The following is a 240402-nucleotide window of genomic DNA, read 5'->3' as shown; positions in this document are numbered from 1 at the left end:
GAAGGTGTGTGTGTTTTCAGTCCTTGGGTTACAGTTACACCAATCATGTACCCTGAGATCATGGGAATTAGCATTACACAAATTTCAAAAATGAAAAATATGAATAGAGGGTCAGAAATAACCTGAAAGGTACTGTTTCAACTCATTGCATTTTCCAGTTAGCTAAACTCATAACTTTGCCATACCATGGAACTGCAGCAGAAAAATGTACTAGAGTCAGATCCAGCTCAACAAACCTTTTGGGAATCATAAATTACACATTTTGCTTCTCCTGAAACTCAACAAAACCCTTTTCAGCTTGTAAGGCCCCCTTGTTTTCCTTTCTGTGTTTCTGTCATATATTTGAAAAAGCAAGTTAAAAAAGGAATACTATATAGGAAAACCCAACTATCCTTTTGTTTAAATAATCCCACATTTCCACTAATTTGTGCTGATTGATGAAATGAAGATTCTGATCTCTCAAAATGTCCAGCCTAACTCACTTTATGAACTAATGATATTTTGCAAATGGAAAATAAAGTGTACCCTGGAAGAGCAACATTTATATGCTTTTGCTCCTGTCACTCCACTGTGATACAGCTTTGATTCTGCTGGAGATTTTGGGCATAAAAACAAAGATGGCATTTAGCTTAAGAAACAGAAAAACCTATGTGTTCTTTTTTAAGACTGACCTGATTCTTCATAAGTAAGGCTGCAGTTGTATCTAGGAGAATATTATTGAACTCAATAGGGCTTGCTTCTAAGTAGGTGCACATAGGATTGCATGGTAAATAGATTAGGGAGAAGAATGTTTAGTGATGGAACTCACATGTTGTATGAAGTCTAGCTCAAGATCTCAAGTACCAAAGCTGGGAAATACTTCTTTTTGAAATATTGGAAGACTGTAATATCACCAGTCCAATTATCTGAATGGGATATTTGCAAAAGAATCACCAGACCATAGAGAAAGATGAGGCAAAGTGGCAAAACATTGATTTGGCTAAAAGGGAGAGGAGTAGGAATCGGGCTTGTCAATATTGTTAAGAACTCTCTACCTTCCCTCTCATAATCCAAGCATTGTTAAATATAACAGGAAATGTTATTGCTAAAAGCTTGACTTAGCAGAACCAGAATTGATTCTATAGAACTTAAGTTGTTAAAAAGCCACCTTCAAATTACTGCTCACATCCTTGCCTCTGGGCAATATGGCAAAGGAATCACAGACGGTATCACAGTTTTTATGGTACCACTGTGGAGCAAAGATTACAGTCAAATATATGACAAATATATGGTTCTTGATGGATTTAGAACGATGACCCCTGAATCCAAACTAGTTTTGCTATATTGGGATGGAGATAGGGGTTAAGTCTGTGTTTTTGTGTTGGGATAGGAGGCTTATTCCAAGAAAAGTCATGAAAACCTGACTTCTGGATAGGATCTACATTAAACTGCACCGTGTTGTTGGCACCACGCGCTGGCTCTGTGATTTTTACAATGTAGCGTGCAGGCAAGGATGTAACCTGCATTGGTCCTGGATCTGAAAGATCTTGGATCTCCGTGTAGGAATCACCAGGATCCACATTTCACCCTCCCCCGCCCAGCAAGAAGAGACGCAACAACACGTGCAATTTCTTGACTTTAGGGTATATTCTGAAGTCTCTAATCTAGCGCGCTCCAGCCTTTCCCTTTCACCAGCACGGCCAGCCACTACCTGCTCCCCAGATCTCTCCACAGAACGAGCCTTCGCGTCTCTTCCCACCCCACCCCACGGGCTGAAATCACACCGCAGCGAAGGAGATGCTCCGAGCAGCAGCCCCCTCGGCCAGTGTCGAACATGATTCTGGCACCGGCAGGCAGGGGCGACGCTGTGAGAAGCGGGGCAGTCGTCCAACTTCTCCTCCCGCTCCCCTACGGCGAGAGGCCAGGGGGACAGCAAGTGCTCCACAACGAGCCCGGTGCTTCCCCTCCGCTGCTCGCTCTCCGTCCCGGCGCTTCCCCGCAATGCAGCCCGCCGAGGTAAGGCCGGGCGAGGGGATGGCGAGGCAGGGCTGGGCCAGGCGCGCCGCTTCTCCGACCCCACCGCGCGGCGAGCGCCTCTCCTGCTCGCCTCCTGCGGGCGGGCTCGGCGCTTTCCTTTCCGGCGCGGATCTCCCGGACACGTGCGCGTCTCCGCCACTTCCCGCGACAGTGGGAAACGCGGCGGCACGCCGGATCCGATCTTGGGTTGTATCCAGTGCTAGCTTAAGTTCATCTCAGTGGGCCTACTCTGAGTAGGACCTTTACTAGCTACAACTCCGTGGTGGATTTATTTTCAACCGTGGCGCGGATATTTGCCGTGGGTCCAACTTGGAAACGGGTTTTGAGCGCCCTGCGGGCTGGGGCGGCGAACTCGCGCTGGCGTTTGCATTGGGCGCAGACGGAAAGTGGACCGGGCTCCGCTGAGCAGCGATGCTCTCGCGTTAGCACGGAGACGCGCGCGGAAGGCCGCGCTCCTGCTGGGACGCGCAAGCCCGCGGGAGCGGGACCGGGGGCGCTGCCGTGGGTCGTGACGGTGCGGGGTCTGCGGTGCTGCAGCGCCGTGATTGCAAGCAGTGCGTCTTCGCTGCCTGAGTTTATTCCGGGAGGCCCTTCAGGGCTTTTTTATTGTTTTGTTTATTAAATTGGTATAAAAGCTGCCGGTTGCATCAGGGGATGCGCGGGACTCATCTCGCCCAGAAAGCTCCGTCTTCCTGGCTTGGGACCTGGATCATTTTGCGGGACATTTTGCATTGCAAACGGAAGGATTTTTCTGCCAAAATAATGGAAAGATGGAAACTAGAGCCTTTTTTTATCAGTGCCTAGTTGCCAGATTTATTGCCCGTTAGTTTATGTAGTCTTCTAGTTTAGTTTTTATTTAATTGTGCTATTCCACAGTGCTTCCTTGGGCTTTTCCACAAGAGGGGATACAGGCGCTATACCGGAGAGTTTTGTTTCCTATTTTGTATAGGTGGCACTGTGTTATAGCAGAACAGCGAAGCTACACAAGCGAAAACAGCATGTTCTTTCACTTTCAGAAATGATAGCCCATTTCCCATGTTCTAAAACAAAATAGTGTAAGGTGCTGTTCGAAAACAAAACTGGAGGGTCACGACTTCGTCCAAAAAAGCCTGGAAACAGTGAGTAGGGAAGAAGAGTACAATCAATACCTTGGTGCAGGAAAGATTCTAGTGGTGGAAAAGCAAGAAAGGACACACTTTGTATAGTGTATGGATCTTAATTCTGTGATAAAATCAAAAGCAGATTAACTGCCTTCGTGTTTTTCTTATTTACTAGAAGCGTTAGAAAGGGAAGGTGTTGTCATCTGGAAACCAGTAAAATTCCATGAATGTGTGGAAGTGACGACACCGTCATCTCCTCATTTGGAAGCACCTGGTCATGCCGGCATTTGCTGTGGGGTAGTTCTCATTGATTGCAATTGATACGCTTGCCCTTTTTAGCGCCTCTGCAGTGATTACCTCCAATCAATCACTTGGTAGATGGGCAACTGACTCCATTCCGCCTCTCCGCTTCAGCTGGAGGTCAGTGTTAGTAATGCCAGTGGCCAGCATGGCTGGAGATGAAAGGAGTGCAGCAGATCTGGAAGGTGCTAGGTTGGGAAAGGCTGTTTTATGGCGTATTATGCAGAGCTCTACTTTCTAAGTAAATGTACATTTTTATCTACTGTTTTTAAACCTTGTGCTTTGTGGGTTTTTTGGGCTGTATTTTAAATTGCATTGCTTTAAATCAGTGCTTTTTTTGTAAAAAAAAAAAAAAAAAAGTGCCGGAACTTACGTCCCCGCCGGCAGTAAGCACACACACCAATCCCAAGCCGAGAGCAGGGAGCAGCGCTCCAAGCAGCTATCTGTCACTATCAGATAGCAGATAACAGACACAATAGCAGCCTGCAGGCACTATGTTAATGATGTTTGCTGCTGATCTGCTACTCCGTTCAAAATCACTTCGTAAAATCCATTAAAAAAAGGTGCGGGAACGCAGTTCGGTGCATTCTATGACAAAAAGCCCTGCTTTAAATAGACCTGCAGTCATTTTTTTTAAAATGAGGGGCAATATGTAAATATTTTAAATATATAAAGAATGCACAGCTCCAGTGGATACCTATTGAAGGAGCTTTGGATTTAGGAACTAAGGCTGTGCAAGTGACACAACTCCCATTGTGAAAGCATCTTTTTTTGGACAGCAAAATAATTACTTATTTGCATATTTTTATGCCACCCAATTAACAATGGCCTCAGTAGTCAACAATAAAGTTTCAAAAGCACTTTTAAAAAATCAACACGATCCCTAAAAATCAAACAAAATGTAACTGGCCAGAGATCAGAAACAACAAAGTGTTATACTAACAATGGAGAGCTGATAATCTTGAAGATGTTTGAAGAAATTAAAAAGAAAGTCTCCACTTGGTGCTAAATAAAAGCCATAATACAGACAAATCTTTCTGGCTTAGGTGTTCCACCCTTGGGACACCGCCACAAAAAGGCCCACTTTCTTTAACCTCAGACTTTACATAGCTCAGCACTAGCAAGATGTCTCAGCAAGGCTGCACTTTTATGTCCAGCTGCCTGGGAGTAAGGCCTGCCGAACATATGATACATACATTTGCATAAACATGGAGAAAATGGTGCTGGAATGCCACCATAATGCTGCACCCCTTACCTTTGAATAGGCACACGGAGGATTGTGCAGTAAATTCCTTTCACTGCAATCCTATACATGCCTACTCAAAAGGAAGTTCCATTACATTTGAGGAGGCTTACTCCCATGTAAGGTATCATTGAATTGTATGGAAATAGACACTGCACGTACCGCGTTCTCTCCCGTTTGTTATAGGTATGGATGCTAGCTTGGCTTTTTTTGTCTGGGCTGCCTTTTCCTGGATTAGAGACTGTCAAGGTAAGCAAGCGTCCAGTGCGGACTCGAACCTGTGCCGATCGACCTGAGGAGCTTCTGGAGCAGCTGTACGGAAGACTCACCGCCGGCATGCTCAGTGCCTTCCATCATACCCTGCAGCTGGAGCCTCTGGAAAAAGATCACAATATAAGTTGCCCAGCAGGAAGCAGGCCGCCTGTGGACAAGAAGTACCGGCTCCCTATCAACCTCAACAGCATCTCTCCTTGGTCTTATAGGTAACCTGAACTTTAAAACGTTAAAACAAGGTGTTGTGAGTGTTCTCTCCTCCCAAGGTCGGTCCGTAGCTTGGAGTAAGGATGAGAAAGTCACATAGACAACTTGTGTCAAACCAGTCCAGCAATACAAAGGTGGTACAGAAAGGATGGGCAGTTTGTGGCTCTCCAGATATTTTGATGTATGGGCTGATGGGAGTTGTAGGCCAAAACTTATAGAAGCTGACAAGTTGCCCACCATTGAACTATCAACACTTAAGCTAAAAAGGGGGGAAGGTCCATGCACATTGTCTGCATGGTACTGCCCTTTTTCATTAGGACAGTACTAGGAGAGCTGAATTAGCACTGACTCACTTTCTCTAACTTGATAGCTAACCTAACATGTACCAGAGATAGAGCCTTTTCTGCAGTGCCCCCGCCCCCCACCTCTGCAATGCATTGCCATTGGGGTTGGCCAGCCCCAACATTAAGGCTTTCAGGCCCTGGAAACTTTCTTGTTTATGGCAGCTTTCCTCTAAATTATGCTTTATTGCACTGTGTTGTAGCTGCAGTTGTGTTGTAGGTATTATCTTAGAGTGGTATTCATTGTTTTTAGACTATTTGCTGGTTTTATTAATACATCAGTTGTATTACTTTTATTGTCATATACCATCTTTGTAGGGGTCCCTAGTCTGAAAGGCAGCTTAGGTAAGATTTAAATAAATCAGTAGTCCTAAGGTTAAAAAGCAGACTGTGTTCTAAGTACACAGAGGAAAGTAATGGGGAATCTGCCTCTCTTCTCAACACTTATTTCAAGTAAATCATATCTTTAGGTCAACTTTAAAATCTTGGAAGTTTTTTTAAAATAATATAAGTATGTGTATTGCAAGAGGTAAAACAGAGTTCAAACTTTCTACATTCAAACTGGCATCATTCTTAATTTTGAAAAGATGTGTTCTTGTTACAATATTGTGAATGAATAGCAGCATTTATATTATGGCACATACCTTGCACAGGAAATGCAAATATTGTCTTTTTAATGGCCGCTCATACACATTGGTTTTGTGGCTTGTCCACTGCCTGATTTAGCTTTTAAAAGAGCACCTCCTGAGATAAAAAGATATGTTTTCTCAGGTTTAAAACTTAGTCCATACATTTAGAAATAGTCTTTACTGGAAAGGTGCTAAGCTTGTATTATGTAGAGGTTCTTCAAATGCTGAAAGACCCAAAGCATACTTAGTCTGCAGACAACAAAACATTGGTGTCCAGTTGTTAAAATCTAGAAGATATGCTGCAAACAAGATTAAACTGTTTTGAGCTGCCTTTTAGAAGACCGCTCTTTTTTCATTTGGCCAAAGGAATGCATGAGCTCACAGCAGAGCTTGGTTGCTTCCACTTCATCGCATAGCTGGGAAAGCCTCGCCTAACAATGTGGCACCTGAGATGCCAGCTGGTCCTGGTCTCTTCTCCCTGCCCATTTGACAGAGATTTTGTTCTGTTCCACTGCATGCGCTCTCACTAGTCCCACTGCATGTGCCCAGATGCCTGCTTGCTTTTGTTTCCCTTTTGAGTGGGCCCCTTTGTGTTAACTCTGTCTCCTGGTTGACTACTTTGCCAGCTCCTTTTATGATATCATCTCCAGATGTCATTAACCTGACCTGTTTAGATTCCAGATTATTAATGATGATGATGGTAAATCAATCCAGACCTAAATGCTTCCCCCTGGACACTTAACCTCAGTTTGATACACTGTCATTTATCACCGCTCTATGTTTACAGTCTTCCTGTCCATGTGGCTGGATTCCTAACCTGAGCAACTGGACTATTTCACAAAAGCTATCCAGGTCATCTGTTAAAATCCATATAGAGGTTAGTTGTGACAGGCCAGCTCTGACATAAGCCTTTGGACTCATAACATAGGAGCTGCATGCCTTAGTGCTGGGCATGTGTAGCTATGGATATGCCTCATTACAACTTTTGGCCCTCAGAACTACAACAGTCGGTTTGCTTTGGCTCCAGCTCTGCATCCATAGATGGCACATGATACGGGCCTGCTCTGCTTATGTTCCATCAAGGAACATACATGGAGGATGTTAACTTGAAATAGCATCCTGATGTAAATGGTATCCTCAGGGAAAAAACTAGAAGTCACATAGTGCCATTCTTCTGTTGGAATGATCACCAGAAGCATTGCAAGATGCATCTTCTGCATTATTACTAATTGTCCATTACATTCATACACATGCTTTCTTTCTCTTGCATGGCCATGATTGGCCCAAAGACACCCAGTGACCTCCATGGCTGGGTGGGGAATAGACCCTGGATCTCCTGAGTCCTAGTCCAAGAGTTTGACCATCGCATATGTTCAACATTTAATTTTGTTTATTACAATTTCCATCCTGCCTTCCCACCAAAGGAGTCCACAGAAATCTGTACATATACATTGGGATGTGCAAAATAATCACACTATTAAAAAGGCAAATCGTACATGGGAAATGTCTCTGCCATCGTAACCATCCATTGCCTATGATAGCAATTCTCCTTCCACATGTTGTAGAGGTGTCCTTATGAGCTAGCTTTCCATAATGAGCCCGCACACCAACAGTGGTCCCACTGGTTCCTATGGAACTTAATTAAACATGCTCATGGTTGCATGCTCTAGGATGGGGCCATACTAGAAGAGGCTGGTAACTCCTATGGCAGCAGGACATCTTACTCACTGCTGCTTTTACTCGGAGCTTTCTAGGAGCTAGCCATGGTGGTCAACCTTCTTGGGAAGGTGGAGTTCAGCACCATGGATGAAAGCTGCGCAGGATGAGGAGAACCACCAGCATCCCCTGATTCAGATCTAGGGCACAATCCTAGGGGGGACTGCTGGGAGTTGTAGGACTGTCTTTGTCTAAACATGCACTGGATTGCATCCTTTGTTCATGCTTGGAATAGGTCCATTAAAATCAATGGGACAAATTAGTTAAGTAGTTGCACTGGGTCTACTGTACTCTAGTACATTGAAAACTAGATACAATGCTTTAATTTTTTTCTTTATCTTTCCTATCAAACCTTAATTTGAGGAATGTCAAAGTGCAAGAGGAGCCTGGATGTAGGTAACAGTTTACTTAAACTAATCTGGGTGGCTCAAGTAACTGAGCAAACTACAAAGCAAACGCCAAAAGAAACCCAAAGTTTAGTGTGTTAACATGGGGGAAGAGTCCTTCTTTAGCCCAAGGCAGTGAAATGAATTGTTTTTAGGAGGTGCAATGTGCTTTTGAAGATCCAATGCAGTGTGGTCTTTAGGCATTAGAGAGTTTTATAAGTGTTACGGGATTTAGGAGATTTGGCTTAAGACTTCTCTTCTTACTTAGAGTCTCTCAAGAGAGAGACACGAGCATTTTGCAGCAGTTGACTCTCCGGCTCTTAACACAGTTATTTTTGCAGCCCCTTTTTGACAGTGTCCAAATTGCAGCAGCTGCTTTTGCCTCCTTTTTCTAGAATAAGTATTTTTAATGACTAGTTCCAGACATCCTGAACCGAGTCCAAGTTGTGGGAAGTTTGTGCAGACTGCAGTCATCTTGAATCATGATTAATTTTCTTCTGACACTGAGCAACAAAATATTTATGGATTGAATCAGGTATAATTTTGTTAACAGCAATAGCAACGGGAACCATACGGCCTCTGGGGACTCCGTCCTGTTTGCATTTAGCAGCTCTGCTTGTGTATTTCAGGAATCTGAAAGGGAGCTCAGTTTCATGACTTCTTAGGCAATTTTGAACATACTGTCACTCCAATCCAAAGGTGCCTGTCCTACCTAGAGGGCTACTTTGTATCACTTAAGTATATTTTGGGGAAAACAACAGGTTTTTCCATTTGTGTTTCAAATTATTTTTAAATTACACAAATACAATAAATATATCCTTCATAACAAATCACGGGCTAAAAAGAAGCAAAACATTAACCATACAATTTATTTCAGTGGGACTTAAATACCTCAGAATATTGGGCATGATCCAAACAAAGCATTTTAAAACCCTACTGATTTCATTGGCGGAGGGAATTTAAAGCACACTTTGAATGGGAATCTTGCTGAATCAAGGGGGTCTTTCTTTGGGTCACATCCTGTTGTCCCTGTCCAGAAATTTGCTCAGGGTCCAGATACTTTCTACCTAAAACTGTTTTTAAACATATTTACTTAAGGTAAGTCCTGCTGTAAGGGTAGTCACAATTACCTTTAATCACATTAATTTCAGTAGAACTAAGGACTAAATTCTATGTTACATAGAGGTGTATAGTTTAACTTGGTGATCTGGTGTAAGAATATGCAAGAACTTCATTTATGTTCATGGATCATAAACCCCCACCTTGAATGTGGAACTACCGGAGGAAATGTTGCCCCTAAATTCTCAAGTGTGGATTTGCAGGCAAGAATTATATTGAGAAGAATGTCCAGTTTTAGAAAATACACACATGTAACACATTTTCCCCTGTTTTTGTACAATTTTTCCATTTGTGCAAAGCAAACAGAGATTGCAAATGAAAACAGGAAACAGAGAGAGACAGACTGATACCAAATGGATATTTGGAAAATCTGGATAAATGTGTGCTTCACTTGTTTGTCCATTCCTTTGCTTCCCCACCCGCCAGACACTTTTATAAACAGAAAAGCAACAGTGGGTAGAGGCTGAAATCTTGAAGAGATGCAGCAGATGCATCAGAGTTGCTTCCCTGTAATTCTTTCCCTGTTTCCCCCTTCCTTCAAGCTGCTTTCCATGGGAAAAATGGATGGCGGCAGGCTTAGGACATACGTTCTCTCCTAGCCTGCCTATTCTTCCACTTAAGAGGCAAGGCTCCCCTGTGGACCTCCAGATGTTGATAGATCACAGCTACCCCCATCCTTGAACATCAAGTATATCTGCTGGGGCTGGAGAGAGCTGGAGTCCAACAGCATCTTAAGGGACACAGGTTCTCTAGAATCTGGAAAAAGAATTACATAATTGTGAACATCATGCAGCTTGGCTTTTAGTTCCAACTAACCTTGGCTGGAATTTGGCCAAAAATACTAATTTCCAGGTGTGCATGTTTAGAACCGAAGTTTCAAATTTATATGAATCAGGCCTATCAAAGCCAGCAGGCTGTCAGGACTGGAAATTCTAAAAACCACTACCTCAGAAGAAGTATTTGAGAGCAAAAATCTCATCATATTGAAGTTCTTGTCTTCCAGCTGCAAATTACAATAAACATCCCTTACAGACCCAAAACTTGGCATCCCCCTTGCTTATTGTCCATGTTTTGTCTAGTGATTAATTTATGTATTGAAACAGAGCCTGGTTTTGGAAAGATAATACTGGATTTGCTGAGGCTGCAAAATGAAGCTGTCTGTACACACCTTGGGATGTGTCAGAGATATGAGCCCAAAGGACAATCTTGCATTATAGAAGCAGCAGACACCTGTGATGAGTAGTGCCTTATCGGTTGCAGAAGTACCCCCACTCACCGGCTGATCCTTCGGGACAAATGAACACTGGTGCCTTCCAACCTTGGACAGTCCTCTCACTATTCTCTGCGTGACTCAGGAGGAGGACTGCTGCAGGCTGAGGAAAGGAACTGATGTCGTTATCATCAAGCGCTACAGATCAAAACTAGGGTGGCCACTTATGCATTGCCAGAAAGAAAGAAAAGATGACAGGGAGTTTGCATTAAAATACGCATGTTCTAATTTACATGTGTAGACACACATTTAGAAATAGCTCTTTTAATTTAAAAAGTGATGCTGTTTCATAGTTGACAAGACTGTAGCCAAGTGACCAATAAGAGAGAAGATATTCTCCAGTTCCTAGAAAAAACTTTTGATTGGGTCTCCTAAAAACTTTATCTAGAGAGGGAAAGTATCTTCCCTCCTTGTCACATAGTGCCCTCCTCCTGCCATTCCCAGGTGACCTGTGTGCCCGCCTGGCCAGTTGCTAACAGCTGAATGGCAGCTGCCTTCTCTCCTTACATTTCTTTGTCTTTACACTGGACCTGAACAGGACAGCCCTTAAATGGAGAACACCTTCGGACAGAGGAGGGTCCTCTCTAAAAGAAGACGCACAGCCACTGTCAGAAGGGGCGGCTTTGCAGGGCCATGTCATTCATTTCTTTCAGCAGTGACTGACTGAATGCAAACGTGCCAAAAGTGCCCGTCTGTTTTCTCTTGCAGCTGTTTTAATCAGTAACAAGACTTCAGTGAGGCCTTTCAGTCTCTTAAATGGGGAGAAATTGCTCAAATGCTGGAAAAACAACAAATGATAAATTATCATGAGGAAAGGGGCATGCCCATCGAGGGAGCCCTGAAGGGTAAGACTGGGGTTCCGGGGAGGCTGGATTTAACCCCCAGGCCTAGGGCTCCATACCCCCGTTTCTCCCTCTTCTGGTATTGTTTGTCAATATTATATTGCGTCCATGAATCAGGGTTATCACTTTAACTGTTGCATAGCATTCATGAAAGAATCAATCCGATCAGCAACTGAACAGTGACACATAGTTAAACTAGCAGTTCCCTGAGTGAGCAGACAGCTCACACAGTCCCATGTTATTGATGTTTAAAGGGGGCAATTTCTGCACCTAGAGGATGGGAGACTTGAGTGTCCAAAAGTGAGCTCTCTCAGTAACGTTCTTTCTGCTAATGGACATGAGCTGCAGAAAAGCGGATCCAGTTTTGTGTTCCATATGAGGCCAGAGGTCACTTCCAGAGCAGCCGTCCATGCAGGACTGGAACTCCATGCCAAGCCTGACCTGCAATGCACAGACCGGGAGGGCTTGGTGTGGACTTCCACCTAATTTCTTCCATTCTGTATTTATCTGTGAGTTTCCAAGCAGCAGCAGCTTCTGGAAAAGGAAATGTTGTCAGAATCCTTCACTTACTTAAAAGAACTTTTCCCACCTGGACATTTACAAAAAGACACCGATCGCCTGTGAGCTGGCAAACACTCCTTCGAAGCCCCTAGGCCAGAATGACACATACCTGGACATCTTTTTCCAGCAATTGGTGAATTGAGACAGAACAAGGTGGGGGACAGGGAAAGGAGAAATCTTTAACATGTTTCTTTCCAGGTATTCATCTGCTCAAAATTATCCTCTCCTGGGCCTGCGTTTCTCCTTCAGAGATTAAAAAAAATCAAATCTCAGCTGGAGAGAAAAAGCAGCTGGAACAAAGATCAGAAGCTGTTTCCTCCAGCTCTTGTCACCCACAGTCCTCTGCTCAATCTGCCGTTCCTGTTGCTTGACTTGATAAGAGAGGCTCCTAAGGAAAGGGGCACAGAACTGGTTCCATTCTGAGTCGTGGGCAGGGAGCATCTTCCCCAGACACTGCTACAACAAGTCAGGTTTAAGTTTGTGGCATTCCTATCATCACAGCTACTGAGTAATGCACAGCTCCCTCCTTTCTCTTGCCTTGCTTTCCTTTCTCTGAGCAGAATGCTTCTGGTAAGAGATTCTTCTTGGGTTGTTCTGCTTTGCCTTCTTAAGACTTTGCAGTGCTGCCTTTTGCTTTCCAGATTAACTTTTGCCTCCTAGCTAAGGCAGCCAGGCCCTTGTTTGAGGTGATCGCGTGGGGGCCTGTCTGTTCTGTTGATCTGCTTAAGTTGCCCGTGTCTCCTGGACAATAAGGGGTTCGGTGGCCCCCCAGCCAGGATGGCTATATGTTCCCTCCAGTTTTGGAGACCTGTCTGCCATTTTCCCTAGCTGCTGGGGAACATGGGCAAGAGGGTGCTGCTGCACTCCTGTCCTGGTTATGGACTTCCAACAGGCATAGGGTAGGCACTGTGTGAGCAGAATGCTGGACCAGGAGAAGGCATTTGGCCCGATCCAGCAGGGCTTTCCTTGTAATCTTACAGGGAGTGAGTAAAAGGATCGGTGAAGCTGCCTCTTTTCTTTCTTGCTTTCTCAGAGCAAGTAACGGTGCAGTAGCATTTGCCTTCAGATAAAGCCAGTGGTCCCTCGAGTTGCAATGGGGCCTACAGAATCTGCACTAAGATCCAGCTACAAAGGTGCCAAGACAGGCCTTCCATATTCCCTCTGGTCTCATTTAAGATCGTGGATTCTCTAGCAAGAGAAACTGACTTACATGGAAATCATTTATCTGATTTGCATCCACCTTTCTACTAAAAATGGCAGAGGAGGTAGCTTACCGAGACCGCTAACATTGGTTAACACGATACATTAAAATGCAATGACAGTTCGGGATTAAAAATGGTGCCCAACCCAACTGACCCAATACAGGCCAAAAGCTTTCTTGAATAAAGCAGCCGGCAGAGGGATATCGGAGGGGGTGGGTAGAGGCACCTGGGAGCAGGCACTGGAAAGGCCCTCTTGGGGTCCCCATCAACTGGCCCTCTGAAGGAGGCAGTCTTGAAAGCAGGCATCTCCAAATGATCTTAAAAACAAGACAGACTCTTCGGAAGGAGAAGGTGTGCTTTTTATATTGTAAAAGAGATACCACAATGAACCATGAATTGGGGTTTTCCATGTTGCCTTTTTCCTCATCTGTCTTCTAAAAGTGCCTGCTTTCAGAAGGCATTTTCCTTGGTAAGAGACCCCTAAGGCAGGAGTGAGGAACCTCAGGCTAATTAGGGAATTAGAATTTTGGCCCTTATAACAAATCATACAGATGTGTCTGTTTTCAATTAATGGAAATATGTTCACTTTGCAAACCAGAATGTCAGTGCAAGCTGGAATGCAGTTTTCAGGAAATGTCTGTAATTTTCTGTGCTTGTGTTCACATTTGAAAGTGTGCATTTGCACAAGTGTGTATCTCTGAAAATTCAAATTTCCTCCTAAAATCTGTGTATTTAGCCTGTGGAGGAATTGCATGCTTGGAGTGGGTGTTCCAAAATATGCACTTATCATGATAGAAAAAGGATGCTCAAATGGAGAAGCAAGAATAAGGAAAGTGGATTTCTTGGTGGGAATTGAAGATGCTCAGCTTAAATATGGTTGCCTTGCACTTTAGTTAAAAGATGCTTGCTTTTTTATTATTTTGGCTCTACCCAAGGGCATCTTCAGTATGGAAACTGGCCCTCAAGCTAAGGACCCATGCTTGAAGGCACATCATAACCTCTGAGACAGAGTCAACATGGAAAACTTGGAGAAGGGGAATTGTTTTATTGAAACTTGTGTGCTACTTTGCACAGGCTGCTAATTCCTAAGTGTAGAAGCTATTCATTCTTATCAGAGAGAAAGAACATGGGGTTTTACGGTGTGATATACTTGATGCTTTTAATACTTTGAGTTCTTTTAATTAAGATTTTTGTTTTTGTAAACAATATGACGCTAAAGTGAAAGAATGGAACATATATTCCCTTCTTTTTCTCTTCTGCCAGAAGTCATAAAATAATGTATTTAATTTAAAATAAAATAAAAATAAATGGTAGCCCACAGGAAACAGAGGAACACATTCAATAAAGCATGGTAGCTGATTTCAAGTTCCAGATCAGGTCCACCTGATCTGGCCAGGACCGAGAGTTGGGTCAGTGAGACGGAGTGCATCTTTTGCTTTAATGTGCTTAGAGCGCCATGGTGGCAGCATTCAGAATTAGCACAGGGTCCTTTATATGTTAGCTTAGCTCTGAACAGAGATGTGTCAGCAAACAAAATAAACTTACTGCCACAATTTAACATGCATTCCTATGTTACATAGTCCTGGAACTTTTTTCTGTCTCAACATGAATAGAATTGCAGGCTTAGAAATACAGACTGTAAAAAATATCCTTAATAATTTTGGATTATTGTTTCTTCTAGTAGAATCAGATGGCAGGGCCAAAACCTAAGGGAGTCTGTTCCATTCTTTCATTTTAGGTCTTTTCTTATTTTTCTTATTCTTTATTATGAAGAACAAAGGTGATCCCTGTGGGTTATTTGTTTTCATTTTATTTTAAACATTTAACGCTCGCCCTTCTAAAAACATATTCAGGGCCACTTTTATTATCTTGATCACTGGAAATGCAGTAAATATGGTCCCTCTGATCTGGGAGAAGTTCTATCCCACGTTGAAATTCGGAGACATTTTGGAAGGAGCACAGCGTTATATGGTCTACATTCTGTTGCTAGTCATGGTGGTACCTGATGCTCCAGACGAGGAAGAGAGAGCCGGTTGAGAACACACAGGAAGACAAACTTTGCAACCCACAACTGGGGGATAGCTAGAGCAGGTTTATTATTATTGTTAATAACATTGCATTTCTATCCAGACATTTTTCCCCTTGTGAGGAACCCAAGACAACGTACATAGACCCATTTTAGCCTGTCAGCAACAACCTTGTGAGGTAGGCTAGGCTTAGCCAATTCTTTTCTTTTTTTGCATGGAGTGACTGGAAAAATCATCTCGGGTTGCTGGTAAAGCCCATGGTCAGGATCAGGGGGGAAAAGTGACTACCACAATCAAGTGCAAAGTTTGTGTGGAGGAGCAGAGCCGGGGAATGAGTGGCCACAGCTCAAAGGTGCAGCCCTGCCTTTGCATGAGGAAAGTTCCAGGCTCAGTCTGCAGACTCTGCAGGTAGGGCTAGGAAAGAACCCTGCGAGGTGCTGCTTACCTGTCAGTGTTGGCCATAATGGGCTAGATGGGCTTGTGTGTGACACAGCAGAAGGCTGTTTCCTCTGCATCTCCACTTCATGCAATCTGCAGCTAAGAATCCCAGGAAGAGGACTGTGCACTTGCCAGACGCCTGGGGACAGTGTTGTGAGAAGTGAACCAAATGCATCCTTAACGAGGAAACTGAACTTGCACCTATTTCAGCGGTTGATCAGCTTAGGGAGCTGTCCAGTGTTTTTCTTTCCTTTCTTTCCAGCTTTCAAATAAGCAGCTTGACTGTGAGAACTGCAGCTGTTTTTTTTCCTGGCATAGTAACAAAACATTATATAATGCAAAGCAACTGTCAACATTTTGCTATAATCTTTTCCAGCTGGGTTAAAGGAACTTGGGAGAAGGAGGTGCTGGTGGTGGGAAGCGCTGGGGATGGAATGCACATACTGAGTCTAGATTTTTTTCCCTTTGGCACAGAATCTCCTATGATCCTACAAGGTATCCAAAATATATTCCTGAAGCATATTGCCTGTGCAAAGGTTGCCTTACTGGTGTTTACGGTGAGGAAAATCTCCATTTTCGGAGTACTCCAGTCTTTATGCCGACTGTCATCTTGCGTCGAACCACGTCCTGCACCGGTGGCCGCTATGTTTACACTGAAGATTATGTCACGATCCCTGTTGGCTGCACCTGTATTCCAGAACATGAGAAGGAGGCAGAGGGAATCAATTCCAGCATAGACAAGCAAGCGGTTAAATTGCTGGCAAACCATAATAATGACAAGCCAGCCTCAGAATGAAGAACTCAGTACTGGTGACAAGGGTTGCTTTGCATGGCTGTTTAGTTCCACAACTCCCTGGCTTACACATCAGCCTCAAGCAATAGCCTGTGTGTGTCTACAAGAGTCATTACGGAAAACCCACCATACCCAGGACCATTATGCTATTTCAGACACGAGTCCTTTCAGTGCACATGGATCACAGACTCGGCTGCAGTGAGTCAAATTATTTAGAAATCAAGTGAGGCCTGTGCATTTGTGAACTGGCTCATAGAAGAAGAAAAAGCATACTTTGGAAATATTAGTTGAAGAGAGAAGTTGAATGGAGTTCTAGGGCACCTGAAACCATCGTGAAATGAGAAAAATCTTGGCTATGGCTTGTCCAAATTAAGCAATCTTGCCTGGACAGTAGCCCTACAGATTTAGAGCTGACCTAGGAAACATGAGGCTTGTGCCAGAGGACAGATTTAGGGATCCACACTTTTAGGCTTGGCTCAGAAGCAAAGCCATTATCTGTGGTCATCACTAAACATTCCCTCCCACCCCCCGCTGATTCTTACAATGTGGAAAACATGGGGGCGTTCTCTCATGTCATGCTGCGCTTACTCCAAAGTTCAGGGTGCCAAAGGCGACTTCCCCTTCCAGAGGCTTACTTGAAAGGCTGGGGCTTTAAGAGGGACTGGAAAAATCACACACATCCCCAGTGTAGCAGTTGTGGGAAGGACAGTGGGCAGTGTGGGGGGGGGGGGCACGTGTGGCCCTCTAGATGTTCTTTGAATCATTGGCTCTGCTTTCTGGAGCTGATGAAAGCTGCAATTCAGCAACATCTGGAAGGTCACAAAGTGCCGCCATTGCTTTAAAATATGACTTCCAGATCATATTCTTTTAATCTTAGGAATCTAATACATTTTCCCCCACAGCTTGATATTTTAAATAAAATACAAATTGTTTATTTTTAGTATAAAGGAATATAATCAGGGTTCTGACATGTGCCCATTTCTTTTGCTTCCTAAGAATCTGAACAGTCTTCTTACATACAAAGAAGAAAATGCATTCCAGGAAAAACAAATCAAATCTCAACCCACTGAATTCAATGGAACTGGAACATACAGGTTGCAATCCTAAACCCATTTATCCAAGAGCAAGTGTCACGGGCCTCATGGGGTCTTATTTTAAAGGGGACATGTCTAGGATTGCACTGTTAAAAGAGTAGCAGTGCATTCCTTTGCATGTCTCCAGAGAAGTAAGTCCTATTGAATTCAGTGGGTTAGGAGCTAACACTGCAGTTCTCTGGGGCATTTATGGCATGCCATGGGAAGAGGGTGATGGGCAAAGCCTTTTCCTGGCCCTCCCAGTTCACTGAGGCCTGGGGGCGGGGGGGGGGGCACATTTCTTTACTTTTTTCAGTGGGATGGAATTAAATTTTTGAAAGGGTATTTTCCAAAGTCCCAACAGGGTGTTTCCTGTATACCCTGTTGTTAACAGTAAATAGCATTGTTGTTATTTGACTGAGTTCATGAGGGGTTTTTTCCCCCAACAGGTAAGTTTGGGACTGCAGTTTATATTTTGAATAGTTCACGCTAACTTTATAAAGTAGCAATGCAGGACCAAGTCATCCTTTGCATAGCAAGCCCACTATGATGTCCCCATTGGTGCTTGCAGCACTTCAACACATAGGGAAGATGGCCCTCTCCAAATGGTTGAAGGCATGCAGTGAATACATAAGGAAAGTCTTCTAGCTGCAAGTCTACTGCATTGTGATAAACTGTTTTGAGCTCCATGAAGTACACTTCATACTTTGCATTGCAAATACCAGGGTACACGAAGCAAGTGCAGTCATGTATACGCAAATTTATCATAATGATATTACTGATGGCAAATGAGGATCATCAAGAATAAGGAAAATTGAAGGTAATGAAAATGAGTAAGAAAACATTTTTCCAAGGAGTGCTGAAAAATCAGAGGCATGTTTGGACTCTGCTGCCAGTATGTGTATGGTCTTTAAACCCTTTGCATAGTTTTGTCTCAGCTTTAAGTATTACTTCAGACTCATGGTAGAAATAATTGAGTTGAATATAATATCATCACACTCCTTCAAAAAAAGAGCAGTGCCACAGTACAAAAACCATAGCCGTTTGCTTTGCACCAGGTATAGAAGTGAAGTACATTCTTGCTGATCTTAAGTGGGGTTTTGAGATTTTACATTAACCGCTCAAATCTTCGGATGTAGTAGCAAAATAGCTTCATTTGTGCAAGTATCCGGTCACAAACCTAAGCGGAGCAACTCTTGTCTAGTTAGCGGGTGTGTATCAGCACTGTATGATATATGTACATTCACATACCAGTGTGGAAACACATTCCTTCAGAACAGTCTGCCGTATGACCCTTTCAGAAGTATGGAAACCTGCCAGTTGCCTTTTAAGCCATCTGAGCTTTCAGCTTACAAGCCTTGTTATCAGGTTTAGATTGTTTTTGGCTGTAAGAGCCTTTGGGAATAACAAGGATGAACAGAGATTGGATAAAATGAAGCGAAATTGCTTGGCCAGTTCAAACAAATTGGAATAAATGTGCCTTGGCAACCACTGGTGAGAGCAGAGCAACTGCCAAGTTAGAAGAATGCATGAGCCAAAAGTTTGACTAGCAAAAGTTTAGTAAATTTCCGTGTCTGCTGGAGGCCTCTGCTGGTGCCTCTTGAAATTTCAGTGAGCTGGCTCTGGTTGCAGGGTTAATTCACCTAGAACTCTTTTTCTCCACATCTTTCAACATTGTAAGTATCCTCCTATATAAACATTCCTTAACTGCTCATTTTCCAACCTAGCCATCTTGTGTGGTGTCTGATTGTTAGAGTTTTCCTAGAAGTGGTGGCAGACGTTTTCGAAATGATCAATATTAACAAACAAGAGGGGAATCTCAAAGCACTGTGTCATTCATTTTTCTTTATAGAACAGATACAGGGCAGATGGTTTCCGCATTTGTTTCCATGGAGAACTTTGTCACACAGAAGAACTGAGCTCAGATCCTCTACTTTAGCTCCCATTAACTTTTGTGACCAGGTGCCAAAGAGAATGAGGCAAATTCCAACACGTGCAGCTTTCTCCTGTTTTAAGGGGATCGTGTCAAACTTGAGCATGCCCGGGGGGGGGGGGGGGCAATCAAGAGAGTAAAGAGCCTGAGCACCCACGTTCTGTGAGCAATGATTGGAAGAACTAGATTTATTTCACCTAGGGCAGAGAAGACTGAAGAACAGTCATGGAGAAGACAAAGCGTATTTGTTCTCTGTTGCTGCAGAGGGCAAGAGTCAAGCTAATGTGAGGAAACTGCAGAGAAGCCAATTTCAGATAAAATTTAGGAAAGCCTCCCTAGCAGCTCTTTGATAATGGGGAAGTCCATTTTCTTTTGATGGAGATATCTAGTTTTGGCAGCCATGTGTCAGGTACAGCCCATGCTTTGCTTGCAGGTTTCAAGAGGTGTGAAGGACCCTCTGCTTGAAACTCCCAAGATCTACTGCTTGAGTCTTACTGGGCTAGATGGACAATTTGTAGGCTCTGGTATAAGACTGCTTGTTCTTATGTTCCTCTGTACAAAATAAGGAAATAAATAAAATAATAATGAACTGATAATACACTGGTTCCAGCTTGGAAATAAAACTAGTTAATTCAGAACTCCAAGTTCAGGGAGCAATGTAGAGACTTCAGAAACATCTCTACTGGAGCGCTGGTCTCCACTGCATTTTTGAGTGCCCTAAACTTGAAAGTCAAGTCAAAGTCAAACCTTTCATACATACCGTTTCTGGAAAATGCGCCAACTGATGAATGTGATGCCTTTCTGTACCTGATAGACCAAGCTGTGACTCTTCCAACTGAACATTCCTTTTAGATTACTTCACAGCCTCAAGAGCACAGACCCCTGCAGCATCCCTGCATACTAAACATTAGTATGCACATTAGTACAGAAAAAGAGGGAATGTTTGCAAGAGTTACTGAAAAGCTCTCAAGTGGTCCTTATTTTTCAGGGAGGAAATACCTTCTTGAACCCAATCTAGCCCTACTTTGCAAAAGCAATTCAAAGCAAGCACTCTCTGGCCACTGCACATATTTTGAGATTTTTTTATTTCATGCCAGGATGTTTTCCTTTGAAAAGGTTCACCCTAAAATATGCTGGTGGTGTAAATAATGGAGTCATTCTCCAGAGTATTGAACATAGTCTGACAGAGTGTTATAGAACTGACATGGAGAATTTTACAACACTTCCAACAACCTCACACAATAATATCTAGCATCAAGCATTCAGATGTTTGTAACTTCTTTATGGCATTTATAAAGCACACATCAGAGTTCTGACTCTTATAATTTTTCTGTGAACTACAATATCCTAAGTGTAGAGTGGAATACAGCCAACACTTTACCTGTAGTTGCACATTTTATGCAACTATGCCATGCCACTCTCAATGTTGACTACACTTTGGCCCAGGTGACCATGTCAGTGATGTAAGGAGTTGTACCTCAGCAACATCTTGAGAGTTTCCAGGTCTTCCAACCACTTTAGGGAATGATGGGTAGCAGTGGGAGTTTCAAAGGAACTTCAGGGAAGGGGCATGCTTTTAAAGAGAGCTTTTAAAAGCTTCCAAGGAGCACAGAAAGGTTTCGAAATGTTGGCTGTGGTTGTTGGCCCACAGTCAGAGCTCAGGGTGGGGATGCTGGATTCTGCCATGACTTGTTCTTCATGTTGAATTCTGTGGATGAGTTTGTTTGTCATTGCCCTCCAGTTGTCATGTGGGTCCCTGCTTTCATTTTCTTCCCTTCAAGCTATTCTTCACCTTCAACACTGGAAAATGTACAAATAATATTGGGGACTTGCTGTTTGGACATATCTGTGACCACCTGGGTTCACATTTTGAATTTGTCTATGAGTGCATATACTGCAGGAAGTGCATATAATGCACTGCAAAACAATGCAAGAACAAGCCAGAAATACGTTGTGGAGGTGGGGATAGCAAATGAATTTGCATGCAGGATTGATCTATTATTCACAGAAACCTGTTCCACCTAAAGAGCAGAGTACTTGGCGCCTTAAGTAAGGGCAAGATTTCAAAGAATAGGCAATATATGGTCTCAGTCTGGGGTTTTGAGATACTGAACACAAAACAGACTCAAATACTAAAGGTTTTATGCCAAGGCATATGCATCCAATGTTCTCCTGCTCTCTAATTTCAGAATATAGTTCATGTTAAATTTTAAAACCCTTCGGTGAAGTCAAAGCACAGATGTCTGTCACCTGCACAATGTATCCTTCACGGCTGCTATGCTGAGCAGTTGAGATGCTATAGTAATGCTAAGTGTTGACATGAAAGGTTGCCTAACTATTTGGAGCGTTCAACTTCAAGTCCCCTTGCTCCAACTGCTTTAAAAAACAGACACAGGACAAATCAAGGCTAAAGTCCTGTAGGGAACGTGAGATTTTATCTTGAAGGATTACAGAAGACTGCTGGGCAAGTTGGAGAATGAGAATAACTTCTAAAAGTTGGACTAGAAGTAGAATCAAAAAGGCTGGAAACAGTACCTCTTTTGTTTCTATTTGTTTGGTTCAAACAATGGAGGAGCTCAGCCTCAACTTCTGTTCATCTTTTCTTACAAGACAGCGGCAGGGATGAAGCTGGGGAGCCTCAGTGAAAAGCTCTCTTCAGTCTTTGAGGGAGTCAAGTGTTGGACTGAGCCAGGGCACTGTTTTTACTAAAAAGTATCGAGCATGCATGTTTGACTGGAGCAATGCTTTGATATTAAAATAGGGGAACTTAAGACACCTTAACTAATCATGAGAAACATTCAGCTGAATACAATTCACTTCTTCAAGTACTAAGTGTTATCCTGAGTTACCATCATACTCATGGTTGAGGAGGCAATTGTGAACAGTGAGGTAAGAAGGATATAAGATGCACTAAAATCTTTCCCTGCTGGAGAACAGAGAGGGCTGGAGAAGCAGCCGGCAGGCTAGATGGGGTAGCCCTGCAAGCCATTTTCAGGCCAAACCTGCCCCATCCCTTGGGTAGTGAAAGTTATATTAAGTAGCCATTCTCTTTGGCATCTGGTCACAAAAGTGAATGGCAGCTAACATAGGAGATCTGATCTCACATCTGCTGTGTGAGACAAGTTCTCCACACAAACAAATGTGGAAACAATTCCTACCCCTCCCCTCATTCTGTTTATAAATGCCAGAAGAGGAACCATGTTTTATACAAAATATTAGAGAAACGTAACAAATTGGGCATCGTATGCATTCAAATGTACAGTGAAAAGCACCACTGAGTTCTGCTATTCAATTTTCAATGCTTCAGTATTGTATCCACAAAGAATAATGGGTATTTGTTCCAATAAGCACAACATAAAGTGAAATCCAATCATGTCTGCCAATAGAACAGACAGCACGGCTCCTCTGTGCAGCCCGCTGAGTGTATGACACAGAGTAGGGCAACTCTGGAACAAATGCAGAGGAGAAGCATGCTTCTGTGATATTGGATGGAACCAAACGTTTTAAGCAGAAAATTCAATCTGAATTGAATATTTGGATAGCAGTAGACACTAAAAGGGTAAATATAAATATTAATTTATGATCAACCTGTCACATAATTCATTAAGTGAAACTTACCGCAGATATAGTAATCAGGCTTAACAAAAGGAAATAAATACTGTGCATAGAATTTCAACTTTCCTTTAGAAAAGTTCATAAGCAGAGTAACTGAATGAGTCCCTATGAAATGAACATAGCACAAACAGCACTTAATGGCCTGTGCCCAGTCCAAACGAAAATTTAATTAGCTCCTATTTTGTAGGGTAAAATACTGCAAGACACGTGCTGGATATTTGAGGAGGGCCACACTCATCCTAATTAGGAAATAAATATTTTGCTACCTAGCCACATGAGAAAATCAGGTTTATAATACATCTGGAAAATTAATGTGTCAGCCTAATAACCTATTAAAGTATTTAAAAAAACAACCTGTGACATAGCATTTGCACAGTACAGTCTCTAATTTCTGTGCAACATTTTAACAACTTAATAAAACATACTTTTCCTCTTTAAGCATAGCAATAATTTATCACAGATCTAAATTACAAGGTGGCAATTCATAATGAAAAAAGCGTATCTTATTATACGACTCAAGCAGAAAAATGTTTGAAATTTTCAAACATGCTGAAACGATAGCACATTTCTAAATGTGTTAAATTAAGGAAGCACTTCAGGGATAAAGTACATCTCTAAACTGAAATATTTTAAAATGTACTATATCAAGAGAACATATTTTAGGTGATGAGGATAAGGCAAATGTTAGTTCTGTCATTTATATAATTAATTCACAGAAACATGAGTTAAGTGCCATCTTTACTCAAAATGACAAAGTTTAGAAAGTGAATTTTGATCAGTACCAAGCTTTGAAAGCTGTCAAGCTTTGAAACAGAGAACAAGTGAATTAGGGTAGTGTGATGCAACAGATATAGTGCAGAAACCAGATCAAAATTCAGCTTTTAGTGCTTTATGGCACCAGCACCAGGTTTAAGGGTAACCTAGATAAGACTGGCCTAGTGAGTCCCCTGCAAGCTTGCTAAGAGGTGGTGGGGTAGCAGCACAAGCATAGTGAGCAGCACAAAGAACTTGCAGCAACAGAGAGCTTGGCATTCCAAAGAGAAGCACCAGATAGGCAGCAGCTACCATGACCTGTAACTTTCCCAGAATGCTCCTGAGTCCTGCATGAGGGCCAAGGCATTCTGGAGAAATTGAGACTGTGGTTGAAGCAGCCTCACTTGGTGTTTTTTTTTAAGAGTGCTGTGCTCTGAAAAAGATAATTATTTAGGGGTGTGGGTTGGTTAAAAAAAACTCTTTCAGCACTCTGTACAAATTAAATTTGTGGCTGCAACTGCCTCATTTGGCTGTCTGAGAACGCTAGGTTGTACAACATGATTAAAATATTTTTAAAAGGAGGCTAGCTTGGGTGGTGGTGAGCTTATGGCATTTACTCCAACCCTATCATGCTCAGCAGACCATGGAGTCTGCTCTTTACCCGGCCACAGGAACTCTGGGAATTTTTTAGGGTGAAGGAGCCCTCTACTCTACTTCAGATTGCCTTGTCTAGTCAGGACCAGGCTGCAAGCTCGGTGTGGGCAGGGAAAAGAGTAAAGGGGGCAGCAAGGCCACCCTGTATTCTATATCTCCTTCACGCCTAATAACCCATCAGGAGCAGGCCATGACTACCAATGAAAACTAAATAAAGATTGTAAAAGCAGCTATACTGTAAAATAGTAGACTTTCTCTACCATTTTATAATGCAACTGTTATGTTCATAAATGACCAGACCAGTCTTTTTAGAAAGGCTCAGTAGTTCTATACACTGTAGCAAGTGGCAAACCACATTTTATGACAGACAAAATTATGTCAAAAATCTCCTGAATTCTTTTAGCCCAAATTGCCTGTTGGGTATTATACACAAAAATAAACTATCTAAAAAAAGTAATGTTCACATCACCAGAACAAGAAAAACAGCCCCAACCAAAATATTTTCCTGATTTTTATGGGTGTTATCAAGAAACACAATCAAAATCTAGCCCAGAATCATAATTTGTATAGCAACGAAATTCATTAGCTAAGTTTCGAGTATGTTTCGGAATAAACTTGCACATCTTCACTCCAAGAAACTTTGCAGCATATTCCTCCATGACTGAACCTGAAGCAAAATTTAAAAAAATAAAAAAACATGAGTACTGGCAACCAAAACACTAAGAAGAGCCAAATATTCAGCAGGATCAGTATCCTGTTTCCAAATGTGACTTCTAAGAAACTCATAAGCAGGGCATGAAAGCTCAAGCCCTTCCCTGCCACCCGCCAGCAACTGGTATCTAAAGGTACACTGCCTCTGAATGAGATTTTATTTATCAAGACAAGACAATGGAATAACGCAACTCTATTTTTAACAACTTGTCTAGGACTCCATTCCCCCCACCCTAGCATCCTCTGACCACACACAAAAGTCCTCTGCTACTTGTGCAGCACTTAAATCAATGGGACAGTTGATTTATTTCCAAACCATAAAAAAAGGAGGGAGGGGTCTGTAAAGGGTAGAAGTTTATTTTTTAAAAAAATTATTTAAGTGTATTCTTCTCTAACAAATGCTCTGAAGTGAAGTGTAACTTTGCAGAGTATGCCTTCAACAAAGCAAAGAGTACACTCAGACTTACGACTGAGAGAACATCATGTCTGGGTGTCTGTATGCATCTTGGTCTTGAAGGCACATACAGCCTTCACAAATCATATGTTGCCTATCCAAAGACAGTATTGATTTCTCCTCGTGTCCACATGTCAGATACAGGAAACTGAAGCCTGTATACAAGTTCTACAGCCTCACAGGGAAGGATCAACATTTTGGCTTGAATGGTAACTATTACTCCACCTCACCATATCCAGGTACTGATTCCCACACTTCTTATTTTCGACTTACTTAATGCATGTCAAGAATGAACTTTTTCAAAACAAAACTTCTGATATTCCACATGTTAAACATAAGTATTTTTAATTTTGTTAAAACGCAGCATGTTTTGCTATGGATGCATATGAGGCACTGCATAAGGTAACAGCTGTTACACCATGCAACTGCTATATAAATTGCTTTTTGGTAAATTTCTAAATGCCCAACACTTTCCACCAATGAAGTCTTGGAAACTGCCCTATTCTTGGCATCTTTTCTCAAAATCCTTCAATTACTTCAACATGTTTCCACAATCAGTTATCTTCCTAAAACTTTCTTATGCATTCATGTTATTCTTCTGAATCTTTCCTCCTTATTTCCAAGGTTTATGCCTCCCAGTTATGCCCCTGAACTCCCTTTAATGTCACCTTCCTCTGTCATTTTTGATTGTGTGTCCTTTCCCCACTTACATACTTAACTGGAGAGAGAAGCAATTACACAAATATGCTGCTGTCACTGAAGAGCCCTCTGGTGGTCAGAGAAATAGCATCAAAACATCCCAATAAAATCACTTTTATCAAGATACTGTACACACTTATCGGAAACTTATTTTAAATGAATGCAGAGTCTGTAATAATATAGATAGGGAATTTTATGAGTTGATGTGGTCCCAATTCTTAAAAGTGGTTAAGGAAGGAAATGTTATACCTGTACAAAGCAGAATCTTTCCTTTAGTTAGGTATTTTATAGTTTCAGCAGTTTTCCTGAGACATTCTTCAGACAGGTACGGTGGATCTGCTAGGACTATATCAAAACTGTGTGCTGCAAGGTTGGCCGGAAGATTCAAAGGATTTTTATAATCATAGAAAACATAATCAGTGCCATGTACAGAAAATCTTTGATCATATTCCAATACACATGCTGAAAAATCTTTGTAATTCAGTTCTTTCAATTTTTGATAAATGCTGGGAGCACTAACACATGCTATCCTGCAAAGAAAAGGAAGAACAACAAATCAGATAATATAGTTGCAAAGCATTTAATCCTGAATATAAATACTTAAATATGTTGACAGCTTGAAGATCACTTTTTCTCAGTAATTACACAACTGTAAAAAAAATTACTAAGAAGCAAGCAACTTGCCACTCAAAAAACAAAACATTCATACTCTAGCAGAATATTCCTCTCGTGTAAAAGTAGTAACATCCACGCTGTAACAGGACCAAGCACTGTATGGTTTGAGCATGATTTTTTGTTTTATTCCCAATGTAAAAATACATCTCTGCTGTTTATTATTCCCAATGTACAAATACATTATCATGCTCTTAGAAACACTGTTCCTTCACACCATCCCTAAGAAGAGAACTCAAGTGCTGTGCTTCTGTATAGCACAAATTGCTAGTAATGTACATCTTAAACTTCCTGTGCATGGCAGATCACAGGAACCAGAAAAAAAACTTGTTCTTCAAGTAGTTCAAACTAAGCAGGGATTTCAGCTAAAATCTAAAGAACTTTATATATTTTTGCACATCATGTCATATTAAAAGTAAAAGAACCTCAAAAATGAAAAGAAGTTCTTAGCATCATTTGTTAAATTACGCTCAGACCATGGAAGGTGAGAATATTTGTACAGAACCTAAGCTCAGTTAATGGTCTCTGGGAATTCTCTGCTTTAGGCCCTTGCCTAAAAATGGAAATTGCTTCCTCCCTCTCAGCTAAGTTATCGTGAAGATGACAAACACTGTAGACCTCTTTGCACATTATATGCAATATAAAAATTATGAAGACCAGTAGTATCTCAGTGATTCATGCCTCCTATTTGACTGTCCTGTGCTTTAACCATATGATCTCACAGTGAATTCTGTACTGTAACTCCATATACCCAAGTGTTAATATATTAATATACTTTGAAGGAATTATGAAAGAGCATGTTTCCAGTATTTACATAATGCCGGGTCTATAAAATCAGTACAACTTACTTGCCATTTCTTCCAGCTGCTCTTACAGCCTCATTGGCTAAACGGAGTGCAGTTTCAGTATCGTACCAAAACTGGCTGAGTTGCTGGGGATGATAAAGCACAAACACTTTCAGAGATATCCTTCTCTTATACATTATGTAATACTTAGCTTCTGCTTAACAAGAGAAATGGAGTAAAACATGAAACTAAGTGAAATGGAGTTTGTCATTACATATGGACAAAAGTATTCAGTAGTCTTGATCTCATTTTTACACCATTGTCCCCCAGTAAAAGAAATGCAGAAAAAAGTAGAACATGGAGAAAAGAAACACAAAAGTTGCAGATTTTCAAGGTGGAAGTCCTGAGGCAATGCCAATACCAGAGATGGCTGATTGCAAGCCTCAAGGAGGGAGGAAAAACAGGGAAGCAGCAATGAGAGTCAGGATTGGAGGGGAAAGCAATTCTATTTCCCAGCCATAACAAGTTGTTTTACTAGCAGTTGTTAAGCTGAACAACTTGTTAGCCAGGAAATCTTACTTCTGAAAAACTTTTTCTAATTCCTATGCAGGTTTAGACAGAAAAAGTCCTACATTTGCCAGCACTGACAGGGGACTCAAAGAGCTGTAGGACATTTTTTCTGTCTAAAGCTTCCACCTTAAATTCTGTATTTCCATCTAATAACAGATGTTCTTACCAAAATGCTAACAAACTTATTGTTAGATGTCTACAAGTAAAAATAAAGTCAACACAAACAGAATTCATATATTCATATTAGATTTTACTTTTTAACAAATAACTGGTGGTGGTGGGCACACCTGATGAATAATATTCTTAATTCAGACTTTGTACCTAGTATTTAAATTAGGTTAGAAATATATTAACCAATTATATAGCTGTCCAAACTCCAGATAATCCAAGAGAAATTGGCAAAGAAATAGAATGGAAACAATTGTAGTATTGGTGGAGAAATAAAAAAGGAGAACAGGATTTTGTGTATCACACTGAGATTAACAGATACAACTAAGATTTTTCTGGCTCTTCTCTTGGTCCCATCCCATCCAACTCATACCTAGTCATAAAACAGTATGTGTTAGGTTGAATAAACCAAAACAAGCTTAATTTTAACTCAGAATTTGGGCTGTATTTATATATCTTAAGCAAAAATAATGCCCTTTCCAGCTTCCCAAACTGGGATTTTACCATTAGAAATAGGTATAGGAATAGTAAGCAATGCTGAAGATACATGTAAAAAAGACACACCTACCAGTGTAGAAGACAGTGCTTCTGTTGTTTCCACAACATTTACATGGTCTGTACTAGCAGGCATTGTTCTATTTTCCAATATGTTAAGATAAATCAGAGTCAGAATCCAAGTAAAAAGATTCCCTGTTGTTTCATTCATGGAAGCTCCAGGTATTCATGCTACCTTTCCCACTCTGGACAGTCTTGTTGGGTGGATCTCTTCTCAGCATTTTCTACAGCATACTCATAATCCTCTATCACTGTACATGGACATTATCATTAACTGTATTCAAGTCAAAGTGCACCTGCTTACCCAGTTCTCTTCTATTGATCCAAAATATTTTCCACCTGTTTTAACATCTTCTTTTTGCTGTTGTTCAATATAGAATTCCTGTAGAGCAGCTAAGGCTTCAGTCGAAAGCTGGGGGACATCATCATCACTGTCGCTCATTTTCTAACTGTAAAGCAAAGGAAAACAGCCACATCTTAACTTTAAAAGATCTTCTAAAGATACATGGTGGTCCCAAAATATTTTGATAGGAATACGAATAGAATAAGAGTTCTCAAATATCAAATTAGCTTTTGTTCCAAATATAAAGTCTGTTCAATGTTGCTAGCTCAAAAATAGATCACTCAGCAGAATCTACTCACCAACTATCCACACTAAACGTAAGGGGAAGGGAGCAGACTAGACACTATTGCAGTATGAAATTATGGATTATTTTGTAGGATCAGGGAATGGATCCCGCCATAGCATAAGACACTAGAAGAGAGTAGTGCAAACATTACCTAATGACATAAGGGGTACATGAGGCTACAGTCCAATGTCTTGTATTCATTGGAAAGAGGAATCAGCATTTTGTCATCTCAACAGGAAAGATACAAAGGGATGGGAACATCAGGGTAGCTCCAGTGACTATAATTGTGCTTATACTCAGGCATTCTACTTATAGTACCCTGGATCTTAGTAACACTATTCCAGTTGAATTTAAGTATCATTACACATTTTTTTCCAGGTCACCTTAACATGGACGAAATTACTGGTATACTTTACATGTTCCCCAGAAACCAATACAGTTCTGCTGATGCTTTTCTACTTTTATTTATTTTCTCTAAATATGAAAATCCAAAACTACATTTATGGATGTTTTTGGCTGATATTCATTCCAGGAATACAACTCTTTCTTTATATATGATTTTCATGATGAAGTTTTCATGATTTTAATTGACTGAAAATGGAGGATGAGGAATGTAAGCAGTCTATCTTTGGTTTTGTTTTTAAGGTGACATGCAAAATTATTATGTTTAATCTATATTTCTTGTTATTCTCTTCCAAGCTAATATCAGCACAGTCGCCAACTCCTAAGAAAATATGTTTTCATTTAGCAGAAAGACTGCTGTGTATATTAATGTTAAACATGCTTCATAATGAAAACTCTCTTATGGATTAAAAGTATGCAGGCCAAGTATATGCCTGCAGAAATTTCTCTCAAGTGGATTATAGAAATTACTTTAAAATATTCTTGTCTGGATCATAACTATTCTAGGTCTAGTTAAAAATATCACTAACTGGGATGCAAGTTCTTTATACCACACTTTGAAAAACACAAAGCACCACACAGAAATGCAAGGCTATGAAGACCAAGCCATTAAAATAACAACAAAAAGAAATTCATGACCATAGCTTGAAGTAACAAGCTAATGAAAACACAGTGATGCATAACGAAAGGAGATAACCTGAGCCAATAAATAGGACTGCCATAGACAACACTTGGACTTGGATCATTTCTCAATCTATCTTCTTCCCTGCTAACTTGTTGCTTAGAAGACAGTAGGCTTGGTAATCAGGTGAAGTATATTCTCTCTCTCTATTACTGTCATTTCTTTATCTGTAAAAAGCCATCCAGGTATACAGCAACTTGTACAATTAAAACAGAAATGTGTAGGAAAGAGCAAGATATTTGCAGAGTGACCCATAAAAACCTGGAGTGAACCCTGTACATGGCTGACCATGCTTGCTAGGGCTGATAGGAGTTGCAGTTCAACTGTTTTAGAGAGCCAAATGTGCCCCACCACTACTGTATATGAACAAATATTGTTGCACTAGTTTTACAAAAGAGATTATAATACTCAGCAGCAACTTCAGGGAGTGCACATGATCACCCAGAAATCATTGCAGACCTGGTAAAAAGTCATATGATTTAAGTGTCCAAATCTTATTTTTGAACTTTTTGTATATTATTTGTGTTTGTTAAGATACTGCTGTATGAAGAAAAAATCATGATAGCTATTAAGCTAAAGCAACTGTTGTGTTATCAAGAGCTTCACCATATAGAGTACAGAGGAAACCAAAGGCATTTATGAATATTGACCCACCACTAAAAGCTTATACAGCAGAAAGCCACATTTCTGAAATGAAGGGAATGACATGAGAATCATACTCCACCTATTGGACAAGTGGCATTTATGAAAATGAATCAAGAGGGGAACAGTGGAACTCTTACTTAAACATGCTTTTAAATGAATAACACACAACATTTGAGAGACCACATTTCAGATACCACTGTGATGCAAAGCTGCACTTTGCATTTTCCTTCCCTACAAGAATATATAGGGTTGGGGTAGTAAAAATATGGTAACGCAATCCCTCCCAGTATTTCAGATCATAATCTTCTCAACTGTTTTACTGTGTCAAGGTCTAGAGTGCTGAATGATTATGTGGGCCATTATGCTGAAGTTCATTTTGCAGAATCATGTTAGGTCAGGCTCCCTTTCTCAGCAGCCATCAAAACAGAAAACTGCCTTATACCAAGTCATACTATTGGCCCGACTATTGTCTATACCAGGGATAGATAACATCTGGTCCTCTAGATGTTGCTGGGGCTGATTAATGCTGATGAGAATCTGACAATATCCAGAAGGCCACATGTTCCTCACTGTTTCTATACTGATTGGCCACAGTTCTCCAGAATTTCAGAAAGTCCTTCCCAGCCATAATTGGGGGTGTTGGGGACCTTTGCATGCAAGGCATGTGGCTTACTATGGCTTTGTCATCTAGGAATCAAAATCTCATAAATACTGCCCCAAAATCAATTTATTAATAGACAAAAATACTATTATTTATTAAAAATATATTAGTGCTACATCCCAATTTAACAAGACTTACAGGGCAGTTCACAAAAGTTATAATTAAAAAGCAAAAGCAACTACATTGAAAAAGACTATCAGACTAAAATCAGCTTAGAGGGCATGGAAAGCTGAGTAAATAACAAGGGTTTTATTACATCTGGTACCAGATAAACATTCCTGGGGAGGATAATCCATATTCAGGGATCCCAAAACTGAACTGGCCCCCTCTCCAGTCAACTCCTACCTCATTTAAGAGAATTTCCCACATCTAAAAGTGCTACTCCAGCCAGGACACCTCAGTGACTCTTGAGTTCATGTTTAAGAATTGCTCATTGGTTTTGGTCTAAGCAGCAACTCACCAAACCTTAACAATCACTTCATCTGTTATATTTTAAATGTACAGCTAAAAAACCTTAGAGAAGTATGGTACCAGCTCCAGATTTTAGAGGGGCCTTGGGTAAGGCACCCACTACTGGTACTCTTCCTGAATCTATCTGCTCACCATCACTGCCATCAGCTGCTCTTGCTCCCTATTGCTACCAGTTGTGGAGAGCTGATGAGCAAGGGAGCAGGAGCATCTTCAGCTTCTCTCACATAAGAGCCAGGGGAATGAGCACATTGAAAAGATGAGGTGGAGAATAACCTGCAGGGGACTTTTGCCAGTGACCCCCCCCCGGGGTGCAGGCCTTAGGCAAGTACCCCCCCCCATGCTTACTGTTAACACCACCCCTATGTAAGTGAAATACTCTACATTATACAACAGTCTCATTAACTGCAGCTTCCTGTTAGGAGTACAATGAAGTTGTAGAATCAATAATAAATCGGCATTTTACTTTCATGTCATGTGCAGAATGGTCCCAATGAGGTCAATTTTGTTATTCCCTTTCACCTGCCCTTACACTTTCGTCAGGACAATTAAAGGGTATTATGTCCTAGAGAGAACTACTGTTATTATTAATCAACGATGATTGCGGCCATCCACGAAGAATTTTCGACAAAAGTGCAAATCTGCAAAAGCAGAGCCGATTTTTTTTTAAAGGACTTTATAATGTGAGGTTGGCTCCAGACTTAGTCACAGTTCGAGGCAGCAGATGGGTGTTTTAATCCATGGGCCTTAGAAATCCCATCGATTCCAGAACTACTCCAACGACATTGGGAAACAAGATGTGGTATGGTGCAACCATTTCTGGCCTTGTCACGGAGAACAATAAAGGCCAGCTCCGGTTCCACCGTTACAACAAATCTGCGGGGCAGAGAGCGTGCGGGGCCCTCCCCTATTCCTCCCCCTGCAGCCGAGCCTCTGTCCGCTGGCTGGGCTCGCTCCTCACTACGTTCCCAACCCACCTTCTTCCCACCTGGCCCTCAGAGAAGCCGCCCATCAACTCCCTTGGATCAGCACCTCCTCGCCTGAACCGCCCCTTCTCCGGCTCCGGCTCTCCCACGCCACTCACCCGTAATGCGGCCTGTGCCAGCTCCTCCGTCCCAGCCGTTCCAGGAAGGCCTCTCGCTGCGGCGCCACCTAGCGCGGGCTCTCGGGACTAGCCAGGCAGGGCGTTCGGGTGGGCGGGCGTCCTTACCTCAGCCGGAGCTCTTTTGGCCACGCAGGCGCAGTGCGCTCTTCCCGCTCCTTTTTTCTACAAATATACATTATATTATAATATAATATTTTATTATATCAGTCTTCCCCAGCCTGATGGTTGCCCGGGTCTCACATTAGCCCCAGACGGCCAAATCATCTGGGGGGGGGGGACGCCGGGTAGGGGAAGGAGACGCATATATCGGGGAATATAGTTAGATTTATTCGATGAGAAAGAAGCTTCTTCCTTTTTATCTCAGTCAGCAGTCAGGTTCTTATTTAACCCCTTCGTTATTACACCTCTCCCTTGTTTTTAATGACCTTATATCATCGGGGGAAACATACGATAACTACGAATGAAACAGTCTTGCAGCACCTGAAAGGCTCACTTTTTTTTCTGGGATAAGTTTTTATGGAAGTGGGCAAGGTCTTCAGAAACTTAGGACATAATAAAACGGTTAAGGCCTTTGGAGTGCCACAAGAGGTTTAGTTTCTGGTTTGTGCAATAACCTGAAATGGGTACCCGTTTGGAAACAATGGGGAAATCATTTCGAGGATCTAAAAGGGAATGGGTGATCCTAAGGGAATGAGGCGCCAGCCCTAGCCCAGATAGCCAATCCTGCGCTACAATGGAAATTGCAGTCCAACAACATGCGGGAGATCATGCATTCCCCATCAGTGAAATAAGGAGACAGGGAAGAAATGCTTTGGGATGCCATCAATGGGTGTAATTCCATACAAGTTTAGATAGTAAAAAGTCTTCAGCTCCCAGCATATCCCAGCCAGCGTACTGGACATGGGGTAAGCCTTTCAACTGCATTGAAGGGAAGGAATAATTTGGGAATAGCAATGATAGACCTGGGACTGGAATTACAGCCCCTCAGAATAGGAATGATGGTCCCAGAAATGACAAGCCTGGCAGTAGAAAAGTGACTGCCCCCAGTGCTGTTTCTGTCATCTTTGAATGCATTTAATTACACTAAGCGCCCAGAAATATTGCTCATCCCGTTTTGTTTCTTACATCAAATACATTTAACAGTTTAGCACAGAGGCACATAAAGAACTTCACAATAAAATGAATCTATATGGTTAATGATGACAGGCAATACCTAAAAATGCCAACACATATTCAAATTCATTTCCTGCCAGGGTATGTATTCCATGCACAACTTGCATGATGGGATATTTCCCAAATGTTAAGACTTTGGCACCACATATAAAAGTACTGAAGTGCTTCACATGAGCATGAACATTATTGGCACAATGAAATATGTTGAAGGCTTAACAGAATGCGGTAGCAAGAAGCAGCATGATTTCATTTTCTGCTGCTACAACAAAACATAATTTAACATTGAAAGACTGCTTTTGCAGGAATTTTATGTACATGCCAACTGCCTACTTATTGCTATGTAAGGTAAGGATTAGGGTTAAGGTCCCCTCAGCTAAGCCTTTTTGGTTGTCATTCAAGTAAGTTCTAGAAGCATTTTCTGGAAGTAGACCACAGGTTGTTATCTTGTGCATGTAATACTTCCCAATTTAACTTCAGCTGGCACTCTTCACATAGTTCACCCACCTCATTGTCTAATGGTTTAAATGCCACCTGGTTTTTCTGCTTTTGCTGACCATCTACCAAAATTTTTTTAACCGAACAGTGGACAAAATTGCTAGTAATGGCTTGATTTTCTATTCTTAGAAAGCACTGCATATTTCTTCATGATGGAAGGCCACAGTGTGTTCCTATTGTTGTTGTTGTTAGTCCCCATGGACAACATTCCTCCAGACCTTCCTGTCCTCCACCATCCCCCGGAGTCCACCCAAACTCACACCAACTGCTTCAGTGACTCCATCCAGCCATCTCATCCTCTGCCGTCCCCTTCTTCTTTTGCCATCTATTGCCCAGCATTAGACTCTTCCTCCAGGGAGTCCTTCCTTCTCATTAGGTGGCCAAAGTATTTGAGTTTCATCCTCAGGATCTGGCCTTCTAAAGTGCAGGATTGACCGGTTTGATTGCCTTGCGGTCCAAGGGACTCACAGGAGTCTCCTCCAGCACCACAATTCAAAGGCCTCAATCCTTTTGCGCTCAGCCTTCCTTATGGTCCAGCTTTCACAGCCATACATTGCAACTGGGAAAACCATAGCCTTGACTATACGCACTTTTGTTGGCAGGGTGATAGCTCTGCTTTTTAGTATGCTGTCTAGATTTGCCATTGCTTTCCTCCCCAGGAGCAAGCGTCTTTTAATTTCTTGGCTGCAGTCCCCATCTGCAGTGATCTTGGAGCCCAGGAAAATAAAATCTGTCACTACCTCCATTTCTTCCCCATCTATTTGCCAGGAAGTGAGTGGACCGGATGCCATGATCTTAGTTTTCTTAATGTTGAGTTTCAAGCCAACTTTTGCGCTCTCCTCCTTCACCTGCATCAAGAGGCTCTTTAGTTCCTTTTCGCTTTCTGCCATGAGAGTGGTATCATCTGCGTATCTGAGGTTGTTGATATTTCTCCCAGCAATCTTAATTCCAACTGGTGATTCATCTAGCCCCGCCTTTCTCATGATGTGCTCTGCATATAAGTTAAATAGACAGGGTGACAGTATACAGCTTTGCCAAACTCCTTTCTCAATTTTGAACCAATCAGTGGTTCTAGGTCCAGTTCTCACTGTTGCTTCTTGACCCGCATATAGGTTTCCCTAGAGATAAATAAGATGGTCTGGTATTTCCATCTCTTTAAGAATTTGCCACAATTGGTTGTGATCCACACAATCAAAGGCTTTAGCATAGTCAATGAAGCAGAAGTAGATGTTTTTCTGGAACTCCCTAGCTTTCTCCATGATCCAGCGTGTGTTGACAATTTGATCTCTAGTTCCTCTCCCTCTTCAAAATCCTGCCTGTACTTCTGGAAGTTCTCAGTCCACATACTGCTGGAGCCTAGCTTGTAGGATTTTGAGCATAACTTTGCTAGCATGTGAAATGAATGCAATGGTGCGGTAGTTTGAACATTCTTTGGCATTGCCCTTCTTTGGGATCGGAATGTAAACTGACCTTTTCCAATCCTGTGGCCACTGTTGAGTTTTCCAAATTTGCTGGCATATTGAGTGTAGCACTTTTACTGCATCATCTTTTAGGATTTTGAATAGCTCAGCTGAAATTCTGTCACCTCTGCTAGCTTTGTTGTTGCTCAGACTTCCTAAGGCCCATTTGACTTCACATTCCAGGATGTCTGGCTCAAGGTCAGTGACCATCCCATCGTGGTTATCAGGGACGTTAAGCTCTTTCTTGTATAGTTCTTCTGTGTAATCTTGCCACCTCTTCTTAATCTCTTCTGCCTCTGTTAGGTCCCTGCCATTTTCGTCCTTTATTATGCTCATCTTTGCATAAAATGTTCCCTTCATATCTCCAATTTTCTTGAAGAGCTCTCTGGTCCTCCCTATTCTATTGTTTTCTTCTATTTCTTTGCACTGTTCATTTAAGAAGGCATTCTTATCTCTTCTAGCTATTCTCTGGAATTCTGCATTCAATTGTTTGTATCTTTCTCTTTCTCCCTTGCCTTTCGCTTCCCTTCTTTCCTCAGCTATTTGTAAAGCTTCCTCAGACAGCCATTTTGCTTTCTTGCATTTCTTTTTCTTTGGGATGGTTTTAGTTGCTGCCTCTTGTACAATGATGCGATCCTCCGTCAATAGTTCTTCAGGCACTCTGTCTTTCAGATCTAATTCCTTAAATCTATTTGTCACCTCTACTGTATATTCATCAGGGATATGATTTAGGTCATACCTGAGTGGCCTAGTGCTTTTCCCTACTTTCTTCAATTTAAGCCTAAATTTTGCAACAAGAAGCTCATGATCTGAGCCACAGTCAGCTCCTGTTCTAGTTTTTACTGACTGTATAGAGCTTCTCCATCTTTGGCTGCAGAGCACATAGTCAATCTAATTTCTGTGTTGACCGTCTGGTGATGTCCATGTGTAGAGTCATCTCTTGGATTGTTGGAAAATAGTGTTTGCTATGACCATCATATTCTCTTGACAAAATTCTACCAGTCTGTGCCCTGCTTCATTTTGTACTCCAAGGCCAAACTTGCCTGTTATTCCGGTTATCTTTTGGCTTCCTACTTTAGCATTCCAATCCCCCATGATGATAAGGACATCATTTTTTGGAGTTAATTCTAGAAGGTGCCGTAGGCCTTCATAGAACCGGTCAACTTCAGCCTCTTCAGCACCAGTGGTTGGGGCATAGACTTGGACTATTGTGATGTTGAATGGTTTGCCTTGGATTCGAACTGAAATCATTCTGTCATTTTGGAGATTGTATCCCAGTACTGCTTTTCCTACTCTTTTATTGACTATGAAGGCTACTCCATTTCTTCTGAGGGATTCTTGCCCGCAGTAGTATACCTGATGGCCATCTGAATTAAATTCACCCATTCCTGTCCATTTTAGTTCACTGATTCCTAAGATGTCGATGTTCAGTCTTGTCATCTCTTGTTTGACCACATCCAACTTGCCTTGATTCATGGATCTTACATTCCAGGTTCCTATGGAGTATAGATCTTTGCAGCATCGGGCTTTCCTTTCACCACCAGATACATCAGCAACTGAGTGTCCTTTCGGCTTTGACCCAGTCACTTCATTCTTTCTGGCGCTACTAGTACTAGCCCTCTGCTCTTCCCCAGTAGCATAAACAAACCTGGGGCTTTCATCCATCACTCTGCCAATGACAGCCAGCCAGCTTGAAAGTCACAGTGATGCTGAAAGTTATTGGCTTGGCCCAAAGCACTATTCTACAAGCGCCCTAGATTGGTAGACCTGAGGGTTATGGCAGAAAACAAAGTAAATATCACTAAGCTTAAGTCTTCCTACCCTTGACCTGTCACATCTCCAACTTTGATTTTACTCTTATGTGCAAATTTATTTTTGCATGTGGAAACAAAAGTATAAAATACCTGTTAATATTGTGGTTCTTTTTGAGGCCTTGTTCACATTATTTCTAGGCAAAAACCAGATTTTTTAGAACAAGGATTTTATTTGACAAATAGAAGGTAATGTGATGTACCAATATAAACATGAACACATGCATTAAAATAAACTCATCCTAAGTGCCTTACAAAATTTAGGATTGTTGCTCCTAAACATAGTGTTGTAGTATACTTTTAAGTTCTAGTGCAGCCAGAGCTTAAATTTTGCCTCACTAATTATCATACTCTCACAGAAAAAATACAACTGTGCATTTGGTGGATGCTGGTCTGTAAACCCTGCATTAATGCATGTATTGATGGGAAACCATATTTCTAAGAACAAGCCTTGGCTGATTATTGCTCTGTTCAATCCATTGTGTTATGTTAGTTTTTCAGCAAGAGCCACCTCTCAAATTTTCAGAAACCCTCCATTTACAGTGTATCTTCTTTTGTTTTTCCAGTGTCATGCTGTAATCATTCTTTTTGCTAATAATAGTAACATTAATTCTTTATGTAACAGCTGTTTTTCTGTGTCATTAAAAATAGAAAAGAGAGCTAATAATAGGGTTCCATGAACTGCTTGTTTTGTTATTTGAGAAACATAGTTGAAAATGTCTGTCCAAAACACTTGCACATATTCATAAGCTAACCACGTATGTATGGAATAATGTACCTTTGATCTGACAACCTCTCCAGCAATTTGGGGAAAATATTTGTGTTACTATGAGTTCATTTCACAGTTGTCAGGTATGTTGGATGAGATGGTGACTTCTCTGTTCTCCTCTGTTTCTCTCTTAGGGTTAGAGCGAAAATGCCTGTGTCTGTGTAGCTGTAGGAGAACTGCTCCTAGATAAGGGAGAACAAGAAGGAATCAAGCCAAGTTTGGGTTTTTGAGCTGCATCTTGAAAAGGTTGTCCTTAGGTATGGTATGAAAGGAAGGAGGAAAATTCCCAGCCTGGGTAAGGGAGGATGCCTATGAGAAAATTGTCAGAAGATGATGTAAACTATAAGAGCATTGTTCTAATTAAGTACTGTGCAGCTAGTTCCAAGGTGTTCTGCCTTACACATGTAATAATTTGTCAATTGCCTTGCCCTCACTGTATTCTTAATAAATATTGCTGGTTTGCTTTTCTTCAATCTGTTTGGCCTGTTTCGTGCAGGATCAGACAGATGCTACCTAGATACTAAGGTTAAATGTATTTCTCTAATTACTCTTGAAATAAACTTAAGTAGGTTCTTTTGTCAGATTGTATTCATTGTGTATCTGTAATCTGTTCCCCAATATCATTCTCTCAAACTATTTTAGATTCTGCTGCTCTGCTGTGTGACTATCCAGCTAGAGATACAAGAGTCTGAACTTTCGACTTGCCTTGTAAGCTAACCCATTAATTTGCAAAGCTACCAAGGATCAGATTGCCTCATTCCTTTACATTTTCAAGCAGTGCTTTGCATCTGAGTGATCTGAAACCAGTGCCTTTCTGCATCTTCTAATTTCCCTTGCAATTTTTCAGTCAAATTAGTCTTCCTCACTTAATGATGTCTGAAAGTTTGTGTATTCCTTTTTTCTCCCAAGTTTGTATTGCTTCTGTTTATCCAGATCACTGAACTTTGGGTGGAACAGAAATAGGTACTAGCAGGCATATTATAGGAGGAGCAAGTATTTTGTTCCAAGACGCCCATGTGAAGTTCATCCACATTTTCAATGAACTTTTTAAAAAGGGATTTATCATTTCCAATGCCTCCTTCTTTAGAGGTGAAAAAAGAGATCTAATGTTATGGTTATCAGGGGAAAACTCTGTGGCTATCACAGCCCAGTCTAGTCTGGCATAACTTGTTAAATTTTGAAAGAATCATAAAAATTTTAAATTGAGAAAATCAAAGCCTCTACTTTATGTTTGCTTGCATAGTATATTTTTTCTTAGGCATCATTTTTAGCCTTATATTAAAAATTTCCATAACTTTCTGCTCCATTCTGAAGAACAGAGTGTAGGAGTGATTTCAATTGGCAAACTCTGAAAGAAAAAGAAATATCTAGGGGGAGACATCATTTTGACAGCAGCCATTCTACCAAGCCAGGAAAGATCCAGCTGTTTCCATGATTAAATATCAGTCTTATGATTTTTATATATGGAATCAAAATTTCTTTTACACAGTTGTTTTATGATTTTTGTGATCATCAAACCTGAATATTTAAAGCTACATTACTTTTTTGAAGTTCTATTTGCTCCTCTTTTGGCCTATTCAAATATATCAACTGTCACTTTAGGTAATTTATTTATTACCCAATTTAATTTATTTTTAATCCTGTCATTGCCTTAAATTCAGTTAGTTTTAATCTAAACTCTGGAATTGCATTCTTCATATCTGAAAGCACAGCAACAAGTCATTTGTACATAAGTTTATGGTGTGATCTTCTATCCTCGTTTGGATTTCGTCAATATTCTTATCAACAGTGATTCTGCCAGTGTTTCTACCACTGCAAGAAATACAGCAGGAGATAGCAAGCACCCTTCCTTTCTGCCTCTGGATAATTTGCATTGGTTCCACAGTTAGTTGGATTTACAGTTAGTTCTAGAAGTATTTGAATAAGCACTGACACTACAATTGAAACATCTGTTTAATACTTTCTGGAGAAAGATTCTATACAAGGTTCCTTGGGACAATCCCTAAATTAGTAGTTAGTAGTTATCCCTAAATTGTGGAAATCTTAAGCTTCAGGGTTAAATGTCAATGTACAGTTAGGGTTAGGAAAATATCCGGATCTGTGAATGCCAACAGGAACCCCAACTGTGCTACTTTGGTTAGCATTTCTTAAATGCATGGGGAATATATGGGGTCGCTTTAGTGAGGGTGAAACTTACAGGTAGGGTTAGGGTTGGGAGAATAAAAGGCCCTGTCCATGTTGGAGGGCTTGAAATAGCTTGGATGAGGCAGCAAAAGCTAGTTGGGCACAAGAATCCCCAAGTGCGAAACTGGAGTGTTCTACCTTTGCTGGTGGTTGCTACTGTGTGAGGACCTTATGTGCCTGTTACAGTTAGGGGTAAAGTTCAGAGTATAGTTGGGCAAATATCAATCCTTGTGAATATCTAAGGGCCTGGAACTTGCTCAGATGAGGCAGAAATAACAATGTGCCACAGAAACCCCAAGAATGTGGCCTTTTGCTGGCATTTTCCTAATGCATGGAGAGCATATGCAGCTGCTACCATTAGGGTTAGGGTTCAGGTTAGGACAATATACATCCCTGTGCTAGGTAGCCCAGAGGAAGGACAGGTGAGGTCTCAAAAGAAACTGGATGTCTGCTGCCTTCCTTTGCAGATTTCAAATGTATGGGGAGTATATGCAGCTTTGATTGTAAGGGTTGATCTGCAGTGTAGGGTTTTGCTGTGGAAAATATCAGCCCTTGCACATGTGTGCAAGCCTGGAACCAGTTTAGCTGAGGCTGAAATAGCAATGTACGTACCACAGAAACCCCAAGTATGCTGCATTTGCTGTCAGTTTCCTAATGGGGAGCATATACATCTGCAACTTTTAGGGTTAAGGTTAGGATAATATGTGTCCCTGCACATGACTAAGTGCTTCGAAGTAGCTCAGAGGAAGCAGAAAAGGTGAGATAGCAAGTTCCCAACAGAAACTCTCAGGCACTGCAGCACTGCCTGAGCTTTACAAATTCATGCAGAATACATGGTGCTGTTAAGTGTTAAGCTTCAGGTTAGCTGGCTTTGTAAGCTCACATCTTCTATTGCAGTATTTGACACAGCAAAATATTGGCAGCAGTCATGGCCAAATTATTTTTTAACAACTTTAAGTCAAAACAGACCAGAAAGGATTTATGTCTGGAAGGCCTTTAACTGATTCTATGCATAGAGTACTAAATATAATACACCCTCAGTATGACCAAAAGAATTCCAGTTGCCTTCCTTTCTTTAGACAGCTTCCAAGTGTTTTATTTGACTTGAACAGTCTTTTCAATCAAGACACTGAAAAAAGTAGAGCTTAGCCTCAAATTTATGATTGTTGTTAGGCAACTATCCTCACAATGCACAGCTAAGGTAGGAGCAAATGCCAGACTCCATCCCTTCCAAAATCAAAATTCTTATAGATGAGTTGTGTACCTGAACATGCTATATTTTTGTTTTCAGACACACACAAGAACATTTACAGTGTGCCAAAATCAAGTGCTAGAGGTTACAGAATGGTGTGGAAATATGAAAATTCTGAATATCAGTATTACCAAGTTTTGGGTTGGAGAACAGTCAAGAAACTAAGCTCTTGATAACACACCTGAGCAGGCCTAGTCTTATTTTGTAAACCACTCAGATGACTTGAAGGGTGGGATAAATTTTTAAACTTTTTTTTTGTTACATTGTTATTATTTATGTATTTATGTGTCCTTTGTGAGCTGCCCTGAGGCTTTGTTGCGATGGGGGTGGCATAGAAATGTTTTAAATAAATAAATATGGGGGGAAATTCTTACATTTTGAACTAGTTACATGTGGAACCAGAAGACTGCCAAACTGAAAATGGACCTCCAGTATTTACATCAGTTCATAAGACAGTGACTAGGTACTATAAATGATCTTTGGAAAAAAAACCCCAGTATGTTTTGGTATGGATTCTATGTACTGTGTAGGTTATATTAGCTTATACACATATGCATGCAACCTTCCCTTTGTTTCCCCACACTCTGCTTATGTACAAGTGATTGGATTTCAAGCAAATTTATCTAGTCAAATACTTTTGTCCATACATCCATAGAATGATTTTAATGTGTGTGCTTTCAGCTGCAAACATGCAGGGAATACTATAATCTACTTTGAAACTCCCGTTTTAGAAAACTGTTTTGGTATGGGCTGTGGGAAGTACATGAGCTTTAAAGTCTTAGGCACACAACTAGTAGCAAGATGTTGTAGATACCAGCCTATGTACAAAACAGGATGGGCTGTGTAGGAAATGGACTGCATGGATATTCAGTAAGCTACTATACATCTTATATTTTCAGATCATAGGAGCATTGACGGACAACAAAATGCCAATGCACAATTCCGCTTTTGCAACAAAATAGAATTCTTCCAACACTCTCTATTCTCTGTAGCATATTATTTTAATTCTATGCATCGACCGCATTCTAATGAGATCAGAATATCTTCATCTACTTGTTTTTTTTCATTATAGATTTTAATTGAACTAGGTTTGGTTTGACTCTTCAATACTGAACATATGTTCACTATCTCTCAACAGTTAGGCAGTCATTAGAAAAACTGGTATATACTTTGTATGATAAAATTCAATATTAAAACTTATTAAAATATTGATTAAATAAAAAGGTCTTAACCTGGCGCCGAAAAACATATAATGACGGCGCCAGGCGGCCCTCTCTGGGGACCGCATTCCATAGGCAGGGTGCCACAAGTACAACCTGAAATCTCAGGGTTTGGAAAATAACTTTGCTAGTTTTCAAATGCTCTTGCTTAATGATTTTGTAGTTACATGACTTGCACATATCCAGCATCTCGAGTGTATTACACCATAGTGCCCTGAGAAATTTCATCTCGGAGTGGGTGAAGATGATGTCACGTCTAAACATCTACAAAACCCAATATAGAACCACCTCATTGGGTTCTCCTCAGCTAAGTTATTCCCAGTAAAAATAAAACATATTATTCTATCAGATCTGTAGAGTTGAATAAATAGCCTCTTCTCCCATCTTTCAAGCAGTAATCAGGCTGCTATCACAAGAAGCAGGAAGAAAAACATACGAGATAAATTTAACAAAACCAGTAGAATTAGAAGCCAAACAGAAATGCAATTAAATAGCAAACAATTTCTACAGCAACAGATTTTACAAGAAAAATGGAAATCCTATACATAGCCACAGCTCCTTTCATTCCTAGTAATGTTTTAATATATGGAACCAAATATAGAATTTAACATAAAGGGTGGGTAGGTGGGAGTAATTTTAAAATTAATTTTGCTCTTTTTCAAGTTGAACTAGACCTCTGTTAACATCTCCCCCATCCCCCATCATGGCTTCTAAACAGGATCTGGCTATCTTAAAAAGAAACATAGATGAACATATTTCAGTTAAAATAAGAGACAGGTATCTATTGTAACTTGCTTTCCTGAGGCAGTTAGGTTTTGTTTGGTTTTTTTTTTTAATACATATGCGTTTTATCAAAATAGTTGCAAGATAATTCATTTTTAACAGCTGTAAAGTCACAAAAGTGCATAAAAGCCTGAAGGCAGTCCAAGAGTACTTCAACAGAACAGTCTTTCATAAAGATGGTAGAAGAGCATAAGCGTTCAACTGCAGTAGTGCTGATCTTGTGAGAAGAGATCTTCCTAAGTAGTTTCTGGTAAATACAGCAATAATTCAAAAGTAGCAAAATGCTTCTTGAAAGTAATAAAACACATAAAAAGAAGGAACAGTAGACACAACAATACCTAAAATAGAGCAGGCATGACTAGCATATCCAGTGAGCACTGGAGAGCCCCACCCCAGCTAATTTTGAAGGGGTGATTTTGACTTGCAATGCAACTCTCTAGCAGGATTACTGAAAGAATCAGATACATAAAAATCTTTATACTGTAGCCTTGTTTGTAGTAACCAGCCCCTTCTACAGTACAGATACAAGCCATGTAAGCCTGCTGTATACTCTTACTTTTTGGTAAAAAGCAATGCAATGCATTTTGGAATTGAAAACAGAAGCTCGGAGACAAATATTTGTGTAGATGCAAGCATTAGGTGTAGCAAGGAAACAGTTGAAATACATACTTTAAAACACTTTCTCAATAGAACATTTGATCAGTCATCCAGCAAAGAGAAAAAAAGGTTCAACCAAAATACTGATCTATACATTGAAGCACCAATATCACGGTACTATTTTTATGGGCAAGTTCTACTATACTGCTTTCTAAAAAAACACCATCATTAAATTAAAGTTCTGATGCTTCAATATCCAGTGAGGATTAAAATCTGAATTAAAGTTGAATGAAATTTCCTCTTTCCCTCCAATTTTGGCTTAACCACCTGTGTTATGCTTTTAGTTTAGGATTTTATGTTGTTGTCTGAGCTGTTTCAGGTGTCCCAGATTTCTTAAAACAAAAATAAAACAGCAAATTAAGAACCTGAGGCTCCTAGTACATGACAACAAAAATATATCAGCCTCCACGAAATAAGCATGAAGGCTTTGCACTTCCCCACTCCCTAATTATTCAAGTTTATTCCAGACTTCACTGTTAATATAACACAAAATAATATTTTGGACAAACTGCTGCTTTAAAACTTTTCAGCTGCTCTCAGAAGCTGAAGACAGAATTGACTCTTGTTCTAGATCATCAGTAATAATTCTTAAACTAAAAAGACAAAAGATACATTCAAGGTGTTAAGGAAGAAATAGCAGAATAAGCAGAACGGAAAGAGGAGTGATTGCTTGACTCAAGGGTTTCTGGTTCATGATGTCCAACTCTGAAAACAATCTAACATTTCTGACACACACCTTTTAGCCAAATGTAAGTTGGACCCAAATTAGCAGAAGGAAAAGCCAATAATATTTGATTTCTAATAATCTGTTGCTGAAGGTAACTTTTCTAGCTCTTAAAACTGCCTTTTATGATGCAGCAGATCAACATTGTATCTGAGATGGTAGGAAGGTAAATGTGTCTTGCAATGTTAACTGCATTCTAGCTGTCTCCACTCCAGATACATAATGCTCTTTTTATTGTATTACCAAGAGCAAATGGATCCAGGTTCTACTTGCATTCTAGCAACACCACAGATGCAGAAAGCTGGATAATTGCAAAATTGGCTTCAGGTAATTATCTCAGACAGAAACAACTGGAAAACCATTTTTCGGGATTTTGAGCAAGTGAGGTTAGCTCCCAGACAAAATACAAAAGACCTTTAATCGTAAATCATTCCCAGTATTCTGCCTTGTCTAGTACACAGCCATAGCTTCCTATTCTTGTCTATTATGGATTTGTCCATCTGTTGGAACCAGGATCTCTGTTGCAGTCAGCAGTACTGCTCTATTTTTATTGCTGTTCTTTCAGCTGAGACCTGAAAGATTCTCAGGTTCTATAATAGCTTTTTTATTATGTAGACAATTATGGCATTTACAGCGCAATCATATGCATGCCTACTCAAAAGAAAGGCCTACTGAATTTAATGGGGCTTATTCCAAGGTAAGTAAATGGGTTTAGAATTGTATCCTCAGTGAGGTTATCTGATTATTCAAGACCTTCAAGAAAGTGGCATGAAATCATGTTTTGCTTCATAAAGTGATTTTGCATATTTGCAAAATTCTGCATATTGGGAGAATTCAAAAAGAACAGGATTTAGAAGACAAATCTTAAAATAAGTACTTTAGCAACTCTCCAGTTACAGAGATGACCACACAAATTAACTGGCCAACTTGACAAAATGCAGACTTTCCCCATTCAGGAAGCAAGAAGGAAAATGCTGAGTTGTCAATAATTTCCAGATGGTTTACTTTACTTTTACTGTGAGGTTTTTTTTTTTTTTTTACACATGATCAATTTCTGACATAATGCAAATTATCCCAAAATAAATACTATCTTTGCTTTTTCCCTATCGGTGAACCTGAAGTACAATTATAGCCAACATTAGTATCATGAGACTAATGGTCCAATGTAGATTATTAATGAACAATATTTAGACCTGCTAAATACTTTGCTGTATAGTTATGTGGTATTCTCAGGGATCTCATTCAGTTCCCACTGTAATCAATTAGCTGGCAAATAGTAGATGTCATAATTGGCTTTTTGAATTTAAGTTAGACAAGCATTATCTCTGGTGTGGTATATGTAGGAAGATTAATCTTTTCTTAACTAAAATTCAGGAAGGGCAAAAATGCTATTATTTTAATTTTGGATCTTTAAAAACTCTATGGTATATTAACCAAAATATTTTAAGAATTTCAGTTCATTAGTTGATAGGAGGTATGTCTTTAACAATTTTCAACTGAATTTCAAATGAAGTTTCAAATTGTTTGCTTTGAAATAAGCTATTAAATATTCATCTATACTTTAGTGTTTTTCTCAGGGTGCAGTTCTTTGCCCCTTGATGCTGTCTACAGTCTCAGCTCCAGCCTTAGAGAAGCACTTGGAAGTCAGAACTGAGAGCCTGAATTCAAAGTGCCTTCCCTCTGCCCTTGCTGATAATGAAATTCTTTCCACACTGGCAGAAGCCTGGGGATTGCAAGGCTGACCCCCTAAACTAACATTTGGAGGGGAATACTAGGGGGCAGGGAGTAACAAGACACTACAGCCCCATGAAGAATCCTGGTAGTGCCTCTGGTTCCTCTCATAAACCAATGTAAAATTCTTAGATGGTTGAAAATGACCACTGAAGTGTTTTGGGAGGTGACAGGAATGCCAAAGTAATTGTCACCTCTATATTCCATCAATCCTCCATTGGATGCCCATAATCCTCCAAGTATTCTGCATGAACCAGAGAGAAGCTCCAATTAAAATTCCTGATCTTCTTCTGCAAAAACAGATTCTTTTCAATCCTGAAGATTGAAGTCCTTTTTGATTAAGAACATATCAATTGACTCCCATGATGAAATCAAAGTTAATTTTCTTGTGCTTGTGTATGCCTTGAAATATTTAGCCATTAGTGGAGTGGAATCACAACAGTTTAAAAAGTTATCCCCAAAATTAATGCCTGTTTTGAAAAGCCTAAACTGTAATTCTGAGCAAGAATTGTGGACTTATCATTAGAACAGACACTCCATGGAAGTTATTTACTGTATCAAAGAACCACATTTGATAAGCATACTAGAATTAATACAAGTGTGGCTTGTACAAAAGATCAATTTTTTAAACAAGTGTTTGTCTTCAGTGTAATTTTCACTGTGTGCCGAATACTGCTGTTACATCAATGTACCGACTTCTCAAAAATATCACATGGCTTAAAGTAACAGCCAACTAAATGCATTGTATTTTTATTGATTTTCATGGGCTTTGTTTGTGCCCCCACTAACAGAAGTACAAGTATCCGAATTATTATTTTTAAGACATGGACATAGTCGAGCAATAAAAAGCTTTAAAGAGCAGTGTGGTGAAGGTGCATATGCACCAAAATATGTTTCCAGAGCTACTGCAATATCTCAGAAATTGTTTCAATGTCTACAATCAGAAAAGGGGAGATACATAATGTGACATCTGGAAACATGCTGGATGGGGGAAAGAGATAGAATGTTGTTCATAGTTTTAAAAAATACAAAAACAGGAAAGATAGCCTTCTTAGACATTACTAACAGTTACAAAAGGTTAGGTAAAAATGTACTGGACAGTTTCCCTTTAATATAATATACATTTAGAATGAGGAAGTTTAAGATTACAAATAATCCTTGACAACTCTTAATTTTAGAAGCAATCCACCAAGTAATGTTGCAGACAAGTTCCATTTATTTTGCACTGACCTGCATAGAAACCAGAACATAACCACCTGAAACAAATGGAGCTTGTACAGCAGCAGTGTTTGGCAGAATCTTCTCCAAGCCAGCCAGAAAGGTAGGTTCCTTGACCAAGATTCACTATTGCTTGCAGATGTTTTCCACTTTATAAAAGGAATCTTGCCAACTTGCTCATTTTCAATGCTTGTGGAGATAATAATTGGAGGTTTTGATTTCTGAATTCATGGTTTGCCAAGAAGGAATTAAAGAAGTTATGTTTTGGACCCTTATAACACTCCACAACGCTTCATTTTTCAAACATATATAATTCTAGGTAGAGTGATTTAATTTTGAAATGAAAAGCTCAATGATGGCATAGAATTGCAAACATTAGGCTATGAAGAGGTGAGTGTTTTTACACATCTCCATACAAACTGTAAAAACAACTACTTGGAAATATCCAGTAGCAAACATCTTGCAGAGTATGAAATATAAGGCCTTGGAGACAAGTATCCCCTTCCTTCATCAAAAATTACTCATTTTAAGTCAGCAGCATATGCATCTGTGTTGGTTTAGTTTGGCTTGTAACTATTAGTAAATTCCCTGCTTCTATATTCTTGAGTTCCTGACACTTTGTTCCCATGGCAGCCTCCTATTTGGTGGGTGTCAGATGAAAACCATAAAGGTAATTTTAAATCTTTAAAGTGCCAACACACTGAACAAATGGGACCAGAGCAGCAGAAGACAGCACCGTAGATCTGATGGTGATGGCAGGACATCAGATCACAGTTTGGTATTCTGAATCTTGAAATCAAACATACATGGCTCCTGGCTAGAAGAGGCTGAAATTCAGGTAGACTAGCCATTGAATCTAATGCCCCAATATTAAAAAACAGGTTGTAGAAATCAATAATTTACACCTTTTGAAACATTATTGCTTCAGCAAACAGTTCAGTCTAGAAATACACTGTAGTTGTGCATGAGCTGGGTGTGAATCAAGAGATACTGAAAGTAAAATTACACATCAACTCCTCTTTACACTCACACTGACATAATATTCTCAACACAAGAAGGCTGCAAACAGATACACAGCAGCTTAATGCCAATGTTCTAAACCACTTCTGAAGACCCAAAGCTTGCCTTAGATTTTTCTCCTAACTTATATCAGCTTTCTCTTTAAATTTGCTTTAAATTAAGGCAATGAAATGGCTACAGTTCCTAAAGTTCATTTGAGGGGAAACAAAAATATACACCTTTCTTCTTTCTGAACTTTAGGGAAGCAGCGTATAATGTAGAAACTTGTATTACACAAACATGCAACACCAGGTTGATGTAAAAAAACAAAACAAAACAAAATACTAAGTTAAAAATATTATTTGGTGGTCGTCTTCTTTTTCTTCTTCATGGATTACACACACAGTTTTCAGAGAGGAAAAATAAAGCTTAGAATTGTTTTACAGTTCTGTATGTGTCTATATCACACACTAAAAGGGTTTATAGCAACAACAACAAAAAAATTTTAGGAGCTTGAATTGTCATTATTTGAGGCCATTTGGGAAAAGGCACTGGTTCTTGTTTTTATTGTGCCCATATCTATATGCACTTGTGGAATTCTTTTTAAAATTTCAGTTTTTCCGTTTATTCTGTACAACATAAAAAGGTATGACAGACTGTGGCTAACACATATTAGCAGAAGCTGATTTTAGAGTTGACATCTCCTATTCCACTGCACTATATCAAAACTTCCAGGCTCTCTAAAAACTTAGATGGCTGAGAAAAACCCAGAAACAGGCATTAAGATTAAGTCAGCTTTCAGCGTTTTTCAGTGCATTTTGCAGAAAGGGTCTAAGTTAGGCATATAGTTCTGGAGTTTATTTTACACAGAGGAGACCACCGACATTCGACATAAAGTCTTCTAAACTTTTGAGGAAGGCCATCTTCTGCTTACGGTCCAGCGTAGGCGGAGTGCTACTTGCAGTAAGCTTGTTGAAGGCATCTGCTAACCGCTGGTAAATTATTGGATCTTGTTGACTTGATAATAATGTTTCAACTAATTCAGAATATTCAGCCTGTGAAAAGAGAGCCATCATTACACAACAGAACAAAATTATATTAATAAAAAACTGCATATTTATGATACAAAGCAGTAGTGTTGGCCATACAAAAACTCCAAAATCTGTATAGTATAATATCTTTATGAGATCAACCCAAGGACCACAAGAAACGTACAACATTGAGAACTCTGGACTTCTGCAATCAGCAAAAATATCTTCCCCAGTGAAGAGGTCTGGAGATGTCAAAAGTGTGCACACTTTTTCTGATTTTTTTGTGTGCGCCTAATAAAGATATTACATTTTTATACATTATCTCAGCAATTCTTCTAGGAACTACTCAAGGTAATATTAATACTGCAGATCTGAGATGGAAGGGGTTCTCTAAGGGTGAGAAAGGGGGGCAAGATTCCAACATCCTGTAATTTCTGAGAAGAGGTAGCTGACATCTGGAAAGGGAAGTTCTTATTCTGGTCTTAGAAAAGGAGCAGTCCTTGCATTCTGAAAATTCAGGACAAGCAAATCCCAGGAAGAACTATTTATCTGAACTCTTGCAAGCATCTTCTTTGTAAGTCTACTTTCTTCAGATTTTCTTTTTCTTTTGCATCTCTGTGTATACACTTATCATATATTTTGCTGTATTGCTTTTAGATGCTTTCAACCTTCTTCATTTTAACAACATTTGAATGTAGGATTCCAATTTTCCTGATGATGTTGTTCTAAAGCCAGGGCTTTTTTTGTCATAGAATGCACCGGAATGGCGTTCTGGCACCTTTTTTCGATGGATTTTTCCACATGAATTTGAATCGCCCTGTCGGGTATAGCAGGTCAGTGGCAAAATCATTAAAATGCTGCATGCAGGCTGCTTGTGTGTCCACGCTGGGTGTGAAGGCGCTGCTCAGCTTGTGACGCTGCTCGGCTTGTGATTGGTTGTGTGGTCGCGTGCTGAGTGCTTACTGTGGGCGGTGACCATTATGTTTCATTACACAGTGTTGATGTGTGTAGAGTGACTGGCTACGTGCAAACGGTAAATAATTTCTTTATTTTAAAAAAAGTTGGTGAACTGAAAATCTTTTTTTAATTTTTAGTGTAAAAGTGTGACCCCACATTTAAAAATGAAAAACATTACTAATTCTCAACCGGTCCTGCTAATAAAAAGGCCAGAATATTAAGAACTGAATATATAATTGTTTAAATAAAAGATTAACAAGATGTGAGTTCTGGCACTTTTTTTTTTAAACAAAAAAAGCACTGTCTAAAGCAATAAACAATTATTTCTCTTTTGGGCTTCCTCAACTTTTGAGCAGTCAGGTTTTCCTCTGCAACTAGAATTCAGTATCAAATGAACTGTCATATCCTTCCGTGTGTGTCATGTGCATGCATTATTATAATCAGGCCCATATCATAATACTTGCTTCCAGCCACTAGTGAGTTCAAAGTTGAGGGTAAGATGCATTTGTATGAGGGACTTTCAGTTATCCCAGTACAGCCCCTCTGCCCCCTCCTGAGATGCCAGGGACTTAGGCCAGAGTGACATTCTATGAGACACAAGGGACGGCTGCCAGAGTGGAAAATTGGCAGCCACTTTTCATGCCTTCCCTGCAGAGGCCTCTTAGGGTTCTACCATTAGAATTCCTGTGCACAGAAACAATTACTGAGCAGTTCCAATGAAAACAGAGTAACACCTGTAGACCTACTTCCACACATAATCTTTAACTCTGACATTTTGCAATCAATTACATTTGCAAGTTCTTTAAAAGTGTTAATAAGAATTAACTTAAAGTGTCGTACCTGGTGCAAACATACTAATGTGTAAAATGCTTCACCTGCTGCAGCTGTCATCTCTGTATTGTGCTTTTGCAGTACCAGCATATCAAAAACCATCTGAAATTGCAAAAAAACAACGATCGCATATAACTCTGGAAGACCTTTTATGGGGGGGGGGGGATCATATGCTCCAAGCTAATAGAAAAGTCTTGTACTGTAGAAGCCCACTATGCAAAACTGCCATTAAGATGAACTTTAATATCATACATAGCTCTGAATGGAAAGAGCAGAATCTGGGAACTGGATGCAGATTAGGTACTTATTTGTTACTCCTATCAATATTACTCCTATACAACATTGGAACCATAGATAGATATGATCAATTTCTTGCTCAGCCATTGCAATGTCAGTAATAAATATTAGAAGATAATGTGCATGCACAGAGTACATATCAAGCATTCCTACTAGAGAACACAGACTTTCAATAATCTTTAAGACAACCTTCAGGGCCAGGATGATCATTATAAGATGGTATTATAAGATGGTCTGATCAGTGTGTGCCTGGGGTGAGATGTGATTATGAAATCTGATCTTGAGGATTTCCTGGCTAACAGCTCACTCTCTTCGCTACAGCACTAAGCCTCTTGTCCGTCAAGGATTGTATTCCTTCATTCAACACCACCACTGATTCCTTCTCTTGAGCCCAGCAACCAATCCCACTAATTTTATAGAAAACGTTTGAAGAGAAACCCTGCCTTTATTAAAGCTGTTACCAGACATGGTGTTCATCTAACCTATTGGCCTGGAACTGAACTGGGCTGGAAACCTTCTGACGACAGCAAACCTTTTCCAGTCATGGAAGGGCTGTTTATAACTAAGTGGAAGTGCTGCATGAGAAAACCCATTATTGCCTCTTGTGTAAGATTTTGCACAAACTCATTCTCAAGACCTACACAATCAGCATTTTTAAAATTCAGTATACTGCAAGGCATACAGCCTTCTATGGCCTTTGATGCCCCAGGTGCCAAATTTGCATCTTGTTTAAAGTGAAATTGTGTGGCAGCCAAAGCGGGTTCTGGGCTGCCACACGGTGAGCTCCCCTGCAGTGTGGCAGTCCCAGTGGATTCCAGGAGGGGGAGGCCCCTAGAACCCTGGAGGTTCCTTGAAACAATGTGAATCTGCGCTACAAGAAGTTTTCTGCTAAGGCAATTGTTCAGGAAACTGCATTAATGCACTTTCTCCTTCAACTAACTGTTCTTTGGCAAGTCATTTTTTCAACTGTTTTTCATTCAAAGCTGGGACATGAGCTTAGGGTTCCGCATTATTTTCTAATATTTATAAAATGCCCTAAAATAGTTTAGGATCTGCAGAGAAATAAAGATGAATAGGGCCATGCCTACAAGTTCACAAGCAAGCGATATTTTTGTCAGAGGTATAAAAGTAACTATGCCACAGTTGCAATAAATATGAAGGTGCAACTGGTAAAGACAACAAAATATGGAAGATTCTTTCTTACCTTAAGAAAGTGCCTTGTTGCTAAAAAGAGAGATGAGTCTGTCTCTTGTGCTTTTGCACACTGCTCTGCTAATGGTGTCAGAGCTTCTAAGCAGAGCTGGCAAACATCTGAACTCATTCTGATTAATCAAAGTCAAGGAATCCTTTTTTTGCCATTGGAAATATTACACTGCCATCAAGAAAATTTTAACAGACCTTATGAATTGCCTTACTCTTATATATTATTCTATGACAATGGAGCAGAACTATGTTGGAGTGAGGGGCCAAACTGCCTATCCAATAATGGCCCTGACAGTGGCCTTACCCACCACTGTAGTTGTTAGTCACAAAGTCATGCCCGACCCATCACAACCTCATAGAAAACATTCCTCCAGGCTCTCCTGTCCTCCATCATCCCTCGGAGTCCACCCAAGCTCACACCCACTGCCCCAGTGACTCCATGTAGCCACCTCATCCTCTGCCATCCCCTTCTCCTTTTGCCATCAATTGTTCCCAGCATCAGGGTCTTCTCCAGTGAATTGTTCCTTCTCATTAGGTGGCCAAAGTATTTGAGTTTCACCCACCACTGCTGCCATTCCACAAATGCCAGAAACTGTTTTAGCTTTCTCTGGGTTGGGACATGCACAAAATCACTTAGCAAATACATACTGCAGAAAGCCATTAGGCTGGCACTGGGATGAATGGGTGCTAAGTGCTTAGTGCTAGCCAAATCCTCTGCCTGAACAGTGTTATTTCTGACTTCAGGCTGAAACAAAGTCTGGGAATTCCTCCAGCAGTGCTCCAAAGAGGTTCAGAGGGCCAGATACAGAACCTCCACATACTGAATTAGGCCCACAGGATAGGGGTTCTGGTTCCCTGTTCTAAGGCTTTTGAAATGTGCTTTTTCCTAAATGTATTTTATGAAATTTATCTCCATTTTCAAGTCAGTGACCATTAAAAGCAGAATTTAGAGCCCAAATACAAAATCAACTGCTGACAGTGACCACAGCAGACTGCGACCAGTTAGGGCAAAGTGGGGGAGAAAGTATTACATGCTTGTATACTGTTCCATGAAAAAATCATTGTACATAGAAAAGGGCATGTTAAGCAAAGATTATGTGAACTGGAACATAATCTTCCATCAGATAGATCAGTGAATATTTTACTGATATTTTACATGAGATAGACCAATGCAATACACATACACATCTTAAGTAGCAAGTCCAGTAGCAAGTAGGGATGTGTCAAAGGTCTGCAGAATCCATCCCTCTAGCATTTGCAGGGTTCCTTTTGTGCTTGGCCCTGTCTTGGAAAGCATGCTGAGGTGAGACAAAGTCCATGAATGCTTGTGGAATGAAGGTCTTCTGGAAGCCTTCTCCTGAGTCATGCACAGCAGTGCATATGAAGGCTGCTGCACCCAAGGCAGAAGAGGAATGCTGTTTTCTTGGGAACTGATTTCTGGTGAGCACTGTGCAAAGCTGGGCATGTTCTCCAGGAACTCAAGATTCCCCACCATATCAAAGCAAATCGGGCTCTAGAAAGCTGAGCTGAGGGAGTCCATTGAATTCCCACCCCCAAAACAGATTCCTCACACATGCCTAGCAGCAGGCTTATATACTAGGCCAATATTTTTATTGATGAAGGGATCAAAAAGCTGCAGTAGATGAATGGCCACATCTGCTGCAAGCTGCCTGTAGGTAAGCTTGTTCAAGCAAAGGATTTGAGGTATCTGTGAAAGAAAGTTTCTCTGAAAGAAGTGATTAGAAACAACAATGGAGGCAAGAATGTAATGGAGCTTTGGACATATAGTAAGGAAAAAGGAGGGAAAAAACAGAGCTAGCTTTTCAGAAAACAGTAATTCTAACTGGTACTATAAAGTTTAAAACAAAAGCATACTTGACTTAAGAGGTCTGTAGCTATTACAAAATAAAAATTTCAAGGGAAAAAGAAGAAAACTCAGGTAGTCCATAGCTAAAAATGAATGCACACAAGTTTGCCAGAAAGGATACGATGTCATCCCTAATTCTAATGAATACATAAGGCTTTTAAATAAATCGTCTGGAAGTTGCGGGATTTTCTCAGGAAATATTTCACAAATAAATGTTATAAGTTTGTAGTATTGATTACATAGTGATGGAAACTGCAGATGGGAAAAAAGTATGTTTTAATTTGGCCTCATAATATGTATATTTGAGCTCAGAAATAAAGACCAAAAGCAACTATCATCATTTTCTATGCATCTCCCTTAATGTTCAACATATCATAGCCCTAAATTCTGAAGGTGAATACCCAAATTAGAAAAATGGGGGGAGAGGTTGTTCACAAAAATGGTCTAATAATCAAAATCACAAAAATGTGGCAGGTACAGGTCAATTTGATCTGAGATGCAAAGAGATTCCTGACAAATTACAAAGAACAAATGCACAAAATGCTGTACCGTGAAGAAAAATTATGTAACTATAATGATTAAGCCTCTGGCTAAGATGCTCTGATATGGGCAGAGTGATCTCTGGTCACCACTGGCTGGTCCCAGGACATAATTAAAGCAGCATTCTCAGCTGGGCACCCTACAGATGCGCATCACTTACAGCAGGTACTCAGTTGAGGAGAACCTGTTAGACTGGGTAAAAGGCAAATTCAGATCAGCTGGTAGAGCTCTGATTTGCAAAAGATTGACAAGGATTTCTGTTGCCAACTTTTTGTAAAGTTACTCTCCACTGTCTTAAACTATACTGTTAAAGTATAAAGAAGAGGGAAGGTAACTGTGAGAGATGTGTGTGTGGAAAGACTGGGATCCCCATTCAGTTCTTGTACTCAAAACAAATTCTGTGGCTAAGAATTCTTCAAATCTAAGGGGATGTGTTTTAAACTGGATTCCAATTGATGGATTTTGTGCTTCTAAAAACTGAAGTATACTCTGAAAGCCTAAAGAATGCCCACCCTAATCTAGAGGTACATGATGTTTTTCCATCAGTTCCATACTTGAGCAAGAGACCAGCCAAGAACCCTTATCTCATCGTTCACTCAAAAGGTGACCCATCGTGGCCTCCTCTTTCTCTTTGGACCCTTCATTGTTTGTGGACCATACTGTGAGAATACAGACTGTGGGACTGAAATTAAGAGACATGCACATCACAGGTTAACTGCTAGGTTGTTTAGTCCCTAAATAATCAGATGGTCTAAAATCTCAGGAAGCCACCAGTCATGGGTTCAAGGTTTTTAAAGCAATGGTTTGTCATGACAAGTGAACCAAGTAAATGCATGCCTGCCTACATTGCCTGATGGTAGAAACTGGGCAAATGGGATATATAAACAGAACAAGCAATTAAAATAAATTGCTCTGTTACTAGATTCTTGGGATGCAGTTTCATTTTTTTAAACCACTGCAAGCTGAAAACAACGAACTGGGTTGGGACTGGTCTGCTATTACAGAATTGTCCCCAGAAGTCATGTGAAGTAGAAGAAAAAGAAACTGAGGAGATCATTGTAAGCTAAAAGTTTCCAGGATTTGGTTGGACCTCCTGCCCAGAAACAGATGTGCCAGGTGCTGGTTGAAAATGTATGCTTGTGTTTAATGACATGACACATCTACGGTTATAAGCTTTAAAAAACTGAGCGGTCACAGAAAATCAGATTATCAGTAAGGGAGCATTAAATTGTACTCACTTTTAGCAAATCCTGGGACATTAAAGGTAGAATTAAATTCACCCCATATAAGACAACATCTGCTGCTGACACAGATCTGTTTGTGGCTTGCCCGGGTTCATGCCCCCTAAATACTTCATCTAAAGGGAAAAAAATACATTTGCCACATCAAGACAAAAATACACCCACCCCTCCAAAATCCCTTTCTGAGCTCCAACCATATAAGGTTTTGTTATTTCCTTAATGATCACAAGTCTAGGTTAAAAATTATTAAACTAAAGCAATTGGAGTTCAGCATATCTTTCCAATAATTTTGATTTTGTTTGCCACAACTTATCTCAACAATGCTTTCTTTTCAGAGGTAACAAGCAGCACCGTGATTGTATTCACATTCCAATTCTGCACATTGTGTGCGCACAACTCAGTGCATTTTTTAAAAAAAACCATATAACGCAAAGATGCCATGTATAAACTGCTGGTGTATCAGATTTGCCTCAGGATTACAAAATGTGCAAAAGGTATCTGAAACCCAGAACCAAAAGGAAAGAGGGTGCCTTTTAAATGAAGAAAAGCTTGACATTCCATTTAGAAGGGATTCATCAGCCTACCAAATCACAGATTAATGTTCTTCGCAATTCACAATGTTTATATCTACACCTGTATCAAAGGATTCAAATTTCTTAACTGTCTAGGAATAAATACTATAGATGAAACAATGTATTAATCCAGTTTGCAATCTAGATTTCATGTAATGAAATCCATCCTCTCCATTCAAAATGCAGGAAGCATAAATTGGAATGGTAGCCTTATTAATGTTTCCCTCAACCTTAGCCTGAAGGAGAAAAGTCTTGTACAGTATTTATTTATCTAATCATGAATTATCTGTTCACATGTTATGCAGCTATAAACTCAGGTTCAACAACATGTGAACATTCAACAGAGGACAGAGCAAATCCCAACTTTCGAATACAAGTGTTCTTAATAGAATTATTTACATATTTATCCCCCTCCCCATTTATATGAATTGCAAGATGCTCTCACACAGTATTAAAACATCAGCTTGTTAAAAATACAAACAAAAATAAAAAAGCAAGATCACAGTTCATTTAAAGCACTATCAAATTAAGATAATTACAAGTTACAAGAGAGAAGCAGGCAAACATCCCTGCTGAGGAAGTTCCGTTGTGAAGAACCATGAGAAAAAAGGGTTATGTTACCTGCCTAACCCTCCTTCTTTTCTGCAGCTTCCACCAGCAGAGCAGCAGTAGCATTTTTTTAAAGGCCATAGGTTTACTGCCAATTTTCAGTGGCAAACCACTACAGAGCTTTAAAATGCTCAAATTTCATTTGTTTTCAAGCATTTTTTTCTGCTACAGAATTCAATGGCAGGAGAATTATGAGCAAGGATCTGGGGGGTTACCAGATCCCTCAAAGTCCCCAGAAAAGATTATCTCAATGGCTACAAAAGTTCGTCTGGAAGGAGGTCTTCTTTTAGGCACTCAGATACTAAGTGATAATGGCTTTTTAGGTATGAATATGTCCTAATACTATTTTCAGTATAGATATCCTCTTACCTGTATCACTGAAATCTATAAATTCTTTTGAAAGTAGGTTAGTAAGAAGCTCCATGATAAGAAGAAGATCCTGATATTGGTCTTCTTCTGCTGTAACATCTATTCGTTGTCTACCTAAATTATTCTTGGAATACACTTGAAGTAGGGTCAGACAAGCTTCATACAAATTCATGGCTTTAGACTACAAAGAAAAGCAAAAAGAAGCTTAATGATTTTTTCAATTACTTTTGTTGTAAGTTACAAAGGTTTTAAAAAGCTTAAGATTTCCTAACAAGTTACACTGCTTTAACATTCTGTAGAAAACTCTCTCCCCCAGCTCCTTTCCAGTTACTATTCAACTTGGAGGCTTTAAAAGCTATACAAAAATATTTCTGTATGTTGATTAACCACCACTTTGCAACTTTTATTTAATAAACACTATTAAATACAGTTAGTAAGGAATTAAAGACTTACCTGCAGATACCAAGGACAGCACCAAATCCTACGCTTGCGCTAGCAGGTTCCACTCAATAGGAAGGGACTTATACTTCCAAAACTGGATAGGTCAGTGGAGCTCTCAGAAGAAAGCACCACTGCCCTGTCCAATTCCAGAAGCGCTAGTTTGAGCTAGTTTCCAGGAATGCCTTGCACTTGTGGTCATTCCTGCTAGCAAACAGTGATTGGTGCTGGTGGATTGACAACACTGGATACTGTACCTTGTGATATTTTGGAATGGCTTACTATGAAAAAATTTCAGAGAACTTTGTCATAGCTGTGGCAAAGCACAACACATCATCTAAAGGTACAGTAAAAACAAATATGTTTAGTATGGCCCACTTTATTGCACGTGTGAACTGTTACCATCAATTGGTAGATGCAGATTTCTTTATCACACATACACAGTGTATGAAGTGAGACCAGAATGCACAGCTCTGCAAGAGACAGGTGAGTAGGGAACAAATGAAAGTAAGATTGTAATAAAAGAAATGTGGTGGTGGTGGTGATGTCAAAACCCATTAAAAAGGCAATTAATGGACAAAGCACAAACACTACAGAAAGCCACCTAAGGAGGGACAATATTTTTCTGGAGCAAGCCAGCAAGTCCCAGTCTTGACAAAGGCTGTCTAATAATACTATGTTTTTCATTTGAATTCCAACTAAGCATGCTGGAATTGCCTTTGAAACATTTTACTTAATTAAAGCAATATTTCATGTTGCTGAGTATCTAGGGTCTTTTTTAAAATTGGAAATAGTTCTCCGATTAATGGGCAGCAGAGCCTGGAAGGGCCAGAAAAACATGCACAAGTGCGTGAAGGAGATTCAGAAGCATTGAAAGTGCACTGAATTGTTTGTGTGTGTGTACAAATTACATCCCGTATCTAGACTCTGAGAGTGTATTTCTGGTGTTACTTACCTCTCCAAGATAGCATATCTGCTTATGTGCAACTTCAACAAAAACTTCTATGATGAGGTTAACAGTCTCTGGTGTATTTTTGTATACCTCCATTAGTCCAATGCAATTGGTGAGGAAGTCCATTAAAAAATTAAAGAGAATTGCTACATTGTCTATCTGGGTAGCCTCAGCAATGCCACAAAGTGCCTCTAAGGTGGCCGTGATTTCTTGTTTCACCTCCTCCTCTTGGCAGATCTGTTGGAAGTTTTCCTGGTTGATCACATTCAAGAATCGCTGCTGAAGTGGCTGAAGAACCTACAGAGCAAGCAGAAAAATACATTACAGCTTTTAGGTTCAGTGATAATAGCAGCAACTGCAGGCATAAGCATTTTAATTCAAATGCTCTGTAACAACATAAAAGTATGCTGGATCAGGGCAGTGGTCCATCTAGTTTAGCATTCTGCTCATACAATGGCACACAGCAACCCACAGGATCCCACAAAGAGAATATGAGTACAAAAGCATCCTCTGTCTCCATTTCTCAGTGTGCATAGGCATCTCTCTTCTGGTACCGGAGACAGCATAACAGCTGCCAAGACTAGTAGCCACTGAAGGCCTTTATCTCCATGGACTAAATCCACCCAGAGTGGCAGTCATAGAGATGAGTTTCATATCCTAACTATGTGCTTCATGAAGACATTCTTCCTTTTATCCATCCTGAATCTTCCATCAAACAACTTCATGGAATAGCACTGGGTTGTAGTGTTATCCTCCACTTTCTCCACACCATAATTCTGTACATCTCTTATCATTCTCCTCCTGTAACTGTTCCTCACAGAGCAGTTGCTCCAAACTTCAATCATTTTATAGTTACCCTTTGCTGTCCTTTCCCCAACTTTACAATTATCTTCTTTTATGTATGGTGAAAAGAACTGCACACAGTATTCTAAGTATTCTAAGGACAGTATGTTCTCTGAGTTTTATTTTCAACTGCTTTCCTAATTATGCCTATCACACACCTTGCCTTTTTCACAGCAGTCATGCACTGGTACGCCCAAGCCACTCTTCACATGCAAAAGGGACTTATAACCCAACATTTCTAATGTGATCATTTCATGATTTCTGAAGCAGAAATTAAGACTTACTTCTGTCCAATACTGCTGTTTGGTATCTGAGTCCATGTGAGCAAAACCCCCGAGAACTAAGGCTTTCATTAATGTTCGCTGCACAGAACTGGACAAAAAGTGAAGTGGTGGATTCCGCCTGGCAAACTGCTTTGCTAAGTTCCACCAGTTTTCACAGTGAATTACCAAATTGGCCCTAAGAACAGAAAGATATTTAAAAACAGAAAATGATAGTTGAACAGTGCATAACAATTACACTAAGAAGCGTTTTGGCTGTGCATGTTAACACATCCTATGCATGTTAACACAGAAAAACTCACCTGGCTGGGAAATGCCAGGAGCTGTAGGACTTCTTTCTGTTTAAACAAGCATTGGATTGCTCCTTTAAAGCCTGAAATGGTCCAGGGCTGACATATCTGAAGAACTGCCTATCTGAATGAATGGAAACCGTGGGGCTCACTCACCTAACCTGAGGAAGTCCCTTCTTGGACATGGTAACCTGGCAGTCTCCTTACCATCCCTTATTCTCTTGGGCACAAATTTACTGTATTTCTTGCTATTTGCTACTTCTGCAGTTTTAAGATTATGATAATTTCATTTATATATAATTTCATTTATTCCATAGGCTAACTATCACCAGGAAGTAGTTCTTTTGTGGCTGGCTCTGAGTTCTATCCATTAGGACATAGATTAATATGCTCCAATTTATACAGATGAATATTTTATGCTATGTCTGTGGCCCCAAGGCAGCCAAATGCTTTGTTAACTGGGCTTGTTTCTGTATGCTTACTTGAATACAATCCAATGACTCCTTTGGGCTGGTTCACACATGCATGTCCATCATCTGGTTTCAGGAGACGGTCACACTTACCACTGGCTGTGTAAACAGACACCACTGAAAGGGGTTATTTTAGCAGCAATGCTGTGTGACATTCAAGTTTTCACTTAAATCTAGAATGGCTCATTCACACATGAAGTAATCACTGGATTTATTGGTCAGTGAATGATCAAATGACTGACATGCACATGGGAACCAGCCTCAAGTTACTTTAGAATCTCCGAGCTTACAGCAGTCCAGGTAACCAGAATTAATCTTGGACTTTGTTCTCACAAATCATGCACTACTAGCCAATTACTCCTAGCAACTCCTGATTAACAAAAGAACTAACATTCTTAGCAGGGTTAAGGGGACTACAAGATGAAGGCTCCAATGAAGACTTCCCTGCTAAAGAAGCAGTAGCTTGAGGAAAGCAACATTTTTGTCAGGATTACAGTGTGGAGGAGTCAGAAGGCTTAAAGTTCTGCTACTGGGCAGCACAGAACAAAAACTCTTCCTTGATATTTCCCTATGGTCTCAGTGCTGCTCAGACTTTGCCATGGTTGCTATTTGTGTATTAAGAGACATGCAAGTTAACTTTAACCATGAAATAAGCCAACGTCACATCTGATCTGGCCCCAGAATCACTGGAGATTTTGGGGTTTTTTTGTTTGTTTTCTGCTTACCTTTCCCTCCTTTCTACTAGTGTTACTAGCAACTGAACGGTGTCATTTGCCAGATCCTGCTCAGAGCTCCACACTGCAAGGTTGCTGATTACTTTTTCTAAGAGGTAGCCCACAATCCACTGGGCACCCTCTGTATCAGCACCAAACGCCGTGTTGAATGGCAAGCTTATCTGCAGAAGAAAAAAAGGCCTTGTACATGTTAAGAGTACATAGATTGCATTCTCCATCTTGGCAGTTTTGAATAAATCAAGAAAAAACTTTTGAGGTTAACCCCCCCCCCCCCATACAGGACAAAACTTTGCTCCTCAATTTGTTTTGTTCACATCTCATGTCTGAGCTTGGCACAGCAAGTTCCAAGCACTCAAATATTTGTTATTTGTTTAATGATTGGTGGGTTTTAATGTTTGTAAAACACCCAGAGAATCCTCTGGGCTATTAGGGTGGTATATAAATGCAAATGATAAAATAAATAAATAAATATCCTATTCTGTTTAAGAGCCACAATCATAGTCCCAATTGCACAATTAGTGCAATTGCACAGAAAGGCATACTAACCCTGGTGGCATTAGAAGCACAGACCGTTAAGTTACATACAGTAGCTCATGGTCCACTGTGATGTTCCTAGCTGTAACTGGCCACTCATTGAGAGACACAGCGGCCTGGCCTACAAATGCAATGTAATGTGCTGGTAGGGCAGGCTACCATTTCAGGTGACAAGTGGAATACACCATTTTTGAAAGCTTTCCCCATTTTCTGAATGAAAAAGCTGGCCTATCTGAGAAAGAGATTGTATGACACTTCCACTAAGCTCATCACCTATTTGCAGGGAGTGATTTTTTAAAAAAGAAAAAGAAAAGAGCTCTCCGAAGTTAGCTTCAGGCTGAGCATCTGGAAGACATTCCTGGCTGTTAGAGCAGTACAACAGTGGAACCCATAACCTAGGAAGGTTGTGGGCTCTCCCACACTGGAGCCATTCAGGATGCAACTGGACAGCCATCTGAGAGGGATGGTTGAACTTGGAGTCCCGCACTGAGCAGGAGGTTGGACCCAATGGGCTTCCGGCCCCTTCCAGCTCTACTATTCTATGATTCCATGATGATAATCGCCTTCCCACTTGTGCGACAGCAGTTACTTGTGGTATCACATCTCTTTGCTCTTCACTGTCATGCATATGCAGACCAGGCCACACATATTTAGGAATAAGGAACAAACAGTAAAAAGTAGGATGCTTGTGCCTCCCCTACTATATGAATCACAGTTCACTATTTGACAAATTTGGAACCACAGTCATGATTTTTCAAAGGTAATACACTAAAGTAATTTTACCTGGTCATACAATTTTTCATCAACTAGGAGATAGGTTTTTGCCCACCGCTTAAGGAACCATACAATATCTTTTCCCATTTGTGGGCTCAGAAGGTGTGTTAGATCTGCTCTTATTGCTCGAGACTCCACTTCCGAAACTCTTAGAACAGAAGACAATAACCTGAGGAAAATTAAACATATTGTGATTTCCCTCCACTGTTTTCCTTTAAAGTTGTCCTGGCATTTTATTGCTCTCTCTTACAAATGCACTCAGGTTTGAAATCTTCCACAGATGGTTAAATATGAACCATATGACCAGCTCCAACTGGCCATTAGTATGTAATCTGGTCTGCTGTTGTTTTTAGTCTGCAATTTTTGTGTGTTTTACCTATTTTTAATCAATTATTGTATGATATTTGTATATTATATATGATATATTATTGCTTTTAACTAAGTTTTATTTATCTAGTTTTAAAATTCCTATGATTGTTAATTGCCTTGAACACATGGAAAAGGCAGGTTACAAGTCCAAAAAATCAATACATTATTTCCAGAAGAAAACAATCCTTGTCTGAAAGAATGCTATCCAAGGGTTCTCTTTGCCTGCTCATGCACTAAATGCTAACATATACTGCCTTTGCTTGCCTCAGGGAGTAGTGTGTGATGAAGCATAATCTTCACCATTTAACCTGGCAACCTCAGATAACAGCAGCAGAAAAAATTATTTCTTCAAGTCAATGGATATGTCTACTGGAATTCTCTCTAAAGTAACTGAGGTTTCTTTTGTGGGAAGGGGCATCGCTCAGTAATAATGCAAAAGGCCTTCAATTCCCAGCATCTCCAGGTAGGTTAGAAAAAAAATGCAGCAAGCTGATGTGGTAGTTATAGTGTAGGTCTGGAGACATGGGAGATCCAGGTTCTAGCCCCCATTTGGCCATAAGACTCACTGGCTAGCTTTCAACCCAACCTAACTCAGAGGGTTATTGTTGTAAGGATAAGATGAAGATGAGGAGGGAGATTGTGTAAGCCACCTTGAGTTCCTTGAAAGGAAAAAGGTGGGATAGAAATATAATAAATATATGAACAAATAAATATGCCCTGGAGAGCAACTGCCAGTCAGTGTTGGCAAGACTAGGCTTAAATGAGCCTAAGGTCTGGCTCAGTATCAAGATAGTGTTTTGCACTCTCATGGTAACTGTATGCCAAGCTGTTATGATCCCTATTTCTTATATTGGTCCAAAGGTGCACGCTACAATTTTTATTCATTATTACACTGGCACAGCATGCAACTGAGAAAATGTAGGGCAGTTCACACAATAATGAGAGAACGAGAGAGAGAAAAGGCCACAGCTCAGTGGTAGAATGCATTCTTCACAATGAGCCAGGTTCAGTCTCCAGCACCTTACAGATTCTGAGGTAGCTAAGTTGGGAGAGACTTTACTCACAGTCTTGGAGACCTTCTGGTAGAGTGCTACACTAATAGTCTGAATTGAGCAAAAGGAAATTCTTTTGTTTCTAGCAGGCCCAGAAGATGTCTCTGCAGTGACCACTATATTATTTGAATGGAAGACTGCATTCCTGGATATGCAATAAACCCATCATATGACCAGAAAGAATTTCCAAATTCAAATGTGCTTACCATATATTATGTGAAGTGGTTCTAAACTATGCTTAAAACCCACTGAAAAAAATGAGACTCAAATACTCAATTGGATATTACTGATCTCAATGGAATTTACTCTCTTCTTTTCTTGGGATTACAGACTTTGTTTCCTGCATCTTATTTTTACAAGGGCCTGGAAAGCCAGCTACATATCTTCCCAATTTTATATTTCAATCATTAGAAAGGGACAGACACTATTTCTGGTCCCACTTTTAAAATGTATGTGGACTTCATGCCCACCTTCTCTTATATTTCCTGGCTCATGGGCAGAACCCAGGGCTTCCCAAAAAACATCTCCACTTCAGCGACATAACACTGCAAACCATATTTACCTTAAGGAAAAGGTTGATTGTAACATGGGAAAAGCTTTATCAAACATGCATGCATTTTTGTCAACTTACAGACCACACACATAGCAACTATTTATACAGAACAGTAGCCTTCATAAAGATCATAACTTTAAAAACATTTTGACTGAAACATGGGATGCTGACAATTGTACAAAATACACTATCACTTCCTCAAGGTGAGATTTTGGAAAACAGGTATTCCTCTTGTAACCAAGAACAACCCTTCAAGTATTTTGCTTAAAAGTCAACTGAACATCACACAATATTTTAGCAGCCAATTTGTGCTCTGAATGCCCTACCAACCTGAAGAATGAAATTCTACAGATCTCTTCATTTTTAAAGACTAAAACATATTTTGTAACTTCATGTTGCCTTATAGAACCTGGACGTATATTTTAACCCCTGCTCAGAATAGCATTTGAGTAGTCCGACTTTGTCTGAGGTCTTTATTCAAATTAAAAAATATACCCATGTCTCCTGCAGATGGAACTTCTATACATGTCCACAACAATTAACTCCATTATCCTTTTATCAGCTATGTACTTCTCTAATTCTGACACTCGGCACTCCAAACCTGAAACATGGGCTCAGATCAAGCTGCTCTTGCACTGAAAACTGATTCTAACATACAATGCAGCAGCTACATTACTTTTCCCCAGAGCTGAGCAACATTTAGTTTTAAGTTTTTCCTTGATCATCAGCTCTAGGTCACTATAGTAATTTGACATAAAACCTATTTAACCATCTTCACCATTTGTGACAGTCACAATGTGATCATGGATTAATAATCTAGGTGTTAACCCTATCTACTTCTGAATTGTTTTCAATATTTGGTATTAAAATACTAAATAAATTACCTAATAACAGAATCGGTTCTGTTGTACCCTGGAATGGAAGAGGCCTTTTCTCCTGGAGATCCAAGAATTTGAAGCGTTGTATTGATGTCAACCTCAGTTGAATGCTTAATGGAATACTCCATTATTTCTGGAGGTATTAGCGGAGTCTCTCCCTGAGTATCATTAGCTAAGAGGTAGCCTTAAAATTAAAAGCAAACAAACAAAAAAAGAAAGTAGTGACCTCAGGTTACCTAACCTAAATTAATTACTGCTTTAAGGGCCATCACAAGAGATGCTGAGAGCACCGGCATCAACAGTTGTCTAAATTCTAGCATATGCTCAAGCTATAACTTGCATTTATGTTATATATTTCAATTTTCTGCACATGCGAACACAGTCTAAAGACTACAATGAAATAAATTCACTCGGGGCAAATACCACAGAATAAATATACATATTACCTTCAAATACTATATCAAATGTAAGCTAGCTTTTTAATAATGTACACTACAACCTTTGCCACATTCCAGTTGACTAGTATCAATGCTAATTTTAAAATCTGATTTAAAAAAACATTTTCACTGTGTCTGCTACACAAGCTAACTTGAAACTTTTCAGACATTTCCATAACACTTACAGCCAAATTAAATATATTTATTTTCCCGTGGGGGCATACTGACATCTAGGAGAAGCAATGAAGGAAGAACTGAGAGAAACTCCTATGATCCTATAAACCTCCAACATATCATGTGGGACCTGGATCATACCAGCCCACAGAACCACCTGACAATTGCAAAGCTATACCTTTTGGGTCATTAAGTCTCACTAGAACTAGAAGGTCCCATGTGTGGATGTCAGGTGGATATGACGTGTTTGCAGCACGGGTGCATCGCTTGCTGGTATGATCCCACTTCCTTCATGGGTATATGAAGCCTATTTGCATTATGCATTCAGCAGAAGCTTTTCTGTCTGATGCAAACTTTTAGTCTTTCACAGAGGATTTAGCAGGCAAATGGCTTATCAATCAAATCTCACCATAAACAAACAGGATATTCAGTTCCATAAAACTCTAATGGAAAGTCTTTATCAAGATGCATGTTGTGTACTGGTCCTGCAGCCTTCCCCAACCTGGTACCATCAAGATGTATTGGACTGTAACTCCTATCATTCCAATGGTGTTGCTGGCTGGGAATAATGGAAGCTGCAGTCAAAACCCATGTTGGGGAAGGCAGCCAGATTACATCATTAAAACAGGATTACTAACTATTCTAGTGTTCATCTGAATCAAATCTGGTGGGAGAGGGAGAGAATGAATACTGGTCTTATATTATGTGAAGTTTTGTGTTGATTACAGGAAAAGCAGTTTTCATTAGGATGAAGCACTTTTCTCTGAAGACTAATAATTAGGTTTTGGGCTTGGCCTTCTGGCTCAAATAACCCTTTATTTCATAGGATAATGAAGTATTGATGGCCTGAGATTATGCAAACTGTCACAGTTCCAGGAATCCTCTTTCTTTCCACCTGGAGTGTTGAAAAAGAAAGGTTCTATCTTTGTGCTGAATTCACATAGACCAATTTTCTATAATTATATTAACATTAACATGTGATAAGATCCAGGGGACCAACAAAGCTTATTTGCTAAGGGAGAATGTGTAGGAAGTGCTGCTGTTGGTGACTATTTCAGCAGCCCTTGACAGCACTTAGGTTTGCCTCGTTTATGCTTCCTTCCTCATTCTGAGCCAGCACAGGCCCCCAGATCCATCACTTCACGAAGCGGCAAGTTGCTATACCTGGGGGGAATGCATCTCCATTTATTGCTGGGGAAGGAGGAGAGTTCCTATGTCCACTAGTGCTAGAGTCATCAGCTATCCCCAGACTGTGTGGAAAAGTCCAGTTTGCCAATTATTTTGCAGTGCTTGATCCCACCACCTCAGAGACTTTGGGACTGAGAGGTGATATTTCCACACAGGGGCAAGTAACCTTCCCAGTCCAGCAATGCAGATTGATGTGTGCACTCTCCAAATATGCATATACACTCAAAGCCCTCATTCAGGAAACAAGAAGTGATTACTGCCCCAACAAAGAATTGCCAAACTCAAATGAAGCTATGTACAATAATAAAATACTTGGACTGTATTTGCAAATAACATGCTACAACTTCTTTCAGCATCCTTAGATATTTGCCACCTTGGGTTTCAGGTGGATAGGATGATTAGCTAGACCCCTTATAATTTCTAAATATGTGGGTTGTCAGGTGAGAGAAATTAAAGGTAGGGACAGGGAGCTGTGAGCATGCTAAACCAATTATAATATACATTTGAAATAACTCAGCTCACTGTTATCAGTCAGGACTATTCTGGGATGGAGTGGGAGACAAAAATCACTTTTCCTATTTGATGAATATTCCAGCCTGACTTAAAAAGTAACAGCAGCTTTACCCCAGTGTAAACTGTTCTTCTGTATCAAGAGAAAATTAGTGCATTGCTTAATGGTATTGTCTTTAACCAAGCCTATCTTTCCATAGATGCAGAGCAGAGTCACTAAAACATTTTGCTATTTTTCCATTGTGCAAGAGCAGCTTCGTATTTCCTACTTTTGGGCTGGGGAAATGCTATTTAAAAAGCCTGCCATGATTCTAGGAATCCTCTTTCTTCTCACTTGAGGGTTTTGAAGGAAAGAGTCCAACTGTGTGTAAACTGGATAAATCCAACTTTCCATAATTAAACAAAGCTAACATTTGATAGGTTCCAATGAGTGACATCAATTGTTCTGCATTCAAACAGTTTCCACTCACCTGTGACTAGAATAAGCCAATGAATATCCTCATACAGGTCATCAAGCACTTTATTGTCAATGGAGCATGAACCAGGTGAGCTAATTAACTGCTGGTGCCTTTGCAACTGGCCATGAAGCCTTGTCACTCTGTCTTCTAATAAACTGAGGGGAAACATGGAGCAAACCTGACAGTTATTACATTTAGATAAGGGGAAAAGGGACTGTAGAGGTGATTACAAAGGACAGTCATTGTTTAGAAATTATTTAGGCTATACCTTGTAAGGAGAGGTATACAGTGTTCGGCAGCAATTCTTCCTAGCATGCCTACACTGGCCAGCTGGTCAGAAAACTGTTCTCTGTCATCCTCTTGAAGTTCACTTATTTCCTCCTCCTCTCTGGAGGCCACACCATTGGCAGTCTGTTGTTAACAAGAAGTTTTTAAAATGTACATTGTGAACTCCAAATGTTTAGTATTTTTTAAGAATGCAAATGCTAACTGCACTGGACTTAACACATGAAAAAATGGCAGGGGGAGAAATATCAATTACTTACAGAAAAGACATTATTTCCTGACTATTGTCCCATAACTCTTATTACTTATGCCTCTTCTCTGTAATATCAAAATATGTATGAAGAGCTCTGCTGGATCCCACTAGCCTAGTTTACTGACCTGCATTCCAGATGCACTGCAGCCAACCAGAAGTCTACTGGAAGCTCAGAAGCAGGAGATCCTCTCGCTCCTGTTCCCTAGTGAGTAGTATTGGAAGAAATACTACCTCCAATGGTACAGGCAGTTCAGTGTTGATATAATCTAGTAGTTGATAGCCACACCCATAAATTTGTCTAATCAATCCCCTTTCAAACCATCCAAGCCAGTGGCCATCATTGTATCTTGTATCAGTAAACACTATAGTTACACAGTAAGTTGCACCAGGCAGGCATGAAAAATGAAGCTTTTCTCACTGTCCACCCCATTTTTGTAGTTGCAGGTTTAGTGTGCTTGCCTTGGACCAGTGAAACTGGGCTGATATTCTAACCAAGCTGTAGAGTTGCTTTGGTTGACTTCTCAGTCCCAATTCTTAAAATGGGGAAAACCTACTTCACAGCATTATGATGATTATGAATTCTCTAAGAATTTTAAGGCATGTAGCACAACAAAAGTACCACTGAAACACCCCCAATCATCAAGAGAGACTTTGCTGCAACCAAGATACAGACATGTAGAGTTGATGGCCAAAACCAGACCATCAGCCATGCATTGTGGTCTGCCCTACTGCCTCTCTGGTGGTCCCAGGGTAGGGGAAAAGATGAACAAACAGGAGGTTTAACTGAGTCCCAGGTAGGTGGACATATACATCTAAGTTATGCAAACCATTTCTGAGAAAAGCAAAATTAATGCCACAGCCATTTTTATATTGTGTGAAAACACCATCAAAATTCTGTGCCTGGATTGCACAGAATAATTTCTAAAAGATATAACAGTAGAGAAAAGGCATGAAATGTAGACCAAGCATGGTCCTACAGAGATGTTGTCTAAAATATGGATTTGCTGAATCTCCAAAAGCTGTAATTCCTGACTTTCAAACATGGGCACTTGTTCTTGGGCCCTCTGGAGACCCCACACCTGTCTGATACCTTTTTTAGCAAGAAAGACTAGAATGTTTTATTATAACTAGGATCCATTGTACTCAGGGGGCCAAACTTTGCTCAGTTGGCAAGTGAGTACTCCACAGTTACAGGTTACGGTCAGCAGTCTCTGGATCTTCTAAGCTAGAGGAAGACCATGAATGAACCACAGATATATACTGCCCTTAAATGTGGCTTCCCTCTGTTTCCTGCTTAGCACAAATCATAGCTTGATTTGACAGGCAAATAAGCAAACTATGGTTAGAAGCTGCCTCCAAGCCAAAATCAAATGCCCACTTCAAACCAGTTTCTGATACACGTTTCCAGGGAAGACTCTAATCATAGTTTGCCAATTCGGACATCATGGTAAAGTATAATTAGTATTAAACAGTGGAAGACATGTAAGAAGGAAAGACTGCCAAGTCCACAGCTTTTTCATAATTCTCTAAAAACAAAATAATTATGCCATGGGATAAGTATAACTTCTCCCTTCTGTGGTTTGGAAATAAACTCCTTGCTTATGACTTATGAGCCACTTGAGAACCATATTAAAATGAAGTCATTAAGGTTTTTCTCGAAGCATTCCCATTTGCCAAGATTCTCATTTAAATGTCTTCGTTTCACTAAAATTCTATGTGTGCAGTCATTCACGTATCTCTGACATACTGTTGTAGCACCTTGGTGCATGCACTGCAAATCATACTTGCCGAAGATACTAAAAGTAGCAAAACAGGGCAGATTGTAGCGCTGTGGGTGATGACAAGGCAGAATCAGCTGATGTCCAACAGAAATGGGCCCAGATTTATCCAAAACGTTCACCCCCAACCTTCCCCACACTCAAGAAAAAATGAAACTCTCCCCCTGCCCTGCCCAAATGGCTGTTTTTCAACTTTTTGGATTCAGTTTCTCTCCCCACAGACACTCCACCTAAATTGCCACAAGCATCAAAATAAGGGCACTTGGAAATTGGATCCAAGCCATTCTTCCTCTCCAAGGGGCTCTTTCAACCTTCTTTCCTTTATGCAAACCGTCAAATAATGCTCTTAACAACTTCAAAGCCTCAGCTGTTTACTGAAGAGTGTTTCTCTATTCAAAAAGTCTAGCTGCTGCTTTGATACTGAACAAGCCAGGCTCCACCATGCCAGCTGTGGCTTTTAAATGATTACCCATGGGATGAATGACTTATCTCACGGAACTTCATGAATTAACCTGTATAAACAAGTTAGGACAAGACTGCCAAGTTATGAACTCAAAGGCCTCATTTATGAAATATTATCTTCTGCTCACACTTATGAGTACTACAAAAGCCTGAGCATTAGATAATACTTTTTCAAATGGAGGCACTTCAGAACATTTATATGGGGTAACCACAGCAAAAAATTTCCTACAGTTATATCGAAACAGCTCTTGGTAGGCATGCCACATCAAGCAATCCACAGGCAAAAGTGATAACCAAACAAAAATTATGGCCTTGTTCTTTGCCTCTTAAAATGCCAGAGAAGCTTACCATCTCTATCTGGACTGACAGCACACTAAAGCTTGGAAAATCAAAACATAAATCCTTGATAATGCTGAAACAGGTTATATGTTAGGCTAGATTTTTTTAAAGCCCACCACAGAACCAGGTTCTTGCTCTTCAGAATTTTGATGAAAGATCAAGGAAAAAAAAGTTTTACATGATCCTAAGATGAAACGATGAGACACAGGCTAGCCTTATCCTACACTGTTTTAATTTTTTGCTTATTCGACACACTACTTTGATCATCCTATTATTGTTATTTCATTTCGTGCTTTTGTTTTTTGCTTTAATTTTCAGGCTCATTTAAATTGGAAATTATTTTATTTTATTTATTTTGCTTTAACCATGGAAGATATTAAAGTAGTCTATAAATATAGTGCTAGATGGAGTTACTGAAGCAGTTGGTGTGAGTTTAGGTGGACCCCAGGGGATGGTGGAGGACAGGAGAGCATGGAGGAATGTTGTCTGTGGGGTCATGATGGGTCGGGCATAACTTCACAACTGATATAACATAAATAAAGTAAAAAAAAAAATGTATTTTCTTCTACTGTTTACCTTCAGGAGGGGATGAAAATGGAGAAGGAAACATTGGTGATAAGAGCAGAATTAAAAGTTCAGCTAACAACTCTGATGGTCCTCAAAGTTCTGAGAAGTAATGCCAGCCTATTTCTCACCCCTTCAGCTGTGAATCCTCCTCCTATTCAAACCCAGTGACAGGATTTTTTTTTTTTTTTGGTACAAATGCCTAATCAAAAAGAATGTTGTTTCAGACACTAAAGTCCATGCCTGCCATAGTTTGTTTCAAACTAACCATAGGTAACATTAACCAGTTTGTCAGTTCAGAGAACACAACAGCGTGGTGGAAAAAAGTGAAAACCTCCACTGTCCCTTGTGCCCACACTGAAGTAGAGAGGACTGTGAAAGCCCAAGGTTCACTGTGGTCTATTCCTATTGTGCTACATGAGGACCAGTCTTTATTTGAATATTTATTTTAAAAGTTTGGAACTGAAATGTTTAAAACACATTACATTCCAAGATGACATCAAGAACTTACCAAATTCCTTGTACCATCAGGTGCAGCTAAGTGGCACTGGATGTATGAATTAAAAACCTGAACAGCATGTTGGGTAAAGAAGCCTTTATGGAAATGTTTATCATCTTGCACCAAAGTAAGCCAGGATTCCAGAAGCTTATCATACGCCTCCATGTATACCATGTCATCTTTGTCCAGCTAAGAAAATAAATTAGTAAGACATGTTATCATGCAGTTATTCAGACTTTCAAGTAGTATAGTTATTTATACTATAAAAGTAAGTATAGAATATTAACACTCTTTTGCAAACTTCAAATCATTAGTGCACACAAAGACTCATTTATTCTGAAGTGTTCATAGTTGGCATTTCATGGCGACATACCTTTTTAGATAAGCTGATTTTAAGAACTTGTTGTGTAACTGATTTATGCTATTCTCTCCTACTACCACTACCATGACATTATAGAAGGTCCCCTACGCTCAAAACCTGCTCTTTGAAGACTTAGGAGGTTGCAGCAGGATCGTGGTGACAAAAACCAAAGTTAAAAACAGTTCTGAGAACAGAATTCTCCTGGCAATCCTTAGGAACCAACCCATTTACACGAGAACAGAATGGACTGATATATTATATGAATATGACAGAACTTTGGCAAATTCTTAATGTAGCAGTCTTAAAATCACACATATACAACTTTTTCTGAAAAAAGTATTAACCATCTGTAAATAAGGAATTAATTGAACACAAATAGTATATTCCACAGTAATAAACGTAATTGCTTTATGCAAACTAAGGAGGATTCAAAATTCAATGAAGTGTTTAGCTCCAAGACCAAAAGTAAGGATCTAACACTAGCACATGGATAATTTCTCAAAAATTTATCTTGTGATAAAAATCTAATTCTAGTTTCTTCAGTGATGTGTACAAAATTAGTCAGATATCATCAGATATTTGCGTTGCATTGAACTGCAATTGGAAGAGCGTATAACCCTTTTCACATGCTGTAAAAACTGGGTATAATTAACATGCACAACTCACACACAAGCATTCCAATTGGACCTCCCAGTTCATGTAGGATCAGTAACTCATAAGCTGTATTCTGCAAAATGGGTTTGTCTGCAGTCCAGCTGCACATGGTTTCTATCAGCCTACTCTAACCTTGAACTCTCCAGTTGTTTAGCACTATAAGTCCCAGCATTCCTGACCATTGTCCAAACTGGCTGAGGTGAAAAACAAAACATCAGGAAGGCATAAGGTTGGGTATGGCTAGTTTAGACCAAGTTTTGCTGATATAGAAATAGAGTTTTGCAGATAATCTAGAAAATGATTTTAAGTCAAACTCCATAGCCTTTAAAGTCTGCTCCAGATAAAATGTTTTTTTCTATTGTAATTGTAAAGATTCTCAGAAAAATTAAATAGCTCTTCCCATAAATTAAATCAAATTGCCAGGTAAAACAACTATCTATATGCCTTCCCAAAAAACATAGCACACAGGGATCTTCCAGAGGTGGAATTACTCCAGATGCTTTTGATACTAGACATCGAACACTTACAAACCGTAATCCTGCGCAAAATTAACTGGGAGTAAGGGCCATTGAACTAAACTGGGATTACTTCTGAGTAGACATGTTTGACTGCAGCCACACAACTTGGCTCAGTAGCCAGACATTACTGATATCTACCACTAACCTACAGTAAGGTACCTATAGCAGAATGGCTTGTGGCGCACTAGGCTTTGGAGCAGGCATGGTCTGTGCAAATTTTGTGGGCAGCTTTTGCTTGCTTCAAAGCTCAGCACAGCAGAACTGCTTCCCAACCCTTCTGCAAATGGGAGAGGAGAGGGGAAGATCTATTGTGCTGAGTTATGGAGAAAGCACATCTGTTTGGTTAGTTAGAAGCAAAAAACTTACTCTGAATTCTCTGCTAGGTGTAAGAATGTAGGGACAGAACTGCCTGCTACACAGGATACAGACTGGCAAGAAGGCCAAGGATATTTGCTACAGGGAAGCAGCTTTATGGTAGTCTGTTAAAGATTATCAGGAAAGAGGAAACTTGTTTTTAAAAGCCTCACTCCTTTCTGTACTCCACACAGAGATCCATCATTTCATCCAACTGGAATCATAGAGTCACAGAATAGTAGAGCTGGAAGGGGCCGAAAGGGCCATCAGGTCCCCCCCCCCCCCCCAGTGTGGAAGAGTTTTTTTGTAAACAGAAAATAATGAAAAGAAATGCTCAACATTCTAAGACAGAAATTACAATGGGGAAAGGACCATAGCTCAGTGGTAGAATGCATAGCTTGCACTTGGAAGGTCCCGGATTCAGTATCTTGCATCTCCAGGCAGAGCTGGAAAAGCTGTCCAAAAATCCTGGAAAGCCTCTGCCAAAAAAAAAATTGACAATAAAAGGCTAGGTGGAGCAATGATCTGACTAGTGAATGGATTATCACAGCACAACAACTCACTGTGGATTACTACATACAAAAGGTTATCGTGCTATGTGAACTCAGATCAATTTCCACAGGGTGGCTTGCTTGAGGGGGACAAGCCACCTTGACAGCCTATGGATGGTCATATGGGGATGTATATAACAACAAGTTGTCATATCATGAGTACTAGGGACTTGTTACCAAGACATTTGGGAAGAAATCCTTGTCGCTCCTGACAAATGGAAAGTGTCAGATAAATCTTCCTCTATCTGTTCTTCCTAGTCTGCACTTTGCCATTGAAAACGTTCTGAAAGAAGCTAGTTTGTTCAATAACCCTGATACATCCTTCTCTGGCCATCCCATTAGAACACACTTTTAAAGACTCTTTGAGCACAAGGACATGCTGTACCAGTATGAACCTGTGAGGTATTGAGAACTCTCTGTGCAGAATCCTCTGCAGGAAATCCAATACCCATCTGGTGTTTGATATATAGCCATCTGTGCCAAAATATTATACCCACAACCAGGAAGACTAAATGCCACCATGATGCAATGTCCAAAATTATGCAAAAGTAAATGATTTATTCTACTAGTTGGAGTTAGGGCTGTGTCCTGTGATTAAAAAATAGCTTTCAGGGCTCATGGGAAAGGATGAAAGTGGTGGAGTCTGTATTAATCTAATGTTGTTGCTAAGTGCCGTCAAGTCATCTCTGACTTACAACAACCCTATGAATGAAAGCCCTCCAAAATGTCCTGTCCATGATGGCCCTACAAAAACAAAAGACTTTAAATATGTATTCAAGGAAGTTTTATTGTAAGTCCACAAATGAAAAATAATAAAGGAGAAAGAAAGGGTAGGACTACTGATCTAGAAAGCCCAAGAACCAGAACAGGCACCTACATGGAAGGATAGTAAACCAATCTGTGCACAGAGTTCCTTTAGTCTAGACTTCTGCAACCTGATGCCTGCCCTCCAAGTACTTACGTCCATTGGCCATAGTGGCTGGAGCAAATGGAAACCAAAGCATAAAATATCTGGAGGATACCATGATGCAAATATTGTTTTTAGGTTATCAGTCTAAGGCAGCTAACAAAAATGCACATAAGGTGCTTATACTGTCCAGTTATGTAGCAACTATGCTTGCCTTGATCTGTTCAACTGCACAGTCTAATGCTTTTAAGCAACACTGTGCCCCTAAACAAATATTCACTTGACAATAATTATTTTTAGTAAGCTAGATATCTTGAATCTACAACTACAATCTAGCTTCTGTTCTGAAGCCAACTCTGAAGGTCCCTTTTGGGTAAAATTACAGGAACTAGACAGATTACACAGCTGCTACTCCATTAAAATATTAAGAAGTAGCAGAAGTGGTGGGGTGGTAAACAATGTGAAGTGTAAAGTTGTACAATGAAAACAACAAGTAGGAATGATGGATAAAATACTCTGGACCTGCGTAAGAAGAAAGCAGGAGTAGAGAAATACAGAGTGTGGTTGACAGAGCATCAGGAAAGGTTGCTCCCCATCAACTGGAGTCCACAACACAGAAGTCCTGAAGACTAGGATTAAACACTGCTCCTATAAGCCATTAGTTTCTATACTTAAAACACAGTCATTGCTTAAGCAGTGCAGGGAAGAAAACTACTTCTGAGATAAAACTATTCAATGCTGATGAATTGGATAATGTCCATATTTTTTCCTATACATACACTAAAAAGGATACTTTAACAGGAACTAAAATTGGTTAAGAACTATACCAGGAAAAAGCAGCATGATTCATTCACCCTGAGATTCCAATTATCCCATGTTAGAAATACTAAAATATCCCAGTTACAATGCCATGCAAAATTCAAAAAACTGTTTCATCAAGATAGTGAACAAAACACAATTTAAATATGTGAATTCACTGCAGAACTGTCACGTTTTCAATCAGTACTTAACCCTAACACTGTCTCAAGTTTCAGTAGCTGCCCTCACACTAAGTACACTTACACATAAAACACATAAGTATGTAGGTACAATTCCTTTAAGTCACAACAAATCCATTCAGTATTGGAAGGAAAATGGCACAGGAAAGAAATTACATAAACTGAAAATGTTTAAAATGCTAAAAATTAAAGCCTGAAATTCATCAACACTAAGCATGCCTTGTGAAATTCCAAGTTGGTACTTACCACTTCTTCCAAGGCAGCACTTCTTCCAAAAGAGCAAGTGAGGTGCGTGAGGCAGTTAACAAATGAAGAAAAAAGTTCATTTGGAATGGCTGTTAATATATTGCGAGGAAATACAGTGATCAAGTTGCTGATTATACTGGATATCCCCACTGCTTCTGAGTCCTCTATTTCAATTCTATACATTAAACAAAAATTGAAAAAGAGACAGAAGGAAAAACAGTCAATAGTTCTACTGGTTTATTTGAATCAAGACCATTGTGGTATCTTCAGAAAGCAGCTCTATGCCACTGTTCAAGTTACAAACACCAAGAAACAAGTCCCTCCCTCCCACTACAAGCCCAAATTCTCAGAAGCAAGCATATTACATACCCATTGATAGTGTTGAGCAATCCCTCAATGAAGTGGGCTAAGTAATCGACTTGAGAACTTTCATCTGGAAACACTGGCCCATGGAGAGAAGCTAGCTGGGCTAGGCACTGTAGTGAGTCTTGTGCCATATCTGTGTCTTCTCTAATTTTTCGATGCACCTTTTTGGAAGTGAGAGGGTTAACATCACATCAGGGGGTGGGAGAAGGAAATAAGACGTCCTTTTACCATACGTACATGGCTTACAATCCTAAAGCACTCACACACACATGCATATGGAGCTTTCTCTAGTTTCTGTTAAATTTGAAATCAACTGTCTATTATTTTTAGACATTTCAATCTTTCAATCTGCCCTCTCAATATATCAACTTCATAACCCATATTTTATTTGTCAAAGGACAGCATTTCACTGGGACCTACCTACATGTTGAACTGTCTATGCATGTTGAGTCTTACAGAGAAACAGATGCCAGCCGCTCAGACATGCTGCTACTTCTAAAAACAGCAATAATGACAGCCATCTATATTATGCTAACTATGCCTGGGCTACAGCGTCTTGCTAAAGTTAGTCGACAAGTTCAATCAAGATTATATAGATGCTTCTTTAGCAGAGGTAAACACAGAACCCTCAAGAAACCAAATTCATTTCACTTGTGGCAAAACCCTTCTATTCCTTTACAGACCTCTAATCTACTTATTTCTCCATGTATGACTGCTCCCTTCTTCAGATGTCCATCAGAAGCTAATTTCTTCAGATGGACATCAGTGACAGCAAAGCAAATATTCATTTGTCAACTGAGTATGTGAGAAACTATACATATTAACAGAATTAGTTTAAAGTAAAAAGCAAAAGCAGAACATGGGGAACTAACTATCAAGATGCACTGATTTTATGATTCTGTACATATAGAACAGTGCTATATTTAGAGCATAATTAAGCAAATGCTATGTTTTGAACATTCAGCTACACAGTAAATGAAAAATAGTAGTATATAGAACAATTTATGGGCATTAATTAAACAATTTTATTTTTTCCTTATTTTTATTGCTGTATTTTATAGCCACTCCATACTAAATTATCTGGGCAGCTCATAAAATTGGATTCACTAAAGCCATTTATTTTCTCACTATTTAATTAAAGCTTGTTATGCCTAAACTGAGTCACAAGCATTGCAAATAAATTCTGCAAACTGGGGATTTATAAGTACAGCTAAGTTTTTGCTGCTTTGGAGACTCAGCTAAGAAGTTACTGATAAAATGTTATACATATTCGTCACAATTTCATCAGTATGGATTTGATATCTTGCGGATATCTAAGTGTGTCTGGTGAAAAAAGTGCTAACATCTGAAGAAATGTTCTCTTGTAAACAAATGAATGCTTTCTACCCAGACACTTTTTAACAGAAAATTACATTAGAAAGGGTTAACCTGTGGACTCAGAAGTTATTTGCTTCAGGAGGTTCCCAGCTGACAGTAGCAACTGTCTGGGTTGTCTAGACAGCTGTTCAGATTGTGTGCAGCTGTTAAGTGGTCTGCCAGCAAGTTTTTCACCTTTCTGAAAATGCTTGAGATAAAAAAACTTACAAGTAACTATGTACACACAACAGCAAAAGTTGAGGAGAGAATTAAAAAGCTATACAAGTTTTCCTATATGCTGTTGATCAGCTAGACAAAGTTTTAAATACACTTCTTGGTTTTGAAAGCAATACCCTCAAATTCCTGCAATACAGAATTTCTATTTTGGGAGATAAATCCAAATTGGTTTCTTCCTAAATTTTCCAGGCCAGTAATCCAATACCAAATGCACAATCCTTTTCTCCATGAACTTTCATGGATTTGGGGCATTTAACTAACATAAAATAGCAATCCTATGCCAACTAGTATGAGCAAAATAAAGTCTACTGAATAAGCAGGGTCTGGATGCAAATTTCCTTAAGAAAGTTCAGCTAAAGAAAGGAAAGGCTGATGTGACGCCACACCTTCTTACAGAGAAGAGCTAAAAGACATATGTACACTTTTTCATAGGTGGTAAACATCTAATGCAAGACAGATGTGTATAAACACGAATTTCCTAAATGGAAACATTATCCATGTAGGAAGCAGCTTTCAGATGCCTTTAGCTTTGTTATGCTGCATAAATAAGCTGCCTTGCTGGAGAGCAGGCAAAGATAAGTAATTTTAACTGAACATCAACAGTGAAAAGTTCAGCAAAGTTAGTACATGCCCAACATTACCCTGTTTGGTTTGAACTGCATCCACTATTAAATACTATTACATATTTAAATTCATAGGAAGTTGTTATTCTCCTTTCTTTAATGAAAAAAAAATTCTTAAAAGGAACCGTGTTGATCCAGAATGCAGAAATACTTGTGATGGAGATTTCAATGACTCTTGTCCCACAAGCTGAGCTTTCATCTCAATAGGTACAGTTTATAATGCAAACTCTAAAAATATCTTTGGCAAATGTCATTTATGCATCTCTCACCTGAATTTGTCCTACTTCATCCAAGGATGAGGGAAGAAAATCCAACCACAACGTTAGAAAAAGGTTATTGCAGCAGCAGCAGTGGCAGCTCTGTTGCTACTAAACTTGTAAAGCAGGAGAATGGGACTTACTGTAAAGAAAAGCTCCATGACTCTGCTGTCCAGGAGGGTCTCGCGCCAGGACTCTGTTGGCTTTAGCATCACATTTTGTGAGGATTCAAACATAGCTATATAATGTCTGCCTAGTTATCTGGTGTCAAGGTCAACAACAACATTCCAATTTGACTTCTTTTTTTAAAAAAAAATCCCAGATACAACAGGTCTCATTCAGAAGAGAATGCAATGGAAACAAACTTTAAGCCGCTTCACATACACAGCATAATTCATGCATGAGGGCAAGGAATAAAAGGTATTAAGTACTGAAAAAAAGAATGCTCTCGGAATGCCAGATAACAGTTTGATCACAATGACTAGACATACCATAGTGGCACAATCACTTTAATAATCATCCCATGAGACAGGAGGAAAAAAGAAATGAAAAATGATACTCTGTGCAACAGGTATGCAACCTGTATAAAATATGCTTTTTTATTTTTTAAACACTTTAAAGTGTTCCTGGCTAAATTTATAGATGGCTGTATGGTACTTTCAGACAAGTCCTTTGAAAACTATGGCTCTTAATATACACAATATTCTAATATATTTCACAAAGTAGGATATTTCCAGAGTATGATGAATTAACACATGTTTCAAAATTTAGAGTTTCATAATCCAATCATATGCATATTTATTCAGAAGTAAGTTCTAATGACTGCATGGGGTTTACTTTCAAGTAAATGTGCATAACTTTGCACCTTTATAATATGAAACAAAAGACATCATTATGTTCTTGTGGGGTGAAACATCCCAGAATAGGAGCCAGTCCTCTAAAATGAAAAGGAACCATTATTAAATATAGGAAGTTAGTGAGAAAATCCAAATATGATGCCTATATTTCTGCAAGGGAAATGCACAAACTTTAACATATTTAATACTAGCCCAAACTTATTTCTTCTTGAAAAAGGAAGGGGGGAAGGAAGGGGGGAAGGGGGAGGGGGCATCATTGGGGGGTCTTCAAAGATAAAAATACTTGGCTAATTTCAAACCCACAGTAGTAAACCACATTGTACTCCACATAAAACCCTTTCAGAAATGGCATAGAGGGAGTCTTAGCACTGCCATACAAAGTAACAAAGTCAGTGATGTTAGAATAAAATTAATGTTAGCATGATTTGACTTTCAGTAATACAGCTGAGAAAGAAGGCAGGCTTTAATGTTCTCCATCAGGGCATCCATGCAGGGCGTCTATTTGCAACGACAGTTTATTGCTCAGAAGCTGCCCCCATAAGTACCCTGTAGAGCAGAATTCTACCTAAACATTAGTCTAAGTACTGAACATAACACAACAGAACACCTTAGAAATTTGCAATATTTAAAGTAGTGCAATAAACATTGTGGCAGAGGGAGGTAATTACACTTTGCTTAGAGTGACAGCCAAAGTTGCAGCTGTTCACTTTGGCTAAAAAATTAAGTTTGTTAGTTACTCTGTTTCAAAATATAGTCTAGCATTTGTGGAGTGGTAAGGCTTGTTCATCCTTTTCAATTAATAACTATTTCCTTGTACAGAAAAAGGCATCAGTTGTTAAGACAGATATAGATACCAGTTAAAGAATAAAGTCAGGGACACCATTTTCTCTACTTTTGTTCTCTTTTTCTTAGTTAATTTTAAATGCTTTTTAATCTTACATGCATAAACAGAAGAAGTATACAGAATGAATCCAGTGCAGACACAATGTTGTTGAATTCTTAACTATTACTCTGAATTTGGAAGTGGACAAGTGGACTCACATTCTCCCTCTAACTTCCATGCGAACATTTCCATTCTACTTATCAGCTTTAATCATGGTTGACACTACATCCACACTAACACTGAACATGGTTAACATTAATTAGAACCCTTCTTAACCAGCATTTTCAAACCATTTTTAAAGGTTAGATGGAAGCTGGCCACAAATGGAACAACTCATGATAAAACCCAAAAAGTGAGAGGGGAATTCTGAATGAAGAGGAGAGGGACTACATGGGTATGAGCTAAGGGTCTACTCCACCAGTGTTAATCACAGCCCCTGTTGAGCCACCCCTCTCTGGTTAAGTCCTCCCAAGTATGCAGAAACCTCTACCCTATTTTACAAAGGCCCCATTTTCCTTCCAAACTGGAAGGAACTGCTGAAACGCATATGGTATTAGAACCTGAAATCACATGTTGCACTAAGGACTTCTCCTACTCAGGGTGGAAACCTTTTTCATTCAATTCCTGTCCCCACTTTTTTCTGCCGCCCCCACCCCCACCTCACTGCATGTTCCACTGCCACTGGAACGTTGAACTGCAATGTTTCATTTGTACTTCTGTAAACCTTGGGGTTTTCCTAAACCTACGGATACCATTCTCTTGTGCATAGGTGAGGCTGTTTTGCGGCTGCTCAGGGAATGAATTTGTTGCTGGGATATAGGATAATGATACCCATTAGTATTTACCTAAGCAAATGGTTTCTATGGCAACATGGAGAATTCGCATTACCATGTTTATAAAACCCTAAGACTGTTAGTACATCATGGCTTGTATTTTTATGAAGAGGAGACAGTAGTCCTTCTATAGGTTGGCATTGTTCCCCCTGGGGACAGAGAACAAGCAAAGTATGTGGCTGCAGTTAAGTTCTGGAGCTGTCTGCCCAAGAAGGCTCATTTCACTTTTGTTACCTTTTCCAGTGTGCTAGAACTTTTAAGGTTCTAAAAGCCTTATGCTGTGCTTTCAATGCAAGATGTATTGCTGCATTTTAGTATTGATATTGTTTTACCTGCAATTGTTGCTTCCTCTTTCACTGACTTATTGCTATTTCTTCTTTTTCTAGTTGTGCTATTATACTGATTTTTTTTTCTTTTAAATCTTCTTGTAAGTCATATTGGGGAATTTTATGACTGGAAACACAGGAAATAAGCCATCAAATAAATCTTCACAGGCAGATGCATAAATATTATTGCTAGACCACAGATACTGAGGAATAAACACTACTTCTCTTTCTTTTAGATCAAGCAATCCAATTCTAGCTGATAACTAGCTTTTGTTTCAATGTGATGGTGCTCCTGCAGATTCTTACTAAAAAAATTACAATATATTTGCATTGAAGAACTCTGCTAAAAATGCAGCATGTGGCCCTTTGGCAATGAATTCCAAATATAAATTCTTATGCTTACACTTTCCCCAAGATTCTTTATCAAGATGAAGCATTAACTCGAAATAATTGTTCCTAAAAAGGATATAATTTGGAGGAAGAAAATTCCAGCTTAAGACCTGATTGGCTAGTGCAAGGTAACGTTGAAAGACAGAAGACATTTGAGCATTAAGGTTTTCTCGCCGGCTGAATTCCTGTAGTACCTCTATTGTAAGCATGAAGATCTGGCGGAGGTCATCCTCCTGTGCAGAACACGAACAAACATTTTAATGTTTCATCAAGACATAATGTGCTTATCAGACCAAAATGAAAAAAATACTTTTTGCTGTATATATTCCATGCAATCTGAACATATTGGTCAGAGCACTGTTCCACCTACCTAAGTAATGCCTACTGCTTGCCAGTAAAACTCCATGGCCTGAGTCAGTGGCCTGAAATATCACCTAACTGGCAATGGTAAGGGTTGCCTGGGCCCTTTCACATGCAAACTGTGCACTCACTATTGCTGAGCTGTGGCCCAACTTGTCAACAAGCATCTTTTTTCAAATGACAAATACAGGGCAATAGACTAAACACATAGCTATTTTATATATTAATTATATTTATGTCCCATCTTTTCTTGCAAGGAGTTCAAAGCAGCTTACACAATCCTGTCTCTTCATTTTATCCTCACAACAATATGGGTGTGGTGGTAGGGTTCATGGAGTATCACAGAGGCAGATCTTACCAACTAGCTATACTCCTTCCTATTGTCTATGTACAGATTATCTTTATTTTGATGTATGTCTAAGTTAAACTGGTCTCTCCTTATCCACACCTCTTTTAGAAATATAGAAATACTTACCTGAAATATTCGTTTGCAGTTACCGTGGAATTCCATGCTTAGTCCAATATTACTGGTTTTATTTGAACTTGAGAATTCACTCAGCAATGCCGTTAAAATGGAACAAGCCAGTGTTTGCTGTAAGGATTTTGGGAGGAAAAACACTAAACTGAGTTATTTGGTGTAGTAACACTGGATTATATATCAGCTGTTTGACCCAATTTAGGAAAATAAAAAACACAATTTCCAAAATGTCTACCATTCTGATCTGAAGCAGCAAGAGCAACTGCACCCCAAATTCCTTTGAGAGATTGTCTTTAAGAGTGCATTCCATCCATTTACCATGACGGTTGCTGCTACAGAACAGTTATAAAAGTTTAGAAACCTTAGATTTCAAAGTCTGATGTTTTTTAGAACATTGCATCTAAACTCTAAATTTTGAACTTTATGTTTCATTCCAATATCTCTCCATTCCTCTTTGAATACATCACATAATAACTGGGACTGAACAACATGTGATGAGTTCTTGTGTCATGCAAACTCGGACCAATTCCCAGAGGGTGGCCTATTAGAAAGCATTGGTGGAATGGCTGTCACTGGGGACAGCACAAAGCTCTGGAAAAAGAAACCCGTGAAAGAAACTAGATCACAATCAGAGCATGGAGGGGAAGACAAGATGGGTTCACACAGAATCCCAGGGCACCAGCTGAAGGAGGGAACCAACAACCCACACTAAGCCCCACCATCTGTCAGGCAGACAACCCATACTGCAGAGTTCATTCACAGCATGTCCATGTCATGTGAACTTGTCTAATAAATGGTTAAGAGTCTGAGAACAGGCTATGAGCCTGTACACTTTCTTCCCCTTGCTCGCAAATGCCACCACCACTACTCCCCAACACACAGACATCACGGTTAGTTATGATGCTTGTACTTATTTAAAAGAAATCACACTTTATACTGAAAGCTGCTATCATCATAAATTGAATAGGAAAAGGAAGAAAAATGTATAACTTAAACAGAGAGTGGACATTTCAGCCAAAATAAAAGACTTACACACACAGCTTTAGAAAAACTTGAATAAAAAAAGCTTTATCTGGTGTGCGCACATGCACACACACAACCAGCCCCCTGCCAAATTGTGCCAGGTGACCTCATTGGGGCAGGGAGAGTAGTACTAGAACTGGGGCACCACTACATACACACCTAGATGATTTAATATACAAGCAGGCAGGCTCTTGTGAAGAGGTATTTGGGTCCCATAATCTAGGGCTTTAAAAGGTGGTCTGACCTGGAGTCAAAAATAGACTTGAAGCCAGTGCAGATGTTTTTGAACTGGCAAAGTTTGTTCCAAACACCCAGTTCCAGTGAGCAATCAGGATGTTGCATTCTGTGCTACCTGCAGTAACCAAACCACCATTAAAAGCTGCCCCATCTACAGAACCATTGCCAAGTCACCCATGGTCAAGGAAGGAAGTGACATACCAGTTGGGTTCAGGTAACACAATAGCCTACAAAGGCTGAATACAGGTTGTGTGTGTGAGTAGTTGTTGAAACACGGATTATCCTTTGCTTGCTAAACAAATCAAGGTTCACTAGAAAGGTCCACTACAAAGACCTCACAGGTCACAACCTAATAATTGTTGTTCACAGTATGGAAATGAATCAATCAACCAACAAATAAATACTGATGATAACACAACATGGATGCTCTTCATGGGTTTTTCATAGTTAATGAACTATCATTTTCAGACAACAGGATAAACGACATTGCAACAAACACCCATGGTTTAGAAACAACCTACCCTGAACTCTTGACTGTGTGTTATTGTATTGTCTGAACTCAGCAACCTACTTTCAAAGGTAACAAGTGTATTGTGCCATTCAAGGATAATTGTGCCTGTTGTAGAGGAGCAGCTTGATATCTTGAAATGCCATGTTGGCTGGGGATGATGTGGGCTGCAGTCCAACACACCTGGAGGGCACTAAGTTGGGAAAGGCTGGCCTAGCAATTTGGCTGGAACTTAAGCCATACTAAATGGAAACTTCAAGGGCTCTCAGAAATCCATCTGGATTTATTAGTTGGGTCTTCCCTAAAGTAGATGGCAATTCTCAGCATTTCTGACCATTGGCTATATTGGGTGGGGCTGACAGGAGCTGAAGCCCAAAACATCTGCAGGACATCAGGCTGTGTTAATTCTTGGGCGGGGGGGGGGGGCAGGCCATTGTAATTGGCTCCATATTCATATAGAGGGAACAAATCATAGTCATTTTAAACCCCAAGGCATATACCTTAACCACAGTTAAAGTCAATCAATTTCTTTCTTCTTTTGATCACTTAAATCATGTAACATTGTGCAGACCATTCTGAATCTATACCAGCTGATTCTTTTCTTTGGGCATGAATCTGATCAGTTAATTATTTTCCACTTGCTACAGGATGGAGTACCAGTTGTGTTTTCTACTTTTCCAAAGCTTAATCTGCTTCATGACATAATTCACTGCAGAAAGAATGTATTAAAATGATTTGGAATTCCACAATCTTCCTTTATCTCCAAGACAGTGCAAAATTGTACTAGCATTTACCTCAAGATGAATACTGGCAAAAGAGACCAGTTTTACTAGAATGGTACAGTTGGTTGGAAATCAATAGTAGACTTTTAATAACCTCAGAAAGATGTCTATTATTATAAGAAAAGAAGCCTAGAAATTAGAACTCCTTAATATATTTTATTCCTAAAGCAAAGGACTAACTATAGATACAAGTTACATGGGACATTTCAACTATCTCCATAGCTGGATTCATCTGAAAGGATTACAGACTAACAGGTCTTAGCCTAATCCTGTGTGCTCCTAAATGAAGTTTTAAAACTTGCACATTCATATCAGTAGTAAGAGGAACAGTCTGAAGGCATCTGCAGTAATTTTATCTTAGTGGTTAAGGAGGTCTTCGCTGTGCCAGCATGTGGAAGGGAGAATGCCACTGATCTCCTTCAAGGAAAGGATGGATAACAGATCTGTGGCTGTGAACTTGGTTGGCATCAGAATGCAAAGAGTTCAGTAAGAGTGCAATCCTATGTAGGTGCAGACAGAAAACACCCCACACCTCCCACCACTGCCTGACCAACATACTAAAAGCAGTGCTGGGAGGTGGACCTTTTCTGCCTTTATGTGCAAAGGATTGCACCCATAACCACCTCAAAATGTCATGTGCATACAGTACCTAAGCCTTCTTGCATGTTTACATGGCATGTTCCTGTTGTTTCAAATCGGTTAAGCTGTATGCTTAAAGCAAGTTTACAAGAACCAAAAGGGTAAATAGTATCATGACATATAGTTCTACTAGGAACATCCATAGTTACATAAAAAGTACCATGTTTCATCCTTCTCACAATAGATAGATGCACAATAGATGCGCACGACTACTGGCTTTACTCCTAGACTATTTGGAGCCAAGGTGCCAAGGATGGACAGAGGAACAAAGATTGTTAAAGGGTCATGCATGCCGGCAAGTGTCCAGGGGTTAAACGGAAATATGCACACTACCTCTGAACACCCGAAAGATTAAAGTCGTGATGATACTATTTATGCGAGGTCACACAACAGCTGACAGTAGTGCCATCCACCCACCAACTGCAACATCTTTGTTCAGAAATGCCTCTGATGTCAGTACCTTGACCCCACAGACAGCTAGTTATCTCAGCTAGTATACACAAAATTAACATTCTTCCTTGCTATATAAATCCCAGACAGACCAGGCAAAAAAAGAAAGAGACTTTTATGTGAAATATGCATTTAAGCAGCCAATTGCAGTACTAAGCTTGAGCTCCATATCCACAACAAATACTTTGTGCTTGATTTTCTAGAAGTGCCCTCCTTAGTGACTGCTGCCATAATGTATGTAGATTATGGCTCTTATCCTAACACTTAATCATGGAATTTGCAGCATTCTGAGTTGTGGCTTGTCTCTGATGGTATACTACAAACATTAAAATAAATACTAAATTTTAATTGCTAGGTAGCAGGTCTATCAATGTGTACAAATATGTTCATTTTATTTTATTTGGTTGCTATTTTGGAGGTGTGCAGAAAGATGAAAAGTCTTCTCTGCTTACTGCATGGGGCCTGCTGTCAGTATGCACCAGGTATTAGTCCTGAATACTGACCAAACAATGCTGAAAATTATTTTTATATGATGCTTTTCATGGGACAGCTGTCAAATGGTGAGCTGGTCACTGGTCTAGTAGAAAGGAAAACTGTGAAAACAACTTTGCACGCGAAAGGGTGCTGCAAGTATGTATTAGTGTATCATTCGCTCAGCAGAGAGATCCTCCAGTTTTTAAGCATGGCCCTGATAAATCTCAGTATCCTCTTCCTTTTTCACCCTTTCCTGGGATTCTATGGAAAAAGTGCATCCCACACCATTTAGAGGATCAGAGAGTTTTGATAGCTGTCAAAATAAGGTTTTCTTTCAAAATGGGGTTTTTCACAGGATTTTTAGTTTTTGTTTTTAACAGGGGAATATACAAATTCAATAGCTGCATATTGAAATAGGTGTCAAACTAGTGATGACTTCTCTGAAGCACTGCTCGCACACTTCAGAGGGGCTGTCAGTGGTTGTCACTGGCAGAGATCATGAAAATCTGCAAAAAGAAAAAATGCTGCAACAATGACCAAAAGGGGGGAATGAGCAGAGCAGTGAGACCAAGCCATTGGTCATCATTCCAAACTGACTGAAATATTTTTAAAAAGTCAGGAACTAGAGGTAGAACATCAATTTCATGCCATGGAAGAGTGTAGTTCATACAATCTGGTAAGTGAGATTGTCTCACTCACCAGACGTTTCATTAGTTCTACTATGTACAAGCTACAAACAATAACCCCATCTGACAAAGTAAAATGCTTCTCTTGTTTGGAGAATGGATTGTCTCTTAGAATAGCCTGGCACTTACCCCAGTTGAGCTTTACTACCAGGAATATACTTTATAAAAGTTTGCCATGCTTAAAAGAGACTTTCAGCTGCTCTAAGAGAAGATCAATGAGAACGTGCAAAGAGAGATTAACTGGGCAATCAGACACCAATGCAAGCAAAGTAGTCCCAGACAATTATTGTTCTCTCAAGGAAAAAAAACGAACTCCTCAAAAAGTCACTGTGTGTGTGTGTGTGTGTGTGTGTGTGTACTGAAAAACAGAATACAGGACTAAGATTTCTTCATGTAGCTGTGCTCTTAAAAAGTATGAGTAGTGGCTTCAAAAAGAATGCCACTTAAACTGAAAGTTAAAGCCATAATGAATGTTTGAGGGGATTTCACACTTGTGTCTGGAGCTGCTGGTGGAATACGTGCACTGCTTCATTTGAGAGTGGTTAGATTACAAAGGATAAAAAGGATAAGAGTTCAAAGGCTGTTTAGGAAAATACAGAGGCTAGTGCACACCTGTCCAAAACATAGAGTCTGATCATAGAATTAATTTCAGCAGCTAAACCTGTTGTGCTTCCATAGAACACGTGTGTCCTAGTCACTAACTCATTAAGGAGCACTTGGTTTGACCAGTTGCCTTTTACAAGCACTTCTCAAAAGAATAACATCCATTTGGAGAATGCCTGTGTGTGTGTGCATCTTTATATTCAGAGAAAAGTAAAGAGAGCAAAGCACTTAGGACCAAGAGGCTTCACAGTTTTTACCACAACATGAAAAGCTAATCCTGATCTCCTAAATCATTTCCAGTATTGTTGAAATAATGTATAGGGCTGCTGTTCTTCTTTAAGGCTTCCATGAAATCCATTTTGTCACTGTTGACCAATGCCTAAGAACACGGGTATTTGATAATATCACTGAAGAGATACTTGGAACTAATATAATGGGAGAAAGCAGAAACAAGGAAATCGCAGAGCTCTGAAAGCAGCACACACATTTTAGAACCAAAACCTTCATTTGAACTACTTTAACAAATCTTTGTTTAATTCCTTGTCCTTACACAACCTCTTTCAGATGAAAAAGTGGTAAATATAGCATCTTTTTTTTTTTTAGTATATCAAGGGTTACAGAGGAAAGTCAATACTGAATGACATGTAATGTTGTTTAGATATTCTGGAGTTAAATCCAGCTGCTATTCAAATCAATGGGAACACCCACAAACTTGCATTAGAGCAAATGAAACTTTACAGCTAAAAGCTGCATCGACCTATTTACAGAAATAAAAAGGATCTTGCCTAGGAAATTCTGCATATCAGGGACACATGACACAAGCAACTTTTAATTATAATTATTTGTGTTTGAAGGTTTAAAAAAACAAACCGTTCATTGCATTTTATTCAAGAGAGCCAAGAAGTACAGTTTACACAAGGAAAGAAACAATTGACAAAACTAAGAAACTAAACACAAAAATATGAACAATCGAGGTGGATAGCCCAGAGTACAGGTAGAGACCTAAAAGAAAACAGAGGTAGTTGTCAACAGAGAAACTTCTCCATTCATCAATTTACAGTAAGAGTTGGACTTGCTTAATAAGCCAAGATATGAATGAACTTTTTACTTTCACACGAAGTCCTTTTGTTTCTCCCTCTGATTGAACTAGAAAGCCTCAAATTAAACATAGTTTTCTACTTTGGTTAAATCAAGAAACTATGGTTACCAGTTTCACAACAAGCCAGGATATTAAACTAAATTCTAACCATATTGGTCAGCCCTACTCAGTTTGCTGTTTCTCAGCCCTGACAATTTTTGGGTAATAAAAAAATTATTGCCACAATGTACAAATTGGCCCACTGGCAGCTGCTGTTTCATTCAATTTATGCTAGGTATACAGGAATCAGGAAGTGCAGAATTTACAGTTTGCCACTATTTCTAGCTACCAGAAAGGATGTGAAGTACACAATAGCGGCAAACACAGTAGTGGAAAAAAAAAACAACTGGGCAAAATGGCTGTTTAAGCACTAGGATGTCAGTAGGGCAGATGAATAACAGGGGTCCAAAGAAAATAAGGTGGACTATTTTTGAGTGCTAACCACTGGTCCTATACCTGCTCCTGTCTCCCCAGTCACAAGTGGTTACCTTGTTGCAAGGGAAAGTATGGACATAGCTGCAAGCCATTTGGAGAGTGGAAAGTCTGAGCCTCTAGTCCATTTGGGTTTTATACTGCTTGGGCTTCAGCCAGAAATATATGTACATGCAGAACCCAACTCCACTGCTTCTGGCCTGCAACACAAGCAGCAATATATATATATTTGCTCTTTTTGAAAACTTTTCATATAGTCACCCATTCCACTTTGTTCTACCTATAGGAAATGAGATGGTTTTTACCCAGTGCTGCTGCAGTTACCCTCTGAAAAAAATTGGGCTGCACAATTTCTGCTCCTCTTGCATGCTTCACCTACTTCATTATGCATCTGCAAGTACTTAAGGTGCTAGAATTCTAGCTCCTGAAAATTCAAAATGCTGTTCTGCTCAAGCACACGCTGCATATACATGGACTGCACAAAGAACTTCCTCTTCAGTATAATCTAGTCTTGCACTGCATCCGAAGGGACAAGGTACAGCTTGTGCTATCCTCTCAAAGCAGAATGCTTCAAAAAGTGGTTTGGAAGTTAGCAGCAAGCTACAATTTGCAAGTTTAGATGAAAGAGCAAAAGTAGTAACTCATGGAAGAGTACACAAGAGAAGAGCGGAACATAAGGCTGTTCTTTTAGTGCCAAACTATGAAATGGGTTGGGTTTATGGCCTCACATCATATGCTATTAATACAGCACCCAAGGTATCAACACATAAGAGAGCAGCTTCAAGATTTTTCACAGCAGTTTTTGTTGAATGCCATTTCCTTCTTTAATTGTACAAAATTTACTGAATAACAAATCTGCCAAGGAATATTTCATTTTAGTCCAAAGAGATTTTAAAAATCCTGATTTGCTTCCCTAGATCATTGGTCGTTGGCTATTCTTATTGCTGTTGTTTAGATTTGGGAGTCATAATACTGCTTTTTACTAAAATCCCACTTTTGGTCAGTTGCAGTGTTTTCCACAGCCCACTATCAATACCTTTACTCTCCTTCTCCAGTGGGATACGTTCCAGAAGTACATAGCTCACTCAAGCAGTGTTTGATATGTTGAGCAGACTATTTATATATATTAATACAGGACAGCTCCACAGGCAGCTGAAAGCTTGCATGCCCCTCGCCTCACCGCATACACACAGAGTGATGAAGCTGCGCTCTATGTCCCAGAAAGGGGAATCCTTCAAATAGCCAAAGGAGAAAGAATATTCTGTACCAGAATACCAGTGTCAATGGTCTGCAAACATTTGTGGTTAAGAGAAGTCTATTCCACATACATTTCCTTAGCATCTTGGAATCAGTGCTGGAAAACATGAATTAAGCTTCCTAAAATTAGTCATGGGCTATTTAGCAGAAGCTCTGTCCATCATAGATGGACACTGGCTATAGTGGAACAAGTTATAAAAGGTATGGGTCCAATTCACTGAGACACTTCTATGTTAGTTGCTTCCAGATATATACACACTCCTTTAAAAACATCCATGTTGGATCAGAGCAAAGGTTCATCTAATCCAGTGTTCTATTCACACAGTGGTCAACCAGCTGCCCACAGGAAACCCACAAGACACTCAAGTTTCCCAGCAACTGGTGTACATGGGCATACAGCCTCTGAGACTGAAGGTTGCATATGGTACCAGAACTAGTAATCATTGATAGCTTTGTCCTCCATGAATTTATCCAATCTCCTTTTGAAGCCAACCAGACTGGTGGCCATCGCTACTTCTCCCATAAAACAAGTGAAACAAGATCAAGATGTTTGAACTTTCTGTTTCAAATGCTTTTTGCAGTTTGTCAGGGGGCTATCTAAATAAACACAAATAACTAGCTGCATGTATAAACCAGAACTGATGAACAAGCAGGGAATTCAAGTTCACCCTAGGTCTACCAAATTTTAAAATGGTAAAAAAGTTTGTCCAGTTTCAACTGTAAGAAAGAGAAAAATATTTTAGCCAATTGTAAAATAGAGATATTTCATATGTATTTTTTCTATATGTATTATGTCTGTAACATGAATAGTTACTTGGTAGCAATCTCAAAAGAAATCAAGGACATGACATACCATTAGATTTACTGGTGGTTTTATTTTTGTTATGCTGGGGAAATAGCTCAAATGCAGAATACAGGACTGATAGTTCATGTATGAATGGCTGTTTATGTGACTATCTCCACAGGCATAGTGGTAAATTTTAACAAGTGGACACTCACCATAACAGTCCCTATAACCACACCTCTAGGCAAAACCTCAGTTTGGTATGCCAAACTATACTGACAAACCAGTTCTCTGTCTGGAGCATAGTTCTGTTAAACTATTGGGACTTAAATGCCCATTCAAGGCTAGACCAGCACAGAATACTTTACATTACAAAAGAGATAAAATGAATCGTTACTGAGAAATTTTATCCTTTCGCTACTCTTAGAATTGCAACTAAGGGGAAAAGGAACAGAGAATTCTAAAGAAGTGTCAATGCCAGGTCCCTTAAAGTCCTGGTTTTACTGCACCATTACAACTTACAACTAGATGATGAACTCCCCTTTGACTGATGAAAGACTTAAAGGGGATGGAATATCGTTTATATGTTCAAGATGACAAATTTGGCATGTGTTAGGAATGGGATAGTGGTTTTTAGGAAGATTCAGATGTTTCATAAATTCCCTCTAGTAAGATGTGAAACAGAAACCTAAAATATGTTAAGTATAACTTGGCTTGCTCATAAAATTGATCACTCTGAGGTAAAGACTATTACAATTTACTGAGCTTCCTTTTTAAAGTTTTTAAATATGCTGATAATTTTACAAGCAAACCAAGCTCAACATAATACAACTTTAGGAAGTTTGCTTTATGTTCCTACAGCAGCCCCACCAACCTGGTACCCTGCAAATGTTTTGAACTACAGTATTTGGCATTCTTAGTCATTGCCCATGTTGTGTTAGGATGAAAACTGAAATGCAAAATATCTGGAGGGCACCCATTTGGGTAGGCTATGCTAAAGCAACAATGTGACTTTAGAACTGTAAAGAAAGTTTTTTTTTTAAATCACTGTTAAAATTTCCACTTTTCTGGAAAAAAAGTGCTTTTTCTCATGGCTTCAAAATGTCTGGAAATCCTAGATCACTACCTCTGATCCTACTCATCACAGAATGATGATTGTAAACTTCTATGTTTATGACCACAATGCTAGGAATGTACTGTAGCCAAGCTTAGTGATTGCTGGGCTGGTGGCGCCAAGGACAGATGTCCATAAGATAATTAACACTGAATTATGGTTGCATTATAATCATCTTTAGTCTTGCAAGCAAATACGAAGCCTCCTAAAATTATTTCAAGTGACTTTACACAATTTAAATAACCACTTGATCTGTTTTTTTTATCATGGTGTCTGAAGGAGGGAAGTCATAAAAAAAACAACACAACACAACGGAACACTTCTGTGTTCAAGCAATAGGAAGATCAGATTAGTCTTGTCAATACAGACTAAAGAAAAATTAAAATTATGATTGGGAAATGGGATAAATTATCACATATATCAGTACTCCAGAGGTAAACATGATATATACATGATATATGTAGTGTCTCGGTATCTAACATGACCCAGACACTACAAACAACTTCTGACGCCTTTCTTTGAGAACCTTCTCAGTGTTATGGGATGCTCTCCCCACTGAAGTCTACCTACAGCCAACACTGTCATCTTTTTAGCGCCAGGTTAAGGCTGCACTCTACTCCCAGGCATTTGATGGTATATGATGGAAGATTTATACCAGTTGTTTTTATCAGCTCCAGTATATTACCGTAATTGTTTCAACTGTTTAAATTGCTTTTAAATGATCATGAAGATTTTTACATGTTTTAATTATCTTGTATTTATAGCCTGTAGTTTTTGTGAACTGCCCCAAGAGATTCCACTATTGGGAAGGATAGAAATTAAAGTTATTAATAATAACACCAACAATGATAAATCTTGAATCCTCTCCAGTAGTCAGCAGGAGGAAGAATCTGTCAGCAGGCCAAGAATGACAAACAACTGTTTCATGTTCTTTTCTTTGTCCTTTCAATGCATTTTGAACATGGCTAGCCATGAGCAGCAAAGGAAACTATCAGAACCACCAATGGGGCAGGCAGGCACATTTAGGTAGAATTCCTTGAAGAATATAGCAAGAGTGAAGGAAAACTGGAGCAGGAGGACATGTATTGAGTGAAAGGAAGAGTGGACACAGAAGCTAGCATGGAAACATGATCTAGTCTTGCAGCGGAGAAAGCTTCAGGTTCCTGCACACCCCAAACAAGAAATGGGGAGGGGGGGAGCCACATAAGTAAGTAAGCAAGCCACTCTACCAATGTTACCCTCTAAAGAAGATTCAAATTATTCTCACAGGGGATATATAGTTTGGCTAATATATATAAACACTTCAGCAAAACATAATTGTTTGTACTCCATGAAATTATTCAGTGCTTAAACAAACAGGAAATCTGGATTTGTATATGAGAAAAAATTAGGCTGAGGTGCTGTTGATCCAGGCAATGAGTTTCATAAATAGATGTCTCATGATGATACAAAAAATACAAGTTACATTGCACTCACTATACCCTTTCAGGCTTTCTTTCTTTTTTATTAAGCACTTGGCACTGATTTCATCTGGAGAGAAAAAAAGTTACTCTTTGGACAAGCACTAGTGGAAGGTAAGCATTTCAAGTTATTTGGCCTGAGCCACTAAAGATTTCAGCTGGAAACAGAGATAACTCATTTCCACAACGGAATGTTTTAAACCTTATCTGCTGGCACAGCATGTGGAATTGAACTAAAGGCACAAGTGGAAATAAGGTGCTGGAAATCTATTTAGAGCTTCATGAGAGGGTGGAGGATATTTCCTCATTGGATTCTAAGAATGTAACACGAGCAAATTTTGTATTGCCATTTTCAGTTCTGTGCCTGCACACACCCCTTCTGCCCAACCACACCACTTCCCCAGGGAATGGAAAAGGTCTTTCCTTAGACAATTCCAACAGCTGAATCACAGAAGGAACACAGCAAGAGACAGATGTAAACTGAATGGAGTGCAAGTGAATCGTTGCTGACTAAAGTAAAATCAATTCTGATAAAAAACTGTTGTGACCCTTCAGAAAGGTTTGGCATTCGACCGTAAGATTTAAAGGAAGACACCATGTAGTAATTTGACTGAGAACTTTGTAATTAATAACAATGAAAGTGAAATGCCATTCATTTTGTATTTATGGCTAGATCCCATCCAACCCAGACCTTAGAAAGAGAGCTGGGATTCTGCAGAAACCACCTGAAGATAAGGAGGTTTCACTTGGTGCCCGAAATATATTTAACTTATTGCAATACTAATGAAACGCTAAGTGGTCCATTTTCCCACTTAATAGCAAACTTTTCAAACAGTAACACAGACCTGGCTTACATATGAAGCTTGTAAATAAGGTAGATAAAAATAAGATTTTTAAAAATTTACACTAATTTTTTTAAGATCATCATGAAATATGGATTTTTTACATTTAAAAAATACATGGTTATAATTAAATCTCAATGATACTAAACCCACGATACTTATGTGATATTTGTGCTCTCATAAAACTGAATTTGCATGCCAATCAAGTACAAGCATTAATTTCAATTTTTCATTTCATGGAAGTGGCTCTGCCCAGCCTAACTAGCAACTCTTGTACTTTCACAATTCCAAACTTTTAGTTTCTCTGACCCAAGTAAAACATGCAAAAGCCAGACAGGACTATTGCTCATTGTTTATCTGATAGAGATGGTAGGCCAAGCAAGGCTGAGGAGCTGGTTCTGACAGAAAGGAATTTAGCAAATGGTGAATAAATATAAATGCAAAAGTTTGATTTTTAAACGTTTACTCATTTTTCTTCCTAGTATCAAACTTTGCTTTGACATATCCGTCATTTCAGTTTTGCTGAAATGATTTCTGGGAGGCAAAGGTTGAGCCATGGCAGTGGGGCTGTTCACATGACACAACGGCCCACTATAGGTGACTTAGCCCATGATGAAGCTGCAGTGCGCAGAAGGTGCATACAGCTGTCATTCAGAATACACACTCCAAGTGTAGAGGGCTGGCTCACATGACAGCAGCAAAGAGAATAAGCCACAACTGTTTATTAATGGCTTGTTAATCATGCTGTGATTGTGGGAACTGTGTGGAAACATTCAAACTTGTGACTCCCCAGAAGTGGACTGCAGCATTACAGCCATCTCTGTAACTGCACTGTGCTGTATATGTAAGCCAGCCTACATGGGGATCCTAACTGGGTTAAATATTAATTATATAAGGAGAAGTGAAAAGATTTGTGAAGTTGTTCAAATAAATTTTAGAGGCAAGAACTTACCACAGTGGGGTTACCGCTGCTTATCAACTGGCTGACTTCATGAAAAATGCTCTTGCATTCAATTGATTTGTCTAAGGACCCCCGTTTCACTATTACTGCTACCGCTAATAATATCTGCTCTCGCACATACTTCTGGAGGCTGCAAATATAATTATAATTATTAATATTATATATACACTCTCACACATATATTCAGCATCAACATTGACCAAGACAACATTCCTACTGTTTACAAGGCAAAAAACTTTCATTGCATTGTTTTTAAGAGTACAGGAACAGACTTGGGAAAATTCTATCCATGCCACAGCATCTTGGTCTGCTACTGCTTTAAGTAACAACAGCGTTAACCCATTATTAACTGCAGATTATTAAATAAATTTCTTCAAAGACATTACAAGAATGACCAACTTCTTTGGAGCTTCAGGCCAGGATTACACATTCATGGTTCACATGACTACAATTACTAGCAGAGACAGCTTCTACCTGGCTGTATTAAGTTCTAGTGGTTTTACTGTCTCCTTATTAGCATCAAGAATAAGAAGTTAGGCCTGTTCTCACTGATATTTGGTCATCCTTTTTGCCTATTAGTTTTCAGATTTACTTAGAAGCTTTTAGGGAGAAAAGCCTTCTGTCCCATTTCTCTGGAATTCCTTGCCTCAGCAGGTCAGGCAAGCACCAACAGTGTGTTGGTTTTGGCGTCTGCTCAAGACAGCGTTATTCCAGGAAGCCTTTCTTGATGTCGAGTCATGGTCTTAATGTTGTTTTGTTTTTAATGCATGGTTTTTATTGTTTTTATTTGTTTTATCCATGTTCTGTCCACCACAAGAGATCCTGCTTAGATGTGGAACAGTATACAAATTTTGTTAGAAATAAATTGTGATGTGCTTTTACTGGAAATCACCTTGGCAGTAATGCATTGTGATCTATAATAAAGACACCCTCTGCCATACACAGATGCAATTAATAAAGTTACAACTTTTTCTAAACACTAAAAGGTCACAAATTCTAGAAGAGGATCCGTGTACAGCTGCCTCAGAAAAATACTAGGTATTTTGTGGCTCCTTAAAGGCTAACAAATTTATTGTAACATGAGATTTCACAGGCAAGAACTTGCTTCATTACATTCACAAATTCCATTTATTTTATTTAAGTGCTCTCAGAGACTCAAAGGTGCAGTCCTAGGCATCTTTAGACATAGCTATGTTGGCTGGGGCATGCTGGGAATTGTAGGTCATTTCCTGTCTCAGCACGCATGGGATTGTACCTCTAAGGCTGCATTCCTAAACACTTACTTAAAAGTAAGCCCAATTAAATAGATTGATATTTAATTCTGAGGAACTATGCTAAGGATTGTAGTGTTACCCTGCAAGCAACACAGAGCCAGTGACTGGGAATAAGCCTCAATGAATGCACTATGATTTTTCTCCAAACAAGATCAGGCTGAACTAAGGCACTCTGCTCCTTTGGGTAAAAGAGTGCCGCCCCCCCCCCCCCCGCCAGTGTATTGCAATGTATTTGGAACCAGATGCAAGTTATGATAATGTTGTCTTAATTTAAACCTTACGTTTCTTTCACAGCATACTTCACAGTCTGCATGACTCAACAAACCTTTCTTTTTTTGTACACACAGAAGAGCAAGGACAGGTGAGAGACACACTAGGGCCTCCTCCAACTAGACTGTCCTACATCTTCTCCAGGATGAGCTACTTGCCCTGAGGGAAACCTTCTGATGAAATGTAGTTTCCTTGGTTTGTCTTTGTGATGGTAAACCAGAGTCTGGGCTTTTTCCTTCTCCTTCCCAAGCCTGTTCCTTGTGTGCAGTGCTTTCAGACTGCAAGCATGAGGGTGAGGAGTATTTTGTTACAGACCATTATAAGCTGCGCTGGGAAGCTGTGTCTGACTGATGTATGGGCTGATGTATTTTTAATTAATTAGTTGAATCAATAATGTCAATGGCTTAGCAAGTCCCTGAAAACTGTAGAAATATTAAAGTGAAACATATGTCATTACTCTGATCTCTGCAGCATTTAGATGTCAATCATCTTTTTATATGTGAATCACTGTACAGAAACTAATACCAGTAAGGGCAAAATCCTAAAATTGATTACACGGGAGTGAGTTCTTCTGAAATTAACTGGACCTGCCTTCAGGTAAATGTATTTAGAATCAAATGCCAGCAAAATCTTCAATGTCAGTAAAAGCAGATGCCACTAAAAGCATGAATTGATGCTTTTCAGTGACAGCTTTCCCTCTCCCCTCTCTCATGGCAGCTTGATTCTAATGAATAACTGTAGTTGTAGCTAGAGCTCAGAGAAATCCCGGAGGCTATGTGAGCCGTCCCGAGGCTATAAGCGATGGGACGATGGGACGGCATACAAAAACTCTTAATAAATAAATAAATAAATAAATAAATAAATAAATAAATCACAGCACACTCTTCCTCAGAGCTGAACTATAAATGTATTGTCTAGTCTCAACATATCAAAAAAATAAAAAAATGCCTATATCTGTACCTTGCTAAAAGAATACTGCAAGAAACGTCTATGGAGGAAGGAAAATACATTTTAGGGTCAAATCTGGTACACGTGCCTTTTTTGAAAACTTAAATCTCTTCAGAAGGATATGATAGTTGCAGCTGGAGAAACTACTGCTGGAATTTGGAAGTTTCAAAGAGCTGGAGAAGAAACCGTAGCAGAGAAAAAGAGAGGATAAATGAAAATCTAGGAATTATGATTCTAGTAAAGATTAAAAAAACAAGGGGAACTAGTTGCAGATAATATCAAGCCAAGGAGCATCTATCTTGTGAAGCAGTTGCCTGGTGCCCTCTGTATATGTCAGATTACAACCCTGAGAATTCCTGAAAGCACAATTCTTGGCCATGCTGTTTGGGGTGGTGCAAACTCCAGCCCAGAACATCTGGAGGGTAGCAGGTTGGGTATGACTGCTATAAAGCCCTTTTCCTGTCTGCAGTCTTTATGACTGTTTGTATCTAAAAGGCTGTTCATAAAGGAATACGTATCATCTTTCCCCTATTGCAGCCCCAGTTATCAACCTCATCCGAGTAGTGGGGAACCCTCCTAAATCATGCAGACTGCGGCACAGGAGGCTGCAGTGGGGGAAGCCTCCACCTCATTTTGGGAAATTCCTCCCTTCTACATCCCTCACTCTTCAAAAACACCTCCAAACATGATAGTGGGGGTCAACCAAAGAAAGAGCCCTTTGCAAGCAGTCTTTGCTCATGCAAGCTTTGGACTCAACCATGTGCTCTCTCTGTCTTGCCTTCCCAGTGCTCCCCAATCCCTAGACACTCTGTGGGGGGGGAGGGGCTTTCACTGACCTCATTTGCATTTTAAATTGCTTTTATTCTTTGTCTTTTATTTTTCCATTGGAAAACAAACGCAAACTATAAATTGAAGTATTTTTTAAAATCCAGGAATCTGCACAAAAGAATGAATAAAAGACTACAATTGTCAGTTTTTTTCTTTTTTCATGGGCAGAGCCTATTGGTCCTAGACAGCATCTGAGACTAAGATGCTGTAGTTCTTTTTCACCATGCTTGTAGGCAAAGCTACAAGCGCAGAAGAGGAGATCTGATTGTGGATCTTTCTCTGCTCCTAGTCACTGCAGAAATCTGTATGCTGGCTCCTTAAAATAGGATCTAAGATTGTAAGAACATGCTCAGGGAGGGAAGTAGAGATGAAGATCTGAAGGATCCTAAAGTCTCTCTGCCCCTGCCCCAGGTAAGTAAGCAAGCTAAACAAAGGCTTATCAAGCTAAAATACTTTTAAAGGAGGAAAGGGAAGCAAAAATACCTGTTGTGCTTCTGCCAGCAGCACTCATGATAAGAGGCCTTATCTCAGATCCCTCCATTTGTATAGCGGCCATTCTGTAAGAATGTGCTATATCTATACATACAGTCTTTAAGTCAGAATTTAGGTGGCAGATCACAGTAAAATAAAGATGCCTGTTTAATTATTACATTTCTATACCACCCAGTAGCTGAAGCTCTCAGGGTGGTTCAGAACCACTAGCATGCATAAGGACATAAGACGGTGCCTTATGCCAAGTCAGTCCATCAAGCCAGTTATTGCCTAATGGCAGCTGTGCAAGCTCTCTAGCAGAGACAAGCCTTCTTTATTATCTGCTACCTGATGCTTTTAACTGAGGATACCACCGAATGAACCTGCAACGTTCTACATGAAAGCACATGCTCTACCATGGAGATTTGGTCTCTTCACCAGGAACACAGAAGGCAACTCCTCCAAATGCTTTATACTTACTTTGGCCTTTGTAAGACATATGTTAAAAGGAATGTTCGTAGTGACTCAATGCTACTTTTTTCCAACAGAATCCATTCTCGTACAACTGCTTCCATTATCGCTGTGGCGGCTTGGAAAAGGACATAGTCCACTTTACTAGTTTCTGTCAGAGAGATCCAAAATTAGAAATTCATAATCCATAGCCATAAACCTAAAAGGCATTTGTTGCAAAATTCAACAAGAAAAAAATGATATAATTTAGTGTTCTTTTATTTCTGGTGGCACAGGCTTCCTTTCAGGATTAACCCACTAAAATTGACTCATAAACATATTAAAACAAAACAGTGTATTATAAACCATAAGTTTATAATCTAGAAAGCTCCCACACTAATATACCTAAAATATTATAGCAAAGTAAGGCAATATTGGCAGAATAAACCAACAGGAGAAGTTGTTTAAAAATTATAATCCAAAATTAAAGCTAGTAGTAATTCAATGATGGATGTGCTCATTAGCTAAAAGTAGTTTAGAATAAATAAATCTTAAACTTATCTCATTTTAGATATACATGTCAGGGTCATAAGGACACATGCTAAAAAAATTTAGCAACTATTTTTCCAAACAAAATAAAGTTATTACCACCCTGTTATGGCATTTTTATTTCCCCTAATCAGGCAGATCAGATCAGGCAGTCATTTGCAATCTTATGTAAGTTTAGACAGAAAACAGGCCTTGTGGGACTTTTTCTTGTCTAAATTTGCAGAGGACTGTGCCTTTGAAGGAGGATCCACAAATTTGGGGGATTTATTTATTTATTTTAGTCACAACCACATAGCAACTCACATAAGTGAGGTGGGGAAGTTGCTGCTGTGTCCTATGCTCACAACCACATATTAGCATAAGGAAACACAACCATTTGAGACAGGAGACATTATACAAACAGGTCAAATGCTGTGTCTGGCTCAGAGGCTGCTGAAGCTTCTCTTCTCACTAATTTTCCTTCTAATACTCTTATTTTTGTTTACTATGCATATAAATATATATTGGCAATCTTCCAGCTGAAATACAGAAGGCTCACAAATACAAATAGAACTGATAAATCCTCCAGAAGGACAGAATCTGTCTGTTAAATAACAGATCCATCTTATGGACCCTGGATGCTGTGTCTGAGGCCATTAGATAGTTCAGATTTCAAGCTGGAAGCTGGGATATGGCACTCCCAACCTCCAAGCTGGAAATTGGAGCTCCATTTCCCTACAGAAGGAATCATGCTAGCAGTACTCTGAAATGAAAAAAGCAATGCTGGAGAGAGGGAAAAGGGGGTGGTTTGGAGGCAGAGGACAAAACAGGAGAAGCCAGGATACAAGGCACCTGACACACCTCCAACCTCATTTCCTTCCCTCCAAGTTTCTCCAGCCAGATGGGCAAAAAAAAGTTCTTCTGGTGAAAACACAAGATAGGAGGTAAAACTTTCCTCTGCTGCTCTTCCTGTTCTGTACCAAATGCCTCCAGTTCAGGGGATTAACACAAAGCCAACAGGATTGTGCCCTTTTATTACTATCTGTGGGTGTCTCCAGTTTTGCATGTCAAATAAATGGTGCTAAGACATTGAGACTCTGTCACAGTTACACCATCCTTGGGTGTCATCTTCCCCAAAGAAAACCTTGTAGTATTTATTTTGCTGAAATTTAGGTTCCAGCTGAAAGCCACTTTTATTCTCTTGAACTCTGACTTGATTATGTCTCACTGCCATTTTCCAATGCTTTTTTATCAGTTTATTAAATTGCTACTGATTTTGTTTAAGGGCAGTTCAAGTACAATTAATGGAAAATGTGCAGAGAAATACTTCAGACTAAAAACAAAGAAATAATCAGAAAAGCAATTTGTAACAAAATGTTATCATTGACTACTGGAGTAGTAACGTTTAGCTAATGCACAATTGGATAAATTGAACTGGTGTGTTGCTTAATGTAGCTGACAGGAATGAAATCCTCTGGTTCTTCATATCAAAGGCTGAGTGCTGAAATCTCTCTCTCTCTCTCTCTCTCTCTCTCTCTCTCTCTCTCTCTCTCTCACACACACACACACACACACACACACACACACACACACACACACTTTAACAGGCTGCTTGACCTCCTTTAGTTCAATGCCAAGCAACTGAATACTTGCATTCTCACTTACCTAAAATATGCTTGCAAACAGCAAATGGAGATTTTGATTTCCTAAATGATAAGAATATGTGCTCAGCATGCTGACGCTGTTCATTATTGACCATGGAAGGTGGTGCCTGAGGAGGAAAGAAAGTTTGCTTCTGTTTATGGAATCCAGTAAACTTGCCATTTCTAGAGAAAAGCACATGGAAGCATAAACATGAGGCTTGGATTTCATGTTTGAAAGGACAACTACACTTAACTTCAGGTATTATTATATGCTAATATACAGGCAATGGCTTACTCATCTGAAACTTCAGATTAACAGTTAAAGGATTAAGAATCCAAGATAGAATGGACTAAGAGTCATGTATTCCAACAAGCCAGGTTTATAAATACCCACCAGTCTACCCAATCCAGGCCAGCCTGTACAATTAGCAGGAAGCAGGTATGTGTCAGAAACAGCTTACTGGTCTGTGGCAGCTATCCCACACTGTCAGTGCATGGATGCTGCACATCCACACTAAGTCCTCAGACAGGAAAACAAGCTGAACTCAACTTATTGCACTGCTGAAGCCATGCCCAATGCCCTGCAGAAATTAACAGAAATTAAGGACAGAAGCAGAAGAAAAATGCCTAATATTTAGATGTGGAGGTAAGCGCCATTTGACCCAGCGAGCCATTTGAAACAGAGACCTGAAATTCACCAGTTTAGATCCAAATCCAATCAAAGTTAGCCATGCCTACTGAGACTAACAGAACACTTTAGGAGCAACAAATGACCTTGGAACTTATTAGGGTATTGTAGCAAAGACACAAAGCCAGATCATAAGATTCAAGTCCTGATCCAGTGGGGCAAAGACACCTGCATCTTTCTGATTGCTTTAATCATCAAAGACGCCAAGGGATGTTGAAAGTTTCCCAGTTTTTCTCTCCTTTTGAAAAGTTCCTGCATTCAAACTCCAAGCTGATTATTAAGATTAGGCGACTTGAGAGAGAGCGTGCTGATGGCAATGTCAGAGGGAGAAATTCAAACATACTCTGGATTACAATTTGGCTGTTTTCCAGTATTTCATTTTATAGGGCATGAAAACACATAAATCAATTTACTACTCTGAAACAGTAATGGACGTTGATACATTTAGAAAGTCAACAGCGCACTTCTGCTTCATTAATGTTATAATATATTTCATTTCACTTAGTACATTTCTATAAGGCTCAATACCCAAAGCTCGCTGAGTGCGTTAGAAAGATTAGAACCTTAAAATATAATACAGCAACAAAATATTTTAAAACATTTAATTATTAAATTTGTATAAAAGCCCCCTTTTAGCACAATGCTTTCTGGGCAGCCATTACAATAAAATTTTATACTACCTATATAATTTAACAATAAACAAGAAACCCTAGGACCCACTAAAATTCTATTACATGCGGTCAAGAAAATCAAATATAGCCACCTTCTCTACCTTTTAGACCCATAATGAATGACACTTTTTAAAGATTCAAGTCCTGATCCAGTGGGGCAAACAAACTTGCATTTTTCTTGATTGTTTTACTCATCAAATGGGCCAAGGCACGTCTAAAGCTTCAGACCCTCTTTCCCTTTTGAAAAGTTCTATCCAAAGAATTTTTTATATTGTGAGCTGCACAGAGAACCCAGACACAGGCTATTGAAGCAGCTTATAAATTCATAAAATAAATAAATAAACATTCAGGCGTTGTAAGTCAGTGTCATTCAAAAGGAGTAACTTCTCAGGGACACAAAGAGCAGAATGTTCAGGAGCAATCCACTGGCCCCTAGACAGCATCAGAGGGGTCAGAGGGGATCTGGGTCCCAACATCTGAGGTCAGACCTAGGAATCAGATCTCTAACCCTACTCCTTCGTATAAATGACCCCACTCCCTCTGTGCCAGATGCTCTCTGAGGCCAGGAAAGCTACCTCAGAGAGGGAGAAAGGGAGCATTTTAAGAGGCAGGGAGGGGAGGAGACTGAAAGATCAAGGTATAAATTATCTTAAAACCTTCCCAGCCTCCTTTCTTCTGCCTCCAAAATGCTCCAGCTAGACTGGCAAGAGTCAGTCTAGAGAAATATACAGGACAGAAAGCTGGGGAGGTGAAGACTGCCTCCACTGCTCTTCCTATTCTACATAGGAAAATGATAAAGCACTGGGTTTGGGGGCTCACAACATCATGATAGGACTGTGCCCTTAATGGACTACATCAGCCTTCCCCAACTTGGCACCTTCTTGACATTTTGCACTGTAACTCAGGGCATTTCTGACTATTGTCTATGCTAACTAGAGCTGATGGAAGTTCTCAAGGTCTTAAAAGAAGTACCCTGATTTATAGTTTACATTTTAAGTTGTAAATCATTTTAAAGGAAGGACACCAATATACTTTCACTGAGAATAAAACTAGGCTATGTGGGCAGGTTGTTAATTCACAGAAAGGTTGGCAAGCATTAAAAATGACAGCATGCAATACATAAGATGAAGGGAATGGTGCAAGGTATCTAGAGAAGGTCACAACACTATTTAATACATGTAGGGTATGATCCTATGCAATGTTTGGACAAAAAAACAATAACTTCATTTGTCTAAACATATATAAGACTGCATCCTTAAAGTCACATATTCTTATATCTGGCCAGGACAGGAGATCCAAAACTCATACACCACTGATTTAGAGATTTACACGTTTTTGTAAAGTAACCATTATTTTATTTAGATCTGGGCAACAGTTTTGAAGTACACAGATTAGAATTTTGCAGGGCTAACACCTAAAAAAAGTTGCTGGTTCCAATTATAAGCTGTGAATTGCCACATTCAAACCAAGTCCTTTCAACAGCAAACATTCCTGGATGACTTTCATTGAACCAAAGAGCTTAATGAAGAGAAATCAAAATATAGTGGTAACACATTTGCTCAAACAGGTCAACTTTGCCTTGGCAGCACTGCAACACTGCAAAACTGAAGACTCAAACTTCCAAATAATTGGGCAAAGGGTATCAGCAGGGATATACTGCCCTCTAGTGTAATACCCGCCAGTTAAAACCATGAAGACATACAGCTCAGGGACCTTCCCAATGAAGTCTGATTTACCTAAATGGTTTGATGCTGTATACAGGAGTCTCTATCCCATATAGCCATGCCTTACACTTCACTCATTCAGGCAACACTTTATCTGGTCCTACCTTCCCCTGTGGAATTCTCCTAAGCTGTTCATGTTCCATACAGCACAACCGAGTTTAAGAACTTAAACATGGGGCTGCAGCTTTTCCCTACCCAATAAACACCCAAAGCAAGACACACAGAGTCCTGTGATCACTCCCTGGAGCCTAAATTAGGACCATATGATCAAGGAAGTGGTGCTAGTAGATCTTTCATGCTCGAAGGGAGACTGAAACAGATGGACAAACTGGCATGGTGCAGTGCAATGAGGGTGGTATGACAGTCACAATACACAAGGGGATGCTTCAGTTTCCTGTACCAGCAGAAACTACCACCAGGTGACTGCGCACACAGCTAACTGAACATGCTATATTTGTACTGTGCTTGTTCTTGAAATCAGTGCACTACAGTATGTGCTATGAACAGAATCTTGTTCTACAAGCAGTAGATAATGGACTGCTCCAGAACCAAAAGGTACATCCAATTACTACAGTCACATGGAAGTAGATTTGGCTTACATAGCTGAACATATATTGTGGATTCCAGGATTTATAGTGATCAAGTCATTTCTGTCAAGAGATGTCAACTTACCAAGATTGACTCTCAACTATCTACTCTGTAATACAAGGGGGTGTACACTATTTAGTGCACCCTCTCCACTCTGCTTGACCCTGGAGAGGAACTTACAACCACACTGATTGCTTCCAAATCCAATATTATTTCCTGTTGGAAAATATTACTACTATGACTCACTGACAAACAATTCTTAACACAGCTCAGAGTTTGAACCAGTATGTTTCTTAGGAAAGAAGACTGAAAGAATTGTGAATGTCTACATTGGCAAAAGTAGTTGAGTATGTTTCATTATTACCAAAGATAATAACAGAGCACTCTACTATTTTATTAAGAGGATAAGCTAATAAAAAACAACCTACTCAAACACTCTACAATAAGAAGCAGAAGGACACTTAAGGATAAGTAAGCAAACCCTTGACAACCTTGTTATCTAGAAAAGGATGGGGAAAGGAGTCATAACAGGGCAGAGCAACAATGTTTTAAAAAATAAGACCACCATGAACTTCGGAAAGTTTTGTCTAGACGAGAGCTCTACTTAGCCAGGCCACTGTCAATAATGACATTCTCTGTTATAATGTTGCAAGGATTAATGAGAAGAAATACAAGTAGCTTCGTATAGTCAAACTGGCATACAAATAAAGAACAGTAACAATGAGGCTCACAAAACATACAAAATGATTCAACTGATACGATGTGGATAGTGTCAAAACACAGGAATTAAGATCCTAGAGATGCATGTAAAATAAATACAAGCAGAAATCCTGCTAAGGAAACTATGATTTCAAACTAGCAACAATCCCATAGTTATCAGTATTTCTATAAATAAAAATCAGCAGATGCTACCACAACAGGACTAGCTACAAGATGTTGTATTATGGGGTGCTCCTGCTCAAGAAAGCGACCATGCCTTTTCTGGGATATTCCATTCCATTGCCCATCACCACCCAAACAAAAACAATTTTGTAATCACTAAGCATGCTCATTCCTCACTGAGATATATTGTGCTTCTTCTGACCTTTAGGGAAGATTCCCCCTAATTCTTTTTAAGTTTTCCAAACCTTATGGTTTCCCCAGGAACACTGATACTCTCTCAGGTATGGAAGGTACTGTTTTGGCTACATTAGTCAAAGAATGAGTTCACTGTTATTATACAAGTTTGGGCAACTACCTCTGTATCAGGCAGATTCCAAATGCTCTTTGATGAAACTGATTGTCTCGATCTATTTCAGTTGACATTCAGGCCTAGTTTTTGAACAGAAACAGTCCTGTCTGGTGACCTATGCAGGAAAGCGATGAGGGAGTGTGACCCTTCTTGATAGTTCTGAATCTCTTTCAGGCTTTCAATACCATCAATCGCTATCTTTCTGGAACAGTTCTCTAAGTTGGGAGTTTGAGGTACTGCACTGCAGTAGTTCTGCTCCTACTTAGACGGTTAGCTCCAGAAAGTGGTGCTTAGGAATACTGCTTGTTCCTGTGAGATCTTCAGTATGGGGTTCCCCAGGGGATGGTCTTGTCTCCTATGCTGCTTAACATCTACATAAAACCACTAAGTGGGGTCATCCAGGGTTTTGGAGTGATGGTGATGAATTACAGCTTTATTTCTCCTTTTCAGCTTCAACAGGTGAAACTGTGGATATGCTAAACTGGTGCCTGGTTGTGACAATGGCCTAGATGAGATCTAACTGCAACTCAGTCCAAACAAGACTGAATGGAGGGTGTTCAACCTGTTTGGGATGGAGTTGCACTCCCCTAGAAAAGGCAGATCCAGAGTTTGGGGCTGCTCCTTGATCCACCTTTGTCACTTGAGGCTCAAATGGCCTCAGTGACACAGAGTGCTCTCTACCAACTTTGGCTGGTGTCCCAGCTATGCCCCTGCCTGAACAGCAACAGCCTCATTTCAGTAACTGGTCTGTTTCCAACTCTACTATCCTTTCACCACCATGTTAAGACTATACTTTATGACAAGACATTTAACTCCTCTAAACAGTATATTGGGGCATTGTGTTAGCTGCTTAACTGGAAGGGCTGTTTTAACTAGTGTTCGCTGTTGTGGTTGTACAAATTTGGGTTTAAATCCAACTTTTACATTTTGTAGTGAAATTTTACAGTGCTTTAATTGCTGCTGTATTTCCTATTTCATTTCATTTCATTTTGTGTGTTTTTGTAAACCACCCAGAGAGCTTCCAATATTGGGTGACAGAAATGCAGGATGTCTAAAAGGTGAGACAGAAGAACTTAGATAAGGGCTTCTGGTAAAGTTTACAGGGTTCAGCAAGTTGTTAAGATACCTTTAGAAGCTGTGGAACTACCAGTGCTTTGAACTGGCATTGCTGAATGCTTCTTAAAGAACCAATACCTAAAGGATTAGCAGAAAGCCCTTCTTTCAGCTGGCTTTGTTTAGCAATCTAACAGTTGTATTTTGAACAGAAATATATTTCTGTTACATTATATAACAGAAATATAATAGTCTAATCTGGAGGCTAATGGAGTATGGATCACTGTGAACAAGATTCACACTGTCCACCTGAGCTCACTGCTGGAACACCAGCCAATCTTCCATGCAAGGCAGCAGTCAGTTGGGGGGGGGGGGGTGCAAGCCATTTTAATTCCCCCAGAACTTGCCATAGGCTACATGCCTGCTGTTGCATGGCTGAAGGTTGTGCTGGATGCCCCCCCACCCCTCCATCCAGTGATGATTTGCCACTGAATTTCAGCAGAAATCTGCAATGGAGGGATTTTTAGAAAGCCAAGTTCAGATTTTTTTCCCACCCACTGTAATTTTCAGTGTTGTGGTAGTGGCCACACTGTAACATATATGTGGCCCATGAATTGTCCTCCTCTAATTCAGGGCAAGGATATACTGGATTAAAATAATGAAGATTAAAGGGTTCAAAGCCATGGGGAACTTGGAAGGAAAGGACAATAAACACATGCTGGATTCAGAAGTGGACAGAAAGCCAGTATTATAAGATAAGGGCTCCTTTCTAAGTATATAGGTGCTAATCATGTCCAAAGGCACAATCCTATATGTTGCTCACTATGGGTTTCTGGAAGCTACACCGTTGTTTTCTATCTAAACATGCATGGGATTGCACCCTCACTAACTATATTGTTTCTAAAAGACAGTTTCAGAGAACTAACAAGATTTTATTTTAACTGAATGACTGATAGCAAAGAATACTATATTTGAGAATTTTTTTCACACACATCCAAATTCTGCTTGCTTTTGTTTTCCAAAGGTTTTATGCATAAAAATCAGTACTTACTATCCTTACCTTCTTGCCAGATAATTCAAAATCACCCTTACAATTACTCAATAAGCATTATTTGATGTTGAAAACTTTGCTATTTGTTAGAAAAATAAGAACATCGGCAAACAAAGCATCAAGTGAAGACTTTTTTAGGCAAATGTATTGATAACTCCCTTATTCATCAAAATACTATGGGACAGACACACCACATGTTTGTATGTTGTACTTGTACACTGACTTGCATATTTGCACTGTGGCATCACAAGATGAAGATATATATAGAGTGACTCCACTTCATATGAAATGGCAACTCATGGTTTGTTTCACAGTTGCACAACACGGCAATCCACTCTGCAAATAAACTACATACTGTGGGTTGTTTGTGGAACAACTCATGGCTCTTCTAACCCTACTTCTTTGCCCTTGATCCAACCATGGGTATTCCAGAGGATTGTGTGGAAGGATCCATCTTGTCTCCTCTCTCTGCACTGACTGAGCTTTTCTGCACTTGCTGCAACTTATCCCCACTTCCAAAGTTACTATTATTTTTCATCTCCTCCACAGCTGTCACTGGTTCATCACTGGATACCTGACAGAATGCAACTCCCAACTGCAATCAACCTGGATACTATGATCAGCATCCAAGGTCTTCTTCTAAGTGATGAACAGAGAGCAGCAACAAGAGATAGGACCATGTAAGTGATGGCCCCTCAACTGTAGAATGCTCTCTCCACTAAGAATGCCCTGACAGTAACAGTGTTATCTTTTTAGCACCAAGCTAAGAAAGCTACATCTGTCACTATTTAATGGCTTGATGGGGTATCCATATCAGGTGTTTTTAACAGATTTATTCTGTTAACATTTTTAAATGTTTAAGTTCCTTTTAAATTTTGTAGTTTATACTTTTATGGTTGTTTTTATTGCATTACGGTCGCACTTTAGGTATCATTGTTACCAGCAAAGAGCACTGTCTATCAGGAGGTACATACAGTGGCACCTTGGCTCATGAACTTAATCCATTCCAGGACTCTGGTTGTGACCCAAATTGGTCATGACCCAAGTCAAATTTCCTCATAAGGTTCAATGTAAATAAGGTTAATTCGTTCTGTAACTATTTTTTTTAATCAGAAAAACGTGAAGCAAAGTGACAAAGAACAACAAAGACTGTGGCCATCTCCTCACCCCCCAGCACAACTGCAATCGTGCCTGTCATCCCTGCGTGCGGGGGTGGGAGGGGAGAGACGGGCGCGATCATACTGGGCAGGGAGATGGCCAAGATCGTGTTTGTGCTCCTGCAGGAAAGATGGGCACAATCACGGGCGTGCTCATGCAGGAAAGACAGGTGTGATCTTGGCCATCTCCCCCTCCGCCCTCAGCACAATCGCATGGTCACCACCCAGTAAGGAATTCACGACCCGAGTCAAAATTTTTGAAATTTTTGTTCGCGACCCAATTTGGTCGTGAACTGAGGCATTTGTGAGCCGAGGTACCACTGTATTCGTTAGATTTCTATCCTGCCTTTTTCTGTTAAAGAACTAAAATGGATCCTCTTGCTGCTCTCGAGCTTATCCCCAAAAAAACCCTGTGAGGTAGCTTGAGCTGAGAAACTGTGACTGACCCAAAGAAATCCAGTTGGCTCCATTGAATGCGAACTAGAACCCAGGTTGACTGAGTACCAGTCCCATGCTGCCAACCACTAAACCACACTGTTTCTCAATAAATAAATTAAACTAAATAAAAATATAATAGATGCACTAGGAAGAGGGAAATCACTGCCAAGAAGCAGTGAGGGTGGCTTTTTAAAAATCAAAAAAGATAAAATCCTCAGCCAACTTAAAAAATAAGGTAAGCTCCTCACCTCCCACTCTCCAGTCTGAAGATAGTATTATCAGCAGTAGTATTTTTCCTTTCTTCACTGCTCAAAATAGGCACAGCTATTGGATGGCTCACAATAATTCATAAATGTAGGTACAATAAAAAAATGGATGACAACAACAACAAAACAAATGCAATAAAATACAACACAGAATTCCAAAATACAAAACGTAGAACTGTTAAAACTGAAACAATTATTTTTGTTTGAACAATGTAAACTAAAACAACTAATAACTAGACTTCCTAAATAACTGACATGCCCATTGTTTGTCATTTAATGCTCAAGAGTAGAGGGCAACCTGAAACTGAACAGATGACAACTTTGGCACCAGGCAGGGTTCAGAGAGGAGATTACTCCCAAACTGGGGTGGTGGGGGGGTCATCACTGAAAAAACAAAATAACCCCCCTGCCCTCCCTTGGAGGTGGCTGCTAGAGGAAGCTCTCAGATGTCGATCACAGTGTCTGAGTAGATTGAGGTCAGAAGCAATTCCAGGTTAAAAGCAGCACTATGAACTGTGCTCAGAAACAAACAGGCAGGCAGTGTGGGCAGGGCAGAATTGGGGTTTTATGTTCAGAACATCTGATCCTAATTATTAATCTGGCTGCCACATTCTGCAGAAGCTACAGCTTCTGAACAGTCTTCAAGTGTAGCTCTACATACAGTGCATAGCAGTAATCTAATTTAGAGGTTATCAGATTGTAGATTACTGAGACCAGTCTATCCTTGTCCAGATAAGAGCACCCTTGAGCTATGGACATGCTTCTTCAAGAGAGTACACCCCCATCCAGAACAGACTGAACATCCTTCATCCATTCAGAAGACCCACCCACTAACAGCATATCTAAGAGCCATCCACTATAGTACATCTATGTCAAAGCAGGTACTTTGCAAGGCAAGAAAGGACACATGAAAAGAATTCAATCACAGCATGAATACAGACAAAACTGTGCTGCAAATGCCCCAGGATATGTGCTAGCAGCAGGCCAGAAAACAGAGTGGGAAACACATCATGGCAAGCCAACTATTGCCTGGTTGTCTGTCAGCAGCCAAGTGGATTAGTGAGTGATTAACCAACTTTCCAAAGTTTGTTTTCAGTGTGGGTTACTGCGACCTGCACACCTACCCAGTGTATTTATTAGTATTTCTTGGATTTGCTAATTTAAAAAAAAAACTCAACTGCCTTTGAATTACACTGAGTGCAAAATCAACTGCATTATCTTAACAAGCATCTCATTAACTTCTGCAGCCCAGGCTTGCCACCTCTGTATCTGAAATGCCTTGATATCCAAGTGCTCTTTGTAGAGTGTCTTCTGCAATTTATTTCTGCAGTTTATAGAGGTGCAGAATTTTCAGGTCTCCAAAAGCATTTTTGAGTTCAATTTTTATTATTTCTTTCACATTATTTCCTCAAACAATGACTGGCTAAAGTTACAATTCTAAAACCATTTATTTAAAAACTATTTATAGGCCTTCCCCCATGGTATAGTCCACTGGAGGCAGCATGCAACACTGAGATGGAATTCAGGGAGATCTATTTGAAATGTCAAATTGTAAAAATACAGTATTGAAAGGAAGAATAGGGCTGAAATCACGGGGAATTCTATTGCTTCCAGTGGGTTCACTTCCATTGATTTCTAGTCCAGATATGGCTAAATAAAAATTAAACCCTTAGTCTCAGGAATCAGCAGCATAAATCACTGAAGCACGTAAGATTCAGGTATACCTGAAGGCCTAAACCAGATTGGGCAATGCTGCTCCTTAGAGTAGCTGGGACATCCTCTCACTCTCCATTACAGCAGGAAAAAACAAACAACTAGGGAGATCCTAGGTTCTTTCACTGATCCTGTCTGATTAATGCCCACCCCCGCCATGTCATTTCTGTCCAGGTATATGTAGACGAAGGAGAAGTGATTACCTAGAAGTAAATTTGACTAGCATTGATCACACATGCTAAACCTCAACAACACACTTATGAAATGTGCTCCACTACCTCATTAAAAGCCTACTTTTTCATGTTAACAAATGTAGACAGGAAGCATAATACAGCAATCAAGATAACTGAATGTACAACTAAAGCTTTTCTAGTGTGCATGTTTTTAAAACTAACAATCCCATCTGCCCTCTGCCTTATTGCATTTCTATGCCAACCAATAACTAAAGTTTGCTGAGGAGATAACAAAGTAAAAAAATGCAGATTTTCTGTACATCACCACACATTCAGCAGTGTGCTATAGATCACAGTGAGCAGACAATAGGTTTCCAGAACTTCTTCTGCTTCAGCTCTTATTATTCTTAAATAATAACTGCCTAGCCTGAAGCACAAACTATTTGAGATCTTCTTTCTATCCACTCATAGTGTAGAAGACTACACCACAGAAAGTTGGGTTCAAATTCTCTTATGGAGCTCAAGCTAATTGGATTACTTTGGTGCTGAATCGGTCTCTTAGCAATCTCATTTCCTAAACCTTAGGAGGAGCAGGGAGAGAATAATAATCATGAATACTCCCCATGAGCTTACTGGAGAAAGGACAGGATACAAAAAACAAACATACTTCATAAAAACAAATTACAGGCAGTATCTAAGAAGCTCCACTTATCTTTCCCAATTTGCAGCTTCTCTTAGAATGGCTAGTTTTTTGATGTACATGTGACAAATCCCACTTGTGCAAGCAATTGTGAAGGAATGCAGCCACAGTAGATACCGCCCTAGTTGTTTTGCATGAAATTAGTATATAAGTGGTTCATTATCTACTGTCTTCAGGGTGTATTTAGATTGCATGTCACTTGCATGGTAATTTTATGTTTTATATTAAGACATGATGCAGTAAAAAATTCTAATATAGAAGTCTAAATACGATGACCAACAGCTGGTTGCTCACTTAGAATTCCATTTTACAAATGGAAAACTGGTATTTATAAAATGATGTATTCTAATGTCTCACATCCTCATAATTTTTATGAGAATAAGCAAGAATTATAGTGGCACATTGGCTTGGTATTTATTATATAGCTGCACTGGCTTACAGGGTACCTTTAGTGGGCTGACACATTATTTGCCATAATCTAAGCACTATGCTTTTGTTAACCAGGTCTCAAATTGCATTAGTTTTTCCAATAGTAGCATCACACAGTTGACTTAAGTTTTGCCTGTAAGGCTGGTACAGGGGGCAGCAGTATTTTCTTTAAATACATTTTTATAGCACTGTATTATGCTGGGGGTGTTTGGAGGATGTATGCAGAGAATGAGACAAGTTACACAATTAAATTAAAGCACTTTTACCATGAAAAGAACAATACCAATCAATAGCCAGTCTCTCAGTAAATACAAAAAATCCAGACTCTACAAAAATGAAGCAACCACACTTAGTGAATGGGGAATATTACAACCTAGCAACTGCTCTAAATAATAGTATTCAGCAATTAACAAAGTTATATTGATTAGCTTGTTTGACAAGGAACTTTCTTACAAACACGGATTTCTATTTTTGCAGACAAGATTCGCTGGTTTTGCCATTAAACCCTAGATTGTTCAGGTACCCACTGAAAAAATTACTGGAACAGCCAGTTTAACTTTATGTAACACAAACTCATGCTTGGATTGCAGGTAGGAAGGAAGTAAGAGGTCAGGGTAGACATATACCGGTCTTACACACATACATACACAGAGCAAATGCTGATTGAAGAGCAAGAAAAAAGTATTAAATGTAATGGGGAGAAAAGAAAAAGAGGACAGAGCAGAGTGGGGAATCAACAGACTGCGTCTTGAACACGTGCGTGCAGGGGTGAAAAGGCGTGGAAGGGCTACGCCGGAGGTTATTATGAAGGTAAAGGGAGCAAAAGCTTCATCCTTATAAAGGCAAAATCAAGAGAAGCCAAGGGCACGATCCTATCGGCGTTTATTCAGAAGCAAGTCTATATGAGGACAGCGGGATTTAATCCCATGTAAGTGTGCGCAGGACTTGCAGCAGCATCAGACGAGGGCTGGGGCAGCTGCAAAGTTTCTAAGGCAGCGTGTGTGAGGAGAAGGTGATGCAACACCGCCAGGTTATCCGAGGAGACTCGCAGAGAGGGAACCGAGAGGCGTCTAAAGCAAGCCTTCTCCGGGGAAAGGGGACTCGCACGGCTTTTCTCCCGAAAAAGGCAAACTGGGGCTCCGCGCTCCACACACATCCCGGTGGCCGCTCCTCCCAGGGCCGCCCTGCCCACTCGCTCCGCGGCGCGGCTCCTCTCACCATCAGCACTTTGGCTGCGTTCTCCAGCTGGGCGATCACCTCGGGGGCTCCCCCCGCCGCCACGGCCGCCGCCATCATGGTCTCTCTTCAATGACGCGCCATGCACTGCATTCTGGGACAAGGCGGCCGCCCAGCCAATCCCCGGCGCCGGCGGGCAGGGACGGCAGGAAGGAGGGAGCGGCGGGCCTGCAGGAGGAGTTCGTGCGGCAGCCGGCAGCCTGGCCGGCCGGACCCTGGCGGTGGCACTGCCCGCAGGCGCGGAGGGGGTCGCGGCAGCCGGAACTCTGAGCTCGGAAATGGCCTCAGGTCCCGCGACCTGACCTTTACTCTCCCTTGTAGTCATGGAGCCGAGGCGGCGGTAGCGAGGCGGCCACTGCGTGCCATGGGCAAGTTAGCCGAAGCCCCCAGTGGGCTTTGCTCTGAGGCTTCCAATTCCGCTTCCCTCAGCATGGTTCACTGGGAGCCAGTTGGCCGAAACCTTGCGGCGCCGGTGGAAGGGGGATAATGTTTATGGATAAAACCTTTGGGCATGTGCAGAGTGTTTTTCATGCTCATCGCGTGGAGAAACCATAAAGATACGCTTTTTCGCTCAAAGAGTGTGTTACTTGACGTCAACTTAAGTGTTTATAATCTTTTGTGTTTGACCTTTCTAAGTAGAAAGAGGCTAAGGAATAGGCTGTTACTACACGAGTGGATAAGCATACACAGGCCACTGGAAATAATCAAGTATTAATGGTTAGTGAGTCCTCCTGTTTTAGGACTAGATCCTATTTTAGGACTAGCAACTTGCAAATTTTTCCTTTATTTGCTGTTGGAATAGATGAAAATCTAAAGGGTGCATTTTTTTTTCAGAGGCACACAGTCCTTAACAGAGGAAAAATACGTTCTGATCCCCTCTTGGTGTGTTTATTTTTAAACCAAACAGGGACTGTGGCGCACATAGTTTGCCCTGGGTTCAATCCCTGGGCATCTCAAAATTGAGTGATTAGCAGACAATTAAGATGGAAGTATTACTGCGGGTAGGCAATATTGATCTAGATGGACACATGCTTTGATGTGATATAAGGCAGGTTCTTATGGCTATATTTGTTAAGAGCTGTTTCATTTCATATTGTAATCTTATTTAAATGTGCTGCACTTAGAGCAGTAAATAGGGAATCCAGCCATACATGCCCTTCATATAATAGGAGAAGGCACTGAAGTATACCCAAAAACCAAACATAAGAGTGCCTGAATATGCCAGTACTGCTTTCATCTCAAACAATAGAACCTTATGCATTAACCCTCAAGTATTAATCCTGGCTCACAAATACTCTATCACCTGCCTTACCAGATAGGGATGTCTTGCACATACCTGGAAGTAGAAAGAATAAGTATGTTTCTTGGACACCAGCAAAACACTGGGTGCAAAAGACACTGTGGTGGTACAACAAGATGTTGCATTCTTTTTCCAATTTACTATGCAAAAATTACTTCATGGATTTGTGCCTAGCCAGTGAGCCTTCTTAGAAGCAGTGCTGACCTTGTGGAAAAATCTTCCGTGCTGTTTGGAAGGCGGAACATTTAGTATCTTTCAAATACCTTCTGAAAGTACACCTGTTTATCAAGACTTTCCCTGACTTGCAATTAAATGAAGCATGCTCTTCCATTTTAGTTGGGATGGTGTATAACTTATGAGTAATATCCTGCAAGAGCAGGGAGTTGGACCCCGTGTCCTTTCAGCCCCTTCCAACTCCTCTATTCTATTGCTTGGTATAATTATTGTAATTGAATTGTTTTAAATTGTAATTCTGATATGTATATAAAAACTGGTAAGTGATGTTTGAAATACTTAACAGTATAGAAATAAGGAAAACACATACAGTACAGCACTGTCATGTATATGAGTTCACAGGATCAATGAAGGTGAAGATAATAAGTTCCATTTTGGTAATGTTTACTTAGCTTGTACATACAGTGATTACCGATGAGATTTCAGAATTCCAAATCTAATAGTACTAATATCTCTGTTGCAGAATTCCAAAGTATATAATTCCATATGGAAAGTGGACTGATAGAATTTGTTGTGTGATCTAATAAAATAACCATCTTACCTGCAATGTTATAAATGTTTTTGGCTTACTTATTTTTATTTATAAATTAATTTATTTAATATATTTTTCTAATTATAGAAATTATTCATATACAGTTAGCTAATTCATGTTAGGGTACTTAAGATTTAAATACCTTTTGTTAGAAGCTGCATGTACAAAGACCCATAGGATTCTTTAGGCCTACATCTTCAGATTATTATTAGAAACATGGATACAGGTGAGCATTTTTGCAGACCTTTTCATGCTAGTTTATTTGCTGGTGAGTCCCACAAAGTTCAGAAAGATTTATTCACAGGTAATTGTGCATAAAGATGGCAGTATTTGAGTACAGAATCATAATTGTATTCAAAATTGTTATTTTGAATTAATTACAGTCCAAAGGGCTTATCTTGTATATTTGGTCTAAGATGCAAACCAAAAGAGTGATTGAACTCAGATCTTTTAGTCATTCTGTCCCCACAACAGATGGACATTTTGAGACATTAGTTACAAGATGTATAATGTGGGGATTGAGAATTTTGTTTTTTCAATTGATGCTGTGCATGTCTTAAATTTCACATATGTTCACATCAGCAATGGAAGTCAGAATATGTTCTTAAACTTTCTGCTTTCATTTCATTTAGATTTTCAGTTTTATAGCACTTATACGCCTTTGAACTTTAAATATGTGTCAGCAACTTGAAATGTTAGCACCTTTTCTTCTAGCTTAGCCATATAGTACTTCATATATATTCCTGTAACTGATTATCATGCCTAGAATATGAAGAGCTACTATGAGTTGGAACAAATTTAGGATTAATTCTTCTGGGTTGTACCTATTTTATTAGACCCATTGAAATGACTTAAGTTAACCACTTGTCTCATTTATTTCAGTATGGCTACTATAAATAGGACTGCCATTGACTTTCTCCCTTAAAGTTAGCCATTATCAACCTATCCCACTGATTTCAGTGGGTCTGTTCTAAGTATGACTGAATGCAATTTTGCCTTCTGTACCAACAGCTGCATGAAAAAGTGACCACTGATTTGGCTGACTGTTAAGGACTAATGTAGAGAACTTTCTGGCCATTCTATTCCTTATGCCAAGCTACCTGTGTATATTCTATAGCCATCTTAAATGCCATGTTTCATGTTAGAAAGGTGAGATACAAATCAAATGAAAACAATAGTTTATTAAGTTGATTCCCTGTAATTACCAATCATTATCAAATACCAGTATCAGCAAGGTTGCTTTAGTCAAGTTATCTAATCCTTTTTGTCTTCTTTTGTTAGTGCATTATATTGTGCATTGCTGTAATAGGGAAGGGAGTGAAGAAACTGATTTGCTCTGCAAAGCTTTGATTTATAAGTAGAATAAGATATCTATTAATTGTGCAATGATTAATCAAACATATGGATATGTCAGATAATGTAGAATGTCACCCACACATACTGCATCCTTTATTCACAGATGAAAATGTCCTTCATACTTCACAGTTGGATGAATGCCAGACATAGAGTGGAGGCTCAATGGAAAAAAGGGGATATAACATGTATAAATGGAATCCTTGTCTTGTGCTAGCAGACAAATCCTTAGTTAATTAATGGCCCTGTCCTATGAATGTCTGGGGTGGGGGGGGGTGTTGAGCATCATGTAGTTCTAGCCAAGTCTTTGTTCAGGAAATACCCTTATTAAAATGGATGAATATGTTATTTTAATGACTGCAGGAAACAAGTACTATGCTTCCAATCTTTAAACAGGTGGCATATGGATGCCATCATCGAATGCTTATTTGGATATATGGTCTACTTTTTTGAAGTCTATGTATACCTGCTAGAAAGACTGTATGCATTTCATATGGATTCATTACTATGTATATATTCTACTTAGTCTGATTTTTTGAACTTATCTTTCCTTGAACAGTACATTTTGTGCATGGTTGCACATTTTTAAAAGCCCTAATAATGTCAGAGAATGGGTCTTCCATTTCTGGTAGATCTGATGACTGAGCTGTGATAAGGCCTGGGCACCATGTCTACTAAGACAGGTACATTCATACCTGGTCTACCCCTGCTGTTGTTTCTCAGTGTGTACACCTCGTGTTCAGGGTTGAAGGACATGGTTAACACTGGGAGCAGAGAGCAGATTGACCTACACAGCTTTCAGCTCTCTGCCTGGCCCTGCTGTTCATGCAACACACAATAGATTAAGGTACCTGCAAGTGAAGATTCTTTATTCCCACAATACAAGTGAAAACTCTAATTCCTGTGGTGCTGTCTGGCACACTGCCTCAGTTTCAAACCAATTTGGGGAGAATTTACCCTGGGACCTCCTTCAAGGCCTAAAATTATTGTCTTAAAGATAGATAGATACTACAATTATGCCTCCTAACACGCAATAATTGCTGTTGCAATCAATTTTAGAGTCCCATCTTGATTTCCCTAGAACACCAACAACATTGGACAGAACTGCAGAGTTTTTATATACTATTAGTACATAGAGCCTTCTACAAAGTAGGAATAATGGAGGAGTGGGTATTGTGCAAGACATGTGCCACCCTCACTTTCTCAGCCCTGTGTCCGGCAATACGGGAATACTAATGGTGAGCTTTACCCTCACTCCTTGTAAGGCATTTTTTAAATGTGTATAGACTTAGGAAAAAAAATTAGCAAGACCAGAGTCAGAAAAATCCTGACCTCCTGTCTTTACTGTTACTAGAGAGAGAGAGAGAGATCCTGCCTTTTTTCTCACAAAGAACTCTAAGTGGCTTACATCATTCTCTTTCTGTTCTCAGTCTTATCCCCACAACAACCACCTTGTGAGATGGGTTGGGCTGGGAGTCTTTGACTGTCCCACGGTCACCCATTTGGCTCCATGGCTGAGTGGGGACTAGAACCCAAATTGCCTGAGTCCCCTTCCTGTGCTGTTAACCACTATACCACACTGGCTCTCTTTTCATTGATGGTACCCAGCTGCAAGAAACACCTGGATTTCCAAATTGTTTTTTATGGGGCCACAGTTATTTTCTAACGAAAGCCTGGCAGATAGTTTAACATACCCAGAAGAGTTAACAGATGTGTTAACCATTGCTGCAACTTCATTAACTAAAGACACTAAAAGATGGGAGCGGGCTACTTTCAAAATAAATAGGCAGAATAGTGGCCGTACAGTACATTTTATCATGCATCTTAGGTTCTACAAAGACTGCCTCAAAAAAGAAGGCTGGGAATCTAGAGATTATGGCTCAACCCAGTGAGTCAGTTGCTCTTCCTGGGCCTTTCCTGTGGATGTTCATCAGCATGGATGAAATTTGGAATGGCTAGCCTTATAATGTGACAGTTATCCATCTTTCCTTTCCCTTAAGTTCTTTTTCAGCGTTTTTAAAGTAAAAGCATAGATTTTAAGATGCCAGTGTTAACAGCCCAATCTTATGCATGTGTGCATGTAAAGAAAGGTGTTAGGCCACAAAAGGCCAATCTACCCTTGTCATTGTGGACTGACATGGATTGTTCTTACAAGCAACCTCCCCACCATGTATGCACACACTTCCCAGATGAGCGAAGTGCTTGTGACCTCCCTTTACCTCACCTGTGGGCTGGAAAACAACTCATTGGTTCCCCAAAATGAAAGTGAACTCAGCCAAGGGTCAATGCCAGCTGGAACAGGACAAAAATCAGTGATCTGCCACCAGGCAACTGCCTATTTGCTTTACCCACAGGTTGCCAAGCTGAGGGGTCAAACAGCTGCCCTCACCATCACCGCCCCTTCCAGGTCCACATCCCACCATTTGCATTGCAGCTGAACTTGATGGAATCCCAACCCCATGTTTAATTTCCTGTCCTCCCCTGACTGGACCTTCCTCTTTGCAAGGAATTGGAGAGCTGAGATAGATGGGGGAGAGGCTCATACAGCACCAGGCACTGTTGCCGCTTTCAAAGTGGCACTCCTTGGACATGGAAGAGCCCCCTGTGCTGTTGTCTGCTGCTACCTGTTCCTGGTGAGAAGCTACTTCAGTGGGCCAGTTAAACTGAAGGGCATGCCCCTCCCTGGGGATTAACCTTACTGACCTTCTGCCCTGACCTGAGCCTTGCCCATGTGCCTGGAAACTGAAAGTAGAAATGGGTGATTCTTGCCCCTATTAACAGATGCCTATGTACTCTATCAGTACTTCTTTAAGGATTTTTCCCCTAATATTGGACAAAGTGTTCTCCTTGAATGTACACCCATGAAGCTAGTCTTCCTAACAGATGGTTCTGTAACACTTCACGATAACCAGTCTGGTAAGGCTGGACTACTTCATTTTCACCATTTTTTGCACACAGGCTGATTTTATTTTTCCCATCTCAGTCACTGGATAGACAATTGCAGTTCCATGGTAGCTCAGTACCTAGAAGATTGTTAAGGAATGATAAGGAAAAGCTCAAAAGTATGTGCCTGGACTGAAGAACCAGGCACTTGAATGGCAGATGAAGTTCAGTATAAGCAAGGATAGGGATCCATATTGGATGAAAACAATAAAAACTAACTTTATGTATACTCTGCTATGGTCTGAACTGGTGGTGGCCGACCAGGAAAAGAATTTTGGGGTTTTATAGATTTGTTTGTTTGTTTGTTTGCTTGTTTAGGGGACTTCTATGCCGCCCCATTCGCCGAAGCCTCGGGGCGGCTCACAACCATAGATAGTTTGATGAAAACTTAAACCCAGTGTGAGAGCCATGAGGCAGCCTCAACTTCTTTTCCACATGCTCAAAACTAATTTCTGACATCTGTTTATATGTTCTCTCCTAGATGAATTGGCAATACCTGCAATAGAACTGCAATTTTTCAGCAGAACTGTTAATTTTATAGCTGCTATTCTGCCTATTCGTTTTTCCTAGTCATCATACTAGAATCTAGGGTCAACTCATGAAGCTGATTGGTGGGGACTGACAGATAAAAGGAAGTACCTCTTCATATAGGGCACAGCTGAATGACAAAGTCTGGAACCACACGATATAATGTGCTGGCTTGGTTGGCTTGAAAAGGGGATGATTCAAATCCATGAAGGAGCAGGCTGTCAGTGGCTATATGCTGCCTGCAGCTGCAGAGGCTGCTTGCCTCTCACCGTCACCTGCTGGGAATGCAAGTTGGAGGGCACTGTAATACTCACATCCTGCCCATCGTCATCTCTTGGCCGCCATGGGAAGAGAATGCAGGACTAGGCAGGCTTTTCGTCTGATCTCGCATGGCTATTTGCATTTTCTTGTAGGCTGCAATCTTCTACCAAACTTCCTGGTAATAAGTCCATTAAACAAAATCAGGCTTACCTCTGAGTAGACATGTAAAGGATTGTGCTGCTAACATTATAAAAAGTCACTTTTCTGTACAATTCTTTCTGCACAGCCATTCTCTCATGCAGTCATTCATGCAAAAGAGATGGTGAGCAAAAGAACTACAAATTATACATGTTTTTCACATTAATCTCACATTCTGTATAGACAGGAAAGAATGAACAATTCTATCTAGTATTGTCAACTTGAAAAGTACTTTACAATCTGTATATTATTTGATTACATAACAACCCTACAAACTCAGTCAACTATTTAGTCTTTTATTTGGTGAATGCAGAACAACATACTGAATCCATTGAGGGTCATTTCTTAAATTTGGCACTCAGTACATGGCAAATTGAGTTGGACGATATTGTTTGCAATCTGGCTGAGTGGTCATTAAACTGCTCTGTTGTGTGCTTAATTTGATTTTCAATCCAAACTGAATTTTGGTTGTCATTTTCCATGCTCCTCATAGACAGATTTAATTTTGCCTTGTAAGCATTACAGCAATCAGAAGATTATCTATCTGTGTTTGTGTTATAATGAAGGGTGGCCATATGCTCTTTTTTACAGAGGAGTGTCCTCTATTTGAAGGGTTTGCAGAGGAGTATCCTATATTTGAAGACAACCTTATTGGAAGGGCTGTACTGACAAAGTCCAATGTAAAAATAGAGCCACAAGAAGAGAAAGCAGGCAGTAGTCCTGAAATTAATTGCCTATTTGCAGCACTTCAGCAGCAGGCTGCAGCCTCACAGGTCGCCCAGGAATGGACTTCTGCATGATGATATTTGTATAATTATTTCTACATTTGTATTTGTAAAAAGAGAATAGCATTTATGAAAACCTCTCTTTCCTTTGGCCTTCTTTTTGAAATGCATTTCCTCTCTTTTGGCAATGTATAAGTGACCTCTTTAGCTGTAATGTAAATAACTAAAAGGCCAGGAATAGGTTTCTCTCTGTGAGCTCATAGCAGCATGGAAGGAAGCTGGCTTGGAGTGTTTATGATATTTGCCTCCAGATAGTGTTTCTTTTCCCATCAGATGCATAAGATGCCATTCTGGTAGGGACCTTTTTATTCTAATTGTTTGCTAACATATAATAGTGGAATCAGTTGTCAAGGGAGCCATGTTGGATTAGGCCATAGGGCCACCTGGTCCAGCATTCTGTTCATACACTGGCCAAGCCACTGCACAAATAGGACATTTGTGTTGTGTGAAGAGGTACTTCCTTTTGCCTGTCCTGTTAATCAGCTTCATGAGATGACCCTGGGTTCCAGTATGACGAAGGAGGAAGAAAAAATATCTCCTTTTCCACTTTCTTCATACCCACAAAATTGATTTAATATCTAAAGAAAACAGGTAGCAACTTTGTGAGTTCAGCAGTTTACAAATATAAAATTTAACTGTTTAGATATTTATTAATCAGTGTCCAAGAAGGACATTTTATAATTACTTAATGTGGCTTGAAACATGTGTCCCCTTGACCACTAGATGGCTCTTTCCAATCAGAACTTTAAACTGTTCATTGTAATACTATCCTATTTGTTACTTTAGCCACATTGTCTCCCTACCTGCATAACGTTGCACCTCATGCAAACAATTCGGTTCCACAAAATATTCCCAATAGTGCAAACTTAATTAGACCCCTAGAACAAGAAACTGACATATTCTGGACTACAGAATGTGCATGGTATCGAAACATCAGAGCAGCTCATGATCACTTCAGCCTACAGGGTGGAATCTATCCCTGTAGGCACCGCCTAAAGTCCTGTTGTGCATCTGCAGAAGACTTTCTCTCCTTCACTTACCCTGCTTGTTCAGTTGCAAAGTCATGCCTGACTCTTTGCGACCCCCATGAAGGAAAGCACGCCAGACCCTCCTGCCCCCGCTGTTTCCTGGAGTTCACCCAAATTCAGGTTCATTGCATCAGTGACGCTACCTAACCATCTCATCCTCTGCCATCCCCTTCTCCTTTTGCCTTCAGTATTTCCCAGCATCAGAGTCTTTTCCACTGAGTCCTTCCTCCTCATTAGGTGGACAAAGTATTCAAGCTTCAGCTTCAGTATCTGTCCTTCTAAAGAACAGCCAGGGTTGATTTCCTTTAGGATTGACTGATCTGATTTCTGCACACTCCAAATATCTATAGTGGGAATTTTCCCAATCCTCTTGAGTAGGTTTTGAAGGTGCGCAGGAGATTGCTGTTGTGGTGGGTGGGCAGAACCTCTCAGCTTCCATTAGTGAAATGGCAACTTGATTCCACCCTGAGTGGCCTCAAAGTCTGTGCGGTAAGGAAATGGAGTGACCCAGCCATGGGTTATGTCAAGCGTGCAAAGCATGTAGTCCATAAAGAGGAATGCAGCCAACTAGCCATTTTTGGTGGCCCATTAGGAACTCAATACTCTGTGTTTTAAGAAGACAAACGTAGGAGGACAGGCATGTCAACCATCCCTGAGGCTTGACCAAGGTTTAAATTACTATTTAAGGGGACCACTATTTTATGTGCTGGTCCCCAGCTACTCTTTCAGATGGCTACAGGAGGCATGATTTACCCCCTTGTAATCTGTAATTCTGTCCCCACCACTGCATGGACCACTCTATAGCCGGGCATTTCTCATTCCTTTGCACTTGGTTTGGACAGATTATCTTTCAGTAACAAGTGCCTGCCACCCTCCAAGGCATGACACCCCAGCTGCCCTAGAGGCTGTGTACACTGGAAGCCAAGTGACATAGCCTAACTCTTTAGAATGCATATCTCAGGCAGTGTTAAGGACCATACAAGTATCTTCTTGAACTTCAGCAGGTGTGGTTGGGGGAAGTCCAGGTCAAATAGTCACATGAATCATGCAAAGGCAGCCAAGATTCTGAATGTTTGGTCTGGCGGCTCTTCTGTTATGGTCAAATTACAGGGGAGTGGGCAGGCCCCTTGCTCTACCTTTGTGACAGCTATCTTGGCTACAATTATTAGAAGGGAGGACATAATTGGTAGGTGTGTGTATGTGTGATGGGGCAGAGTGTCCATTATGAGCTCCCATATTTTCCATTCCCTTAATTCAAGCAGTGGGCTCAACAAGCTAGCTCAGACGCCACCCACTGGCATCCTCCAAATGTGTAGAATTAAAACTTCCACATCCTTGACTGTTGGTTTTGCTGGCTGGGGCCAATGGAACTTCAAGTCAATAACTGCTGCAGTTAACCAGGATGGGGAAGGCTGAACTAGATGGTGCATTGCAGGTGGTATGACAAGTTGGGAAGCTTGATTTAGTGTTTCACAAGTGTAGGAAATACAGGAAAACATCCTAATGAGTGTCCCTCCAGAGTCCCTCCTTCTTCCCTATGTGCCCTCCCACCCCTTGAGATCTGAGGCAGAGGTCCTCCTCCGGGAGCCCTCCCTGAAAGAGATGAGGAGGGTGGCTACCTGTAGGAGGGCCTTCTCTGTGGTGGCGCCCTGATTGTGGAACACGCTCCCCAGGGAGGTTCACCTAGTGCCAACACTTCTTTCCTTTCAGCGTCAGGCAAAACCCTTTTTATTCTTCCACTATTTTAATTTGTTTTAATCTGTGGTTTTATATCTAATATTGGATGCTGTGCTACTTTTATTTTTCATTTCATTTTATTGTTGTTGTGAACTGTCCCAAGATATATGTGTGTGTATGTGTGTGTGTGTGTGTGTGTGTATACACACAGTGTATATATATATCTCCTGCCTTATACTGCATCAGATCACTGGTCTTCTTAATCCAGCACTGTAGCCACCAACTGCTGACATCTCTCCAGAATCATCCCTGGAGATGCTGAAGATCAAATCTGGGACTTTCTGCATGCAAAGTATGTACTCTGTTGTAAGCTGTCCAGAGACGTGTAGTGATTGGACAGGTTAGAAATACCCCAAATAAATAAATAAATACTCTGTCACTAAGCTACAGATGTTGTTAGATGCCATCAGCCTCAATCATCCTAGTTGATGGTGAGAGAGCTGCAGTTCAACATCTGGAGACCCACACTTTCCCCACCATGGAGGTACTAGATTCTGACTTTTAAAAGACTTGTGTAGCTTTTAAAACAAGATACTGAGGAGCTCTTGTGGAAGCCATCTTAACTTGATTGCAGGAACATGACATTTAAGATCAAGCTGTAGGAAAAAAGGGAACTGAAATAAGATTGAGTGGGATCCTCTTTAGCATAAGGGCTGAATTTGATTTTAGAGAAGCTCTTGAGGATGCTGGGACCTGAAGGTGAAGGGGTGGACCCAGAAATACAGACCACACTAACTAATGTTAGCTTAAAGCTTTTACTGCCATCAACTAAGCACGAGGAGAAACATTTAAACCATTTAGAATGGGGAAAATCTGCACCAAACCTGGGAAACTCCCAATTTGTGTGGGTGGAAGGACCAGGGTAAGGGTCTTGGTCACAGAGGGCTGGATTTGCCCTCCAGGCCTTAAGTTCCTCATCCCGAAATAAGAGAATAGAGGATTGCCACTGATTATGTGGCAGTAACAGAAGGTTGACAGTGTTACAACTAATCCATTATCTGGCATCCGCAAAATGTACTGCACAAGCTCAGTTTTTTGGCAATCATCCCAAATAAGTGGATAGACTGTTTATCTGCTATGTGAATTCTGCTCTGTTCTAAAAATAATGTCTTCTCAGCCTTTAATTAAAGTCTGGTTCATGCCAACCAGCACATGATGAATTGCCAGCAGCATTCAGTCTATCCAAGAGAGGGAGGGAGGGAGGGAGGGAGGGAGGACTGGTGGCATGGAGCTACATTAACATGCTATTTCAGGTCTCAAATAATGGCATTTACAAGTGGCTGTATCCAACTACACGACAATGCATCAGGGCAACTGCAGCAGCAGCAACAACAAAATGGATGACTTTCCCCCTCAAAGCTTGCCAACAGGATAACTTTCTATGGGCTGACACAGCAGAGATAAATGAGACATGCATCTTCCATTCACATTATTTAATACAGTATTAAAGGCCTAATTTTAGGGCCTCCTGACTGCATCTGGGAGGTCTTACGATTTCCTGGAGCCTAAGCACTGAGGTCTTCCTACCTTGCTGCCCTCCCCTGCAAGGTCATACCTGGGCCTTGGAGTGGGGAAAGGGGTGTGCTGGGTGGTGGGAAGGCTGGAACTGCAAAATTGCTCTAATTCTAGTTGGCAGTTCAGCCTTCTTCCCTCCACCACCCTGGCACTGGATGTGCCTAACAGCATCTGAGTTCAGAGGCTTATAAGCGTCTGCCAGGGAAGCAATGGGACTTTGTCCTTGGTTTCTTCCTCAGTATACATCATAAGAACGATTTCTATCTAACTCTGGGGTGTGCACTAAAAATAAACAGATATAAAATATACATGTTGTTTGTCAGTTCACATTTATTGGTTTTCTTCTACAGGTTCGGAAAGTGTATTAGCTGCATTTCAAAATGCATGATTTTTCAAGGTGGCATAAAACAGATAAGACAATCAAATGCAACCATCTGAAAATACTGAAATAAACACATATAGTATATTCTATAGTATAATATGCATTCTATACTATGGTACAGTGTATAGTTAATATTAATAGCTGACAAATTCTTGAAATGTCAATCTTTTTGTAGCCAAAAAAGCATCCTTTATGTACCAGACAGACACATTTTCAGGTGTACAAATTGGGTCTAATGTAGCTTTGCAGACATGCCCTCAAATGACATGTGAACAGATCCTCAAAAGCCGAAGGCTTTGCCAAGGTGTTAAGGGTATGAGAGCTGGGGACTAGTGGCAAAAGCAAACATGCGGGGGGGGGGGGGGGGGGACTCAGCTACTTTTGGAAGACAGGCAAGCTGAGTGCTCTGAACCCATGGGAATGCAGGCTGCTTACAAAGAGGTCTGAGACCCAAGAGAGGAATCATACCCATGCGGGGTCACAAAGTGCTCAAAGAGACTTGCAGCCAGGAATATGACTCCATAGAAAGACCCACCTTAAGGGAGGGCCTCCATTGCTTGCGTGGCTTGAGAGGGACAGGATGTAGTAGAAAGACAGTTTTGTGACTGACTCTATCATGGTGCAGGGACTACAGTTTATGAAGTATCATGCTATGCAAACCCCGGCTGGAACCGTTACCTTTTTTGGCTGCATGATGCTGCTGCCTGAAGCCTAAGGCAACGCTTGCTTGTTCACACTTTGCATTCAAGCTTGATAATGATGCCTGGGCAGGAGAGCAGGCTCAGTGAAACCCCAGGTTTTGTAGAATTATGAAAAGGGAAAACAAAGTACCTCACCAAAGGCTACTGAATGAATAAAAGCAGGGTGATCATATGGATCACTAACTGGTTACAGAACAGAAGGCAGAGGGTGGGAATAAATGGCAAATTCTTTCAGTGGAGATTTGTAACCAGTGGAGTCCCACTGGGTTCTGTATTAGGACCAATACTTTTCAAGCTATTCATAAATTATCTAAAATTAGGACTAAATAGTGACATGGCCAAGTTTGCTGATGACACTTAACTTTTTAGGGTGGCTAAAACCAAAAGGGATTGTGGGGAGCTCCAAAGAAATCTCTCCAGGTTGGAATGGGTATCAAAATGGCAAATGCAGTTAAATATAAGCAAGTGTAGAATAACACATGTTGGGGCAAAAAAACCCAACTTCAAGTATATGCTGATAGTATCTGAGCTACAAGTGACTGAGCAAGAAATGGATCTGGGGTAGTAGTGGACAACTCAATGAAAATTTCAGCCCAGTGTGCACCTGCTGTGAAGAAAGCAAACTCAACGCTACGCGTTAGAAACAGTGGCTATGGGATGGCCGCCAATCTGGATAGCTTTAAAAAAGGATTGGACAGACACTTGAGAAAGGAGGCTATCAGTGGCTACTAGCCTTGTGGGCCATGTGCTGCCACTTTTACCAGTGGTGCCATGCCTGCATCCACCAGTTGCTAAGGAGCTTGGACAGGCGGAGGTCTTGCCACCATGTGTATGTAGTCCTGGACTAGATGAATCTTTGGTCTGATCCAGCATGGCTTTTCTTATATTCTTAGCACCTCAAGGAGCAAGCCTCCCTAAAACAGCCCAGGGAGGGCTTTTCATGCTGACTACAGAATGCTATGGCGAGAGCACAGAATGGCCATCTTGAAGTGTGAACAGGAGCATGGCACTCTGCCAACTAATGCCATTGACAGACCTTCCTTCCATGAATTCCCTCTTCTATATAACCACCAAAGCTGATCTTTGTATCTCTATGTGGTGAAGTCTGTAAGTTAACTATATATTGTGTGAACATGTACTTACTTTAATGGCTTGGATCTAGACTTAGGCATGGTATAATTGATTGAAACCAGTGGGACAAGCTAGTCATGCCTATCTTGATCCACTGAGAAGACAGAATTGCAGAATGTTGTCTGATGCATTCTGGAAGCTGAAAGCCTTGTTTCTCTGCTGTGCAAGCTATAGCATATTCTTACACTATGGTGGCTGGGGCATTCTGGGAGTTGTATGCTTTTCTTCTATCTAAACATGCAAAGATCATATATCCATTTACTTGAGAGCAAGTTCTGTTGAATCAGAGGGATTTACTTCAGAATAGAATTGCATAAGATTATGTGGATTATATCGAGCTACCAAATAAACAAATAAAAATCCAGTGCCATGAACAGAGCCAGCATAAATTCCACCCAGCATGTCACTACCATTCATGTTTTCATGCACTTCTCTGCCAGCAAAAGCATTCTCAGATTTTAAACATTTGCTATTTATGTCAGATGCAGCTCCAAATTTATTATTGCCTGCCAGGAGAAATTCAGTACATTGAAGAGTGTGAGAATATGTTGGAATTATGTTTGATTTTCTGCCAATAGTACTGTACTTTTCTAAATTAATGCTGCTCTGTTAACAGCAGGCTTTTGTTTTGCACAGAAAAAATGACTTGCATTCTGAGAGAAATCAACTTAAAAGTTCATAGAAGGAACACTTTCTGTCCCCTCCATGAGATGCATCCATTTGTGCTCCTCCAAAGAGGTTCTGGTGCTGTCTTACACGATGGGGGATTGGGTAGAAGTGGCTTCACAGAAGTGAAAAGGAAGGCAATGCTGTTTCCAGAATGAGGCAACCAAAAACCAGGAATATTTAAGCAGACAATTTTTTGTGAGGTAACATGTTACCTCACAAAAAATGACAGGGCTATGCCATTACAGTTTATCTTCAAACTTTGCATAGGTCACAAGAACACAAAGACACATTTTGGATTTTGTTTCCTTTTTTAATAATAAATTGTGCCAGCAGAAGCTTTTGAAAGGCAAATGATAAATAAATAACAGTTAAACTGAGTTCCTGAGGAAGAACCTACCACATGAAAGAATGTCAGATAGATGTAAATATAAAAATGGCATTATTATATAAAAAGTAGTAATACTGAATCTTTCATAAACTGTCACAACACAAGCACTGCATACCTCAGAACACTCCTTTCATACAAATGTAAACAAATACACAGTCGTTTTGTTTAGTTTTAGCCTGATGGATTTATAGGTGTTGTTGCTTTATATATCTAGACAATGGGTACGATATGATAGGCTAAAATGTTAAGGAATAATATGTGAATAACATAAGAAAAATGAGGCTTCAGTTTAAGTAGTTAAAGAAAAACAGTGGAATATTGCCCTCAAATGTTATTGCAATCAATCATTTAAAAATAGGACTGTTAAACTAATCTGAATTAAGCATTTGGAGGGGGGAAATCTATTTAGGTATATATAGAATATAAATGAAGATAGTTATGGCTTAATTATCCTTAGTATTCCATTATCACTTTGAATAATCCATACATTAACATAGCTAATAAAATGCATATTTTTAAAAAATTAAAAAAAAAACATTTTAATGTATGCTTGCATTTGCTAGAGATGAAGAATTAGGTATGGTCCATCATAATATATAGCAATATAATAGACCAAGTATAACCAGGGCCAGCGTCTGAGTACTTCATTTAGAAAACAAAGGCTGCAACCCAAATATATTGACTTCTGTGTATACAGGATTAGGAAAGATCTATTTAAATTGGACAAAGTAATTCACAATTCCCCGCAGCACTGGAGAGTGTCGGTCATTGTTGCCTCAATATGATGTTGATAAATGATACACATCATTATATGGTCATGTGACCACAAGATAGGTATCTCAGAAAAATCTATCTGCTCTCATTTTTCTTACACTGTTGCTATAACTGATGCTCATGTTCACCTGCTGATGCTTTAGAAAATTGCATGGTTTGCCATGCATGCAGTTTCTGTACCTCAAGGTCATCACAGAGAAGCAACTAGAAATGCTGAGATGTGTTGACATCAGTTATAAGGTCTCAGGAATTGCCAAAATTTGGAGTGAGCAGAAAGTGGATCTCCACGTGTTTTAGACTTCGACTCCCTGCATTCTTGCTCATTGCTTTGCTGGCTGGGACTTCTGGGAGCTGAAATCTAAACTGAATGGATATATACCTTCTGTCTCCCCTTAGTTCAAGAGTAGCGATGTACAGTGGTTTGCCATAACCACAATATATAGTCACAATGATGAAATGCTGCATCTGGGGATGAACTACAGTTCAATGACAAAGTACAATACATATAATGTCCCAAGATCTGTGTCTCCAATTAAATAATCTCAGGTAACAGGGCTTGGACGACCTCTGCTCAAGAGAGGTGGCCAAGTAGAGTAGACTACATTGGCTGGGTGGACCCAATAGTCTGACTCAGTATAAAGGCAGTTTCATATGTTCAATACATTCCAGAAAGATACATACATTGTCACTTAATTACCCTTAACTTTCCTGCTCTGAAAAGTCCTATTAATTTTAAGTATAAGAAAATAAGGCTCCTGAATCAAATTTAAGGCACAGAGAATGGAAAAATCCTTTTTCGCAGAGAGATACCATTACTACTGAATTCTATATGGCAAGTTTCAAACAACTGAACACTACATATCATGTACTAGGTAAGTGAACTGTATAATCTTGGGCCACACACTGATTATGAAAGCAATAGTTTGCTATTTATCCTTCTGTGGAAAGATAAATATTTAATGAAACAAATTAATTAGTTCAACCAACATCTTCCTTCCCCTATATACACCACCAATCCCTAATGTGAATTAGAGCGTTGTCTTTTGTTTTACACATAGCGGTGGCACACAATCATAATAGAAAAAACATCCACACGATATATCCACACACAAATTCTAAAGGTCTACAGCTGTAGATCCTCAGTAAAATGGATACACAGGACCTGCCTGTGAATGGCAAGAAAAAGGTCATTTCAAACAGAAAAAATTATCACAGCCCATGCAACATTCTCCACACACCAGTCACTGTAATCACACCCCAACTGCCACTTGCTCACACTCCGATTACACTAAAATTCCAAAATTGTTTTAAAAAGGGAAATAAAGCAGCTTCAAAAATTATATAGGAAATGAAATTATTCTGAAATGTGGAAACACAGACCTACTTTATATGACACAGCAACCCACCATCGCTTAATTTAACCATGGGCGCCACCATGACATGCCATGTGCCTGAAGGCACCTAGCTTGCTATGCCATGCAAACTAAGTTGGTAGTGGTTATATGTGGCTTTAACAACCCACATGTAACCCCTGCTTTGTTTCAGGGTTATTTGAGGATTGTCTAGCCCTCCAACAGCCCCTGCTACCTTTGTCTGCACAATATGGCAAGCCAGGTGCTTGCAGCTGCCCTGCACAACACAACAGTTCCCTTGGGTAAATTAAGCCATGCTGCATTGTTGTGAAGTGAGAACAGGCCCATACACATAAAGGTTACGGGATGAAGAAAAACAGCACTAGCAAATTTAGGACATTAGACAGTTCTCTTATTAAACATTATTGCACAGAGACCTTTAATTACACGTTCTTCAATCTTATGCATTTTCCTAAAAATGTGACATAAGTGCGCTGGATTAAAAAAATTATACAGGAGAAAATAGGAACAGCAGCATGATTTGTCAAAATTAATCCCTATAATTTAGTAGGAAAAACACAACCCTGCTATAAACAAAAATAAGTGCTCTTTGCTCACTTAAAAAAATAGCACAATGCTGTGGAAGCATGTCAATGCTTGAAGCATGGAACACTGACCCAGAAGGAAAAGTTGGTTAAGAAGGGCAACACACCAGCCCTTGGAAATTATGGTGAAAATCTAGGTTTCAAGTGTACTCATCAACATACCTATTTACAATGTTAAACAGCCTAAAATCAGAACCAGCTTGCACTTAGAACCTTGTTTGCAAGTCTTTGCCTTTCCAGACTTGCATTAATCTCATCTAGAACTTATGTTAACTAAAGACTATATACGGAAGACCCTAAATTTATGAAAGAAGTGTTGGGCTTTGTTTTACACATATACAGGTTGACAGGCTCCAGTCTGATCCAGCCCATCTTTGCTTTCTACATCAGAGTTCTCTGACTGGCTTACTTCTAGCCCAGAAGGCTTTGGGTATCTGAATGGGTATCCATTGTCATCAAAGAACCTTCGGAAAGTGAACTCGTAGAAGGCATGTTCTGTGTGTTTGCCACTAGAAGAAGTCTGTGGGTCCCATGCCCTGGTGCTATCTTCACTAGCATCATCTGAAGGACCATCTTCCTCAACTGGATCAAAATTGGAGGTGTCCATTGGATGACTGATTTTGGGGACATAGGGAGCTGCCTGCCTGCGGATATCAGTGGAGAAGTCTATGGAGTCAAAGAAAGGATGAACCTTGATATCATCTGCTCCATTTCTTCCAAGCCGCTCTTCAGCCGCACAACACAGTTTTGTGATAAGATCACTTGCTTCAGGACTAAGTTTGACCTGGGAGGGAATGTGCAGAGTATTCTCCCAGTTTATCACCTGAAAGGAGAAACATGCAATTAGCATTCAGTACTATTCCTCCTGAAATTTAAGACATCCAAATATAAATAGCTTTGCTTAAATCCCAACTGGATTTGTGTTATGTGCTAAGCAGCATCAAGATGAAGTAGGATTTTCTCTATTTATTTTAGAAGAAAATTATAGAAATTGATCATCTTAACATTATTTTCTCTGAAAAACATTAAGAAAATCTTACTCCTTCTGGTATACTGACTGTCATATAGTATCAGAAATATTTCCAACCAGTTAATTACACCACTTTGCTTTTTTTCTTCTGCTGAGGTTTCTTGTTGCATTGATATACTATACTTTAGATAGAACTCTTTTAAATGAGCTTAACAAATTGAGAAGTTTATTTAATGGAATTCATACTGATCAAATAACAAGTAGATTGGATTCAACAAACCACTCTGCATTCTCTCACACATTCCTTCTGTGTGTTGTGCATCTGGAAAATGCTTTGGTCAATAAAGGAAGTTTAGCAAGAAAGGTCTGTGGCTTTGAATGTGTGTAGGGATCATCTCTAGCTCTTGACAGCTTGAACCCAATTTAGTGTTGACCTCCAGGAACTCTCCTTATCAGCATGCATGGGCTCCGTCCCTTCAGTATGGACCTTCTGAAAATGAGCAGGACTCCGCTCTGCATGCTGACCCTCTGGTTGGGGTGCTCTCCTCTGCTGACTATGCATTATGGGGTCAAGAGCTGTGCCTGCCTTTTTGGCAACTGACAAGCTTCCCCCCTCCAAGTCTCCCCCTGCCAACTGTATGTCTTTGTTATTCCCAGAGACTGCCTGCCCACCTGGGGCATCTGACCTTGAGATAACCATCTCTGATTCTTGCATCTCAGTGTCTGGAAATGGTCCACATTCCAAGCCCCCCCACTCATATTTCTCCCTCCTCCTCTGATTCTTCTTCTGAGTCCAGCCAGCAGCCTAGCCCTTGAGAATGTGTGCCCAAAGCAGCTATCTGTCTCACTCCCAACACTACTGATTACTTGACTAGTAATTATTGATAGTCTGCTCTTTCATGAACTTGTCTCAGTTTAACTGACTGTGTGAAGAAGTACAGCTTCTTATCTGTCCTGGATCTCCCACCAGGTTCTAGTATCATCCACTTTCTTCATGCTTGTGAATGAACAAGGGATGTTCTAGGGTTACTGAAGCACTGATTAGCTCACAAATAATGCTTGATGCCCAGGTTCACACAATATGACAAGCTGCCGCTGCAGCTTGCACATTCAAAATAGTATCCGATGTACATCTCAGAACCCCGAAAGTTAGCTTATCATTATATGAAAATTCAGTCAATGTCTTACTGATATGTATAGCCACCTAATATCCACCTAATTCAGGTTAGATTTTTCATTTGAAGCAAACTGAGTGGGAAAACCAAGAGATGGGTCTGGTATAATCCTTTCCAAGTTGCACAACTAATATAAATCTGTTCCCAAGGCCAACTCAGAGTGTCAGTGTTGACCTGTAAAGTTCTAAATGGCTTGGGAATGTCTCCACCCATATGTACCTGCTCATGAAGAAGTGTGTGGCTACTAGAGAAGGATCTTTTCGGGTGTAGTGTCCTGTTCATGGAATTCCCTACCCAAGGAGGCTCACTTGTCACATAAATTGTTATCTTTTTGGCACTAGGCAAAGACCTTTCTTTTCTCCCAGGCTTTTGAAGGTTGGATCCAAAATGTGCCTTCCACGAAAGGAAGTGATTGTTCATCAGAGGAAAGACTCCACTTGTGAAAGGTCCTTTTGCCCAATCCTTCCACCCACCACCCAAACAAAAACAGCTCACCACATTTAGCACAAACTCCTAAATCTCTATTTAGTACTTTTCTGGAGGTTGCCATAGGAAAAAGGGGTGGGAAGTTCCACTTCTACCAATGCAACTGACCAGCATAAATCTAGATCCAACCCTTTTAGATCTTTATGGAGAGTGGCTATTTATATTTGTTTATCACCCTGTTGTCTGTCATTTTATATTGTACTTTTTCTGTTTAATATTTGCATTATATTTTTAACATTTGTTTTGTTTAGTTCCAAAGTCGGGCCTGACTCATCACAACCCCATGGGCTACATTCCTGCAGGCTCTCCTGTCCTCCACCATCCCTCAGAGTCCACCCAAGTCCACACCCACTGCCCCAGTGACTCCATCTAGCCACCTCATTTTTAATGTTTAACAATATCTAATTCCACCAAGAGAATACTTGTTATTGTGTGTATTAAAATATGTATTGTAACAACCAATTGGAAGAAAATGTACCTTCAGCTGAGTCTCTGTGGGATTAGGAGCCAGAAAGGGAGGTTGTCCCACAAGCATCTCAAAGAGAATGACACCAACGCTCCACCAATCACAAAGCTGAGTGTATCCTAGAAGTTAAGCAGCAGAAATAAGCTATCCAGTGGTAAGAGCAGGACTATGCACACCTTCTTTTTGTGTTTCGAAGACATTAATCAATCCATTTTTTAAAATGGTCACATACAAGTTCATAATTTTCTCTCAGAAGAATAAATTATAGCCAAAAAACCTTCTGATTAAAAGAAATAGGCTTTAACTGCATTTCCGAGGGCAGACTCTGCTCTTGAAAGCAAAGTGAATCATTAAGTATCCTCACAGTACTGCACTAGTGCACACATTGAAGGAAAATTTTGACTGAGAAGTTCAAATTTTCCATCATACAGCTTCGGTAAATTTAGGCTGCAATTCTAAACACACTTTCTAGGAAGTAAACCCCATTAAACATAGCAGGATTTATTTGAGTAAAATGTGTAGGATTCTATTGTTGTAGCATTTCTCCTGTGTTGGGCACCGTTAAGTAGAGTGTGCATCTTTCACTGAGTGCATGATGAAGACAAAGAACTACTGCCTCAAATTCACTGTTTTCATTTTTGAGTATTAATGCTTCAAATAACTCCAAGGTTCAAATAGAAGCAAACAGGACTGATACCAAGGCTAGGGGTGGCTGGGCACATGCCATGTACCCCAACCCAGTGGTGGTCCACTGACAAGGAGTTGCTCCTCCTCTTAATGGCAAGCTGCTTATTCATTTGTTTCCTGGTTTGGCCCAGACAACAGAAATAGTGGACAATTGATGAAGGAGGAGCAGTTGAAGCTTGCTGGACAAGCAGAAAGCAGTTAGGCACTGGTAAGTGGCCTGAGTGATAAGAAAGAGGAGGAGCTAATGATAATGATGAGGAGAATGTACTCATTGAAGGAGTGATCCCATTGAGGTGCTTTGCCCAGAATTCCTCAAGAAAATGAGTTGGCATTGAACAGACACTGATGTCCTGCTGTTTTCTCTACCATTTGTGGTTGCTACTGACCAGCAGAGTATCTAAGCAACTCACATCACTAAGGACAAAAAGTATACTGATTTAGTGTCTGGGCAACATGATTATGCTTCCGTAGGATAAAAAGATACAAAACACAGAACTTTCAACCTCCAACTTTCCTCATGACATAACTAGAGAACAGGAATCATATTGCCTGGTAACTTTTATCTCACAGAGATAGGAATTGTCTACCTTTACGAAGAAGAACTTCCGGTGCAATATAATTTGGGGTTCCAACTAAGGAATGAGCTAAACATCTCTGGTGCTTTTTAGCTCTCTGCTCCAAGGTCTTCAACCTGTCTCCACATCTACAATTAGACACGTCATCCCAAAGATCACTTGGCTCCATGCTGTCCTGCCTGATGTGGCTCCCTTTTCAAAGAGGAAAAAAAACAGGGAACAAACATGATTACCTGAGAGAACTTAAATGAAACTTCCCAAGAAACCAAATGAACACCACTCACTATGTTTTTTTCTGAATCACAATATTCTGAGATGTGTTGCTCCAAAGTTTTGTCATTTAGTTAGTCACAACTCATGTCTATATTTTTATATGTAACATCTTGAAAATTTAATTTTAAAATTATTTCTAAAATCCTTAGTAGTCATAAGGTATCTCTGGTATTGTAACTTCTTGCTGAAAGACAAGAAGTTCAGCTCTGGGGCATGAGGAACTGGCACCATCAGTGAGTTTATGTAACTTCACAAACAGCAGAGCTTTGGGTTATTATGCGCTTATTCCAGACATCTCTGTTTATAAGTATTCTAGCCTGGACTACTATGTAATACTCCTCTTTTGTTTGCTGTTGTCATACCTCAGCGCCCAAAATTCTGCTACTGAAATCACCCAACTGTCTATTTGCTATGATCATGTGCTGCCACTCCTTAAATCTCTACTTCAGGAGCAGACAGCTTTTGAAGTTGGGCCATTTTAAAACCCAGACCCCTACCATAAGCCACAAACTTCCATGCATTCTGCAGGATATGCTCTCCAACAGGGCCAAATCTGCTGGCTTGTTACTGAATTGCTCCATGGCACAAGAATGTGCTACAGTAGTTAAATGTACCTTGTTTCCAAGCTATTTTTAACCTTTTGTCCATAGTGTTTAGGGCACCTTTAAAAAAATCCCAAAATTATTTTAACAAATGTACTGGGGGAAGGCCACACATTGGCCATTCCTGTCTTATGTTGACTTGTGCCTACTCTATGTCCTTTCATTCACTTTGCCTGCCTCTTTATTCCTCTGCTCTTTTACCCTAAGCCTTCCTGTCCAAAACCTTCCTTCAGCTCCAACACCCTAAGCAGCTCCCTTGATGTCCCATTTGCTAAGAACTGTATCTTGTGACACCAGAATGAAGCTTCCTCTGTTAAGCCCTTCAAGCCACCTCCTCAAACTGCACCTTTGCCATGGTTTATTTTTAAACATTTGCATTGCATTGCTCATTTTGTGCTGTTAGCATTCAGCTAATCTCTACAATAAACAAATGCCTTTGAAACAACTCATTATTCCTTAATCTAACTATGTGCCATTGAAATGAATGAACATCCCTCCCCTATTCAGCTCTACCTCGCCTTCTCCTTCTGTGTCCCCTGCATAGAGGAAGGACCATGGCTTGTGGGGGGGGGGGGGCGGGGGGGGTACAGAACATGCCATGCATGCAGAAGGTCTTGGATTCAATCCCCTGCATTTCTAGCCAGGGTTGGAAAAGCTCCTTTCCAAAATCAAGAAAGCCAGTGCTGATCAAAGCTGACCGTAATGGCCAAAGAGATCAGTAATCCTAATGTGGTGCAGTGCACAGAGTGCAGTGCCCAGAGCGCAGGCCAGGACCTGGGAGAGCTAGGCTCAAGTCCCCACTTGGTCACAGATCTCACTGGATGACTTGGACCAGTCAATGATTCTTAGCCTGACCTATCTCACAGGGTTGTTGTAAGGACAAAATGGAAAGGAGAAGGGTTAGGGCTAGGGTAACCTTGAGAGCCACCTTGGGCTCCTTGCAAAAGGAAAAAGGATGAGATTAAATATAGTAAATAGTAAATATAAGGTCTGACCATATAAGGCAGCTTCTGATGCCCTAAGAATTTATATCTATAAATTCTTCAAGACCTAGCTCCTTGTCTGTTACAACATGATGAAGACATTAGCAACAATTTCATAACTTAATAGTTGTGAACAGCCCTCAGAGCTTCAGATATGGGGCAGGACAGAAATGAACAGAAATGCATGATGGTGATCTTTCCACCCCATGCCCATAAGCATCAGACCTTTCTGATAATATTTTGAGTTGTGTGTCCATCTGAATCCAGTACAGAGGCCAAAGTCAGTCAGTTTGATGTGTCCATCAAGATCAATCAGAATGTTATCAGGTTTGATGTCTCTATGAATAAACCCCATTTTGTGCACGCTCTCTATGGCTAATGTGAGTTCAGCAATGTAAAATCGAGCCAACTTTTCTGGAAAGACCTCCATCCGGATCAACAAACTCATCATGTCTCCACCAGGGATGTAGTCCATCACAAAATACAGGTTGTCTTTGTCTTGGAAGGAGTAGTAGAGCTTTACCACCCATTCATTGTCTGCTTCTGCAAGGATGTCTCTCTCTGCCTTGACGTGAGCCACTTGGTTACGGCTGAGCACATCTTTTTTCCTCAGGGTTTTCATGGCATACAGAGCATGAGTGTCTACTTTGCAGGCAAGGCAGACTTCCCCAAAAGCACCGATGCCCAGAGTTTTGATTTTTACAAACATAGATTTATCCATTTTGGCCCTTCTAAGCCTGTTATAGTTGGACTCCTTTTGGTACAGAATCTTCCTCATTTGCTCTTGCTCAGTTTCACAAAGACCAGCCTGGGTAAGAATAGGACAAGGAAGGTGTAGAAGAACAACAGTAAGGATCACCACATTAATCTGAGAAAACAACACATGTATATCAAGAAGAATTTTAAATGGCTGAAATACTTTTGTTTAATTTCAGCCTCTGCAACAGAGTTCCCTGATCTGGTGCGCTCCAGGTATCTTAGATTGCAATTCTCATCACCCTTAGCCAGAACAAAACTCTGAAAGGCACCATGTCAAGGAATGCTGCTTTCGGTATTTAGACACAGCACATAGAGACAGTAAACAGGTCTAGTACTTTAATTTGGTATTTAAGCAGAGCCCTCTTCAAGCATTTCCCTCACGTGTTGGAGTAATGAGTGAGAGGGGAGTGGTGCCACAGTAAATAGCCCCACCATCTGGCATCCACATGTACTGCATGAATATCTTGGTGTGAGCTACTTGGTGTGCATGGTGATGTAAGGGGGGAAGAATCAGCACAGCCCTGCTTCCCACCCCACAGCTTGGTCCAAAGGGCAGAGGAAATCTCTGAAGGGACATTCAGTTTATGCTTCTGCATTCACAGGTGAAAAGTCTGGTATTAGGCTTACCAGTCGACATCCTGAGAAACTATTTTCTCTTTTGGCTCTTGAAAGGCATATTAGCTTGTCTAGCACAGCAAGGAAGCTAACATTTAAACATGTAGCTAATCCCAGAAGTCAAAGGGGGTTGAGTGTGTCAGAGCTTTTTGCTTTTCTTTCCACATCTGGGTAAAAATGATTCGAGAGGTGAGCAGTAGAGAAGACACACAGGTGTGCACGTAGCACAGTACCAAAGTTCAAGAAGTGCAGAAAGCATAATCTCTATTATGTTTGGTTTGAGATGAAATCATGATGCATCACCCAGTTGTGTGAAACCTTGTAAATCGAAACAACTTTAAATACAGAGAGTTGACTATTAACTTTTTTAAAAACAGAAACACGTACATACACATAATTACCTTGGCCATTTCCTGCTCCAACTGCAGTCGACGATTTATTTTCTGCTGGTAGGTCTTTATAACATTCTCCACATGCTGCTCCATGTAGAACTTGAAGGCAAATGGTGAATAACTCTTAATTCGCGACTCTCTTTTTTCTTCATCTTTGCCATTCTTCCGCACTGGCACTGGGGATGTCTGGATTTGTTTTTTATCCTTACTCAGTTTTTCAGCTTTGGGTGTTTTATTTTTGTCACTCCTTTCCCCATTTTCCTCAGTTTTGTTGCCTGCTGAGTTTGGGACTCCCCGAATCGTCTGCTCGAGTCCAGTACGTAAGCAGCTGATATCAAACTGGTCAGAACTATTAGGTAGCAGCAAATGCTTAGGATAGGGTGGTGGAGGACACCTGAGCTCTTGATTGCTATAGTCAACATCTAACTGATAGGAGTTTGCTCCTCCAACAGCAAGGGAGTGCTGTTCAATCATTCCTAAGCCATCCACAGCTGACGACTGGGCTGGTAACCAGCCAGGATGAGCAGGGCCTACAGCAGTCTGAGGTTCAGGCCTCATCACTCTTGTGCTCTTCACTGGTTGGAGAATATGAGCAGATGTAACCGCTGTGATGGTATTTGGAGAAGTAATGGAAGTGTCCGCTTTGCCTGGAGGAGTCTGCCTCATGGATACTGGCATCTGCTGTTGATGGTTATTAAAAGAATTGGTTCTGCTCGGCACACAGGCATCTGGCCTGAAGGGAACATGTTGCCGGGGAGATGCTTCCAAAGCTGGGTTCTGCAGTGAATCACGACGGGAGGAGGAGGAAGAGGAAGAGGAAGAGGTGGCTTGCCACTGTTGAACTTGAGGGTTATTCATATCATATAGGTCCATGTTCAGGCTGTTTCTAGATGGCGTTAACAGACCCTGTGGCAGGCTGTCTGAAAATTCATTTGTAAATGCTGGGCCCCTGGTGATCACGTGCACTGGATGAGAAGATGGGATGGGTTGCTTGTGATGAGCATGGGGCATATACAGATTAGCTGGGGCTTGTTGGAACCCGTGGCTAGGATTACTCTGAGAAACTGTTCCTTTGTTTGGAAGGCTTGGATAGCCTCCATCCTGCTGTAACTTGCTTTGAAAAGATTGGCTCCGCTGAATTCCATACCCAAGAGCCTCACCCTGCACCATCACAGGTGGCCTGCTATAGTGAGGACTGTTTGAGCTATGGGTGGATTGAAGCTGCAAAGCTTGGCTGCTGTGACCAGCCACTGGGTAGTTCATTACTGAGGAATCTATGTTAACTGAATATGTTTTCTGCTGATGGCCACCCGGTGCATTGTGGGAACCTAAGGCAGATGGCCTTTGTACTGGAGCATTCATGGTTGTAGGCTGTGAAGCAAAGTAGTCCATATATGGCCTGGAAACTTCACCGAGCATGTTAGCAGCTTCTGCCCCAAAGCCTGTGCCTTCATAAACTGGGTTGGCAATCTGGTGATAGGACGGAAATGATTCACTGGATCCTTCAAAACTTGGCCTACGGGTTACATTGTTTGGCATGATACTCTTTCCTATGGATAATGGGAGATAATGGATGGGATGAGATTAGGAAACCAATGTGTAAAAAAATACTGTTGCATTATATAGTAACTCAACCTTACATGCATTTGCACATACAAACCTGAATTACTATACTACATGGCCAAACTGCTGCTCCTGGTAAATTCAAGTGTTTACTGTTCCATTTGTACCAAATGAGAAATAAGGAAAGCTGTAATAGGAGTGGCACCTGCATGCTCATTTATATAAACTTCTTTATATACATGCTAATCAGAAGTTGCAATTTTATTCCAAATATCTGTAATCATGCAAAATTCTGCCAATTAGGGGACATTTGTCCTTTTTTAATGAGCTCCACTCCAAATCCTTTACTAATAAAGGCAAGGATGGTGCAAGGTTTCTTCTTGATTGCATCAGATGACTTTACAAATGACCCAGGAATGGAATTTCAAGTTTAGATTGCCACAGAGTCCACAAGTCCAACATATCTCCCCAACCTGAGAAATTATACTTCACAAGTAATTCTAAAAATTACTTTACAATCAAATCCAGGTTAAACAGTGAAAAAAAACAGAAACAAAACTGAAAGAATGGTCATGCTTACCTGAAGAGGTCTGCTTAATTACGCGGACTATTTGTTCATTTCTAGGATCTAGGTAGCCCATCTTGCTAATGTATTCCAGAGCTGCTTCAATGCTTCTACTACCAGTCTGTTTGAGGGCTCTTACAGCCATTTCCTAAACAAAATTGAGATATGCAAAGATGAGCTCTTGGTGAATGATCTGGAAGCATCTGATGGCACAACAGTTGAAGCTTAAAAGGTTCTATGAATTTCAAGCTATTAGTCTGAGTAAATCTGAATCAATCTGCCTATGGCTTTGAACAAAAACTACCTATTTTAAATTGTGGAAGTGAAGGCCATAGAAGAGCAAAGCATCTTAGAAGAAGCATGTTTCACCTGTACCAGAGAGAAAAGGCTCTCCTAAAATGGCGCCACCTTTCTCTAAGTACCCCATGAAAAAGAAGTAACATCTAAAAAGAGCAGCAACTGCTTCTTGATTAATTGGAGTCATTTGTTTCAACAGCTAGAAGTTTTTAAATGCATTAACCATTTAATTTGGAAGCAAAAATGATAAAACTGAAACTGTCATACTCTTGACACACCATGAAAAGGCAAGATTCACTGGAGAAGACAAATGTGCTAGGGAAAGTTGAAAGAAGAGGGAGACCTACTGTGAGCTGGACTGACTCCATAAAGGAAGCCATAGCCTTGAATTAATAGCCGAGCAGAGCTGTCAAGGACAGGAGAGCTTTCATTCATAGAGCTGACAAAAATTGGAAACAACTTGACAGCATGTAACAAAACCAAAACCAGTTAAGGAATTAGAATATTAGGAGAATTAAGAAGGCATACTATGCATGGTTAGATAGCCCTATCAGTCTCAGCATATTTCAGTGGTGTGTGGAGTATGCTGACAGCTGTAGGATTTTTTTTCTAAACATATAGAGGTTTGCATTCCTAGAAATATTAAAATAACATTTGAGAACTCTGCTGCTGAAACAGACAACATATTTATATTTTATAATACATAATGGAACAGAACTGTCAGAACCAGTTCCTTGTAAATGGTCAGCAGAAGTCTACTACTTAGCAAGGTACAAACATAAGAGCCAAATTCTGGGGGGCAGCCAAAATGTCCTCAAACGGTTTATGTTTTGCATCAGTTCGGTTTAGTTACATATTACCTTTTCTATTAACAAGCTGCTGCAACTTTAAAAATTTATTTGAACCAGTTCATATAGGAACAAATATACAAGCACCCACATACAGCCCAGACAAATATATTAAAAATTCCTCCTCAAACTTGGTTTATTTATTTACAAGATTTATTTACCTACCACTCCTTATCCTCATATGGAGATTCTACAGTGAATAGTAAATGATAAATCAGATAAAAGAATGGAGTAAAATGCCAATGACCACAGTGGCTGTAACATCCCTCAAATAACTTGCTCTCATTATTTAAATTGTTAATTTAGGGAAAGTCCTATTACTATCCCTTGCATTTGTTCCAATGTTTATGGTAACAGGAGTGAAAAGTGATATCATCAGAGCCATTCCAAACTGACTGAAGGGAAGAGAAACCTTGGCAACCAGTAAGGCGATTATTATTTAAATTTATATGCCACTTGACTGGCAAATGATCTCAGGGAAATTTATAATAATACAAATAAAACAAAACAATAAAATAATGGAAACAATAAGCACAACAATGACATTTCAAACACCATTTAAACCTAGCATGGCTGCCTGGGGAATGATGGGAGTTGTAGGACTTCTGTCTGTCTAAGCACTGCACTCTAAAAATATCAAACAGCCAGCAGTAACACTAATAATCTAAGTGACAAATTAAAGATGAGGTGCCACCTGAAAGAAGATTTTAACCTTGTATCTAAATGTATACAATGACGGTGTTGTTAAACAACACCTCAAGTAAAGATGAGGATCCGGCAGTGGGTGCTGAGAGATGCTGAATCAAAGCGAATGGTAAGGCATGGCAATGATCTACATGAGGCTTAGCAAGGCTTATGCTCCTGGAGTCTTTGCAGATTAAGATCTGCTCTTTTATATGTGATGTTTCCTGGCTACTTTCCTTCTCTGCCTTTATGTTCCATTAACAAACACAAGATGGTGCTGTGTGTAGTGGAACTACAAAAACAGAGGACAATTTCTAAATAATACCCAAATTTCCCTAATTCAAAAAAGGTCCTGTAAGAACACTGAAGGAGAAGAATGTAATTTAAGGCACCCACGAACTACCATGAGTGAGGAATCATCAGTGCACAATAAATGCCGTGCGTAGAAAAGCTTCTGGATTCAGGAAGAAAGAGAGGAATCTAAGATCCCTGGAAATATGCCCAGGGACAAAGGATTGCAAGACCTGTGACAAAAGCAGAGGTTTGATGGGAAGATGAAGACAGTGGGACCACTCTGATCACCACCTTACATGAAACAGAAGAACAAGTGCAAGTTTCATTCAGTCACTGTTGCTGGCTTGCTACTCATTTCACCCCAATTAACTCCTTGATCATACTATCATACCAAGAGGTTGAAGTTAATGGATTGTTTTGTTGCAGTGACCCAATATTAACACATACCAACCATTTCACTATGCTAAAACAAAGATTTGCTCACATTTGGCTGAAAATACTTGAAAGGGAGAATAAAGGAACCTGCAAATTCCTTGTCAGCTCATCTTTCTGCCACATTTCCTTTTTTCCAAAACTTACTTAGCAACTGAAGCAAGCAAGGAGTTTCTGTTCTAGCCTTGTCTAGACCCTTGGATGCTGTAGCAACAATGTCTTTGGCACCAGGAACCCCAAAATTGCAGCTTGTCCAAAGGAAGTTCCTAGATACCACCACCACCACTACCAAGGAAGCTGGTCCCAGGTTGCCATAGTTATGTGAAGAAGGTTGCACTGGAAGTCTTGCTCATCCCTGCCTGGTACATTTCAGAAGAAAAGGTAAGAGAAGCCTTCAATGGCAAGGTAAGCTGGTGGTAAGCTAACTATGAGCTGAACAGATCTGAACTAAGCCTGTCACTTGCCTGGATGTTTCACATTAGGAAACTTCATGCTCCAAGCACCTTAAGTTCCTAAATACTGGTCATACTGGTGGGGGCTTCTGGGCACTGAAGTCCATAACATCTGGAGTTATGCCTGATGCTTATGACCGTCTTGGAATACTTAACAAAGTGTGGTGTAAGCACTAAGCATGATTACCATTAACGACCTGGACAAAGACAGAGCAGGCAAAAGAAAATGCAACAAGCTGCAATACCCCAAGAAGAAAATGCAATTGTTTAACAGGCAACAGGGAGATTCTACACATTCACCTGCTTGCTCTGCACACAGTGATGAAGGCAAAAGGCAGGAGAAAACCTCCCCTGTTTTAGCCCCTCTGCTGGTTTCCTGCCTCTTACCACTCCTGTTGGCAGAAGCTAAGACTCCAGTTGTTTTGTAAAAGTGTCCAGCAACATTTTCATTAATTCAAGAAAAAATCCTGAAGAAGCTGGTTACCTGCCTGCATTCATATTTTCAATCACAAATAAAGATTGCTCGGGAAGTTATGGAGAGATTCCTCTTCTTCCCACCAAAATCCATCCAAGTACACCAAAAGACAATAGGCTCTTCAACAGCTGAAGAAAAGAAAATTAATTGCTAGCACAGGCAGGCAGACCCCACTGCACACACTTTTCCATTCACAAAGAAGGACAGATGCCGGAAATAGATAAAGATTTCCTCAAGGGAGGGGTTAGAAGCAGCAGTATGCCAGAATGGCATCTCCAGAAGAAACAAGATATAGCCTTTTAAGGCAAGCTCATTGTCAGAGGGGTTATTCATGGCACTAGGTTTCTGGCCACCCTGAAAACCAAAGAAGACAATAGAGATGCACTTTCCACGGCACATAATGCCTTCTATTTCTGGCATATTTTGAGTGCTACAACAATATTGTCTAGCCACCTACTTCTGTTGAAGCAAACATTTCATAAAAAAATAAAATTCTTATAATAATAACAGCATTGCATTTATATCCCACCTTGTTTCCTCTTATGAGAAGAAAATATATAAGAAAATATAGAGGCTAAAGTTGTGTGTGTGTGTTTCGCATTTCATATGTGTGTGCAAGAGCCAATGCTGTATGGTGATTAAGTGTGTTGGACTGGGAACTTGGGAGATCTGGATTCTAGTCCTGATTCAGGTATGAAGCTACTGGGTGACAAGAGAGAAAAAAGGCAGGATATAAATGAAATATTATAATGATGTTTACATCGACAACAATAAATCCTACTGATTTAGCAGTAGGTACTAACCCCCTAAGAAGTTTTGTTTATCTTCTAAAATTGGGATAGGCAGCTGGTGCCCCAAAAGCTACACTCAACCTCCCTAATTTCTTTTTGATCCCTATTACTATTATATTTGATCCCCATCAGGCATGAGGCAGCCATTATCTGACAGGATTTTCTCCCATCAGGAAAACAGAATCCACATTTCAGAAGTTCCTGTGATAAAACAGGCCAATCAACTGCTCATTTCACAGAGGGAAGGATACTTGTGAGATCCTTCAGTCTAGTGCATGTTAGCAACACACAGTCCTCCAGATGTGTTGGCTTACAATTCCTATCATCCCTTACCACTGCCTATTCTGGCTAGCACTGATGGGGACTGCAGGCAAAAACTTTTGGAGGGCCACAGAATTGTCCATCTCCGGTGGGATGACAAACCATTTCCTGGCCAACTTGTCTCTGGGATGAGGTCTCCAAGGATGCTTCCATATAGCCTGAAGTGCCTGATCGTACCGAATCATGGAAGCTAAGCAGGGTCGGGCTTGGTAGAAATCTGGATGGTTGATTTGAGTCCTGCACTGAGCAGGTGATTGGCCCCCATGGCCTCTTCCAACTATATGATTCTATGATAACACTGTGATAACACTACGAATGCAAGGTCAGGAAGGATCACATTCCCCAGACTGAAGTTGGCCAGTTTCCTAAAGTGGGAGTGCAAAAGTGTAGCCCATGAGTCCTAGGATTCTCCCCAAGCAATGTCTGGTGCCTCCACCAAAAAAGTGATGGCGGGCAATATTCTGAGAAGAGCTCTCTGGTTTCTACCATAGAAACGGAAATACATTCTTATAGTGTCCTAGGAAGCAGAGGTTGCAGAGTCTTGCCTACTTCTCTTTTTTGGTGATAATGTTGGGATAACTGAAGCAAGAAGGGGGTTTCAGTGCCTTAATGCTACAGGACCACATATGTTGCTGTTGGGATGAATTGTGAGAATGGTGAGAATGTGAGAATGGTGAATATATGTATGAGAGAGAAGAGTGTGAGAGAGTTGTACATAGTGCACACATAGTGTACTTGCATGTGCAGATGTGTAGCCCCTGCCACCCAGCTTAAACCCAGTGCATTCCTCTAGATGAAAAAGGTTGTGCACCCTTGCTCTAAAAGGTGCTCAGCTTTGGTGAATCACATGAAGCATTATCTGGCATGTCCCTTTGATATCCAAACGATTTTTAATCTTTGTTCAGGTTAGCAGTTGCCACAAGAGAGAAAAGAAAAGATGGTTTCTTTACACATGTTGAACCAAGTCAATAACATAGGAAACTAAAGTTTTGTTTAAATAATTTTGCATGTGCAGAAGAACTTCTCAAGCGACCTTCAGCCAGACAACTACAGGACAAAGTTCTGATAATCTTGTTAAACCTAAAGATAAACACAAGTTATCTCCCAGTTTTTCAGTACTACATTGGCTGCCCTCAGTACTAATACCTATTTAGAAAGAAAAAAAATGAACAGATTTGCCAGTTGGGTATTTTGAAGGGGCTGTCAAAACAGAGACTGTGAAATCCAGTTGTCAAACAGGCTGTTATTCTACCATCACAAAAATGTTTAATTATTTGACACTGGGATGCAAACATTACATCATATCTAATGTGATCTTTGACGCCTGTTTTGCTGTCCTGTCTGGATGGTGTCTGTTGCAGGTAGGGACTAAGGTAATACATGTCAGCAACAGTTTGCCTCCTGGTTAACCTACCACAAGTCCACACAAAACATGATTCCCCTGCCCCCAAAATAACCTCCACCCACCACTAAGGATTTGGTTTTGCACTCTGAACATCCTGGCTCTTGCATAAACACAAGACCAATTCAGGCACAGCAGTGAAATTCAGTACACACACCACACCACTGCTCTGAACTAGTCCAACATTAGTGCTTATTCTGTAAAGGATATATGAACTAAAGGAGTATGATTTCTTCAAATGAAAGTACTTTTAAAATTCTAACCATTTCCACAGGGGTTGGCCACGTTCGTCTGATGCAGCCAAACAACAAAACATCTTGTAACACTGTAGACTAACTTATATATTCTGGTATAAACTTTGTGGACATTGTCTGCTTTGTGCATCTAGATGATGTGAACTGTATGCAAGAAAGTTTATGCCAGAATAAATACATTAGTCTGTAAGATGTTACAAGACTGTTTATATATATTATATACACTGGAGAGCCAGTGTGATGTACTGGTTAAGAGCATGGGACTGGGACTCAGACGATCTGGGTTTTAGTCCCTGCTCAGCCATGGAACCAACTGGGTGACTTTGGGCCAGTCACAGACTCTCAGCCCAACCTACCTCACAGGGTTGTTGTGGGGATAAGATGGAGGAGGAGATATAAGCTGCCTTGAGCCCTTTGTAGGAAAAAGGCAGGATATAAATCAATCAATCAATAAAAATATTCTTATATATACATATGCCTATACATACAATGGAGGAATACACATGCAAAACACAGTGTTAAAATCTTGCAAGTCCCTCAGATATACTTCAGGCTTTACACTCATTACATCTTACACTTGTTGGAGCCACTACAACTGGGGTGTGCATGTGGCCCTCATGCAGCCCTCAGCATCATCCAGACTTCTGGATGCTGCAGATCCTCTCTTGGTCTCTGGATTGCCTTTTCAGGAATTGTTTCTTCTTTATGTAAACACATGTTAAGGGTGAAGGAAGAAAGGGATGGGGTAGTGCTGATAGAGAGCTATACAATCTTGCACCCCATCACTCAGTTGTCTTTTCTCATGGGTCTATAGCCCTTCCTAAGAAAAAGATTTCCTAGCCATGCAAAACATCTCCTCACTTCAATTTTCACTTAATACAGTGCTTCTGAAAAGTATGATTACAATATCCTGAAAGGTTTTAATATCTTGAAAATAAACTTGTTTTCTAATTTTTAAATTTGTTAGAATGTGCAGGGAGATACTTCTACAAACCTATTGCAATATTCAAAAATTCAGAAATGAAGTTACAGCTGTGTTAACTGTTCTTAAATGAAAGTGCAAGACAATGTTTTGTGTGTGTATGTGTGCAATTGTTAAGTAAATATGCAAAATGAAGTTCAAGTAAGATCAGCATAAAGTTTGGGTTTGTCTGTGGTCTAATTTAAATAAATGGCCATTTTTGATGTAGCTTTTTTCTGAAGTATCAGTTATGATGATGTACTGTTAAAGCAGTGAACCTTTAGGTCTTACCAACAACTGTACTAATTCCCATCTAGACCCTCTCTCCCTCTGGTCAGCTCAGCTGTCAGAGTAAACTCATAATAGATAACAAACAGCGGCCATTCATACTCACAAACATGATAGCAACTTCTTGACCTCAGTTTTCAGAGCAAGTAATTTGTCTGGATGGCTCTTTCAATGATCTTCTGTGATGAGGTAATTCCCCTTCATTAGCATCAGTGATGTATTTTGCTAATTATAACACACGTTAGCCAAACATTCATTTGGCTGACATTACATTTATAAAAAGTATCAACCAATATGCCAACCATTTCAGCATTGCAACCCTTGTTTCATCTCATTATCTCCCTATTGCTACATCTGGAGTATGTGTAAAATCTACTGTTTACAGATCTTCCTAGGATTCAATAACTCTGACAAGCTGGGCATAAAGAAATCTCTCTGCTGTGCATGTAGTTCAAAAGTTATGCATTACTAGACTAACTTCCCACAGAAAAACAAGCATATTTAAGACAGGAACATCTCCCTTGAGGTGTCAGTTACAAAATGTATATAAATATACTATGCCCACTAACTCCTATGTTTCTGGCATCGTTAACTTTAAAAGCACAGCTACATTTTGCTTGCAAAAAGTTCAGTGTCCTACTCAGCTCTATTTGTATCCTTCCTGGGGTGGGGGGGTTCCAAAGCAATCCCCCATCCACATATTGGCCAGGCTTATACTAACTGCTTCAGAAATGGATGCCTTTAGATGCCTTCAGATGACTTTATGTTACAAGTGAATGATGCCTTCCCATTCACCCCTCCATTGTGGGCAACAGTCACTTTGGATAACCTATCAAGTTCTTATGTAAGAAATTAGGGGAATTGTTCAATCATTCTACATATTAAGACTCACATATGAAATTATATCTGAAAGAACACAACCAAATTATGGTTCACCAATAGCGCAATTCCTGGTTTGATACCTTGTTGAGAAATGTAATTTGAACATAATTTGCTTTCTAGACTCCCACACTTGCAAAGAAGAATATACAATTAGGGCAAACAGAAAGGCAGCCATACTGTGGCAATGCTTACATGGTTTGTGCAGATGATTTCCCTGGAGAGCAAACTCTCAGGCACAGGGAATCGTGAGACTATCTTGGTGTCATGCCAATGTTTTCATTGGCTTAACTCTAGAAGGTTCCAATTTGTGTTCTGCGAAGTCATAGAATGCACTTGAAACTACAGAGATCTAAAAGAAGGAGGGTGGGTTTTATACCTATCAGGCCAGTAGAAAGCGGACCATAGAGCAGGGGTCTCAAACTCAACTTACCTGGGGGCCACTGGAAGTAGAGTCTGGGTGAGGCTGGGCCGCATCAAGTATTCCACCACCGCGGTGGGGGTGGGCCGCTCATCCCGCGGCTGGCCCAGGCGCTGCCGGCGCTTTGAAGGCCGCAGGGCCCCTCCCCCATGCCCCACCCATCCCGGCAACTGGCCCGTGGGCCACAAGTTTGAGACCTCTGCCATAGAGAAACAATTGGAAACTCCCTCTAGGAATCCTATCACCTTCTTGTAGGCTTTCAGAGGTCTTCTTTCACAAGTATCATGGTAGTAGGCCTCAAGGCCTAGTCCTAAATGTCAGCTACAATAAAAGAAGATTCACTCATACTACTTGAATTCCCTCAGACTTGTGCTTTCTGGTCAAAGGTGTCCTTCAATCATACCAGCTTCCATCGGTTCTAGCCCGCATGTTGACTAAGAATATTAGATGTTACAGTCCCAACACTTCTGGAGGGCATCAGGGTGGGGAGGTTTGGGCTATAGCTTTGGACTCCTACAGACAACATCTCTGGCAGTCATTCAAATACCACATTAATGAAAGTAGGTGGAGATACTGAAAAAAATTGCCATACTACCATCACTGCTAAGGCTCTACTCACGGGGGATGAAATGGAGTCAATTCAGAACAGTATTTGAGTGTCTTCAGTCAGCCTGCCTCTAGTTTAGAAGCCTTTCTCCACATGTTTAGCAAGGGCAGACAGTAAACATAAACACCACTTGTTCATATGGAGGATGAAGAGCGTTAGATTTAAAAGTATGATGATCTATAGATCTGTATATAGAGCAGAGAGAGGTGTTTTATTTTTAACATGCAAGAATTTGATTTGTCAAATTAGATGAGCTTTTGTTAAATTAGATGAAGTTTAGTACTCGCATGCTTTCTAACTTTAATATTCCCTCCTGGAATACTCTTAAAAGGGCTATAAATCTTTCAGGATAACCAGTTTGAATGGATTATAATTGGACCATGCTCTCTCTCTCTCTCTCTCTCTCTTTTTAAAGAGATTTATGGTCTGTGTGATGCTTATGTGGCGATGTAAGCTTTAAAGACAAAATTTTGAAACCTTGGTATAACAAGACATCCCACCATGGCTTAATTTAGCTGCAGAGGTAGTTGCATTTTGCCAGCTACCAGCAGGCACCATCTTTGCATGGTGCTTGTGGGAACCCAGCTTATCATGGCTTGTTATGTCATGTCAATTGCTATCCACTCGTACAATAAATAAATAAATACATGCTATGTTGCCCAGGTTTCCATTACAAGGCAACCCACATTGGCCATGGTAATTAGGCAAATTCCATTGCCAAGCACAACTACTGTTACTTATTTACCTCACTGTGATTATGTGAAGCCAGTCAATGAAGGGTAACTCCCTTAATCCAGAACCTCAAATAACGATGATCTTACTATATTTGGCAGTAGGGGAGTATCACAAACAAACAAATAAAAACTTGCATTACTGAAAAGGCAAATGAACAACCTAAGTATATTAAACTTTTTAAAGTTAGAGAATAAGTTTCTCTAAAAAGTTTCTCTCTATAAAAAAGAGAGAAAAAGTTTCTCTAAAAGTTTCTTTCTTTAAAAAGTTTAATATACTTAATAGCAAAATTTACATTCACACATATTTACATGTATTAATAATACATGTTGTTAATGCTTAATATTTAGAATTCATATAGTTATCTGAAAGTGCTATAGAGTTGAAAATGCTATAGAGTTTATTATTGTGATTTTATTTTCTATAGTCTTTTATGGTTTTCTTGTATTTGCTTTATAAACCTGTTGTGTTTTGTTTATTTATTTAATGATTTATTTTTGTTATTGCTATACCACCCAATAGCTGAAGCTGTCTGGGCAGTTTATAACACAGAAATACAATAAAGATGCACCGCTGTGTGAAATTTGTTATATGGCAGCCTATAAACACTATAAATAAATTAAAATTAGGCATGCATAACTATGCATTGGTGTGAAAAGTGGGACAGTTAAAAAAAAAACCTGACAAGAAAGCTGCATTTGAAAAATGTTTCTGAAGGAGAGCTTTGAAAATTCCCTGGAACAACAGAATGACAAACAATTGGGTCTTAGATCAAATCAAGCCAAAACTTCCCCTGGAAGCAAAAATGACAATACTGAAGCTGTCATACTTTGGGCATGTCATGAAAAGGCAAAACTCACTAGAGATCAAAATCATGCTAGGGAAAGTCAAAGGCAAAAGAAGAAGAGGAACACCAGTTATGAGATGGATTGATCCCATAGAGGAAGCCACAGCCTTGAACTTACAACAGCTGAGCAGGGCTGTCATGGACATGACATTTTTGAAGGGGATTCATTCATTCATAGGGTCACCATAATTCAGACTTGACAGCATGTAACAACAATAAGGACATGTATCATCTCAGCTAATTCTTTTACAAATTCTATGAAGTAGGTCAATATTTCAATTCTCAGACTCTGAAGTTTGTGGCTCTGCTGGCATTTGAACTGGGGGAACCTATGTGCCCATTCCATGTTGTTCACCACTACCATGGTCAGTGTCAAGCAATGGCATGGGTGGACGTGTGTCAAAGGCCTTCATTGTTGAAGGAGCCCAGTGGACCCATTTCTCTTCACCACTAAGACCTACTTTTTTATCGACCTTTCACTGTGGCCCAGACAATGGTGGTGGTGGTGAGGAGGTGCAGTAGATATCCCAGCCTGTTTACTCACTGGCTGTCTGTCAAGCAAGCAGGTGGTAGCATTAATGAGGATGAGGACAAGGAGCAGCTGGTAATATTGCTGCTAAAATGGGAGACATGCTAAGGGAAGGAGGCCCATTTAGGGTGTCTTGCCTGAGGTCCCTCCAATAACTGGCGCAAGTGTGGATCACTACACTAGATTGCACCAGCTCTTTGTACTTTCAGTTGGACCAGAAGGGCCTGAGCACCAAGCGCAACACCTTTTCACCTTTGTTGCTGTGAGCTTAAAATGGAGAGGAGAAGAACCTTGTAAGCCACCTTGAGTTTCTTGCAAGAAGAAGAAAGGCAAGGAATGATAATGGATTTTGTTGCACATATTGGGCACTGTTGTGATGCAACTCAGTTTATACAGTGAAGGGCCAATAGGATAGTTCTTAATTACTACTAAATGTTAGACCAGCATTCTCTAAACTCTTTCTATAGAGGAAAAGCCCAAAGTAGATCTAGAATAGCTGTGAACGCTGGAGGCAGAAGGATCAGCTGAAGGTCTGGCATTTTCACTAAAGCATCTGCAGCAATATTACTCGATTTATGCGCAAGGGTGGTTTCCCAAGTAAATCCCCTGAAATGGACCATACAGGACCACAGTATTATAACTGTCACTTTTTATTATTGCATTTATTTCTCTTTTTTCCTCTTGCAAGGATCTCTAGGTGGCCTACATTGTCCTCCTTCCCTCCTCCCCTTTATCCTTACAGCAATCTTGTGAAGTAGGTTAAGCTGAAAATAGTGACTGATCCAAATTTATCCAGAGAAGTTAATGGCTGAGTGGGTACTTGAACCCAGAGTCCAATATTTGAATCAGTACAGCACTCCAGCAGGAGCCACGCATTTGACACCAAAAGTGGGCAGAAGGGAGATTGCCTGATGTTTTAGATTTCAGTTTCCAAAAGATACCAAAAGAATCTACACAGATTTTAAGGGACACTGAATTATATAACAAGCAGGATACCACAAATGACAGAGAAATAAGGGATTCTTAAAGCATAAAAGAAATGGATCATAGAATTAATCTTTGCTTGCATGCATTTAATCTTTGCTTGCATGAGCTGCAAGTTCATCTTGAAATTCAGATTCTGTCAGCATTCAAGATCATTACAAGGAGGCTTGTTATTTAATATACTGTCCATTTGCTCTGTCTTCCAAAACAGTAGGGTACAATTTTAAAACTGTTTAATGATTGCTGAAGGCAAAAGCAAGAGCAAAATACAACACCATAAGGTCAGGCATTTTCATACAGAGCAGCAGCTGCAATATTACTTGGTTTATTGTGTATCTGGATCTGACTAAAGAAAAGCTTCTGCACAAAGAAAAACATGCAGATAAACCATGGGAAATACTGTACATGTACATGTATTGATATTGCTGGCTGCTATGTGAACAAAGTGCTTCTGGTCAGATCCAGTATGGCTGTTCTTACATTTATGACTAACTTAAGCTCATGATTATCTTATTTCTCTCTGCATTTGTTTGAGGGCCAAAACAGATGTTACAACAAAGTAAAACAAAACAAAAACAGCAGCATCACTCCCACTTTCCCCAGTAATATTAAAATTCATATTACAGAACCCACAAGTGGGAGCTAATGAAGTAGAGTGGGAGGTGAGATAATGCAGTATGCCTATGTGTCCTATATTTTGTACTATGTTCACCTTCCTTGACCTAGTAACCTCCAAATGTTCACAATCTTCAGGGGAAACCTCACATAGACTGCACTGCGGTAATCTAATTCAGAGATTACTGAGGCACAGATTACTAATCTCAGGTGATTTCTGTTCAGAGAGGGATGTAGTTGAACCACCAGCCAAAGCTGGTAAAAGGCACTCAGAACCACTAAAGTCACATGGACTTCAAGTGACAAAGATAGATCAAATAACACAGTCAGGCTATGAGTTTGAACTTTCAAGGGGAGTGCACGCCCATCTAAAACATGCTGAATTCCCTCCATCCAGTCAGAAGAACTGCCCATTAACAGCATCACAGTCTTGTCAGGACTGAGTTTCAGCTTGTTAGCCTTCATCCAGTCTATTGTCACAGACAGACCTGGTTTAGCACATCCATAGCCTCACATGCAGAAGATGAAAAGGAGAAATATGAGTAAAGCTGCATGTCATCACATACTGGTGACACCACACTACAAACTCTCCATGACCCCACTCAGCAGTTTCATTTAGACACTAAATAGCATGGGGGACAAGACTGACCTTTGAGGAACCCTATACTGGAGGGACCATGAGGCAGAGCAATATCCCCCAAGTGCAACCTTCTGGAGCTATCCATCCAAATCAGAGCTGAATCACTGCAGGGCAGTACCTCCCCTCCCAACTCAGACTGTCACTCTAGAAGGATGCCACTGTCAATGGTATTGAAAGCTGCTGAGAGGTCCAGGAGTACCAAAAGAGTTACAACTCTCCCATCCCTCTCCTGGCATACATGGAAGCTGTTTCCATGCCAAAACCAGGCCTGAACCCCAAGTGAAATGGATGCAGATAATCTGTTTCATCCAAGAATGCCTGGAGCAGGTTGGCCACTATCCCTTCAGGAACAGGCAGAAAAGGGGGACTTGCATAATACTACAAAAACCTAAAACCACAAAGAATTGGCTTTAGAATTGTTACAATGCCACAAATATACTAGCTGAGTTCCACAACAAACATATTCAACATAGGACAGGATGTTCCCAATCACTCTTCCAAATGGTCAGTTCCAGAGAAAGTTTTCACTTAAACTAAAAGAAAAAATATCTTAAATCACCCCTTCTATATAAGCGATTTAGCTCTCAAAGCATTGCACTTCCACAATTTGGAAAAGGAGGGAATGACAGGGTGAAGGAAGAGAAGCTCTCCACGAAAAATGTTTGTGTTGCTTCACCATCAGTACTCTGGAGCTTTTGAATGTCATTCTTTGTACTTCAACTAAGATCATGGCATAAGAAGAGCCATACTGGATCAGCCTACAAGTATGTCATGATTGCAGTAATGCCCTCCCACATGTGTCCACCAGCAACTGATACAAGATCTTTGTCATACCCTTACCTCAGTTTGTTAACTGACTGAGTGACCATAATTTTGTATTTTTAGTGACAGGTGCTTGCTGTGGATATAAACCACCAGGAATACAACTGAAAAGCACCTTTTATTTATATTACTTTTCCCCTGGCATGATCTCAAGGCAACATACATGGCTTTCCCCAGTTTTTATCCTCAGAGCCATTCTATGAAATTGGTTAGCCTGAGACCTGGTGACTAATCTAAGGATATCTAGTGAGCTCTAGTGAGTTCATGATTATTCCCATTTTACAGATGGAGAAATGAAATTAAGAAGGACTTTGTCTAAGTGTACAAAACAGCAGGCGTAATTCAGATAGCACACATCCAAGTTTTGCTCTGTATTTGTCAGAGCAGTGACTTAGGAATGTGTGACATTTCCTGAGAGGGCTATGGAGAAACACCACCCCCAAATCCTTCAGCATGTCTCTTGATTTCTGCACCACTGATTATGTATGAATATCATCCCTAGAGTGATGAACCCCAAATAGCTATTTTGTGTTGCCTCAAAAACAGTTGTAGGAAAAAGCACAAGTCTGAACGTGGCTTTCCTCCACCCTCTCTCATGGCACTCAGCCTCATCCTGAATTCCTCCATGCCTTCCCTCAAACATCTGTGGCAAGGTTGGGCCCACACCATCTGGCTGCTAGGTATCAAACTAGAAATGTCTGAGAATATGCATGCTTCTTGCAAGAAATACCCTTACACTGGCACGTACAAACTGGCACGTAGTTTGCACATTCCAGAGCACTGTGTCATGCTTCCCTGACCTATAGCATGCAAAAAATTACTGGTATTAACAGTCCTCTGGCATAGGATGTCTTTTGCAACTCTGAAAACAGAGAAGCTTTAAAGTTAAGTTAAACTGTCTTACTTCTTCAGCAAATGCAACTTCTCTGGAGTTACGCAACTATCCTGTGTATATAAATCTTGTTCAACTACCTGCCACCAAGTCAGATATGAGGAGCAGGTCAGTTGCAGACTTATGGAGCCAAGCCATACTGGTTGGATTGTGCTACCTCTGCCCTCCACCAATAATAGACAGGTTAGGTCCCTTCTCTGAAAATGAAATATTGCTGCGGAGATTGTTATGGGCACTAAGTCTGCCACAGAGAATTCCATAATCTGCCTTTGTTTAAATCACTAAGAAACACCAAAGTATCATCTTGTTCAAACCGTCACTCCAGCCGAACCCTCCAGCTCATTCCAGGTCAACATAGAAAACTGCCCTATACGGAGTTAAAGCACTATCTATCTAGCCCAGTATTATTAACACTGACTAGCAGCAGCTTACTACTTGTTAAAGATTTTTTATACCATTCTTCCAGCACACTGTTCTCAGAACAGTTTACAAATGGTTAAAACATTAAAGCAACAAAACAAGTATTCATAAAATCTTTACAAAAATACAAGTTAATACCAAAAAATGAACATCCATAACAAATAATAAAATATTAATATATTGAGCCAGTGCAAGCAATCATTGTAATGAAAACCAATATAAAAGCATTACTTTAGTCAACAGTTAAAATAATGGGAAAATACAGGTTCAACTCAGAATTCCTTTCTTGTCCTTGTGGGGAATGAACCTGGGACTTTCTGCATGAAAAATAGGTGCTTTACCACTGAGCCATGGGCATTCATTCCAATCTGGACCAACACAGTCCAATCTTTATGCCACAGACAAAGAGCACAAACAGTGCAGAAAAGCGCTTGAGGCAAGCCTTGATTCTCCACTGCCTCCATCCCAGCCAGGGTTCAAACACAACCATGTCAAGTCCTGCTCATCCAAAACAGCAGAGAAGGGCAATTAAGGGTTCAGCACTGGAGGCAAAGCCAATATGCCAGGTAGGACGGAGGGCTGTGAAACACTCTACCTTTGTTGGGGATATTTTTAACATTGAAGTTGCAGCATAGACAGATCTCTAGGAGGCCCTAGCTGTTGCCCATTTGTTTGACTGAAAAGCAGTTGAGGACTGATTCATGCTCTGGCAAAGGACACTGCACATTAGTGTATGGCCAGGTTGATATTATCTGGTTGGAAAGCACTGAGAACATATGGAAGGAGTTGGCTAGAATACCTGTACTGTTTTTTGTTAAGAAGTCAAATTTTCTGGCCAAACCAAACCAATCTAGGATCCTACTAAAGTGCAAGTTAGCAAAAAGAGTAGAGGTTTCAACTAATCGTAAAAACCTTCCAAAAGGAACAACTACACCCTGATACTATTGTGATATCACTTCCCATTGTATTAGAAGTGCTCTCAACCTTTTAGTCAGAAAAAAACATTTTCTGAGTGCAGGAATGAACAAATGCTTGAATTTTCAATGACCTGCTAAAGCCATTTCCTCTTTTCATAACAAGACTTAGTTCTCACAATTCTACACATTCCTTTAGATCTTTTGCTGCTCCATTTCCCTGTAAAGTGGCCAAAACAAAGGACAGAAAAAGAAGATGGAATATGTTTCTAAACATGTTGATATACTTGATACACATGGATAAAGTCAACATTTTATTCCTGGAAAACATATTCCATGGTCAGAATTAAGAAATATCTTTAATAGGGGTTATTCTGGTTGCAGCATTTTTTAAAAAATGGGTAAGACTCTTTTAGGGCACACAGAAAAAAACATATCATACAGAAGGAGTACAACACCATACAGAACAGAAATTAAACCTGTCTCTGGACTCAGGAACCCCTTATTCACAAGGCTTCTGTTTTTCCACGATTCAACTTCAGTTTATTGGCCCTCATCCAGCCCATCACTGAGTCCAGATGTTGATCTAGGATTTGCACAGCCTCTTGTAATTTAGTTCTCACAACAAGATGGAGAGAGCTATGTGTCACTGACATACTGATGGCACTTGGCTCCAAACCCCTTAACTTCTAGGGGATCACTTCTAGCTAGGTTGATCACTTCCAGCAGATTTATACAGATGCTAAATAACACTGGTGACAGGATGCTATCCTGTAGAACTCAGTTGCCAGGGGTTTGAGGAATAAACATCCAATGTTATTCTCTGGAATTGATCTTGCAGGTAAGACTGGAGTTGGTCCAGGGGGATACTATGGTCAATGGTACCAAAACCCTCAAAGAGATCAACTGAAATTAACAGGGTCACACTCTATCCTGATAAGGGTCATCCACTAGAATGAGCAAGGCTGGTCATCCATAACCAGTTCCATACCAGTTCCATAACCAGACTAACACCCAGTATGAGTATCCTCCAAGGATGTCTACAGTTGCTTCACCACCACCCTCAAGTGCCTTCCCTAAAAAGGGGGTTTTTGCTGCTGGGAGGTAGCTATCAAATACCATTAGACTCAGAGTGGTCACATAACTGTCTCCTTGAAAACAACAGGAACCACCCCTCCATACAGAGAAGTATCAATTACTTCCTGAACCCGCCAAGTTAAGACCCCCTTGGCTAGTTTTCATCAGTCAGGAAGGGCAAAACTGATCAAGCATATGTTTGGTTGCAATACTGCCAGTGCTTGTTCTATATTATTGGGTCATAACAACAAAAGCCAATCCCACAAATTCAGGCAGATGGTGGTATCAGACACCTCGAATGGTGCATCACTAACAAGAGCAACCCATTTATTGCAAACACAGAAATTCTGTCTGCAAGTTGTAATGCAGAAAGGTCATGGTGAGTTGTTGAGGAGGCTAGGAACTCATTCACTTGGGAGAGCGTTAACAGCCTCTGGTTACCTAGAAGAGCTCCACTGGATGGTTACTCAAGGACTCAATGGATTCAGCATAATGTTTCTTTGCTGCCTGTACTACCAAACAATGGGCATAATTATGGGCTTTAGAATGTGTTTGGTCATCTTTGTATCTTATATCATTTGCGCTCCAACTGACATCGCACCTGCTTCATTAACTGCAGCTCTCCAGTATGTCAAGGAGCAGAGTAGCCTCTACAGCGACAAATAGTTCACTCAAGTGCAATTGAGCCTATGGCCCTCAGACTCTCACTATCCCACAGTGAGATGAGGGCCTCACCTGGATCACCAGTTCTGTTCATTGGGAAATCTCCAAGAGGTTCAGAAATCCATTGGATTCTTCCAGCTTCCTGAGAGAGATCATCCATATGGACTCCCTAACCCTGCAGGAAAGAACTAACATCATGAGTATAAACTTCACCAGGAAGTGGATTGACCATGACTATAGGGTTACTTGGACTTCCCCTACTGCCAGTTTTCAAATTACACATCACATGCACGGGAGCAGGGGCCAAATCAAGGTTATGTCCTACTGCATGTGTTTGGCAGACAGCAAACTGAGACAGCTCCAGGGATGCTATAGAGACCATGAAGTCCCAAGCTAGGGCTCCAGAGGCAGCCTGAACATGGAAATTGAAGTCACCTGATTCTACCAGCTATGGTGACTCCCATATCATGAATAAATAAATAAATAAATGTGTAAATAATACATCACATTTACAACCACCTTGGGCAGCTGAGTCAGTGGACCGCTGGGCAACAGAGTGGGTGGTACACCAACAGCATCCCCAACCAGTCTCTCACCAGGTGCAACCTCTCAAGACCTACTCCAAGTCAGAGTGATTTCCCGGGGCAACATCAGAAGCTTAGTGAGCTACATAACTGCCCCTGGCCCTCAGCCCTCCTGCCTATGCTAGTGTTGCACTGAATACCCTGGTGGGCAAAACCATATCAGGTCAATTCCACCCAGTTCATGCACCCAAGCATCAGTAATGCATGCCAGATCAGCCTAAGTGAGAATGAGTGCCATCTTACCACAAACAAACCTGGCATTACATAACAAGATGAAGGGAGGGTGTCAATAAATCAGGGGCTAGATTCATGATAGCTAGAGGGCAGGGGTAGAAGGAAAACAGGTATGAAGGTATGAACATCTGCAACCCATTCTGTGGTCATATCATAACCACCTCCTCTTGTCAGATCTCCTTCTGCCTGAAGATACTGAGATGGTGCCACTGCCCCTGTGGGCCTCTTCATCAGACTTTTCTGTGTACATCTCTTTGCGTCAGAAATTGCCAAGCATTGAATACAATGCAAGTATATATTCAAGTGTTCAAACCACACTGTTGTGAGCACAACTCTTCCTTTCCAGCAGATCCAAGGCACAAGGCTTCTAAAACACTGTAGTGGAATATTAAAACATCTAATAAATAAATGAATAAATACATAAAACCTATTTGGTCTGCTCATTTGGCTTGACTATGAACCACATTGCTGATCCACTCCCAACCCTCCACTGGATTCTCCTTCTTCTGTAGCATCTTCCTATGAACCAGAAGCAGTTTGCTTCTTACCAGCGACTGGCTAATCTTGTTCGTTAACCTTGGCATTTCAGTAATGCATTCCAACCCCCCCTCTTTTTCATCCAGCTCACCTTCAGTCTGAGCTTTCAAACTTAGAATGCTGTATTTTGAGAGAAATGAGCTCAGTCCTTGCATGCACACTCACACCATTCCTCAACTTGTCATACAAAATCAACTTAAACACAGTCAGAAAATTTCAACTAGTAGTTATGACCAGAATGTCATAAGTAAGACATTCAGCCTGCCAACCCACTAGACAACATAAAAAACCACCCCTCCACTACATTACAGTATTTAAGTACCATCTGGTTCCGAGAAAGATGGACTTAATTCATGTATGTTCTCTTACTAACTTCCTTCTACAACAAAATCTTCAGTAAGTATTATCAGAACATTACTGGATGCTTTATTTATAAAAAGGGAGAGAAATTAAAGCAAAGCTGAACTGATGCTACTGCTGAGTGCAGATAAAAGTTCTGTAAGAACTTACTGATAGCACAATCTTGTGCAAGCCTGGACTGAAAAAAGCATCCCATAGCTCCCAGCACTGGCTAGACAGGCAAAAGTGCTACACTTCTCAGTTTTCCCCAAGCAGTACTGGTGGCTGGAGCTCGCTAAGAGTTTTTCTGTCTTTTTTTGTCTAAACATGCACAGGTTTGTGCTCTTAGCTGAGTTACTTTCATAAAGTGCTTGTTATTGTATTTCCTGTTTCTACCAAGTGGACAGGGGTCAGAAAAAGCACCCAACAGTCACAGAAAATTGCCCCCTTCGTGCAAAAGATGTATGCAACAGATAACTCCACATCTGTTGACTTCCGATGATACATGCCTGATGGTATTTACCACTGATACAGGATCCTTACAGTGGCATATGCCATGCAGTGCAATCCACAAGAAGGAGAAAGGCAGCTTTTGATTCTGCCTTTAAAATGACCAGGATGCCACATTCCATCTGAACTTAAGAGAATTCTGGCTAGTTCAAGCAAGCCAAGGTTAAAGAATGCTTTATGATCCCAGCTTGTTTCCTAACCTTAACCCAAGTTTCTCAAAGTTCAGATGTAATGGGAAATAGCACCTAGTCTAAAAAGCATAATCAGATACTTTCAATTTAATCACAGTTTGGACTTAATGCTAAACCTCAATTTTTTCAAGCCACAAAGGTAAAGATTTATCCTTACCACCACTGGGTAGGTAGATTGAGTTTTTTAAGTTTGGTAAATAATTTGAATACAAAAGGAAGCCTTAACAATCCCCACCCCACCCCCAAGTTCATTCTTTTCCCAACAGCTGGATCTATCTCACACTGGTATAACTATTGCTCTTTCAAAAATGACTAAAGCAAATAGCATGTGATGTTTTGATTTAACAAAAAATGAGCAGACAGTTCCAGGACTCGTGGAACTTGACAGTAAGAAGTATGACCTTACTCAGCACGAAAATATGAAGCCAGAAATGCTGCTAGTTGCCCACTGGCTGGTAAACAAAACTTGCTTGGCTTGAAAGTGCAGCTTTCATTCTTCAAGAAATATTGGCACAGGACTGCAGATATGTTTTTTGCAGATCACTAATACAGCTGGGAATACCCTAGGCAATTAGACATGGAATACTACATGCACTTGTAGATAGTAGCTTTTCAAATATTTTAATTGCACTGAATAGATTCAATTGAGCATATGATTGGATGTGTTCATCAACCTGAAGTGGCTTGCATTCTAGCTTAATCTTTCTCTCTCTGGAATGAAAAAGGGTGACAAGTTAGTTGCTTCCACTGCAAAATGTTATGAGGATCTAACAATGCTGGTACACACTGTTAAAGAACTGAAAGTTGCCAGATCAGAACTATAGATGTTCCTTGGCAACATAAATCTGGTGGTATCCTATCACTTTTACTTTAGTCCTGCAGCAAGAGGCAAAGTATCTGTGACACTTCGGGGAATTTTGCAAATTCTCTAACAACAGTCACAACCAATACTATTAACCAATTTCAGGACTTTAGGCATGAGTGGCAATGCTTATGGAACAGAAGTGACATCACCCACACATAACAGGAGGCATCAGCAGGCTCAGTGGGGATATGAGGGGGAATGACATGGAAGATCCTGGAAAATGGCTGACTGGAGGCACGGTCTGGAATGGTGAATGGGGCACTTTATGTTGTGATTTTGTTGCAGGGACTAGTATATAGTGATGTGTGGAACTGTGTGAGTATTTTATATTTAAAACATATCATTCTGTTTTTTTAAAAGGGAATTCTGGATATCAGAAACTTGCATATATGACCAAGTAAATTTTTTTGGATTTATTTACATAATTCTTATACTAATTATGAGAAGGGCTGACAAGCTAGGTAGCATACCCCATCCCCATGACTACAGGAAATCCTGTAGGTGCTACAGGGGGTATGTGGATTTGGGTTTATATAAGCTACCTTGACCTTGACTAGAAAGGCAGGATAAAATTAATGAAATATATTATTTAAAAATACAGAGTGAGTATAAATGCAAGACTTCAATCTTCTCCTATGGGATGATTTCTCCCAGTGCATAAATATAATTGATATAGTAAAACCTGGACAGTTATTTAGTATACACTTTTGGAAGCAACATACAAGGCAAAGTCTTAGCACCAATTTTATATATGACAAAATTCCTACATGAAATAATTTTACACAAGTGCTGGCTTGAATCCAACATGTAAACCATGTTGACCTATAACATGCAGGCCATGCATGCAGGATGGCCAGAAGAGAGGATTGATCCAAATTCTAATATAGATTATTTCCAAATTACAATCTTATCATGTATTACAGTTCTATTTCTTGTGATCTGTAGGTTATACTGGAAACCAGTTCTGATCTTCCACAGATTGATTATTTATTAAGTCAGCTAACAGAAGAAATATATAGTTGAAGGAATATGTGGGAAGGCATGAGGTATGGTTCCTTGGTCATGCCTACTGGATGGGGGCAGGTACACACATCCAGCCATGGTAAGAGTCTAGATTCTAGCTTTACAATGTTCCAAAAGATCTGTACAAGCTTTCCAGTGATGTGCTTACAGAGAGATAGTGAAGGACTGCAGGTTCTCTTGCTTTAAAAAGAAAAAGGAGTTACATCCATTCTATTACTGATTTTAAGGTAGCAGTAATATATTACAAGATAGTGCTCATTCACACACACAAACAAGGAAACATCCAGACAGGGAACAAGCTGTAAAGAACACAGCCTTCTGGGCATTTTCTTCAGCTGTTGGGAATGAAAGAGGCCGTTTTTCTGGGTGCACTTTCCAAGACCAGAGTGCCAAGACTCTTTGGGTGAGGACTGGGAAACAAAGTCTGTGGATATAGAGAAGGGTGGAGCGTGGGTGTTCAGGCAGCCCTTGGGAACTGACAGTTTGAAATAGGTCCAGTCCCTGACCCAATGATGTGGCATCAGGTGAGATGGGCTAACCAATCAGAGGGCCTGTCTAGATCTAGGAGGCTAGCCCTTCTCCATAGGGGCACATCCTGAGGAAGGGAGCCCTGGGTTACTAAAAAGGAGGGCTCATGGAAAGAGTCTCTAGTATGGGTTTAATGAACCACTCTGTGCATGTTCAGAGGCTCTTCCTCTGCTAGCTATAGTCTGCTGGCTGTACATTGCAACTGAAGTGCTTTTTTGCCAATTAAATGAAAGAAAGCAGGAGGAAACCCAGTTCCTGACATCAACCCTGATACACAATTGCCTTATTTGCCATATAGGGAAGTCCAGTTCAGCAAGATGTGAAGCAAAGTAAGGGATTCCATTTGGCCAGTGCTTAAGTTCTGAAAGCAGAGTTGTGATGACTTGGACTCTTTAGGCTTTCACCCCAGCACAGAAATCATTTTGATGCCAGGAGCTCTATGCGTTGGTTGCAGTTAGTATGCACAAAGAGAGATAAAGGAATATAGTATTGAAATCAGTCCAGGCAAAGTCCTGGTGAAACAGGGATCAAACTCCAATTAACCCACATTTTAAAACTGCTGACTTTTGAGGGCAACAGTCAAGGCTCCAAAGTGTTGAATTCAGACTTTGATTAAATTTTGCCTTCTTTCTCTAGCACTCAACTATACTGTTGTCATGCTCCAGCTACATTTTGGCTGCAGTCCTATACTCATTCTCCTGGGAATAAGCCCCACTGAACACAGTGGGGCTGACATCTGAATATAGATGCATATGATTGCACTGTTAGGCTTCCCTCTGCAAACACAGTCCAGAATTGTTAAAACTGGACTTACAAACCCAGGTTTTCAGCTGTTTACATCACAAGAGTTAATATAAAACTCTGAAAGTTGATAATGAGGCAAAAACAGAAAGAGCCACATTCTGTCCTGTACATAATTTGCCAACACGGTGTTGATGCAATAACAAAGGCTATACTCTTAGCTCAGTGGCAGAGCACATGCTTCGCATGGAGAAGGGCGAGGTCAATCCCTGGCATCTTCAGGGAGGGCTAGGAGACTCCTACCTGAAAGTCAGGAAAGCCACTTCCAGGCAGTGTCCCTGATCATGAAGGTAGGTGGACCAATGTTCTGACAACATAAGGCAGCTTCTCATGTTCCTAGGTCTTGTGAAGACTATCCTGTTGCCAAGTATTCAGCAGATTGCTTGTCCTAATTGCTGTTATTCAGATACTCCAGAGCATTAAGGAATAAAGGAGTCCCGTTTCACTAACCAATTCTGGCAAAGCATCAGGGAATCAAAATTTACTAAACATTACGTAGAGACAAATCACATAATGGGTACAATCCACTGGTTATCACAAGCACAGCACTCCGGAAGCACACCAGTGTCTTCATGTTTTCCTTTAAGAGCAGGACAGTGTTCTGTGCCAGCCATCTGTGATATGAAGTGGAAAATGTTCCAAAACAGACATTTTTTCTGTGCTTTATTTCCTTCATGACTTTCCCCCTCATTTTATAAGTCAGCAACAAAGAGTAGATACAAATTGCAAAGTCACTATTGAGCAAGCTGGGCAGCTTCAAAGTCGCAGATGAGTTGTCAGTTTATCAGGCTCAGTTCTATGGGTTGTTAAAATGTATTAGTGTGTCAACAGGTGCCAGCACCTTTTTGTTTCCCCACCTTAAATTCAAAAATGCAAGGAAAACACATGCTAGTGATCTTAAAAAACAAACAAACCAAAAACAAGTACTCAAATAAAATAATTCAACTTAAAATAACATGTGTATCATAAAAAGCATGCTTTCATTTCTCCCTCAAATATTTCAGGTCAAATACTTGCAGTTTGAGACAAAAATTAACAAGAAGTGCTCTTTTTGTTTTATGAAACACAAGTAAAACAAACATGCGAAATTAGGTTACTCCTTAAGGGAGCAATAAGTTTTCTGATGCAAATTAACCTAATTTGCAAAGGGTAACTTGCATTAGCTGCCCCATATAACAGATTTTTTCCTATGCAAATTAATTTAATTTGCATGGAATCTCCCCCCCCCCCCCCCCCACACATGCATTCTTTTTTTCTGGAAAACCCAAACTGATATCAGCAATGGTAAATCCCACTGGAAATTTTTCAGCTACAGAAGATTATTCTGGACAGTTTATAGAACACTGCAAGGTAATTTACCACATTCTGTTAAACATTCTCCCCTAATCATATCTCAACATTGCAGAGTGAGCACTATTGTCAAACACAGGGCTCATTGCACAAGCCCATGAAGACATTACACATACTCTGCAGCTTTAGTTTTTCCTCTATATTTGCAAAACAATCCATAGCCAATACAACACACACAGACATTCATAACTCTGTTGCAGATCCAGCTTGCTCCAAGTCCATGCTTACCTGATCACAACCGGCATTCACTAGCTCCTGCAGCATCTGCCTATTAACTTCAACAGTTGCAGAAGTAGTGCCCAACTCATTAGCAAAAGGCAACAAAGAATATCTGATTTCTCGCAGTGCTTTCTGGTAAGGCCCAAACTTGGCAGCCGGTCTCATTTGCTGCTGCCTGGCAGCATCTTTCCCTACTAGAATTTTAGGGTCCAGAGAAGTTTCACCACCTGGCCCAATAGGTAATCCCTGACTGGAAGATTTGGTAGGCTGCTTCAAACCTTCCCGAATCTCCTGCAATCTTTGTCTGCTGTTCCCAGAGTAAGTGGTAGCAGGGAAAGTCTTTGGCCTCATGGTTAATCCAGTTTTGTCTCAGCATAAATCCCAACGTCTTTTGCACATAACCAGAGGGGCATTCAATGCTGTTCTTCTTGAGGTTATCAGTTTGCTGTAAAACATAATCCCTTGAAAACAATTCCAATGTAGACTGCAAACCTCTGGCGTGGGGACCGGCTCGTTTCTATTTTGTGCAATCCTTGGCACACCAACGGCAGTACATAAATCTTAAACAGCAGTGGCGGCTTCTTCAACTCACAGTTTTCATGGTTCCTATACACAGGGAGAAACCCAGCAACTTCATCTTGCTGTTTTTCAGTGTCTGGAAAAAAGAACACAGATACTTTCATGCAATTCCCTTTGTTTTATTTAAAATGCTTCCTTCTTAAGACATGAAAGCCAGGCTGGTGTATTATTATGGCCTTGTTTATATACTGCTTGTCTTATAAAATCCTAGCGAGTGAACGATAAAAGATTTAAAAGTATGCAGAATATGGAAATACACCACAGATAAATGTGTCCAAGAGGTTTTACACTAAATCAATCCAACAATAAACTAAGCATTTAAAAGCTTTCCCCAAAACAGGAAGCTCTTAACCATTTTCCCCAAATAAAGTTGGGTGCCTGGGGTCTTCACTGAGCAAAATGTACTTTAGGACTGGAATAACAATTCTACTCAGTGAACAGAGTTTTAAACTTGAGCTGAGGAGTCCTGGATTCAAATTCAGATTTATACTAGGTGATGAAATGCAAGTCAATCTAACAACAGCTTCACTTAATAGAATGCATGAGAGGATGAAAATGAGACCATATTATGCACACTGGAGGAATAGTGAGATATAAATGTGGTTTGTAATAATAATACTTGCATTTTTGGCAGAAATTGCAGAACCATGGAAACAATGAGTTTACAAGCCACAATAAGCTGAGGGCACAATGCTATAGCTGCTAGACATTGTCTAGACAGCCATAGGAGAATTCAGAGTTCAAACTCTGACCTTGAAACTCGCTCCAAAGTTGGAGCTGGTTCACCAGAACTCTCTCCCCCTACCCTTGTAGCTGACACAGGAAGAATCATGCCAGCTACAGCTCCAAAGTTGCAAGAGCAGCCCTAGAAATGGCATTTTGTGAATGTTCCAGGAGGCAAGGAGACGGCTGCAACAGCAGGCTAATAGCCAGGCAGTCCCTCAAAATGTTTAGACAGCTGAAAGCAACTATCTAAGTGTTTGCACAGCTCCTTCTACCCTCTACAGCATGGATCCTCAACTACAGCCTGCGGGCCGGATCCAGCCCCCATGCCCACTTATCTGGCCCCCAATAGAGGTTTTGGACTTGCTGCGCATGCGTGTGGCAAGGCAGGGACTTGCTCATGCAGAGAAAGTTTTGGGCTCACTCGGAGAAATGGATCTCCTTCTGAGCAAGCTGGCACCTCACCGCACATCCCATGTCCCCCTGCCTGCACCGCCTTGGTGGCCTGCACCCATTGCCGGCACCTTTCAACTGGCCCCCTGTTGAAAAAGGTTGAGGACCCCTGCTCTACAGGGTACCCATAGCAGAGTGCTCCAGACTTGGAAGATGACAGGCAGTTGCATTGGTTTAAACTGTTAATATTCTTATCTGGAAGTGTTTTTCAACAGAGTTCTGGCCAAACAATTTAGACAATGCACACAAGCTCACAACTAGAAACGTGCAACTCAACTTCACCTTACAGCTGTTTGAGCAACTGACCCATACAACAAATGGGATTGTATTCAAAGGCCACGGCACAATGGTAACACTGCAGTGAAAAGGATTTAACTTTTGCAGTGAAACGGTTAGGAGACTATTATTGATTCAGCAAGTTCGGGTAGCACAACAGTGGCTGTGTATACCAGCCAAGGCTTTGCTGCTTGAATCAAAAGACAACAGAGGCTATTGGGCATGAAGCTGGGGAAATGGCAACGTTAAATGAGTTCTACTCACAACAGGACCAGAGCCCACCAGCTCCCTCCATGGTGCGGGGATAAATTTAGAAGTGCAGGCACTCATCATGACAATCCCCATAGCAACTTCCTAAGGACAGTCCAAAAATTCAGGGTGCTGTGTTGATCCATTTTATCCCCTCCAGAAGCAGGTCTTTCATAGAGCAAATTGGTCTTAACAGCCCATTCAAGGCCATCTCATCAGGAAACACTTTGCATTACAACAGGCTGCAATATATTGATGCTAGGGAAATTTATTGCCCATCTCCAGCTATTCTGAGAATTTCAACTAAACTCAGAAGAAATAGAAAATTCTAAGAGAGGTAGATTGGCATCCTGCTAAGTAAAAGGTGCTGGTGCCATATCCCTGTGAAGTCCTGGCTCCCACTGCCCCCATAAACACAGGTGCAATATTTCAACACAAATAAATTAGGCCCTAAATATATGAAGGGACAAAGCTCATGCCCAAACAATTCCCACAGAAGTCAAGCAGATGCAGAACTGACAAAGCTGCAACACATACTAACTGTCTAATCTGCAGACCCTGAACCTCAAAGACCAATAAAAAGGACAGCATCAAGAAGCATGCTGAACAACAGATACACACAAATAGCAGACATTGGCAGACCACAAGATGATGATTCCTGCATGGAAGCAGGGCTGATGCTGCAGCCACAACCCTCAGGAACCACCCAGAGGACTTAAGGCTTCAGCAGAGAGACTTAGAACCAAGATCACCCAAATGATCATGGATGCATAGCAACAATATGAATTCTCAGGTTGAAGGCCACATCTCTGTCCATGCTGAGCCTCTTCTGGGGATAATAATCTATGAAGCTACAAACTAATAAGTGATATGATTTTGGTGCTTCTGTGTTCAGGCACAACTTAGAACATGCATACATAGGTAAAATTTCCAATGTTGCTATTAGGATTCTTACATCGAGATCCCAAGCAAAATTACACAGAAATGCTACTGATTTCATGGAATTTACATTCAAGTAACCACGCTCAGGACCATTACCAGCAAACGAATTTTGTCTAACAAAGAGGGAGCAGAGGGGGAACAACCAGAAAAGTGTATAATGAACAAAACAGAAATGCATACATGAAAACTTGCTTTGAGGGCAAGCCTTCCATCAACACAAAGACGAACTAGCTACGGCATACACAGCTGGTGCAAACAGTCCACATTCCTCTGGATAAGAGCCCAAGCCTGCTCGATCAGCAAGCTAGGTGTGATAAAACTGTCCATAGGATTCTGCAGTCTCCATGCAAATAGACAGGCCTTGAGATGATGCCAACAGAGACAGGGAGATGCCTTATCAAAGAGGTGATAGTGGAAAAACCAGAAATGACTATTTAGGTTCAAAATCTAAGCCAGATTTTGCTGGGCTTCAATACAGTCCAAAAACAAAACCAACCACTAATGGGCAAAGTACATCCCCATTCATGTTGACGTTTGCAGGTAGCTTCCAGACTCACCTTTCTAAATAACTGTCACTACCTACATTTTTTAAAAAAATTATTTTGATCTTTCGCGCCCCTTATTTATTTTTCAAATTATTGTCCCACTTTGTTTTTCTTAGACTTTCTATTTTGGGGGATGTGGTTAGCAAAAAGCTGGGACCACATACAGCTTGTGCAATTCCAAGTGTCCGCATGGAAGAACCAGGAACTATAGGTTATACAGAGAAAGCAAAGATGTAGATGCTAAAATGAAATCATATACACATCACTGCGCATTTTCCTGGCCCACCAACATCTGCTAGCAAGATATTACAGCCAAGAAAGAAGGGAAGCCTGCTTCTGAACAGATATGCACTTAGGCCAGAATCCAAAAGGAATGAGATGTACACATGAAATAACTGTGTGCATAAAATCCGAAAAAGAGAAAGAGCCCTGTGTGCAAAACTCACTCGTGCAGCTGAACCTTTGCTTTCATCTGTCATCACAGCAAGTTCCCATTGTTTAGCTTCTGTTTAAAGATCGAAATGTCTGTTTGACACTGAGAAGAGCCTGAAGTAAAAAGAAAATGGAAACTGTAGCTGCATACACAATTCTATGACGCATGAGTATTCTCTGGTTCCCAGTCTCAAAGTACATCTGTACGGGGTCTTCCACATACTCTTACTTCAGATATTAGCACTAAATTTGGGCCATGAACTTCAAGTCTTCCCAAAAGTGGGAATCATGTGCTACAGCAAAAACCTAGATACAACTTTGTGATTGTACAAGTACTTATAAAATGTAAGGTAATTTTTTACATTTTCAGTGCAAACAAAGTATAGGCTAAAGGAGGCTGAAAGGTTGTATGTATGCTTTAGCAAATGGCAAAATGAGTAACCAAATTCCTTAAAATGTCTATTACAGACCTTAGCCCACACTACATTTCACTTGCTCCTCATTTTTCAGAGGGTCAGATGCACAGATGTTTAATAGCAGTCGTGTGGTGCAGGGAAAAATGCAGTTTGAACTAGAGGCACAACTGATATGGATAAACAGCAGCACGACTATTTCTTGAAGAGCAACTGACTGGAGGCTGCTTTATGGGGCAAATTTCTTCGTATAAGGAGGCTAGTGCAATTTACCATGCCACTGCAAATTGCTCTAAAGTGAGATCACAGCAGCGTGGCAAAAGTATCTGCCTTTCAGTTGCTCATGTGAACAACAGCACCTGTCAAAATCAGTGAATTACAGGAGATTCTAATGCATCCAAATTGTTTAAAGCTCTATTAGGAACCTTAGAAATAGCCTCACCAACACTGCTTGAAGTCTTGGCAAAAAGCATGCAAAACAGAATTAAGGGCACAATCCTATGCAAAGTTAGATAGAAAAAAGGCCTACAATTCCCACATACCACATCCATTGCATTCTAACTTGCTTTTCTTCCTCCAGAGGCTATGTAAGCCATCATTCTCTATTATTACTGTGGAAAGAAGGTGTCTTTGTATCCAACAAATTCCAGATTCTCCAGTACACAGGTGACACAGAAGAGGAAAGTCCTCCTTCCTCTGTCAACAGCTGCAGGGCCTACACTCATCAAATGGAAATATGAACAGATTATTCTGGCACTAAAGATATCTATTTGACTTTAAAGGAACTCCCTTGTAAATCTAACTAGTCTAGACGTTAAACTCTCCAGGGCAGTGACTCTCTCTCCATCAAATTACACAACAACATGTAGTACTACCTTCAACACAAGCAAGCGATAACATCACTTAGTGTCTTTAAGCTGTAATAATTAACATGCTTTACTGTTTTGCAACAAATTAAAAGTGGGGATCAAGAAGAAAATCCAGACTTTCTGATTACTTGGCGGTTTTAGATTAGGGGCAGACAGAAAGTAGAATGGAGATACTGTTGGATCTCTGGGTAATTTGGGTGACAGACTGGCAAGACTTTCTGATTCTTGAGCGTTTTATCAATAAGAGGAAAAAGTGAACAATTTAAGAGAATCTGACATAGCAGGATTTGTGCTATTAACATATCTCTTGGCCCCAGTGTTCCTCATTTATATTTACATTTGTATGCACCATATAAGGCTTGAAGGTACTTAGTTCCACCACACCACACCACACCACCACTATCCCCATAATTTGGTGGCCTGGACTGTGATTATTGGACTTCAGGATATCAGTAAACAACAAATATATTTCACAAGCTCAAAAGCTGGCCATACCTGTTTCATATTTCATACTACCAAAATAGGACTTAATTAGTGGGATGTCCATAGTGTGCCAGCACTATTCTGGCTCATGAAAACACAGTGGACCCACTGGAAAGTTATCTGTGATCACTGCAATAAGGGGAACAAACAATCATACTAAACAACAGGCAAATTATGTCGGCTACATGGCTCTACTATTCACCCTGGCTATGTCCCTCTCATGAGCCACACAGAAGTGATAAGGCCTGCCAAAGGGGCAAAGCTGCTTACTTGTTTCATGTACATCTTACCTTCCCTCCAAAGAGCTGAAGGCAGCATACATGATCCTCCTTCTCTTCCATTTTATCCTCACAACAACCTGTGAGGTAGGTTAGGCAAAGACTGCATGGCTGAGTAAGGAGCAGAACTCAGAACCCCCTAGTCCCAGTCCAACACAGTAGCCACTATGCCACATTAGCTCACAATTGGCTACATGGGAGAGTCTCACATTCCTTCTGGTTCAGCATAAAAGTGGAGTGCAATTTGCCTAAGAGATATGACAACAGTCACTGTACAAATGATCATGAAATACAAATGGGCTATGTTAAGGCACTGTTTATCATGCCGGTGATGTACCAACACCGATGAAGCTCCTTAAACCATCCCATATATAAAAAGATGGATGGACCATTTCAGTATGTAGGTAGAATAGAAATGGATCTGTCCCCAAACCAAGAGATTGTGCCACAAAGCTGAGCTTATGCATATTGCCATGGATTTGGTAAGAAGCACCAGAGACAGTTATGAACCTTATATTCTTGTTGAGAATCTGCTCCTACACATTCAAAGGAAGGTACAGTTATTTTAGAAAGAAAGTATGACCTACCTAAACAACAGCCCCCTGAGAATTAGCATATCATCATCTTCCCTGTCGTTTAAAGACAAGATTTTTCCAGTTCCCTCCAACACATCAGAACAACAGCAGGAAGCCTGTGGCTCTCCAGATGTGTTGGTGATTTCTGTTAGGGCTGTCAAGAATTGTAGGCTAAAACACCTGGAAGGCCACAAATCTTCCACCTCTTTTGTACAGTGACAGTCACTGTCAACCTTTGGCTTGACAGAGAGCTTTTGGTTGTTGGGCAGTATAAAAATGTAATAAATAAATAAAATAAACCTATTTCTGAAGATGCTCTACAGATAATACTTGCATCATTCTTGTCATATGGGGGGATGTGAAACACATAACAACAGACCATAACATTAATCTGAATTGCACTGCCTTAACTAAAGGTATCCAAGCTAACTATAGCAATGCATACTGGATTTACTCTATTGGAGACAGAAAGGGCCCAAATATTCCTATTGCAATTTTCACATAAAAGAAGCCTATACAGACTAATCTCATGATTCAGATAATGTGCTATACAAAGAGCCTATGGGTCTACCTTACCTGTCTAGTCCACTTCCCTCTTTTTATATTTGAAGCACGCACTTAACCTGGTGACTTCATTTCTACTCAGCTAGTGTTCTTCATCCACCCATCCCTGCCATAGTTCTTAAGCTATTTAATTATGCAACCTAGCTAATTTGCCAGATGAGTTACCCATGACACCAATTAGCCCTATGCTATACTCACTGATGCAGTAGACATACAGAGCAAGCAAAGGATTACCCAATTCTCAGGAGAGCTTGGAAGAAAAAAAGAGAGAACAGTCCTGTTGTCCCAGCTTGACCTCAATATATGAAGAAGCAGAATCATTGGATATAAACCATCCCCACATATCCCTAAAGATATCCCATTTGGCCTGGCATAACCAGTTTGTAGATGCAGGAGATGCTTGCAACATGGAAATATTAGAAGTACCAGCCTCAAAATTGCCATAAGTATGCAAACCAACAGCAGAACCAAAAGCAACCTGTAGGGCCATCTATACAAACCACAGTTCCAAATATTCTTTACTGCGGAACTTCATAACCCCACAGAACCTAATGAGTATCTACTATTTCTTAGTAATTCTGCACTTTAATAACCCACACAATACATTATTACAAAATATAAATGGTAACATTGTTCACAGCTGTTTGCAGAAATGTTCAAGTTACACAAAAGTCTTAATTAGGAACTGATGGGCCAGTTAACTAGCTTCCTCTGTGCATTGTTTGATGAATTCCACAATAATTAAAATCTCCTGTAATTATACCAAAAAAGTGCATTATCAATTCCAACCCGGTACATGCATACTCAGAAGTTCTGCTTCCTTCAACAAAACTTACTCACTTGTACTGTCAGTGTTGTTCCTCTCTCCTTAGAACAATTAGGACAACAACTGTCAATAGTGAACTATCATTTCAGGAGAAGTAGCTACATCAGTTTAATGCAGCAGAACACAAAGTTCTGCAGCCCCTTAAAGCTTTGAACATTTATCATGTCATGAGCCTGTAACTGTGGAAGTAGGAATTTGATTACAAAACTCATACAGCATGTCATAACAAACTTTTGACTTATTTATTATTACATTTATATCCTTTTTCCCCATCTGGAAAGGAACTCAAGAAAGCTTACATAACCTTCTTCATCTCCCTTTTATCCTCATAACAATCCAGTGAAGTATGTTAGGCTGAGAATTAGTGTTAAGTCCAAAATTACCCAGTGAGTTCTATGGCCACGTGGGACTAGAACCCACATCTCCTGAGTTTCCCACATTCTAACCACCAGTGAGATTGTTTTAGTTGTTTAAATTGCTTTCAATTTTGTATATTGGATTTTTTTCTGCATTCTTTTAATTTTTATGAATTGCTGTCAGCTTCCCAAAGAGCTTTGGCTACTGCATGATAACATAAATTATTACTACTACTACAACTATTATACACCGCACTGATACCACACTATGATTGAAAAACTGAATCTTGCCATTCAATATTATACAAAGCTAGTAAACCTTTACGAAAGATACATATGAAGTCATCTGACTGTGTGTGTATGTGTTTCAAGTGAGAATTTACACCCCCTTCTTAGATTATTCCGTAAGAATAAGAGATCAAATATCTGAAGCTACTTATTTGAAAGAAGGGTGCTTGTTAAGGTGGAGAAAGGGGAAATTATCATTTGAAAATACATCTATCCCAAAGAGAAATCACCAGATTTTATTGCATTAAGAGTCTTGTGACGTTTTAACGGCTAACAAATTTATTCTGACATCTGTGGACTAGAGCTACTTCATCAGGTACATGGAACATTATGGGTCCCACCAAAGCCATCCCTTGTTCGCTACATCCATGTCTTCAGTTGCCAAGTAGATCCTTTTTAGCTTTTGCTCGACATTGTTATTTCTTTCAAAATTCTGCAAGGGAACCATATCCACTTGGATATCCACTCCCCTGCAATTAATGCAGAATAGAGCACAGAATAATATGATTTTAAAACCAGCAATTTCTAACAGAGGTTGCACACGCGCAGTGCATACTGGGAAATACAAGAACAAGTTTGAACTGTCACATGCAAAAGCATCCAAGATTAAACCCTGGAACTTAAACACAGGATTCTGCTTGGGTTTACAAGGGACTCAATTAAACCAGGCGTGGGCAATTTGTACCCTTTCCAGATATGAGGACATAAACTCCCATCATAATGAGTTATAACTGCCCACCCCAAATTATAACTTGCCCACCCACAGAGCTTCAGCTATTGGATGGCACAAGAGACTTAACAAACAAATTAATAACTGACCAGCACCAAGATAGTCTTTGCAAACAAAAATGAAAAAGTTGCCCACCCTTGAATTAAAGGGTAGCCAGCATGAGGAAAATCTTTGCTATCAAAAATGTGTGCAGCCTCCCGATTTTTTCTGTCCTACTCACTCGAAGTTTAAATTCACCCTCCCCGAAACTTCAGAGTTGCGTCCCTCCAGCTGACACGAGCGAGGGGGAGCCGCGGCGGACGGTTCTCGGGGCTTACAAGGGAGCAAGACACCGCGCTCAACTGTCACAAACCGCACTCATGCCCACTCCAAAGGGGCTGAGGGAAGGGAGGCAAGGCCTGCCGTGTGGAAAAGGTGGGTGTGGGCAGCGCAAGCGGCAAGGGCGCCTTGCCGGCCAAGGGCCTGGGACGCAGCGAAGCAGTAGTCCGCAGCGCACAAAAGAGTCCCGGGCGAGCGGCAAAGGTGCCCCTCCCCTCCGCACCGCCTGGCTTCCGCGGACTGGGAAGTTTTCCTCAGCGGCACTGGATCTTTTATTCCGACAGGGGCCCGCGAGAGGCCTCGAGCATGGCCGGAGGGAGCGCCATGCTCCGGCCCGGGGGCGGGCTCGCTGCCTGCCAGGCGCGCACCCAGCAACGCGGCATTCCCTTGCAAAGGCCTCTCTCTGGAAGGGCTCAGAAACGGAGCAGCCGAGGCAGCCGCAGGAACCGAAGGTCACTTGGCCACTCCCGAACCCAGGAAGGCTGCAAACCGTGTCATTGGGAGGAGGAAGAAGCCCCGTGGAACGCGTGGAAACATGCATGCGCGGCACGATCGGGTTGCAAGACTCAGCCTCCTGTCGCTTTCCGGCACATCCTCAAGGGTCGCGCCCTCCTCCGCATTCCTTAATCCGAAACAAATGGGCCAGGACTGATTTACCTGGTGACAGATCACTAGAGATGATTATCAGAACCAGCCATGCTGCGCGTTAAAAGGTAGAACTTTGTTTGCTCACTCGTGCAGCTTCACGCAAAAAGACCGCAGAGGGCTGACTTTAAACTGACAGTGGCCACGGGTTAAAATGTTCCGCGTGGGAACGTTCCACTCGTGGCCCACCACTTATAAACGTGTTTATCACACGAGCGGGGGCACAATCATGTGTACAGCGAGCACGTTAGTGACACAACCAAGCATAGGATGAACCCCCTGTACACGTAAACTGGCAAACAGGCGTGTAAATGCTCTTGCACTCGACGGGGCGCGCGTGGCAGGCTTAGCCTCCTGAGGATGCTGGTCTAACAAAACGGGAAGGCACCGGATCAAGGAAGCCCTTTCTTTGTCACCTCTTTGCTTCAGCCGACAAGGCCCACTGGTCGGCACCTAGATTGCCTAGCAGGCTACTTGGAAACGGGAGCGGCGGCGGCCAGTGCCTCAACCCCTCACCCTCTGAGGGGAGTTTTGCAAGCGAAGTCTGTTGCCACAGATACCATTTCCTCTACACATACACTCCGCATCTGGGCGAAGGAAAGGCAGTGAGTGGGCTGTCAGCATCTCTGAAGAGTGCAGATTTGGCCCAGGGGCCTCTAGTTGCTACCTGCTGGTGTGAACCAAAAGATGCTTTCCTGTCTCACCTTCCTTCTTTGCCCTGCACACTCTCCGCCTTGCAGCCTCTCGCCCCCACTGAGACAAGAGCTCCGTCCAGTCGCATTTTGGCCCTGCCCGGCCGGCCTTGCCTGCCACTCTACCCTTAACACACTGCCGCGACGGAGAGGGGGTGGGGGGGGCACCTTCCTTGGCCCAAAGTGGCTCGCCTCGCTGCCCTCCACCACTCCCTTTTAGGGACTTTCCCCCTCCCTCCGAGTTCCTTCCAACTTCCAAGAAGGAAGCGTTCCCCTTCACGGATCGCTCAGCTCCCCCTTCCTTCCTGGAATCGTAATAATAGGAATGTTCACACACAGTATGAAGGATTCCCCCGGGGAAAACCGCCCCTCCCAAACCGCCGCACTGCTGCTTCCTACCTCCTCCTACTGAAAAGAACAAAATCAGGCAAATACGAAATAGTAGCGGTGGCGTTCAGCCTGCCTCCACCGGGGAAGCCCTCGCCCCACCCCCGCTCCGCAGCTCTTACCTTCTGGGTCTACGGAGGAAGGGGTTTTCCCGCATTCAGCCCCCCTTCTCTGGATGCCCAAATGAAAGTCAGGGGGCAGCTTCCGCGGCTCTCTTCCTGTGCCTATTATAGCTACCGCTGCCGCCGCCACCCCCGGCGCGCTGCACTTTCCCCATTCTTCTCTTTCCCCCTCTCGGGCTCTGAATGCGGCGGCAGCAGGGCACAGTTGGGACATTCGCTACATTGTTAGCATTCCATTCGCGCCACGTGACCCGGGCTCCGGCGTCATTCCATCGCCCGCCCTTCGCATACCAGCGAGGAAGGGGGGGTGGAGTCCCACCGCAGTTTCGCGCCTGGCCCGCCCCCCAACCGAAGTAAGGCGAAGCTTGCAGCCTACCTGTTGCAGTTGCTTTGGGGCTGCGATGGCAGAGGGCCCGTAACGGCTCGGACGGAGGGTCCAGCATCTGGCTTCCAGTGGTTGAGAGATTTGGAGCGTGCCTCAGGCTCCGGAGCACCCTCCCTCTTCGTTTGTCTTTGCAAATTCTCCCCTCCTTTCCAGGGGCGGTGCTAGGTTCCGAAAAGATCCAGCGCTCAGGCCCACTGGAAAAAAGGCACAAATTTACATATGCTAATTTACATATGCTCTAAAATCTGTCCGCGTGTATGCGCCTTTCAAGTATCCAGTTATTTGTAAAGAAAGGATGCAAGGACAGCGGAGAGGCGGGCATTTAATTTCAGAAAGAAACCTCGGGCAATGAGATTTGTGAGGAGAGAAGGACGTAAAGCGATTGTGGGCAAAAAGCCACCTAAGCTGGGAGATCTGATACAACAGAGGTTATCAGAGCTCTGGACCTTTATTTCAGCAAGTGCCTGTGGACTGTATGGAGAAGGCAGCTTTAGAGGCCGTGTGCCTATGTACCCCAGTTTCTCGGGACCATGGGCAGGAGGGTGCTGCTGTACTCATATCCTGCTTGTAGATTTCTCATGGACACCTACTGGTTGCGGAATACCAAACTAGATGGAAATTGGTCTGACTGCAGCATGACTGTTCTTAGGTTTGTAAACTGGAAATTGCCCTTGGGGCTTGAAACATTTTGGATGGTGTCTTCTCTATGCATTAACCTGGGGGCATATTAACCATAATCTGATAGGTACACCAAGGTAAAGCAAATCAGATTTTTATGGAGGAGGGAGCATAGGGCAGAAAGAAGAGTAAGAACATAGAAGGGCCTTGCTAGATCAAACCAAAACCAAATAGAATGGGTGCAACGTTCTATTCCCAGAATGGCCAACCAATTGCAAATCTGTAAACAACATACGGGATGAAGTGGGATTTTACAGCTAAGTAAATGGTCTGGAACTGGGCTGTAAAGTCCTGTGCTTGTTAAATGGATTGAACATATGAAAAGGCTTTATTGTCATCTGTTGCCTATTTACCTAAGGACTAGGTTCTAGCCCTCTGGATGATTTGCATACAGAATCAGGTTATTCATCGTGCTCAAACATGTATTCTCTGTCAGGCGGTGCTCTCCAAAATTGTGGGCAAAAGCAGTGCTACCTGTGATCCTCTTCATTTGGAGGTGGATCTAAGCTGAATCCTTTGGCAAACAAAATTTGTCCTGTGCTACTGATTTATGACCATTCCTAACAGGAGCAAGATTGTACCTCTTCTCCATAATTAGATCCTAAAGCATTGCTTATTCTGAAGTAAGTCCATATGAATTCAGTGTACTTCCAAATTTCCAAATTAACCATTGAAAAATATTTCTGCAGACGTAGACACTGCTCTATTCAGCAGGGCTTAGTCCCTAGTAATTATGTTTAGGAAGATATAACAGAGGTTTATGAAAGCATGCCAGGTGCAGAAACTGTTTTCTCCCTCATAGTATGAGAGCTCAAGGTCACCTATTGGATCTGGTAGCACATTCAGAGAAAATAAAGTACTTCAGCATAGAATAGTAGAGTTGGAAGGGGCCAAGAAGCCCATTGGGTCCAGCCTCCTGCGGTTGCAGGTCACCAATTTACACCATCCCACTCACCAGCCCTAACCCTTACATAATTTGTCTTCATGGAATTTGCTCCCTCAAGACATGAGTGATTGCAGTAGCTAAGAATCCTCCATGAATTTGACATTTAAACTTATCCAAATCTTAAATGTCTTTAAAAGACAAACTCTATAGAAGATACAAGTATTAGCTATTAAAAATTTAGAGGTAGGATAAACAGTTGTTTGGGGATAAAAGGTGAAGAACGGACACTGCCTTTATAACCTATTGGAGGTCTTCCCAAATTGACCACTGCTAGATGCTGAATTAGATGGACCCAGTAGGGTTTCTTTCTTTCCTTTTTTATGCAACAAGTAAACTAGAGCAAGGGAAACATGCCACAAAAGGAAAGCAAAATAGGATCACTTGCCATTTTGGTAATACTTTGATTTGGAACTCATGAAACCCTGTAGTTAAACAAAGATTTGTTCTCCTGTTGACTTCAATACCATTCCAAAAAAACAACCAGATTTCTATTATAGGCTTTTAGTCTGTGTGTACTTATGTTTATAAGAGAAATATTACAAACTGCTATGTTCCACAAGAAAATATGATTCCACAAACAGAACATGTTTGGTATGTCAGCTGAGCTGCCAGTTTCTCAATGAGAAAGAACTAGGGGTGTCAATCAGAAGAATTTATTGAGAGGAGTTGGAAAGGAAATCCCAGTTTGGAGAACAATAGGAATATCATTACGTTCTGAGATAATTCCAGGCATGAAAGAATGTTGTGGGGTGAAGCAGATCATTTCACAATCATCCAATACCTGCATTTTTAATAATACTTAAATGATATAAGAATGCAGCACAGCTTCATTTAATCCATGAAATGTGGGAATGAGATTGTTTGAATTATAGCATTGTTCATTGTTAGGTCTGGTTTACCAAAACAAAGCCTAAAAGTAATTGTATCTCTTATCCCTGGAAACTAGTATTGTATATTACTACACTTTGATCATTAAATTAAGTGTAAGGATCTTTAGAATAGTTCATATTCATTAATTGTAGCCCAGTCAGTGCAGATTACTATTTATTAACAAGCAAGCAAACAGAAGTGAAGCATTCATGTCTATTTGTAAGATTTTTAACTCGTCTCTCAAGATTCAAAAGTCAGCTTACAATATTGCAAAAACACACAACTTACAATTAAACACACATCCACAACAGCAGAAACTAGTAATTTTCAAATAGCAAACATATAGTGGAATACATGTGTCTTCAGGTTGTTGTTAAAAAAAGAAGTATGGATGAAGGTGGATATATCTCCCTGGGGACAGAGTGCCACCACTGAGAAGCCCTGTTCACCAGCTTAATGGCTCTTGTTCATGGGGCAGGGAGTAGGTCTTCTGACACTGATCTTAATGCACGGGCAGCCTCAAATGCATATGTAGTCCTTCAGATAAGTTGGTCCCAAACCATTTAGGGATTCAAAGCTGGGTGGCAGAAAGTCAATCTTGGAGGGCTTTATCTCCCAGGCAGAGGTTGAGGTGGTTGGATGGGGTTGCTGGAGAAGTGAGTATGGAGCTGGGTGTACTCCAGGGGATGGTGGAGGACAGGAGAACCTGGAGGAAAGTTGTCCATGGGGTTGCGAAGAGTCAGGCACAACTTTGTGACAAAACAACAACAACAACAATCTCTCAGCACTGCTGACCATTGGCCATGCTGACAGAGGCTTCTGGAGTTGAAACCCCAAACATCTGGAGATCTACAACCTGTCTTCCTGCTTTAGAGGACAAAATAAACATCCTGTATTGGGCTTGGAAATGAATAGGCAGCCAATGTAAAAACTATAGGAATAATATGATCCAAGTACCTCATACAAACATTTCAAATTTTGCATTCTGTATCAGTTAGTTTCTGAATTATCTTAAAGGCAAATTCTACACAGAATACATCACAGCAATCTAACCTAGATGCAACATAGGTGTTTCAACTATGGTTAGGCCAAGCTTTTTCCAGCCAGGACTGCAGCTGTTGAATCAGCCTAAGCTGGAAAAAAGCCCTCCTGTCGGCTGATGCCACTGCACCTCCATAGATAGTTCAGGAACTCTCCAAAATACACATGTCCTGACTCTGACTCCCTCTAGAGTTAGATTTAAATGTTCATCTAGGTTGGGGTGGCCCAACACACAGCCCTCAGGCTGCGTGCAGCCCCTGAGGCCTTGGTCTGCAGCCCTCCTGCCACTTGGAGCTCCCCCATTTGCCTTCCCCCGATCCTTCTCATTGGTTGTGCCCCATCTATGGAATGGCCTTCTGAAAGCAGTTCACCTGGTGCCATCTTTACAATAATTTTGGTGCCAGGCAAAAACTATCTTATTCCCAGACATTTTAATATTTGGTTTTATACTGCTCAATTTTGAGGCATGTATTTTATATTGTTTTTTAGTTTTAATATACTATTTTGATCTATTTATATCTGATTCCTCAGGTGCATATTGTATATTTTATTGTATAGTGTTACTGTTTACTGTTATTATATATTTATATGCTTTATTATATGTTGTTTTTATTGTTTATTTGTCATCTGTTTAGAGAGTCCTTGGGACTAATTAACTGAGGAATGTAAGTTGAATAAATAAATAACATCCCACCAAATATGACAGTGGATATGGATTTCTCTATTTATCCTCAGTACAACTCACTGCAAGAGTTCCTTTATGGAGGTTTAGAATCTATTAGGAAAAAGGGATGGGAAGGGAAATGGGAAAAGGGTGGTCCTTTGGCAGGCCTTACGGAACAGCCCTGCTTCTCCTCTTGTCTCCTTCTCATGGTTGGGTAGGACTATCCAGTACTCCATCGACACAAGTCCACAACTGTACTTTTGTGGATTTTGGGCCCCCTGAGCCTCCAGCTAAAGTTGCAGGGACTGACTGTTTGTCTTGTAGGCACCATAGTCAGCCCTAAAGTATTCACCTATCATCAAAATTTTTGCAAACACACACATGCACACACCCAAACATGGGTGGGGGATAAGGCTGAAAAAGCTAAAGTCAACAAAAAGGTGCACAGGCACTGTTCCAGGCACAACAAGAATCCTGGGAATGCTAACCATAAATCAGCCACAGGTATTTCACCATTGTTGTCTAATCCTGTGTTCAAGGAAAAGAATGTGAGATTTTCAGAATGACCTCTACATAGATTGGGGATTGCTATCTTGTTTACTACTGAAGGCCATTTTAGAACAGTACTAGGGGGAATTCAGCATTTCAGTGATGCTGTGCCATCAGCACTCTGGTGGGGGATGTCAAGGGAAGTTTCCGCTATCCATCTACAAGATCATCATAAGAAACTAAAGAAAAACAAACTACCCTCAAAACAACTTTGTAAACTGAGTGGGTGCACCTGCATTAATCAGGGTTTTTTTTTTTTTTTAAGAGGTGCCCACATGACCTGAGAGCCATATCTCCCTCCTTTCACAATTACAGCACCATTTGCTGGTATGTGGCATGTAATGGCATTGCAAACATAGAAAATATAAACTTCCTTAATGTGAGTCCACAAGATAGCAATTGCAGTGATTCCGGGGAAATAGAAAGAGCCCTAGTGTATAGGCTACACCTTATTTGTCAATGGCTCTGAGTTCTGTGGGCCAAGCAAGCAGAGGACACAGTGCTCAAGCGGTACGACCCACTTCTTACTCCATAGATCAGTGCCACCAGAAACAGGTCAGTGTTAGCTCCACTCCAGTGCAGTCCTAATGTAGGCTTTACTTTGGAACATATAGTTGGACAACTGGTGAGGTGATAGTAAAGTGTTGAACTAGGAGCCAAATTTGTCTACTGCTCCAGGCACTAGACATTCAGGCCTCAGGAAGCAGCATCCTCATGAAGTGTGCAGTATCTCTTTGCAAGCCATTGTAATGTAGTTGGGTTGACGGACTGAGACTAGGGAGATCCACGTCCAAATCTCTTCTCAGTTACATAGATTATTAGGCATGCTTCCAGATGAAGCTTTTATTGTGCCATCACCCTCCCTCATTCACTGCTGGATTCCATTCATCACCCTTCTGTGTTTTCCTGGATCTTCCATCTTCTTTTCTTATCATGGAAAATCCATCAAGAAAGAGAATATGTAGTAGCTACACAATGACCTATAATTGTCAATATGGAGCCCCTGTACCTGAAAGCAGTGAAGGAAAATGGAGGTACAAAAACCATCATACCAATCAGATAGTATTCAACCTGTTAATTACTGCTAACATGACAGTAGTATAACTCAGAAGCCTTTCGTGAAGTGAGCTATAGGAAAAATTTGGCCAGGAAGTCAGAACTTGTTTAAGAGGGGAAAGCCATGGAAGGTCACAGAAAAAGGAACCTAGGCAGGTGTAAGACCTAGACATTTGCTGATCTGGGAGCTAGAAAATAAATGGAAAGATGATGACAGACAATGTTGTATCTAGAAATCTTAAGAGCATCATGTGGGTGGTGACAGTTACTGAAACTTGGAATGAATCAAAGGATGTAGGCACAGATAGATGTTAATAGGTTGTGAAATCCTATGTAGAGGAGCCATGCAGAAGTCAGGATACACCATAATGTGATACATAATGAGAGTATGCTACATCGAGAGTGCAGTCATATGCAAATTCAGTCCCCCAGATCCTACAGTTCTCAGCCATGCCGACTGGAGGATGTTGGGAATTGTAGGACCTTTCTGTCTATATATGCATAGGATTGTACTCTGAATGTGTTGTGAAGGGAATAGAAGATACTGAGTAAGATGGATTCCTAGAAGTGGGGGCAGGGGTCACCTATGAGTAGCTGTAACTGGTAACATAACCTGTTTTTTTCTGCTCAGGTTCTAATATTTGTCAAGAAGTACCATGGTATCTATACCTTACCTTTGTCTTAATGTCTTTTAAATCATCCTTGTGTGTTTTACCTATCAAGTGTGTATGCTACTCAATTCAAGAAAGCCACAATCTAAGGTTTGTCCTGTGGGGGATGGTGTGCAGGAATTCTTCTAAAGGAGGGCCTGGACAAAGTGCCCTCAGCTGTGAAATAAACCTACATGAGCAGGGGACAGACAGATAAGAAAGTCCAGGAGAAAAGACCATGATGCAGAAATAGGCCTTGACTCTCTTGAACAGAGATTTCTAGAGGCCACCACCTCTTGGCATGAACATGGTCATAAGGAACCAATGGACACCTCATACAAGATCCCATGTGTCCCCACTGCCAGATAACCAGCACTGGTGATGAGCCAGGAGGGAAATAATGGAGAAGACAAGGAGTGCTAGACTCCAGGCCGGCACCCTGGCCCTCTGAGCTTGCTGTTCTCCAAGGAAAGAGATGAAACCTGAGAGCTAACTATCTTTTATCAGTTTCGAATCAGCTTCATTCTTACAGCTTTCTGCAAAGTATATTAGGAAATATAGCTTTGTAAAGATGCTGAGAATCCTGTTATGGATTCTAGTCTTGGAACCAAACCATCATGGTTCCCTTCAGAAAGGAAGCGACAATAAAGTTGCAGTCCTGTAAACATGGGAACTAAGACTCATTGAACTCCCAGGAACTTAATTGTGGACAGACATACATGGGATAGCACTGCAAACAAGTTTAGGACTGTACTCTAGTTAGTCCAGGTATGGAAGTTCTGTGCAGATGTCTTACTTGTTCTTTACACCGCTTTTAGTCAGTTAGTGGTCTTCAAAATTTAAAACAAGTAAACAAATTGACTAAAAACTACCACATGATTGAATGCCAGGCTGAATACAAACTATGAAAATTGGCAAAATTTTATTATTTCAAAGTATTTCTAGGATGGTTGGACTTAACTGAAGTTGTTATCTTACTACTGCCTGCTTCCTGCTCTTCCAAAGCACCTGGCTCATGGATTTGAATCTTCATTATGAAGATACAAATTTCTGCCTACATCAGTCATTGTTTTAGCTCATTTTATGGATATTACTTGCTTGTTTGAAAAACTCTAGCAGTCTTGACATTATTTTCCATTTTTAGCCTGCTTATGTTTCAGATTCTTCCACTGTGTGGGCTATAATTTGAGTGAGATCTCATGACTCATAAAGTCCAGGTTAGACCTGGAGTGTCCTGGCTGCCATTTATACATCCCGCAAACGTGGGCAAAATAATAACTGGTTTGCAGAGGAGGTTATGTCAATGGGGCTCCTTTTCATTTGCAGCTTTTCTTTTCAGCTTTATGGGAGCTATCAGTGGTGCTGAATTCCATTCCCAAAATAGGTTCATTGCCTTGAAGCACCATGGATAGATATCAAGCTGCAAAAAAAATTAAAGGCTGCAATACATGAAGAGTCCAAGTGACTCAGGAGTCATCAGCCTCCTGATGTTTTGCAAACCCCTCTGGAGGAGGAGGAGGAGGAAGATCCCACAAAGTGGCTGGAACTGTCATGGCAACTAGGAACAGAGGGTCTTCTCTTATGCCAGGTCAAACTATCTATCTGATCATGTCTACTCCTGGGATCAGCCTCCTGCTTTTCTGGACAGTTCCCATAATCCATGGCCATTGCCCATGCTGGCTAGAGCTGGCAGGTGAAGACAGTTTGAGGGCACTGGGAAGAAGCTCCCCATGGTGTTCGGCAAACACCTTTCCCCTTGCCTGTTAATTTATATTGTATATGTGGATTTTATCATGATGTAAACTGCTCAGAGAGTCTATGGTTAGTGGGGCAGCATATAAATTGAACAAGCAAATGAATAAATGTATTCTTTTAAGTGGAAAAGTGGGGAACAGGACTTTGTGAGCACAAAGCAGGAGCCAATTAATAACAGTCTTTCCGCAACCCTTACAAGAAATATCTCTTATTTATGGATGTCAGAGAATTTGCAATGGATAAATTCAGACTTCTGTAAATGAGCCCCATAGATTCCACCATGAACCAGCTTTTCCTGAATTGCATATATCCTGTAGTTTTCCTTTTTTTAATGTTATGAAATTTTATACAAATCTAATTGTAAAAAATAATTTTAAGAAAACATCAATAAATAAAATGTGCATTTTCTCCCATAGGCTAAAGTGTGAACATATGCATTTCCAATTTTTTATTTTTGGGAGGACAAAGCTGTGCAACTGTGAATTAACACAAGTTTGGGAAAATGGAAAAAATGGTTTTGCCAATGAGTAGCAGACTATGGAACAGAAGGTTCCTGACAATCTGCAAAATGATGGAATAGATTTAACAGAATCTGTACATTCCTTTATGAAAACTACAATCGATTCTTCATGTCAGTAAATGTAGCTCTTCCAGTTATGACCTTCAAAAGAACTAATTTCTTCACTCTTTCTGCAACCTACAGTTTGCTTGTCATGTCTCTTAACCTGGGAGGAAGGCCAATGCCAAGGCCCATTTCACTGAACACTTCTCTATATGAACTTGGGGCATACAAATGCTTGCTGCCAGAAGAAAGGCAACAGCAGCTCTCATTTAGACATTCTGTTCTGTGCATGGGGCTGGGAAGTAGATAGGTTTTTACGTGCGTCACACAGTGAAAAGCAACAGCCTGTGTTTGCTCTCTAATTAAAACATGTCAATGCCTTTAGCTTGTGCAGTGTCAGAAAGAAGGAAGGAAGGAAGGAGGGAAGGAAGGAAGGAGGGAAGGAAGGAAGGCACGACACAGCATAAAACTCCTGCCTTGGGTAATCTAAAAGCAGTCTGATTAGAATTTTATAAGGGATCTGTTGCCAGAATGGGAAAGATGTCTTAGTAGTCATGATGGTCAAAGCTCAGTTAGAAGGGTAGGAGCGCTGTACACCAGCTGTCCCAGATTGCTCCATGTTCAGCCAGAGCCAAGAGTGGAAGAAAGAGCTCCTGGTACCATGCCTTAGAAGAGAAGAGTGAAACAAAACAGTTTTTGGCTGGGGAATGCTGGCAATCATAGGACTTTTTTTCCTAAGCAGGTGAGATATCTGGATTTCTGAGGCAAACAGTCCACCTGCCAGCATGTGTGCTCACCATCACTCTTGCACAATAACGAACCGCTTCAGCATGTCCGATGGAACAGGCAAGTCAGCGGAGGGCGGATGGTGAAAATCCTGAGTTCCAGAGGGATAAATGATCATGTTCAGGGAGGTGCCAAACTTAGCTCTGTAGGAGAGGCCTTGATAGCTTCCTTTTGGAAAGAGTCATACTAAGAGCAGAGTGCCCTCCAGGCCTTTAGGATTACAGCTCCCAACATCCCTAATGGCCATGCTAACTAGGGCTGATGGGAGTTAAAGTCCAAAACATCTAGAAGGTACTAGACTAACAGGTCATCTAATGCAAGGCACAACAGTGTGAACTGGCTCTATGACACTATGAGCTCAAGTTAATATCAGTGATGGGTCAAAGGGGGCAACAGGAGAGAGTCAGTGAAATAGTACTCAGCTTAAAACAACACAGCACAGTGATTGGGTTCAGATGGCATGAGAGCCCATACTCAAGGGCTGGGTGAGAGTTGTCATCAAATTATGGATTGTTGTTGAAAAGTGGGTAACAAACCATGGTGAACAAAAAGATAACAAACCATGGTGAGACAGCCACAGTTCACAACCCAACAACAAACCATGGTCTCTCTTTATACGTAGATTACTCATAGTTAACCAACCACGGCTTGTTAACAGAGCTGTGTTCATACAGCATGACAATGCTCATTTTAACCACCATGGTTCAATGGCAACGCTTGAATGCTGGTGTTGTTTGCGCCCAGCCAATGTGTATGGAAATGCTTTAAACAAATGGCACACATCCACTTTCTCTGTCTTTACTTTCATCTGTTTTAAAAGACTGATACTGTGTGCGAGTCCAAATGTACTTCACTGTTTGTTTTGCCAGGAAACAAAAATCTATGGCATGAACTGTACAGAGAAGTAAAATGTCATAGTTCTGCTGTAAGAGAAACTGTCCTGCTCGAGGATGGGGTGTGCCTTCATGAGACAGGATGCAGGCTGAATGACCTCCATTCCTGAAGAGGGTGGTCCTGAAAGGTCAGGGCTGTACTTGACAGAGTGCTAATGTGAACGGAAGCTGGCTAAAAGCACACTTTCATAACTCTTGGTCTTGGAATGGATTCAGTCAGCTCCCAAGTGTTAGTCACTTGTGGATTTCAATGAAAACATTAAGATTTGTAAGAAAAAATCACTGGCCAAATATTTACAAGAGAACAATTATTTTTTTCTCTGTGTTCCAGACAAAGGAAAATATGCCTTCCGATTACTATTTTACAGGAATTCGTTTACGCGCAGAATCTTTTACTGCCCTGTTGTCCACCCCCACTTCCTACTCCTAGGAAATGTTGCCACAAGGCATGCTGCTCCTACACTTCTCCCATGCTTACTTGTTTAATGTACACAAGGCTCTTGCAGTGACATCGCATGGAAAGGCCCCAGTTCACTGCACAACTGTACTTTTATACAAAAAGGCAACATTACAGCATTATAGACTCTTCTAGGCTTCTAGCTGTGGCTGCCAAACTTCAGCAGGTCTAGTGCAGGTGGCCAGCTTTCAAAAGCTAGAACTACTGTCTTTTAGTGCATAGCCTCAACTTTGTCTTTCACCAGCTGTGTCATTGCTGACCTTTCCTTGGACAGTTGCAGGGTTTGGTTCAGCCACTGTTTTTCAGACCAAAGGCCTATGTTCATCACAGACCTATTTTTCATTTTTTAAATATTTTCCCTTATACCATTTCAGATTCATGCGTCAAGATGTTAACATTAAGTGCTGATGCACAAGCTCTCAGTAGGAGTCATTTTAGATCATTTCACTGTGCATGGTTTTCTTCTTCTTGGAATCCCTACGTTCTCTCTGACATTCTGCAGAAAAGAAAGTTGGAAATTGGGTGGATGACACATTTTAGATCCACTGGTGGGCAACAGTCTGCTGGGTGAAGACCACTGACCAAGGCCAAGCAGCTAAAGGAACAAAAGGCTGGACCTGTTAACAGAAGCAATTACCCTCTAAATAATACCCAAGTAAATTTAAATCCTCAGAACTGAAGGAATTTTTTATGATTCTATGGTAAGTAAGATATGTCCAATATGTATATTCTAGAAGGCCATTTTGCTTTCCAGAAAGTGCTACAAGCTATTTCCCCTACAAGTCAACACTCTCCAATTCTTCACAATATGGGGGGTGTGCCCTTGCATCACATTTACACTCCCAAAGGGAGACTCATATTCCAGTGTAGACTCTCTTCACATGATTTTTGAGAATAATCTTTTCCTGACATGTGCAAGGAAAATAATGCAATATAATGAAATAATGGGAAAATAAGGTAACATTTATAGAAAGTTATTTGAATTATGGATTACTTCATATTACTCCTTGCGCTTTGCTCTTTTGAGAGGTTATGACCTTTGAAACTTAGTACATAGTGTATTAGTATGCTTTTATGCCCTCTTATTGCTTTGTGAATTTGGTGAAGTCATATCACTTGTAGTCTGCGTTACTGAGAGACCTGTAAGCATGGGAGCACAGCTAAAATACGGCATCTTTTAAAATTAATAGATTAATTTTTAAAGATTAATCTTTAAATCTCCCCACCCTCACTTTGGCAGCGACAAAACCATTCTACCTGAACACAACGTTGCATTTCTCTTAATTTCATTTGACCGTCGGCTTAATCATAAAGTTGTACCCTGTTTGGAGCCAGACAGTTTGCATACTATGCCAGTAGCCTCTGTTCCTTATGTCTTGTTAAGTCTTTGCACAGGCTACCCCAAATGGTCTTTTGTCTTCGTCATCCCCTCATGCTCCAAGTTTAAAATATTTTGCAGGAAGTTGATCAAACTGAGCATTCTTGTAAATCTGAACATGGCTGCCAAGAATGCAAGTGATTCATTCCCTATGAGGAATTAATTTCCTGTCCCTTCTCCTCTGCTTTCCCCCCATTTCATACACATTTACTACTAGAAACAAGTAGCTTCCCCCTTCCACACTTCTTAAAAAATCATGGAACAAGGGGCATTCTTAATTGCATGGCAAATAAGATTCTTAAAATACTTTTGAAGACCTATTTTTAGAACACAAATATTGTCACTAGAGGTCTCAGCACTGATGAGATAGATAGTACCATGAAGGAACAAATTGAAAAGAGCTTGACTCATGGGAGAGTTACATGCCAGATGGAAGAGGAGTGCTCTACACCATCTATCTGTTCTGTGCAGCATCCATCAGTCCCCCAAAGGTCAGCTGAGGCATTGCAGAGTGTGGCTTCAACAGCAGAACTTGCACTGCTGGATGGCCCTGAGTACACTTGTGAAAAGTCCCATGGGTGTACATGTCCTGCTGGCAGGGTGCAATTCAGGGGTGGCTCAATTTCCTCGTTCTCCATCTCTGAAGGAACCGTGAATGATGCCAGTCCTGGAGCTGGCATAGTTAATTCTTTTCCGCTGGCTGCAGGGAAGGGAAAAAGAACAGCAGGAGAGGTAGGTGATAAAAAGCTACCTCCTTTCTCATCCTAACAGAATGTCAGCAGTTCTTAGGAAGTGGCCATAGTTTCTCCATGAAATCTCAGGCTCCTCATTCTATAGGATTGCTCTGTGTGCCTTTAGGATGACACAGTAGTTTTTACCAATATCTAATATTTCCCAAGAAGATGCAAATCTGTTTTCAGTTCGAAAAACAAATCAATAGATTAATTTGATTTAGTGCAAGATCTACAGGCTAAAAGACTCATTTTGCCATTCCCTTGATCCTGAATTCAGAAATATACTTGAGTGCCATCTAGCTAATCATCAGGGTATTTCAGATTATCAACATTTGCTCGTATCAAGGAAGATAACATTTCTGTACAATAATTTATACAGAAAATGGATCAAACTTACTCTGTACCCCACAGGCTGTCCTATGAAGCCTAGCTGGATTGCCAGTCCACACTTGAAGATATCTGGAAGTATTTCTAGCTGACATGGCTGGCACTCCTGTTGGTCCTGGTCAAGCTGTGGAATAGAGATGACCCAAGCTGTTGACATGCTTGTTACTGAACACCCTCTCTGCTGCAGAGCTCGTACGACTGGGACATATCCTGGAGCTGAGAGCATTGAAACAGTACAGGAGACAGCTTGAATGCAGATGGAGGAGAAGATCCAGTGGAAGCAACAGATCCTCAGTGTGTTCATACAATTCAGCATATTCAGAGGCAATGAGGAAAAAAATCTCACTGTCAGTATTCAAAGTTCTATTTGCTGCCCAGTCAAACTTTTCAGAGTCATCTGAGGCCTCTTGAATGCTGGTAAGAAGGACACCTTAGACCCATCAGAGACCCACTGTAATATATTTACAGGGCACTGTTGTGTCTGCTGGGACTTTGACTCCAGAGTTATAGCTGTTGAATCAGGAGAGGAACCGGGAGTACAGCCTGGTTCAGTTTTATTACTTCAGCTTCAGCTGGGACAGCTCAAAGATGTTGATAAGGTGCTTGGACAGGTTTGTGTGACCACTTCTGTTTTGGAACTTTGCTCCTGCTGGCTTATAAAAACGAGAAAGGAAGCAACAACTAGCTGTGCCATAGAGGTAGCTTGAGGGTTCTTTTTGACTAATCTTTGTCACTTGAGGCTCAGGAGATGTCTGTGGCTCAGAGTGTCTTCTACCATCTTTGGCTGGTGGCCCACCTATGACTCTATGTGGTTAGCTATAGCTTGGTTTCAGTCATCTGTGATCTTGGAATCTCTAAATTGGATTACTGCAATGTACCATACATGGGGCGGCTCTTGAAGACTTGTTAAAAGCTGCAGCTCATGCAGAATGTGGCAGCCAGATTAACAATTGGGACCCCCAGGTCTGAAGATTTAAGACCAGTTCTGGTCTGCCTGCACTGGCTCCATGTATGCTTCCAGGCCCAATTTAAGATGCTGGTTTTAACCTATAAAGCCTTACATATCTTACAGGACTTGGGAACATAACATTGGAAGAAATGCCTCTCTCTATCACAATCACCTAGTTTCAATATATGGACCCTTCCTTCATGTGCCAGCCCTGAAGCAGGTTTGGAGGGCAGCAACAAGAGGGAGGGCTTTTCCGTGGTGGCCCTCATCTATGGAGTTACAACCTCCCAACATCTAACAACTAACCTCCCAAGTTAGTCCTGCCTGTTACCAACTGTGTCACCTTTTTGGTGCCTGGTTACTAAAGCATTTTGTCCCAAGACTTTTAAAGGTACACTTGGATATCCAAGGACTTCAGGGGATTATCTATCCCAGGTGTTTTACAGGGCTATTCTTCATTATATATGTTCAGTATTTTTCTAATGTTTGTTTCAAATGTTTGTATTATTGAAAATATTTTATGGCATTGATTGTCTTATTTTTTGAACTGTTGTAAACTTCCCAGAGAGCTTTGACTATTGGGCAGTATCTAAACAAAACAAATACAAACATAAAGAATCATAACCAATAGGTTGCTGGGACTGCCTGTTCTGCTTATCACAGGATCCATGACTATTGACTTTGTAGACTGCACAGTGCAACATCCAAACATGAACCACTGGGTTGTTCGGGATTTATTGCTGGGTTGTTTAGCCTTTAAACAATCCATCAGACTTGGTTTGCACATCATGTTGTACAATTTACAGCAGAGGTTTTTAAACCAATGGGTTTTCAATACATCTGAAACATCTAGCTGTTTCTAGCTAGTATGGCTGTCTTATTTTTTAAAAACCAATTCTTTCAATTAGCATATAAACACTGGCAGTATCTGCTTCACAGATTAATCTTCCTGTAAAATGTTCATGGGCACAATAAAATACATTGCATAGGCCAGTCAATTATAGTATTAAAACATAGTGGATTGAGTCAAATGATAATCTGAGGCTCAATAAACCCAATTTATGAATCTGTGAACAAGCATTGGGCTTGAGCATTTCTTTCTCCTCCCTCTTCTTGTCATGTACTGGCTTTGATGCAAAGATCCTGGCTTGTATTAAGCCAGAGTTTTCAGGTATGTCCAAACTGGGGAGCTGTGGTTTAACTTTAACAAACCAGGAAAATGAGCCAAGATCACATTCTGCAGTATCTCTTTTTCACCTTAACAAAACATGATTGGAGAGACAGTAGATCATGGCCCATTAACTAATAAAAAGAAAACATAATCCATGCAAGACTACTTTCCTGGTAGATAGCTTGTTGCCCTGTGGTTGCTGAGATTCTTGCAAAGAATGGCAGAGTAGGTAGACCATGATCCAGCAAGTCAGTACATGACAGCTCATCATAGCTGAGAAGTCACCTGTTGGCAAAGTGCAACAGGTACCAATCCTAGAGATTGACCCAGAGAGGCTCCCAATAGCTCCCCCCCCCGCCCCAAACACATTTTCTAATCATTTGATTGGTATTCGTAGCTATTTTTATGACCCTCAGGCAGGGGTCGGCAATCTTTAACACTCAAAGAGCCATTTGGACCTGTTTCCCATACAAAAGAAAACACCGGGAGCCATAAAACCCTTTTGAAATCTAAAATGAAGATAACACTAAATACAGTATAACATTTTTTACCTTAATGCTATGTATATCTTCATTATGATTTAGCTGCAGCTCTTGTTCAGTCACAAAAAACTGTTATTTTTAATCTTACATTATAAACTAGTAGGACTCCTCTCATATATTTTGAATAGAACAGCTTCCTGAAGAGTCAAATTCAGTGCTAAAGGGCTGCATGCATTAAACAGCAAACCCCATAAGTTCGTCAGCAGTAAAAGCAAATGAATCTACCCACATATCATTAACTGTTTGGTTTTCTTCAGAAACTTTTCTTTTCTTCAATTTATCCATGGTTGGCCTATGGAGTGTGTGTGTGTGGGGGGGAGCTCAGTAAATTGGCGTGGATGGGAGATATAGGTGTGTTTAGCGACTGATTAGCAGATAAACAGTGAAGTGCTGTGAATTGTGACAGGTCCCAAGCGCAGCTTTTAACATTCAGATGAAGATTACATTGGGACAAAGAGAATCTTTTCAGCAGCATTTTGTGTAACATGAGAACCTGCAGGAAGCTTGTTTAGCAAAGGAATGTAACGATTTACTTAACTAGCTAAGGCTGAGTTCCTGAGTGGAGCTTCGAGCAGATCAGCAGCTGTGCCGGCGCATGTTTTGAGCGTCGGAGCTGCAGCAGAGGAGTTCAAGAGCCATGTGCGGCTCCGGAGCCGCAGGTTGCCGACCCCTGCCCTCGGGGAAGACTGTAAGGTGAAATATGTAAGAGTTTTATTTGTGTGTATGTGCATACATTCTTAACAGCTTTTGTCCTCTTTGGTACACTTATGACCATAAGGAAAGCCATGTTGCATCTGAATAAGGACAAGCTAGTCAAGTATTCTTGTTATATGGAGGCCAGCCAGCCGCCTGTAGGAACCTCAGAAACTGGACATAAATGCAGTGGTACCTTCCTATTCATGTTCCACAGCAACTGCTGAACATAGGCTACTGCTTTGGTACTGGAGGAAGCATATGTGGCATGGTGGCTAGAGAAAAGGACTGGGTACTTGGGAGCTCTGTGTTCTAGTTCCCACTTGGCCATGAAGCTCACTCAGTGACTTTGAGCCACTCATGGACTCTTAGCCTAACCTCCCTCACAGGGCTACTGTAAGGTTAAAAATAGAATGAAGAAGAATGTAAGCTGCTTTGGGTTCTTTGCAAGAGGAGAAAAGGCAGGATATACATGCCAATGTCAATGAAATATAATGTAATAATAATATAACATAACCACTGATAAAACTCTCCTTCATGGATTTGTTCAATCCCTTTTCAAGGTCTTTCAGTTTGGAAGCCTTCAGTACACCTTGTGGGTTACAGTCATCCCCACTGTACCACAGAGAGCAGGCTCTTCATATGATGGCTGCCCTTCACATGGTGAGTGGGCAGTATGTCGGTATTGCCATCAGGGCAATTATCCTGAACCCATGTCCCCCGCTTTGCCCACCCCCACCCCCGGTGGGACAAATGCAGTCCTCAAGCCTTGCACAGATACTTTCCCAGGCAGATGCCCATATGGGCATCCTTGAGAAAGGGCGGCCAGCAGGGATCCTCCCTCTGCCCCTGGCACCAGTGCTGGTGTTGCTGCACTTTGTATGCGGGGGGAGGGGGAGGCAGCCCTGGCAACATGTGCACATCTTGCACATGGAAAGCTGGGTAGGTGTTTGGCCCACGGTTGGTGAGGGGGAGAGGTGTGGGTGTGTGCTTACGCTCTGGCACAGAGTGTGGCAGCAGTGGGGTAATGAGTGGTTCTGTGAAGCAGCAGGAAACAAAAAACAAAAAGCGGGGAGCTGGCTAAGAACATGCCCAAGGAAGTATATAGACCAGTGCAGAGAGGCAGGAAGGGAAGGCAGGAGCAGTACACCCTGAGATTGAGTCCCAGTTGTAGGGCTGATAGGATCCGTGCCACCATTTGGAGAGATTATGGAAGGGTGGAAATGATTCATAAGTTGATAACAGGCAGATATGTGAAAGCACAACAGAAGGTGAGATTCCTCCCATGCAGAAACTATATGGCTTTGTTTAGTTATATATGACCACACCCATTATAACTCTGTCATATCACTTACCCTACTGCACAGTGGATTTGCTGGCTGAATTTACTACACTATCAACAGAACTAGTGCTGAACTCTCAGACTTCAAAACCAAACCAACACAAACAAAACCTTTGTGGGTATACTTTTTCTCCACTCACTTCAAAACCTGATCCAAGTCGAATCCCAGATGGATGAACTCAGCTGAGATCCAAATCCTGACACTTTGCTAATCCAAGAGAAGCATAGTATCAGCAAAGCTAAATTACACAATAAGATGTGAATTGCTTTAATTCTCAGTGCTTCCCAGTGCTAATATTAGTATTTATTTACTACCAGTGCATTTTCTTAGTAATCTATTAACAACACTGTAGGATACACCAAGCTAATTATGTGCAGAATCCATAGGATTTCTCCACAGCTGCACAATTGTATAGTCAAGGAATTTCATTCTACAGAACTAGCCACAAGATGTAGATGTTTCACTGCTTTGGACTGTGGTTTCCAGAAGCAATTACACTGATGCTTCAATATGTATTCCCATGCAACTATTAAGTTTTTGTTGTGAGAATCAATTTAGGGCTGAAAGATACTGAGAATTAGAAAGCTTTTTTCTGCCTCCCAATGCATAGGAGTGAACCCTGTGTGTGTTTGTGTACCTTTCTGTAAAGTTTCTAGACCAACCAGCTAGCACAAACAATATCCCATTGTTAACTAATCCGAGCAGCTGAAATAATTACATATCCTTTCCGTTTCTCTCCGCCTCGATTTCTTAATATTTCTTCCGTGACTACGTTGGACTGCACACCCCTTGTAGGTGGGATCTAGTAAACCTGTTCTTTACATACCATATATGTAAACATACTTTTAAAATGGGTAAATGTTCAACTGGCAAATCTGATATTCCCTGCAGCATACAGAGCCCTATCAAAGCTAATCTTTCAAAAACTACTTTTATCCTTGTTGCTACGTGCCAAGAGTCGTACCCACATAAGACCACCACTTCCCCTCCAGAGTCACTCGTCTTCTCAGTCCCACAACAGTGCACGCCTATATTTGCTTGGGCTCCCGCATCCCCGCAGAGCCATGTAAGCCACTAAGGAATGCTGGAATCTCTCTCGCTAAACGCGCTTGGGCTTACATCCTCACTCTCCCGCCCTCATTCCCCGCCTCAAGCTTTAATTTCGTCCACAAAGCAGCTCCTCATTGGCTACTTCGACAAAGCTTCGCTATTTCTCGAGAGAACTCAGATGTCGCGAGAGTTGCGTCACACGGTTCCCAGCTAATTTGGACTTTCGTGGGCGCCGCCATCTTGCTCTGTGGAGTACGAAGAGGCGGGAGCGGTAATTTTGGCCTCTCGATCAGTTTCTGAGAAAGAAGAGAAAGGAAGAGGTGAACGTGTTAGGACTAAAAGCGGGTAGAGACGCTGGTAGTCTCATTCCTCTGCTCTGGAGTTCTGGTTCTTTTCTCAAACCGATTCGCAGGATTGAATTTCACGGCTGTTGAGTTGAGGCGGCGGCAAGATGGCGGTGGAGTCTCGCGTTACTCAGGAGGAGATTAAGAAAGAGCCCGAAAAGCCTATCGATCGTGAGAAGGTAAAGGGAGGAGCTGGGAATGGCAGGGGAGGAGAACGGGGTCAAGGAGAACCGTTCACACATTACGCATTATCAATAGTACATTGCGTTTGCAAGATTATACTCCGCAGGGAGGGCTCGTTTACGAATGCACCACGCAACAGCTGTCTTTTGTGAGAAGCGGTATATGCATACTATCTTCAGTGACCCATGCACATCTGCAAATCATTAAGTGAGCCAAGTGGAGCCTTCTTGATGAGCCCACATGTTGCTTGTATTTCTAAATGCTTGCCTGAGACATTCGCTTTTAGAGTAGTGTCTCACTGGTACTTGAAAATTTGGGAACGCTTGTGCTAATTAATTTTTTTCAGAAAAAGTTTCCAGTAGAGGGCTTAAGTTGTTGTTTGTTTTCTTTTGACATAACATAGGATAGAATCTCATAAGAAAGGTAAGATTTGGTAGCCTTTTCTGTTAGGGTTATGCAAATACAAGCTTGCACAAGTAGGTATGAAAGTGATTACTAAAGAAATACATATGAAGATGCATGGTGAAAACATAACACTGATCTGTAGAGTAAACTGTTGTGCAATAAACAACTGATATGGATATCATGACTTTGTGGGCTTAGTTTTTGTTATAAAATATAATCATATAAAAACCTGAAAAATCCATAACTGTTAAGTATTGATAGAGCTTCCCCCCCCCATATGTTACAAACACATAAGAATGTCATAAGTTGCAAAAAAAAGTGCTAATCCAATAATCAAAATTTTGGAATAAATTGATCTTTTAGAATGTTTGCTTAGAAGATTTATCACTGTTTATTTCATTTCATTTTTGTATTGCCCAATAGCCAAAGGATTTCTGGGTGGTTAACAAGAGTCAGATGGTGAAAAAGGTAGAGTAATTCCATCCCATATTATATTTTATCCCTGATTCTTTGTCCCAGGAGCCAGCCTAATCTCCTGCAAAAGGCAGCTGAAGTCTCCCCTTTCTGTTACAGAGAAGGAGGGCTCAGATCAGAGCAAGGCTTGCAATTGGAAACCACCTTAAGGATGCTGTTGGAAAGTTTCTCTGCAATTGCTGCTATGCTGGTGGTTCTCCACATGGAGGAGCCAGCCATGGGGGTATCTGGAGCCCTATTTTTCCTTGGATGTTTGCCCAAAGTGCTTTCAAGAGTACTTCATCATTGAAGCTGTTGAACTTAATTCTTATGGTGATCATTGAAAGGGGAACCATAACATTGAAAACCCTGAACAAAAGTGTAAATAACAGTATTCCCCCTTTTTCACCTTCTGTGTTGGCTGGTGCAAACCAGCAGGGTTCTGGAGGCATGGATGGCTGTGTCACAGATCTCGCCCACCCGGGAAGGAGAGATTGCACTGTTAAAAACAATATTTTTCTTCCTACTGCTTATCCATGGCAAGTCCTAAGCTAGAATACTATAACATGCACTATTACCCCTGAAGGGGTGATGTAGACTGCTTCATCCTTCTTAACTGGTTATGAATGAATGGCCCATTATTTGCTTTGCAGACCTGCCCTCTCTTGCTGAGGGTTTTCACTACCAACAATGGGCGCCATCATCGAATGGATGAGTTTGCCCGTGGAAATGTGCCTTCCAGCGAGCTGCAGATCTATACCTGGTGAGTGGCAGTGATCCACACACACAACTGTCAATTCTAGCCTGATTGCAGACATTGAGTTACCATGTCCTTTTACTTAACTGAGTAAGGCTCTGTGTGTGTAAAACCTAGATAAAAGGCAGAATAACAACTAATGACATTTTGGTATTTCTGCTGCATAGTCAGGGTACAGAGCCTCTGCCACCTTTTCTGGGAATGATCTGAAGCAGAACATAAAAGATTTGTTTTAGGAAATTATCCTGACATCACATTATGGACAATTTCTTAACCCTCTTGCTAAGTCCCTTGCAACTTAGTTTATTTCACTTTTTGTAGCCTGCAGTATGGTATCTCCCCCACTGAATGGTGTCTGTGCCCTGGGGCATTTTTTTATTTTATAAAATTACCAAAGGCTCTCAGGGTGGTTAACAAGTTGAAGGTTAAAAACATACATGAAGATAGGGACAACATATGAACAATAAAACAGTATTTTTTGTTTTCCAAACTGAACATGTTCCATTCCTGTATACCATGGGTGTGTGTTGGCGGGAGTTCTTATTTGGCCCACAAAGCCTCTGGATTCATCTACAGGGTGAGACATGGCCTTCAAGCCCTGTCCCCTGGAAGAATCCTTGCTGTTATCTCTGATCGGACACTTGAGATAATAGTGGGGATGCAGATGTCAAGGGACTCGGACAGCAATGGGAGAAATGGCTGCTTTCCATAGTGCCATCCAAATCTGTTTGTGTGTTCCTTCATGGGGACAGTGGGCACTGCCCAAAACCACAGTTTCCTATCCCATATGAAACAAACTCTGAAGAAGTTGGGTAAAGCTAAAAATCATTCAGGCATCTGTGAAATCTCTAATATGAAACATATTTCTTGATGCAGAACTCTTGTTTAGTTTACTGCCCCTTAAGAACTTTGACTTATCCAGCCTATAATGCTGTTTGATCCATTTCTTCCAGGATGGATGCAACTCTGAAAGAACTGACCAGTTTAGTTAAAGAAGTCTATCCAGAAGCAAGGAAGAAGGGCACACATTTCAACTTTGCAATAGTTTTCACAGATCTTAAAAGGCCTGGTTACAGGTAATACTGTCAATTGGATAGCAGGACTACACTATTAGTAGTAAGATCTTAAAACTGTAATTAAATTCTCAGAGGTATCATATATTGAAAATCTTAAACTAGCTTTTCACATCTTTGGTTGTGCATATATAGCAGAGGTGCAGAACCTTCTTCAGCCTGAGGGTCAAATTTCATTTCAGAGAAGGACTTAGAGCCCACATTCCTATGGTAGGCGTTGCTGAGGGCACAAGCTAGATCAAAGTCAAAAGATAGGCCAAAGATACTAGCATAAATTACAATGTATAGGATGGGATAAACATATCCTGAATAAATAAATAAAATACAACTGGCTACACTTGGATTTGCTGGGATTTGAGAACTTTGGTTTTTAAATAGCTGCTTAGTGGTAGGGCTACTTAGAATAGTAAGATGATGCAATCTTTTGACCACATCTTGAGCTCTGCTTTGTATGTTTTCCAGTTGTGCTTTGTATGCTTCCCAACTGTCTCTGCAGTTGTTTGAATAGTGGTTTGAAAGTTTCTTCAGTACATCACAGAATAAACTTAACTGGTATAGGGATTAATATGGAAATAGCAACACATGAAATGAAGTGTGTTTAGGACTGAATCTAAAGTGCCTAAGTTCAGTAGGACATGAGTTCTTCTAAATGGGGATAAGGGGATCATGCCAATGCTGCATTTTATATTTATTATTTATTTGGAACATTTCTATCCTGTCCTATACAAAAGTCTCAGGATGGTGGAAGAAACTATTAGGGAGTAAGCCACAGCTTAGGACATGTGTAATCTCCCAGGATATACATGGACTCCCACTTAGAAAGGACCTTGGGCAATAGAGCTCTGCTTTACAGTGTTTAGAGATCTGCTGTCACCCAAGAGTAGACTGTATGGGGCTAGAGAGGACAAGAATCTCCCTCAACGTAAGGAAATACATGGTCTAAATTAAATATGTTTTTTCTTGGAAGTAACTTGGTTATCTGAAGGCTAATAACATGCATCTCATTTCTTTCTACAGGGTGAAAGAGATTGGCAGTACAATGTCAGGCAGAAAGGGCACAGATGATTCTATGACTCTGCAGTCACAAAAGTTTCAAATAGGGGATTACCTTGACATTGCAATTACTCCTCCAAATCGAGCACCACCTCCATCAGGTCGCATGAGACCATATTAATTTTTTGCTTTCTTCCAAGGACCACACCATCTGCATTGTCATGTTGATTAGAAAAGCCTCCTTTTAAAATTGTAAAATGAGAATACTAGAAAGTTCACTAAGGATGTAAAGCTATGGCTTCCTGATATAAGGGGAGGCCATAAAATCATTTGGAGTCTCATCTCTGAAGTCCTGTGACACTGGTGCTGTGATTCTGAATGCCAAGCCCTGGCACTACCCCTCTTGAAGATGGTACAGAAAGGACAGTACCAGCTGCCTCTCTGAGTTTACAAAGTCTTGCAGAGGGAGGGGCATGGTGGGTGGGGAAGAGTCTGGGGTTGGCCATGGAGTTTCCAAAATGGCACCCCAGTCTCTTTCCTCTGTGGTGCTTCATCTGTACAGTTGAAAATGGCAGTCTAAATGAAATGCAGAATGGGAGCATGGCATTGAAAATTGCTGCAGCTACACTATGTTGTGTATTGGAAGCATATAAGCCTCTACAATTTGGAGACTTAGAAGCATTTCAAGGGTGGGGGTGACAAAATCCCTAGTTCAGAGAAGTACTGAAATTGTTTTTTAAATGATGTTACTGGTTTATTGTTTAGAAGAGTGCTTGCTAGCAGTTAAGAGTTATTTCTTTAGTTAGCTGAAAATGGGACTGCCCAGTGTTTCCAGTGTGTTTAAAGCCTGGCCATAATAACAAGTAGTCTTTTGCATTGTTGAAACCTTTTATGGAGCAAATGTATTAAGACCAACCATTAATGTATGTGGCAAGACTAAACCAAGGTAGTATACTTATTTCATTAGAATATTGTTGAGATTTATTATGAAATAAATCAAAATGTAAATGAAGCAAGTGTTGCCAGTGCTGCTGTAATTTGTAAATAAACAATGAATATATAGTATGCTACATCTCAAAACATTGAAATAGGAGGACTTCTAAGATTTCTAGTCTAACCAACCCTGCTTGATCCAAGAAGTATCTGTTTGAAGACCTCTGATGAAGAGTTCCACCACCCTGCTATGTAGTTGGTCTACATCCTGATGCATCTCTTGATGGTCAGTTGATAATGTGTCCCAGTGTAGCTTAAATCCATGAAATCATGTTCTGCATTCTGGTCTTTCCCCCTCTGTTATGTGACAGTCCTTCAGGTACTGTGTAGATATGTTCAACTGTGCATGTTGCAGAAAATAATCTAGATGTACATTCAGTTTGCATCTGGTAAGTACAAAAGCTGCTAATCAGTGTTGATCAGTGGTCTAGAATAAGAATTTTTGATGACCAGTGTTAAGCTGTGTTCAGTATATGGTAATTCAGGGAAGTTGCACCTCAAGTTAGGGGGCAAATCCGGTCCTTTGCTGCTCTCTTCCTTTAGTATGCGATTCCTAATCTCATTCTTGATAGTTTGCCCGCTTTTGCTCCAAAATGTTTTCCCCCCAGTCCTAAAAAGTTGAAATGCTTCTGAAACCCAGTGCCTGACAGTAGTAGTTTTGGTCCTACTGCCTTTATTTTCAACCCTGCCCACTGCAGTCCTTAAAAATATTTCCAAAATTGAATTTGACCCTTGGACTGAAAAAAGTTTGACATTCTTGCACTAGTTAGCCACAAATTCTAACATGTGTAGTGCAGTGAGTGTCATTCTATGCTTTGATGAAGCAAGGAGGTTATTTATTGCAATTTTTCAGCTACAACTCATTGAAGACATACCCATGGTTATTAGTATAAAATTATTCTTCATATCAGGGCTGGGCAATATGTAGTTCCTAACCCCTAGACTTTTTGAGTGGCTGATTATCTGAAATTCATGCCACATACAGAAAAATTAGTCAATTTAAACTACAACAGGTAGTGAAAAGGGAGAAATGTAGTTTTAAAAATTGCTTTCTGTGGTAGTAGCAGTATGGTCTGCAGGAGAACCCGTGAAGTTGTATGTCCTTGCTTTAAATAGAAAACTCAGACTTCTTTTAGACAGCCTACCAGGGTCCATTCCAGAGTGTTGTCTTGTTCAGGGGAAAAAGTCTGAAATGAGGCAAATTAATTGAACAAAATTAAGAGTTTGTAGGAGACCCGTAAAAAAAAACCTTTGCTGACCACAATACTGTTTCTTGACAATCAAAAGCACTAAATTGTTAAAAGGAGAGAGAAACTGAAGTTTTATTGTTTTTTGCTTGCTCTTTTGAGCTTGTCTAGACATTACAGTGGATGACATAGTCTGAATGTGACTAGCAATGTAACTTTCCTATGGAGATGAAAAGATTGTCAGTATTTAACTGTAGAACATGACTTTAGGTTATAATGTTAGCTTTTTGCCTATAACAAAACTGTGGACATTTTTAGCTTTCCATGTTTAATACGAAGATTTTAAAAGGGCTTTGGATCCATAGCATTGTGTGTAGAATTACTACAAATAGCCAGTATAGCTATTGGTGATGGCTGGTTGCTTTATTCCATCATTTAGAGGGCCACATGTTCTTTAGCCCAGGTATAGGCTGAACTCACGCATATCAAGAATGTAACGTTGCTGGGGCAGGAGGAGAGACCCTTGCCATTTGGAAAACCAAAAAGATTAAGAAGTCCTTCAACCTAAACAGGGCATAGCATAAAACATCAGAGGGTTACAGGGAGAGGAGACCTTTAATGTCTTATTTCAGGTTGTGATTAAAGGGGAACTTATCAAAAGGAAAACATGTCAATGCATATAGCTAGAAAAGGCCACATTGTACCCATACTTCCATCATCCCAACTTCCCTGCACAGACGATGGAGAAAATAAATTATTTTCCAGATTAGCAAGGCCAGTATGAAGGTGGGATACTAATATCCTTAGTCTGTGAAATGACACGAACATTTGGCACAAAGGTTGCTAATACTAATGTAAATCAGTTATAGGCCTGCATTTCAGAAGACAAAACATTCTAGTCCTTAGATTGGTTTCTGCTTGAGAATGCTTCAAAGTCCCCCCCCCCACAAACACACACACTTTAAAAGGTGGCTTATTCAATGACCACTGAGAAATGGTATCTCTTTCAATACTTCCCTCTATGTCATCTGATTTTTAACAAGTCCCAATATAAAAAATAAAAATCCACAAGATCTTAGCTATTTAATACCTTACAGGTACGATTTTCTAAAAACCGATACAAAGTCCTACAACTCCAAAATGTAGGGCTTTTTTCTGTCTAAACATGAATGGGATTGTAACTTTGTGTACCCTTTTAAAAATGTCAGCTGAGTTACACACATGCAATTTATGGCATTAAGAACAGCATTCAGCAACATTATTTCCAACATGAGTGACCTTAGGGGCAAATCTAGACCTCTAAACAGAATGAGCTCTTCACATTCCACATTCTGGTTTCTGATTCTTAACTGAGCAGATCAGAGGAAGCTGACCCAGCTGGTCTAGGGACTCCTGAGATACAGACAGCCAAGCTCCCAAGGAGTGAACGACCAGAGCTGGAGACCAGGGTGAGCAAGCAAGAATTTGTCTGTGGGGGAGGTACTTAACTTTTCAAAACCTTTTTACACCCTTTCTCCCTTAGTCCCCCCCCCTGCCCACCGGTCGTTTTCTTCCTGGTAACACTCCCATTTACTGGTAGGATTGTGCCTTCAGGGAAGACAGCATGAAGCACTTTGTATTACATGAGGCCCAGTAAGCTAGAATCAAAAAGGCAGCAGGCAGATTGAACCAGGAAGACACTGCAGTGGTGGTTACGTGCAATGCCAGCACATTGTTTGTTTTCCTGCCTGAGGTCAACATAGTGTACATGTGCAAGAAGTGAAAGCTAGTGGTCCTGCTAGAGGAAAGATGAGAACACTAGAGCAGTGAATGCCACCTTTAAGAAAATAAAAGATTAAGGGTTTTTAGAAGCAGTGTGGAAGCAAGAAGTGCAACAGCCAGCTGAAGCAGAAGAGAATCCTGAGAGAAGGAAAAATGAGGAAATTCTCTGGAAAAGGGTGACAGGTACAGAAGAACTAGAATTAAAGCTGTACCAGTGGAAGCAGTAGAACTCTCGAACTGCTTTCAGTTACTGGGCGATGAGACTGGAGGGCAGCCTGCTGCAGAAGAACTGCAAGAGTGTTAGTTGTAGGAGACCCCCTGTTGCATGGGATGGAAGCACGTGTATGTCAGGAAGACCCATGGACTTTTCCAGGTATGCTGTCTCCCTGGAGGGAAGATTAGAGATATAACAAAGATTGTTCCCACATGTATGAGAGGAATACTTGCCAGTGGGCAAATAGCACACTGTCAGGTGGAGTTTTGAGAAAATCATATCATACTTTGAGTGATTACTAGAAGTCAACATGGATTTCTGAAGAACAAATCCTGGCAGACTAGTCTGATTTCATTCTTTTTAATTGGGTAACCTCCCTGATGGACTGTGGGAATGCAGTGGCAGATACAGGAAGCCAGATTCTGGCTAAATATCAGGACAATTTTCCTGAGGGTTAAAGCAGTATGACATGAATGACAACCTAGGGAGGTTGTGGGCTCTTCTGCACTAAAGGCATTCAAGATGCAGCTGGACAGCCATCTGAGAAGGATGATTTAACTGGGACTCCTGCACTGAGCAGGAGGTTGCACCAGTTGGCCCTCTAGCCCCTTCCAGCTCTTCTATGATTCTGTGATTCCCAGCACAGAGGAAAGAGGTGTATAGAAGGGGAAATGGCTATGGCAAATAGGATTTGGTGGCTCTGAGCCTCCTGGTCACTCCATTTTCTCCTCAAAGTGACCATTCTAAAATGTAAAATAACTGGCTGACTGAGGGATGTTGTGATTTGTGGGACTTTTTCAGTTTAAATGTTCATAAACTTATGCTCCAAGTAGAATAACAATGTGCCAGTACGTTAGCATATAGCATAATGCTGAGTTTGAAACATATAGATAAAATGCAGCTATTTTTATTTTATATTCTTCATTAAATGTTAACAAATTTATAGTGAAGAGAGAACACAGTTTCAGAAGAACCTGTTCTCACATGGTTTCAAAGGAAATTATTCTGTTCAGGTGTTTTCCTGTGTAGTTATTTTTTTCTAAACAGTTTGGAAGAGGGTAGCCCCAACAAAATCAGGTAGTCTAGTGTAGTTCATTCAGAATGCTTCCTGTAAATGGAAGAGTGGAAAAAATCAATTATAATCTTGGTACCATCTTCAGCCAAGATTGTGTAACATCTCTTGAAATAAGTCTGGATGTGCTCATTTTGTGATGAGCAGTCATCTTCAGTTTAAAATAAGTCTAAGGGACCAATCCTATGATCCTTGGGAACCACTGCTACAACCTCTGGAGAAGGACTCCTCACACCCACAACAGAAAGAATCATACTAGCTGCTTCCCCAGGTCACAAATGTCACCTCAGAATAATGGAAAAAGGTGTTCTGGTGGGTAAAGAATGGAGGGAGAGGATGTCAAAATACCAGTGTCAGCCATAAGGTATGTGGTTAGACTGCTGGACTGTGGACCTGGGTTCTAGTCCTGATTCAGCCATAAAGCTCACTGGGTGACTGGGGCAGTCTCAGCCTAACCTACCTTGCAGAACTATTGTGAGGATAAAGTGGACCTATTTAAGCTACCTTAGGTTTCTCGTAAGAAAAAAAGGGGTTATAAATACAATATATAGAAAATGAGAAATCCTACAGCCCCTTCAGTATGCTCTCTCTCCAGTTGGGTTGAAATGCATTTAAAAGGAGAACAGAGAGATGAAAACTGCCCATTGTTCCTCCAGCTCTGCTGGCAGCAGCCCAGAGGCTTTCTTTAAAAGACAACTAAGTTCCTTCTTATATATTTGCACTCTGAAGTAAGCCATATTTGTTGTGTTTGTACAGGATAATAGAGGATTATCACCATTACCATTTTAGTAATGCCTTCATACTTCACTTTTTTTATTTATATCCTGCCTTTTTCCTACAAAGGGCTCAAGGCAGCTTATATCATTCTCCTCCTCCATCTTATCCATCTAGGTAAAGAAAATTTGTTCTTTACCTAGCAACTCAAATTACTAATTTAATCTTTCCTACAAGAAATCTGGATATCTAGGCCAACAGAGGCTAATTTGGATAATAAGGTCTTCAAGTGGCCACATCCCATTTCCACATCTTACCCTTCTGCTGCCTTCAGTTGAGAGGTGCATACTAAATCTTGATGCTTAAATTTCAAATAATATTAGCAGCATATATTAGTCCAAATGGGGCTTCTGACAGCTATTTCCAGACAGCCTGCTGTTATTAAGTCAACAGTGCATATGTTATGGGGTAGCATGCGTGAGAGCCCACATAGAGCAAGACACAATAATAAAACACAGCAGCGCTGTTCCTGGATGTACTCCTTCACTAATAGGTCATTGCAAGAAACTGAGTGTCTCAGATACTCTCATGTGAAGGAGACCAGCCCTAAAATATCTAATAATATTCTACTTCCACTATCAGTCAACAAGAATTAGTCATTTAAAAGTAAGGGACACATGTCCCTCTTTTCAAATCTCACCAGTTTTCTTTGTTCCCAAAACCAACAGTAAGCTCTTTCTCATGTATAGCAAGTCTTCCATCAGTCCTCTTCTCTAAAGATCTAGGTGCTATGTTTGGATTGTACTTTGATAACATCTAAAAAGGAATTTAAGAAAGAAAAAATGTGAACATCCACACTTTCACCCCATTTTACAGCTTTTCCCCATAACAAGATAAAAGTATTTTTGCTAAGAAAGGCTGAATTCCAGGTAAAGTCAAGAATCCAACCTGAAAAATCTGTTTTGGAATCACAGTGATTTCAGGTGGTGGTGGTGGTGAACTGAATAGGTTACTGTAGTCTGATATTGCTGGAGGAGAGGGCTCTTCAACACATTCCAGATAGTTATCTGAGCACAGAACAGATGCAGCAGCACCTTTTATCAGATCTTTATTTGGTCTTTCAGCAATACATGTTTGCTGTAGAAAAGAGACAAGAATCACAGTGTTTAAGTACTAAAATAGCCTGGTTATACAAAAATCAATCAGATAGTTTAGATGTCACTTTAAGATACTTGCTGTTAAGACAGTCTACACAAACCTTCCTATGAATTCAGTATGGGACAGGAAGTCCCATTAAGAAATTCATAACATTTACCAAAGAGTTGTTGAATGCTTACTTTAGATTCTATTTTCAGAGACTGTGTATTTGGTAGCGGTTTCTCTGTCACATGATTAGATGCAGCTGAACAGTTACTCTTTGGGGATTTTGGTAAATCTGTGTTCTTTCTTTGGGGAATTTTCAGACCAGGTGTGCAAAATGTAGGTGCAGCAGGTGAGGTCATATAATCATAATCTGAAAACACAATGTTTGATTAGCAATTTTACATTAATTTATATGAATATGAGTGAATCCTTATAATCTAGTTTGCTACAATAACAGCAGACATCTTCCCAAGGTGGCAAACAATAAAACATATATAACTGATACTAGCAGTAAGAACACAGTAATACCATCAATAAATACCAACAACAAAACCAGTAGAAAAACAAATAAGGAAGATCAGAATTCAGGCCTGAAGATCATATGTAACCAAATAAGATATTCACTAAACCCAGAGCACACTGGGAACTTGGATCAAAGATGGCTGTCCAATTTTGATCCAACAGCAGAAGCCTGAACAGTTACATTTACATCCAAGTAATGAATTCAGATTGCCAGAAACTGCCCAATCCACATCTTCCTTAAATCTTTATGCTCATTACAGTTATTATATCTTACTAAAAATAAGAAGTTATTCCAATTTCACTTCTCTCCATTTATACATAGAGTGTCATATGGCTTGTGCTCTTCCCTTTTTTTAACTGACATGGTAAGAAATTAGAGCAGGAAGTGTGAGGTTTTTCCAGATTCCATGAAATCAACTCAGGCTTCTAGCTTTGGGTTTAAGTTCTCACTACATCAGAAACTAGTTGTGGGGGCAGTGGGGAAGGATTATCTATCTATTAAAAGCTTTTGCATGTCGTCCTATTATACAAAATCTCAGGACGGCTTAAATACAGCAGCAGTAGCCTCTCTTTCTTTCCTGGAAAAAATATTGGAATGGGAAAAAGAGTGGGATGTGTACTTCTCAGTAGGACTAAACAAAATTGTATATAGGATCATAGCAAGGACTTTTATCAAGGAGATCAGGGATAAAGTTTGCAACAGCTGCTTAAGTAATGAACATGGCTTGTTTTAGGAGCACATGGCTCCCTTTTGTGCCAACAGCACTGGTTTCTGGTCCATTTCCATGCCAAATTGAAGTACTGGTTATGACTTATAAATACCTAAACAGCTTAAGGCCAGACACCCTAAATAACTCTCCCTTATACAACAAAAGAAAACCCTCTTGAGCATCAACCTACATGAAGCTCAACTGGCAGGTACACCTTGATTCTGGAAATGCCTGCCAAGGGAGATCCATCTGGTCTCTTCCCAAATAGTGTTCAAAACACTAGTTTATTCCAACCATCATTTGGTTTGTTGGACCTACAATTTATTATGCTTCTGATTGTTAAAAACAAAATAAGAGAAAAGGCTTGGAATGTCCCAGAATTTTCCAGGCTTCTACAGGCCACCTTTAGGTAACCCTTCATTGTTATAAAGGATATATTTCTTTAAATATATATTTCTACTACAGTGGGGCCTTCTGGAAGTATAAAGTATCACAGTTTATTCTAAATACCTGGGACTTACCACATACTTTGTTTTCCTGCTTAGGTGTATCCAGGTTCTTGTTTGGTAGTGATATCACTGCTGATCCATTCAAGCCCCGTCTAAGAAAAGACAAAAATATTGTCACATCCATGAAAGCATATCTAGCCTCATAACTGACAGGTGCTATGCCTGGTGTTCAAGTTGACACAAGCACCAACATTATGTTACATTAGCATAAAGGAGCTCTAGCAGAACACAAAACAATATTAGTACAATGGCCTTTCTTGGGAATCCTGTCTTGCCAGCTAATGCTATTAGCATTGTGCTAGAGGTCCATCATGCTAGTGCAACATTCACATTTAGGTCCACTTGGATACTGCCCTGTGTTTATGCTCCCATAAAGCTCTAAGCAGAATTCTGTGGTAAACCAAAGCAGTTTGAACTTGCTTGTTGAGAGAAACAGTTCATATCAATGGATACAACAGTATTAGGTTTCTTTTTTTCCAGGAACCAGGTAGATGAAAGCAAGAGAAGTCGGTGAGTTTTAATCCCAAACACTAGCAAAAACCTCTACTCCCTGTATCTTAGTTATCATGTAAATCCCTCGTGCAGTATAAGTGGTCAGTTCTGACCACTGGCCATGCTTTCTGCATCAGACAATAATCTTGAGTTCAGCAACATCTGAACAGCTGCTGATTTCTTGTTCCTACTCTCAGTGATTATGCCATCAGTGTACATAGACTTTTATAACCCTGCTCTGAGGGGCCTACAATATATAATCCAACATCAGGTGGGCAACAGAGAAATGGGAGTGAAATGGGGTCTGGACAAAAAAGAATAGTATGCATTTATATGAATCCAGGCGTAGGGAAATCAACCAACCAGAGAAATAAATCTCGTCTTACATGGAGATGCATTATCCCTAAAGCAACAAGTATATAACCTGGGAGTGGCACTTCTTGCCGTGGCACTAACTAGGAAAGCTCAGGTGGCAATAGTGGCCAAGGATCATGGCTGGTATACCAGTCCATCTGGAAAAGGCTGTTCTTGCCTTGGTTATTCATGTTGTGATGACATGTGCACTTGCCATTTTTTAAAATGTTAGCTTGGGAACATTCCACCCTTAAACATGACCTAGAAATACAGAGACTGTAGTCCAATGTCTTGCAGGACCATAGGTTGCCCAGTTCTGATCTAGAGGTTTGCAGCAGACATTTCACCCCTTCACCCACTAAAGATTTCTGCATATAGCTTAGTAACATTTGCAGATCCCACTTCAGAGAAGGAATGTGCAGTAAGAGCAATGAAAGCCCCAATATTTTTACAGAAATTCCAGGGATATGACTTACTTAATGTTTTTTGCATTATTAAGTAGGAAGATTGTTTGGTCTTCCATTAAACATGTGGTTTCATCATTCAAAGACAGGACCTCTCCGTGCATACGGAAGTGTTCCGTTTTGGGTGAGGCATCTGTTCTTGGCTCTTCTTTCTGTATATGTGCTTGAAGCTGAGGATACACTTTGCTTGCAGTAGTTGGGAAAGCATATTTTGAAAGTCCAAAATCTGAAAGCTGTGGAATTTGCCGTGGACTATGAGAGCCAGGTGATTTTCCAGAACGATCAAGGTTTTCCGGACCTTCTTGCTCAGGCAAAGTAGACTCAACTTTGTTTTCAGCTTTATCCTTTACTGCATTATCAAAAAGACATTTGCTCATAGTCTGAGAACTATTCACTATTTAAAACCAGAATTTGTAGTCAGGCATGTTTCAGGGAATGGCCCAAAATAGTTAACCTATAATAACCAGATTCTGTTGTAGCTAATTCCTGCAAACGCACTTCAAACTATGGTTTCAAACTCCATTATGAGGAAGTTGCTGCCAACTACAAATTAACATAAATATAGAATAGTACAGTATGAGGGAGGAGAAAAAACATGGAAGAAGGTAGACAGCCATGTAAGTATCCATAGTATGCTCCCTTTCTCCTAAACATAATGACGAGACCATGAACATTACCTTGCTGAATCAGCTGAAGCACTGCCTAACAAATCAACACTAGTACTTTAACATGACAAGTTGTGCCAGAATGTAGATGAATGCTTGAATACCACTGAAAGAAACATAGTGCATGTATAAAGGATAATACTGTCTGTGTGCTAGCAGGATCTGGCATTCTTCAATGAGATGCTAGTAGTTCCAGAAGCAATAGGAATAGGAAACTAGTGGAAATGTTCAGTTCTGGAAGGGTGCAGGAGCTCCACTGGCCACTCCCATTTCAGAAACAAGCATTTTTCCTGGTTTCCAGATTTACAACCACAAATTTCCTGTTGCACCAGTGTGTAGGTTCTATAAACAAACAGAACCAGCAGAGGAATGGCGGTATTGGATACTAAACAATAGTTGCAATTGATTGGGCATAAAATTCATTTCTTTTATTTTTGTACTGCCTTTCTGAAGTCAGCCAAGATAATTTACAAAAATAAAAATGCATGGATATCTATTGCCAGATCTGATTTCCTCAGGAATGGTTGCAGCCATGGTTGTTCAAATGTACTTCTTATTGCTGCTATCACCTGAACTTCCAAGGATACCATAGGATCAGGAGTGCTCCCTAACTATACAAATATCTAAAACATGAAATCTAAAAAAATAAATCCCAATCTCAAACCGCATATTCTACTGACTAAAAGCAATTATGTGCTTATGCAATTCTTAAGGAAGCAGGCAAGACATGTGCAGAAACCTTAAAACTGAAATATACAGCCTTTTAAAATGTATGTTACTCAAAAAGTAGTTCAACTCCAAACATACTATACATTGGAATCCTAAAATCACCAGACTGACTCTGCAGTGAGTACTACAGAGAACAAAGCAAAATTCTTAGCAATACCTAACATATATATTAGAAATCCACACACAAGGATGACTAACACATGGAATACATTTTAAAAAATCAACAAGTTCCCTAGATATAGAAAAGTTACCTGTAGGTTTGTCAACACGTGGGTTGTAACCATATTTGTGGAACAGGTCTCTTATTTTCTCAAGATCTGTTTCATTTCTTTTCATCAGAACTTTACTGGCTTTTATGAAGTCACATGTAGCATCTCTTTCTGAAGAACTCTTATGAAAAGTATTATCAACATCACCCTTTGATTTAAAAAGAAAGTTGATGTTAAGCCAACAATGGACAGTGAATTTGCATTAGCAAGTTGTATGAAAGGCTCAGGAGACAAGATCTATTTCATTATTCTCATCACAAATCAGCAAAAGACCTCTCCAATACCTTAACTGTTGGGTGAATAAAAACAGTTTCATTTAAAGTATTTTTAATTTAAACTGGACCTTTAAAATTAAAAACAATTTTAATAACTAATTTTAATATTAAATAATAATTGCAAGATGTATAGAAGTTTTCTTTTGTTTGTTTACTGGCAATCTGTATCCATATTACCTATATGGATACTATATTATGTATTCAGTACATTCATACTGAATTATGTACATATTCAATAACCTGTATATTTTATGTTTGACACAAGTGATTTTATTTCCTCCTGAGTATACTCAAATCTATGGTAAGAAGCTTTGGCTGAACCAAAGCTGACTCCTGGGTTTAAAAGAGCAGGCAAGACATACCTTTAGTGTCCTGACTTCAGAGTATAGTTCATGTAAATATCTCATTGGAGATTCATCTTCAAATTCTTTGTTTTAAAGATCAAAAAAAGGAAAAAGAAAAAGGATTTAGAAAAAAAGCACTTATATGGCATATTCTGTAGCACATGACACTGATACATTGTTGAAGCTAAGGTTTCAGCCTTCTCAATGGCTAGGTGGAACACTGCTTGGAAACCCCATGGAAGTCACTATAAGCTTTGCAAATGAGGGACAGGATGGAAATATTATATTATTTTAAAAATATACTTAACCCAGGTGTAGATACTGGCTTTACCTAGCCATGGTTTGTTGCTATAACTCTGGTGAAAATTTCAAATGTATAGTGACACTATGGTCAAGTTTGCTAAACTAAACACTTCAGCTGAAGGTGTAGATACCAAGATATGAGAGCTGCTCATCTTGCAAGGAGTAAGAAACTGTCTTAATCACAGTTTGTTCATGGCTTGTGAAACATAACCATGGTGTGCAACACCACTTTAAACTATGGCTTCATATCTTGATTTGCAGATGATCCTTAGGCATGGTTATAAGTATTCAGACGTAATACTTAACTATTGTTTATTTACTCATAGCTGTTTTTAGACCCCATGCAGTTGTAATATACAAACCAAGTAAAAGTCCCATTCAGAAAAGTTAATAGCAAACCAGCCCCACATATTCCCACAGGAGTTAATTCCAATAAGCATTTCCTGGATCCTAGTCAGGATCTATCCACCTAGTTCCCTATTTTGAAACTGGTGACCATTGGTACTGCGTGTAGAATTATAGGACAGAGAAATAAAGAAAAAGCTATGTACGTCCATATAAAGAATAGATTTGTGTTACTCAGCTTAACTGACCATGAGCCAGAAGAACTGTGGATTGAAACCAGACACATTAGTAGGGAAGCATACCAACAGATAATTCCTGTAGCAGAGAGGCAAAAAGCCTAGGCGGATGTCAGAGAAAACACTCATAGTTGCTAAGGACAGGGAAATTCAAACCTAGATTAGGAATGCTACAAAAGAAACAAGGGGACACATCATCTGGGCAGGAGAAAATAGAGAAGGTGGAAAGAATATACAGAACTATGCAGAATGGATGAAAGCATGACAGATTCCTTCACAGAGGAATCCTATGAGGAAGAGCCTGAACTATTAGAAAGAGAAGTGAAAACTGCTCTGAATGCACCTGGGGTAAATGGGATACCAATCAAACTATCCCAACACACAGAGAATGAATCAGCCCAAATCCTAACATGCCAACAAATATGGAAAAGAAACCCACAGATTAGATGATTCTGAAAGAAATGGGGGTGCCTCAGCCCTTGATTGTCTTGATGCATATTCTGTATAATCTTCAAGAAGCTATTGTTAGAACAGAGTATTGAGAAACAGAATAGTTTCCCAAACACAAAAATATTTTTTCTCCCTGTTTGAGCTGTATACAGAGCATACCACAAAGAAAGCCGGATTAGATTCAGAGGAAGAAGTGGAAATTGGTGGAAGACATCAATAATTTAAGATATGCAGATAATACCATATTACTGGCAGAGAGCAGTAGCAAACTGAAATGACTTCTGATGACAGTGAAAGCAGCAAATAAATAGGACTGGCACTAAATATTAACAAAAACCATGATTACAGAAGAATTACATAACTGTACTGCTATCAAAGAAGAGATTGATATTGTGAAAAATTTTAAATATCTTGGCTCAGTCAATTCAAAGGGTGACTGCAGCCAAGAAATTCAGAGACAGACTAGAAAGGGCAGCAAGGAAGGAACTTGAAAAGATCGACTGTAGGAATGTTTTACTGGAGACCAAGGCCAAGATTATCCACACTATTGCATTTGCAATCACCATGTACGGGTGTGAAAACTGGACAGTGCAGAAATCTGACAGGAAGAAAATTGATGCATTTGAAACATGGTGCTGGAGAGCTTTGGACCAGCAGAAAGATGAACAATTGGATACTGGAGCGAATCAAGCCAGAGCTTTCCTTAGAAGCAAAAATGACAAAACTTAGGCTGTCATACCTTGGGTACATCATGAGAAGGCAAGACTCACTAGAGGAGGCAATGATGCTATAACAAGTTGAAAGCAGAAAAAGAAATGCCAAATATGTCCAACTATGATATGGATTGACTCCATAAAAATAGCCACATCCTTGAATTTACAAAAGCTGAGCAGGGCTGTTATGGAGAGAACATTCTGGAGAGCTTTCATTCATAGGGTCACCATAAATCAGAGACAACTTCAGCACAATAACAACACTGTGAGTGTACAAACTATTACAAATTCCAGAAAATCCTGCAGAATGGGGAGTAACTAGTAAGTATAAACTAGAATCACAACCTGGGTATGTAAAACTATAACCCACAATAATTCATCTTTTAAAATCTGGGTTCAAAGCTAGACCTGCATTGATGATAACTAATCCTTTAGAGGCTCCCCCTAGAGAAGGGCTCCCCCTGGACAATCTGTATGGAGCTTTCCAGAAGTCCAATATGCCGTAGCATTTAATGGAACAGAATGGTACTGCTCAGATTGGATGCACAACAAGTAGTACAGAGGAGAGAGCATCACTTCAGACTTGTAGAGAGGGGGACCAGGTCTTGCATATTACAGTCTGCTCAGATATATTCATCTGATTCTGAGAAGCTGACAGAGAAACAGAGTTGGGCAGATGATTTTGTAGTGAAGATTCTCAGGCAAAGCATGAGAACCAGTCTGCTTTGGAAAAGGAAGGAGACATTTCAGAGTGAGAGGGAAGACCTGCAAGGGGAGTTCCTTGGCACTGTCAGGAAAGGACAGGTGAAGCAAGTGAACAAACTTAAGAAGAATCTGATGCTCTTTCTTAAGTAGCAGGAGCCACCCTGAGGATGGAGCCAGAAGCTTTTCTGAAAAAGGGAGAAGGAGTAAATATTTCAGTTTAACACTACTGCTTTATACTGTACTATAACTGGTTAAACTCTGATAAACTGAAGCTCAATCTAGACAAGACGGAGGTCCTGTTGGTTGGCGGATCGGGCTTCGGAGAGGGTGAACTGAACCTAGTCCTGAACGGGGTTGCACTCCCTCTTAGGGACAAGGTCCGCAGCCTGGGAGTGCTCCTTGACCCGGAGCTTTCACTGGAAGCTCAGGTAACAGCAGTGGCAAGGAGCGCTTTCCTTCAGCTTCGGCTGATTCATCAGCTGCGCCCCTACCTGGAGTACGACTGTCTGGTGACAGTGACACATGCGCTGGTGACTTCCCGCCTTGACTTCTTCAACGCGCTCTACGTGGGACTACCCTTGAAGACGGTCCGGATACTTCAATTGGTTCAAAATAGAGCTGCCAGGCTGCTGACGGGGACTGGGCGTTATGTTCACATGACTCCAGTTCTCCGTCAGCTTCACTGGCTTCCCATTGAAGTCCGGGCCCAATTCAAGGTGTTGGTGATGACCTATAAAGCCCTTAATGGCTTGGGTCCTGGCTACCTGAAGGAGCGCTTACGTCCATATACACCTGCCCGCCCGCCCGCCTGCCCCCTGAGATCAGCGGGAGAGGCCCTTCTCCGGGAACCCTCCGTGAAGGAAATTAGGAGGGTAGGTACTCGGAGGAGGGCTTTCTCTGTGGTGGCGCCTAATCTATGGAATGCGCTCCCCAGAGAGGTCCACCTGGCGCCGTCGTTATTTGTTTTTCGGCGCCAGGCGAAGACCTTTTTATTTAAGCGTCATTTTAATTGTTAATATTATTGGATTTTATCTGGCCAGGGCGACTTATTTTATATTGTTATTTTTGTGTTTTAACTTTATGTTTACATTTTACAAACATTTTAACTTAAGGTTATAATTTAATGTTTGTATTTTAACTTAATGTATTTGTATTTTAACTTATTGTTGTAAGCCGCCCCGAGGCTTTGGTGAATGGGGCGGCACAAAAATGTCTTAATAAATAAATAAATAAATAAAAAGATTGAGCTTCTAAGTTCTCATCTAAGTCTTGGCATATTTCTTAACAAAACATCCCATGCCATCTCCTCTTGATTCTGTGCTTGCAAAGCCTAACTAGGGTGGGCAGTGCCAGAAATCTGCATTCTCATGAGAAATTATCCATATAGACATACTAGACATGACTACAGCTGAAGTACCCCATAGAACTGAACTGAGATGCTGAGCACTGAAACTGCAAACATCCCAATCTCAAAATCAAAACTGTCAGAATGTTTCCCTACCCCTCAAAATGAATGGCACATGGCTTATGTGTCATGAAGCAATATTTCATGTCATGAAACAATATTTATAATTCTTTCTTACCTGTGTCATCACCATGGAAAACTTGCTTAAACTGTTTAGTCTGTTTCTCCAAAGTGACAGCTATGCTTCGCAGTTTGTTGAAAAAGTTTCCTGTCACATCCATAATGGGAGAAAATACCAGTTCTTGCTGCTATGCACATAATTGGTGAAAAAATATAAAGCAACTTTTCAAAATGGGTAAAACACAGCAGCTCAGACACAAATTTCTTTGGTTTGCTACTCCCACATCACTTTTCCTGAACCCTGTATGTTTCATGAACGTATGAATCCTAAGTCTACACAAGATTCTCCCTATAAAGTACATTTCTATCAAGGGAATGCTGCATTTTCCTGTTTTGTATCCAGGAAAATGAGAGTTCCTTCAGCTGTATCATGAATACCACTACTTATAATCACCCTGTGACACTTTTGTGACTTAAATTTCTAACGTCAGTCATAAAAACGTATCAATTATATCCTTATCTAGATAAGATAGCCTAGCTATCCATGCTCTGGTAACATCTTGTTTGGATTATTGCCATGTATTATCTATGAAGAAGCCTTTGAAAATGGACTGAAAACTTCAGCTAGTCCACAACAGGGCAGCATTGTTGTTAAAGGGCTGGTCAATATGAATGCATTACTTTAGTACTTTATGATCAGCACTGGCTGTCAATCCATTTTCAAACTCAATTTAAAATGCTGGTGTCAATTTTTAACCTGGCTTGGGACTGGTTACCTGAAGGATTGTCTCCTCCCATATATACCTGTCTGGATCCTGAAATTGTCTTCAAAGGCCCTTCTCTGGCAGCTTATACCAAATAATGTGAGGTGAGTGGGTGTGAAAAGACAGGGTCTCTGCTGCAATAATGTGATTGTGGAAGGAGGTTCCCATGGAAGATCACCTGGTACCTGCATTGTTTTCAAACTCAGTTGAAGAGGTCATTTTTTCAGATTTTAGTTCAGTTTGTTGTTTTTAAAACTATTGCTGTATTTTCAATATTTTACATGGATGTTGTTTTTATTTTATTGGGTTTTAGACTATAGTTTTAAACATCTTAAAGTTTTACATTAGGCATTATAGTGCTGCATTTTATGGTTTTAATTGTTGTGACCCATTTGGAGAAATTCAATTATTGGACATTATAAAAATATTATAAATGTCACAATTTGGGGTATGTGGGCAAGAGAAAGATGGTACTGCTGTATCATGGGTGACTGATGTTTTTGTTTGCAAGACTAGCAGAAAATATTCCTTTCTTTAAAAAAAGAGAATACTTAAGAGCTTATGAATTTCTCTTAGTCCTTATGAAAGAAGAGCAGTCGTAATTACAACTCTGCTAGCTTTAAGGCTCCTTTTGCATTTCATAAAAACATTGTTAACATACAATGAAATATGGAAGAGAAGCTAAATGTACATCATAGCCATAATTTGCATACTTGCATTGGAAGTATTTGTGAATTTTGGAGCAAACAGTGAATGTATTCTGGTACAGCAGGTCAGACTTTCTATAAATAATGAATTATAGAAACATAGCAAGTCAGAAGGGGCTGTCTGGGCCATCTAGTTTGAACCAGTTTCACACAAGCCAGTTTCACTCATCTAATGTCCCACATTATTATGTTCTAAGCAAACACCTGCACAAAGTATGCCCATAATAAATTAAATGAAGCTTACATTGTTATACATTTGTTAATCTTTCAGGTGCCACACATTTGCTTTGACTAAAGAATACAACCAACTTATTTTAAGGATCTACTGTTGCAATCTTACTCCCACTTGCCTAGGCTTGTTCAGTATCCCAACCAAAAGCCCTGCAAGGTCACACATTGTTTATCTCCAACATGTATCTTGTACTCAGAGGAGATAATGGTAAAATTCTTAGTATTACATTAATATCTTCACAAGGAATTCAGCTTACACGGTCCTCCTCTTCATTTTACCCTCACAAAAACACTGTGAGGTATGTTAGACTCAGTGACTGGAGAGTCTATTATTTCATAGAATAGTGTAGTTGGAAGGGGCCAAGAAGGCCATCGCATCCAGCCACTTGCAATTGCAAGACACCCAAGTTACATCACCCCCTTTATTTTCGGCGTTTATACATCACTTTTGAGCCAAAAAATTTCCAGTGTTACCCGCATGTCTACAGGCTCATGTCAGACGTCGTACCCATGAATTCAACCATTCCTACAAAAATCATTACATTTATACCCTGCCTTTCGTTCCTTGCAAAAACTCAAGACAGCTTATAAGGTTCTCTTCATTTTACCCTCACAATGATAACTCTGTAAGGTAGGTCAGGCCGAGAGTCTGTGACTGGCCCAAATTCACTCAGCGAACCTCAGTGCCGAGGCGAGACTAGCACCTCGACCCGTGTCCCGGTCCAGCACCCTTAACCATTACACCACATTGGGCAAAAGCCAGCATAAATCCCTCATGCTCTCCAGGTTGTACCCTGAAGAGATGGGACTCCGCACACCAGCAAGAGACAAAAGGAGACCGTCGCGACCACACGTCGCTTACAGAGAATAAGTGCCACCGCCTGACCCCGTTCACACCATCATTCGCTAACACGGGTTGGAACACCCCCCACCACGCCTGCAAACAGAAACCCACGGCTGTACCCGAAACGGCAAGCCTGTAAAAGCCACCCCTCGTCTGCCCTTCTCAAAGCACTTCACGGGACCTTTCCTTTCGGGAGCCGCCACTTCTCTCCTACGGCCCAATACCGCCCCGCACTTTGAATCTCTCGCGAAGGCCGTTCCTGATTGGCGGCTCCAACAGAGCCCCGCCCAGCCGCTTTCCCCTCCTTTCGTATGTGAATTTGAGCTCTCGCGAGAGCCGAAATACCCTAACGACGAGGCCTGCTGGCGTAGCTGCGCCATTTTGTTTTTCGGGGTTCTGTTTGGGAGTCTCGAGGCGACAGTGTTCGGTGAGTTCGCGAGAAGCCGGAAATGCCTTGAGCACATTGTTAAGGAAGGGGTCGGTGGGCTCTGGTAGACCTTTCCCTTCGCTTACATGGTGGTACAAAGGAGGGCAAGGACCTCTTGACTGGAGCCTCTGCCTTCCAAGCCCTCTCATAAGTGGAGTTGCAGGAGCAGAAGGCGGTGATATGTGCTCCTCTTTTCCCTTTGTAGAATCCCGGACGAGGGTGCTGCATCAGTTTCTTGTGCAGTGCAGTCGTTATGCACACTTTTCGAAGTAGGCAGACCATGCAGATAAAGGGAGCATCAGGAAGCAGAGCCATTCCCTCAGCCCTGCTGAAGGTCTAGTTTTCCCTCTCGTCCCCATCCTCTTTTCCCCGTGTATCGTATCTTCTGAGGCTGTAAAGCAGATACTGTCTGGTTGGTTGGTTGGTTGGTTGGTTGGTTGGTAGTGAATTTCTCCAGGAGTTTTAGTCTGAGATACAAGTAAGTTAAAGAAATAATAACTTGTAGGCTACCGTGGCTTAAATTATACACCATATAGCTGGTAGAACATTAGTAACAGGAAGAATGAGGTCAGTAGTCCTTGGTATAGCGGCAGGTGTGTTATATAAATACTTGAGTGTAGTCTTTTTAGGGCCAAATTAGATGAGATACCATTGGTGGAATCAGTTGTGTGAACTATTATTACATTAAAATTTTTATACTGCCCGTGGCTGAAACTTTGGGTGGTTCACATTTAAGTCACCCATTTCAAACAGGCAGGACCATGCATACCTTCCAAGATTTAGACAGGATCAGACAACTTCAGACTATATGGAACCTATGCATATCTATTATTTCAAAAATAAGACCAGCCATCATAATCAGACATACCAATGTTTTTCTTCTGTGAACTCTAGAAAAGTAAACTGTTTACTTTCTAAATAGTGAAAGAAATTCAACATTTTTAAATTCAGACTTTTTCAAATGTGGGAAGAAATGTGTTGTGTTCTATATTTCATGAACTTGACTCAAGAGATTCAGGAAAGAAAGCAGTTCACACAGCACATAAAGTATGGAATTCACTTTCACAAAAGGTAGTGATGACCACCAATTTGAATAGTTTTAAAAGGGGACTGGAGAAATTAATGGGGGATAAGTCTTATCAGTGGTGACTAGTCATGATAGCTGTAAGTTACCACCAGCATCTGAGGCACTGTGCCTATGTACACCACTTGCTGGGGAGCATGGGAGGGAAAGTATTTTGCATTCCCAATGGGCAGCTTGTTGGCCACTTTATGAACAGAATGCTGGATTAGATGGACCTATGGTACATTCCAGCGTAACACTTCTTTTGCTCCTAACAGTCAAGTAATCAGAGTTATTCTTTTTACCCTCAAAGGTATGTTTCTGACCATTGCATTACTTCGGAACAGAATTCCTGGGAAACAATGGATCGGTAAACACAGACGACCAAGATTTGTTACCGCTGTAATGAAGAGTAGTATGATTCGGAGGCTGGAAATTGAAGCTGAAAATGAATATTGGCTGAGCCAGCCTTATATGACAAAAGAGCAGGAGTATCGTCATAATGAAGAACGCAGCTATGCAACTAGGAAAGCATTAATTATAGCATCAACTTCTAAGTTTCCTGAGCACAAGTATGCTGCAGAACATCTAGAACATCTTAATGTGACCAAGAAATGGATAACATAGACTTATTTTTTTATATGGACTGCCTGCATTGGTCAGCCATTTCCCATTTGCTGACTGGGAAATAGTTATAACAAGTTCTTGTAAATAAAAGCATCGCCCTTCAGCTTTGTCACTGAATCAATTTTTAGTGCATTCTTTTCTAAGTTGTTACCGCTTTTTATATTCCAAACATTTAGTGATAGCATTTTGGTTTGAAGGGGTCACCTGCTGTTCAGCCTGGTAAAGAAAAAATGTGCATTGCTTTGACAGTGAAGTTTGCTTCAGAGGTAACTGCAGATACAAGGCAGAATTCAAAACTGTTACTTTGTTTACATTATTGATGTATTGCTACCAACAGTGGCCACTAATAGTTCTGCAGTAGTGAAGGGTGGCTCCTTGAGTTTTCTAGGGAAAACCATCATGATAATTTATGCTATTTGGTGTACCACTACAGGTTGCTTGTGTAAGTGGCAAGTCAATCGGCAGTATATCCTGCTCGCAACATAATGCTGAATTACTTAGAATTTCTTGCTCTTGCAAGATAAATCTCATGTACAATTCATTATGTACTTTTTCATATTGATTGTAGTTGTGGGGACAGAGTGATGTGCTTAATTCACATAAATTGTTCTTAAAATTAGCTACTTCAATGATACGAAGTATTTTATTAGCTAAATAGTATCACTGAATTGGTCAAATATTAACATAAACAGCCAAGATATTCATTTCAGTATTGATAAACTATTTCATGCATTCATTCAAAATGCTTATATTCTACTTCTCAGTCAAGAAGCAGAAGAAACAGTTGTTAGTAATTTAAAATTTTTAATTTTAAAAGCATGATATTGCTTCAGTTACCCAGATTGATGAGGACATTAAGTAAGTGTGGGAGTGTCCCTTTAGTTAAGGAGATCACTAAAAGGGCTCAAGCCTTTGCTTCAGTTCTGTTGCTCGTAAAAATGACTGATTCAGCTAGTAACTGGCTTCCATTAGTACCTGATACAGGCTACCATTGTGCAATTTCATACCCATCAGAAACACATGGTGACAATGAAATGAAAATATGGATCAGCTACCTGTAGTGCCCCATAGCTGAAGCTCTGAGTCCCACGAGATTGCTTTTAAGCAAGCAAATAAAACCCTAAATTAGGCATTTTGAAAGGTATGGTATGCTAGGTGACAAGGAACAGAAGAATGAAGCTTTACACTACTTTTAGAAAAACAAAAATGCAGCAAAGACCCTCAATTTCTGTTCTTTGGTAGAAAGATATGTAAGGATTGTTTCACTCTAGGAGTGCAAGTTTACACTACCTATACATACACAAGATGGTTGGGAAAATCTAGTTTATTCAGCCATTGTGCTTGTGTGTAAACTCCATGCAAGAAAGGGAAGATGAAATTATTTCAGTTGCTTTACCCCCACACTTGCCCCTTCCTTCAGATGGAGGGTGATGGTTTGCAAGCAACAGCTGCTTTTTGTCTGGAAATTCTCCCTGAAACATGCTTGAAATCAAAATTACCATTAAGTGTTTTTAATACTTAAAAGTGTACAAGAAAGCAGATCCAAATAAATGAGGGAGGGGAGGGTAGAATTGCAAGCATTGTGATTTATAAATGCTTTGTTCAAATTTGAGAGAAATTAAATGGTCAAGGCTATAATTACAGCAATCCTGTTCGCTCAAGCACCACCAAGCCAGGAAACAGGAAGTTAGGGAAGATGCCTTAACAGACCTGCCTATGACAAGTGATGTATAGTGTTACTGACAGTGCTTAAAGCCTGCTCTCTCTCCACCAATTTCCTGTATTAAAAAATTCCCTGGTTAGCAAAGATGCCCCACATAGAAAATGGTATCTTTATTACCACCACTAGCTAGAAATGTTCACAAGAGCCAGCTTAGTTCCAAGGTATTTATTTTTTTCGCATTCATTGTGTCAGAATCTATTAATGTACCACCACTTTGGCAAAGAAGGACTTAAAGATGATGCATTGTTTTTCTAGGAGTTATAATTAAGACATGAATGGAAGTCTGCACTTTGATATACAAAATACTCATTATGACCTAAAATTATTACATTGGTGGAAAATATACATGAAAGATATTACAAGGTGAAGGTAAAAATATGAAAATTCCAGGCAAAGTGATCTTTATTCTTATATTTATTTATAAAAGCCCATTGAAAAAGTCACTTTGAAGTATTAAATTGTTAATGGCAATATGTTTTCTTTGTGCATAGGGATATTCTTATCTGCAGTGTAACAGATGCATCATTCACATTATATATCCTCTAAGTAACCTTATTCCAATTTAAATGTGAAAACTTGCAAGCTCACTTTTAGTACAATGGAAATAATTAGGTAAAATACTTGCATACATATTTGTCATAAATACAGTGCAATGTATCTGACACAACAACTGATGAACACAGGTTCTGGTAACCCTAGATGAACTTAAGGTACCACTTGTATGGCCATGTAATTTACATTGGGTGGGGGAGCGGGGATATGGGGAAGACATGGTACAGAAATTTTGTTAAGCACTGCAACCTGCAACCCTAAGCCATGTACTTGTAACGTAATCTCTAGCAGGACTTCCAGTTAAATTTAGGATTGAGGTAAAAAGGCTGCAGTCCTTAAACCACATACCTTAACATTTTCCTGGCATAATTTCAGAATTCTGGAAGTCCTTTAAATGGCTAATATGCAAGCTATACATTTGATAAAATTTCTCATTCTTTGGTGCCACAAAATGAGATCTTGATAAACCATTCATCTCTACTTTGTAAACATGGCCAGCTTTTTTTTTACCATTTACAATATTCAAGTAATATCTGGAGAACATAATGGATAGTAAGACTAACTTAAAAATAATTTTTAAACACAGTTGGCAAGGGATGCATTGTTAGGTAGCTAAGATCTAACTTCACATTGTATATTATAGTTGGCATCATTTTATGAAAAGATGCTTGGACCTTCTTGACTGACTCATTTAGAGAGGGGTATCAATTAGGACTTTTCTTCTGTAGAGGAAGCTGTAGATTTGGTTTGCAAAGTTGCATTTTGAGACTTTTCTAATACTTACTTTTTTGGCATAAGAAACAATTTCTAAAATGTGTTTTTTATTTCTTTTTACACTTTTCACCCCCAAACTGCAACCTAAAATCTTATCCCAGTAGCAGCCAGCAAGTACCTTGATAAAATCAGAATTCAAGAATGACTGATAAGGGACTTTGCACAGTGGCAAGGAATGTATCTATGCTCACGGGATGCAAGATTAATTTACTAATATTAAAAATAATTGTGCATACAGTAAAGTGTTTCCAAGTACACAGATCATCAAATCACCAGCAAAATGCTTTAATGAGAAGGCATTGAAATAAAACCTGTAAACATATCTTTCAGTATAATCCACAAACTTTATGCAATATATTCTTTGGTATAATTTCATGATACTGCTATGACACTTTATCTAAAATACATTTTAGATACTGTGAACATGTTCTGATACAGTGACAGTTTTATTGTCATTGACATTTTAAAAATAAAATAATTGATGGAAGCTTTACCAAGTGGTTTAAGGAATGCAGAATAATAAAATATTAAATATTGGCTTTTTAAAATTTATCCCAATAACAACAAGGAAAATGGGATTATATCAGAATATATCAGAAATATGTGGACACCTTACAAATGAGTGCAGATGGACTTTTATTCCTATGTACACTTTACAAAGAGAACCCTGTCACCCATTCATTTCATGTACTCTGTGTTTATTAACACACCATAAGAAGAAATAATGGTATTATAAGGGCACAATCCTATGGGCTCCCAACATTGCTGGGGGTGGGTGGGCGGGCATAAGATTATTTGGAACCCTTTAACTGAATAAGGGAACGGGATATGTTAGTGTTGAAAATCCTGAGCATAGTACTTTGTGATCCAAGTTCAGGCTGGTCTCAAAGGCAGCACAAGCTACTGGAGCTCTTCCCTTGTTTTACAGCCAAATTTATGAACATATGCAACATTTTTGCAAATTATAAAGTTAGAGTGCATATAATTCCTCTTTTCCCACCCTTGTTATGCCACCTAAGATTTGCAGATTGGGCCCAATTTCTTTTGTATGTGTCACACAATGACCGAATTTATGCCAAAAAAGTTTGAGATGTTCTGGAACGTCAACAGGCTTTGAGCAGTCAAAACACAATTTATCATGGGGATTAAAATGTTTATATCAAGACAGAATGATGTGCAGTACCCTCCATACAGCTAAGGAGGAACATCACAACCTCCCTGAATCTTTTCCTTGGAGTAAAGGTGACTGGAGCAATGTTTGCAGGCTGAGTTGGTGGGGAGGGATGGAAGGAATGGAAACCTCATGCACACTCAGCTCTTGTTCAGAAATGTATAAATCAAGCATAAAGCACTTTGCTGCCCTCAGTCAAGATAAAGCCTCCACAATAATTTCTAGTGTTATTGGAATTATGCACGCAAAGGGCAATTTCTGCTTAAAAATGAATATTTGGATCTTAAGGTCTAAGATAAGGGAAATAGTAAACTAAGTGCCTTAGAAAACAGAATTCTCTTTCACCTTTTGGTGCTTTCTTCCCCACTGTAATTTAATCATATCCCTTGAAAAGACACTTTTGAAATCCAGCTCCACAAAAAAGCAGTACTTAATTTGCTTCCTTTCTATCAAAGAAAAATAAGTGGATTATCTCTGAACTTACATGTAAAGAAGACTTAAGTATACGCAAGCTTCAGAAAGGATTTGAAACTTGGAATTACTAGTCAAAAAGATTTAAAAATAATATTCAAGTAAATGTTTTTACGATGGTAGGGGAAGAAATAACTTTACTGAAGTATATTTCTGATCTGATATGGCTTAGATTAAACACATTTCAGGAAATTAAAATGCTCTCTTAATTTTTTAAACAACTAAGAAAACTTCAGATTAATGTACCAAGCTGCCAGTGGGTGCTAATTCTGAGTCAAACAAGCAAATGGATAACCTTGTTTGTCTGACACTGTATTGCAAAAAAGCAAGCCTGAAGGAAGAGAACATCAATATCAGGACTAAAAAGCCAGGGTTGTCAGGTTAGTAACACCTACTACTATCACCCATTATCTGATAATCGTAGTGGGAAAGCAAAAATGCATCATGCTGCTAATCCACCATATGGTGTTTGAGTCACACATAACTGTACCGTGTACCTTCAGAGGCCAAACTCAATGGTTGTATCACATAATTCCCTCCTCCAACCAACCTTGCCCCCACAGACTTGCTATGAATGTAACTCCTGCATGATGCTGGCACAGCATTATCTTTCATGTGAACTTTGCAGAATCGGTCTCCTCCACTGGAGTGCAGCTGGAATGCATAGTTTCTGCACTTTTAGAGTCTTGTGCACCCTTGCAGGGCATTTCACGATTTGGCCCTTGTAGTGGCTTAAAGTTGTGTTGCAAAAATGCACATCAAGAATCTTAAGGCATCAGATGACTTCCTGTTCTGCAAGTGCTTATAAGCATCCAGTGGATACCACAGAGCTTCATTTTTCATATCCTGTTAACATGCTGGCACTGTTCCATTGATATATCAGTGTCTTCCTTACAAAATTAATACCCAAGCACAAATGGACTGTAGAAACCTACTGAAAAACAAATGAAATTAGGTTGAAATTGCATAAAGGTAAGCCAAGCTATGAAAAAGACAAAGTTGAACTAACTACCCTTTGTTCAAAATCTATGCATTTTCCTTGTATGAACTGTTGTCTATTAAGAAGTCTCTCCAAGAAACCCTGAAACATAGTTGGACCTGCAATGTCACTTGCTTTCCACACACAAAGCCTTGAACAGCATTGCCTTTGCAACTACGAAACAGTACGACTAATTTGTATACAGGCAGAAGCTGCTTTCACTCTGTGATTCAACACTGTGAATAAGAGTCTTCAACCTCCTTGAGTCTTCTCGAGTGTCCCTGCATTTTCTGAAATCTGCCTTCTGCTTTGGAGAAGTTGTCTACCTCTAGAGATTTGGGATGTCTCAACTAGCTTGGAAAACCCTGGCCCCTAATCCTAAATATGCAGGGACTGACTGTGGTATTCATGTTATGTAAGAACACTGCACAGCACACCTGGTTACAAGTACTCCTTCCTGTCCTTTCAGGCTGAACTACAGAAGTAAAAGTAGATCCCAGGAATGAGATCTGGTCATATTAAGTCTACTTATAGCATGTGTGAGGACAGGTTATTCATTCTTGCTAGCACCAGAACAGCTATTGGCAGAAGTTACTATAGTCTTTAATCATATACTGCAGTATCTTCTGCCCATTACTTGATATGTTCCTGCTTTTAAAGAGTCTTACTTAAGTCGAAGCTTTATATCTCTGATCTGTCTTCCATACTTTCTATTTTTAAAGGATTTTAGAATGAAAGCAAAAATATGTTACAGTCTTGCAAAATCACTGTTAATTTCTGTTTTGAGCAGAAGTTATCTTACCTTTTTCTCCCAACCACTGAGAGAGAGATGGACACTGATCAGCTCTCCAATGAAACTATAATATGTTTTTTTACACCTTAAAAGAAAGAAAAGACCTTGGCATGATGCAAATTTTAGAGGCGTCATATGACAGAAATACCAGAGAACAAACTTGGCTTATATTACTTTGTTCAGGCCTGTTCAGGTCTAAAACCAAGTCCTCTCCATATTTAATTTTAAAAATCAAAATACTGAAATTCTGTTCCATAAAAAGCAATTAGAATCTATCGGTTAACATTCAATACCTGATTTAACATTTTCGTCTTCTGAACTGGTTTCCACCCACTGGTTTTCACTGGCTAGCAACCGATTTTGTGACTCACTGAGTGGCCTTGTAGGAAATGCCTGACTGGGACAGGAGCTGAAAAAGAGAACTTCTATCAGAGATTGAATTCTATTACATCAAGACTATACTCTTAAAAGCCTGCAGACATAACAACCTATGGTTTGTTGTTACATGAGGGAGCTAGCATGAGTCTTGGATTTACATATTTCCTCCTCCATCTATGAATGGAGGAGATTTTTAGCTTCTATTCCTGGTTTGCAGCAAACGTCATACTCCCCCTTGCACAGTAAGGGGCAGATGCCATGAGCGACCCAGAGGTTCAAGGTGGCTTCTTCAAGTAATGACCAACCATGGATTGAGGGGGAAAAAGAATCCAAGAGAACTTTTCATTTTCAGCCACAACTGTGGCTTTGTCCAATAAACTTTCAGTGGTCTTCAGTGTGTATTTTCCCTTACGTCACTGAAATGATGATTTAAGATAAACATAAGTAAAAATGTAAGTGAAACAAAATCCCCATACCTTTTGACAGGTTCATTTTGGCTTGAAACAGTAAGTTGTTCTGGATCCATAATCACCAGGCGTGTTGGAAAGTTACACCCATCTCCTAAACTGCTCAATAAAACAAATATGACATCTTTAATATTTCATTAACATGTTAACTATTAAAACCTAACACTAATGTTACAAGTGGGTTTTAAAAAATTATACAATGTGGGAGAAAAGGACATAGCACACTCAAATCCATAGATTCAACTTGGAGTATAGGGTGGCATACCAATGCATAAAAAAACCAAACAAACAAATAAAACATTGCCCTGCTAAGTTCATAAAAGTACAGTAATGGGTTGCACAGCAGAAGGTAAATCCCTTTTTCAGCACTGAAGACTACACTACAAATTTGAGGAAGCAAACAACTTTATCTGAATATAATTTTTACAGACAGCACACAAGCCAAACACAAACTTGTTTAATAACACACTTGTATGTGAAAAGCTCACAGCTCCACTTAGATCATGTAGAATGCACAAGCTGAAGTTTATAGACGGTCTAGGACTAGGTAATACTGCCCTTCAAATCCTAATAAAGTTTGGACTGCATGCCCTGCACTTTTATCAGTAAATTGCATGCAGCCTGTTTAATTCCAAAGTCCAATGCAGTGTTTTTTAAATATCTCTGCCTGCACTTAACAAGGGAATCAATTTCCTGTTGTTTTTCTTAAATCCCTAAGAAATTATACTTGGTTAAGTAAACTGCTAGTCTAGTATGCTGGCATTTTAAAAGGATGTACACCTCTTTGAAATTTCTTACATTTCTTAACAGAATATTATTTCCATTTGTCCATTATGGTAACAGCACAATATCAACCTAGGATGATAGCCTTTACAGTGTAACTAGAATATTACTTGCTTCAGTGTGTGTGGGCTACATGCTGGGAATGTTAGTCATGTGAGGCTTACCATAATGCCACCTTTTTGTAAAAGAACAGTTGCCCAAGGGATCTGAAAGATCCACAGCTTTGAACCAAATGTAACCAACTACGAGTTAAGTCATACAAATAGTTAGTTGTGCTGCTTTAAGTTTAATAAGTTGTCTTTTATGTTACTTACTTATTCAGAATATTAATAAATTGCCCTTCACCATGGGTTCCAAGGCAATGTTCACATAATAAACACAATTATCCAAGCAAAATATTAATACAATAAAACAGCAGTATAAAAATTGCAGACCAAGAAGCAGTGAAAGACTATAACACTTAAGCCCAGTTCAAGACATCAGCACCCAGCAATGCCAAGACAAATATGAACATGCTATCTTGGGGCCAAGAAGATCATAGTGTCAGTCATACTTTCTACTAAAGGCCCTCTCCTTAGTTTATGTATAATGGACTTCCATGAAGGAATGCACTCTGAAAGAAGCCTCAAAGCACTTTGGGCTTATGAACTGTATTGGAGAAGATGTTCTTTCAGATATTTGGGTCCAAAGCTAAAGTAGGGATGAGGATTTGTGGGAGGTCTAAGGGCCATTTTCACCTTCCAGAACTACGTATCTCATGGGGAACTCTACATGGTGCTGTGCAAAGCATAGGCGCATACCTTCAAAAGTTGGTAGTCTGCCACACTGTGTCATGGGAGTCAAATTTAGTTTGTTTCCAAACAAGAAAAGATGCAACAGAACTCCACTTGCGCAAAAGGCATGCAGGCAGCGTGGAATATGTAAACAAGCCAGTTTTGCTAGTAATACTTGCATAAAATCTGAATTTGCTTCCTGATGGAACAAGGAAGACTTGGTGCAAGTTGGACTTAGGGCATGCAGAAAGTACGTTGGAATCCAGGGAGCCAAGCTGAAATAATCTGATGGATTTCCACACCAAACAAGATTCCACACACACTGCTATGCCATACTTCTAAAATATTTCCCCCTCTCAAGTGCAATACCCTCATGTTTTGGACATTTATTGAATGTATTTGTTTACCTTGGTTTTCTATAGCCATCAGCTACCTTTATACCATCCTCATGATACTATTTTTGTACCTATGTGCATGTGCAGTTTTGTTTTCATCCTTTGTGAATTGCTTCATGATCTGTTTCAAGTGAGAACCAGCATGTGATTTTTGCTAATAAGCAAATAATTAATACATGCCAAGGATGAATCTCTCATCTTTGTCACCATTACACACAGACACATGGCATAATTTCATTCTAAGCAGACAGGCTATCAACTAAATTTGCACTTCGATATGATCATCGTTCAGGAGATATGCTAGTTACAATTTTAGGAGTCTTTTAGAAATTTTACCATGGTTTGTGAATTTTAGTCAACTGTTTGCTAACCTCACAAAACTCTAGATGTTAGTCTAAGAACTTTTAAAAACAGGCACCTATAATTTAAATAATACCTTGTAAAAATAGGTAACAACCAGTATTTTTTCTCATCTCCAAAAACCTCCCGTAGGTTTTTGCTGCATCCAAGAGAGAAGCCATTTTTGTCAGGTCCATTTCGAAACATGGGTGCTCGGAAAGCTTCTGTACCACACACAAAAAATAAGACAAATTGAACAAACTTGGAAATTAAAAATCTCTTTGGTAACAGAACATTAGGAGCAGCAGCAAAACAGAACCATATCTCAAATAATCACTTAAAGAAACCAGTGTTGTCACTCACAAGACCACATTAATACAGCCATTTTAAGAGCGCCTTCAGTCTATTGCAGGGGTCTCAAACTCA

At 40.4% G+C, this 240402-nt stretch overlaps 8 protein-coding genes and 1 long non-coding RNA gene across 31 annotated transcripts in view; 3 read left to right on the top strand and 6 right to left on the bottom strand.

The window, feature by feature from the left end:
• Positions 1-1716: 1716 nt before the first annotated feature.
• IL17D (interleukin 17D) lies at positions 1717-16651 on the top strand. Of its 2 annotated transcripts, none has more exons than XM_044442479.1 (3): positions 1717-1995; positions 4846-5141; positions 16145-16651. In XM_044442479.1, the coding sequence occupies exons 1-3, from the start codon at positions 1777-1779 to the stop codon at positions 16464-16466; spliced, it is 837 nt and encodes a 278-aa protein (XP_044298414.1). In that variant the 5' UTR covers positions 1717-1776; the 3' UTR covers positions 16467-16651. The 2 variants fall into 2 exon arrangements, with proteins under 2 accessions (XP_044298414.1, XP_044298415.1); XM_044442480.1 differs by lacking the exon at positions 1717-1995 and adding an exon at positions 3497-3536.
• Positions 16652-20537: 3886 nt separating this feature from the next.
• EEF1AKMT1 (EEF1A lysine methyltransferase 1) lies at positions 20538-33745 on the bottom strand. 5 transcript variants are annotated; one of them, XM_044442483.1, is made up of 5 exons: positions 33677-33745; positions 29410-29554; positions 27876-27958; positions 26605-26885; positions 23030-25158 (listed from the first exon to the last, which is right to left on the bottom strand). In XM_044442483.1, the coding sequence occupies exons 2-5, from the start codon at positions 29545-29547 to the stop codon at positions 25016-25018; spliced, it is 645 nt and encodes a 214-aa protein (XP_044298418.1). In that variant the 5' UTR covers positions 29548-29554; positions 33677-33745; the 3' UTR covers positions 23030-25015. The 5 variants fall into 5 exon arrangements, with proteins under 5 accessions (XP_044298421.1, XP_044298418.1, XP_044298416.1 ...); XM_044442481.1 differs by having other exon boundaries at positions 33570-33682; XM_044442484.1 differs by having other exon boundaries at positions 33581-33682.
• Positions 33746-44617: 10872 nt separating this feature from the next.
• On the bottom strand, positions 44618-119340 carry XPO4 (exportin 4). 4 transcript variants are annotated; one of them, XM_044441870.1, is made up of 23 exons: positions 119263-119340; positions 106185-106290; positions 104022-104163; positions 99742-99880; positions 86358-86474; positions 85602-85755; positions 82377-82489; positions 79764-79921; positions 79395-79569; positions 74818-74994; positions 70894-71036; positions 70638-70780; positions 67865-68042; positions 65016-65175; positions 63690-63859; positions 62208-62382; positions 61084-61377; positions 59691-59871; positions 58138-58256; positions 56481-56611; positions 54494-54611; positions 53002-53094; positions 44618-51228 (listed from the first exon to the last, which is right to left on the bottom strand). In XM_044441870.1, exons 1-23 carry the CDS (start codon positions 119338-119340, stop codon positions 51031-51033), a joined length of 3462 nt encoding a protein of 1153 aa, XP_044297805.1. In that variant the 3' UTR covers positions 44618-51030. The 4 variants fall into 4 exon arrangements, with proteins under 4 accessions (XP_044297805.1, XP_044297806.1, XP_044297808.1 ...); XM_044441871.1 differs by lacking the exons at positions 106185-106290; positions 119263-119340 and adding an exon at positions 102255-102415 and having other exon boundaries at positions 104022-104159; XM_044441873.1 differs by lacking the exons at positions 54494-54611; positions 56481-56611 and having other exon boundaries at positions 119263-119324.
• Positions 119341-119895: 555 nt separating this feature from the next.
• Positions 119896-185736, bottom strand: LATS2 (large tumor suppressor kinase 2). Of its 7 annotated transcripts, none has more exons than XR_006415889.1 (9): positions 185275-185475; positions 173539-174184; positions 147823-147955; positions 145689-147229; positions 144139-144721; positions 142068-142247; positions 140806-140912; positions 137675-138519; positions 119896-119907 (listed from the first exon to the last, which is right to left on the bottom strand). XR_006415889.1 is itself a non-coding variant. In XM_044441935.1 (9 exons), the coding sequence occupies exons 2-9, from the start codon at positions 177773-177775 to the stop codon at positions 138025-138027; spliced, it is 3135 nt and encodes a 1044-aa protein (XP_044297870.1). In that variant the 5' UTR covers positions 177776-177842; positions 185275-185475; the 3' UTR covers positions 134867-138024. The 7 variants fall into 7 exon arrangements, 5 of the variants coding, with proteins under 5 accessions (XP_044297870.1, XP_044297872.1, XP_044297868.1 ...); XR_006415890.1 differs by having other exon boundaries at positions 137971-138519; XM_044441935.1 differs by lacking the exon at positions 119896-119907 and adding an exon at positions 177743-177842 and having other exon boundaries at positions 134867-138519; positions 174122-174184.
• Positions 185737-205049: 19313 nt separating this feature from the next.
• On the top strand, positions 205050-210033 carry SAP18 (Sin3A associated protein 18). Its single transcript, XM_044441509.1, has 4 exons — positions 205050-205336; positions 206852-206961; positions 207909-208031; positions 209046-210033. The coding sequence occupies exons 1-4, from the start codon at positions 205265-205267 to the stop codon at positions 209200-209202; spliced, it is 462 nt and encodes a 153-aa protein (XP_044297444.1). The 5' UTR covers positions 205050-205264; the 3' UTR covers positions 209203-210033.
• A 927-nt stretch (positions 210034-210960) lies between these two features.
• On the bottom strand, positions 210961-228904 carry SKA3 (spindle and kinetochore associated complex subunit 3). 3 transcript variants are annotated; one of them, XM_044441498.1, is made up of 10 exons: positions 228775-228904; positions 225774-225903; positions 221457-221521; positions 220802-220967; positions 219169-219505; positions 217859-217938; positions 216300-216475; positions 215911-216099; positions 215663-215778; positions 210961-211201 (listed from the first exon to the last, which is right to left on the bottom strand). In XM_044441498.1, coding segments are annotated over exons 1-10 (1323 nt in total). In that variant the 5' UTR covers positions 228838-228904; the 3' UTR covers positions 210961-211200. The 3 variants fall into 3 exon arrangements, with proteins under 3 accessions (XP_044297433.1, XP_044297432.1, XP_044297434.1); XM_044441497.1 differs by lacking the exon at positions 210961-211201 and adding an exon at positions 213919-214284; XM_044441499.1 differs by lacking the exons at positions 210961-211201; positions 228775-228904 and adding exons at positions 213919-214284; positions 228236-228339.
• MRPL57 (mitochondrial ribosomal protein L57) lies at positions 228609-230495 on the top strand. 2 transcript variants are annotated; one of them, XM_044441510.1, is made up of 2 exons: positions 228609-228688; positions 230065-230495. In XM_044441510.1, exon 2 carries the CDS (start codon positions 230067-230069, stop codon positions 230376-230378), a length of 312 nt encoding a protein of 103 aa, XP_044297445.1. In that variant the 5' UTR covers positions 228609-228688; positions 230065-230066; the 3' UTR covers positions 230379-230495. The 2 variants fall into 2 exon arrangements, with proteins under 2 accessions (XP_044297445.1, XP_044297446.1); XM_044441511.1 differs by lacking the exon at positions 228609-228688 and adding an exon at positions 228901-229022.
• A 1756-nt stretch (positions 230496-232251) lies between these two features.
• On the bottom strand, positions 232252-237195 carry LOC123029041. Its single transcript, XR_006415829.1, has 3 exons — positions 237135-237195; positions 236851-236926; positions 232252-236000 (listed from the first exon to the last, which is right to left on the bottom strand). It is a non-coding gene; the product is annotated as an uncharacterized LOC123029041 (long non-coding RNA).
• A 10-nt stretch (positions 237196-237205) lies between these two features.
• ZDHHC20 (zinc finger DHHC-type palmitoyltransferase 20) overlaps positions 237206-240402 on the bottom strand; it is a 49072-nt gene continuing 45875 nt past the window's right edge. For all 6 annotated transcript variants that reach the window (XM_044441504.1, XM_044441508.1, XM_044441507.1 and 3 more), the window contains 3 exons: positions 240074-240200; positions 237696-237785; positions 237206-237250 (listed from right to left, as the gene is read on the bottom strand). In XM_044441504.1, the coding sequence (XP_044297439.1) occupies positions 237781-237785; positions 240074-240200 (132 nt within the window). In that variant the 3' untranslated portion in view covers positions 237206-237250; positions 237696-237780. The remainder of the gene's footprint in view (positions 237251-237695; positions 237786-240073; positions 240201-240402) is intronic.

Source organism: Varanus komodoensis, unplaced genomic scaffold (assembly GCF_004798865.1).
Source record: "Varanus komodoensis strain SLA01 unplaced genomic scaffold, ASM479886v1 scaffold4, whole genome shotgun sequence".
In the NCBI taxonomy this organism is placed as follows: domain Eukaryota; kingdom Metazoa; phylum Chordata; class Lepidosauria; order Squamata; family Varanidae; genus Varanus; species Varanus komodoensis.
This window is presented reverse-complemented; position numbering and strand designations above follow the sequence as displayed.

Excerpts from the sequence above, each read along its gene's own strand:
- IL17D (XM_044442479.1), top strand. The coding sequence starts at position 1,777 with ATGCTCCGAGCAGCAGCCCCCTCGGCCAGTGTCGAACATGATTCTGGC. Across the intron at positions 1,996-4,845 it reads CCGCAATGCAGCCCGCCGAG|GTATGGATGCTAGCTTGGCT; the intron begins GTAAGGCCGGGC and ends CGTTTGTTATAG. Across the intron at positions 5,142-16,144 it reads ATCTCTCCTTGGTCTTATAG|AATCTCCTATGATCCTACAA; the intron begins GTAACCTGAACT and ends CCTTTGGCACAG.
- EEF1AKMT1 (XM_044442483.1), bottom strand. The coding sequence starts at position 29,547 with ATGAGCGACAGTGATGATGATGTCCCCCAGCTTTCGACTGAAGCCTTA. Across the intron at positions 27,959-29,409 it reads GATCAATAGAAGAGAACTGG|CAACTCAGCCAGTTTTGGTA; the intron begins GTAAGCAGGTGC and ends TATCATCCCCAG. Across the intron at positions 26,886-27,875 it reads GCAGCTGGAAGAAATGGCAA|GATAGCATGTGTTAGTGCTC; the intron begins GTAAGTTGTACT and ends TTTTCTTTGCAG.
- XPO4 (XM_044441870.1), bottom strand. The coding sequence starts at position 119,340 with ATGATGGCGGCGGCCGTGGCGGCGGGGGGAGCCCCCGAGGTGATCGCC. Across the intron at positions 62,383-63,689 it reads CTAGTAGAAAGGAGGGAAAG|GGCCAATTTGGTAATTCACT; the intron begins GTAAGCAGAAAA and ends TTCTGTTCTTAG. Across the intron at positions 54,612-56,480 it reads TTAGAATTAGGGATGACATC|AATGAGTTCAGATGTTTGCC; the intron begins GTATCCTTTCTG and ends TTGATTAATCAG.
- LATS2 (XM_044441933.1), bottom strand. The coding sequence starts at position 173,880 with ATGAGGCCAAAGACTTTCCCTGCTACCACTTACTCTGGGAACAGCAGA. Across the intron at positions 147,230-147,822 it reads AATTAAGCAGACCTCTTCAG|GAAAGAGTATCATGCCAAAC; the intron begins GTAAGCATGACC and ends CATTATCCATAG. Across the intron at positions 142,248-144,138 it reads CTCAAAATATTATCAGAAAG|GGAGCCACATCAGGCAGGAC; the intron begins GTCTGATGCTTA and ends CTCTTTGAAAAG.
- SAP18 (XM_044441509.1), top strand. The coding sequence starts at position 205,265 with ATGGCGGTGGAGTCTCGCGTTACTCAGGAGGAGATTAAGAAAGAGCCC. Across the intron at positions 205,337-206,851 it reads AGCCTATCGATCGTGAGAAG|ACCTGCCCTCTCTTGCTGAG; the intron begins GTAAAGGGAGGA and ends TTTGCTTTGCAG. Across the intron at positions 206,962-207,908 it reads GAGCTGCAGATCTATACCTG|GATGGATGCAACTCTGAAAG; the intron begins GTGAGTGGCAGT and ends CATTTCTTCCAG.
- SKA3 (XM_044441497.1), bottom strand. The coding sequence starts at position 228,837 with ATGAGAGGGCTTGGAAGGCAGAGGCTCCAGTCAAGAGGTCCTTGCCCT. Across the intron at positions 220,968-221,456 it reads CTGAAGTCAGGACACTAAAG|GGTGATGTTGATAATACTTT; the intron begins GTATGTCTTGCC and ends TTTAAATCAAAG. Across the intron at positions 219,506-220,801 it reads ACGTGTTGACAAACCTACAG|TAAAGGATAAAGCTGAAAAC; the intron begins GTAACTTTTCTA and ends TTGATAATGCAG.
- MRPL57 (XM_044441510.1), top strand. The coding sequence starts at position 230,067 with ATGTTTCTGACCATTGCATTACTTCGGAACAGAATTCCTGGGAAACAA.